The sequence below is a fragment of the Diaporthe citri genome (genome assembly GCF_014595645.1).
Source record: "Diaporthe citri strain NFHF-8-4 chromosome Unknown scaffold_3, whole genome shotgun sequence".
Taxonomy (NCBI): Eukaryota; Fungi; Ascomycota; class Sordariomycetes; order Diaporthales; family Diaporthaceae; genus Diaporthe; species Diaporthe citri.
The window spans coordinates 2,949,070-3,210,143 of NW_025064848.1; the positions used below are offsets into that span (position 1 = coordinate 2,949,070).

At 50.0% G+C, this 261,074-nt stretch overlaps 67 protein-coding genes across 67 annotated transcripts; 32 read left to right on the forward strand and 35 right to left on the reverse strand.

Annotated features, from left to right (window-relative positions):
- Positions 1–3,796: 3,796 nt before the first annotated feature.
- On the forward strand, positions 3,797–4,366 carry INS49_008385 (uncharacterized protein; the record flags this gene model as incomplete). The annotated part of the gene is made up of 3 exons (XM_043169128.1): positions 3,797–3,878; positions 3,974–4,046; positions 4,156–4,366. The coding sequence occupies 3 exons, from the start codon at positions 3,797–3,799 to the stop codon at positions 4,364–4,366; spliced, it is 366 nt and encodes a 121-aa protein (XP_043026808.1).
- A 4,995-nt stretch (positions 4,367–9,361) lies between these two features.
- On the forward strand, positions 9,362–12,559 carry INS49_008386 (uncharacterized protein; the record flags this gene model as incomplete). Its single annotated transcript, XM_043169129.1, has 1 exon — positions 9,362–12,559. The coding sequence occupies one exon, from the start codon at positions 9,362–9,364 to the stop codon at positions 12,557–12,559; it is 3,198 nt and encodes a 1,065-aa protein (XP_043026809.1).
- A 679-nt stretch (positions 12,560–13,238) lies between these two features.
- Positions 13,239–16,607, reverse strand: INS49_008387 (uncharacterized protein; the record flags this gene model as incomplete). The annotated part of the gene is made up of 3 exons (XM_043169130.1): positions 13,239–14,604; positions 14,662–15,872; positions 15,924–16,607. 3 exons carry the CDS (start codon positions 16,605–16,607, stop codon positions 13,239–13,241), a joined length of 3,261 nt encoding a protein of 1,086 aa, XP_043026810.1.
- Positions 16,608–17,663: 1,056 nt separating this feature from the next.
- Positions 17,664–19,709, reverse strand: INS49_008388 (uncharacterized protein; the record flags this gene model as incomplete). The annotated part of the gene is made up of 6 exons (XM_043169131.1): positions 17,664–17,670; positions 17,771–17,885; positions 17,944–19,228; positions 19,295–19,315; positions 19,377–19,449; positions 19,678–19,709. 6 exons carry the CDS (start codon positions 19,707–19,709, stop codon positions 17,664–17,666), a joined length of 1,533 nt encoding a protein of 510 aa, XP_043026811.1.
- A 2,562-nt stretch (positions 19,710–22,271) lies between these two features.
- Positions 22,272–23,093, forward strand: INS49_008389 (uncharacterized protein; the record flags this gene model as incomplete). Its single annotated transcript, XM_043169132.1, has 5 exons — positions 22,272–22,296; positions 22,430–22,439; positions 22,677–22,772; positions 22,828–22,928; positions 22,996–23,093. The coding sequence occupies 5 exons, from the start codon at positions 22,272–22,274 to the stop codon at positions 23,091–23,093; spliced, it is 330 nt and encodes a 109-aa protein (XP_043026812.1).
- A 7,330-nt stretch (positions 23,094–30,423) lies between these two features.
- INS49_008390 (uncharacterized protein) lies at positions 30,424–31,994 on the forward strand (the record flags this gene model as incomplete). The annotated part of the gene is made up of 5 exons (XM_043169133.1): positions 30,424–30,718; positions 30,782–30,862; positions 30,921–31,037; positions 31,283–31,336; positions 31,411–31,994. The coding sequence occupies 5 exons, from the start codon at positions 30,424–30,426 to the stop codon at positions 31,992–31,994; spliced, it is 1,131 nt and encodes a 376-aa protein (XP_043026813.1).
- Positions 31,995–33,446: 1,452 nt separating this feature from the next.
- Positions 33,447–34,018, reverse strand: INS49_008391 (uncharacterized protein; the record flags this gene model as incomplete). Its single annotated transcript, XM_043169134.1, has 3 exons — positions 33,447–33,586; positions 33,692–33,783; positions 33,924–34,018. 3 exons carry the CDS (start codon positions 34,016–34,018, stop codon positions 33,447–33,449), a joined length of 327 nt encoding a protein of 108 aa, XP_043026814.1.
- Positions 34,019–34,754: 736 nt separating this feature from the next.
- On the reverse strand, positions 34,755–37,896 carry INS49_008392 (uncharacterized protein; the record flags this gene model as incomplete). Its single annotated transcript, XM_043169135.1, has 2 exons — positions 34,755–34,953; positions 35,015–37,896. 2 exons carry the CDS (start codon positions 37,894–37,896, stop codon positions 34,755–34,757), a joined length of 3,081 nt encoding a protein of 1,026 aa, XP_043026815.1.
- A 1,500-nt stretch (positions 37,897–39,396) lies between these two features.
- On the forward strand, positions 39,397–40,024 carry INS49_008393 (uncharacterized protein; the record flags this gene model as incomplete). The annotated part of the gene is made up of 2 exons (XM_043169136.1): positions 39,397–39,523; positions 39,801–40,024. 2 exons carry the CDS (start codon positions 39,397–39,399, stop codon positions 40,022–40,024), a joined length of 351 nt encoding a protein of 116 aa, XP_043026816.1.
- A 1,094-nt stretch (positions 40,025–41,118) lies between these two features.
- On the reverse strand, positions 41,119–42,589 carry INS49_008394 (uncharacterized protein; the record flags this gene model as incomplete). The annotated part of the gene is made up of 5 exons (XM_043169137.1): positions 41,119–41,414; positions 41,532–41,769; positions 41,836–41,862; positions 41,967–42,102; positions 42,300–42,589. The coding sequence occupies 5 exons, from the start codon at positions 42,587–42,589 to the stop codon at positions 41,119–41,121; spliced, it is 987 nt and encodes a 328-aa protein (XP_043026817.1).
- Positions 42,590–44,610: 2,021 nt separating this feature from the next.
- On the forward strand, positions 44,611–46,828 carry INS49_008395 (uncharacterized protein; the record flags this gene model as incomplete). Its single annotated transcript, XM_043169138.1, has 5 exons — positions 44,611–44,848; positions 44,929–44,997; positions 45,061–45,066; positions 45,167–45,849; positions 45,878–46,828. 5 exons carry the CDS (start codon positions 44,611–44,613, stop codon positions 46,826–46,828), a joined length of 1,947 nt encoding a protein of 648 aa, XP_043026818.1.
- Positions 46,829–47,498: 670 nt separating this feature from the next.
- On the reverse strand, positions 47,499–49,006 carry INS49_008396 (uncharacterized protein; the record flags this gene model as incomplete). Its single annotated transcript, XM_043169139.1, has 4 exons — positions 47,499–48,104; positions 48,163–48,293; positions 48,350–48,643; positions 48,724–49,006. The coding sequence occupies 4 exons, from the start codon at positions 49,004–49,006 to the stop codon at positions 47,499–47,501; spliced, it is 1,314 nt and encodes a 437-aa protein (XP_043026819.1).
- Positions 49,007–50,567: 1,561 nt separating this feature from the next.
- INS49_008397 (uncharacterized protein) lies at positions 50,568–52,174 on the reverse strand (the record flags this gene model as incomplete). Its single annotated transcript, XM_043169140.1, has 2 exons — positions 50,568–51,726; positions 51,783–52,174. The coding sequence occupies 2 exons, from the start codon at positions 52,172–52,174 to the stop codon at positions 50,568–50,570; spliced, it is 1,551 nt and encodes a 516-aa protein (XP_043026820.1).
- A 4,278-nt stretch (positions 52,175–56,452) lies between these two features.
- INS49_008398 (uncharacterized protein) lies at positions 56,453–58,344 on the forward strand (the record flags this gene model as incomplete). Its single annotated transcript, XM_043169141.1, has 2 exons — positions 56,453–57,853; positions 57,916–58,344. 2 exons carry the CDS (start codon positions 56,453–56,455, stop codon positions 58,342–58,344), a joined length of 1,830 nt encoding a protein of 609 aa, XP_043026821.1.
- A 785-nt stretch (positions 58,345–59,129) lies between these two features.
- Positions 59,130–60,654, forward strand: INS49_008399 (uncharacterized protein; the record flags this gene model as incomplete). The annotated part of the gene is made up of 2 exons (XM_043169142.1): positions 59,130–59,394; positions 59,744–60,654. The coding sequence occupies 2 exons, from the start codon at positions 59,130–59,132 to the stop codon at positions 60,652–60,654; spliced, it is 1,176 nt and encodes a 391-aa protein (XP_043026822.1).
- A 1,782-nt stretch (positions 60,655–62,436) lies between these two features.
- On the reverse strand, positions 62,437–67,380 carry INS49_008400 (uncharacterized protein; the record flags this gene model as incomplete). The annotated part of the gene is made up of 11 exons (XM_043169143.1): positions 62,437–62,463; positions 62,525–62,773; positions 62,838–62,905; positions 62,987–63,109; positions 63,183–63,915; positions 64,147–64,602; positions 64,807–66,152; positions 66,215–66,550; positions 66,820–66,967; positions 67,031–67,114; positions 67,177–67,380. The coding sequence occupies 11 exons, from the start codon at positions 67,378–67,380 to the stop codon at positions 62,437–62,439; spliced, it is 3,774 nt and encodes a 1,257-aa protein (XP_043026823.1).
- Positions 67,381–68,799: 1,419 nt separating this feature from the next.
- INS49_008401 (uncharacterized protein) lies at positions 68,800–70,622 on the reverse strand (the record flags this gene model as incomplete). The annotated part of the gene is made up of 4 exons (XM_043169144.1): positions 68,800–69,054; positions 69,121–70,280; positions 70,340–70,373; positions 70,431–70,622. 4 exons carry the CDS (start codon positions 70,620–70,622, stop codon positions 68,800–68,802), a joined length of 1,641 nt encoding a protein of 546 aa, XP_043026824.1.
- Positions 70,623–71,553: 931 nt separating this feature from the next.
- Positions 71,554–73,506, reverse strand: INS49_008402 (uncharacterized protein; the record flags this gene model as incomplete). The annotated part of the gene is made up of 3 exons (XM_043169145.1): positions 71,554–72,138; positions 72,191–72,575; positions 72,635–73,506. 3 exons carry the CDS (start codon positions 73,504–73,506, stop codon positions 71,554–71,556), a joined length of 1,842 nt encoding a protein of 613 aa, XP_043026825.1.
- An 869-nt stretch (positions 73,507–74,375) lies between these two features.
- Positions 74,376–78,590, reverse strand: INS49_008403 (uncharacterized protein; the record flags this gene model as incomplete). The annotated part of the gene is made up of 8 exons (XM_043169146.1): positions 74,376–75,103; positions 75,500–75,641; positions 76,114–77,039; positions 77,095–77,292; positions 77,354–77,548; positions 77,604–77,853; positions 77,909–78,307; positions 78,366–78,590. 8 exons carry the CDS (start codon positions 78,588–78,590, stop codon positions 74,376–74,378), a joined length of 3,063 nt encoding a protein of 1,020 aa, XP_043026826.1.
- A 1,679-nt stretch (positions 78,591–80,269) lies between these two features.
- INS49_008404 (uncharacterized protein) lies at positions 80,270–81,170 on the forward strand (the record flags this gene model as incomplete). The annotated part of the gene is made up of 2 exons (XM_043169147.1): positions 80,270–80,926; positions 81,003–81,170. The coding sequence occupies 2 exons, from the start codon at positions 80,270–80,272 to the stop codon at positions 81,168–81,170; spliced, it is 825 nt and encodes a 274-aa protein (XP_043026827.1).
- A 399-nt stretch (positions 81,171–81,569) lies between these two features.
- On the reverse strand, positions 81,570–83,826 carry INS49_008405 (uncharacterized protein; the record flags this gene model as incomplete). The annotated part of the gene is made up of 6 exons (XM_043169148.1): positions 81,570–81,784; positions 81,842–81,946; positions 82,007–82,710; positions 82,801–83,021; positions 83,318–83,594; positions 83,657–83,826. The coding sequence occupies 6 exons, from the start codon at positions 83,824–83,826 to the stop codon at positions 81,570–81,572; spliced, it is 1,692 nt and encodes a 563-aa protein (XP_043026828.1).
- A 5,582-nt stretch (positions 83,827–89,408) lies between these two features.
- On the forward strand, positions 89,409–93,111 carry INS49_008406 (uncharacterized protein; the record flags this gene model as incomplete). Its single annotated transcript, XM_043169149.1, has 6 exons — positions 89,409–89,807; positions 89,905–90,457; positions 90,783–91,125; positions 91,655–91,770; positions 91,827–91,971; positions 92,025–93,111. 6 exons carry the CDS (start codon positions 89,409–89,411, stop codon positions 93,109–93,111), a joined length of 2,643 nt encoding a protein of 880 aa, XP_043026829.1.
- Positions 93,112–110,453: 17,342 nt separating this feature from the next.
- INS49_008407 (uncharacterized protein) lies at positions 110,454–112,209 on the reverse strand (the record flags this gene model as incomplete). Its single annotated transcript, XM_043169150.1, has 3 exons — positions 110,454–110,671; positions 110,736–111,454; positions 111,512–112,209. The coding sequence occupies 3 exons, from the start codon at positions 112,207–112,209 to the stop codon at positions 110,454–110,456; spliced, it is 1,635 nt and encodes a 544-aa protein (XP_043026830.1).
- Positions 112,210–114,094: 1,885 nt separating this feature from the next.
- On the forward strand, positions 114,095–114,567 carry INS49_008408 (uncharacterized protein; the record flags this gene model as incomplete). Its single annotated transcript, XM_043169151.1, has 2 exons — positions 114,095–114,274; positions 114,385–114,567. The coding sequence occupies 2 exons, from the start codon at positions 114,095–114,097 to the stop codon at positions 114,565–114,567; spliced, it is 363 nt and encodes a 120-aa protein (XP_043026831.1).
- A 767-nt stretch (positions 114,568–115,334) lies between these two features.
- On the reverse strand, positions 115,335–116,444 carry INS49_008409 (uncharacterized protein; the record flags this gene model as incomplete). Its single annotated transcript, XM_043169152.1, has 1 exon — positions 115,335–116,444. The coding sequence occupies one exon, from the start codon at positions 116,442–116,444 to the stop codon at positions 115,335–115,337; it is 1,110 nt and encodes a 369-aa protein (XP_043026832.1).
- A 1,184-nt stretch (positions 116,445–117,628) lies between these two features.
- On the forward strand, positions 117,629–119,152 carry INS49_008410 (uncharacterized protein; the record flags this gene model as incomplete). The annotated part of the gene is made up of 1 exon (XM_043169153.1): positions 117,629–119,152. One exon carries the CDS (start codon positions 117,629–117,631, stop codon positions 119,150–119,152), a length of 1,524 nt encoding a protein of 507 aa, XP_043026833.1.
- Positions 119,153–121,113: 1,961 nt separating this feature from the next.
- INS49_008411 (uncharacterized protein) lies at positions 121,114–122,157 on the reverse strand (the record flags this gene model as incomplete). The annotated part of the gene is made up of 3 exons (XM_043169154.1): positions 121,114–121,443; positions 121,503–121,858; positions 121,917–122,157. The coding sequence occupies 3 exons, from the start codon at positions 122,155–122,157 to the stop codon at positions 121,114–121,116; spliced, it is 927 nt and encodes a 308-aa protein (XP_043026834.1).
- A 675-nt stretch (positions 122,158–122,832) lies between these two features.
- INS49_008412 (uncharacterized protein) lies at positions 122,833–123,987 on the forward strand (the record flags this gene model as incomplete). The annotated part of the gene is made up of 3 exons (XM_043169155.1): positions 122,833–122,884; positions 122,948–123,073; positions 123,167–123,987. The coding sequence occupies 3 exons, from the start codon at positions 122,833–122,835 to the stop codon at positions 123,985–123,987; spliced, it is 999 nt and encodes a 332-aa protein (XP_043026835.1).
- A 672-nt stretch (positions 123,988–124,659) lies between these two features.
- Positions 124,660–127,312, reverse strand: INS49_008413 (uncharacterized protein; the record flags this gene model as incomplete). Its single annotated transcript, XM_043169156.1, has 3 exons — positions 124,660–124,936; positions 124,996–126,966; positions 127,047–127,312. 3 exons carry the CDS (start codon positions 127,310–127,312, stop codon positions 124,660–124,662), a joined length of 2,514 nt encoding a protein of 837 aa, XP_043026836.1.
- A 1,018-nt stretch (positions 127,313–128,330) lies between these two features.
- Positions 128,331–129,025, forward strand: INS49_008414 (uncharacterized protein; the record flags this gene model as incomplete). The annotated part of the gene is made up of 3 exons (XM_043169157.1): positions 128,331–128,376; positions 128,545–128,799; positions 128,886–129,025. The coding sequence occupies 3 exons, from the start codon at positions 128,331–128,333 to the stop codon at positions 129,023–129,025; spliced, it is 441 nt and encodes a 146-aa protein (XP_043026837.1).
- A 611-nt stretch (positions 129,026–129,636) lies between these two features.
- On the reverse strand, positions 129,637–130,782 carry INS49_008415 (uncharacterized protein; the record flags this gene model as incomplete). The annotated part of the gene is made up of 3 exons (XM_043169158.1): positions 129,637–130,186; positions 130,247–130,358; positions 130,602–130,782. 3 exons carry the CDS (start codon positions 130,780–130,782, stop codon positions 129,637–129,639), a joined length of 843 nt encoding a protein of 280 aa, XP_043026838.1.
- Positions 130,783–132,508: 1,726 nt separating this feature from the next.
- INS49_008416 (uncharacterized protein) lies at positions 132,509–133,862 on the forward strand (the record flags this gene model as incomplete). Its single annotated transcript, XM_043169159.1, has 2 exons — positions 132,509–132,775; positions 132,837–133,862. 2 exons carry the CDS (start codon positions 132,509–132,511, stop codon positions 133,860–133,862), a joined length of 1,293 nt encoding a protein of 430 aa, XP_043026839.1.
- A 1,207-nt stretch (positions 133,863–135,069) lies between these two features.
- INS49_008417 (uncharacterized protein) lies at positions 135,070–137,103 on the forward strand (the record flags this gene model as incomplete). Its single annotated transcript, XM_043169160.1, has 3 exons — positions 135,070–135,129; positions 135,193–136,323; positions 136,381–137,103. The coding sequence occupies 3 exons, from the start codon at positions 135,070–135,072 to the stop codon at positions 137,101–137,103; spliced, it is 1,914 nt and encodes a 637-aa protein (XP_043026840.1).
- Positions 137,104–137,392: 289 nt separating this feature from the next.
- Positions 137,393–138,593, reverse strand: INS49_008418 (uncharacterized protein; the record flags this gene model as incomplete). The annotated part of the gene is made up of 2 exons (XM_043169161.1): positions 137,393–138,116; positions 138,202–138,593. 2 exons carry the CDS (start codon positions 138,591–138,593, stop codon positions 137,393–137,395), a joined length of 1,116 nt encoding a protein of 371 aa, XP_043026841.1.
- A 1,518-nt stretch (positions 138,594–140,111) lies between these two features.
- On the reverse strand, positions 140,112–141,152 carry INS49_008419 (uncharacterized protein; the record flags this gene model as incomplete). The annotated part of the gene is made up of 4 exons (XM_043169162.1): positions 140,112–140,321; positions 140,395–140,522; positions 140,626–140,861; positions 140,926–141,152. 4 exons carry the CDS (start codon positions 141,150–141,152, stop codon positions 140,112–140,114), a joined length of 801 nt encoding a protein of 266 aa, XP_043026842.1.
- Positions 141,153–145,312: 4,160 nt separating this feature from the next.
- Positions 145,313–145,936, reverse strand: INS49_008420 (uncharacterized protein; the record flags this gene model as incomplete). The annotated part of the gene is made up of 4 exons (XM_043169163.1): positions 145,313–145,342; positions 145,406–145,598; positions 145,754–145,844; positions 145,897–145,936. The coding sequence occupies 4 exons, from the start codon at positions 145,934–145,936 to the stop codon at positions 145,313–145,315; spliced, it is 354 nt and encodes a 117-aa protein (XP_043026843.1).
- Positions 145,937–146,445: 509 nt separating this feature from the next.
- Positions 146,446–146,742, forward strand: INS49_008421 (uncharacterized protein; the record flags this gene model as incomplete). The annotated part of the gene is made up of 2 exons (XM_043169164.1): positions 146,446–146,479; positions 146,534–146,742. The coding sequence occupies 2 exons, from the start codon at positions 146,446–146,448 to the stop codon at positions 146,740–146,742; spliced, it is 243 nt and encodes an 80-aa protein (XP_043026844.1).
- A 353-nt stretch (positions 146,743–147,095) lies between these two features.
- On the reverse strand, positions 147,096–147,846 carry INS49_008422 (uncharacterized protein; the record flags this gene model as incomplete). The annotated part of the gene is made up of 4 exons (XM_043169165.1): positions 147,096–147,292; positions 147,352–147,430; positions 147,601–147,639; positions 147,691–147,846. 4 exons carry the CDS (start codon positions 147,844–147,846, stop codon positions 147,096–147,098), a joined length of 471 nt encoding a protein of 156 aa, XP_043026845.1.
- Positions 147,847–149,522: 1,676 nt separating this feature from the next.
- On the forward strand, positions 149,523–152,972 carry INS49_008423 (uncharacterized protein; the record flags this gene model as incomplete). The annotated part of the gene is made up of 2 exons (XM_043169166.1): positions 149,523–151,996; positions 152,135–152,972. The coding sequence occupies 2 exons, from the start codon at positions 149,523–149,525 to the stop codon at positions 152,970–152,972; spliced, it is 3,312 nt and encodes a 1,103-aa protein (XP_043026846.1).
- Positions 152,973–156,703: 3,731 nt separating this feature from the next.
- On the forward strand, positions 156,704–159,046 carry INS49_008424 (uncharacterized protein; the record flags this gene model as incomplete). Its single annotated transcript, XM_043169167.1, has 4 exons — positions 156,704–157,010; positions 157,060–157,883; positions 157,984–158,626; positions 158,685–159,046. The coding sequence occupies 4 exons, from the start codon at positions 156,704–156,706 to the stop codon at positions 159,044–159,046; spliced, it is 2,136 nt and encodes a 711-aa protein (XP_043026847.1).
- A 1,102-nt stretch (positions 159,047–160,148) lies between these two features.
- On the reverse strand, positions 160,149–163,880 carry INS49_008425 (uncharacterized protein; the record flags this gene model as incomplete). Its single annotated transcript, XM_043169168.1, has 3 exons — positions 160,149–162,832; positions 162,932–163,334; positions 163,389–163,880. 3 exons carry the CDS (start codon positions 163,878–163,880, stop codon positions 160,149–160,151), a joined length of 3,579 nt encoding a protein of 1,192 aa, XP_043026848.1.
- A 1,559-nt stretch (positions 163,881–165,439) lies between these two features.
- On the forward strand, positions 165,440–166,432 carry INS49_008426 (uncharacterized protein; the record flags this gene model as incomplete). Its single annotated transcript, XM_043169169.1, has 2 exons — positions 165,440–165,991; positions 166,055–166,432. The coding sequence occupies 2 exons, from the start codon at positions 165,440–165,442 to the stop codon at positions 166,430–166,432; spliced, it is 930 nt and encodes a 309-aa protein (XP_043026849.1).
- Positions 166,433–166,975: 543 nt separating this feature from the next.
- INS49_008427 (uncharacterized protein) lies at positions 166,976–168,217 on the reverse strand (the record flags this gene model as incomplete). The annotated part of the gene is made up of 1 exon (XM_043169170.1): positions 166,976–168,217. The coding sequence occupies one exon, from the start codon at positions 168,215–168,217 to the stop codon at positions 166,976–166,978; it is 1,242 nt and encodes a 413-aa protein (XP_043026850.1).
- A 537-nt stretch (positions 168,218–168,754) lies between these two features.
- On the forward strand, positions 168,755–169,951 carry INS49_008428 (uncharacterized protein; the record flags this gene model as incomplete). The annotated part of the gene is made up of 2 exons (XM_043169171.1): positions 168,755–169,247; positions 169,323–169,951. 2 exons carry the CDS (start codon positions 168,755–168,757, stop codon positions 169,949–169,951), a joined length of 1,122 nt encoding a protein of 373 aa, XP_043026851.1.
- A 1,055-nt stretch (positions 169,952–171,006) lies between these two features.
- INS49_008429 (uncharacterized protein) lies at positions 171,007–174,619 on the reverse strand (the record flags this gene model as incomplete). The annotated part of the gene is made up of 4 exons (XM_043169172.1): positions 171,007–171,405; positions 171,464–173,451; positions 173,502–174,198; positions 174,257–174,619. 4 exons carry the CDS (start codon positions 174,617–174,619, stop codon positions 171,007–171,009), a joined length of 3,447 nt encoding a protein of 1,148 aa, XP_043026852.1.
- A 1,661-nt stretch (positions 174,620–176,280) lies between these two features.
- INS49_008430 (uncharacterized protein) lies at positions 176,281–177,920 on the reverse strand (the record flags this gene model as incomplete). The annotated part of the gene is made up of 2 exons (XM_043169173.1): positions 176,281–176,922; positions 176,979–177,920. 2 exons carry the CDS (start codon positions 177,918–177,920, stop codon positions 176,281–176,283), a joined length of 1,584 nt encoding a protein of 527 aa, XP_043026853.1.
- A 782-nt stretch (positions 177,921–178,702) lies between these two features.
- Positions 178,703–179,190, reverse strand: INS49_008431 (uncharacterized protein; the record flags this gene model as incomplete). Its single annotated transcript, XM_043169174.1, has 2 exons — positions 178,703–178,916; positions 179,000–179,190. 2 exons carry the CDS (start codon positions 179,188–179,190, stop codon positions 178,703–178,705), a joined length of 405 nt encoding a protein of 134 aa, XP_043026854.1.
- Positions 179,191–181,590: 2,400 nt separating this feature from the next.
- On the forward strand, positions 181,591–182,451 carry INS49_008432 (uncharacterized protein; the record flags this gene model as incomplete). Its single annotated transcript, XM_043169175.1, has 1 exon — positions 181,591–182,451. One exon carries the CDS (start codon positions 181,591–181,593, stop codon positions 182,449–182,451), a length of 861 nt encoding a protein of 286 aa, XP_043026855.1.
- A 1,235-nt stretch (positions 182,452–183,686) lies between these two features.
- Positions 183,687–185,471, reverse strand: INS49_008433 (uncharacterized protein; the record flags this gene model as incomplete). The annotated part of the gene is made up of 8 exons (XM_043169176.1): positions 183,687–184,565; positions 184,622–184,790; positions 184,846–184,857; positions 184,918–185,014; positions 185,080–185,101; positions 185,156–185,250; positions 185,307–185,340; positions 185,415–185,471. 8 exons carry the CDS (start codon positions 185,469–185,471, stop codon positions 183,687–183,689), a joined length of 1,365 nt encoding a protein of 454 aa, XP_043026856.1.
- A 458-nt stretch (positions 185,472–185,929) lies between these two features.
- INS49_008434 (uncharacterized protein) lies at positions 185,930–187,143 on the forward strand (the record flags this gene model as incomplete). The annotated part of the gene is made up of 2 exons (XM_043169177.1): positions 185,930–186,042; positions 186,114–187,143. The coding sequence occupies 2 exons, from the start codon at positions 185,930–185,932 to the stop codon at positions 187,141–187,143; spliced, it is 1,143 nt and encodes a 380-aa protein (XP_043026857.1).
- Positions 187,144–187,471: 328 nt separating this feature from the next.
- Positions 187,472–189,052, reverse strand: INS49_008435 (uncharacterized protein; the record flags this gene model as incomplete). The annotated part of the gene is made up of 1 exon (XM_043169178.1): positions 187,472–189,052. The coding sequence occupies one exon, from the start codon at positions 189,050–189,052 to the stop codon at positions 187,472–187,474; it is 1,581 nt and encodes a 526-aa protein (XP_043026858.1).
- A 665-nt stretch (positions 189,053–189,717) lies between these two features.
- INS49_008436 (uncharacterized protein) lies at positions 189,718–199,788 on the forward strand (the record flags this gene model as incomplete). Its single annotated transcript, XM_043169179.1, has 7 exons — positions 189,718–196,355; positions 196,450–196,474; positions 196,716–196,799; positions 197,694–197,820; positions 197,907–198,411; positions 198,479–199,565; positions 199,750–199,788. The coding sequence occupies 7 exons, from the start codon at positions 189,718–189,720 to the stop codon at positions 199,786–199,788; spliced, it is 8,505 nt and encodes a 2,834-aa protein (XP_043026859.1).
- Positions 199,789–200,495: 707 nt separating this feature from the next.
- Positions 200,496–202,956, forward strand: INS49_008437 (uncharacterized protein; the record flags this gene model as incomplete). Its single annotated transcript, XM_043169180.1, has 6 exons — positions 200,496–200,537; positions 200,589–200,816; positions 200,886–201,194; positions 201,259–201,398; positions 201,456–201,729; positions 201,781–202,956. The coding sequence occupies 6 exons, from the start codon at positions 200,496–200,498 to the stop codon at positions 202,954–202,956; spliced, it is 2,169 nt and encodes a 722-aa protein (XP_043026860.1).
- An 801-nt stretch (positions 202,957–203,757) lies between these two features.
- On the forward strand, positions 203,758–204,396 carry INS49_008438 (uncharacterized protein; the record flags this gene model as incomplete). Its single annotated transcript, XM_043169181.1, has 2 exons — positions 203,758–204,162; positions 204,304–204,396. 2 exons carry the CDS (start codon positions 203,758–203,760, stop codon positions 204,394–204,396), a joined length of 498 nt encoding a protein of 165 aa, XP_043026861.1.
- Positions 204,397–204,891: 495 nt separating this feature from the next.
- Positions 204,892–205,729, reverse strand: INS49_008439 (uncharacterized protein; the record flags this gene model as incomplete). The annotated part of the gene is made up of 3 exons (XM_043169182.1): positions 204,892–205,182; positions 205,262–205,563; positions 205,624–205,729. 3 exons carry the CDS (start codon positions 205,727–205,729, stop codon positions 204,892–204,894), a joined length of 699 nt encoding a protein of 232 aa, XP_043026862.1.
- A 962-nt stretch (positions 205,730–206,691) lies between these two features.
- Positions 206,692–208,745, forward strand: INS49_008440 (uncharacterized protein; the record flags this gene model as incomplete). Its single annotated transcript, XM_043169183.1, has 2 exons — positions 206,692–208,386; positions 208,449–208,745. 2 exons carry the CDS (start codon positions 206,692–206,694, stop codon positions 208,743–208,745), a joined length of 1,992 nt encoding a protein of 663 aa, XP_043026863.1.
- Positions 208,746–209,134: 389 nt separating this feature from the next.
- Positions 209,135–211,729, reverse strand: INS49_008441 (uncharacterized protein; the record flags this gene model as incomplete). Its single annotated transcript, XM_043169184.1, has 1 exon — positions 209,135–211,729. The coding sequence occupies one exon, from the start codon at positions 211,727–211,729 to the stop codon at positions 209,135–209,137; it is 2,595 nt and encodes an 864-aa protein (XP_043026864.1).
- A 331-nt stretch (positions 211,730–212,060) lies between these two features.
- On the forward strand, positions 212,061–213,281 carry INS49_008442 (uncharacterized protein; the record flags this gene model as incomplete). Its single annotated transcript, XM_043169185.1, has 1 exon — positions 212,061–213,281. The coding sequence occupies one exon, from the start codon at positions 212,061–212,063 to the stop codon at positions 213,279–213,281; it is 1,221 nt and encodes a 406-aa protein (XP_043026865.1).
- An 89-nt stretch (positions 213,282–213,370) lies between these two features.
- INS49_008443 (uncharacterized protein) lies at positions 213,371–214,578 on the reverse strand (the record flags this gene model as incomplete). Its single annotated transcript, XM_043169186.1, has 2 exons — positions 213,371–214,229; positions 214,301–214,578. The coding sequence occupies 2 exons, from the start codon at positions 214,576–214,578 to the stop codon at positions 213,371–213,373; spliced, it is 1,137 nt and encodes a 378-aa protein (XP_043026866.1).
- Positions 214,579–216,010: 1,432 nt separating this feature from the next.
- INS49_008444 (uncharacterized protein) lies at positions 216,011–217,588 on the forward strand (the record flags this gene model as incomplete). Its single annotated transcript, XM_043169187.1, has 2 exons — positions 216,011–216,391; positions 216,446–217,588. 2 exons carry the CDS (start codon positions 216,011–216,013, stop codon positions 217,586–217,588), a joined length of 1,524 nt encoding a protein of 507 aa, XP_043026867.1.
- A 194-nt stretch (positions 217,589–217,782) lies between these two features.
- Positions 217,783–218,238, reverse strand: INS49_008445 (uncharacterized protein; the record flags this gene model as incomplete). Its single annotated transcript, XM_043169188.1, has 1 exon — positions 217,783–218,238. One exon carries the CDS (start codon positions 218,236–218,238, stop codon positions 217,783–217,785), a length of 456 nt encoding a protein of 151 aa, XP_043026868.1.
- Positions 218,239–219,464: 1,226 nt separating this feature from the next.
- Positions 219,465–223,383, forward strand: INS49_008446 (uncharacterized protein; the record flags this gene model as incomplete). Its single annotated transcript, XM_043169189.1, has 5 exons — positions 219,465–219,804; positions 219,912–220,022; positions 220,150–220,909; positions 221,008–223,195; positions 223,276–223,383. The coding sequence occupies 5 exons, from the start codon at positions 219,465–219,467 to the stop codon at positions 223,381–223,383; spliced, it is 3,507 nt and encodes a 1,168-aa protein (XP_043026869.1).
- Positions 223,384–224,658: 1,275 nt separating this feature from the next.
- INS49_008447 (uncharacterized protein) lies at positions 224,659–228,745 on the reverse strand (the record flags this gene model as incomplete). Its single annotated transcript, XM_043169190.1, has 4 exons — positions 224,659–226,002; positions 226,088–227,822; positions 227,897–228,112; positions 228,726–228,745. The coding sequence occupies 4 exons, from the start codon at positions 228,743–228,745 to the stop codon at positions 224,659–224,661; spliced, it is 3,315 nt and encodes a 1,104-aa protein (XP_043026870.1).
- Positions 228,746–229,974: 1,229 nt separating this feature from the next.
- Positions 229,975–232,710, reverse strand: INS49_008448 (uncharacterized protein; the record flags this gene model as incomplete). The annotated part of the gene is made up of 1 exon (XM_043169191.1): positions 229,975–232,710. The coding sequence occupies one exon, from the start codon at positions 232,708–232,710 to the stop codon at positions 229,975–229,977; it is 2,736 nt and encodes a 911-aa protein (XP_043026871.1).
- A 274-nt stretch (positions 232,711–232,984) lies between these two features.
- Positions 232,985–234,126, forward strand: INS49_008449 (uncharacterized protein; the record flags this gene model as incomplete). Its single annotated transcript, XM_043169192.1, has 2 exons — positions 232,985–233,378; positions 233,528–234,126. 2 exons carry the CDS (start codon positions 232,985–232,987, stop codon positions 234,124–234,126), a joined length of 993 nt encoding a protein of 330 aa, XP_043026872.1.
- Positions 234,127–236,757: 2,631 nt separating this feature from the next.
- INS49_008450 (uncharacterized protein) lies at positions 236,758–239,369 on the forward strand (the record flags this gene model as incomplete). Its single annotated transcript, XM_043169193.1, has 3 exons — positions 236,758–237,278; positions 237,363–238,662; positions 238,713–239,369. The coding sequence occupies 3 exons, from the start codon at positions 236,758–236,760 to the stop codon at positions 239,367–239,369; spliced, it is 2,478 nt and encodes an 825-aa protein (XP_043026873.1).
- A 3,413-nt stretch (positions 239,370–242,782) lies between these two features.
- Positions 242,783–243,313, reverse strand: INS49_008451 (uncharacterized protein; the record flags this gene model as incomplete). The annotated part of the gene is made up of 1 exon (XM_043169194.1): positions 242,783–243,313. The coding sequence occupies one exon, from the start codon at positions 243,311–243,313 to the stop codon at positions 242,783–242,785; it is 531 nt and encodes a 176-aa protein (XP_043026874.1).
- Between the last annotated feature and the right edge of the window lie 17,761 nt (positions 243,314–261,074).

Here is a 261,074-nt window from a genome sequence, read left to right on the forward strand (position 1 = left end):
TTTTATTTAAAAGATATTATTTTTAATAATTTAATATATAAATACTTTATTAGCTAAAAAATTAATATTTATATAATAAACCTTTTTATTAAGTCCTACCTTTATAATATAAGTATTGCTATTATAATTATTATCTTAATCTTATTTATCTTTATATTTATAAAATTTATTTTTATTATTTATTTTATATCCCTTAAACTTACTTAAAAAAGTATTAAAGTTATTATTATAACCTTTATATTTACATTATATTAAGTAAATTTTTTTTATTAAATATTGCTTATTAGCTAAATATTTAATTAATTAACATTCCTCCTTCTTATAAATATAATATCTTTTCTTTTAAGGTTATTCTCTTTCTTTTTTATAAGCATTATTATTTTAAGCTTTATAGCTAATATTATAAAATCTTAGCTACTTAAAGCTTAAATAATTTAGGTTTAATTAACTAAATCTTTAATTTCCTTAAAATACTTAAAATTATAACTATTATCCTTTCTTTAACTTTTAATCATTATATTTATAATTAATATAATATTAATTTAAAACTTTATTTATAATATAAATTATAATTATATAACTAAGTTATGTTTTTATTATAAATCTTAGATTTAAAAATAACTCTTTATATAATTAAGCTAACTTAAAAAAAGCTATTTTTAGCTTAGAAATTCTTTTATAAGCTTTAATTATTATTATTCTTAAGTTATCCTTTTTAGCATAATCTTAACTTAATGCTTATTAATAAAGTTATAGCTTATTAAGCATTAAATATAAAACCTTATATAAGTCTTTATTTAAGTTTTATACTTTTATTTTTATAAATATTATTATTATTTAATTTATATAATAATATTAATAATTAAGGTTTATATTAAAATATATCTTAATTTTAAAGCATATTATTATAAATATATTAATTTAATTTATAAAATAAAGATAATAAGCCTTAGCTTAATCTTTAAATATTTAAGGAAAAACTATATAAAATTAACTTAGCTAAATTTTAATATAATAATAAATATTAAAAAATATCTTTATTTTATTATTTAATAAATTATATAAATCCTTAATATACTTATAAAAGTTATTAAAGGTTTTTATAAACTATATTAACTTTACTAAATTTAAGTATTTATTAAGAATATATTATAAAGAAAGAGTTTTATATAGGTTATACTTTTTATTTAGTAAAGGTATTTTTAAGGTAGCTTAAGGTTATATTAAATATAATATATATCTTTAATATAAGCTTTATTTCTATCTTTTTATTAATAATAATAAGCCCTGCTAATTATATTAATTTTTAATAAATTGCATTATTAAGTTTAAATTCTATAATTATATACTTAAAGCTAATAGTAGTAATAAATATTATTTTAAGAACTATCCTTTTAATAATTATTATTATTTAAAGCCTGCCCATAGCTCTTATAAGGGCTATGCTTATAATTACTATCTTTAAAGTTATATATAATATTTATTTATGCTTAATTTTAAAGTTAATAAGGTATTATAAAGCTTATTATTAATTTATTTTAATCTTTCCTTAGCTTAAGCTATAATAATTAATTATAATATTATAAATTAATTATTATATTTTATATAAATATCTTATATTTAAAGAAAGACTTTTAAATATTATTAATAAAAATTTAATAATGCTTTAAATATTACCTATATTTATATTATATAATCTTTATAATAAGTAATAAAAAGGTTATTATTATAAAGGTTTTATTATATATAGCTTATTAAAGTATTTATTAAGTAAGTAATTAAATATTTTATTAATGCTCCTTATATAAGGGCCATAAACTATAATTTTAAGTTAATATATTTATAATAAGTTAAATTAATTAAAGTTTAAGCAAGCATTTTATTAATTATATACCCTTTAATAAAAGCTAATAGCTTCTTAATATTATTAGCTATATTTATAAATTTTTATAATAAATATTATAAGAAATAAAATTAATAAAATAAAGAAATATTAATAAAATAAGTAATATTTAAGAGTAAGTTAATAATAATAATTTAATAATAAGTAAGTTATAATTATTAAAAGGAAAAAGTTATTAATTTCTTTAAGCCTTAAAAGCTAGGGCTTTTTCCCATTATTAAGTCCTTTTATATTAATTAAAAGTATAATATATAACTTACATTTACTTATAATATAGCATTATATTAACTTTAATAATTATAATAATTATAAGCTTTATTTATTTAATAATTATAATAATTATAAGTTTTATTTATTTAATAAAATAAAGCTTTATTAAGTTTTGCTAAGTTTTAAAAAGAATTTAAAAATAAGTTTGTTTTTAATAAAGTTTTATATATAATAAATGCATATCTCTTAAATAGCAATAAATATATATATAGATATTGCAGGAAATGCTATTTAATTTATTTAATCTTTGCAATATTTACTTAAGGAATTTAATAATATAAAGAGGCTTAAAGAAGTAATTATTATTATATAATGCTTATTAATAAGAAGAATATAATTTTTAAATTAGGGAAATCCTTATAGGATTGCCTTTTTTACCTTATTAATTTATAATACCTATAACCACTAATTAATATTAATAGGTTTCTTATATATATAATAATTATATAGGAAGCAATTATGTATTGGTATTATTTTGTTTAAGTTCTAAGAGGCTACATGCCCCGGAGGGGATAACTAAAGTAGCCTTCCAAGTAACGAGGGTCGTACTTGCCAACAGTTGCAGTGGGTTGATTGTGGGTGGAAAGACAGCTTGGGCCTTCCGCCGCGTCGACTTCACAATTTTCATCTTGGCTTTTGCATGGCGGAGTTTGACCTGAAACCTTGACGCGTTGCGCCCAGCCAAGCCGGTTGCTCGCCACGTCGAAAGCTTGGGTATGCGGCCTGGAAGCCGTAAACAGAAGGTTGGCTGACATTGAGTGTTTTTCGCTTTCCTACCTGTTTTGTGATTGATATGTTGTCGTCGAACTTGTCTATTGTCGGCTCGGCATTTCTTTCTGCATTGGTGGTTCACCTTAAGAGACCAAGGCTTATATCGCTATGAGAATTTCGACAATCTTGACAACATGCCGTTGTGTCAGTTGGGCTAGTCTCAGCCTCCCAATGATCATGTACAGAGAGTATTATCCTGTATCGTTGAAGTCTGAATGATGCTCGGCTCGATGTTTCTCAATGTTCCCAAATGTGGAGCGTAACTATCCCCTAAAAGACAATGAATGACATCCGAAAACCTTTTCACACTAGACCTTGCTTGATTCTGTCTCTGTTGGCCAGTCGACATCTCGTCATTCTGCCCGATGACATCTTTGGCATGATACACTGGTGTGCCAGTCGATATTGTCAGCTTCAGTCCAACGATCAGAGCCTCCGTCCCGGGAGAGCTGCTTTCACATTGAAGGCTGAAGTCATCGTGGAGGGTAGGTGCAAATCAGACTTTGGTTGTGGATCATTCCCACGGTAGTAGTAAGTGGTGGAATACTAGTGGGCATACGAATCGGGAAGGTTTGAGTGACTCAGAATCCAGGTCGTTGGTTCAAACCCACTTGCTTAACCCTACAAAGGCACTAAGATCACATATCACAATCCAGAGATCACGCATCGAATCCTTCCAATGTTGCCGCCGCGCAGCAAAGCTCCGGCTACGGACCAAAAAAAAAAGGGGGCTTCCCGTCAAATTCTCAAATTCCAACACGCCTAATCGTCCCTCCCATTCAGCCTCTCAGCTCCACCACCTTGAACTCAGCAAGTTGAACGTGCCACCGCGGCACGCACGGGAATCCAGCCATGTCCGGAGCATTCGCATTTATTCGAGCCTTGAACCAGAAAATTAGGTCAAACAAGGTCTCTGATTACTTCTGTTCTACCCGTATGTTGAATGTTTAGTTATCATTGAACGGTTGAGCAGGTCGATTCATATTTCCTTGCTGGACTCCTGTGTTGAACCATACTTACAAGATGCAGACTTCTGGGGCCCAGCCTCAAATTTTGGAACCCCAGTCGCGGCAATCCTTGATACCTACAAGAGTCCAGATTTGTAAGATGGACCCCGGAATGCTAACTAGACCAAACAACCCTGGAAACAAAGTCTATCGCCAGTTGAAAGAAGCCTGCCGTTCGTACGTGAGGCTGATGCTTTGATCTAGGATCTCTGGTCCTATGACAGGCGCTCTCACCATATACGCCTTCACTTTCATGCGCTACTCCCTAGCCGTCACCCCCAAGAACTATCTGCTCTTCGCGTGCCACTTCCTGAATGCAGGAGCCCAGCTGACTCAGAGTTGTCGATGGACGCAATATTACTACGGCGAGGATAGCAAGGAGAGGGAGAAGGGGGGCCTGGGTATTACCAATTAGTAGCATCGCTACTGAAAGCTGAGGTCATAGGACTGAGGTGAGGTGTGGAAAGAAGTTTGGGTTTATGGGAGAGTGGGGTGTGAGGATTGTTAGAAAAGAAGAGGGAGGAGGCACTAGGGGATAGATCAATGCGAATTGACTGCTGTGGCATAGGAATTCATTACAGCCAGGCATTGAAATCAAGGTCAGTGGCACACGATTGTGCGACACAGAGCCCGAAGCAGGGTTAGATGTCACCGGGTTCATGGGAAGAATGGTACAACGAAGTCTGCACAGAAAACACTCCATGTGTCTGAACTCTACAAGCCTGGGGAACATATTCTCTACCGACTAGTTCTGTCCGAATAATTGCGCCTGCTGGCAAGTCAATCCAATACTGGCTCTGTGACCAGCTATCACGGCCAATTTCTGAGGGCGACTTGAGATTGCGAACTATTCCACACGAAGTTTGAGCCTCACGAGCTGCTCCATAGTTTTTTGCCCGGCGGCGATGGGCTCTTTCATATGCGGCGGGATTCCCTGCGGCTTGCCGGTAAGTCAGGGTCTGCACATTCGGCCCACCCCCTGATTCGGCCCACCAAAACGATCCTCCTCGCCACACCACCCCTTCAATTAAAGTCACTCTAAATTATCATCACCACCCATAACAATGCATTCCTTTATATTTATAGTATCTTTAAAAATATTTATTTTTACTAAATTATCTTTAATTATATTAATATTAATTTATGCCTTATATATATACTTAATTTTAATAAATATGGATTAAGCTTAAGCTTATTTTAACCTTTTTTTTCTTTTAAAGTATTATAGCTACTAATTTATCTTTAAAAACTTAATTTTCTTATAAAAGCATTATTAATTACTAATCTTTTTTATTATATCCTTTTTAAACTTTTTTAAAGAATAATTATTAAGTTATAATTAAGTATTTTTATAAGTTATAATTAATAAAAGTAATTTATATCTTTTAAAATGCTTTAAAAGTTAAAAAAACCCTTTTTTATAGCTTAATAAATATTAAAATAATTAATTTAAGTCTTTTAATTCTTATAGCATTATTAAAAATAAGTATAAATATTATTTTATTAAAGTTTTTAAGCATAATTGCATTTATTAATAATTTAGCTATATTAATTAGCTATAAATTAATCCCTTATTACTTAAAAAGCATATACTTCTTTTTAAATACTATAAATCTTACCTTTTAATAATAATAAAGGAATAATTACTTCTTAATATAAATATTATTAATATAAAGGTTTAAAAGACTTGCTTCCTTCTTATATATTACCTTAAGGCTAAAGAATACTTTTAAATTAAGAGGTTATAATATATATAAGGTATATAACGATAAATAAAGGTAATAAATCTTATATAAAAAGCATTTTTATATAAACTTTAAAATATAATAGCTTTTATACCTATTTATTATTAATAAATATTATTCTTTAAAAGCATTTAACTTTATTTAAGAAATAAAGATCTTTTATAGCTACTTAAGTATTATAATATTATTTATTTAACCATTTAATATTACTATAAACTCTTAATTCTTATAATTCTTAAAGGTTTTAAATTATTATTATTAAATTAACTTTCCCTTAAAGATAATAAGGAAAGGGTATAATTTACTTATTATAAAGATATACTTAAGAAAAGAAGTTTATATATATAATTTATAACTTTTTTAAATAATAACCTTCCTTTCTTTAGGTTTTAAAATAATATTATTCTTTTCCTTACTTTTAGCTATACCCTCCTTATTAATATTATAATAATTTTTTAAGTAAATATTTATAATTATTAATAATTAAAAAAGGTTAAATTACTTTTTAATTATATTTATTTTTACTTTATTTATTTAGCTTAAAATTATTTAATGGCTTTATATACTTTAAATCTTAAGATTTTTAATAAGAAAAGCCCTTAATTAATGCTTATTAAAGAATAATTAATATTTTTAAAAAGTAGCTATTTAAGCTATAAAAAACCTTATTTTAAAATATATTATTAATAGCTTTAATATTACTTAATTAATTACTTAATTAAATAAATATATTTTTTAAATTTATAATAACCTTATTTAAAATTTTAAGGCATTTAAATAATTTTAAGCGCTATAATAATAATTATAAAGTATAATCTTTAGGATGCTTTAATATAAGGAAGCCTTTTAAATATTAATGTTAACTTAAATCGCCTTAAGTATTGCACCTATATCTTTTTCTATATATAGCTTTATAATTAATAAATAATAATATATTAAAAGTTTAAAGAGAAGAGAAAATTCCATCATAAAGAAAACGCGTAATATGTAATGGGGTGGACCTGACGTGCACGCAGGTGTGGAGTGGGCCGAATCAGGGGGTGGGCCGAATGTGCAGACCCTGACTTATAGCGTGCCTCGTCGACCAACAAGTTGACTCAAAAGCCGCTCTTCTGACAACCGACCAATACTTCCACGGCGGTTGAGGCAGTGTGGATAGTGGGTGGGCACAATGACAGGTCATGTCATTTGCAGCAGCGTATCATGGATTGCTTGATCACGACCGTTCCTGACACCTCCATGGGTTTCAAGATACAGGTCCACATGCGGATAGTCTCGCCATCATTACCGCTGCATGAAACCATGTTCCTCACCGGTTTTAGTATCCCCAAATTTATCTCGGAGACACAAATTAGAAACCAGCCTTTGCACATACTCGACTACTCTGGACTCTATTGTGCTTACCTGCAACGAATTGCAGGAAGTGACATCAAGAAAATTCGTCGTCACAAAACACACATCTATGCAAAAAGTCCATCCATAACAGCCTATGTATACACAGTGGCGACAAACTGAAAGCTCGCACAGAGACTTGGAATTCTTCACCTTCCAACAAGCAAACCTTCTCGTCTCTACAAGAGCCCATATGATCCACAGTTCGGCCCCAATAACATTTCTAGTGAAGGGGCGCTAGTCGAACTGCTACTGTTCGAAGACTCTCCTGGTCCGCGGCGTTGTGGATGCGAAGATAGCGCTCGAAACAAGTGGTCGGCGCAAACTCGAAGTCGCCATCAGAAACGAAACACCACACACGAACATGATACGAGCATGGATCTGTGGCCAAGCATGATCGTCGCAGAGCGGCGTCAACTCGTTGGCCGCGGTGGATGTGCGCAATTGGCTTGCCCCGGCCAGGGTACTACCAGTTCCTGTCATGATTCAAGCCCCGTCAAGGCATCTAGGCCCAGCGTTACTGCCCTTGCCGCGGCAAACGTTCCCAGGGGTTCCGTTCTTGGAGAATTTGCGAGGGCATGATTGCCCAGACATCGCTTGCGGGGCAGGGCAAGTGGGATATATGTGACTTTATCGAGTCCCAAGTCTGGTACGGGTGCAGCCGAGACATGCAGGGGCGGGAGGAGAGTGCGCGTAGCTCTTCTAAGCCTGCAGGAGTCAATGAAGGAACTGGCTAAACAAGGAGAGGAAGGGCAAGTCCGCAACAATATTCCAGTCTTAACCCACCCATCTGGAAACTTGGGGGAGAAAAATTACCGATTTCGTTGGTATATGTGAACGGCCAGTCTACTTGAAGTGTAGTGGTTGAGAGGGAGGTCAGGAGGAAGGTGAGATTGTCTCCGATAGTGGGGCGGTGACTCTTGCTCGGGCAAATCTTCCGCAGCGTCGCAGCGGGCAGGCGTCAAGGATGTCTTGCGCCCCACGGCCCCTTCCCCCACACACGCCCAACCCAGCGGGAACGATGCCAGATCACATTCAGCAGCCGCCGGACTCTGTGTCCAACAAAGGGCATGTTGAACAATTGCATTGTCTGATCTCGAACAGCCCGGCGCAGCCCTCCACACCTTGTCGGTCTCAGGTCTCCGCAGTCCCCGCTGGGTGGCCGGCCAGCTGGCCGTCGACTTGCTGCAGCAAAGAGCGGCCACCGTCGCTCACGGCCACGGTCCGGATCATCGTGCAACCCCGTTTGCGCTGCTTTTTTTCTCGCGTCTCCTTGGACCAAGGAAGGGCCGTTGTCTCTCGGAATCGGCCCCCAAACGGCGTCTATGGCGACATCAGTGCGGCACGGCATGGCATGGCATGGTCAGCCAATTTATCTAGACGATGAGGCTGACGTACAAAAGGACTTTGGTACCTGCAATGCGACCAGGGGATGGACGCCTGTCCCACTGCGCCCGCTATTTCCGGCGACCTGCGTTGGGTGACAATGGCAACGCATCCTAAGCGCCCACGTTGGCGCGCTGCAGGCGCTGCGACCCACCATTGGACGGCCTCGCTGCAGTGCTCCCTCCCAATGAGGTCCATGTTGGATCTATCTGACTTGGCGCGCGCCAGCCAGTCGTTCGTCGTGTCTTCAATGGACCATCCTGCTGCACGTCCTGGTTGGCCTGCGCCGGTCCACTGCAACCCTCCCGCGTCTTGATGTCGTCGTGGGCAGCTGGGAGCACCCCATCATTCCCCCCCCCCTCCTCCATGCGAGCGTCCGCCCACAAAGTGACGGGTTCTGCGGGCCATGCTGGGTCGCAGCCGACCAGGGGAACGCGCGAGCACTGCCCAAGCAGGTGAAGTCACACCTCCATCGCCGTGCTGGCCCGGCTTGCCCAGAGTTTGCTGTCCTCTGCTGCACGCCATTAGCCGCTCGATGGGATACTGTGGGGCTTCTGTGCGAGACTCATGATGCCCGGCGCCTGCCAGACGGGACAAGGTCGCCGTTCTGATAAAACTGAATCCGTCACCCCAGTCCTCCACGGACGGCCTCCTCCTCTCCCCATTTCCTTTCTACACGACAACTCGACCGAGTTTGCGAGATTTGAGAGCTTCGCTGTGCGAGCCATCCTATCGTTAGCCTTTTATTTCATCTCCTAGTCCTGTTTTCCCCACTACGGCGCCGAGCGTCGTATTGCAGTCTCGATCCTCCGGAGGATAGGGTTCTTTTTATATCCTATGATGACCGCATTTTGTGCTACTGCAACTGCAACTTAAAATTTCCTATAATGGCAGAACTGGTTATTCTCCCGCAAAATGCTGACCACGAGCCCACTCCGCAGGGTCGGAGGCGGCCCCGTGCTCTTAATACAATAATCGAGGAGGAGAACGAGGACCACGCGTCGCCCTCCCGGTCACCATTCATGAGGAGGAAGATTGCCAGGGACAAGGCTGCAGACCAGGAAAGGCTTCAGGCATGGTTGGCTCCCCTCGATGCGATATCCAGCGAAGACCTGCCGACCCCAAGGGCCTTCCCTACCCCAAGGGGCTTCCACTTCATGACCGCACCAACACTGCCATCCTCACCCTCGTCGGCCTCGGCCTCCGGTGAGGAGGGCAGCTCACAGAGCTCGTCCTCTCGAACCAACTCTTGGAACAGGAAGAGTGTCATGACCGATGTGACCGAGTTTGACGATCTGTACGGGGTATCTGACGAGAGCGAACCTGAGATCGAGTCGATGAGAGCGCCAAAGAATAGGAAGTCAAAAGGTCCTATGGTTCCCCTGAAGGCACCATCCAACGAGGCCAGAAAAGCACTGCCACAACTAGTAATTCCGGGTGGACACCAGCTGAACAGTGTCAAGTGGTCGCCAAAGCACCAAGAGTTGAAGAAGACACTCGCATCGCCGATCCCCCCAACACCTCCTTCCGCTGTCGCCATGTCTCCAGCCATGTTGTCCTACATGCAGGCTCAGCAAGCTCAACCCATACCGACCATCTCGGCACCACCATCGCTCGACGGCTCCCTAGATGGCAGCCTCACGTCCGAACAGCTGGCGAACATGTCGGCGCCTCCTACTCCAGTCATGGGTAACGAGGATGCCGAGGATAATGGGGACTGGACCGGAATTCACCTTCAACCTGGTGCCTTGGCCACTCTACAGGCCTTGTCTGGCCCCGAGGCAGATGAGGAAGACCGGCCGCAACACGAACAAGCGATCGACGTCTCCAGGGAGCCAATGGTAGAGTCAAGACCAGCACCACCTCGTCTCATCACCAGGAATCTGCCGAGGGCAACGATCATGCTCTCACCAGCTCAACAGAGGTCTCTGACTGGTCTGACCAAGCTAGACATACCTTCACCAGGAGGTTTCTTCTCCGGCCTCTCCCCACGCACTCGAACGACATGGCACCTCGAAACCCCACCAGCAGACGATGTTGCACCCCCGACGTCAACGACAGCTGAGCAATTCTACAGGGTTCCGTGGAACATGGCCGCCGCGCCTGTGATGCCGCCTCCACCAAGACTGGACCAAATTGACCGACCGCTCCGTATCACCAGCGGCAACTTGTCGACTTCACCCGTCGAGCAGGTCGTAGAGATGCCAGAGGCGGCTGAGGAGGAGATCCAGACAGCGAAGCGAGTCCAACAGGAGCCCGTCACTGCGAGGAGAATTCCCCCCTCGCAACTGCCATCCTTTCCCGAGGGCGACGAGGACGTTCAATCACCAAGATCACCCAAGGAAGAAGACCATGTAAAAGAGATCGTGGTCGACTACGACCCAAACTACGCCCGAAAGCAGCAAGAAATCTCTGCGTCACACCTCAACCGTACCGAAGTTTGGCTCCGGGCGCAATTCGCGTACCTGAGAGGCGTTGGTTTTGAGTCCACGGAAGCGGAAGCAGAGACGGAGCCAGAGAAAGCCGCAGTCAAGACAGAGAAGTCACAAGAAACATCAGAGGACTCAGACAAGTTCCCAACGACTCCGCCCAAGGGATCCGTCTTGAAGACAGCAATTTCCGCGGCCTCGCCAGCAGCCAAGAAGTCGGTCCGCTTCTCAAACCGACTCACATTCGCACCGGCCGAGGGCGACATTCCAAGGAACCTCCCCTCCAAGCTCCTGCGGCAAGAGTCGGCCTTTTACCGGGCTTTCCAACTCATGACTGTGCGCTCCACTCGCGCCGACGTTTTCGTACACCGTATCCCTCGCTTCGAGGCCCTACAAGCTGCGCGCATCTCGCTTCGCGAACAGCACCGCGACCGTCTCCTGGGCAAGTACCAGCTCTCAGTGGTCCCCCAGTCTGCCAAGAAGCGAATGAGCGCCAACGTCGCCCGCGGTGATGACGAGGTGTTCGAGGACCCGGAGAAGATGCGCCTCGACAAGGAGGCCGAGGCTCTGAAGCAGATGGCCAACGCCAACTGGCATGTCGCCGCCACCAAGATGCTCAACGGCGGCAGGCTGGTGTGCGCGCCGGTGCACAAGCGGCTGGCGAGGCTCTCGCTCGCCCCTAGCAAGGGCCGCCGCGCGCCGCGCAACCGCCTCCGCATCCTTGACCTGGGCGGCCAGGCGGCGTGCGACTGGGCGTGGCACGCGGCGTTGCAGTACCCGAACGCCAAGGTCTACACCGTCACCACCAAGGCCATCCGCCAGCTGTCCAACTCCAACATCCGCGGGCCGCCCAACCACAGGCAGGTGGCCGTCAACAACCTGGGCAGGCTGCCCTTTGCGGACGACCAGTTCGACGTCGTCTCGGCCCGGGAGCTGCACAACATCCTCCGCTCCTCTGACGTCGCGGACGCCGAGGACGAGTGGGACCGCTGCCTCCGTGAGGTCATGCGCGTCCTCAAGCCGGGCGGCTACGTCGACTTCAACGTCATGGACTCGGACATCGTCAATGCCGGGCCCCTGGGCCTCGCCAAGAGCGTTGAGTTCGGCTTCACGCTGAAGACGCTGGGCTACGACCCTGCGCCGACGAGGTCATTCCTCCAGCGCCTGTCGCGCGCCGGGTTCGAGGACGTCCGCCGCGGGTGGACCGTCCTGCCCCTCGGCCCGAAACCCGCCGTGAGGCCTGGCCCCGTCCGCTACGGACCCAACGGCCCGGAGCCCTCGCCCCCAGCGGGCGGCAAGACTCTGTGCCTGGACGCCATGGCGCCGGGGAGCCTTCCTGGGAGCACGGACGCCGCGGCCTCCGTCGCGGGCGTCGCGGGGACGTGGAGCTGGGAGCGCTGGATCCTGCGATGCGAGATGGAGAAGGCGGCCGGCGAGGCGCACAGCGGCTTCCAGCTCGCCGACACCGTGACGACGGACGGCGGGGCCATGAGGGAGGCGGGCAAGAGCCTCGAGGGCGTGCACGCGGTCGTCGAGGAGGGACGGGCCTGCGGGGCCGGCCTGAGAGTGCTCAAGGGGTACGCCAGGAAGCCCGAGAGGTCTGTCACGCAGGAGGTGTTGGACGTGCTCGAGTGCCTCGACGTGACGGACTACTGAAGGCTGGCCACTGATCTGTTGGCCTCTAATCCTTCGATATTTTTCACACGATGTGAAAACTTTTCTATATTCTTCTCTTTTCTCTCTCCAGTGGGGGTTTTCTTGCCATTTTCATAGCGTGTTGGGTGGGATGATCTGTACGATGGATGTTGAATGATACATGGCATGGGCACACGAGACTTTTCTTATACCTCAACATTGTCTTGTAGACATTTCTTTTGTGTCTTCCAACCAGGATTCTATAGGTCCTGGTTTGCTGTACTATATACATCATCGGTTACAGAGGAGAACAGGTAGATATATATATACACGCTATGGGTGGAGACGACACTGCACTTTTGACTCCTCGTGCTCTCTTGCTCTACTTGAATCATCCTCCTTACAGCTGTCAGGATGCCCGGCCCGACCATCCAGAGGACATAGAGACTCAGCTCACTTTGTAGGCGTTGGAATCACTCATTTTCCGTCCGGGAGGCACGAAGGCGCAAGAAGCCGCAGCTGGTCCAAATCGACAATGTCAAGAGGCTGTCATTTTGACTATTTATTGGTCTCTATCGATCCATTGCCGAAAGCAACGTATTCATTATAAGCCCCATCTTCTTGGGCACGTCATGGTATCAAGCTATCAATCGTATCACGGGCCTTCCGGGCCTCTCGCGACCCCCTCCTCCCCCCATTTCTAGTCCAGGACTATCGCGGCCCCTTGCGAGCCAGCAGCGGGTTGCGCAGCCCCTCCGGCGGCTAGAGCCTTCAAGGCATCGCTCACCTTGGCCAATAGATCCTCGATGCCCGTGCCCGTGCACTGGGCAACAGCAGACTTGCCGTGGCCCAGCCAGCCATCACCGCTCGAGTCAAAGACCGGCTGCAGGGCTGCGTCAAACTCGTCATTGTCCTTCCTGGGAGGCTCGCCTGAGCGCTGGGCCCGCTCCAGGCTCCACCATAGCTGTCCGCGGCGCTGCCTGCATCTGACGCTGAGGCATAGGCGGCGTGCAGGCTTGTTCGCCTGGGTGGGCAGGTCCAAATGGATGTTGAACCAGTCGATGGAGCGAGGCACAATCTGGAGCTCGCCCTGGTTGCCCGAGGCGATATCGACCCATGCATCCTCCATCGCGTCGAGGCCTCGTTGAAGGCTCAGCGACGTTTGCAACCAGAACGGAAGCTGCTCAAACCCAACGGGCGAGTTCACAAGTCTATCAAGCATGTCCCGAATTCTTGTGTGCGGATTGCCCTTCTCGAGGGTGACGCTGACTTTCTCGCTCTTCGCAAGGTCCAGCACGACCCTCCATGGACTCGAGACCTGCCCATCCGCAGGCGGCTGATCCGTGCTTGGGGGCCCGTAGGTGAACACGACTTTGCGAAGTGTGACGCTCTCGCACTTCACTGTGCCTGCGCGGCTGTTGATGGCAGCCACAAACTCAACCAGCCTATCGAGTGCCTTGAGACGCGTAGCAAGGGCATCTATAAATGACTTTCCGATCTCGGTCCGCAGATGTAGCCTGAATGATCCGGTACGGGTGTGGTAATAGACATCATGATCGACGTGGCCCTTGAGAAGCGAAAATTTGGATTTGTCTTTGACATCTACCCTGACGTCGGCAGAGACCGTGAAATATCTGCTGGAGGCAGATGGAGGGTTGCGAACGCCTCGGAAGAAGATCTTGACGAACTCTCCCGCCCACGAGTCCCTCGTACGCTGGGCCTTGCGGTCGCCACCCTGAGGTGGGAGAATGGAAGCGAATCTGACGTACAACGCTGGCATCCTAATTCGAGAGGATAAGTAAGGATTGATCGCGGACTTTGGTGCGTATGGAATTCTGCTCTTTCCCAGAGTCGTTATGTCACTGATGTGAGCAATCATGCCCGTGGTAAGCGTGGTGAGATCGGTGAAGAAGGGGACAGAGAATTTGGGATTCGTGGATGTAATCGGAACAAGGTTGTAGTATTTGAGCCGAGCAGTCGATTGCTCGAACATCATGTTGTTCCTAGGGATGAATTGGTTACCCCGAGGTTTTGGCGAATCCACCTTGGGGTTGTTGGGCGCATCGCTAAAAGTTGTCAGCATACGGTCTTTGGGTACAGTCCCCACACCCACGTGAACTTACACTTCTACCAGCCACCATGTGTCGCCGGCCAAGCTCAGACAGACAACAAGAAACCAAGGAGCAGCCCAGCCTTCCCGCCTGAGCCACAGCATGTTGTGCGGCTCTCGGGTAGCGTGCAAGCGCTTGACCTCTTCTGAATTGACCGGCCGTCGGGACATCCGCCAGCCCTGGCCTTCGCCCAGTCGGATGAGTTCGCCAAACGCGCTCTGCCACCTGATGCTTTCTATTTGCATAACGCCGTCCTCTACCAGATTTCGAGATCTCTGGTTGAGGAAGGCTTCACACTTGTAGATATATGACTGCGCAGCGGGCTGCATGGTGAACATTCCTGTGGTTGGGTTGATTCGTACAGTCAATGACTGCGCGTGGGTCAACTGGACTATCAAGGCCGATTCCGATGGGTCCTCGGTATCAATGCTCAGCGATATCGATGCTTGCCGCTTCTCAAAGCGTGGCTTGGAAAGAAGCCTGTCATAGATCGATGACAGTATGTTCCCGACATGTTTCGCGACGATCTTCTTGATGAGAGTTTCTGCAGATATATCCTGGATGTCGACTGCCACGTCCACGTCGCGAACCTCTTTCCCGTCCTGGAACCAGCGCAACTCGAGATGACTTGCGGGATTCGTTGTCGGTGGCGAGTTGGGCTTCGTCGTTCTCCCGCTATTGACACCCACAATGATCCAACTCTTCGGGCCAGAATTGGAGTTGGTAGTGGGGAGACGGTTCGTCCAGTACTGTATTGAGAGAGCCCGGTTCAGCCGCTCAACCTTCATGTTCTCGATCCAACGACCACGGCTGAGCTGCACAGCCTGTCTTCGTAGCTCATTGATCTTATGTGTGAGGGTGAGCTCGTGGAGAAGTTCATAACAGCCCCGAAGGCCATCATTGGCAAGTGCCTCGTTCACCTTTATCTCCAAAAACACCCTCAATGCCTCGGACAGGTCTTGAGGCGCAGGCGAGAATGTGAATCGGAAGTCGATGAACCAGAATTGCTTATCAAAGTCCTCATCCGCAATTGTTAGATCAACCTCAAACTCCCCCTCGACTTTGAACGTGACACGGCCCGAGTCGATGGTGTAATCTCTGAATTGAGAGGGGATCTTGTCATGGTCCTTGAGGTTCAGCCGGACAGACAACAGAGTGTTCAGCTCATTGATCCATTTTATCTGCTCTGCCGTAGTCAAGGGAGGGGGTTCGATATAACCGAACTGTTAATCATTAGCGAGGGCCAACACGTTTCGAGAGTGAAGTCACAGTACCTCAGGAAACCAAGGCGCTTGACCTGTAGACAGAACTTGAAGCGCCGTTTTGAGATCAGGATCTGGTAATCGCGCCTGGTAGAGACCCCTCTTGATGTGACCCATGAAGTCCAAGCCTTGATCATATTTCGCCAACTGCTCGTTGATGTGAACGTTGAGATCGATCAACTTGCTGACCTGCTCGGCCTTCCTACTCCATTCTGAAATCACCAGAGCCTTGACCCATTTGCCATGCATGTCTTGTATGAAGTGCAGCAAGTTAGCCTTCTTGTTTTGATTCTCTTCCGAGTTGTCTTCCGCCGTGCCTGCGTTGCCATTCAGAGACCCCTGTGGTATGGGTATCTTTGCAAGTTCCTCGATCTTCGTTTGGAGGTCGTTATGTGATTTCTGCGCCAGCCGCTGCAACAAGAACGGAATGCCGATGAAGTTCTGCGTGATGTGCGCGATCTCGGGCGGCAGGTTGTCCATCTTGGAGGCTTGATCCGGTGCGTTCAAGGCTGCTTGCGCTTGCTTCGGCGCATCCGCTTCCACTGGAGTGTCGTAACCATTCGTCATCGGTGTTGCGCCTCCCTTCGCCTTGTTTGGAGAGGGCTCGCGCTTCACCATCCCCGCGCCATTGATCCCATTCATCTTCGAATCTCTGTCATGGTCGGTGCGCGCCCCGTTCTGCGTCCCGATCTCCATCTTGACAGCCTCCTTCCCAAGGGCGAGACTCTCATTCGTGAGATCTCACCCTGCCGTTTGCTAAGTCCCTATCTCGTGGCTATTTAAGGTCGTGTCGGGCAGTCGCGATGAAGAGACCTGTGAGAGGTCGACAGACGCCGGTCGCGGCGATGCGAATGGCACCGGGCCGTCGAAGCAGAGACGCAGAAGGGTCGCAAGGCACGAGGTCAGGAGAGAATCTCCGCCTTGCAGAGTCTGGCAGGTGGGAATCCCCAGGTGGAACACGCTTTCAGGCCCCCATTCGTTTGGTGCTCTCGTGAGACTCTCGGCAGAGACGGTGGCGATCGGGCGCGGCCGCGGGCGTGGGAGCGAAGGTGGGAGCCGGCGCGGATGAGGCAACGCGCGCCTTTCTTCGCCTGGACGGTTCGATTGATGACAGCGACGGGTCCTCGCGGGACCTGCAGGAGGGGCAAAGAAGAGCCACGAAGAAAAGGAGGCAGCTTCTGGCCCACAGCGGATGTCTTGAATCGAAACACGGGATGCGACAAGGTTTGGTAGCCACGGGTCCTAGACAAAGAGGTACCTGGTCTATGGTATCGTGGTGATGAAAGCTGAGCGCAGAACCGAGGAAAGGCACCCGGCCCCCAGCCGCCAGCAGACTAGTACCGTACCTTACCTGCCTAAGTACCGATTTCGTCACGTGGACCCCGCTTTTCTTTTCTCCCCCGTCGGGGACATGTACCAGTACTTTCGCGTTGCATGTAACCTTGCCCGCAAGCAGGTAACCGGGACAACAGACGTTCAGCAAAATCACCTGAACATCGGTCTATTGTGATGGTACTGCTGTTATTGTCCAAAACCTATGGTTCTTATTCATGACATTTTATCTCGGACTTGAATAAATACGTATTTGGGAAAATCGGAGGGAGACAAGTCAATTGGGAGAGCCTTTTAACTATTCACCTCTACAACTGAGACCCCAGGTACCAGTTTTGACACCGTGTATTCTCGTCATCTACGGAACGCCCTTGTGCTCTGTCATTGCCCAGTCCTGATGCGCCGGAAGACCTCGTGATATTACTCTCTAGCTGTTTTGGCTGTCAGTCCGCATGTCTCCCATCATCACCCAGCCAGAAAGATAAGACTCAACTCGTGAGGGAGAATGATTAAAATCAAGCACTTACAACTTGTTGGTGGGCTGTACGGCCGATGTCGTAGGCCATTGGTAACCAGCAGCATCACTGAACCTATAGCCATATGAAGCGGTGAAATCATCGAGGACACCCGGTCCACGAGAGCCTGCGAGCAGAATTAGTTACCCATCTCAGAATCAAGTGCAAGCCCGAAATTGCCTTACCGTAGGGGTACTCCATGGGAATAATCTCCTTGTTGTCGTCGAGGTAGTGCAGGAGAGGCGTGAAGATCCTCCAACTGGCATCTAGCTCGTCATCACGGACAAAGTTGGAGTGGTCGCCCTTCAGGCAGTCAAGAATCAGCGACTCGTATGCCTCGGGGATCTTGAGGTCAGAGAATCGTCGGCGGTAGGTGAGATCCAGCTCTGTCACCACGGTCTGCATGCTGAGACCAGGCAGCTTCGAGTTCATCTTGATATAGACACTCTCGTTGGGCTGGATCCGCATGACCAGCTCGTTCCTGGGAATGTCCTTAAAAATTCCGGAGGTGACGTCCTTGAACTGAACCCGAATCTCCGTCTTCTGCTCGTTCAGTGCTTTTCCAGCCTTCATAATGAAGGGCACGCCGTCCCATCGCTCGTTCTTGATATAGGCAACCAGTGCACAGAAGGTGGGGCACCGGGAATCCTTGGGAACGGTGTCGTCCTCCTTGTACGAGGGCTTGCTGCCGTCAAGAGATTTGCCATACTGTCCAATGATGACGTTCTTGGGCTCGATGGCAGGAATGGCGCGGAGAACTCGCACCTTCTCGTCTCGAATATCCTCCGAGGAGAAGGAGATGGGGCGCTCCATAGCCAGGAGAGTCAGGACCTGCAGAAGATGGTTCTGCATCACGTCACGGACAATACCGAACTCATCAAAATAACCGCCCCGGCCTTCCGTGCCAAAGGGCTCTTTGAAGGTGATCTGAACGTTGTCGATGTGGTGACGGTTCCAGGTTGCGCCGAGGAATGAGTTACCAAATCGCAGGATCAGGATGTTCTTGACCATCTCCTTGCCCAGGTAGTGGTCGATGCGGAAAAGCTCATCCTCCTTCCAATCAGGCTCCAGAGACTTTTGCAGCTCCCTAGAGCTTGCGAGATCCTTGCCGAACGGCTTCTCGACAATCACACGAGCAATGCCCTTGGTTGGGTAGCAGCATCTCTTCAGGTGTTGGGAGACGATAGTGAAGACGCTTGGTGGCAGTGCCATGTAGAACAGACGATGTGCCTCCTTGCGCCCTTTCTCGATCTCCTCCAGGTGCTTGTTGAGGCCCAGGAAGGAGTCATCCTTGTCGTACTGGCCAGAGACATAGGTGCAGAGCTTGCAGAAGTCCTCAAGCAGCTTCTCCATGTCCTTGGTAGGGGTCTTGATGTATGACTTGATCCTCCGCAGGTACTCCTCGTGGTCCATCTTGGTTCTGGCATAGCCGACGATCTTGATGTCCTTGGGCAGGAACTGGTTGCGGAACTTCAGGGGGTATGATTAGCTTCTCAAAGTCCTGCCGCCGTGCCGAGAGGGCAGAAAGCTGCTTACAAGACCGAATAGGGCGGGATACTGTGGACAATTAGCATGTGCGAAGCGGGCGCTAAACAGGAGGGGCGGTCAGTTCGCTTACTGTCTTCTTCTTTGCCAGGTCTCCGGAGGCTCCGAGGACCACAATCACAGTGTTGTCCTTGAGCTCCAAAGCCCTGAGTTGAACAAAGGGTTAGTCTTGTGGCCGCTAAAGGAACCAATTGCTAGGGATTCACAAGCTGAGCAGCCGGGCGCAAAGATAGGGCAAGGACAGCACTGCCCATTGAGGGAGCTCTCGAGGGGGAGCTCTCGAGGGAGCTCACAAAGCCCGAGCTGGTGGCGGCGGTGCAGCCTCCCTCGAGGGCGCGACGGCGGGGGTTGCGCGCGGGGTTGCGAGCACTTACGATGCGGCAGAGTGCAAATCGGCGGACGCCATCTTCAGGTATGTTTACTTGTGCTGTTTCTTGGAAGGAGTGAAGAAGAGATGTCAGACAGTGGCTAGGCGGGCAAACAGATTTGTAGAGAGGCGACCTGGGTGAGAGCAGACCGGGCGGAGCGGGACGACGTCAAAGTTGGAAAGACCAGAGGACCTGGCTCGGTGTCGGGGTTTATTAATGGGTTTTAGAGGACAACCGGGGGGTGATGCGCAGACTTGCTCGGAGGGGCCAAGCCTAGGTAGGTAGGTAGCAGGTAGGCTAGGTACCTGGATAGACGACAGAGAGAGCTTACTCAGGCCCGTCCGCCTGTCCCGCAGCAAGGGCTTTGGCCGCGGGGTACCCCCTCCCACGTCAGCGCGGCCTGCGGCTAGCTTGGAGGGGAGGGATCTCAGGGACGGAGCTGATCAAACCTGCCCAACCGATTTCTACCAAAGGATAGTTGCGAGGGAGAACCATTGTCTGACAGGCTGCAGGTGCATACATATGGATGGTGTATATACAATATGCATCCTCCAACGATGGTTACAGCACGGTATACTTCGACCGGGAGACAACTTTAACAGCAAATTGTTGGTTGAATCTCAAGTGGGTCCACCCATATGTGTCCGAGGTACCCAGGTACTCGCGTACATGTTTCACCAGATGGATATCATCCAGTAGATCTGTCAGTCCTAGCCGCCCTGCCCTGTACAGGTAGACGGGCAAAAGCTCTTGTTCAAACCGGACTGCATAGGACATTCGATTTCCCATCGAAGGCGTGGCCTTGACTTATAAGCAGGCGCTGGTGGGCGCTGTTGATCATCATGACGGCACAGGGCTGTCGAGTAAGTATGGCGGACCATGTACTACGTACGGTCATAGCTGGGTCCTGGACTGGATCCGCAGGACCTGAGCGGACCCTCTGGGTGCCAATCTGTTCCCGCCAGGCTTTGTTGAGGCTGGCGAGTTGTCCGCCCATAGGTGGAAACCCTCTCGGCCCTCCGTTGTAGGATTTGTAACATGGACATCTGAAAAATCGCTCAGGGATGCGAAACACGGCGGTTTGAGCGCACGAGTCTGGTCTGATGAAGGTGCAGCTTGGCTTAACTATAGACATCTTATTAATACCTCTTGATATGGAGGCTGTCCAAACTTGTCTTATTTCTGTCCGTTGAATGAACCAGACAAGCTACATAGGTAAAGCTGGTAGGTGGGCTCTTCACCTGCTCCCTGGGCACTGGTTGATCTTTTTGGTGTTGTTCAATGTTCCGTTGTCAGTGGTAACGCGAACACTCCTGGGAAGACCAATAACAGACAGGCACCGGTCTGGAAATGAATACTGAATGCAGTCATGAATATCGCCGTATCTGTGGGATTTGCTCCTGTTTTAAACAATAACAAGAGATCACAACAGCAGGAGTTGCTGCTGGAGCTGCTGCAAAGCGACGATGGTGGTCAAGATGGCACTACGGATTTGACCTGTCACAGCAGCCACAGCTAGGTAGCTAGTCTACCATAGTGCGTGCATGCACAGCTTGACATTTCCGCGCTCCGGAGATCTCGGGACTTGGCAAGACTGGGAACAAAGCGACAGCAGCAGCGACCCCACTGCACGACATCTACCGCTCTACCGCGCCTATCGCAGCTTTTCCTTGCATATCCCAAAAGAGGCATTCAGGCCTGTTGAACTTGCCAGGCGATGGGGGGTTATGGTGATCACCTCCAAGACCCCTGGGCCTTGGTACATCCGAACATCGTGGCCGAGCTCGCAACGACCGGAAAAATTGGGAATGTTTCAACAAGGCCCCGTCTCAACATCACTGAAGTCCGATCGCGACTCCGATTTCAGGAGGGCGAGGAGGGCAGGAGTCCCGGCGTTAGATCTTTCGGACAGCGAGATGGGAGGATCCCGCAGAAACTATCGGCGAGGGACACCCACTCGGACATTGCATCATACGTGGGGCACGAGATAAAGAGCTGTACCGTACCAGGCTGCCCAGGGAGAGGGAAAAAGTCAAAAGAAGGATGGTATCCGCCTGCCGCTTGCTGCCGGCCATGGCGCATCCGTACTAGCCGCCACGGGGGGTGGATCGTGAAAACTTCTCGTGACCTCGCACGTGTAGATAAGATGGGCATGGCCGGGATCTAAGAGTCTCCTGGGGGTGTCTGGCTTGGACCGAATGAACAAGTGAAGAAAAGCGGAGAGGTGTCCGTGGCTGGGCAGACTCGGCGGATTGGACAGATTGGACGTCTGGAGCGTCTGGGAGCGTCTGGGAGCGTCTGGAGCGTTAGCGTCGTTCCCGGGCCAATCTGTCGACCTCGCCAGTCTGAACAAGCTGAGATAATAGTGGGTCCAGGCGGAGGACGGCCGTAAGTTTCTCCAGGCACATTTTGCCCTGGGATTTTTCACACCCAAGCCAGTCGACTGCGACCCCATCAGGACTCCCCCCCAAAAGCGGCCCTCGTGTGTTGTGAAGTCAGTCGGTCAATCACCAAGTCATCGAACGCCGCACCCAACTTTTTTCTTTTCCTTCCCTTTCCCAGTGGTACGGAGAGAAATCGAGTGATCGACCAAAGTCAAGATGCCTTCAGAAGCTGGTCACAGACGTGAGTTTTGCCCCAACCCCCTTCCTCGCCCCGGGCACATCGCAGTCGTCGCCCTGCCAATGCACCCGGAGGAGACCGTTGCCTCGCGACTGCCCCATCCAGAAATTCAGTAGCTGACTTCTTGCGACTCTAGTTTACGTGAAGTAAGTTCTATCGACGCGCGATTGTTTGCTCCCCCTCTCTCTCGGTCTTGAACCAAACGCAAAATGTGGGGCTTGGATTGGAATCGAAAACAGCCACGATCCGGGAAGCATGGAGCTCCGAGGAGGAACGATATTATGCCGCGACAATCTGCTCGAGCAAAACGACGATGCGCCACGGGCGGGGAACGGTTCGCAATATGATCGAGGACAACGGGACTGACAGTGATGGAACCACAGGGGTCGTCACCTTTCCTACCAGCGTAACCGCCACACGACGCACCCTAAGACCAGTCTGATCAAGATCGAGGGTGTTGACGACACCAGCGCTGCCAAGTATGTCTTCCAAGCCGAGCATCCACTCGCTAGCCAGAGCTGACGGATGATACAGCTTCTACCTTGGCAAGAAGGTCGCCTACGTCTACAAGGCCCAGAAGGAGGTTCGCGGATCCAAGCTCCGCGTCATCTGGGGCAAGGTCACCCGCCCCCACGGTACATACAACCCCAGGACCACGAGATCTTTGCGGCCCCCGACGCGCAGGCTGACTTTGCAAACCAGGAAACTCCGGTGTCGTTCGTGCCAAGTTCACCCACCCTCTGCCCTCCCGATCTTTCGGTGCCTCGGTTCGCATCATGCTCTACCCTTCTGCGATATAAGGGACGGTTTAACGGACGGAGTTTGAGCGGAAATGGTTTCGATTGGCTGCATCACGGTCTGGCAGGGTTGATTTACGCCCTGCTCTCTAGCATTCAAGAATCGATTGATGGATTACCGACCACACACAAGTGGATGAAGATTCGCGGTGTTTCGAGTGCTTGGTCCGACACAAGAAAGGCTTCCGTGAGGACGGAAAAAAAATGGCATAGGACATAGGATGGACTGGTGGCAAAGCAGAGGAATGCTACATGCCCAAAGGGCTCTTTTCAGCAACTGAAACCAAACAGCCGACTCCGCTTCGATACCCGAAATCAACGAGCTTCATGTGGTCGACTGAGTGTTTTGGATTTGACGGTCGCGTTCGCGTAGGCAGCCCAATCATACCCAGTCCCCATCGATCCCCGTGGGGCAACGGCTTTCAAGCGCAACCGTTCAGCACGATACGTGGGGATCAAGACTGGAAGACAGCTTGGATCTTGACTTACCATGGGTCCTGGGTCGGCCGAGTCTTCAACCTGGGAGCATGCCCATACTCCATAATAGAGCGGGCGGAGGTTGGCACAAGCGACCGCATCCGCTTGTCTTGAGATCGACTGTTGAGGAAACTCCAGAGGGATGTCCCGACACCCAGCCAGCAATCATGCGCATGCTGGTGGCACCTGTCAGTGTAAAAGGACCGCAAGCCAACACAATTAGCCTGTCGTAGATTTGCATGCACGTGAGTGTCACCCGCCGTACCATGTCCTATGCTGAAGCAACTGAGGGGTTGGCCATGATGATCGTAGCAATTCGAAGTTCCACTATTCTGAGCTCAGCCATTAAACTCAGCATTATACACACGTCCTCTATGTGTCGGTGTGTTTATTATGGGATGGGTCTGTTGATATAATAGCCCGCCATGTGCTCACTGTGTAGGTGTGCTCTCGCGAGATGCCAGTCTACAAGTACGCCATTGTATATGACACTGTAACAATCTCTATCCAAGGGTCTTTTGTAACCAATTTCAGCAGACAGCACCATTTTTAGGTAGACACCTTTGCTACCACAGGTAGATACTCCACTTGAGCAGTAGTAGTACCGGCTTTTGCCATCATTGAACGAACGACACAGCTTCAACGTTCCCATGAACAAACACACAGCCTCCCTGAGTATGTCATTGCACGGGAAGCACCACCATCAGGTCCACTGATCCAGCAAGATCGTTACTTCGTTTGGAAAATTGTCTCTCACAAACCTGGGCAGGACCAGTCGGTCGACACTCACGGCCGCTCACCTCACCAACGCAGGAGTATAGAAGACATATCATGCCCTTCAAAAGCAGTCTTTATCTTTTCAAGCCAGTTAGAAGTAATTTCCCTTTCAGATGCCTTTTTCCTCTCACCGCTAGTTCATCAAGCCTGTTATGGGAGCCTGCATCTTGCCTGCCCAGGTGTAGATCCTCTCCCCAGCACCAGTCTCTGTGGGGTTGTATGGTAATTGGTTTCCAGACCCAACTTTTTGGGTCCATCTCTGGTGCGCGTTCCTTCCTGTTCCTTTTGTGCTCCTCCATCCCAATCCTTGTACCACTTAATATGGGTCATTTGTTCTTTACATTGAAGTCCTTTCGTCAGAGTTTCGCGATTAAGTTCTGTACATAGAAGCATACACAGCTGGCTGTGTCAAGAAATGTTAGTCACGCAGATAGTCAATCACGTTGTCACCATGGACATCAATTTGTAACAGCCGTCATACAACTCATGCTGGCTGAAAATGTCATGAACGCAGCATCGTATCTTCAAAGGACAGAACATCTTAAGATCAATTCCAGGATTCTTTTACACATGGTAAGTTTTACCCACCACTATACGATCCCAAAAATTTTGAAACATTTAATACTAACATGGCTTTTGAAAGAATTCAACAAGGAAAATAATAGAATCCGTTGAAAACTGATTCCCGGGGCTTTCGAATTGAGCTAGCGCAACGTTGAATCTTAACTTGCGAACGAGAGTACTGATCGACTTGTCAAGGCTTCCCCTCCTATCAGATAATCGACATCAGCCCTGCAGAAGATGGGAGCCTTTGTTCCTGCGTTGAGGCAGAAGGCTGTTTGCGCCTAGGCGGCTCAGAATTGGTCTTGCATAACTGATTAATCTCGCGCTCAACTCTGACGGCACGGGGGAAAGAATATTGCGGGCTGCCAATGCCGGCATACCACAGCGGAAAATCACAAGCCGGACAGGTGAGATGGGCACTTCAGGCCGGCATATAGTAGTCTCACAATGTGATGCTTGAAATCTGGGCTGTATGGTGCTCAAGAGATTGTGAGAGCTAGATTGGCTACCTGAGGGCTGTAACATGACTGTATAAGTTGAGAGGCCGCCGGCCCGCAACAGCTGTGGATTTCTTTTTTTACCTGGCACGGTTGCCGTCAAGCAAGGAATATTGTGCAGTACTGTGTCATGACATGGGTAACGGGGATTAGCTGACTTCTGTCAGCGCTAAGGCATTCTGAAGTGCACAGTCTCGTGGTCCATTCAGGGCAGCCGGGCCATGTATTTTCTCTTGACCGCGAAGTGCTAGTAAAGATGATTACAGTGTCACCCTTCCTGGGTCGACGGAGTGTTCCGATGCGCTTGACCTCGTTATGAACCAGCGACCCCGACAACACTGCTCAGTATATGTACGATCTCTAAAGGTCATTTTGAACCTGACGGAATTCACCTGGACTCAGTATTGGCAGCGAGTCACTCCTGGTAGAAACTTCACTAGTCGGCAGTAGATGACTGTGGCTGCGAGAAGACGGGGAGCCTGCGGTCTCAAGAGAGTAGGGGGCCTGGCCATGGAATACTTGATATCAGTAACGAGCACTGATGCATAGCCATCATCGGCGTACGTTGTCTGGGGACAAAGGGGAAATGAAAATCTAATCCTCTCAAACCCATTAATGGCAGCATGAGAGTCATCCCGGTTGCGTGTAGTCTTGGAAAGCTGGCGGTTAGTGGCTTAGGAGGCCGCCATGGGGGTACTGTTCCTGGTAAGTCACGGGCATTGAGTTCTAGCGTATCGAAGTTTCCGTGTCTCGACCCATTTTGACAAGAGGTTCACTGAACAAGATGGCTGCTATGACTTGGCTGGCCATTCGAAACATACACGCGGCACAGCCTCAATCGAGCAAAACAAACGAGTTGTCAGGCGCCGAGCCATGGCGGGTGGTGGAAGCCCCCAGCTGGGAAACATGAGATGAGCTTCACGCTTGGCGATCTTCTTTGCATCATGCAGTGCTACTGTATTGTCTGGTGCCTTCATACTGGATGAGAATAGTTCACGGCTGTTGGGGCCGCGAGGCACAGTACCGGTCTGGTCGCCTTCAAGAGTAGACGTGTTAGATGCAGATACTGTGTCGATACGCAGAAAAGAATCTGAGAGATGTCCCCCCATCCTGTTGCTGGACGGTGCCTCATGGCCGAAGAAGCAGACTCTTCCTCGCAGTGATTTATGCGCTGCCCTCTGATCAAGGACTCGGGCGGCGGCGTGGTCCCGCCGGCGTCATGGCAGCTTCGGCTGGCGATGTGCTCTGGCAGGTGAGGCATGTCTGTACTGTGCTGTGTAAGTCGTGTTCGATACCCTTGGCTTGCTTGGTGCCAGGGGCGTCACGTCAGGCACACCCCCTGCCTGTTGCAAGGGCCGGCTGCCGATCATCCAGGCACTCGGACCAAAAGCCTGTGGGCCTTCAGCCCAGTGGAGACAGCAGCCATGCGATTCAATGTTCTCCCGCTCTGCAGACCCGCTTCCGTTGGAGCGGCGGAATGATGTCGTTGTCTTTTGTGTCCAGGGGTGGCGTGTCAGGAGATGGAAGCAGCTCGAGCTCGGTCTTTTCAACGAACGGTGCATTTTATTTCGTGGCATGTTGAACAGACATTTTCGCGAAACACAGTGTTTCGAAGTCGTCTCGCGCACTTGATGCAGTATTCAGGGCCGTCCGATGGCGCCGAGCTAAGAATAGGCTAGGCATAGTGGTACTCGACCTTCCTGGAGCAGAAGAAAAACTCTGATAAAAGACGACGCCGCAGTAGCTAAGAAACGGTGCCATCATAATTAATCAGACCCTCTTGGCCTGGTACGGGGGTTACGCAGGGCTTCGGGGCGCAGCGTGAAGGGCTAGCTTTCCCGTCCGAGTCCGCGGACCGGCGAGCAGCTGAAGTTCTTGTTCAAGTTTGACAACGGGGACTTGTCTGTAGCACGTGGAATCGAAGCTCGAGATGAGACAGCGTCATATTGAGATGCCAGGTGACGAGGGGCTGCAATGGCCGGTTCATGCCGAAGAGTGGGATCTTCGATTCCTTGTCTCAGCATTTACTGCCCTGGCGTATTATTGTGACTGTATTATTCCTCTAGCATCTATCGACCTAGCGTTCTGGCATTGTAGACTACTTCTTTCTAGACACGCGTTGACCTGACAGACCAGACAGACAAGAGGGGCAAAAAGAAAGAAAGAGGGCCTGTTGCTTCCTGCAGGCAGTGCATGGCTAGCGTTGGCGCCAATGCCCACGAGCAGCCCAAGTGGTCGAGACGCCTGTCTTGGTGCTCGTATTGCCTGCGTATAGCTGCGTACAGCTGTCGTGTCTCGACTCGGGTGATTTGTGCTACTGGCCATGCTCCTGTCCGCCCCTTCATGCTCGCCTCGTGGTGGGTGCCATTGTTGCTCAACACGAGGAGGATTTACATGTCTACCTTCTTTACTGTATGCAGTGGATGCAGTCGTAATCCTGGCCGTGAATTGTGGTTGCAAATTTGATCGGGGAACAGTCTCGGCGTGGGTGCATCGCCACTGCCTGAGGTGGATGCTTGAGCACCAAGGAGGTAGGAGATACTTGGGTGCCCGGTTGCCTCTGGCAGGCAAGCACGGATCAGTCGGAAAGATGCTGACCTGCACGCGCACGCGCGTGTTGCGGCATGTTCTGGGACGTGGCCCAGACCTGCGAATATCGCAGAGGATTCCAGAGCTGCCGTGATTGTGCCATCGGTGTGTTCTCATCCACAAGTCAGTCGACTCATGCTCACCAACCTCGGGTGGAGCCCCACACCCTGGTCAACCACCGTTTTTCAGGCTCTTCCCAGTCACCTCCGCCTGTCAAAAACCCCACGATCCACCGTGTGATTCAACTCCGACGTCTTCCTCCCCGGTCCGCCTGTTCCTGACCGGGGAAAGCGCCTATGGCACTCCAGCGAGGCGTCCCTACAAGATTATCACTGGCTGTCGCGGATCGTGGACGCTTGGGACTTTGAGTGCTTCGACCCCAGGAGCCTTGTCACTGTCTGCCGTTCCGGCAAGAGATTCCATCATGATTAAACGCCGAGTTTCAGATGGCTCCGGACTGGCGAAACCTCAACACTTGAAGGCTTCAGGCTTTTTGCAGGGCTGTTTCGAACACAAACAGCACGCTCCACTTCAAGCGTGCTCCCGAGATGCATCACATACCTGCTCCTTGGGTACGGACAAGACAGTACATAGTACTTAGCTGAGTGGTACGTGGATCGACAGGGCTTGACGTCAGCTCTGTGTCGGCACCTGCAGGGCCAGCCGTCCCGCAAGTCCCAGAAATTTCCAGAGATTCCAGAGAGTCGAGGCACAGGTTTGCACGCGCATACACTGCTGGGTCTTGGAAGAGGGAGACCTCGTCGATCGGGCCCATGTCCCCTGCCCGACTTCCTGGAAAAAGCTAACGAGGGAGGACAACTGGAAACGTCTGATAGCTGTTCTGCAGTCCCGCCCGCCAAAAAGGCACGTGAAAGGCTCGTCGTATCGCGCCTTGCCTTGGCTAGCGCAGAGTCAAAGCAGGCCCGAGCTACCAAGCCCCAAGCCCCAGGAACAGCCGGAGGTGGTCTTGGTGCTGGTGCCGCCCAGAGATCTGCAAGAACTTGCAATGGCTGCTCGATGGATGAAACGCTGCTCCATTGTCGACCTGGGACTTGCACTTGCACTTATAGACTTGGGACTGGGAAACAGATCTAGATATACTAGCCATTTCACTATCTGAGTGGTGACGACGGGCACCAGTGGGATGGCCCCTCTGCCTGCTGCTTGCGGACAGCCACATCGTAAGGTACTGACCGCGTGGGTAGACCAGATGGAGAGACAGTCAGTCTGTCAGTCCACCCATCTACATGGCCCCCAGGTACAGCGCACCAGCCTGGGAGGGCCGCGTCACGCCGCCCCAAGATGCCTCACAACCAATGGTGAACACGAATTGAGACCTGCCAATGAAGCCCATGACCAAGACTGGCCCCAAACCATCTTTCCCTTCCTCTTGTCCTTCGCGTGTGTCCAGGATCAACAGTCACATCATGTCACGGCCGAGGACAGAATAAACCTTGCGGCTGCCCCGGAACCAAACCCAGGCATCCTCATCGGTCTTGGTTCATGACCCGTGTCCGTCTATTGCCCTGCTAATCTATATCTATATCCATCATCTGCAACCATCTGCGCTCATTTGACTTTGGCAGTGCCCCCCCCCCCCTCTTTGCCCCTCACCTCCCTTTGTCGTCAGTTGATCTCATCTCTGCATCGACACCGTCACCACCACCACCAAACGCTGGGGTTCAGACGAGCAGGTTCACAAGCAACAAAGTCGATACGGTAACTAGAAGCAGGACGGGCGGGCGCCGGGCAGCAGGCCATCTTGGAATTTAGTTTGCAGGACCAAGGCATCTCTTGCATAGAAACTACCACGGTACAGGGTGACAACCCGACAAGGTGAGGGCCTGCTTGGTGGCGACTGTGCGTTCCCTGTCAATGGGGTTGGCGACCGCACCTGCTTCACCTGCTGCACCTCTCGGCACTGCACCCAGCCACTTGCGACAAGCCTGCGAGCTTGCATTGCTCCGTGCCGTTTCAACCTCTCCAGCCATCAGAACCGGCACCGGGACGTGGACGCGACCAGGGCCGCCACGCCACTGCTGCTGCCACTACCTACAGTAGTCGCATTCCTGCCGTCCTTTTGGCAATAGTCTACCTCCTCCCTTCTTGCATCCGCCGTCCTCATTTCCGCATCGCATCGCATCGCATCGCGACTCTACAATTCCACTTTACCGCCCTTCCTCCTCTTATCTAGGCCCTCTCCACCCCAGTCCGTCTCCACTTCAGTGCACACGCGCCAACACCGACAAAGCACAGTTGTCGATCCACGCGCATCGGATTCTCGTTCTATCTGCGGGTCCTGTGTCATTTGGATCCGCTCCAGAACCCTGCCAGACCCATTCGACGCCGCGACGAGCCCCGGTTTCCAAGGTTCCCATCACCGATTGACGTACAATTACAGAGGAACGGTCGGCCCCTGCGAAGTCACCATGGCGTCGCAGTATAACACCCACCCCTTGCCTGCGCCCCCGGGCCAGCAGCAGTCCAACTACTCTAATCAGCAGCAACAACCACAAGTCCACTACCAACAGACGCAATTGCAGCAGACTCAATCCAACACTGCAAGACCGCGCCCCAGATCCAGAGGATTTAGTCTGCAGTCGGACAAGTCGCAGAAGAGCGACGGCAAGAAAGAGCACTTGGTCGAGAGCCACAACGAAAAAGAGCGCCAACGACTGCACAGCAAGGCTGATCCCACCATGGCTATGAACGAGGCGGAGCCTTGTGCGTTGCTGCCACATTTTCCAGACCGTGTCGAACAAATGGACTGACAATTTACAACTTTAGCTGCTATTGCTGCACATGCCACAAACAACCTGCAGAGCCTACGCGGGCTCCAACACAAGGACCATTCCGGAAATGTCATAAGTTCGTCACTCCACTCGTTCGTCTTTGCGCAATTAGACGCTGACTGAAACGATCGCAGCCGATCCTGACCTGTCCAATCCAACGCGATGGCGAGAGGAGCGACCTTTGGACACTATTCGTGCATTCGAGGCCGCCATTGAAGGCAGCTACAGGAACTCGATGATCAACTCAGGAGGTAACTATCAACTGCCCCTACCTACTCCCTCCGCCACGTGCACCCCGCTCCCTGGCACTCCGAGCCTCCTTGGTAGGAACGCTTGATTGCGAACGGAGCTATCGTTGTGCTATGCACTTATCCTTCATGGACGAGTCGTAGTGACGAGAATTCCGCGTGGAAGCTATGGAGTCCTCCCTCCCCCTTCTCATCTCATGCACCCTCCAAATCAATGGCACAACTACTCACAATTTTCCCTTTCAAAGACAACGAGTCCGTGATGACTTTCAACCCAAGGAACAGCTACTATGGCGGTGGCAGTAAGCTACTCTTTCGCTTGAACCTTGTTTCCGTTCCAATTTGCTGGAAACATACATCTGACATCCCCGGACAGGTAATGGCCGTTACCAACACGACAGCTACTACGGCAACAGCCGGCCTCAGTCAACCTTCAGGCCTGAAAGTGGTGCACCCCGAGACGGTTACCAAGATCAGTACCGATGGGGCCCTCCGGACCGGAGAAGGCAACCTCCACGCATGGGTCCCGGCCCTGGCCCTGAACAACAGTATCGAAATAGACAGAACGGCGCGAACATGTATGGGGCGGGCAACAACCAGCGATCCTATGAAACCGTCGCGTCGGGCTCGGGGACTTCGGCAGAGCCAGCAGGGTACCAGACGGACCCGACAAGCTCAGACAACAGCTCCATCGAGCGCCAGCAGCCGCGGCGCCAGCCAGAACCCATCAATGACTATGGAATTGGCTTCAGCCAGACACCGGAGTATCAAACATCATCTTTCACTGTAGCCAGCCCTGGCTCTGCTCAGTATGGGTACCAGAATGACGGAGGACCACCCTCAGTGCCAAGGAAGGACGGCGCTATCCTCAGGAAACCGACGACCCAGGAGTCACAACAACGGCCAGACACGGGCGAGAAGCGAAAGAGCTGGTTCAAGCGCCTAAGCAAGGGCTTCTAGGGGGAGCAACACCCCATGGCAGCGGCATAACGGAGCGAGGAGTAAGCAGGGCCATGACGAGGACAGGCGTCACGAGGATAAACGTTGGCGGCCGATGGACATTTCGAAGAGTCAATCATTGCCACTCGAATCGACAGGCCAAGCAAGGTTGAAACTGCAATCAAGCTCATCGACGAGAAGAGCTTGCAGGCTTTTGGATACGAGATTACCTACACGTCGGTGTCAGGGCAGCCGTCTCGATACTTCGGCGTCTCACCCGTCTCCTCTAACTCCAGACGCGATACTTTGACCGTGAAAAAGGGAAGAGGCGCTCCACGAAGACCCGAAACAACAATACCCGACTATTCACTTTTACTATCTTCACCACACATAACTCCGATGACAACTAAGGAAGGACAACTTTCGAGGCCCGGACTAGGCCATAATAGCGACTCGGCGGAATTGCAGTATTGCAACATTGATGGGCTAGAACAGCGTTTTGCCGTGGCCGGCGTGCCACCCACAGCGGCAGGCAGGAAGACAGCGAATAGGCACGTCCCCAACGGCGGATGAGAGATTCTGGCTGAACAAGCTGTCTTGATCCAACGACGATGGCGCCGCAGAAGCGATTCCCACTATACAACGGGTACTGCTGGGGGACTTCATGGACAAATAACTGAATTGATTTTCGCGTCGACGATGTCGGAACATAACGGGATACATGAGTACATATGACGGGCGACGGAAACCCTGTACAAGAACGCGAGGTGCAATGTTGACTTCCACCTTTACCCGCATGGGTAGGACTTGTCTGGGGGCGCGACAATTAGACCTGGAGGGGGAAACCCAGGAAGCGGGGGCTGGCCAGCCTGGGAACGGTTAATACCCAAATCTGAACGCTCATTAGCAGTCATTATTTCCTTATAAAGAATGAAGGCAGGTCATGCCATGGAAGCCGGCGGCAGAATGGGAATGTCTGGGTCAGGGCACACAAAGTGGGAGGGCTCGCCTATCAAGGCACTGGCGTTATGCTCGGTTTCGGATAGAGGCAGCCTCTCACTCTGCCTGGACAGAGCGGCTTGAAATGACAATTGGAGGGCTTCATTTTGAAGCCCTAAAGCGATCAACCTTGCGCTGTTGAATCCCGTGACATGTTTCTGTGTGTGCCTGCATGCAGGTAGAGACCATTTCGCCGCACAAATGACATAGCTGATGAGTTATTTGCAGTCTCCATTATATGCACGCCCATTGCAAAACCAACCTGCCATTGTCGCTGGCAACACATCCACTGCCGGTCTGTGACTAGTTTCCTTTTTCCGACCCTCTGAACGCCATGGGCACATGCAGTGAGAAAGATACATAGTGAACGACACGACCTAGGTATATGCCGCGTTGTCTGTGTGTAAGCCCAAGGCACTGTGGACAGAGACAGGGACAGACACATCCAGCCGGGCAGTCGGTCAGGCAGGTCCCTCAGCGGTCCTTCTTGCCCTCCTTGCTCTTCTTCCCGTCGTGCTGCTCCGACTGGTCCTCCCTCATGGCGACGACCACGTACGCGATCAGCACGACGTTGGCCATGATGGCCGCCGTGGCGCCCGCGAAGGTCGAGTTGCCTGGTGGGCGTGAAGTAGCACTGGTTAGCTAGCTGCTTGGCCATTGGCTTGCTGGGGTTGGATGGTCTTCCGTAAATGAATATGTATATGACGATATCTACTCACCTTTGAATACCGTGTTGACCGTCGCAAAGTACGAGCCGATGGGCACGACAATCATGGCGAAGGTGAAGGCCAGCAGCTTGACGATGACGTCCCTGGTGTGTGGCCGTGTGAGGTCAGTAATGAGACACCCCCAAGAGCAAAGCAAGTCCCCCCCCCCCTTAGACCTCCCTCCCTCCTGCCGCCGTTATTTGTCGGGAGCAGGGCAAGTGGTAGGAGAGGGTATATCACATACGTGGGCACCGCGGGTGCGATGTTGGACTGCGTGCCGGCGATGTCATCTTTCTCGAGGATGGTCTTCTCATCCGAGATGATTCTTTGTGAGGCCATGGTTTTGATGGCGGGGGCTCTGCCAGTGAGTGGGTGAGTCGAGGCAGGGGGGTTTTGAGCGGGTGAGGGTGAGTCCGGACGTGGAGAGGGAAACCGTCTGTGACTTGGAGGGAATTTGTGATGATGGCCTGAATTGGTGAGGCTCGAGGCTCTCAGTGCTGTGTGGGTCGGTTTTGCGCTGGTGAGGCGACGTACCTGAGTGAAGAGGGCTGAAGGGCCGCTTGGCTCCCAGGGGGTGCTGCCAGAACCCACTTCGGTACTAACATGGCTGCACGGCCTGCAAGCCCACTGAAATTCAACGTCCGTCATGAGTGTCAGTAACTTTTGAGCGGCTTTGGTTCCCCAATCTCAGCGCAATATCTGATGGCATCAGAAATCATATTGGCTACTCGAAACGCGTCATAATATGAGTGCATTTGTTCCCTCGAAAACCCAGCCAACAATTACACAAGCCTATGCGGGTCAACTACGTGGTACTAAGTGAGGCCTGGCAGGGCGATTATCTTCTGCATACATATAACAACACCACATCACGAACGGGCAACCTCGAGTGTCTTAACCATATTATTGATCATTGTGTAATGAACCTGCACGCGTCTACCTTTAGATGCAATGGGGGTATCGCAATCAGAAAACTGACGCCTGTCTACAACGCCAACTGCATGCATGCCTTGTGCATATGTTCATGTACGCCCCTAATTTTTTCTTGTTCATTTTCTTTCCCTTTTCCAATCTTTTACTCTTGGAGAAGAATCTTGGAGACCTCGGCCTCTACATCCGCACCCGTGATCTCCTCGTGGTGGCCGGTGATCTTGCCGGCGAGCTCCAGCTTGCGCTGGCACGCCTTGTAGATCAGCTCGTCGATGGTGCCCGTAGACAGGAGTCGGCTGACCTCTACCTCGCGCTGCTGACCGAGGCGGTGCGCACGGTTCTCGCTGTGTTCAAGTCAGTCAAGATGGAATGTGTCGTGGCCTGGGGTGGCAAGTGAAAACTTACGCCTGGATGTCGTCCTGTGGATTGTCCGACTGGTCAAACAGAATGACCTTGTTGGCAGCTGTCAGGTTGATGCCCGTACCGCCAGCCTTGGTTGTCAACAGGAATACTGTGATCGTCTTGTCATCGTTGAACTGGTCGATGAGCTGCTGGCGCTCGGCGACCTTGGTCTCTCCCTGCAGGACGAGATGTCTGACAGAAGCCTGCGCGAGGCACTCTTCAAGGATGGAAAGTACCATAGCGAAACGTGAGAAGACAAGGACCCGGTCGCCATCCTTCTGATAGTCACCAATGAGCTCCAAGAGCTTCTGGACCTTGCCACTCTCCAACCACGTATCCTCCGGGCAGTCAAAGCTGCGGATGCAGGGGTAGTCACGGCACCAAAGGTGGAGCTGGAAGTCGGACTCGTACTTCAGCTCGTTGGTCAGGTGTGTCAGGTCGGGCTGCCTCAGGATGTCCTGCGGCACAGACTTCATCAGGACTCTGGCCATCTTCTCGCACTTCTCGTCGGTGAAGAACCGGCGGAACAGCTGCGGGTGTATGGCTGCCTTGCGAAGTTGGATCCAAGGGTTGTTCATGTCGTTCTTGCGACCACCGCTGCTGACTTTGCGAGTCTTGGCATCGCGGAACTTTTGGACGAAATCATCGTAGAGCGCCTTCTGGCCGTCGTCCATGTCGCAGTACACCGCCTTACGGATCTTTGCCGGCATGGTGGTCAGGACCTGCTCCTTAGTCCGCTGCAGGATGAATGGCTCCAGTATGCTCCGCGCGCGCTTCACTCGGTCACTCAGAAGTACGGCACCCTCCGAGACCTGCTGAAGTGACGCCTTTTGCTCGAACAGCTCTTGAAGGTGGTCGCTGTAATGGCCGAAAACATGTGGACACAGGAAGTTCAAAAGCGCGACCATCTCCATGATGTTGTTCTGGATAGGTGTGCCAGTCATGATAAGCTTCCAAGCCGCGTCGACTCGAATAAGGTCCTTGTAGATCTGTGCGTGGGGGTTCTTTAATTTATGGCCCTCGTCGAAGATTGCCGCGTTGATGCCGATCTTGTTGATGAGATTCACATCCCTAGAACGGCTCATCTGCGAGTACGAGGTGAGAATGACGTGGTACTCCTCTGGTGCATCCCGGATGTCAAGCGCAAGCTCGTCGCGCTCACCAGGCTTGCCTGAGTACTTGATGACAGACAGGCCGGGGGCAAACTTGTCGAACTCGTTCTCCCAGTTCTCCAGGACCGACGGCGGGACGACAACCAAGTTGGGCCAGGGCCTCTCCTGGAAATAACCGGCGTCGAACTGGTCCTTGAGCAGCGCGATGAACGACACAACCTGACACGTCTTCCCCAGGCCCATGTCGTCAGCGAGAATGCCGCCGAAGCGTTGGCCGTACAGCTGCCACATCCAGTTCATACCGAACAGCTGATACGGCTGCATGGTGCAGTGGTCCCGCATTGTCTTCGGCTCGCGAGGGAAAGGGAGGATGCTGGACTTGTCGTCCGTATTGCCTCTCGTCATGCCCATCTGATCCATCTTCCACGGCCCCATCTTGATCTTGATGTTGCGTCCCTGGGTATCGCAGTACTCGACAACTCGGTCGATTGCGTCGAGTCGCTTCATGTACTCGACAAGCTGGTCAAAGACCTCTTGACCAAGGTCGTGCCTGATCTTCTTGCCGCGAGACATCTTGAACTTGACGACAGCTTTAACCTGCTCGACTGTTCGGAAAGGTCGCTTGTCGATCATGTGCTTCGCTGCGTCCCGCTGGATCTTGGCGTCAGCCATAAGGCTCTCCACGGAGCAGACTCCGAGGTATTGCAGTATCTTGTCCTTGCGCTTGGTTCCCACCAGGGTCTTGGAGGAGGCAACCTTGCTCGGCGATCTTCCCTCCGTCTCGGTCTCGTCCTCAGATGACTCGTCTTGCTGATCCATTACATAATTATCTCCATCGTCCTTATCGTTGGAGATGGGGTCGTCGTCGTCGTCATCGTCGTCGTCAATCAGGCTGATGAGCTGAGGGGCTTGCGGGGTGACCTGTGAGGAGCTTGGGGAGTTTTGGGGGTTTCGGCCGCGCACAAGTCGCCTGCGCTTCGGCGGTGGCGAAGGGGTTCGAGAGGGTTCAGAGCTCCTCGAGGAAGGCTGTGCCGAGGGCTGTGAGCCGATGGAGCTGGAGGGCGAGGTGGTTGAGGAGGACTTGAACCCGCGGAATACCTTTGCCAGCTGTTGTTTAGAAGCCTGCTGTCTGTGCAGCGAAGCACTGGAAGGCGACTCGGATTTCGGCTGCTGGCGTTGGAAGGAGGAGCGCTGAATATCGCCTCGCGCGGGCCGCTCGTCGCCAGAGCTATCGGCCGCGTATCGAGTAGGGGATGTGTCCAGCTCATCGTCCGAGAACGTACCAAACTCGCGCTTGGCGGGGCCTCGCTTGACTGGCGACTGAGGGGCAGGCTTTGTATTGATCTTTGGTGGAGGCTTGAAAGAGGTGCCAGCAGGGGCCATTAAACGGGCGAAAGCAGACGGCGGAGCCGGTCTCTGGTAGGGAGAAGAGGCAGGGACCTCGACTCTGGTGCCGTCAGACTGAGGCGACGTGGATGGCGACTTCTTGATGTTGGCGCTGAGGCCAAGCCTTGGGCGGTCGCTGACGATCTGGGTCGCTTGGGTCACTTGGGTGGGCTGAGTGGGCTGAGTGGGCTGTGTGATCGCCTTGATTGCTGGCCGACTGAGGATCTGAGTGGGTTGTGTGAAGTAGGGCGACGAGCGAGAGTCGTTGCCCAGCAGCTCGTCGTCGTCGGAGCTGATCGCGATTGGGTCTTCCTCAAGACCAGCAGGCGGGCTGCTGGTGGCGGGGACGACCTCGCGACCAGGCGAGGTGAAAGACGAGGAACTCATGCTTCGAGTACAATGGTGACAGCAGCAAATTGGGTGGGTAGTGCACAATTGGGTTTTTGATTGATTGAACTCGAGGTGTGTCGTAGTGCACACTGAGGGCGTGGGCAGGTTGAGGTTGGTGACCAAGAAGGCAGAGGAGACTGGCGTTGAGTGAAGTGGGTGGCCGTCACGGAACAGATTTGGGTAGACAATGGACGCGTCCCGCACACGCTTCCGAACCAAAGTAAATTGGCTTCGGGGCTACGCGCTCGCACGTGCAGGCAGCCGAGGTATATCATGGATGTTTCTCTCAGACAATTCGCCATAGTCCAGGCTCTTGAGTGGCTGATGGTATTTTTTTCAGCCTGCGGCTTGCAAACGGAGAAGCCTCGAGTTGTCTGACACTGCCTATTGTCTGTCCGTTGTCCTGCATTGTCTGACGTTTCCAACCATGTGCACAAAGACGCGACGATAGGGCCGTGCTACATCTCGCCTTGTCCTGTCCAAGAGCACGGCAGCAAATATAGTTTCAACCGCAGTTGGATATTGAATACATGCCCCTACGCGATAGCTCATCTTCTCAACATGTTATAAAATTACAAGCGACACAGCCTTTTGTTTTATGTTCAAGTGCTCTGTACTGTCAGCCAGTCCCAGCCTAGCTCGAGGAGGCGGTTGAGCAAAGTCTGCCTCGGCCTTCTTTATCTTATCGCCGTCCCTTCCTTACGTCATGCTGGGACATGGCAGTGATACGGCCAAAGGCAATCTACCATATGAACCGGAATATTTCTTCAGTAGTTCGCTGGAGCAAATGAGGGAGTACGCTGGTGCCATGTAGATCATCCTATGAGATATGGGCCTCTGTTTACAGCAGCTTGACCACATGAGGTGTCATATGGAAGCGTGTTGGGTAAGTCACTTCCGGCGTTGTTGGGGTCTTGGGGGTTGTACTGGGCTGTACTGGACTGCACTGGGCTGTACTGGACTGTGCTGGACTGGACTGTACCATGCTACAATAGTGATACAGAACACATGCGCGGTGTCATGGCCCAACAGTCAATCGGAATCACCCCAGGGGTTTGCGAGGTGCCAAATTTAGGCTACGTAATTGCCGTTTGTACGCCCGGGGTCCAATCAACAGCCTATCTCTCGACCAAGAGCTATCCCACGCCTTGGGCCACAGATGCAAGCATGACGCCCATGCGGATGCTGTGATTCGAGATTTCCCAGGTGTCACCGACCTTGCAGCTGTCATTATGTCTTGGGGCTGGAGGCTGGGTATTAAACTCTCATGCGGCCCTGTTTCTCTCCAAAACCTGCAGCCTTATTTATTCAGCTCCTTCCTCCATCGTACGACTACCTGGGCATTCCACTACTTGATCTCTTACTTGCTCCAGCTGATGTCAATCTTCCCCACATACTCGGCCACTCCAGTCTGTGCGTTGTGGTGCATAGCACATCTCGAACCTTATCCGCATCTACTCTCAGGACCCACACCCCGCAACCAAACGAAACGTCAAGATGAGCGCCCCAGTGAGCCACGGCAGAGGAGGCCAGGGAAACGTGTACCCGGATGATACCAAGTACACAGATGGCGAGGTCGTCCGCGAGGGAGAGGCCGGCACCGGTGTGAGCACCGGACGAGGAGGTACGTGATGCTTCTCATTCGCATGCTTCTCATTCGCAACGCGCCAGGCGCTGGGCCAAGACGACATGGGTCGGGCCGTTCGTCCCTTATCTCTTGGTGTTGTCACCCGTCAAGAGCCCACACCCGGCCTGATAGGTGGCGTGACCGGCTCGATCAGGAAGCTAGCAAGCCAGCAGGGGGCCGTCTGGCAGGGCCCGCCCGGAAGAGGCATAGGAGCGGCGCCGATGCTTTTATACCCGGTTTCCAAGCTCCCCGACATATCTGACAGTATTTCTAGGTGCCGCCAACATCTCGGATACCAACGCTGCGGCTCCCCGAACGGACAGAGAGGTGGTCCCCGATGCCGCTATCAGGCCCTCAACCGACAACCAGGACCACCATACTGGAAGGGGCGGCGAGGGCAACGTCCAACGCGCCCACAAAGAAGACGGGGAGGATGGCACGCACAAGGGTTTGGCGGACAAGTTGAAGGCCAAGGTTTTGGGTGTCTTCAAGAAGTAGGGCGCCGTGAATCGTGCATGGGCTGTGTTTTCTGGGGTGGTTTCCTTCCTGTGACTTCATGATATCCTACCAGTCTTATTTTTTTAATGAAAGTTCTGGCGTGTCTCTGTCTGGCGTGTCGTCGTCTTGATGTTCAGTCAAATGAGACATTAACTGTAGCTTCGCAACTGCTGTCCCCTTCAATGACCAGCCAACTATCAATGTCATTCTTCACAGAACACCACCTTGGGTTCCTCACTAATATATGTCCCTGGCGGTTTGTTCGGCTTTCGAGGGGGTGGGTGATACCTCCACGCCCTGGTGATTACCTGCCAGCTCCCGTCTGACCAACCAGGTGTCAAGCCTTCCTGGACCCACCTTTTTCAACTCGACGTATCTTTCAGATTTGAAGGCCTCGGAATTCTTTTTCCCCCTTTACCTGTCTTCCCAAACGATACTCACACTTTAGTCGACGGGACGAGTCATCGCCGGCAAACGATTCTCAACCGCGGTTGAAAATCGGTGCCTCAACATGGTCTGATAGGACACTTCAACCGTCGCTGCTTTCTCTGATCTTATGGAAACTTCTGAGCCATGGAGCAAGAAGGTTCCAGCATGACCAATACAGTTTTCTGCAGTAGTGGTCTGAATTCCACCCCAAAAATGGTGCGAAAACAGATTTTATCTCCTAGATATGGTCCTTGATGAGCATCTGGTACCAGTACCTAGTCTGGACGGGCAAAGTAGAGCGGATTCCCGAAGGCTTCAGGTATGGCCAAGTCAAATGGCTGTGTTTTTCAAGCCACGTGACTGCTCTTCACTGACTTCATGGAAATTCCTGAGCTCTGGATATGGAGTGGTCGGTGTGGATGCGGGAGTGCCTTCTGGGGTGGTTGGAACTCGGCAGTAACACTGGAGCGCATATGAATTACAGCACTTTTTTTCTACATTCAAGAGAGTAATACGAGCTCATAGACTTGTATTTGCAAGTTCAGCGCGTCACAGGCGCGCAGTTCTACCTTATAATGTGGCCAAAACGCCGGATCTCGGTCTGGGGCTGCTCAAGCCAAATCCCGCGATAGACACATCTATGGCCTCACCTCCTCGAATTCCAACTATTTGAGGAGATCTGCAACAGCATTGTACGCTGCCTTCGGAGCAAAATTGTTGTCAAATAACAGAGGATTCGTGGAAGCCCTCCAGGAGTCTGCATCACGAACTCCCCAGACGGTGATGCCCACACAGGTTGACACATCAAGACAGGCTTGAGTGACCTGCTTGTAATCGTTCGCGGGCGCACCCTGTATATCGAGTTCTGTGACGGCGACCTCTTTTACACCAGTAGCAGCGAGTGCCTTCAGAGCGCCGCCAAATGCGGCGCCTCCGCCACCTGAGAGGTGTCCCTGAGAGCCTGTACGTGTCGATGTCAGCACACCTGTAACACTACGCCTTTCCCCCGAGACATACGACAAAGTGTCTGAAAGTGGCTAACAAAGTTTACCCGGGGATTGCATAGAAGGAAACTTACCAATGCCGTCGATGGGAATTCCGGCTGCAAGCCACTTCTTGACGTGCGCGACCATACCATTGGTGACCTTGGCGTAGTTCGCAGAATCAAGATTGTAATCGTTCAGGTAGAGCACAGCACTCGGGTCAGCTGCGCGAGCAGCCTTGAAAGCAATGGAGACGAAGTCCTCGCCCAGGACCTGGGAGAACACGGACGAGCGAAGCGAGCCGTCCTCGTTGAAGATCTCGTTGCAGACGTCCTAGACACTGCCGTCAGTATATTATCCCTGGTTGCGCCAAACTCCCATGCGTGGAAATGAACTCACCCAAGCCCTGATCTTGCCCTTGTACCTCTAGTACCTGTTAGTCACCTGCTACGGATCCCAAAGTGATACATTCTGGAATATTCTAAAGAACAAAGATCGGGGATGCGTAGCAGGAGAAGAATGGTACTAACCGTCATGACCGTCGTGATGTGCCTCTCCAGGACCGACGTCAGCTGCGCCTTGTCGCGGATGTTGCTGACCCAGCTCGGGAGTTGCGAGTGCCAGCACAGAGTGTGGCCACGGATGGTCTTGTTGTTCTGAGTTGCCCTACATGACGGTTAGCAACAAAACTGGCTTCTCTCATTTTCCGTATGTCCCCGCAACCATTTGCGCTTCACTATGCTCTCATGCCTTGACGTTGAACCAACACGCGAAGACTCTTGTGAGAAAATGAGGTCTCATGGCGAATGTGCTCTTATAGTCCATTGATTCGTTTTGCCTCCAGACAGTAAAAAGAGACCCACCAGTTGACGAGGTAGTCCGCGGTACCGAAGTTGAAATTCCCGTTGGAAGACTCGGTCGCGTCCCACTTCATGCTATTCTCCGGCGTGACCTGACCAAAGTTCTGCTGGATCACGGCGGCTGACTTGCCAGTCGACAGGCGGTTCTGGTCCGTCGCGACGCCATAGTAGAGCTTCCCCTTGGCCTTGAAAAGCGCGTCGATGCTGGTGGCGGCCTGACGATCCTCGAGCTCGGCCGCCGGGGCGGCAAGGGCCAAGAGAGGTGCCAGGAGGTAGAGCAGGGCTGACTTCATCTTGATCGGCTTGTTCTTGGTGTGTTTGCTCCTTGACGGGAAGAAGGCCTGACCACTTGGGAGGCCATGACTTTATATAGGTCCTTCAGCCACACTTAACCTCCTTGAGCCCCTGAGCCCGGAGACTGTCGTCCGATATCCTTATGGCCGTGGCCAGATTGAGCGCGAGTATAAGGGATACATGTCAAAGCGCTGCCATAGCCGCTCGTTTTCCACAGGTGGAGATACCTCGCGTTCCATCAAAGGGGAGCACAGCTCGGTGGTGATGATCCGTGATATTGAAGTGTAATCCGAGTATTGCTGGGACTTGGGGTATGCCAAGGACATGGGTACTTTAATATTTGCCGTTAAGACGGCCAAGACGGGTTTTTGTCGTGACTGCCAATAGGCCGTTTTTATCCATATTGCCCTTGGCTGATCCGGGTAAGCAGGATGGGGGGCAATTGGTCATGCCTTGACGTTGAAGGGTTACCACTGAATTAGATTCTGAATGCCGACAGTTTGGATCACTCTCATGCTGCTGGGTTGTCGAAGCAGGCCATACTGTGTTGAAGTCGCCCAATGTGGAGGAGCCTTGGGGAGCCTGAGGCCAAGTAGCACTGCCCTGCTTCTTTGGCTCGTCTTTGGTGTGTTTTGTTTATTACAACACCCAAGTAGAGAAGACCTCGGGCCATCTTTAATAAACCGGAGGAAAACTTTTGCGGCTCGATGCAACATGGATTGAGGAACCAGGGTCTTCAAGCCGTGACGACTTCCTCCCGACAAATGTAGACTCCGAGGGCGAGGTTTCACCGGTTCAGAAAAGCATGAGGACAGACAGTGACAGCTCGCTGGCAAAACCATGCTGCACACTTTATGGAGCAGAAGTGAGATTGGTGATGATAAACACTGCCACTTACCACCACTGCATTACCTGCTTCCACCGTTTCGGCGCAGTGTGGGCAAAAATTTCGAATGCGGTATCAGACCGGGATAAGTTTATTCAGTCGAACTGGATCCACGGACCCAGTGGTTGACATATTCTTGATTTAGACAAGCATTCACTAGAAGATAGGCCACTTCAGTAATAGACATGAGTATGAGGCGTTTGGGTGGCTGGCGTTATAGATTGTGTTCTGCAGTAGAGCAACCCACATATCCTGACTTGAGCCACAATCTTGGACGGCTTCTTGAACAGGCTTATATTTGAATGCACACCCCGGGGCGTGAGTAATTCACCTCTGCTGCTGGTGTAGAAGGTAACTGTGGGGAGCCAGGTGAAGCGAGTGAGGGCTGACGAGATGATGGTGTGATGGTGTGACGACCAGCATGTGCAGCACACAAGATGGCAGCCGAGCCAAGCGATAGGTGCTCAGGCTCGAAGCCTGATGACCCCGACGATGCGACCATGGCTAGAGAGGTTCGTGCGGCTGTGCCGACTGTGGAGAGAGCATTTCAAGACATGCAGCAGATTGTGATGGTCGGGACATCCATTTCTTGAATCATGAGGCTGTTTGAGACGAGAGCACCTCACCCAGGCCGAGTGGGTCCTTTGTCCGTCCGTTAGGTCGTAGTCGTAGTCTACGTGCTCTGGTCAGTCAGGCGGATCTACCCGCCCCCTCGTCACGGGTCTCCTCAGTTGGTGGTGGTCCGTCAGTCCCGTGGACATCCTCGACGTCGCCGGCCTCGAACACCACTCTCCTCCCCCCAGCATAGGGTGCAGCGCTCGTATTCTCGCCGCAGAGCCAACCAGAGAAAGCTTCAGCGATTGAGTTTGGGTGCTTGCAGGCTGTTCGTGTGCCCAGGAGCCCGACCGTGCCGCTCTCAAACGGACGTCGACGTGCGTGCATGGGGGCCTGACGTTCCGTTCCGTTCCACACAGGCTGACTCTCACTCTCCCACTCACTCAGGCACACCTGTGCAAGGGCCCCATCAGGCCAGGCCAACACACGCCCGCACGCCCACTCCTCTCAGGCGTGTTGCCACCACCCAAATAAGCTTGGTCGCACGGCACACCATACATCCCTTGCGGCCGCACTATTATGGCCCCGAGGAATGAGGATTCACGCCCTCCACCGCTGCCGCGCCTGTACTCGAGACAGTCCCACGTTTCCAAGCGATCGTTCCTCTCACACTCATCTTCTTTCGAGGCCGATGACGAGCGCTCCGCCAGCATCTCCCCTACCTCCGAGGACATGGACCGCCACTCCGACTCCGAGCCCAATCACAGCCCGGACCCTCCCTCGCCACCAATCCGCTATGCCGGAGAGGACACCAGGCGTGAGTCCCAACTGGCGGCCTCAGAGCCCCTCCGACTTGACTTCCCAGAGACAAAGACTGACTGGGCCTCGACCTTTCAGAAACGAGCCCCAAGGAGCTGAGGGGATGGTATATGTATGCTTTCGCGGCTGAGACCTACGTCATTTGTGGTGAGTGAAGTCATCCGCCCCAGAGCTGCACGAGTACGAACAGACTTTCTGACCGAGTAATAGCAATTGGTATGTGATTTGACTAAAGGCCTACGCGCTTTGGCAGCACTCTCCACACCTAAATGCTGTCCCACCCACTTATGTGAGAGCCGCGTTCTGACATCCCCAGGCTCATTCATCCCCATCCTGCTCGAGAGTCTCGCTCGGGAGAATGGCGTCCAGCTCAAGAACGGAAAGCCATGCGGACCCAGCAATGAGAAGAGTGACGATGACACCCAGTGCGTCGTGCACGTCCTGGGCCTCGAGATCAACACCGCAAGCTTCGCCATGTACACGTTCAGCGCCAGCGTGCTGCTGCAGGCCCTGCTCGTAGTGAGCATCAGCTCGTTCGCGGACCACGGCCAGTACCGAAAGAAGCTCCTCCTGGCCTTTGCCTGGCTCGGCAGCTTCTGTGTCATGCTGTACATATTCCTCACCAAGGAAACGTACGTCTTTGGCGCCGTGCTGGCCATAGTCAGCAACGTCTCCTTTGGGGCATCTTTTGTCCTGTTGAACAGCTTTCTCCCTCTTCTCGTCCGGTACCACCCCAAGGTGCTGTATGCGGAGGGCACCTTAACTCCTGATCTCGCCGCGCCGAACGAATCGCAGCGGCTGGAGCACCCACAAGATGACGAGGAGAACGAGACCTTGCGTGACAGTAGCTCGAGCACCGCATTGCTAGTCGACGAGGGCCCGCACAGGTTGCGGAAGGTCCTCACCCACGAGGACCAGACTTCGATGGAGCTCGCGCTGTCGACCGAGATATCCGCCAAGGGGATAGGGATAGGCTACGCGGGCGGGACTGTTCCTGCAGTGCGTCGCCATCCTCATCCTGATCGAGATGAGGAGCTCGACCTGGTCCCTGCGCGTCGTCCTGTGCATGATCGGATTATGGTGGGCCTTCTTCACCATCCCCGCCGCGCTGTGGCTGCGGCCCAGGCCGGGGCCCCCGCTGCCGGCGCAGAAGAGCCGGAAGGGAGTCAGGGCATTCGTCGCGTACACGCTCTACGCCTGGAAGTCGCTTTTCAAGACAATATCGCTGGCGCGGCGGCTCCTGGACATCATGCTGTTCCTCGCGGCGTGGTTCCTGCTCTCGGATGCTATAGCCACCACCTCGTCGACCGCCATCCTGTTCGCCAAGACGACGCTGCAGATGGAGCCATGGTCGCTGGGGCTCATCGGCGTCATCTCCACGACCTTCGGCATCGCAGGCGCACTCTCGTGGTCCTACATCTCTCGGCGGTTCAGCCTCAAGCCACACCAGACCCTCCTCAGCTGCGTCGCGCTGTTCGAGCTCATCCCGCTCTACGGCCTTCTGGGCTACCTGCCCTTCGTCCGGGGCTGGGGCGTCCTGGGCCTGCAGCAGCCGTGGGAGATGTTCCCGCTGGCCGGCGTGTACGGCTTCGTGCTGGGCGGGCTCAGCAGCTACTGCCGCGCCCTGTACGGCGAGCTCATCCCGCCCGGGTCCGAGGCCGCCTTCTACGCCCTCTACGCCATCACCGACAAGGGCTCGAGCGTGTTCGGCCCCTTCATCGTCGCATCCATCATCGACGCCACGGGGGAGATCCGCCCGGCCTTCTGGTTCCTCGCCTGCCTCGTCGGCCTCCCCGCCCCGCTCATCTACTTCGTCAACGCCGAGCGCGGGAAGCTCGAGGCCGAGAGGCTGGCCGCCGTCATCGAGGGGTACAAGGCCGAGCAGGGTGACACCGACGACGGGAGGGGGGAGTCCGGGCACGGTGAGGGCCAGGCAATGCTGGGCCATGATGGCGATGTTGAACCTCGCGGGAGCTGAGACGTGTCACTGGTGGTCTTTGTTTTGGTGACATCATTCTAGCATAGCGAGGGCGTACGGGGCGTGATTTGGATGGATCTTTTGATTCTAGTTCGTAGCGTTCGTTTGGAGAGTTGAATGTAGGTAGCATGTGTCGTTTTCTCTCATTTCCATCCATGGCTCAGGATCTTCTGGTACCCCTCGCCTCTCCTGACTGCTCCTACGGCAAATCTGTGGTATCAAGTCGCATTCTCCTCGAGTTACTTCTAGTCCTACGGGGACAATCGCCCTTTGAAGAATTGTTGAGGGTCCAGGCATCATACTTCACTAGCAATGAAAAGAATCCGAAGGGCAGGTATGCAGGAATCTGAAAATTGATTAAGGACAGGATATTCATTTTGTGGGTAAACGACGACGTCCCCTTCTCGAATGTACAAACGTAACTCTAAATGAGAGCCTTTTGCCTGCTCCCCTCCCAAGAAACGCCCTAAGATAAAATAGACAGCAAATGACCATTGTCCGTACTCCTCCTCCTATCAAGCAAGGTATACGTCATACTCGCCCTCGGCGCTGAAGCAGACTAAAGAAAGGGTTTCGTATCATGAGAGGTAATGCAACCCCACAACAAAATACCCAATGAAAATAACCCCACAAGTCACCCGTTGATGGACCACCGAGGCATTTCGTGCCTCTAGCAAATGCGCGTGCCGCAAACAAGGCATTTAACCTCCTCCATCCAGGTCTTCTCGCCCTCGACGCCCTCCCTCAGGTCTGTGATCTCGAACATGTCCTGGTCCACCTTGAAGGTCGCCTCAAAGAGACCCTCATACGGTTTTGCGGAGCCCGCGTCCGCCTTCTTCCGTCCTCGGCCGACCTTGCGTGCTGGTGGCTCTGCAGTCGGGGTTTGTGTCGACACTCGGCCATTTTGCGGTTGCGCCGAGCCTTCCTTGGCCGCAACGGTAGACTCCTCCTTGAACTCCACGGAGTCGTTGGCGGCCTTGACTGTCTCTCCCTCCCCATCTGTCTTGACCTGGATCGGGAGCTCGGCGGCAACAGCACCGGTGCTGGGCTCGACAGGGCTGAGAGGGCGCTTTGCTTCCTCTTCTTCCACCTTCTCCTCCTTGACACCGGACGCTTTGTGTGGTTTGTCGGTCCCGAGGGCTTCGTACGTCTTGAGCAGGATGTCATGCTTGAGGCACTCCTCATGGAGCCACTTCTTGCATGTCTCGTTGGGGCAACCGACCAAGACCTTGTCAGGGTTGCCGGGTTGGTCGCACTTGCAGACTTTCTCTATGGCCTAGGTTGAGTGTCAGCACCAGTCCCATCCCCAGTCGTCAGCTGCGCGAAGTGCTTACCGAGAGCTCCTGGGTCCGGACGTCGAAGGCTTGTCTCCAGTAAAGTGCGCTCTGAATCTGGTCGTCGTTTTCGTCGGTCACTTGGTTGACAGTCGCTTGCTGAGTGACGGAGACAACGTTGATGATGTCCACTGCAGCAGAGTCAGCTCCAGATCGAGACTTCTTTCGAACGGGTTCTGGGACTTACTGTGGTTGGACGCGATCAGTTCATTCTGTCCATGGTAGGGCTGACGTCCCTCGACAGTCTTCTTTCCATCAACAGTGCCCTGCGGCAGTTCGTCCGGCCAGTACATCCAGTACACGCGAGCGTAGACGTGGTGCTCATCGCTCGCGCGAATCTCCAGAATCCGAGCAACCCAGTCATCGTTACTCTTAGTCCGTGGGCCGAGTTGCTCTTTGTTGGCGAAGGATTTCTGACGCTCGATGGTGTCCTCGTTAGCGACAAAGATATAGTTGTCACTAAAGTATTTTGACCCGTTCACTGAGGCAGGCAGATTAGTAAGACATCGCGGGTTCCTCCCTCGAGACTTTTGAAGTGGAAGGCACCAGGGGGACACCTACGAACGAAGCTGTTGTAGCGTGTCATCTCGGACCACCTCTTGGAGGGATCGACCGCGTAGTGGATGTCCATGGTCTCGAAGCTCTTGAACTTGCCCGAGGGAGCGAAGGGAGACATCTGGACGGGTATCTTAGAGTCCCGGCTGTCGTCGGAGTCATCATCGTTCCTTCTGCGGCGCTTCTTCTTCGGATCCCTGCCCTGGGGGTCGATGAGGCGGATCGTGAAGGGGCACTCGGCCCTGCTGGCCTCGTCGACCTCACGAGTTCGCTTGCGCGGGGCAGCCATGTTGAGTTGGGAGGGGGGGTCAGGGGATGCGACAGGATGCGACAAGCTGACGCGGGCGCGGGCGCGGCGACGGCAACTGATGGGGTGGCTGGGAGGGGGGTTGAAGAGGGGGAGACGGGGCCAGAAGGGCAGAGTCTCTCTCTCTGTCGTCTGCAGCTGGCGAGGGAGGGTGCGAGACGGGCGGCGAATTGGTCGGCGACAGCTTCGAACGATGACGGGCTGGTGTGCGCGATGCGCGGCGGTCAATTGGTGATGGAAGAGATGCGGTCGCAAGCTGAGCTGGATTGCCCTGCCGCCGTTGGGAATTGCCACGATCAAATTTCTCGGAAACGCGTCGCAAGGCGGAGCTTTGGGGGGGTGGGAGAAAGCATTGGCAGTGGCTGGCAAAAAGTGGCACAGGGCCCGACGCCGATGACTTGGGGAACTTTGCGACCATCAAAAGTCCCGTCGGCCTAAATGCACGCGGGAGACAGCGTGTCAATACGGCCTGGCCTGCCTCCTGCGGGGAAAGCTCCTCTCCTGCTGCCAATTCGGGTGGGTGGGTCCGGTCGGCTCTCCTTCCTTCCCCATCCACAGCCGCTGCTTCCTTGGGCAAATCCAGGTACGGCACTCATGTAGACCGCACTCTCCCTTTGAAGCCAAGCTGGGCTGGTTGACCGCACACATACCGTCTACAGAGTCTTCCTTCACACTGTCTCTCTATACTTCCGTGTCTCCCTCGGAACCTTGGAAGTCTGCGTGTACACTAAATGCCACCCACCATTACACACTGTGCGCCTGTTTCCCTCGTCCTCTGCCATCCACTCTGCAGACATTGCCATGCGAAATTAGACATGTGGGAACACCTATTCTTGAGGCAGACTGTGCCTCCTCGAAGGAATGTCCGTCGGCTTTGGACTGCCTGTTGGTTTTCTCCATGGGGTGTAATTAAGGCCAACACAAAGCGAATGAGTCTGCCCGAAATAGCCTCCGTATGATTCGAGAACCTACTGTTGGTGTGGAGTTCAGAATTATGTGGACAATAATAGCATGCTGTGACCGCCTGTGAGTCGAGCTAGAGACGAGCTGATCTCTCAATACGGGGAGCATTGCCAGGGGATGATCGTCTGTGTGCTGGGCTGCCTGATATACACGTCAGATCCGTGGAGAATGTCAAGCACGGGAATGAACAGACACAGCATCACCTGGTCGACTACGCAAAAGAACTGTGCATGGTGGGGGAGGCGCAGAGCCTCAACATCGATGCTTTGTCCATGGCGCTATCCCCTGACCTCGAATCCGTCTTGGACTGCCAGGACCAGCGTGGACGTATTCTTTCTCTCCCTTGAATTCCACAAGTGCTCATTTTTCTCTCTTGACTGAGCCTCCCAACGCCTTCCAGTCGGCCCTCAAGCATGGCCGAACATCTGCCTCGACCTGATAACACCCTGTTGATAATGAGAAATGGGTTTGTATAATACAGGGTACACATATCCTAAGCCTGCTGTCTCTCGCGGCTTCACTCAATCATGCCAGACCCATCCGACTCGGCGTCCGAGTGCACCTCGAAGACGTATCGCTTCTAGCTCGTCACGGTCGCCTCAGTACCACCCATAGCGTCATCTCCTGAGCCCGGTATCACCTGCTCCTCCGCTGCTTTTGCATCCGCAAATTGGCGCTCACTCACGTGCTCCTTCGTGCCCTCAGCTGTCCAGACCTTGTCGGGGAACGATCCCCGCTGGCCCTCCTCGTGCTTGAATTGGCAGTATCGGTTCGTGCAGGGCCGGAACTTGCACATCACCGGGTTGTGGTAGAATTCGCAGCCAGGGGTCTTGCAGTCGGCGCCGTTACGGCAGGGGGGCTTGGATGGGTGCTTGAAGGGGCAGCGAGCGTTCTGGCAGTTGGGCCAGAACTTGCAGTCTTGCTCACTCTGGTGGGCCGTCCTGGTGGCAGGCGACGGATGCCGGCCAACACATTTGAAGTTCTTACAAGCTGCACCAAAACTGCAAACATCTTGAACGTCGATGGTTGCTCCTGGCGGCGCGGCCGGTGATTGATGGGCAAACTTGCAGTCCTTGTTGTTGCAACTCAAATTGAAGCGGCAGACCGTGTCCTCTGGGTTCGCTGCCTCACGCCTGACACCGGACATGTCCTGATCGCCCTCACCTTGCTCAGCCGACTCAGCCTTGGGCGTCTCTGACTGGTGTGCGTTGTTGCGACCATTCTGGTGGTGGCCACCGCGGCCTCGGAAGTTACCTCGTTGGTTGGGGTGTTGCGCGCGCTCAAACAACGACTTTCCACGTCCCTGACCGTTCGCCGCGCCACCATGCTGCATCATCAACTGTTGCTGCATCTGGTTCAGCATCTGCTGCTGTACTTCCATCATTTGCAACAGATCCGACTGTGGGGGCTGGCCTTGCATCATCCCCCAGCCATTCATGGGGCCCATAGCTCCGCCGTTCATGCCGGCTGGGCCGGGAGGCATGTTGTTCATGTTTGCGAGGCCGTGGGCAATGTTGGCTGCGCGTTGATTCGGCCCTCGAGGCTGCCTTCCGGTACCCATGCGGGGGCCAGTCGGGGGTGTGCGAGTATGTGAGTTGATCCTCTCGTTCCCGGTGGCGCCGCGCACGCGGTGGAGGACGTTCTCATGCGTCCTGTCCATTGCACGGTTCAGTTGTCCCACGAGCCGCTTTCCGCGACCTCTGTCGGCGCCGTTACGCATAGCCTTCGGACCTGTAGGTCTGGTAGAAGTCAGTATGGTGCCAGCTGTTTCCCAGAAAAAGTGGTAATGACATACGCGTTGAATTCTGCGATACCGTCGTTTGTGCTCATGTCCATGTCTTGGTCTTCGTCAGGGGCGCTCGACGCCGCTGGGACGGCTCCTGTCGTGGCCTCGACTTGCGCATCGCTTGAGCCGAACTGTGCAGAGAGTGCGTCGATAGTGGCGAAGAGCCAGTTTGAGAACTCGAGAAGGCCAGGGTCGTTGGGGTCGAGGCCAAGGAGGTCTGTTGATAGCTCTCGCGTGACCTCTTCTTGTGTCTTTCCGTTCACAAGCATGAGGATGATGTATTCAGTGAGGGCGGCATCGTCGGCGCCCCCGGTGGCCCAGCCGTACTGCTCCAGCTTCGGCTGGATGGCAGAGTTGAGGGCATCTGCCAGAGGGGTGTTCAGCTGGACTGAGACAGGCATTGTCGGTGGTCTCGAGGAGGTGATCGAGGTGAAGGCGAGGCGAGGCAAGGCGATAGATGGCGGAGGCGGGAAGTAAGGTGTGTGGCGATGGTCAGGAAACGATTGGAAACCAGCCGCGACAAAGGCGGGCCCGACGGTGGAAGAAGGCGCTCGTAGGCGATGGCAAGGGGGCTTGCGGCACGACCTTGACAACAATGGACTGGGGAGTGGACAGGTGAGAGGCAGGATGTGCTAGTGGTAGCGTGTTAGGCTGTTGGCCTGCTCTCTCTCTCTCTCTCTCAAAGTCCTTTGAAAGCCGGTGCCAAATCCAAATCACCAAGTCCAAGCCTTGAACAGAAAGAAACTTTGGTGGTGAGTCGCGTGGGTTGCTGGGTTGGCAGCAGGGGAGTTGATGTGGAGGTTGTGATGCACAGGTGTTTTGCATTCGACAGGTGAAGTTTGCATACAAGGCAGTGTCAGCCAGCCAGCCGGCACGCTAAGTCTGACTGACTGACTGACGAAATGCCGGCCACGGCCAGCCTTACCTCCTGGGATGTGGCGCTGACTGGCAGCTCCGGATCGGTGGTGGGTGCTCGAGCTTGGCACGGATGATTAGTAATGGGCCCTGGTATGGACGGACTCTCGACCCTGCTGCCAACAGCTGGAAAAGACATGGACTAGACCCCGGATTGTATTTCATAAGTTTACCTAACTTGCAGCTCAATGCACGTAGACTAGCTACACAGGTAGGTCAATATTGCCACTCAGTCACAGACCTGCCTCGTTGATAGATACCAGTATCGAGCCCCTGCCGGGGCCCACTGAGAGCTATTCGTCTTGATCAATGAACGAGCAGGATTTAAACCAATCAGCTTTCGAGCTTCGAGTTCGGTCTGGCAGTGTCATTTTTTCCGTTCACAGACTATTCTAGACGAATAGCACTGTAGTGTCATGAATGTCATAGTATAAGCTTAAGCAATTTACACTATACAAGGCCATCATTTTCTACAGCCCGTCTATCTACTGCAGTAACTTGCTTAGGATGAAGGAAGACAAGGGAAGGATGTGAGAAAACTCAAAACAGATTCAATCCGAGGCTAGAAATTGACTACCAAAGTCCAACAACCAACATTCAAGACCACAAATAACACCCGAATCAGAACATTCACCTTAAGGAATCTCTGACCGCTCAACGATATCTAAATTCATTTGCTCACGCAAGGTGTGAACATCTAGAACTCATGTGCGGAATGTATGAACTGACCTCGGGACATTTGTTTGTAGGCATATAGACAAATTGATTGCCTCCATCACCACAATGGCCTTCCATACCCTCACGCGTGGTCATTAAACAAAACAAAACTGATACAAATGCTCTTTCCTCAACATTGAGTGAGGCCTAATTACTCTGTGTCATTGGTATGGTTATTCATCATTGTCCGGGCAGAGCCCACAAACCATGGGTTATCCACTTGGTGCACAACTCATCGATCAGGACAACCACATCCTCCTTTCCGCTCCCAGCCATCTCAACATATATAGGAATTCCTGTCACTGTCATTGGGATCGTAGCAGTCACACATTGGGCTCTCACGGCTGCTCTGGAAAGGGAATGGTGGTTCGGCTGGCGGAGAGACCTCCTCCCTGCCGGGAAACTTGAACAGCTGGGCTTGCTGAGAATCATGGAGTCGGTAGACGTAGTATGTATCTTCAGACCGCAAAGGGTGAAGCAAGATATCACCCTCGCGCGGTAGCCCCTTACCTGGCGAAAGAGGGAGGTCAGGATACTTGTCCAGATCCTGGGGCACAAGTGCCGACTGAACTTCAACGGCGGAGGATCCTCTTGCAAACACGATGCCGCTGCTGAATATACGGCCCTCGCCCAAGTAACTGGCCACATCACCGAGTTCATTGGGTTATTCCTCGTGACATCTGAACGAGGGATGCGAGAATACTGTGTGTAGAGCACAACTCCCTTCGCCGTCTTCCACCCAGCGCTTCAAATTTTCCTGATCGCCATGCCAGTGCCATCGTTCTTCTAGCCTGCAAAGTCCCATAGCAATGCCATGGCAAGCGACGGCTACAATCTTCACCGAGTCTGAGGAAGAATTCTCGCGTGCCCGACTGACTGGCTGACTGCCTTGGAATGACTGAAGGATCTTGAGAGGGGGTGACGTTGATGGGGATCTGCATGTTGACGTTTCCAATAATCTCCAAAGGTCACTGATTCCTCCAACACCATAGAATTGGGCTTGAGTTCCCGAAGATATTGGCAGATCCTTTCCATCACATCAGGACAGAGCGTCCCATGCGACAACACGGGATGTCCTGTTTGCGACGTGAAAAAGCTACCAAGAGCATCCTTGGCTACTTCTGTCGTGGGCATGCGGTCGAGGATCTGCGCAATGTAAACTGCGCGGGCTCCGCCGAGATGATATTGTTCAAAAATCTTGCGAATGCGTTCAGATGGCCGGAGTCGAGGGCGTCGGCGGCTAGAACCATGTCGTCTGGAACGGGCTGCCTTCCTCTTGTGCGAACGGAGGTTCGAGGTGCTGAGTTGAAGGCGACCATCAGGAACTGTTGCCCCAAGATGCGAAGGTGGGCGCCACAACAACAGGTTTGGTCTGCTACTCTGACTAATTACACCCCCTCTGCCCCCTTCCCCTCTTAGAAAAAGAAAAATGGAAAGTGCAAGTGAGTTTATTCTCAAGTCTTCATTTCATGATATCACTTGCTAGGGAGTATGCATCAGCAGTTACAACAACCGAAAGTTTGGGTTGCTTGTCTGCCCGTCTCGTCAGACGTTACACAATTACACACACTATAAACGGCCTAGCGGGCTGGTTCCTGGTGGTATGACCCTGAAGGCTGGGTACCCCAGTCCTGTCTGAGGCTTGACCTGACCGTGAATGGTGAGTGGTCGTTGGCCGCCGCAGTTGCTCTGTGTGCTTTCAGCTGAACATTTATTTGTTTCAACTCCCCAGGAGAAGGTAGGCAGGCTCGCATTATCAGAGTCGAGCAGGACTGGCAGGGCAGAGCAGAGCAGCTGAGGGTTCGCGCATGACGCTCGGCAAGATCCCCGCTCTGTGCCACCCCCAACTCATCCCAGCCCATCCCATTTCCCATCCGCCTGGTCCGTCCCACGCAAGCCAGCCCCCATGCCCATGCCATGATCCTTTCCCAAAAATTAAGGTTGAGATCATCGCCGGTGGGTCGCAGTCCGCATTCTGGTCCGAACGCGGGCAGAATGACTGGCTGGGTCGGGAGGGTGGTTTCTGGTTCTTTGACTCCTTTTTCAATCCTACCTGCATCCCGTTTGCCCCGTTCATTCATTCAATCCGAGCGGCATGCTTCCTTTCATGCCCCCGTGCCCGACTCCCGACACCCCTACCGGTCAGTGGCTTGCAGACGCAGACATAAACGCAGATGTGCAGGCACACAGGCATCATACTCCCCTCAGCTGGCCTTCTTAAGCCTTTGGTCTACTACGGTATTAGCCTGAGGCTTGCTCTCGTCCACACCCACCCCACACCTTGCTCGCCGCCGGCAAGCCACAGTCTTGGCCGGCACTTCTGCAGTGCTCTAGACTATAGTCTGCCATCTCTGCATGCTAAACGCAACGTAACATTGCGCTTGTCTCTCACGACGTCTGCACCTCACGATCCCCAGGACGTGTCTCGCGCACGCGTGCCCAGAGGACGCCCCGCCACCATCATACCCCACCGCGTTGGTTTGCTCTCCTGGTCTGAGCCATCAACGCTCAGCAGACTGCCTGGCTGCCTGAGCCTCAAGGGTGCCTATCTTTGGAAAGACCCACCTGCCGGCAAGGTCCCCTCTCGATAGGCCCAGGACTCCCTGGGCGAACCAACGTTGATCGGCACTACTGCACTTGACGCTCCCGCCTTTTCCAGGATCTTGTACGACGCCCCCAAGCCTTGCATTTGCGTGGGCTTGCCAATTACAAACCAAAAGTCTAATAAATAAATAACTACGATTCACTCCCTCGCCTCGTCACGCGCTCATCATCTACCTCCCTCTTCACTGAGGCTTTTGCTTTTTTTTTTTTTTTTTTTTTTTGCCCAGTCATTCACTCCACCCACTCACCGCCCGACAACCAACTACATAACTGGTTGCCTTCCAACCACCGGTGTATTGTCCTGGTCGAGAGCTTCCTCACCACAACGTATAAGCCCGCTCACTCGGCTCTCTCGATCTCTGTCGCGCCACATCCACACATACCTCTTTCGTCTCGCAGTCTCGCAGTCTCGCAGGGTGATCCACTGCAGGCTCATCTTCAAGATGGCTTCGCGACTGCTCCTGCCTTTGCTGGTGGCTGTCGACCTTGTCACAGCCCAAGGATTGGGAGGGCTGTGGCCTGTGCCTCAGCCCACCTTCACCTCTGGCACCACGCCCCTGTTCATCAACCAGGACATCAAAGTCACTTATAACGGCGCATCTGTACGGTGGTCTACTCGCGAGAGCTCCTTGTCCCTCGAAGATGATTTGTATACTAAGAATGCTTTCCAAACACAGCTGACCCAACAAGACATCTTTGAGCCGGCCGACCTGACCGCCTCCGACATCACAGCCGCTGGCGTCAGCAGGGCCCTGGACAACATTTTTAACCAAAACTTTGTGCCATGGATGCTTGTTCCACGGAACTCGCTCTCGAGCTATGAGCCGGCGGCCAACGCCTCCGCCGCCACCGTTTCTAGTCTGGAAATCACTCTGACCGGCAGTAACACCACTTTTGATCCCATAACGACAGACGTCGACGAGGCGTACAGCTTGAGCATCGGTGAGGATGGCGCTGCAAAGCTCTCCTCCAAGTCAGCCTTCGGCATCCTGCACGGCCTGGAGACCTTCTCCCAGCTCTTTTACGAGCACTCCGCCGGAGATGCTTGGTATCTGGTCAACGCCCCAATCGAGATTGAGGATTCGCCTGTCTATGGGCACCGTGGACTTATGCTGGACACGGCCAGGCACTTCTTCCCTGTGGACGACATCAAGCGCACCATTGACGGCCTGTCGTACAACAAGCTGAACAAGCTCCACGTGCACGTCACTGACTCACAGGCCTGGCCCCTCGAGATCCCAAGCATTCCCGAGCTGGCCGCCAAGGGTGCTTACAGCCAGTCCTCGGTATACTCCCCTGATGACATCAAGTCTATCCAGGAGTATGGTCTTGCCCGCGGGGTGGAGGTCTATCTCGAGATCGACATGCCTGGTCACATTAGTGTTGTGGGCGAGGCTTTCCCGGACCTCGTCGTGGCCTACGATGCGAGGCCCTACTTCTTCTACTGCGCGCAGCCTCCCTGTGGCGCCTTCCGACTGAACGACTCCAACGTGGAAACTTTCCTTGGCAACCTGTTTGACGACATCCTTCCGCGTGTGGCCCCTTACTCCAAGTACTGGGGCACCGGCGGAGATGAGCTGAATGCGAATGACTCGAGATTCGACCCTGGCCTGAACACCAACGACAGCGCGGTGCTCCAGCCCCTGCTGCAGACCTTTGTTGACAACCAGCACACTCGCGTGCGCAATGCGGGCCTGACTCCCACGGTCTGGGAGGAGCTTGTGACTGAGTGGAACGTCACCCTCGGATCGGACGTGGTAGTGCAGTCGTGGCTGGGCGGTAGCGCTGTTGCCGAGATCGCTGCCAAAGGCCACAAGGTTATCGACAGCAATTACAACTTCTGGGTGAGTAACCACGTCCACCACTAGCAGCGAACGAAATCAAGACACTAACATGGAGCGTGCAGTACCTTGACTGTGGTCGCGGCCAGTGGCTCACTTTCGGCAATGAGATATGGTCCCAGTTTACGCCATTTAATGACTGGTGCGGCCCAACGAAGAGCTGGGAGCTTGTCTACTCGCACGACCCAGCCGAGGGTCTCAACGGCACAGAGGCGGAGCTCGTCCTTGGCGGTGAGGTCGCCGTCTGGTCCGAGACCATCGACAGCAACAACCTCGACAGCCTCGTATGGCCCAGGGCCGGCGCCGCCGGGGAGGTCCTCTGGTCGGGACGAACCGACGCGGAAGGCCAGAACCGGTCGCAGGTCACGGCGGCCCCCAGACTGAACGCGCAGAGGCAGCGTTTGGTGAGCAGGGGCATCAGGGCGAGCCCGATCCAGATGGAGTGGTGCCTTCAGTACCCGAACGCAACGGGCTGTGAATACCCAGCCGCCTAGGATGAGGAGCCTTCGGGGGAAGAAGAGCATTCAGTAGAGGGCATCGCACTTGGGATGCTGGAGGTTTTGGTCGATGTCCTCGCTCGCCTTGCTCTCAGCCTCTTCAGGGCACTGGCACAAAGGACTCAACGATGAGATCCTTGCAGGATGAACGACACGCTCGTGGAGATTACACCTTCCTGTATATAGATTTTGGTATCGTGTCGCAGTAATATGCTAATGACAACACGGGTTGTCTTGTCCGGCCGTTTTCGAATTGCAAGGTACTGGGCGAGGTTGACCTGGGTGATTTCATCTTGATACAAAATCCCATCCTCAGCACTTTCCGGTCAGGCACCTGCATGTGGGTACTTTCAGTGGGAAGGTGTGTTGCTCAGGCGGTGGGATCCAGGGGCGCAGGTGACAAGACGCGGCCACATGGCCTGGAGGAGTGCGCTATTGGAGCCCACGTGTCCCCCCTGACCTCGGCTGCTGCGAACTCAGATCCCAACAACGGCACCGCCACCGCCACTGCCGTTCCCAATCTTACGTGGACTTGCAGTCTTAGCCGTCGTGATGTTCGCATGAAATAAACTCGATTAAATTCTGAATTCTGGTGCAAAGCCCTTCTCTCCCGCTGGATGCCATCTTGTTCGTTCCAAGTGTAAACAGAGTTGGCCAAGCTCAGCCCGAGGCAAGGGCGAACCACCGGCCTATCCGCCCACGACCGTTTCTCTGTGCATAACCACCCACAATACGGACTGCACACAACCCATGAGACGCACCACCATACCCAAGCTCCCAAGATGGACTTGACACAAAGGGCCGTCCAAGTGGTCCTCTCGCCCCCCAATACGAGCGTGCTAGTTGTCACAGCGGCCGTCACAACAGCGTCCCTATACGCCGTCCTGAACCGCATCATCCATCCCCGGCGGCCCGCCGTGCTCCCGAGCCCGCTCAGCACTCACATATCACGCCTGTCGCCCGAGGAGAGCTCACAGCTGCTCTACCCGCCGGACTATTTCCCCGGGGCGCGCGACGTACCGACCCCGTATGGTTCTGTCAGGTGTTGTACGTACAACGCTCCTCTCCTCCCTGAGATCCTTTTTGTACCCGGCCCCTTCGGCAATTATGATGAGACACTGACCTTCTTAGATGAATTTGGCCCCGCGTCGGGGAGGAAGGTTCTCCTGGTCCATGGGATTTCAACTTCATGTAGTAAGCAGTTTTCGGCATCCCTTACTCGGGACAGGCCTCTGTCGTATCCGTGAGCTATCTCACTGGGAGCAGCGGGCTCTGTCCCGTCTGTAACCCGTAAGACAGGCCACCGGCTGGCAAACGGACTGTGCGCGCTCCACTCCGATTTTATGACAAGTCTGCCTCAACGGTCGTTTCTGACAGCTGACCTCTGACCCCTCAGTGACACTTACGCACGTCGCTCACGGGCTGGTTGAGCGCGGGTGCAGGGTTCTGCTGTTCGACCTGTTCGGTCGCGGGTACTCAGATGGCGTAGGCGACTTGCCCCACGACGAGCGGCTATACGTCAGCCAGGCCCTGTGCGTTCTCGCGTCGAGCGAACTCGCGTGGACGGGCCAAGGCGAGGACGAGGGCTTCCACCTCGTGGGCTATTCCCTGGGAGGAGGCATCGCCATCCACCTGGCAGCGGCCTTCCCTCGCATGGTCAAGACCCTGATCCTCCTCGCTCCGGCCGGGATGATCCGCGAGGAGAACTTCGGCGCCGTCGTGAAGTTCATATTCCGGAGCGGGTGGGTGCCCGAGGGTCTCGTGGAGATCATGACGAGGTGGAGGCTTAAGAAACCCATCGCCGAGAGCGCAAAGAGGAAGTCAAAGGGCAGCCCGAGCGGGGCGTCGACCCCCGAGTCGCATCTACCGGGAGATCAGGTTGTCGAGACGACCGTGACGAGCGAGATTGCCGATTCTGCCGTCCCCGAGGCGCCGGGGCCGCTGCAGCGCCAGGTGCTGAAACACGTCAACTGGCAGGTGAGGAACCACGCAGGCTTCGTCCCAGCTTTCATGAGCACGCTGAGGTATGCGCCGATGATCAATCAGCACGAGGCGTGGAGCAAGATCGCGAGCAGAGAGCCCAAGACGACATGTTTCATTTTTGGGATTGGAGATGAGATCGTCAATGATGAGGACTACCGCCAGGATGTTCTGCCGCTGGTTGGAGGCGATGAGAATGTCTTCTGGGCCAGGCCTGTACCTGGTGGCCATGATTTCCCCATGGCCCATCCGGACCAAACGCTGGAGAGGATCTGGGGGTTCTGGGGTTGGGATGAGGGCGTTGCTGCTTCTTGGGTGAAGGCGTGAGGCGATCATCGAGAGTGAATATTCATCAAAGGGCTGTCCATACAGGTATTAAGATTTTGGGCCGATAAACTAATAAGAAATAGATATTTCCTTCAACAGGCCTTCTTGTGGAAGCAAGAGCCCCCAGTCAGTCTAGGTGGGCAAGAGATGGTAGACACACATTCGATTCGAACACGCCTAGGTGCTCACAATTGCCACAATGATGAATCATATGGCAGAAATTGTGAGCGTGCGTGTGTTACAAATCAGAAAACTAGGTCTGCAACATACAACAACTGAGTTACTTGTATACGCCTCGTCCGTTTTTATCATGACAGGTAGCGCGGTGGGAACGCGGCGACTCTGCCACACCACCACAGCCACCTCGTTTGTCCTGGCTGCGCCTACCCGACGCGACGAGTGGTCTAGCTGAATCTTGTCATACCATAGTCACACTTTTTCTACTCGGACGTTGCGGCCATTGAGCTCCCGCTACGGTACTTTCTGACAGTGCAAGGACAGCACGAAGAATGACTTAGCTTCCAGGGCTAAAAATGTGGATGATATATCATCAAATTCAATCTGTACAGGATGCGTATGTTTCAGTGATGGATGTGTCCTTGGTGAAACTTGATATTCTTGTGAAATGGCAAGGTAGCTGCGCTAGAAGGGTAGAGATACCGTTCTTGTGATGTGTACTATTTTGAAGGCATGCACCCAGCCGCGATGTATCCGTGTTACAAGTAGTAGGAAAGTTCCATTTGCAACCGAGCACGGCTCTTGTGACCGACGGCCCAGCCTGATCAAGACGACTTCTGTCCGATGACCTGCTGCTGAAGCTGGCCGAGTAAATTTGCCTCGTTTGCCAGCAGACGCAGGCCAAGACTCCTTCACGACATTTCAGCAATATGCAAATTTACTAGAGAAACAAGGTTCTCCTCAAAACGAGCTCGCGGTCCTGCGGCGCGATTATCGTGCATGGAGGGCAAGGCGCAGGGATACTGGTGCGCTGCGTGAGCCGTCTCCCCGTCCGGGAGACAAACCCGACCAGAAAGAAATCGGTATCATGAGTTTTCGTTCGAGCTCTAGGTTATGGCTCTAGTCATGTGAGAGACCAAGGCGACGTACACCAGACCCTCGGTGGACCAAACTGGCCTGGCCCGGACACTTTCGATCGCACAGTAGAGCCGGACGTGGACGCGCATCAACTTTTTGATGACCAGCGTGGTCTGACAACTTCAATACTCAGCTGTGCCCGAGATACAGAGGGCCTTATCCCGCGAGTTGTTGCTCATACGCGGAATGTTTCTATCGAGTAACGGTGTGTCACGCCTTGATAGGGACCTCGATTGTCGGCATTGCAACCAGCCTGTCTCTGGCTTTATGGTGGTCCATTGCGCATGACGATCCTGGGAGCGGCTTTACCATAGGATCATACGTCCTGGCGGCCTTTGGTGTCCTGGTGGCGATCCCTGGGTACCCCCACAGCAAGACATGCAGGTGTTGGGAGAAGGAAAACAAAAGGGGGGCCAAGGTGTTGTAGCCAGCCAGGGTTCGTCCACGGATCACGGTCCATCCTTGTCGTCGGCAGAAGATTAAGGAGACATTTCATCCGGAGAAAAATACAGCACTCGCAAAATTGTAGCAAATGCATGCATTCTCTTCATATGTGAAGAGCTTGGGTATTGAGATTGGAGTTGCCCTTGAGAGCAGAGATAGCCGAGCCTTTTTAACGCCACCCACTCACAAGTGTTTCGTATTTTGACACACCTGGGCCGGCCCAAATTCTAATGTATACATCCCTCATCGATCGAGAGCTTGACTTTGACACTAGAACACGGGGTACTGTTAGCAAAAGCCCAGAGTCTCAAGGGCAGCCGTAAACACATACCATCGTATAGTACACGCCCTTCTGCTTCAACAAGTCAGCATGGGTGCCGACCTCCAATACCTTCCCTTCGCCCAGGACATAGATCACGTCTGCGTGCTGAATAGTCGACAGTCGATGTGCCACTGCGACCGTTGTTCGCCCTTTGGCTACCTTCTGGAGCGCAGCGGATATCTGCCTCTCGCTCTCCGAGTCCAATGATGACGTCGCCTCGTCAAGTAGCAGCACCTTCGGGTCACGGATTATGGCTCTCTGTCAACGACATCAGTACTCGGGAGCTAATTGCCAACTTTAGTCCTGCAACCAAATCACTTACCGCGATACTCACGCGTTGTTTCTGTCCGCCGGACAGCGCAACGCCGCGGGAGCCAACGTCTGTATTGTCTGCGAAGTATTAGCGAATCATGATAAGTATGCACCTCGCGAATAAAGAACAAGTTGTAAAAGCAGGACGCTTGTACATACAGCCCTCAGGTAATGATATAATGAAGTCGTGAATTGCAGCGTCTTGGCACGCTTGGCGAAGTTGAGTGTCAGTCACTGTCGAAGAATCGGGTATTCCGAGGAGAATGTTTTCTCTGATGGTGCCTGGACAAATTAAATATCAGTATCATGAATTGAAGCCATCAGAGCGAAAGGCGCCAAAGGAAGGGAAAGATACCTTGGAAAAGCGACGCCTCTTGGGCTACGAGGGAGAACATTTTCCTGTACTCGTGCACATCTACTGATGTGATGTCCCTCCCGTTGCACATTATACTCCCCTGTTGGGCATCGTAGAACCGTTCGAGAAGAGCCACCGTGCTCGACTTTCCAGCCCCCGATGCGCCCACAAGGGCTGCGAATTGGCCCTTCTCGACCGTGATGTTGAGGTGCTTGAAGACTTGGACCTGGCGGGTTGGGTACCGGAAGCCGACATCCTTCAGCTCGATCTTGATGCCGTTCTCACTGTCCGGAATCGTTTCGGTCTTCTTGTTACCGCCAGCGGCATCATCTCTCAGACTTGCTCGCTCACCCCGGCTCTCCCTGATACTCAATATGCGGTTTGCCGCTGCGTTCGCCTGGGCGGCATTGGGACCGAAGGAGAACCCCACGCCAGCTTGTTCAGCTCCTTGCGTGACAGCCATGAAGCATACGAAGAAGTTCAGGACCTGGTATTCACCGCTGGCCAGCAGTCGCCCGCCATACCAGAAGATCAAAGCCTGGCAGGCGAGGGCGAGCGAGTCGGAGAGGGCGAATATGAGCGTCGTCCAGCGAGCTTTGCGGTAGGCCGACACTACGTGGCCATCGAGCAGCTGCTTGTACCTCTCGATGATTACATCCTCCAGCGTTAGGGAAGAAACACATCGAAAGGCGCCGATGGCTTCAGCTGCCCACTTGCTTGACTCCGAGAAGACCTGATAGACGTCAGTATTTTCCCCGGGACAGCATGAATATGGCAAGTGATGGAGAGGATCAAGGCTTCCCAGTCTGGCGCCAGCACAAGGAAAGTGAGATGTTGTCCGTAGGAGTCTTGGCCATGCTTGAGCGAACGGAAAAGTATCAATAGGCCCCTATATCATGACTGCCTTGGAGCAGGTTCACGGCAGGAAATTGACGGGGAGACATGAGTGGGAAGAACAACTTACTTCAGCCGACAGCTTCTCGAATTCCATCTCATACTTGAATCGATACCAGGCGCAAACCAGGCCGATCGGAACCGTCACGCATGTCGCCACAAGAGCCAGTTTCCACCCAAAGACGAACGCGATGGTCAAAGAGCCGCAAAGCTGGAGGACAGAGCTGACCACCATCCCCATGTTCATACCGAGTAACTCCTCGAGCTGTTTCGGGTCGCCCTGGACCCTCGAGGCGAGCGTGCCCACGGAGTGGTTCTCGTCGTCGAAGAAAAGCATCTTCTGCCGGATCATTGCCGAGAAGTACTGCTGGCGGTATGCGGCACAGATAAAGTGCTGCAGGTTCACGGCGACGATGCCCAGCACGAGATAGCAGAAGCCCAGTCCGATGGCCACAACAAACCACATTAGTGACCAGAACTCGGCTTCGCGAAGAAACCGGGATGGCGAGAGGATGAACGTGAAGATCTGCAACACTTGGCCAAAAAGCCTTTGAGACAAAAGTTAGCCTGTCCTTGTGGGAAGAGCGGCATCTAGGGGGTCTCACCACGCCTGAAGAGGTGTTCCAGAAGCAATCCCAGACGCTGCTAGGAGTATGAGCACATAGAATGGGAAGCGGCTGCGCTGTTCGTAAAGGAGCCGGCCAAAGCTACCCGCGAGGCCACGATTTACCCACGCGGTCTCGAGCTCTGTCTCGCCTCCGCTGGCGAGGGCCTTGGAGGCCGATTTCTCCCGGCTCAGGATGGCCTGGATCTCTTCTGCCTCTTTATCCTCCAGGGCGTCACTGTCTTCTTCGTCTTCCTCCCTGCCTAGGGTCAGTCTCTGTGCTCGGACAAGCCCGGAGTAGACGCCCGCCTCGTTACTCAAAAGGCTCTCGTGCGTGCCCTGTTCCATGAGCTTCCCCTTTTGTAGCACGACAATCTTGTCGGCCTTCGAGATGGTGGAGAGCCTGTGGGCTATCGTGATGGTAGTGCGGCCCTTGGACACCCTGTCGAGGGCGGCCTGAATGATCTTCTCGCTGCGGACGTCGATAGCCGACGTTGCCTCATCCAGGACGAGAATCTTGGGCTTCTTCACGATGCTGCGTGCGATTGCAAGCCGTTGTCGTTGCCCACCAGAAAGCTTCAGCCCGGCGTCGCCTACTTGGGTCTCATAGCCATCGGGCAGTCTGTCGATGAACTCGTCTGCAAAGGCCTCCTTGCATGCGTCTCTGACGAGCTCCTGCTTGGCCTCCAAGGGTTCGTTCTCCCATTTTGTCCCGACTAGTCCGTGCATCACGTTGGCGTAGATGGTGTCGTTGAAGAGAAAGGGCTCCTGCTGGACCAGACCAATCTGCGACCGCCACCACTTGACATCGATGTCGTCTAGATTGTGTCCTGCGGTAACGACTCTTCCGCTTAGAGGTACCGGCTCGCCAGAATCCTGCTCGTCCGGGAGAGGCGTCACGGCTGTGTCTGTGACGGCGTCCTGTTCTTGCCGATCCCCAGCTTTAGCTTGCTCGCCTTTTGTTTTTGACCGAGACCAGAAGAGTTTCTTGTCTTTTGGCTTCTTGTCCGACACTTTTGGTTCTTCCTTCTCGACCTTTTTCTCGATTGCCTTGCTGATAGCTGCCTGTGAATGCAAAGTGTACCAACGCTCCACCAAAGCAACGACTGTACTTTTCCCGCTTCCCGAAGGCCCGACAATCGCCGTCACTTTTCCGGCCTCGATGGTGAGGTTGAGGTTATCCAGGACCTTGGTGTTCGGCCTACCGGGATAGGCAAACGTAACTTCTTCGAAGACAATGTCCCCATCGGCAGTCACATCCGGTTCCTTCAAGGTGCCCTTGTCCGGCTGCGGTGCGTCGATGACGGCGAAGAAGCTTGCGGCTGCTACGGTAGCCTTGCTTGCTGCAATCAACGGACCCGACATTCTCTCAAGCGAGATCGCCATGAGGAAGACGGAGAATAAGACGATCACGATGGAGCCTATACCGTCTACGATGCCTTGCGTGAAAGCCCTAGTCCCGTACCAAAAGCCTACCATCGTTGTGTTAGTGACCTCGGAACGTGGTGAGGGCGTGAGACGGGTGTACACTTACACAGAGCAAACGCGCTATAGAGCCCGAAGAACACCAACGCGAAGTTCAGGCCCACGAAGGGTGACGTATACATGCCATGCTTCTTGGCCTCGACGACCCAGGAGCTGTATGTGTCTCCCATCTTCTTTTGAGCGCCGCAGGCATAGACCATTCTTATGCCCGAGAATGCCTCAGTCGCGACGGCTCCGGCTTTTGTCTCGGCTACAGTCGAGCGGCTGGTCCCCTTGATTATGAATGGCAGGAGAATCCCAACACACAGGCCGATAAAGAGGACCACACTGGACGTCACAAGCGTAACCTGCCATGAGTAGGTGAAGGCTACCACAATCGCAGCAACTATTCGACGACAATCTGGGTTAGAAGTTGTCCAGATGAGATACCCGAGCGGTCAGGAAGCAGGTCGAGCCTGCTCTGGAACGCAAACGCGCGCAAAAGGAACGAGAGCCCGCTGCCTGGGTTTACCTACCAATGCAAGCCGCAAATTCCAGGAATGTACCCAGCTTCTCCGATATCCCGATCTGCAGGACATTGGCCTCGCTAGTTATGGTCCCCAGCAGCGCCGGGTGGCATCGAGTCGAGGACGTGGACAGTCTGAGACAGCAGACGGGAAAGGTAGTGGAGGCGGATGGCCGCAGAGAGCCGAATCCCGATTAGGCGGAAACAGAACTTGGACACATAGTTGCAGGTGAAGCGCACGATGAACAGAACAAACATCAGAAGACATTGGAAGTTGAGTGTCCGCTCGAAGTTGGCCTTGATACGATGCCATTAGGCCCACGAAATATGGGGGACGGCTTGCAAGGCTGAGAGACTCACCCGAGTGGTGCTTGATCCCGGTGTGCCAAACGAGGTGAAGTTACCAACCAGGCGGCCGAATATTACGTTCATGAGAGGCGTGGTCTGCCGTTGAAATCAGTTTGAGAGTAAGGAGTCTTTGTGGCCGTTGGACCTGTTGGACTTACAACACCAGCCGCCAACGAAGCCACCGCAGCGCCAAACATCAGGACAAAGTCCCACTTCTTCGCGTATGTGAAGACGCGGAAGTAGTCACCCCATACTGCTTGCCTCTCGTTCTGGGCCGCCTGCTTAGGGGTTCCATCTTCGGAAGGTTGCTGCTGGCCGGGCTTGTTGTCGACTGACACATCGACATCGTCCTTGGCGGCCATGTCTTCTGCCTCGAGACCGCTTGCCGCTCGATGCTCCGTGAGCACCGTACAAGTGTGGTCGTGTCAACTCGAAATCCTGTGGACCACTATTCCGTGGGATAATATTCCTATGGGGTAGTCTTCTGGTGGGTGATCTTGTTGGTCCAAGGGGTTGCGTGTGCTTCGTCTAAGTCAGTCCAGCAGACCCAGTGCGAGGCGCTGGCCACATGAGAGGAGTTAAAGAATGCCCAAGCTAACAACTATAGCCTTGAAAAAATAATGGACAGAGAAGCGATGAGAGCATTTGATATAGTCAAGCCAGAAGAAGTTGTATCTTGACAACTGGCATGTCGACCAACGAGGTTCGCCGCAGCCCCTGCAGGCCCCACTGAGGGAGCCGAAAAGGGACAACAGCTGCAAGGATTATGATCTGAAATGGGCAATAAGCCCAAGAAGAGGAAGGAATGGCTTATCACAGGCTTGTTACTCATGGGATCTTGTCCAAAGGCGGTCGGGGCAGTTGCCTTGTGGCAGCTGTGGCAAGAAGGAGGAAAACTTGAAGGGCGTCAGGCCGTCATTGCCAAGGACAGCGATGTGCCCATCACAGGGTCCGTGACTCTCAACCAGCCAACGCCAGGGGGTGGGATGGAGGTGTGCACGGCGACCCGATACGAGCAACACGGGCAAAACCGAGACGCAGCGTATCGGCGCCCGCTTGTTTCGTGGCGGTCAGCCGGACATTGGAACCCCCCGATGCCCGAGGCCTGCCAATTAGTATAGTCTACTGTACTACCTTTATCAACCTGACCCAGAACGTTGGATGTGGATGCGGACGCGGGTAGACCCGACATGTTCTCCAACAGGTGAGACAGCGAATGAGACACCACGAGTAGAAACCTGGGCCCGCGGAGGCTTACCCGAACGAGGCTGGGCCCGAGTACCAACCTCAGGCTGTCGGGACGCAACCCGTCTGAGGTGATGGATCATCCACTGGGATGCACATGATTGACAGGATCTTGGGTGGGTGCCTGGCGAATAACAAGCATTACCATGACTTGAAGCGGTGTAAGATGCTCATCCATGTAATGAACATCGACCGTTGAAGGATATATCAACAAGCGTTACACTCACCTTCCTCTGCCTTCACGTCTACCCTTGTGGGCCCTGGTTGGTCAAGTACTCAGCGCTACCGAGATGCTACACCTGGGTGCCATGATCCTTCAATCCTCACGGAGCCTTGTTACTCTGGTTGAGAATCCCATTGATTGAAGACGGGCAGATTGAATTCAGGCTATGGCATTGTCAGGCTATGCCAAGCGAATTCTGCCGTCCGTTCAGGTTCAGCCTTCCCAAGAAGCATTCAGGGCGCCGGCATTTCAGTCCTTGCCCACCACAGAACGTCTCGCTTTGTTGATTGTCACTGACAGATATGAGTGATTTTCAAATCCGATAACTCGTCCTGACAGCCTCGCCGAACCTGCGGATGGCCTCCCTCATGTTCTCGGGCGAGGCACTCGCAAATGTCGCCCTGAAGAAGAGGTCCTTGGGCGGCTTGTCATGCTCCGCGGTGAACCAGCTGCCTCTCGCGACCAGCACGCCCTTGTCGATGCACGAGTTGAAGATCTCCTCCTCTAGCTCGGGTATGCTGCGCTTCCCGGCGTCCGGATGGAGCTTGTAGTCGACGCGGAACCATTGCTTTGGGGGAAATCAATCGTTAGCAACTATACTTGTGGAAAACAAGTCCGGAAAACATCGACTCACAAACATGCCGGCAGCCGGTGGGCTGAAGCTAACCACCCCGGCCGGAAGGTGCTCCTCGCAAGCCCTGAGGAGAGCATCCCTCCTCTTGGTGTACTCGATCCGCAGATTCATCAGCCACCGGAAGTACCCCTCGTGGCCCCAGTGCTCGTCCAGCAGCTTGTGGAGGACGACCTGCGAGAGGCCGGCGGGACCCTGGCTGGCCACCTCCGAGTGCCGGATATACCTCTCAATGATCTGCTCGGAACCGGTCACCCAGCCCAACCGCGAGCCGGGGATCACGACCTTGGAGAACGAGTCCATGCGCAGGACGCGCCCATCCGTGTCCATGCTGAGCAGGGAGGGGATCAGCGAGTCGAGGAAGCCCTCGACCGACTCTGGCGCCGCGGCCGCCGCCGACTTGCCCCCGCGGTTGTAGGGCTCCATCTGGAGGTAGTAGTACGGCTCGTCCTCGAGGATGAAGACGTCGTGCTTCTGGCACACGGTGTAAATGTCCCTCCTCCTCTGCGCCCCCATGGTCGCGCCGGTAGGGTTCCCGCCCGAGGGGACGGTGTACACGACATGCGGCTTCCTGACGCCACCCCTCTCCTTGGGGTCCCAGTTCGACAGCATCTCGTCCATCGACTCCGGGATCATGCCCTCATCGTCGATCGCGACCCCGACGACCTTGATGCCCAGCGGCTCAGCCGTCTCCAGGGCGGTGGAGAAGGCGAACTCGTCCATCATAATTGAGTCGCCCCTGTCCCTGTCACAGAACATCCGCAGTGACTGCTCCAGGGCCCCCGTACTACCCACGGTCAAGCACGAGCGCCAGTCCGCGTAGGGCGGGTTGAAGACCAGCTCCGTGTGCTCCGTCACCCAGCGGACCATCTGCGCGGACCCCGTTGCCTGGCCGTAGTTCAGCCCGATGCTGAGGTCATACTCTGAGTCCGGGATATCTCTGACGTCGTGTTTGCCTATGGTCAGAGTCGCCCCTGACGCCTTTGTGGCTTCTTCATCGAAGCCCGGCGGCGTTGGCACTTTCATGCTCAGAGACTCAAATGGGAAGTGCTCAGGGCTGGGAAGGCCCCCGCCGAGCGAGATCAGCCCAGGTTTCTTGAGGAATTTGGCCGCCTGCTTGAGCATGCAGGGCCGGCGTGAAAGTGATTCTTTTGTCAGGTGATCTGTACAAGGTCAGTACAAACGATATACGTTTCCAAGGAAGGGGTAGGTGAACACGTACGATCCCAAATTTTGGCCTTTGGCTTCCCCACTGACTGGAATCATTCTCTAGTGTTAACTGCGGTATTATAAAGGGTTGTGAGAGTACTTACGGGGGCCTTGAACATGTCACTGTCGCAGTATGCCGCGACGCCGGCCACCAGCTTGCCAGCCTTGGCCCTTCGCTCCTTGACATCATTGACGGTCACCCTGTCGTTTGGTCTCTGGACAGGAAGCGGCTCAGCCTCTGGCTGCTTGGCAGCGGTGCCCAGGACCTCGTGAGGCCTCTTGGAGGAGCCATGCATCAAACGGTGTGCGGTATACACATGACGGGCACGGAACTGACAGCCTGGAAAAGGAACCGATCTCGGAGTCAGAAGTCCCCGGAGGGTGGTTCCTCTGATCATAATTCGACGCGATTTATGGGGGCTAGGTGAGGTGACCAATGTTGTGCTGAAGAGGCTGATACACAATACCAATTCACATATAACCAAGATGAATTGGTGTGTATGTGCTATGTTGTGATGTGTCTTGCCTTGGGAATTAAAGAATGAAGGCAAGCCACGCCTTTCCGGTGTAAGTCGGCCTGATAAGGATGCCCCGGCACGATAAGGGTGGATTCCCTCGTGTACAAGTACCCCATGCACAGGGCGCCCGCTGCTCCACAGCCGTGGGTAGCCGCGGGGCGGCATGCACTGGGGAAGCCTGTCGGTAGCCAATCCTCCAAGTCTCTGTTACAAAAATGGGCAGGTGACAACAGTTCCTGTACGTAATGAATCTCAGACGTGACAGCGAAGCCTCTACAACTCTCCCCCTCGGGTGCCTGTCAATGCAAGACGAAAGGGCTCGTGATCCGCCAAGGAGCCCTTCCAACAGCAAGGATGCTGGTTCTTTCGCAACTCCCCTAAATCTAATTCCATGCCGTTTATGGAAACCTTCATGTTGAGCTGAAGACTGGGTGAGGAAATCGAAAATCAAGCACGGAGGAAAGAGAGTGCGAATCCTCAAAAAATGAACATGTCCCAAAAAGAAAATTCAGAGACCAGCCCCCAACGCCATGCAGCGCTCCGAATGACCCAGAGTCTAGACAGGGCAAGCAGAGAGGATAGACCAGCTCCGCGAATCCCAGAAAGCCTTCCGCACGGGCACTGCGCCCTCTTTCAACACCTCTCACCCTTCAACTTCAACGCATAAGTTTCAACCCCGGTTGACAACAACTCCCTTGACCAAACCTGTTCATGGAATAGCGTGCTGGTGTACCGGACACCTGCCCGGGTTTTTGGCAAACCATCGCGATATGCAGTCCTTGTGAAACCGGCAGAAGCATTCCAGTCTTGCCATGGGGTCGCCAACCTCAAACTCCTCCAGGCAGATTGTGCACTCCGCACTGTCTACACAGTCCTTCTCTGTAGCGACATATGGGAACATGCCTGTCCTCCTGGGCGCCATGCTAGAGCCCTCACCACTGGGGGTCCCGTAAGCGCTGTGCGACGAGATGCAAATATTGATGTGTGCCTCTCTCAGAGCCTCGAAATTCGCCAACTCGCGTGATGGGAGCTCGCGGTGGCAGACTGGACATTCGTCCTCCTCCGCTACTTGTGGCGGGTCTGGCGGCAACGGCCTCCTGCTAGCCGCTGCCATGGAGGACGAAGACTGTCCAGCATCGAGCATCGAGCGGTGTCTCAACGTCCGGTACGAAGAGCTTGATGAGGGCACGGCATAGGGATAGTGAGAGGGCGGAGTCCCGCTCAGAATCCTACTCTGAGTAGACTGATATTGGTAAGGTCGACTGCCCGAAGCTTGTCGAGAGCCGTCTGCCAACTGGAGTCGATGAGTTAGCATGAATTACCCCACATACGGTGATGGCACGAACCATGGTGACGCTTCTATTCCTCCCATATGGATCATCAGCTCGGGTCGCGAAGTAGGTGGGACGACCTGGTGGCGCCAGGCCTGACCCATGTGCCGTCGTTCCTGAGGCACCACTCTGGGACCTGCTATGGACCCTTCTGGAGCCCGGCGACTCTTGAGACTGTGGCGGATTTGTGTTTGGGTCAGGCACACACGGGTTGCAAAGCCTGACCTTTTCACCACCGCCGAGGCTACTAAAATCGGCGTACCCGCCTTCACCGCTCAGGAAGGAAGATGAGTGCCTCTGAGCCCCCGGGCGTGGCGTCCCAGGAGGGTGGACGATATATTGATAAGGAATAGTGATGCGGTGCGGTGAGCAAGAGGCACAAACCACCCTCCCACATTTTCTGGTCACGCAGCAGTCAGTATGGTTGGAAGTGAGTCCAGGATATTGCAGGAGACCTACCTGCAATGGTGTTTCCTAATGAAGATGCTAAATTGGGTGTGGCAGATGGGGCAAAGGGTAACCTCGGCATCGGGCTGCCACCGTGGCAGGACTAGGTCCGAAGGTCTTCTAGACTCTGGTGGTCTTTGCTGCTGGTGACTAGCCCTAGTGGCGGCAAAAGCGTTGGAGGATGTTCTCCTTCGGGAGGCAGGCGGAGGTGACGGTGGCGTGGCTGGTCGCCTTTGGAACGACGGAGACCCGGCGCCTGCGGATCGGTGAGACGAGATGCTCGAGCCGGATGCAGACGGCGGGAGTGTAGGCAGGGCACGTTCAACATTCTGGTTTGGGTTCGACGGCCCTGGCTGAGCCGGCTCCTCGGATGAGTCCCCAGTGAGATCAATCACCTCAGTCTCTAGCTGGCTCCTCCCTTGCCCAAATGGTTCGGTCACACCTCTTTCAACACCTGAAATCTGTGACACACCCGAGACAATTTCTGGAGAGCTCGGCTGATTGTTCTCTGGTGATGAGGCGGTGAGGTCGATCACATCGTGCCCCGAGTTGTCGGCCTCGGGTTCGGCCTCTAACTCAACGCCCGCAGCAGGAGCATCGTCTGTGTCTTGACCGCCAGGCTCGTCCTCGCTTATTGGGGATATTTCGTTGGAAGAGCTCTCTCTCTCCTCATCCACATCTTCTTGATCTTCTTCACCGTGTTGATCGTCGGACGCTGCGGCCTCCGATGTCGCCCTCTCCAACTGGTGGCTCGGACAGTCGAAGTATCTGGAGCATTCCTGGTCGTGGAACCGGGCATTACGATGGGGGCATACCCGAGCTGGACTGCTGCGGTCGCTCGAGGCCCCCGAGGACGAGTCGGAGGAATAGTCGGGGGATGACATTTGTGCTTCTTGAACCCTCGGGAGGGCAGTCACGGTTGAGGACGGTCTCGCGGGCGGGTGACAGCTGTGCTAGATGAAATGGCATCACAAGCATGAACTATGCATGTGACACAGGGGCGAAGCCGTCGTGTAGGCGAGGTATGGCTTCTGGGATGAAGTGTGGCTCATCGGAGTCGAGATCTATACGACCCATCATTAGAAATGACCTCGAAGTGTTTCCAAGGGGTTGGGGAGGGGGGCTCACCCGCCTGACGTTGCCACCTGGGGACTGGGGGGAATCATGGAAACACGAACAAGCCTTCCGGAGAGGCGAGGCTGCGGTGTATCATTTCTATCGCGAGAAAGGCCAGTATGACATGATGTGCTGCCAGGGAGGGGCCCACGGGCACTCAGACGCAAAGTGGTGGTGGACCTGTACGGAGTACTTTGCCTCACGAGACCATGCCAAGCACCGTCGTTCTTATCGACGGACCTGCCCAGGGCTTATCTCTAGCTCCCGCGACCAGGTGGAGCTGCCCGCGCCAGTCGACAGCCCTCTACCGCGCACGGTAGCGCAAGTGCCAGAGTGCCTAGGTACCTAGTAGCCTCTGGTCTAACCGGTCACCTTCAATCAGTCCAACGTCACAGCGAGCTTCGACTTCATCCGAGTTTCAGACTTGTGTCGACATGGCCATGCACCGGCGAACACAGCAGAAAAGTGTCTTGGGAGATCGCGCGACATCACACACGAAACTGTTGAATCAACCTTCTTCCATTCCAACCTTGAAGTTGTACAGCTAGCTGTCTGGTAACGCCCGCCTTTCGCCCCTCTCCCCCTGCCTCCCAACAACTGGCTCCGTCTCTCCCAGCCGACTCCAGTGACATCTGCCTCAGTTCCCAGACGGCTTGACGCCAGCCATGCCGCTACCGTAGTCCTCGCCCAGCTTCTTGCCCCCGATCAGGATGGGCTTCGCCTCCTGGAGGACGTAGAGCATCCTGGCCCACTCGGTCTTGCTCCTGTTCCTCCACAGGTGGTTGGTGCCCCTCTGGATGCTCACGTCCCCGCGCTTCATGACCCTCACCTCGTCCGAGTCCAGCACCAGCTCGATCTCGCCCTCCAGCACCACCCCGTAGTCGATGCTCACCGTCCGGTGCATCGGGCTCTCGCCGCCGGGCCGGAGGTCCACGATCCTGAGCACGGAGCCGCCGGGGACCACGATCCCCGGGGGGGCCGCCAGGTGCTTCGCGTAGGCGTCCACGTCGGCGTTCTTGGTGAAGTCGGCCGGCGTGCTCGAGGTCGTGTAGCCCAGGTAGAAGGCGTCGCCGTTGTTGATGATCTCGGCCGGGATGGGCTCCGGGATCGAGGTGTTGAAGACGGCGAGCCCCTGTTCGTTGTGGTCGGTGATGAACCGGCTGGGCTGCCGGAGGTTGGAGGTCCTGTTGCTCGATTCTGCCATCCTGAGAGAAAGTGCAGGACGGTGGTATGGTCTGAATGACAGTGTAGGTGCGAAGCCCGGCGTGGGTGTCAGGTAGCTCTTGGTCTTGATTACAGTTGCCGGCGGTGGTTTCGCAGTAGGGTCCTCGAGACGGGGTTCTTCTCTATCTGGCTCCTGAAGATCTAGCAGTGTCTACCAAGTAAGTAGCTGTGGGCTGTGGTAAATACCATATAACATGAGGTCAGGCCTTATTATGTGGGTGAGTGGTATGTCAAGGCGGACTTCTCGGCCAGCTCGGTCCTGACGCTTCGGAGACGAGCAGCCTGGACCTTTTCTTCGGCTGGAAAATAGAAAGCCCATGGTCTCCGAGGGGGCGATTTCGGTCCCATTCTCTTGGACGGGCAACAGAACTAGCCCCCCCCCCCTTTCCACCCAACTTCCCGATCACTGTCGCTGAACACACTTCGGCGATCAGCAGCGGGCGGGAAGCCGCCGTCGGGAAGGTGGAGGCGGGGAAGCCTGGGGGGGGGGGGGCAGCGCGGGGCCGACACCTGGTCAGGGATGGCCCCGGGACTCACAATCCTCCTCCTCCTCCTCCTCCTCGGGCATCGAGCGCCCCGTTTTATTCTTGGAGACTAGTAGATCCACCAAGGGTCGAGCTGTCGCTTCGCAGAGTATGTGCAGGTGTCGTTGGCTCCTGTGTGCCTCTGGTGCGGTCTGCTGTGCCGTTGGTCATGACCAGTATCACCGTGGCTTGAAGCCGTCGATATGTCCTACTAACTATCATTGCGCACATTGGCTGGCATTTGAAATCCATAGGTTTGACACGTGGGGTAAGCTTTGTATCCATTGTGAGAGAAATGGGCACGGAATCAAGACTTGTCCTTCAGGATGGCCTCAAAATTATATAGGAGAGAATAAAAGAAAAGAATCGAAAACCAATGAGAAAAAGAACAGGATTGATTGTTGTTATACAGAGATGTTTCACTCGAAATATTTATTTTTCGCCGGTACTGGTATCTTCATGCTCAACTGAAGTGGCCTGACATCTCCCCCCCCCCCTTCCTAGACGAATGCCAGTTGGAGTACAAACATACTCCATGCAATACCATGACAAGTCGTACTCATCCCGACCACTACACCGACCCCAAGTGCCGCCGTCGACTCACTCAATCCTCCCAGCAGCACTCACATCCGGCACGCCAGTCCCCTCAACCACCTTTGCGCCCACGATCTCGTAGATGGGGACCTGGGCCAGCGCGCCCGCCACGTGGTGAAGCGTCGGCAGCGCCTCCCAGTCCAGCCCGTCGATCTCGATCTTGGCGCCGCCCTTCTTGCCCTGGCCCGCGAGTGGCGCCCGCAGGACCTTCGTCACCGTCGCCTTGGGCTCCTCCTCGGCGTGCGGCACCACGACCGCGTACTCGGCGTCCGCCACGCCGGGCCTGCCCACGGCGGGGATGTAGCGGTACACGAGGATGCCGTGGTCGGCCTCGCCGCCGATGGTGCCCGCCTCCGAGGCCGGGTCGTCCTCCTGCAGGTCCGTGACGGCCAGGTCGATGAACTTTGCGCCGCGCCAGCTGGCGGCCACGCGCACCGACCCGCCGCGCCGGTGCACGTCGACGTCGCAGAACAGCTTGGGCATCCCCAGCTCCTCGCGGCCCGACACGATCGGGTCCGTCAGCGACTCGAACAGCACCGGCATGTACGTCCCCGCGATCGTGCTGCCGTCCTTCTTGACGTACTCGACCCCGTGGATGTACAGCCCGATGTGCCGGTAGCCGTTGCCGCCCAGCCACGCCATGTTGTCGAGCTCCGTCATCGAGATGGACGCCTGGCAGACGGACGCGGGGCTCTTGAAGCGGAAGGACGAGTTGGGGAACAGTGTCTCCAGGTACGTCCGCGACGTCTTGAACTTGACCGAGACGGTGCTGAAGGTTCGCTGGAGACCCTCCTGGGGCGAGCGGCCGTACGCGTCCTGTCTTGGTCCTGGGAACGGCCCGAAAGCAGTCGGCATCCGCCAGTACATGTTGGGCTTCAGGCTCCACTTCCAACGCTTGAAGATGTTTTCGGAGTTGTCGAACTCGTCGTGGCCGAAGTTGTAGGCGGTATATGCCATCACTGGATGACCTTGTCAGCATTCATTATCGGACAGAGGGAAGAGCTCTTCTCTTACTGTCGATCTGCGGCTTCCCATCTATCCAGTCCTTGCCGGCCTGGCGAGAGTATTCTTGGATCTGGTGGGCGCGGTCGTATCTGATCTTTTCATACAGCTTCAGTCTGTCCGAGACTGCCTCGGGTGATGTGCCCTTGGGCAGCACGACAGAGATGGTGGCAGCGTCCTCGATGGCCTGGCCAGCACCTTGGCCCTGGTCTACAGTTTTGTTCGCGTCAGGACGACTGTATCTCTCAAAGCACGCCTGTGTTGCACTCACGAGGGGTGAAGGGGTGAGCAGCATCTCCAAGCAACGCAAGCTTTCCCTGCGTCCACGTAGGCAGCTTCTCCATATCCATCAGTTGCCACACCTTTATGCTTGTCGGGTCTACCTTCTTAGTTAGGGCAAGGAGCGCCGGGTCGAAGTTCTCGAATACTTTGAGGAATTGGCTGAAATCGGCCTCCTTGTTCCATTCTGCGTCTTGTCAGTCGCATCCATGACTACATGTTATTAGTGGATGCACACTCACCGTCACTGGCATTCGCGTGGGATTCACTTTCAGGGTGTATGCAGTTGAAGTTGAGCAATTTGTTGTCGTTGCATGGATACATGACGATCCTGCGGTCTGCACCATACCAGATCACCAGGTTGTTCCCCTTCTCCACGATAGGCCTTGTGATTGGATCGTCAAGGCCGGCTTGTCGTGGGATCAAGAAGCGGAAAGCGGCCTTGCCGGAGCCAAACAGCTTGGTTTCCTTGATGACAGACCTTGACTTCGACTAAGAGGGGGAGTCAGCGGCGAGGGCACCAGGAGTCCGGACCAGCATCACTTACGTATATACCGTCTGCTCCCAGGATCACGTCACCGGTGACGGTCGTGCCGTCCGCAAGTCTCACCTGCCCTTTCTCAGCGTCCACACTCACGATCTTGCTGGAGGTGTGCAGTTTTGCGGGGGTGCCAACGCCCTCCTCAGCCGTGGCAACCTTCTTGAGTTTCTCGTGCAGGTTGATCCGGTGGCTCAGGTGCCACGGGTGCTGCCATTGTGCGTTCATTCCCCTCAGATCCATGTCCTTGAGCTTGTCACCTTTCTCGTTGCGCTCCTCCATGCGTTGCATCAGCGTCGCGCCAAAGTCCTCGGCAAAGATGCCCCATTTCCTCAGCAAGCCGTTCGCATTTGGTGCCAGGTGCACTGCGGCGCCCGTCTCATTGGCGAACCTCGACTGTTCATAAAGCTGGAGAGAGAGTCAGTGTCTGTCTGGAGGAGGTCACGAGCTTGTATCCGGGGCTCACATCGACTTGGTGGCCGTTTTTGCGCAAGCCAACAGCGGCTGACAAGCCTCCTATGCCAGCACCGATAATTATGACCTTCAGAGGCGTGGGATGGTCATCGACGAGGGGACTCGTGGGTCCGACTTTGTTGGGACTCGACGAAGGCTGGGCTCCGGTGCCATTGACGACGCCCTCGCCGTGGCCGGTCCCGTTGAGACTGCCGGCCAGGTTCTTGATCTTCTCCATATTGCAGTGTGGCTTCTAGTACTGTTCAAGAAATCAGAGGTGCGAGGCGGAGAGTAATAGACAGGTTGAATTCGGCAGATACGAGGCTCTCGTGGCAGATGTACGGCGAATAGTACGCCGGCGACGACCAGAACAGCCACTGTTCTTTCTGGGAGGGGAGAGACAGCTAACAATGGACGAGAAATAGGCTTCAAGATCCGCGGAGACTTTCCGAGCTCCCCTGAGTATGTGAGAGAGATGTTACAAGTCAGACACACAAGTTGACGGGTGGGCGCGAAGGTGTGGGGACCACATCAAGGCGGTGCACCGGCGGCCGGGCAAGAAGCAAGACCGAGGCAGGGAAGGGCAGAGAGCATGTTTCCGTACCAAGCACAAGGCAGCGGGTAAACATGTTGGAAGCGGTGGGACTGTACCCAGGCAGGTAGGTCGGTCGTTGGTCATCAGACGTGCGACAATATCAAATCCCGCCAGAGTTACTTGGTAGTTCCCGGGGGCGCCCACCGGAATCGAACGTGGGGCCCTTGGGCCGTCCCGGGCGGCATGAGAGTTACCGCTGCCTAGGTGCCTCGGTCGCCCTCTGGTTCGCTGGTGCGGATAACAGTAGTCGCACATGTCCCAGCATGCTGTCAGTCCGGGTCCCGTCGACGGTTGTGGGAGGTGGCCTCGACCGTCGGCCAGAACGGGAGCAGTGCCTACACGTCGCAGGACGGTGGGGCCATTGACCCTGAATACGAATACGTTTAGATGAAATATCATACGGAAGGGCAGTGGAGGAGGAGACAGTCGTAAGGTCACATTGACGATCGCAGTGGCACGTCTGGGGCAGAAGAAGCGGAACACGATAGTCTAGCACAGGTCCAAAGGTGGAAACTAGTTCCGAAATAGGCAGGCCTTCGGGAAGTGGGCAGGTGGGGGACGGAGCCGGATACGTGTACGTACAGCAGGACCCCGTGTTGTTAGTCGCACTGCCTAGCCTGCAACGTTGGAACAGCTCTCTTCCGTCCCACTCAGAACTCCTGTTCTTGTCATGGACCATGTGCTGCGTACAGAAATAAACTGCAGCCGAGGAGGGCAACATGCGACAGTGACAAGAGTCGGGCCAGGCCAGGCCAGGCCAGCCTAGACCCCCGGCGTGATGTGCATACACCTCCTGATCTGTCTGTCTGACTGCCTGCTCTGACACGCAGTCTCATCCACCAAGCCATAACAGTCTATCCGCTCTGTGTGAAAAAAAGGTGCAGTGTAGAACTGAGCCCAGCACGGTGTTCGCATGTGTAAGCATTTACAGTTAGGCTTCGCGTGCGGCAGGCACCCCATGTAAAGTCGGCCCTGGTCGATGGATCCGTGAACGGAGCCCCCACCCGCACCCCGGCCGGATTCACGGTGGCACTCGTGCTTCTCGACTCCGTTCTCGCGTGATGAACTTGCGATTCATCAAGCAACAAGAGAAACTCGTGGGGGGGGGGGGGGGGGAAACGAGATTAGGCTCGAGAACTACAGTAGTAAGATCCCCTAAGACAAGACAGTCAGACCAGCGAATCATTGTGCGCCTCTCGTCCGAAAAGGGAAGGAGAAGAGTGAAAGCCTCCCCCGGCTGTGGATACACGTGGGTACCCCAACTGTATTCCAACCTCGCCTCGCAAGCCGGCAGCCTCTGAACGTCCTCAAATACACTTGCAATGTCTTCGCCATCCCCTCCCATCTCCCTCATCACCGCCGGATCCGCCGGCCTCGGCGCCTGCGTGGCAGAGCTGTTCGCCCGCAACGGCATGCGCGTGGTCATCAACTATGCCAGCAACATCCAGCGCGCCAACGAGCTGGTCGCCAAGCTCAAGTCCATCAGCACCCTGACCCCGGCCGAGGGGAGGGTGGACTACCACGCCATCAAGGCGGACCTGGCCTCGCGGGCGGACGTGGAGCGGCTGGTCGAGCAGACGGTGGACGCCATGTGCCCCTCCGGAGGCGAGGGCAAGCGCCGCCTGGACGTGGTCTTCAGCAACGGCGGCTGGACACACATGCGCAACCTGTACGACCTCGAGGACAACCTGGTCGACGAGGACTGGGACAGGTGCTTCACCGTCAACGTCAAGAGCCACCTGTGGCTCATGCACGCCGCCAAGCCCTACCTCTCGGCCGGCTGGGACGACGAGGAGGGCGGCGCCAGGGAGAGCGGGTGCTTCGTCACCACGGCGAGCCTCGCCGGCGTCAAGGTCAGCGGGAGCTCCCTGGCCTACGCCGTCACCAAGGCCGCCCACCTGCACCTCGCCAAGGCGCTGGCCATGCTCGCCGCCCCCAAGGTCAGGGTGAACAGCGTGAGCCCTGGTTTGCTGCTGACTGTGAGTCTAACCTCTCAACTATGCCTCTTGTACTTTGAGGACAGAATCGCCCCTTCTGACGTGCTTGACCAACCAGGAATGGGGACTGAGGTTTCCCCCGGAGAGGATACAGGCGATGACCGAGGCGTCCAAGCTGAAGAGATTGGCCGCTGTCGAGGACGTCGCGGAGCAGGTTCTGACCTTCGTGAAGAACAAGAGTGTCACGGGACAGAACATGGTCTTGGACGGTGGGTTGTCACTATAAGTTGAAAATGGTATTAGGACTGTATATGTTATAGAACATCGGTGCCCGTACATAAATCTCATTTGTAAGTGAGCGACGACGAACATTTACAACAAGGGGCTTCTACTTCTGTATCCCTCGACTTTCAGGGCTTTGCCGGGTTTGGGGGAGGCACAGTCCTATTCACGCAACTTGCTCTTCTCGGGGTTTCACAAGCGGATTCATATTCGAGCTCATTGGTACAGCATCCTTATGACTATGCAAGTTGGCACCATCAAGCCACGCACAGCCGTGCTTTTTAACACCACAAAACTCATTTACATGCATTTCGCACCGTGGAAAGTTCAGCATAGACACTCGGCGGGAAAGACTGATGAAATGACCGAACACATAATGGATGGAATGACCCAACAGCCGCCCTCACTCGCCAACCTCGCGGTCCTCACTCCAGTGGACATAGGAAATCACAGGCCACGACCAGGTGACGTGGCGGACATGCCGGCCCCATACGTACAGCGGCACCCAGAGGATGAGGATGGCGGCGGCGATGCCGGCCATCGCGCCGTAGGCGTTGAGGTATCCAGACTGTTCGACCCACGGGTTCGTGTAGAACGAGAGCAGGAAGCCGAAGAGGGCTGCGCGTACAATTGTTAGTCTTTGAGCAAATGAGTTGCCGAGACACAATCACTCACATTTGAAACCCATGACAGCCAAGGTGACCTCACCAGCAACGGGGCGGTAAGCATCGATAACGTAGACAAGTACGATATTTGTGGCCTGTACAATTGAGAAGTTCACTGGTGGCTTCGGGTCAGATCCTTGTTACATGCACATTCATCACCAGGCTTTATACTCACATAGTCCCAGTCCAACGGTCGGGCAGATCCAGTGCAGCTGCTTCTGGATGCCCACGCCGTACAGCACCAGGGCCAAGGGCGTCGTAATCAGGCTTGGGAGAATGGCAGGCAGTCTCATCTCGGGCTCCCGGATGCCCCCGTTCTTGTTGGTGAAATAGTCCGCTACCACGTCGCCGAGCTTTCCGCCGGCGGGGATTCCGACCGCGGAGCCGATACAGGCAGAAATAAAACACAAACCGACCTGCCAGGCTTCGAAGTTGTACGTGGCCAAGAAGGCAGGGTCGACGTTTGAAGTGACGGCGACGAGGAAGCCGATGGTCACAGACTCCACAAGGGCCGCCCAGAGCACAGGGGGCAGGAGGATGAGCCCGAAGGGGCGCACAAAGATCTTGTAGAGGGGCTCCGAAGTGAATACCCCGTTGTAAAGGCTGAGGCTCTGCAAGTATGCCTTCTTCTTCTTGGCAGGGGTTTGCGGAGAGTGAGACGCAGCCTCAATGTCCGAGACACGGTCTGCCGTCTGGTGAGTCTTCTCGGAGTCGTGACCGCTTGGCAGCCGCTGTAGAGGCTGGGCATGAAGGACAGCTGTTTCGTCGCGGACGAATGCTGTCTCTGGGAAGGCAAAGAACGCGACGAGGAGGATGAACCCGATGATGGCTGCCGCAACCTCATAAATGACACGCCAGGGGTTGTTGATAGTGATGAGACTATAAACGTGTTAGAGCAAGTACATTTTAATCCGGATTTCGCAGTCTACTTGCCCAGCAATTATCAGGCCGAAGCCCACGCCCACGGACAGGAACGACGTGTAAAGGGCCATAATAGAGCCACGCTCGTGGAGGAAAAACAGGTCTGAGATGGTCACAGGTGCAATGGTCTCCGCTGCCCCAGAGGCAAAGCCCATGAGGATACGCCCAGCCAAGAAACCGGAATAGGAATGATCGAGTATCGCCCAGATGGCGGTCGCGAGGTACAGAGTCTTCAGAGAAATAGTCAGCGCTTTGTGTCTGAGGGCAGACTAAGTCAGGCGTCAGGAGGAAAAACAAAACACCAAGCCAAAATTGAGCCCAGTAAGCCATAGAGATGCGAGTTGAACAAAAGGGTGTACACCCGTCACACTTTTAAAGGCTGGGTTTGAAATCATCTGCTTTGCATATATGGGTCATGGACGTAAACGATTGCTATTCAGCCACCACGGTCTTGTTGGTGCCATTTTCCACCACTGGGACCTTCAGAGTCCGCTTTGGGGTCTCCCTCTGGTCACAGTACACGACGGCTTCAACAGATTACATATGAAAATCTGGTGGGACTCACATAGCTAGCCACATAAACAGGACGGCGGCCGTATTTGTTCGCAAGAGGAACCCATATGAAGTTCCCGGTTCCCTGGAGTAGCGCCGTCGTGCTGAAAAAGTATGCGACCTTGGAGATATTGGCGCTGAAGCCCGCAGGATCGACGGTGGGAGGCGAGGCTGGGAAGAAGTCCAAGGTCGTATTGACGATGGTGACCGTCGGTCCTGCTGCCAGGAAATTGCACATGAGGATCGCCACGCAGACGAGAACCGCGATGCACTTCTTGTACCATTGTGGCCTGCGCCCAGTCAGATCTTTGATGCATACCAAGTGACGAGGCTGAGTTCCAATTCGACTCACCAGTTCAGGGGGTCATTGGGATCGTTGGATGGTGTTGGGATGAGGATGGTCTCGTTTGTCTCGTGATGGCGGAGGCGCACGTTGCCCAAGGTTCGCTGCCTTACGTGTTCGACCTTCGGATCCTCGTAGTCGTCGGGTCGAAGGGTCGGTGCGATATGGTCGCCTGCCATCTTGCCCGACCAACTTGTTGCTGTATGAAAAGAAATGTCTTGAGTTGTTCTCCTGGGAGTCGCTAGGTGAAAGGGGGATATGGAGCAGAGGCGGCAGGAAGTTGGAGCGAGGCTCTTGTGGTCTTGTATCCGAACCGGGGAAGAGTGGACAGTAAATAAGATCCTTGTTGCAGACCAGGTGCTTCTGATTTGATAATGGACACTGAACGGACATAGACCCGGTAGGGGCAGCTGCAACGCAGGGTGCCGAAGGGGTTGCTGTGGACCGCAAAAGTAGCAGTGTATGCTCCTCTGGAAGACTACCCAAACTCCGGCCCAGTAGCAGGCGCTTCCGCCCTCCTTCAAGGTTCCCCAGACCCCACAGGACTCGCAAGACGCGAGAGGGGCCAGTGGCTGATGCCGGGACGAGACAAACGAGGATACCAAGCTCTTCAGACTCTGGGGAAGGAACCGGTTCCCGCCTGATCGCCGTCAAAAATCTGGGGAACAGTGCCCACTCCCCGTAGTCTTCCCGTGGGTCTCGGCGTACAGAAGGTATCAAGACAAGGCAAGTTCTCGGCCAGAGTCGAGCTCACAGAGCTGCGTGACTGCTTTGCACGAACGGGATGTGGCCCGTGTGGTGCGGAAGGAGCGTTTTAGGGTTAGAGAGGGGTGTTTTTAAGGAGCCATTTTCTTAGCAACCAGAGTGGGGAGTTTCTCCTCCTCTGCATATCAATACAACCCATTCTTCCTTATGGAGGTTCTGCTGAGATGAATGATATGCTTATTTTAGGTTTTTTTAATCCCGGAGTTAGAGTTTCTTCTCTTTTGATGATGATACCACTACGAACTAGAACTAGAAGACCTTTAAACCTCTTAACCGCGTTGCTAAGTTCCAACCATTATCTCCCGAAATCCCTTTCCTCTTCGTTGCGTGTGCATGGGGCCGGGGTGGCTTGCTAAGAAACCTATGCAGAATGGAAAGGGTTGAGGAAGTTTGATCTCCTGGATTGTGTTTTTGTGATTTTTTTTTTTCTCTTAGGTTTGGGAAAGCTTGGGAGATGGGAGGCATTTGGAAAATTATGGAACTAAGTTGGAGAGTTGTTGGTCTACGATGACGGCTTAGAGAGAGTGTCTATCCAAGATGAAGAGTTGATTTGGGAATGCCCTCGGGGTCGTGGGCATAGAGAAAAGGGGGCCTCGTATGGTGCGGAAGGAGCGTTTTAGGGTTAGAGAGGGGTGTTTTTAAGGAGCCATTTTCTTAGCAACCAGAGTGGGGAGTTTCTCCTCCTCTGCACATCAATACAACCCATTCTTCCTTACCCGCTTTCCGAGGCCGGAGCTGCTCAAGTGACGAGACCCCTACTCGGGAGGTGGCTAAGGAGTTGCTATAGGTTGTCAGTGATGCACGACAGCGTTAACGCGTAGCACTATCTAGCATTTACACCACAGGTCAGGGTTCTAGGTTCTGACCGCTACCAGGTTACCCCACGCAATGGCTCAGCCTTGCCGGGGCAGGGATCGGGAGGTGGGGGTGACAGCTCTGGCTACTCGCAAAGGCGCAGATGGCAGTGAGGGTTGAGGAATAGAGAGTGACCAGAAACGGCAATGGATATTTGCAGGCAGGAGTTGTTGATATCCGGGGCTATAACGTAATCTTGCCGCAGAACCACCTACTTACGTCAAACCCAAGATGAGCACGGGAGAGATAACGACACTTCGAAACCCTGAATTATGGAACAAGCTCCAGGAAACGAGCGCGGATAGGGAAGGTTTCCATTACCCACCTGGCAGCCCTGAGAAGTCTCAACTCACGTGCATGTTCAACATCGCGGACTTAGGGAAGTCTAAAGGCATCTGGCCAGTTGCCGCTACGACTTCCTGCACTCGCATAGACAGTCGGGGCCTGTCGTCTTCAGCCCCAACAGGTTAGCCCGCGACGCCATGAAATGGATTCGTCCTAGGAAGCCCATAGACAAAGTCTGTGCAACTGGCCGGCCATAGGCTGCTATGGCCGGCGAGGAATCTTCCCCGTCCACCGGCACAAATGGCGACTGAAACCAGTAGTAGGAGCCGGTCGTACCCTAGTACTTCTAACAGGATCTATTCCCTAGACAGGTTCGTGACATTACACACTCGCGTAAGAGTCATCTCTTTTCCATCGGGTCCTCGGCATCACTATGGAGGCGCCCTGGGCGGGTGACCTGTCACAGCAATGTATGAAACCAAGCCCACAGCTCCGCTATTGACGGCTAGCAGCTGATTCTTGAGCCGAGTAGTCGGCGCCAGAGGTACGTCCGCTGCCGCCACCGTGATGCCATTCCACTGGCGCCATGAGTATTGCACGGCTTAATGAGCCTGCGGGCCCACGAGCCCAAACATGTTGGCGCCTGGGCCTAGTCGGGGAGGACAGGCGAACCCGCTTTGGCGCAATCTTGGGTGTTCGGCTAGCCAGCCCACCACCCACCTCGACTCAGCTGGAATGGAACGGCATGGCCTGTCCCACAGTCCAGATCTAAGATCGGCGTTGGACAGCAGCCGCAGGTCCGATATCATTGTGTCCTGGGGACTCCTGGGATCCGCGGAAAATCCAGAGACGTTCCCTTTACGCGGATTGATTGCATGCTGTCCGCAGGCCACGCGTTGGCAGATCCTCTTGTTTCCGAGTTGGGTTCTGTAATGCAGTCAGCCACTAGCTGAGGAACAGATGGCTGATCGGCTTCTCGAGGTCCAATTGGGTTTGGTAGGGTGTGTTGTGTCCTGCGGGTGCGTGTCCTGTTGCGCAGTCTGGCGTGCAGCGAAACGCCATTGCCAAGGTATTGAGGTGGGTGCAGAATGCCAAGTCTTAATTACATGGCCCTCATGTAGCCTACTGCGTAATAGCGGACCGTGGGTACCCATATCGTGTCTTGCCTCTCCGCCGTTCGGGGACCTTGCCGTGGTTCGGCGGTTTTGAGGTTATGCTTCAACCGCTGGGGTTGGTGAATGGAAACATGCAAGCGGTAGTAAACGCGACAAGTCTTTCGGGCCTTTTGCCCTTTCGAAGACCAGCAGCGTCACCGGCACCTCAGCTTCCCTCTGCGGCTGGCGTTGCAAAGAAGGGAGTGGGTTGGCAATTGGGGACGCGTCATTGGTGATGATGTGACGTTGAAAGGGTCGCCCGTGGTGGTCTCGATGGGATTCATGGGGCGTTTTGGGTAGCAACCGGTCCAACCTAGTCCTCGACTCGGTCTTGTCTCCACCATACACGCGTGCTACGGGGTTGCTGCTGAATTTGCAATCGGGCTTGTCCCGGAGACCCGTAGGTGGGCACAACAAGGGGATGAAAAAACAAAAATCTGCTTAACGGCAATCCAGGAGTGTGCGACCGTTGAAACTCTTGACGGCTGAGGCTGCGGGTGGATCAAACAAACAAGCATGAGCGATGTCGGTGAGCCAAATATGGCCCTCGGAAGATAGCCTACGCTTGCATGTTCTCGGCCCACCCGACTTTATCTGGAGGCTTAATTCATGCCTGCAGCTATTTGGTGGCCCAGCCAGCCCTTCCCTCAGGTGCCTGCCACCAGCTCCGGCTTCCCCAGGTTTGGCAAAGCCGCATTGCGGACTGCAAAAACAGAGCAGCCGGCTAGGTAAACTTAGAGCCACGGCACTTGGGTGGATCATGGGGGGGATTGTGGGCCGACCATGGATCACGGATCACGGATCACGGGTGCTCGGAGCGTCCGCAGCAGGAACAGAGAATCGGCAGGGACTGTCCTAGCCACATTGCCGGCCTTCGTGTCTTGATGGTTACATAGTAAGACGGTCCCAAACTGCCCAGACAAGAGCAGCGGGCAAGTCTGAATAGTCTGGGGCGAATGGCAGATCAGACAGAGCCTTTGATGAACGAGGATCGACTCGATTTCGATCTCTACTGCAGTGCCGGGCAGTTGACAGGAGCGCAAAGGCCAGGATACCACTGCTGACGGTACGCACTGTCGATCAGGGACGGGCGTAGACGCTGACAGCCGCGCCATGCCCAAAGAGAATGGCTCAGTTGAGCTTGTGGTGGGCAAAGGCGCGGGCGCGGGCGCAAGGCGCGAATGCAAGTGGCTGGCGTGTCGGTATTCGACGACGGCATGGCGCTCGGGTGGGATGGCGTGAACTTAGGCGTGGTGGAGGAAGGAGGGGGAGGTCGTGATCGTGGTTGTGATGGTGGAAGGAACGACTTACATGCGTGAGAAGACTTTGACTTGCGTGCCCAAGTGTGTGTCTCGTGCCGGTGGGGTTGAGGCCCAGGCCAGCAGGCCATCCCGCATTAGAGCATACAGTACACAATAATTAAGGTATGAAATTTAGAATTGTTTGATGTCGGCACGAGGCCCCGATCTTGGGATCACCAACCGTATCTCGTGGGTTGTACAGTACCTGCCTAGTCTGTACAACAGTTGCATGTTCAGTACCAAGTAGTTCGTTCGCCTGTCGGTCTGCCTGGCGGGCGTGTCTGACTCGTGGAACGAACCGACGACTTGAGACGGACGGCAGGGCCTCGCCCGAGCACCCAGAGATCAGACCAAGCAAGCAAGCTCCTGCCAGCGCTGCAGTGAACCGCAGTCCACCTGCCAGCCCACTCCTGTCGACAGCATCGCATCACGTTGCATGCACCGCACCCATCGCATCCACCCGGCTCCATTTTCCACCCCCGATCCAGCCCAGCAGCCTGTCGACCACTTCGATCTCCTTGTCCATCCCACCTACAGCATCCACCCATCCAGGCACGACCATAGACAGAGGCACAGGCGCATGCACATGCACATGCACATGCAAAAAGCACATGCTCGCTCCTCGACCGAACACGCCCCAACAAGCTGGCCCCCGGGTGAGAGGTGAGAGGTGAGACAGACACAGGCATAGTCAAACCAGGCATCGGGAGCAAGCATCAATCTTGGTTCCTGCGACTATACTTGGGCTCCTGGCCCACGCCCCCGTCTTGTCATTCGCCAGAGGCTGGGCTGTCAGGAGAAATACTTGCATAGCTCCCTAGTTCCCTTACACATGCACCTTTATCTGGGTAGCAGTCGATCATCTAGGTGCGCCCCACGACACTCGACGACTCGAATCGACACGACGCACAGTGCTGGAATCCTCTCCCTTTTTTACCGCCCGCCCGCCCACGCTCCCGCCCTCGCGCCCGCTGTCTCCCACACTCCCGACGAAGCTTGCTGCCCCTTGATCCTGAGATCCATTCTCCAGTTGCATCATTCATCGCCGAGCACTCTCGGATTTCCGCACGCCCACCACGCCATACCGGCCCAGAAGGGACCCATCCAGCCTCAGAGCGCCAATCTCAGGCCCGGGCCCGTCTGCCGATCAGGCTTGTGGTCCATTGGCCCCAGCCCTATCCTGTGCTGTGCTGCCCCGTCCGCTCCATCGTCTGCCCGTCTTTCCGTCTCCGTCTCTGGGCCCACCCGGGACGTCAGCAGGCGCCAGGTCTCGGTACCGTGCCGGAGCCCGACTCGGGACTGAGGGCAGCACGTACGACGAGATACGACCGCCGCCCGTATCCACTTGCGCGAGCACCGCACCGCACCGCACCGCAACGCAACTGCTCCCGGACGGCCACAATGGCCAGCCCGTCGCTCTCACATCTCCTGCACGCCGACCCTTCCTTGTCCCATCAGCAGTCCCCGTCTCAACGCCATGTCTCACACGGCAGCGCAGCCCATTCTGTGCCCACCTCATCACCTGGGAACTACACATATCCAGCCCCTCCCGGTGTCTCGCCCGCAGCATCTGGCACTTCCCATCCGACGCCCATCGCCACCCCTGCCACCTCTCCCAGCGCTCCTTCGACCACAGGTGGGAGCTCCATTGCCGGTGCCGCTTCCAACACGCCGGCCAGCGGCCATGCCGCCAACACCAGCCTTTACCAGTGCGCCGACTGCCTGAAGAGATACTCTCGCCCGGAGCACCTCCAGCGACACATAGCCACCCACACGCTGGGGAAACGCTTTATATGTGACGTACGTCTTCGCATTCTGCCGCGCGTGCGGTCAGGTCCAGTCCAGGGACCGCACGTTTCTTGAAATCCCCCGTCCCGTCGCTAATGTCATGAATCAGGTCTGCGGCAAAGCCTTTGGACGTGCAGATCTGCTCAAGAGACACCGTGCCAACCACGACGATGACGGCAATGGCACCAAGAGGCGGCGCATTAACTCGTCCCCCGGCGCCGGCCGTGTCGCCCACGCCTGCCAGGCCTGCGCAAAGGCCCGCGTCAAGTGTGAGGAGTCCAAGCCCTGCACCAGGTGCCGCAACCGCAACTTGACCTGTGAGTATGCTTCCTCCGAGGCAGGCTCCGCTGCTGCGATGCATCTCTTGCACCTCTCAGCGAACGCGCACTCCTCCGGCGCCACCACGCCCACTTCCTCTGCGCCCATGGCCCCAGCCGGCCACGGCGCAGTTCCCACCGCGCATCATTTGGGATCGAGGTCGCTGCGCTCCAACGCGGCTGAGGCTATGCACACACATGGGCTCCACAACCCTGCCGCGCCTGCGATGACGAATCTTGTCCACGCCCAGTCGACCGGTACCAGCCCTTCCATCCTGGCCAGCAATCCACCAATCAACAGCGAGGCCGCCCAACTACCCACCCCTGAGAACATGATGGACCAAAGTGAGTAGTCTTTTTTCCTCTAGCCTATGTCTCATACCGGAGCTTCAATGTCTTGGCGAGGCTTCTTCATCTTAAGGTATTCGCGTCGCGTCTATCAGTGGCCCCTGCTTCCACCGTACTCTATGCTATGATGCCGTCCCTTATATCACCAATGGCTTTCATGCTACTCTATCATATCACCCTCCTTCACACACCTTGCCAGACTAGGCTATACCCTACGAGATTTACTAGCTGGCTTCTTTCTAAACCTCACCCTCCCCATACTGGCAATCGCCATATTTCTTTGTCAAGCACGAGCAGCAGATGTCAGACGATTTCTGGGCAGATTCACTGATCATGGATGACGAAGACAACCCGGATGGCTACCAGGCGTCGTATCATCAGAATCAGAACATGGTGGATATGAACAGGCTGCCCTTCTCGGATTTCCTGCGAGACGTTCTCTACGACCAGCACCAGCAGCAGCAACAGCAAATGGATTCCCAGAAAATGGCCGAGGCGCAAGGTCTTGCTGTGTTGGACTTCTGCGACGACGCCAATCTAGAGATGAACGATCTTGACTTTGGTATGCTCGACAACTGGAACATCGGTAACGTTCACGGCATGCTTGCCACGGATCCGAACTTGGCCAACTATGTTTCCAGCCGGCCAGAGGACACCGCGGATATGTCTAGAATGCGCCAACGTCTAGTCAAGATATGGACAAGTTCGCCCTGGCGGTGGATGCCTGACGGGCACAAAGACAACATCCACAACCAGAAGAGCGGTCTCCCGTTGGCTGACATAAATTCTACACAACTAAAGCCTGACAGGATTATACATGACAAGTTGGACTCATCCGGACGCGACAAGATCCTTGCTATCGTTCTTAGTACTTGTCAGAACAACGTCATGTTGAGCCGCGTCGCATCGTCGTTCCCTTCAACTGATGTGATGGACTCTTTGGTTCACATATTCTTGGCGTGGCACTTGTGTCAAGTCTCGGAATTCATTCATTTCGGGACCTTTGCCTTAAATGCGCAATGCCCCGAATGGACGGCAGTTGCTGCGTCAGCCGGTGGAATTTTGACATCTGTGCAATCACTTCGAAAGTTTGGGTTTGCTTTGCAAGAGGCAGTCCGTAAGGAGATACACGGTGCCCCATGTGTTCGAATTCCGAGTGCTAATGAGCGTACTAGGTGTTACTATCCCTAACAGATTCGAGGATAACAACTCCAAAGTTCAGGATCAGAGTTTAGTTCAAGCTCTTGTCTTGGGTCATGATATCGGACTATGGAGCGGCAACAGGAGGCGCATGGAAATAGCCGAATGCCGTAAGTAAAGTGACCTTTGGATTGGATGCCGATATGTGCTAACCCAAACGTTAAAGATTTGAACATTCCTATTGCGATGATCAGGGGCAGAGGCAGTTTCCAAAGGTCTTCGTATCCACCAATCCAGGTCGACCCTGCAGATGACGGGGCCGTCCTAGAAGAAAAGTGGAAGACGTGGTGTCACCGAGAGTCTTGGAAAAGGTAAGCACCCTAGTCAAGTAATTTGTGGGAAGTTTGCTGATGGAGACATACAGACTCATCTTTCACTTATACCTTCGAGACGCACAAACGTCCATGACGTCCATGAACAACCCCCACATATCTTATGCAGAACTGACATTGCCGCTCCCCGAGGCCCGTGAGCTCTGGTTTGCAAGAACCGCCCGGGAATGGAAGATGCATTATCTGGAAAGAAATGCTGGCCAAGATAGACGGCCACCTTCGCTCGGCGACCTCTTTCGCGACATCAACCTCCTGGCGACCGAGCATCATCGCCTAGATGTTCAGTACGCCGTTTCCATCTACCTTCACGGCTTCTGGTCTCTCATCCGGGAGTACCGGCAAATGAATGCCATCTACCGGTGGTCGGCATTTTCTCCGTCCACAGCAGGCAACCCGAATGTCCTGCTCCAGTCCCGCCACCAGGAGCTTGTTAAGGCTCTGGAGCAGTTCCAAGCCACTGCCATGCAGAACTGGCCGCACATGCTTAGTGCCCAAGAGAAAGTCGTGCTCAATCTCCTTTTCGTGAACCTACATGTGAGCCTGGAGGACCTGCAGCTATTCTCCGGCAAAGAGGGTGACGAGCAGGCCAAGAGGATCTACCCCTCTCTACAACGATGGGCACAGGACTCCGAGTCCCGCCGTTCTTTATGGCACGCGGGGCAGATACTCAGGTGGGCAAAGGAGTTCCCTCCCGGCCACCTGAAGGACTTCTACGCGGTCGCGGTGCACCATGCTGCGCTGGCGATATGGACATGGGGCGTGCTGACCCGCGCAATCCGACGCACGGCCGGGCTGCAGCCGGGGTACAACCACAGCGAGCCGCTCATTTACCTCGACGGCCCCGACATGAGCGAGACTGTCCAGTTCACGTCGTACGGTACTGGCAGGCCCGCCATCCGCGGACCTGTGAAGAAGGGGCAAGGTAGCGGCCGAGACAGCGCTGGGGGCGGCAGTGGTGTGGCGGAGAGCCTCGTCGAGGAGCCGAAGCCCACGATGGCGATCGTTGAGGAGGTGTTCCGGGCGAACTACCTAAATGGCCCTGTCGCGCCCATTGTCGAGAACCTGTGTCATCTGATCAGGCAGCTTGGGAATGCTGCCTGGGCTGTTGGCTTGGGTTGAGGGGTCCTCAGAGATGTGGAACCACCATCAGCGACTTTAAATTCGCAATAAGTTGTGGTTCACTCTGATGGAACACTCATTCGAATGATTACCTAGGTACCCAAAACTCTCCCTAGATGCTGCGGCCAAAATGAGAGTTTCCACCTTCTCCCAGAGGCCAAGGAGTATCAAGCGGAAGCATTCCGAACTGCTTCCCAGATACGCGTACATGTACGCGTATACTCGCAAACCCATTCTGCGCGGCGCAGTTTATGCAACCCGGCAGCAAACCAATAGCTCGCTGTCGACAGACACGCGGACACTGAGACATCGCTCGGCTGAGGCTTGAGTGGAAGAATATATACTCTGAACATTGCAGATAGAAGAGTGCCTGTACACGGCTATAGACAAAAGAATTCCATTGACGTGTAAAGGTGGAGTCTACCATTTATCAGGTGAACGTGTCAGTTGGCCTGCCAAAACCAAAGGGCGAAAATGTCTACCATCTGGGCCTTCGCAACTAGTCTTCTTCGCGTCCTGCATTCACAGTAATTTAAATGGCATGTGAGAAGATAAGGCACAAGCTGTTCATTCAACTACCATCTTGAACAATACGGTCGATCACAGCGCAAGGCGGAGCAAAGTCAATACGCAATAAAAGAGTTGGTCATTTGGAACACAAGAAGCTCCAATGTGCGCCCGACGTTCCGAACCTTGGAACCTGATCACTGGTTGCAATTTGCAACTGACAGCAGAAGGAATTGACATGAAGCTGTCCGGAGCGCGAAGGTCACTTCCAAATCACTTCCTGTGCAATCCGCAAATCCTGGCGGCCGAATGAGTCCCGCAGATCAGGAAGACAGAAATTGTAGGCAGTTGTTTAGCTGCATTGCATACTTTTTAGACCGCGCCCTGAACATCATGACACCTGGGAACTTCACAGTCCGTCACGCCAGCTCGAACTTTGTGGCAGCTGTCTTCCGAGCAACCAGTCGAGTGCCGACTCCGACTGTTGGCAAGTACGACCCTCGCACTTAGAAGGCTACTTTAGTTATCCCCTCCGGGGCATGTAGCCTCTTAGAACTTAGATAGAATAACACTAATACATGATTGCTTCCTATATAATTATTATATATATGAAAAACTTATTAATATTAATTAATGGTTATAGGTATCATAAATTAATAAGGTAAAAGAGGCAACCTTATAAAGATTTCCTTAACCTAAAAATTATATCCTTTTTATTAATAAGCGTTATATAGTAATAATTACTTCTTTAGGCTTCCCTATATTATTAAATTTTTTAAATAAATATTATAAAGATTAAATAAATTAAGTAATATTCCCTATAATATCCATATATATATTTATTGCTATTTAAGAGATATGCATTTATTATGCATAAAACTTTATTAAAAATAAACCTATCTTTAAATCCTTTTTAAAACCTAGCAAAACCTAATAAAGCTTTGTTTTATTAATAAATAAAGCTTATAATTATTGTAATTATTAAAGTTAATGTAATGCTATATTATAAATAAGCATAAGTTATGCATTATACTTTTAGCTAATATAAAAAAACTTAATAATGAAAGAAAGCCTTAGCTTTTAAGGCTTAAAGGAATTAATAACTTCTTCCTCCTAATAACTATAACTTGCTCTTTATTAAATTATTATTATTAATTTACTTTTAAATATTATTTATTTTATTAATATTTCTTTATTTTATTAATTTTACTTTTTATAATATTTATTATAAAAACTTATAAAAATGGCTAATAATGCTAAGAAGCTATTAACTCTTATTAAAAGATATATAATTAATAAAATGCTTGCTTAAACTTTAATTAACTTAGCTTATTATAAATATATTAACTTAAAATTATAATTTATAGCCCTTATATAAAAAGCATTAATAAAATACTTAATTACTTATTTAATAAATACTTTAGCAAGCTATATACAATAAAATCTTTATAATAATAATCTTTTTATTACTTATTATAAGGATTATATAACATGGATATAAGTAATATTTAAAGCATTATTAAATCCTTATTAATAATATTTAAAAGTCTTTCTTTAAATGCAAGGCATTTATATAAAATGAATTAATAATAAGCTTTATAATGCTTTATTAGCCTTAAAATTAAGCATAAATAAATATTATATATAACTTTAAAGATAATAATTATAAGCATAGCCCTTATAAAAACTATAAGCAAGCTTTAAATAATAATAATTATTAAGAGGGTAGTCCTTAGGATAACTTTTACCGCCGCCGCTAGCTTTAAGCGCGTAAGCTTTAGGCGCGCAATTATAAAACCCAAACTTAATAATGCAATTTATTAAAAATCAATACGGCTAACAAGACCTATTATTACTAGCAAAGAAATAAAAATAAAGCTTATATTAAAGATATATATTATATTTAGCATAATCTTAAGTTACCTTAAAAATACTTTTGCTAAATAAGAAGTATAACTTATATAAAACTCTTTCCTTATAATATATTTTTAATAAATACTTAAATTTAATAAAGTTAGCATAATTTATAAAAACCTTTAATAACTTTTATAAGTATATTAAGGATTTATATAATTTATTAAATAATAAGATAAAAATATTTTTTAATATTTATTATTATATTAAAATTTAGTTAAGTTAATTCCATATAATTTTTCCTTAAATACTTAAAGATTAAGTTAAGGCTTATTATCTTTATTTTATAAATTAAATTAATATATTTATAATAGCATATCTTAAAATTAAAATACATTTTAATATAAACCTTAATTATTAATATTATTATATAGATTAAATAATAATAATATTTATAAAGATAAGAATATAAAATTTAAATAAAAACTTACATAAAGTTTTATATTTAATGCTTAATAAACTATAACTTTGCTAATAAGTATTAAGCTAAAATTATGCTAAAAAGGATAACTTAAGAATAATAATAATTAAAGCTTATAAAGGAGTTTTTAAGCTGGAAATAGCTTTTTTTAAATTAGCTTAACTATATAAAGAGTTATTTTTAAATTTAAGATTTATAATAAAAATATAATTTAATTATATAATTATAATTTATATTATAAATAAAGTTTTAAATTAATATTATATTAATTATAAATATAATAATTAAAAGTTAAAAGGAGGATAATAATTATAGTTTTAAGTATTTTAAGGAAATTAAAGATTTAGTTAATTAAATTTAAGCTATTTAAGCTTTAAGTAGCTAAAATCTTATAATACTAGCTATAAAGCTTAAAATAATAATGCTTATAAAAGAGGAAAAGAAGGATAATTTTAAAAGAAAAGATATTATATTTATAAAAAGGAAGGATATTAATTAATTAAATATTTAGTTAATAAATAATATTTAATAAGAAGAAGCTATTTAATATAATGTAAATATAAAGGTTATAATAATAACTTTAATATTTTTTTAAGTAGGTTTAAGAAATATAAGATAAATAATAAAAATAAATTTTATAAATATAAAGATAAATAAAATTAAGATAATAATTATAATGGTGATATTTATATTATAAAGGTAGGACTTAATAAGAAGGTTTATTATATAAATATTAATTTCCTAGTTAATAAAGTATTTATATATTAAATTACGGGAAATAATATTTTTTAAATAGAAATAATTATTGCAATTAGCTAATTTATCTTAAAGAATAAATATAATTAAACTTATTTTTAAGGAATCCTATTAAATATAAGAGTATTATTAATATTTATAATTAAATATAAGCAATTCCTTATATTATAATAAGAAGACTTAAAGTATTAAATTAATATAATTATTATAAGAAAAGCTAAAGTTAAATTTAATAATAGGATAATTATTAATTTACTTAATATAGTTAAAGTTTTTATCTTAATTAATTATATTAATTTCTATATTATTTAAGTATAAACCCTATTTTTGCTTTGCTTAATAAATATAAATAAGCTTTAAGTATATTATAATAATATTATAAATAAAATAATTTCCTTTAATAATATAATTATTATATTAATACTTAAAAAATAGGGTTATTTATAATTATTCTTAAATTAAACTATTAATGCTATATATTTCTTTTTAAAAATAAAAATAAGGAAACTTTATTATTGCTTTAAATACTTATTAATAAATTAATTATATTAAATGCTTAAAAAGGCTGGTAATTTAAATATTAATAAATAAGTAATAGTAAAGATTAAAAAGATATATTATTATTATTAAATAAATAAACCTATACTTAAGCGTTTTAAGTTTATATTATATAATAATTATAAATTTAATTATAAAATCTTAATTAATGTAATATACTTAAGTAAATGTTTAGTTCTTTATGTTATAAATTAAGTTATTGCTTTTTAGGAAGTAAAATTCTTAAAATTTATATTTATAAAGACTGCATAATAAATACTGTAAATGCTTTAAATTAATATATATTAAGAATTATTAAATGTTATTAAATATAATGTAAAAATAAACTTTATATCCTTAGAATTTTATTTAAAGGCATGGATAATGGGAATTAAATATAAATAAATCCTTATAAAAGCATATTAATTTATTAGGAAAGTTAAGAAATATTATTAAGTTTTTAAATAAATATATAAAATTTTATATATTAAATTATATAATAATATAAATAATAATGCTATTTTATAAATAGCTATAAAAGTTATTAATAATATTATTAAATTAAATAAATTAGTTTTTATACTCTTAGTTTTTAGCGCTTACTTATAAGTATTGCATAAGTTATTATTATTATTATTAATATAGAAATAAGTGAAAGTTATTTTAAAGGCTATAAAGATATTATAAAAAACTATAGTTAAATAATAAGTATAAAATGCATTAAATATTAAGATTAAACCTATCTTTAATATAAAATACTTATTATAATGCAAAGTTTATATATAAAGAGAAAGAGAAAGATAAAAGGGTTTATATAAAGTTATTATTATAAATAGCTATAATATAATCTTAAATATATTAAATAAAGTTGCAATATTTAAATTAATAATTATTTAATTATATTATTAAAATAATGATAAGGAAATGCAACCCTTATTATAATGGGTATGACCCATCAAGGTAAGGGTTTTAGGTTTTGGCCTAAAACCTAAGGTTTCCAGCATTTTATTGCCAAAATTCAAGCAATTTAGCTTTTATACCTTTTCTTTCTCTCTCTTTATCCAACTAAGCTTAGCTATAATAATGCTTAGCATTTACAATATATAAACCTATTATAATTAGTTAAATTTCCTTAAAATCTTTTATAATTTTCATTATAAAGAAGATCCCCATAGAAAAATATTAAAAAAACTATTAAGAAGCGCTAAATTAAAGAAAAACTTTAATAATACACTAAGCATTAATGCAAACCCATTAAGATTTAAATTCTTAAACATAGAAATTAACTTCTTATAACATATAGTTTAAAATTCAGCGTTTAGCTAAGCAATACAAGCAGCTATATAAAATTAAGGTTTATTAAATAATATTATATAATAGGCGGCCAAAGGCATATTAAGGGTAGCTGCTAGCATAATAAAGGGAACCATGTAAAAATTAAAGAAATCCATTAAATTAATAAGTTAGCTGCAAGCACTCCCTTATCCAGCATTAATAATGCAATCATACCCTATAACCACCCCTACTTTATTATTTCCCAATTAAATCCTAGCGGTTTTTAATAATAATAAATATATATTTAGCGGATTAAAAACAATACTTAAGATTAACTTTAAGATTGCGCTTATAAATTCCTTATAAAAGGCTTTCTTATAACTTATATAAAATAATAAATTAAATAAATATATTAATTTCCAAGCCTCTTTAATCCTAAAACTCCTTATTAATAAGCCCGCTAAGTATATAAATAGGAAGCAAAAGGCTTAATATAAAATATATTAATGCTTAAAAGATAATTAAAAGTTTAAGATTTAAGTATTTTAAGAAAATAAGGGTATAAATAAGGATTTTAACCCATAAAAATTAATTACCCACATAAATTACATGTTTTCCATAATTATATATAAGGAAAAGGGGTAAGATAACCTAACTTAATTAAGGCAAAGGGATGGCCAGCCTTTTAGTAAGTTTCTTATGGATTTTAAGAGCGCCTTAATAAAAGCCAAAGGGTATATATAAAATAACAAATCCCACATAACATGGCTACGCCAAGAAATATTAAAAGTTCTAAAGAATAAATTAATAACCATATCACTTCCTATAGCATTTAAAGAATATATAAAGATAGTTTAATAAGTAGCTTAGCGGTTTAAATAAACGGGAAAGTTTAAATCGCTTGCAAATTAATATTAACAAGGGCATAAGAATCCCGCCCTAGCCGCTACTACTTTTAATTTAAATCATAAGAACTTTAATTCATAATCCTTAAAGAATAAAGAGGAATTGGCCTTAAATTTTAAAAAGGATACCTTAATAAAGATAAATTATATAGCTAAGGAAGGAAATTATAAGGGGTAGAATGAAAAACGCTTTATAATAAGCAGCTCTTAAAAGCGTTAATAAGTAAAGTGGGTTTTTAAGGAGGAAAGCGAGGCTTGTTTTTAAAGCAAAAGGTATGGAAGGTGCAAAATGTTAAGTTACTTTTAGAAAGGGTATCCCTATGCTCCACCCCTAAATCCAAACTATAACTTAAGAAATTTAAGTCCTTATTTTAATTTAGCCTAAATAATTAAATTAAATTTTTTTAATAAATAAAAAAATAAAATTAATATATTTAAGTTAGAAAAAAAATAGCCTTAAAGTAAAAACAAGCTATAAAACATATAAAGAATACTTAAGCATAAGTAAAAATAAATATGCTAAAATTAAAATCCATACTTATTTATGTAATTATTAATAATATAAATTAAGAAATTACCTTTATAAATAAGGGGTGCAAGTATTTCACTGCAATTAATAAAGAAATAGCGTATAAAATAGGCATTCTTACTATACTTATATAGCTGCAAACTTTAAAGGGTGCTATACTAGGGATTACTAAAGCAATTACCAAGGGAATTATAAGATTTATTATAGAAACTAGGAGCTATTAAAAACTAATTTATGCTTATATTATCCTAAACTTAAAATTCCCCTTAATTTTAAAAAAGCTATAATTAATAATAAATAAGGCTTTTTCCATCCCTTATTAAAAAAAAATTTAGCATAAAAGGGTAAATTGCTAAATTTCTTATATAAGCTAATAATTATACTTAAATAAGCTAAAAGAGCTAAAGGCAACAACTTAAGTTATTAAGTTAACCTTTATAGCATACCTTTAGAAAATTAAAAAGAACCATAGGAAATTCATAGCAAAACTTGCAATATTTACCATCTCTTTAAAGAATATAAATAAGGCCTTATATATAAAAATCCCGCCTATAAAAAAAAAGCTTTAAGCAAGGATTTCTTTAAAATTTTATAATATGCTCTTACTTTTTATAAAGAAGGAAGCGAATAAGCTTAATTTTTATAAACCCAAAGTAAATTATAAAATTAACTTTAAAATTAATAAAAAGAATTAAAAGGTATTTATTCCTTTTAAGCTAATTTATAATATATCTTAAGAAGAACTTTTAATTCTTAAAAAAACCCTTAAGAACCTTTTAAATAAGGGCTTTATTAAAGCTAGCAGTAATAAAGCAAGGTCCTTAGTAATCTTTATTTAAAAATTAAGCGGGAGCTTATGGTTTTGCTATAATTATAAAGCATTAAATTAAATTACAAAGATAAATTAATACCCATTACCCTTAATCTTAAAAACCTTAAGAAATTTAATAAAAGCCTATTAATTTACTAAGATAAATATTATTTAAGCATTTTATAAAATTTAAGTAAAAGAAAGCCATAAATAAAAGACGGCTTTTTAAATAAGATATGGGCTTTTTAAATGGTTAATCATGCCTTTCAGCCTTTATAACGCCCCTATTACATTTCAACGGTATATTAATTCCATCCTATGCAATTTATTAAATAAGTATTGCTTAGCTTATATAAATAATATCCTAATATATACCAGCGAAACCCGTAACCAACATATAAAAACCATATAAAAGGTATTCTAATGATTAGCAGAAAATAGGCTTTACCTAAACCCAAATAAGTATGAATTCGCTTAAAAAAAAGTTAAATACTTAGGATTTATTATAATAGCAGGCATAAGGGTTATACCGGATCCCGAAAAAATACATATAATATTAAAATAAGAGGCACTTACTTTAGTTAAAAAAGTATAAAGCTTCTTAGGTTTTACTAACTTTTACTGCATGTTTATTAAGGACTATTTTATAAAAGCTATGCTATTAATAGCGTTAACTAAAAAGGGCATGCTATTTTAATAAACAAAAGATTATTAAAAAGCTTTTAATAAGCTTAAGGAAGCCTTTATATAAGCCTTGGTTTTAATGCAATGGGATTTAAATAAAAAGATATTCCTAAAGGCTAATTATAATAATTAGGGATTAAGGGGGATATTATCCTATGAAATTAATAGCTAGCTAAAACTTATAGCCTTTTACTTAAGGAAGTTAACAATAACTAAGCATAATTACTAAATTGCTAATAAAGAAATGCTAATAATTATAAATTATTTTTATTAATAGCGTATAAAATTAAAAAATATGGATTGGTTTACTATTTTCTTTAATTATAAGAATTTAAAATGTTTTATAATAAAATAGCAACTTTTAAAAAGATAAGCTTGATATATAAAGCTCCTTATAAACTTTTCATTTAACTTAATATATAGGCTGGGTAAGGAAGCATTAATACTTAATGCCCTCTTTTAAAGGAATTAAGATTAAATAATATTCATAAATAAGGAAGCAAGAACTATTTAAATAATATTAAAAGACGCCCTTAATCATTAGCGCTTTAATATTACTTAATTAAAAGGGGGTATAAAGCTAAAAAATCTTTAAGTTTTTAATAATTTAAATTTGCAATAATTATAGCTAAAAGTTATATTTAAAGACTAAAAGTATGCAGTAATATATAGGGTGATTTTATAAAGGGACCGTAAATTAAACTTAAATCTTAAACTCTATATTTAACTAGCTAAATGCAGCATTAATCCCTAGAAACGCTTAAAATATCGCGATAAATTATAAATCCCAAGGGCATTAATTATAACAAAGAATAAATATAAGAATGCTAGCTTAAAAAACTTAAAAGCCAACATTTTATATATAAAGATTATTTAAAATATTCATAACTTTAGCGTTAATAAGCATTTTAAGAAAAAAGGGATGATTTCCACCATAAGCCAGCATTTTTATTAGCCATTATTATAATAAAAAGTAAGGCAATTCCTAAGGAATTATAATACCTGCAGGAAAGTAAAGGTATAAAAAGAAGCTAAAAAGGTACTTTTAAAACCCTTACTAATTCTTAATTAATATTATTAGGAGATTGCTATGGATTTTATTATGGAATTACTTAACTTAAAGAAGGGTAAATTTAAAAGTATTCTTACCTTTTAAGGTTATTAATATCTTTAAGTAATTCGCGATTATTTAAGCAAGGAAATTATATTAAAACCTATGCATTTCATAAATATAAAAGCATATGCTAAGTGCTTTATATAGTATTAGGCAAGGTATTATTAATAGCTAAATATAATTACCTTTAATTAAAGCTTAAATTAAATAAGCTAGTTTTAAAAGTATATTTACTAGCTATTATAAATTAATTAACGGCTTAATACTATATACTACTTAAAAATAAACGGAAAATTAAAAAGAATAAATTAAGAAATTAAGGCTTATTTATTAGCTTTTATTAATTAAAATTAGGAAAACTGGGTAAAATAAATACCAGCAATATAAATAGCATTAAATAATTAAGTAAATGCTAATACAAGGATATTAGCCTTTTTTATAATTTATAATTATTAACTTAATTCCATTATTCTAATATTTAAAACCATTAAATAAGAAACCTACTTAATTACCTTATTAAAGGGAAGAGTAAAGGTATTTATAAAGAAGCTTTAGCAAATCTTAAATTTATATTAAGCTACTATAGCATTTACCGCGCAAACCCAGGAGTCCGCGGCAAATCACAGAAAAACCCTAGCAGCATAATTTTAAGCAGGAAACCTAGTTTAAGTAAACCTAAAGAATTATAAGTTTCTTTGGCATAAAAAGAAACTTAACTAAAAGCATACGAAATTCCGCATAAAACGCATGATATCCCCTTTAATTACAGAAATATCCGGATTTCTAAATAAGAGGTAAAATTTTAAATAGGGTTAAGAAAAATCCAGAATCCAGGAATAATTCTACGGCATCCAAATAAAAAGGACGGAACCTATAGCAGCAAGGAAATAAGACTCACTTTTATATGCTCTTTACTTTTAAAGAAAACAAAGCATAAAGAAATGAAGTATATACCTATAAAAAATAAGGTATAGGCCTTATTAATTAACTAAGAAAAGCATAAAAGGCGGCCCTTAAAGGAATAATTTATAGCAATAATATAAAAATACTAGATTCCGGGGGAAAACAGCAGATTTTTAAAAATATCTTCACGATATTTAAAATAATAATAAAGCAAAATATAAAGGTAAGAAATCCTTTTTTCTTAATTTAAAAGCATTATTAACCTATAAATTAACTAACTAAAACTTAAGCTACTTGAATTTAAAATCCAAATAAAAACCTATAAAAACTTAATAAAACGCATTAAAAAAGTCTTAATTACTAGCATTAACATGCTAAATTATTAAGTTAATAAAGCAAATAAAGATATAACCATTATTTTTATTTAAAAATATTTAAAAATTAAGGGGAAAATAATTTATAATGGGAAAATACTTATCTCCTTACACTTTAATATAACGCGGTATATAATGCAAAGCTTCTTAAAGCAAGCATCTTAAAAAAGTTAGCGGATTTTAATAATCCTTCCTTAAAAATTAATAAAAATCTTATTATATAAATTTTAATAATATTAATACCATTATTTTTAAGCTTTTCCTAATAGGCAAGGGTAAGCAAAGAAATTACATTATAAGTAATTAAAAATATTAACCGGATTTTAATAGTTTTTCCATAAAAATTATACACTTCTCCTTTTAGTAATTATTACAAGCCTTTAAAGTTTAGCCATTCTTACTAATAATAAAATCGCAATTACAGCCATTAAAAAGGCAAGGAAAACACTTATATTAATCTCCCTAAAAAAATATTAAGAAATTAAATAAAAACCATTAAAAATTATAAAAATTAAAAACTTACTCAATCCTTAAACTTAGCCAGGTAAATAATAATAAATAGTATAATAAATAATAAGTTTTTAATTTTAAGAATTATTAATTTTTAATTAAAAAGCTTTAAATATTAACTATTAAAGGTTAAAAATTATAATTTTAAGTTTAAAGTATTTATTTAATATATATATTATTAATAAAAGGGAGGAAAGGAGCGGAAAGCAATAATTTTAATGGGTATTTATAATTGCAGGAAGGGCCCTGCAAATAGGTCTTTACCACCTATAAATAATTTTCCACTACCTTTTAATATAACGAGCAAAATTTAAAAAGGGGGTAAAAAGGGGGTAATGTAATAAGTATAACCCATTAAGGTAAGGGTTTTAAGTTTTAGCTTAAAACCTAAGGTTTCCAATATTTTATTACCGGAATTTAAGCAATTTAACTTTTATACCTTTTCTTTTTCTCTCTTTATTTAACTAAGCTTAGCTATAATAATGCTTAGCATTTACAATACACAAACCCATTACACTTATAAGCAAAAAACCTAACTATAAAACCTTAAATATAACTTATTATATAATTATTATTATTAAAGATAAAAGATTATATTATTATATTATATATCTTAAAAAAAGAAAATAAAAATTATAACTTAATAATTAAATTAAAATAAGATAAAGTTATTATAATATCAAGCTTATTATTTAAAGAATTTAATAAAATGGAAATTAATAACCTTATTGCTAAAGATATCTTTTAAATAAAGAAATAATTAATAAAGCAATATAATAAACATTATCTTTTTAAGTTTTATATAATATAAGAGGTAAAAGGTAAAATTATAAAATTATATAAAAAATTTTAATTTATTATTTAAGGTTATAATAATAATAAAAAGGGATTAATCTTAATATAAAGCTTAACTATTTAAAGAATAAGCTAATAAATAATCTTTATACTTACTTTTTTATTAATTTAAGCAAAAGGCATAGTTTTTATACTTTAAGATATTATTTAAGCTTACCTTTAAGTAAAGTTAAAATTACGTAAAATAATTTTTATAAAGCTATTAAAGGAATTAAAGAATAAATACCCTTTAAATATAATTATTTATATTATTTAACCTTTATATAGCATAATAAAATCCAGTATTTATTAATTTAATATATATTAAAGATATTATTAATAAAAGCTTAAGATAAATTGCTTTATATATAATTCTTGCTTAATAATTATAAAGCTTATATAATATTTTAAAATAATAAGTATATAAATAAATAATATATTAATTTTATTTATATTAAAATTCTAAGATAAGAAAAAGATTAAGATAAAAGCTATAAAATTATAAGGAAAATTAAAATAAAAATTAATGCTTAAAAACTTAATAAATTATAATAAGGCTTATATAATTATAAATACCATTAGCTTAATTATTATTTAATAAAAGAAATAAGTTAATAAACTTACCCTTATTAATATAATAATTAAAGATGCTTTTTAAAAATATTTTAAATAAAGAGCTTATAAAGTATATATAGCTTTAATTTATTAATTAAAAGCTTTATATAATCTTTTAATAATTATATAAGTATAAAACTTAAAGATAAGAAATTATAAGAGCTTAAATATATAATTATTATAATAAATAAATAATATTATATAAAGAATTAAATATATACCCTTAAATTTTAAAATAATAAAACTTTTTATATTTATAAATAAATTATTTATAAATAATTAAAACTTAATATCTTAACTTAAATATATTATTATTTTTATAAATAAAACTTATAAGGAAATTAAGAGATTTATAATAATAGGTAATATTTTTTATTAATTATTAATAAAATATAAATATATTATTTAAAGCATATTAATAAGTAAAATTTATAATATAATAAATAAAGTAAATATTAAAATTTCCTTAGTTATAATAATTAAGATAGCTATAAAATAATTCTTATTATTAAATATACCTTTAATTATTTATATAAACTTATATAACTTATATAAATACCTTATAAAGTTAAAAATAATAAAGGAAAAATACCTTATAATTAATATTATATTATTATAAAAGTTATATAAAATAAAAAAGATTATTAAAGTAAGGTAAATAAATAAAAAAAATAACTTTATTAATATAATAATAAAATTAACTTTAAATATTGCATTATAAAAGCTTATTAATAATAATAAGCTTTATATATAGATAAATAGGTTAATTAAGAAACCTAAAGTAGCCTTTTTTTATTAAGAAAGGAATAACTTATTGCTAATACCTTTTCCTTTTAACCTTGTTATTATTAGCTATAAAACCTTATACCTTTTAAACTTAAACCTTTAATATAAACTTTAACCTTTTATATTTTAATTAAAATCTTTTTAATACCTTATTATATATAAGAATAACTTTATAATTATTAATATTATTAATAATTATTATTTTAAAGTTAACTTTATTATTATTATTGCTTTTCGCTATTATTTATTAGCAGTAATATTAAAACTAACTTTTATTAAATTTATTTATAATTTATTAACTTTTCTTATAATTAAAGAATAAATTAATAATTATTATATAATAATTATAAAGTTTTATATTATAAATATTTATTTTAATTATTAAATTCTTATAAAATCTTTTCCTTTTTATTATAATAAAGAATATTAATTATAATTTATAAAAGTTATTTAATATTTTTATTAATATATCTTATAAGGATAATAATAATAAATAAAATTATTTAATAAATATTGTATTTATTATTTATATTAAGAATATACTTAATATAATTATTATTATAGCTATTATTAATATAATTAATATTAAAGGTAGCATTATTATAATCCTTAAATAAAATTAGGATTTTCTTATAAATATCTTAATTATAACTTTAATTAATAAAATAAATATTATAATTATAACTTTAATTAATAAGATAAATATTATAATTATAATCTTAATTAATAAAATAAATATTATAATTATATTTTTAATAAGTAATAAAATAAAGATTGAAATTATTATTAAGGCTATAAAAAGGGCTAAAATTACCTTAATTAATAAGGATAAAAATAAGCTTATTAATCTTATTAATTCTTATAATAAGGTTATTATTAATAATGCTTATTTAATAAATATTAATAAGGATATTAATAATAATAACTTTTATTTACTTACTTATTTAATAAATATTAATAAGGATATTAATAATAATAACTTTTATTTATTTAATATTAATAATAATTTAATTATTATTAATAATAAAGATAATTAAAATTAGGTTAATAAAATCTTAATAAAGATTGCAAAAACTACCTTTAACTTTACTTTTATGCTAAGCATTAAAAAGAATAAGTTGTTTATTAAGATTAATTTTTATAAAATTATTAAAATTAATAAGTTAAAGGTTATAATTATAGCTTAAGTTAAAATAATTTTCTTAAATAATGTTATTATAATAATTATTATTTAAATTATTAATAACTTTTAATATTAAAATAAGTAAATATTTTTTAATAATATAATTAAAAAGCTATGTATTTATATTAAGAGTATTAAAACTTTTAATATAAGATTATATAATATCCTTAATAATAAGAATTATTAAGGTAATTATTATTTTAAATATTAAATTATTATAATCTTTATAATAAATAATTTAATAAGAATTTTAATTTTAAGTATTTTTTATATATATTAAATTAAAAAGATTTAATTATTAAAGGATTAAATTATTATGCTAATTTAAGTTTAAAACTTTTTATATTAAATTATTAATAAGCATATATAAAGCTTATATATAAAGAAATTTATTAAGAAGTATGCATTATTACTTACGTAATTTAAGTAAAAGATAATTATTAAGGAAATTAAAAAAAATAATAAAAAGTAAAAAAAGAACTTAATAAATAATTAAGTTACTTATAATGCTTAGTTTTAAAAAGATAAAAAATAGCTAAAGAAAATTAATTTAAAGTAATATTAAATATATTTTAATAATAAAAATAAAAATAAAGATAATAATATTTATATTATAAAAATATATAATAAAAATAAGTATAAGAAGTTTAATATTAACTTTATAAGTATTAACTTTCCTTATAAAGAAAAAATTTAAGATTAAAGCCTTTATATAAAAGTTAATAATCTTTATAAAAAAGCAACCTTAAAAGCTAAGTATTAAAAATAATAAATATAATATTTAAAGGATAATATAATAATAAAGGTTATAAATTTAAAGAATAATATAATAATAAAGATTATTAAAACTTACTTTAAAACTTATAAGTTATAATTTTAAGCTTTTTTAGCAATATTTTCTTATAATAAAGATTATATATATATAATATATAATAAATTATAATTTTAAATTAATTATAATAAGGATTATATATACTTATTAAAAAAAGAGAAAAACTATAAGTATTAGTAAGTACAACCCTTATACTTAAAAGGCTACTTTAATTATCCCCTTTAGGGTATATAGCTTCTTAAAACTTAAACAGAATAACACCAATATATGATTGCTTCCCATATGATTATCGTACGTACAAGAGACCTACCAACACCAACCCCCCCCCCCCATATGGAGTATACCTAGGTATCACGTGGAGTATCAGCAGAGCATCATTTTCCCTGTCATTCATGGGGCACGAGCTAGCTCTAGATCTTAAACGGCGAGGAGATGTGAGTATGTGTGTGACTAGGCCCCATTGACTGCTGGCATTCACTAAGGCTCTGGGCCCCACACCCCTCAGGCATAAAACCCCTCGCCTACAATTTTTACCAGACCTCTTCCTTATATAGAAGGTAGCGCCGTCTTGCTTTGAATTGACGTATTAAGGACAGCTGCCTTGCCTCTGTATTCCCTCTCGTGACAGGGGATCGGGATGCTCCTGGTTGCCCTCTGAAGTCCACAATCCCTCCGCACGATCGAGGAGCGAGAATATGGATGTCCTTGAGCCTCAATACTCTTTATGAGCCATCAGTCAGATTTATAGCTGCCATCACTTGCCAGACAAGAGAAGAGACGTTAAATACCTGGCACCTATCGAGTCCGTCGACATTTGGTTGGAACTGCTGAATCCACCCGGTCACCACAGCATCTTTCGAGCTCCCGGGGATTCGGACGAGGCCGTGGCATCCGTGGTTCTGCTATAGAAGGGCGATTGGGTCTGAGACGAATTGCGATAGTTGTATTTGAAGTCGGTATACGGCCAGGATTCTGACTATAGAAAGGCTAAAGGCCACCCCTTTTACACATGCGTACCGCCGTATTCACCGTTACTCCCATTCACTGCCATATCTGCTCACGCAACTCATAGTCAATTCCTGGTCGAGTGGCTTCAGTACTCCAATCATGTACAAGTGAACGCTGATGCCAACAAATCTCTTCTGTGCCGGTCCGTTGGTTGTCTCGAAGTAATGGGTATTATAGGAATAGCCTCAAGCCACCGGGCACTCGATACCACAGTAGGGAGCGACAATCCATTCAAGGAGGTGATCCAACGACTCGGAGAACCAGGGGTAAATTGAAACAGGTTGTTCCACTAGAAGGTATCCCATGGGAGGTTATCCCATAGGAGACTATCCGATAAGAGGCTGTCTTATAAAAGTGTATCTTATAAGAGGTTATCCTATAGGAGATTATCTCATAGGAGGTTATCCTACAGGAGGTTGTCCCATGGGAAACTATCCACTGGAGGGTATTCCACAGGAGGCTAGGCTATCCCACAAGTTGTCTGGTGTGATACTGACCTACAGTAACAGGTGCACCTGTCAAGCAGGCTCCATGAACTGAACGCCAGGGCGACAAGTCACCGCGTGGCAGCATGCACCGGGATCGAGGCACACGCTGGAGGAGGTCCAAGGCCATTATCTCCTCTTGAGGCGAGGCTCTAGTCACATCGTCTTCACGAGATGCGCCTGGGCGCAAAAGGCAGAACCGGTGATGTCCACGAGCACAATAGGCTGGCTAGAAGTGAATGTGAACCACGCATCACCAGCTGTACTGACATCACGGAGACAACATTGAACAAGAATAGAACACAAGCAGTCCCTTGCTTTAGCGATCAGGACCTTGGCTACAATATCTAGTCGAGATCTTAGCCTTTTGAAGGCTCAGGGAGGAAGAATGCTACGTTGACCCCATCACCTGGCTGCAATACTATTTCAGCCTTGAGCGTCGGGTTCCCGCCGTCCACCTGGTCCATGTAGCTCTCGACCCTCTCGAACCGTTGGAACAGCCTCGTCAGCACGTAGCCCATCTCCGTCAGCGCGAACTGCTGCCCGATGCAGATTCTTGGGCCGCCATTGAAGGGGACTTATTTCACATGGGTCAGCATTGGGATGTTCGTGGACCGGTAGGGTGCCATAGGGCAACTCACTATAGTTCCAGGGCTTGGGATTCCAGGCCTGCCAGCGCTCGGGAGAGAAGTCTTCCACGGGCTTGAAGTCTTTTGACACGGGTGGGTACAGGTCCTCGCGGCGCTGCATCAGGAGGGTCGAGTACCCGACGGGCGTGTCCTTGAGCACGGCGAGCGGCTGCGTGCCGTCCGGGCCGCCGCCCCGGGGAAGCAGGGTATCCTTAAGTGCAGAGCGCACATTGAAGGGAACCACGGGGTATAAGCGCAGAATCTCGTTCATGACGTTCTGAAGGTACTTCATGCCCTTGAGGTCGGCGTACGTCGGGGTCCTGTTCGGACCGACAGTTGACAGGATCTCGGCGCGTAGCCTGGCGACCACCTCCGGGTGCCGGCCCAGCTCATAGATGGTCCATGACAGTGTTGCGGCCGTGGTGTCGCGGCCGGCGAGGAGAACGGCCACGAGCTGGTCGCGGAGGACCTTGGGGTCCCGCGTGTACGAGGCCAGCTCGTGGAGGAAGGTGTATGACATGTCAGACTTGGAGTTCCTCGACGCGAGTTCCTCGGGAGAGAGTAGGAGCGCCTTTTGCACGTATGTGTTGACAAAGGCGTTCATGGTAGCCAGGCATTTCCGGAAGTTCTTCTTCGGGACAAACATGCTGATGCCCGGGCCGGCGCGTGTGATGATGTTCTGAACGCGCTGCACCTCGTTGAAGGCGTCGGCGAACTCTTGCCGCGGATTGCTTTATATTTTGTCAGGTCTCAAAATGGCAACTTGGCTCGAAACAGTGAGCTCTCACCTGAGAGACTTCACATCCTTGCCCAGGAGGAAGTCAGTTGCAACATCCAGGGTGTACCTGAAGAAGAGGTCACTGATATCCACAACCCGTCCGTGCACAGCACCCAGGTCGACTTGCTGGTCCTCGCCGTCCAGTGCGCCTCCATTGGCCATGGCCCTGAAGAGCACCTCGAGGTGCGACTCGAAACAGTGCAGGTCGCTGATCCTGTCCCTGATGAACTGTGGCCTCAGCAGCTGCCTGCTGGTATGCCACATCTGGCCGTCCGTCACAAATATACTGTCGCCCAGGAACTCCTCCCATTCCTCGTGGAAGGGTTCGCCCTTTCCGAAATCCCCAAATTGAGTCGCCAGAATGGCCTTGATGTTCTCTGGGTCTGCCGTAAAGACAACTCGTCTATCGAAGGCACGCACCTCGAGGGTGTAGGCGCCGTTGCCATCGCTGTCCACGCCGGTTTTGGTGAAGAAAGCTCGCCAGTTCTCAAGGTTCTTATGGTGCATGGTTGCTTGAACGGCCGAGTAGATGAAATCAAGAGCATAGGGCAGCTTGTAAGGGACGCTCACAGCCCTGGGGCCGAGTTTACTTATACGATAGCTCTCGTATAGCCGTTGGAAACATGCGTAGACAAGATAGATGCCAACGAGGGCAGCAATGAGTGTCTTGGGAGACACCAGCTCCCATACATACTCCAGCAGGCCCATTCTGGATGGTTTGGCTTTGTTGACTTGATGAGCGGACGACGGAATGGCGATGTTAGGGCAGTCGGCCCGCCGTGTTCGAGATGATCAGACGACCAATTTGCCTTTCGAGGGCAAGAAGTCAAACTGAGCATGAAGCCCTGGAGTTGAATCGCCGAGCGCAGCTCTTGGATTATTATTTCAGAGTGTCAACTGGAGAAACACATCCAGAGGCATGATATGATTGGGCACGATGCAGGACCTGCCAGTTGACTGCAAGGGTCGAAGAAACCGAGGGGTCAGTGGTCAGATCAGCTAGTAAGCGTTTGACGTCTGAAACGGAGCAGACGTGTATCTTCGTCAACCACGGAGGTGACGACTTATTTGAAGACTGTCGAGAAGTGGACCGGAGGAGTGTCAAACAGGCCGGGCAGATTCAAAGGTCCGACTCCTGTGTGCACCGGATTGGAGACGTGAGGAAGGCGGAGTCTTGTCGTCAAACAGCCAAGACTACAAGTGACTGCCGGGGACCCGCGCGAGTGTCCAATATGGGGCTGGATCTGGCAAGTCTGTCGCAAGCCGGAGGACGATCCCTGGATGCAGCAGCACTTGGAAAGGCACAACGTGGATTGGACCGCAGAGCTCGCAGTACGAGAATCCGCACTCACTGCGGGTCCGGGTCGATCCCGGGCATGTTGCTGCATTGCTTTGGATGTCACACAGTGTTTTTGGCCTAGGCTGACCCGGAGGGAACAAGGACCAGGCCCAGCTCCGAAGCCAGAGCCCAAGGCGCTTGCACGTAACCGGACACCAGTTCGCATGCTCCCCACATGCTGAGGGCCACGGCTCACAGGTAGGTACTACAGACGTTGCATCAGAGGTTCTGACCGCAGTCCCTTCGCCTAGGGTATCTTGTGGCTGAGGCACAGGCGAATAAACATTGTGAAGGAGGCGGCCGCGAGAATGTTTATCAGGCCCAGGTGGTATCTTGAAGAGGGCGCTCCTGTCTAGAGAATTGCCTCGGCCGAGCTCTCGAGTCTCGACTGAACTGTCATGAGCGGCAGACTGTGCATTGTACGCGTACCACACAGTACCAAGAGAAGGGCAATCTGCACAGCGAAGAGAGAGGTGTTGGCGACCTGGATCGCAGCCGAGGCAATACAATTCTCACAGGCACCTGAACGTGGGGAAGCTTGATTTGTGGCGCCCACCTTCCAAGATTGACGAGGTCATTAGCCTACCATAACCGTGTGCCTGTAGCCGGGAGAGAGTCCAGAGTGCGGGGAAACTGGAATCGGGGCAGTTGCGGCTCTGTTCCCTAAATCCTGCCTCCCTCGGCTTCCAGGGATCCAAGCATGTTCTGTCTGGCTGCTGGGCCTGTTGAAGAGTAAACCCGGTGAGGCCGGAACGCCAAAAAAAAGCATGGTAACGCACGGTACCCGCACCCGCATTTGCGCCCCGTACCTACATACCTGGGCCTGCACTGCAATCGACACATATGGTGCGCGCGAGCCAGGCAAGCCCGTGTCCAGGAAAACTGACCTCATGGATTCGATGTACACAGGGTCTTGATGATTTTTAGCCATACCGCACACTACATGTACAAATGTAAACAATACGGGTTGAAATGAGTGTACCCATGCACACGTCTAACAATATTCCCGGTTGGGTCTCAGGTGCACGGGACAGTACAGCACTGGCCAAACAATCAGACATAACAGACCCGTCTGTGTACAGGCACGCTGAAAAGCCCCACGAATGCGAACACATCAGGCATCCACATTCAACATCAACATCAACGACCCTTACTGGCTGAACATAGTGTACATTCTCAACTTAGCCAGGGGATCAATACCATCACTTTTCAACAAATAATCGCAAACCCCGCTTCTCCACACCCACAATCAACATGGCTCCCCCAACGCCCCTCGCCGTTGCTACCTCGTCCGTCCAGCGCCTGGTCAAGGAGGAGGCCTACTATCACAAGGACCTCGCCAGCCAGGAGGCCCGCATCGCCAAGCTCGAGAAGGATATCGCCGAGAAGAGCGCCGACCTAGACGAGAACGCCGACTACGTCCTCAAGCAGGAGGTCTGCTAGCCCCCCCCCCCATCTTCCTTTTTCATTTCTTAACCCTCTCCCTCCCCTTTACCTTCCACATCGGCCATGGCATCCTTGACTCACCTTGCACCCACCCACAGAAACAAGCCGCAGAGGAGACCAAGAACGTCTTTGGGCCCCTGCGCAGCCGCATCTCGGACGCCGTCTCCAAGCTGGAGGAGCAGATCGCCATCGGCGAGAGCGGCGACGGCGCCGAGGCCGAGCTGGCCAAGGCGAGGGAGGTGCTCAAGCAGGGCCAGGACGCCCTCAAGGCGGAGGCGTAGGCCGCCCTTCTGAAGGCCCCGCTCGGCATCCTCATCGTGTTTCTGGGTCTCGCTTTCGCGGAAGATGGCCTGTGGGCACGATCGAATCGTGGCATGGCTGGGCATAACCTCTAGAGCGGGCGGTGGGATGGGCTGCGATGCCAGATGTTATGATCATGGGACATCCTGTCGCGATTGGCAGGTAGAACAAGTTCGCCATAGGATGGAGAGCGGTCGGTTGAAAGAAAAACGATTCCCAAGGTATCTCAAAATCGACGGCACAAGGCAAATTTAGACTAGACGATTCCAGGAGCCAAAGTACGGACGAACCGTTGCAGGGAAGAATGGCTTCCGAAATACTGCCCTGGAACCCATCACATGGAAGTGCTTGGAACGCTCTATGAGAGAGACTACAGGACTTACAGTGCGGTTGCCGCAGTCATAGTTGTGAATGCAGATTCGTGGTCTGGCAGGTCACAAAGAAGGAGCAGTGAAGCAAGGTCAAACCCGGCCAGAGTCACCCGACTTGAGCGGCAACTATACGGGGCTGTTCCGGGCCTTGACACTTTCCTGAGAGGTACTGTCCTGCAAGATGCATCGACTGGACGAAGTCGCGTGCGCGAATAATGGGATTTTGTACGAGCTGAACCTGTCATCAGCTTTGCGAATCGCCAATTTTGATTTTCCCACGGGGTATCTTGCACGTTATCTAAACAGTCAAGCGGACGTGCCAGACCGCTTCCGCACCGTCCCTGTCCTTTGGGGTCCCATTCCAGTTATGGATGTTGTCATGACGACGTATCCATCTTATCCTCAACAGTCTGGCCCTCAACGGTGATCTGCGGGGTTGCTGCGGGATCATCGCGAGGCGTTTCGCCCATCTCGACATCCTCACCCTCTGGTTGGCGGCTCTCAGGCTCGGCACTCCTAGCAGGTGACGCTTCCCGGCTCCCCGACCGGCTGCCAGACTGTGACAAGTTCCCTGACATCTCAGGCCTCGGCTTGAGCCCATCCACGGCGCTCGGGGCGGGACTGTCCCGCATCGGCGTCCGCCCGCCCACCGAAATCGGCCGCGGTGTCGAGTCGCCGTTCTCCCCGAGCCCCTTCGGCACGGCAGAGGCCACCCCGGCGCCGTCTGGCCGGGGCGTCGCGTTCCCGCTGGCGCTTCCCGGCCGCGGCGTATGCCCATCCGCGGCGCCGTCGCCCTCCCCGCTGCCGTCCTCGTCCATGCCCTCCCGCCGCTCGACCTCCTCCTTCTCGTCGCGGATGAGCCGGCGCAGCCTCATGCTCTCGTCCATGATCCTGCTGAACTGCTCCCGCCTCTCCCTCCACGTGGCGGCGTACGTCTCGCTCTCCGCCTCGAGCTGCCTGCACTCCTCCTCCAACTTCTCCAGCGTCGCCGTCGCCTTGGGCCTTTCCTGGAGCGCCTTGTTGTCGTTGATCTTGCGCGCCAGGGCGTCCCACTGCAGCCTCTGCGCCCGGGTGGCCTGCGCGGCGGCGAGCTGGACCCTCAGCTGCGCCGTGTTGTCCTTGACCTTGGTGCAGGTGTCGAGGATGGCGCCGCGCTCGACGGCGTACTTGTCGCGCTGCTGGGCGTTGGCGGTCTGGAGGAACTGCAGGCGGCCGATGGTGTAGTCGAAGGCCGCGAAGTCGAACGTAATGTCCTCCTTCAGCTGCGCGAAGTCGACTGCCTCGGCGGCACTGCTATCGTCGCCGTTGCTTGCGTTTGTGGTGTCGGGGGGAGGCGTGACGGTCTGTCGGATCTTCGAGTTGGCGAGGCCATTGATTGTGGAGAGGCGCTTCGTGATGCGCTTGAAGGGCCGCTCTTCGACACTGAACAGGCGCGACTTGTGGATCTCGTTCTCCTCCTCCGGGTCGAGGAGCTGCCAGGACGACATGGCTGCGGTTTTGCGAGAGCTGTCGTCGAGTGCGAAGGTAGGTCGCGCGGGAAAGTAGTTTGTCCCTTTGAGGTTCTTCCAACAGTATTCTCCAGCCTGAAAATTAGCTGCTTTTCTGATCTCCTAGAAAAAACCAAGGTCCTGCAGTAAAGGCACTTTTTGTGATGGGACGGCGTGAGTGACGAATGGGTGAAATTGAAGTCAAATGTTTGGGCAGGCACACGGTGGCAGGGTTTAGACTGACCTACAGCTCCCTGCCACAGAGGTACCTGTGTACCTAGGTACCCAGGTACCCAGAGAGGTAACAGCACAATGTGAATTCCCTATTCACCGGCAGCCCACCCAAACCAACAGGTACACATCGCAGCTGTTTGAAAAAAAAAAAAAAAAAAGGATGATTCAGGTTCTGGGACAGCAAATTTGCAGGTATTGTTCAGGACTTGAATGTCTAGAGCAAAGGCAGGAGCATAGCACTATGGACTCCTGAGGGAGGCGCTACATACAAACAAAATCACTGCCTCCAGGTATGATCGGGTAGCTGAGTGCCAAACGGGGCTCAAGCCAATGGATCGAGCTCGGAGAATACCTGCTGTGCCGCCTTCGAATAGAAACTCGGCAAGGCTGGAGCTGGGGATAAGACCCCACCACTCCTTGTTCCTTACAAGGAGAGAGCTAGGGGTGTGACATGTGCCACGAGGCTCTTACTTCGGCCTCGATTTCCCACCTCACCTCATTTCATCTCATCTCACTTCCACACAATTGAATACCAGCGTTTGCACAATAAGCACACAGCCATGAGTTCTGGCATCAATCTCTCACCCCGCAATTGTCACCAAGCCTCCTCCGCCCTAGAGCGGCGAAGAATGGGCCGAGTCCATTCTGCCCACGTCCTATTCACCGTCTCTGCAGCCTCCATTGTTCTCCTTTAATACTTCTACTTCAAGGCCCACTCCCACTTTCTCACCGGCTACATAAAGTCGCCCAGCTACATAAAGTTGACCACCTACATACGGTCGCCACAACGCCCCGACTCGACTTGACTGCACATACGTTCCTCAAAGTCTCCTCTCAAACACACTCCAATCCCAAGATCATCAATTACTACTGAACATCAGATTCAACTTCGATACTTGTCTGCCTTCACTTCTCTGTGTTGAATTGCAAGGCCAGACCATACATTTAAGATGCCCGTCCCCAGTCTGGCAGGGCTCTGTCGGAGGGTCATCTGGGACAACATCGACGAGCTCTCCTATGTCTCGACCCTACCATACTTCAAGGTTCGCGATATCCTCAAACAGGTAAAGACCGCCTCTCAGCTGGCCGTCATTGAGGAGTACTCACCCCAAATCGTTGGCGAGGATGCAGAGCTCTGGGAGGCGTTCTGCAGGAGGGACTTTCGGGTGCCCATGAAGCGCGACCCTCGCGAGCCTGAGAACCCGCGAGCATGGCGCGACGTGTATGAGTTCTACGCTGATGAGGAGCGCAAGAAAGAGGTGGAAGCATTGGAGAAGCTCGGCGCTACTTATGCCGACCTGAACAAGATGAAGATGGAGAACAAGACCGCCATTGGCGACCCAAGAAAGCTCCCCAAGGCTCCCTCCGGCGGTGGCTTTGGCAGAAGCCGTGGAAAAGGCCCTGGCCCCGGCTCCGCGACTCTGACCTTCGGAGGTGGCGCAAGGACGACCAATGCGGTCCAGAAAGCAAAGAAGGAGGCGATGGAGGCGGCGGCAAGGAAGAGGCTCTCGGTCCCGAAAACGATGAGGCCAACTGCGCATCTTGCGAAGGTCACGAAGGCCCCCGAGTCCATGAAGGCCGACTTCCGCATTCGCGCGCAGCCCAAGTTCATTCCTCCTCCTACTGCGCCCACTGTGGCCAAGCGACCGCGCGAGGAGGACGACGAGCGTGGCCAAATGGAGGCCAGGCTTCTCGCTGCCAAGAGACCAAAGGTCCAGCCAAAGACTATGAGCGACCAGGAGCTCAGGTCAGGCTCGTCCAAGCCGGTGGAGGCAACCAACTTGGTCGCCAAACCCAGATCCGAGTTACACCCGTCCGCCAGTCCCAACAAGCCCAGAAGTCTCTTCTCGCGCCCACAGAGCGCCTCGATCCCACAGAGCAAAGTCACAGTCAAGACTGTCGGCAAACCTGGTCCGAATGCTGCACCCGAGAAGACCGCAAGTGCCCTCAAGACGAAGGTTGGCCACCCAGGATCGGCGGCGACGGGCAACCCATCCTCATCTGCCGCGAAATCCACTCCGCCACCAAAGCAGCAGCCCTCTCGCCCAGGAGTTTTGAGAAACAGTGCCCCAGCCCGTCAGGGAAACGATTTGTCGCGCGCCGCCTCCCGGGTCGCATCACCCGTGTGCGAGGAGTACAAGCCTAGTAGGATTGTGCCTCCCAAGCGAGTATCTCGTTCCTCTTCTGTCGCCTCGGACATGTTCAGTTCCCCGGAGCCTGAGGCCCCGGGACCTAGTGGACGGAGGTCATCCTTCAAGTCCAACAGCAGCAGGTCTTCGTCACCAGCTGCTCCCGCGCGGGCAAGACCTGCGAACCAACGAGCGGACACCCCACCTACGGCGCACGAGGCCAAGTCGGGCTCCCCTTCTAAGCGCAAGCCTGACGAGACCCCGGCCGCAGGCAACGGAGGAGCAGCGGCGCACCCGCCCGTCAAGAAGAAGAAAGTGGACATCTTCATGCGCCGCAAGCGCTGAAGAGTCAGGACACAGCGACAGGTGTGAAAGCATCAGGTTCCTCTAGGCGAGGAGCATTAAATTTCGAATGCATTGTCTGCATTCAACGTCTTTCTGAGAAGGAATCACTCAGAATTTGAAGTGCCACAAAAGGCATCGGCGTTTGTGAAATGAAGGATATCAGCATGAAGGCATTTCGAGTCAAAGGGGCATCATTGGCAAGGAGTTTACGGACAGATTCGAGGAGTAAAATGGACGCTGGAATAGTCAGTGAATGTCTCTGCTGTTAGGCGACATTTTGCCTGGGCAAGGGCCATTTCGAACGCATGCAAAACCATCGCTCGGCGTTCGCTTCGATAATACAATACAAATTGTGCATACTTGGAATACGCAGGCTCGAAAAGATGTGAATGCAAGGGACCTCACCGAGGATCGATCACACATATCAACGCACCGTCGTAAGACTTCAAAATTATATTCAGTGCCGCCGCCCGGATAATGCGCTTCAAGGCGGGCGGTCTCTAATGTCTGACCACCTGCTGTGCTCTCGCAATTCCACAAAGACCAAACTCAAGCCTCTCTCCAAAAGTTTCAACCGATCGCCCGGCCGTGCCTCACCCTGTATGAGAGAAAGCCGCGGGACATGAGAGTCGTGCCGCCCGTGCCGTTGCTATCCAGACGCCAGGGGAGCCGGTAGCCTCATTCTCTTATGTTTTCCAGGGGTGTCGGTATCGCAACCAAGCCGCGGCTTCCGTCGTCTGCTGTTACCTCTCAGGTGCCCTCGTCGCCGTCTACGGGGAAGGGGATCGGTCGGAGGGGGCACGACTTATTGCTTTCCACCTCTCAGCGCGAGGACCAGATGGAGCGTTGCGCCTCCGGTGAGGCTGTAATCGTCGGCGGTCTTGTCGTCGGCCCTGGGATTGTAGTAAAGACTCTGGTCAGCTCTCTTGTCCGTTTCCCTGTCTTGGGGGTCTGCTTCCTCTCCTTCACCTGGTTGTCGTCGTCTACCCCTGACACACATCGTAGTGGGCATGATGCGCCGGCGCCCTGGACGGCTCGTGTGTCGTGTGGCAGGCTGGAAGGAGAGCAGGTAGATGTTCGCTTTGCTTGCACTCACATTTGCTTTCCTCCGAAAATCAAACGTTGCTGCACGGGTGGGATGCCCTCCTTCTCCTCGACCTTCTCCTTGATCGTAGAGACCTGATGGGAGCCACGACGGTTAGGGCTTGTCCACAAAAAAGAGCTTAGGGGCGAGGGCTTCTTAGGGGGGGGGGAGGTGCGAACCTTGTAGTCCCTCTCGATGTCGAGTTCGATCTCCTTGCCTGTCAGTGTTCGGACCCTGGCGGTGGAACGGTCAGTCAGTCAGTCATTCCACGGCCACCGGCGTTTTGGGGAGGAAAGACGGACTTGATCTGCATCTTGACGGTAGGAAGAGATGACTCTTGAGTGTGCTTTTTGTACTCCTGGCTAGAAGCTGTCTGCTGAGAAAGGAGCTTTGTCTCTGGGAGTTGAGGCGTGTTGTGATGGGCCTGATGTCGGCGATCACGGCCATTTATTGTCAAAGGGTGCTGGAGCCGTTGATGGGTCACTGTAGGCGGGTTCAGACGTGAGCACCGAGCAGGGGTGTGTCATTGAGGGGCACGTTCGGGCTCAACCTTGGCTTTGAAAGCAGGCACCAGTGGATGGTGGGGCAGCCTGGCTTAGGCGGTCGTGCCTTCACTGAGCCGCTCAACCTACTAGGTTACATCGATACTCAATCTCAACGATGAGTCTCTCTACAATTAGAGACTTGCAGTTAACATCATGGTAGGCTCAGTTTAAGTACTTTGGGCTGTTGAGTCGTTAAATAGGTTGCTTCAACAAAAGCGAGGCCTGAATTTACACCTGGGCAAAGTTGAGTCGTATTAATCTTACACAAGAGCTTCTGACCCGAAGGACAAACTGCCCACGAGGAGGTGAGCGCCCATGCATCGTCACCCAGCCTATTTCTTGTTGTCCCCGTCAAGTTTCTCAAACACGTTGAGCCCCAGTCCCTCCGCGTCCAGGAGCAGCCGGTTCTTTCCGCCGTTCTCCTGCATGATCTGGGCAATGGCCCTCGCGTTCTCCAGCTTCTTCAACTCCACATAGGCCTTGTTCTTCCTGATGGCCTCACCGATCAGCTCTGCAGAGCGTGCCTCACCCTGAGCCTTGACCACCATTGCCTGCTTCTCCTGGCGGGCCTTGTCGACAACGAAGGCCGCGCGCTGCGCATCCTGCTGTGCCACCTGCTTCGCCTCCACTGCAGCTGTGAACTCGGGTGAGAATGCGAGGTGCTATGTCTCTGTTAGCAGCCGGAAAAAATGACCGTTCATGGGGAGGGGTGATGCCATACGGTCAGCGACACATCGTCCAGCAGAATGTTGAACCGTTGCGCTCTCCTGGAAAGGTTGTCGCGAACCAGTCTCGCGACCATTTCTCTCTGTGTAATGAGCTGGCTCGCGTTGAACTGGGCCACCACGCTCTTGAGCACCTCGTTGACGATGGAAGGAAGGACTCGCTCATCGTAGTCCTGGCCGAGTGTTCGGTAAATCTGCGGCAGGGACTTTATGTCTGGTCTGGACAGGACACGGCAGGTGATGTTCACCATCTGCAGGTCCTTGGTGCCGGTGAGCGACGAGACATTGCGGGGCTTCGCTCGGATGTCGTAGGTGATGGGCGTCTCGAACCACGGAACCATGAAATGTGTTCCTATTCGCAACGCAGTCAGCTATGTTTCATGCGCCAGGGCCGGAGCAGCCGGACTCACCTTCGTTGTAGATCTCCTTGCTGACACCATTTATGCGCCTGTACTTGATCGCTCTGTGACCACCGTCGACGTTGAAGAGGGCGTTGCTGAGGAACCAGCCGCCGGCCAGAAGGGCGACAGCGCCGGTGAGGGCAAAGCCGGCGCCTGGCGGGGGCTTGCCACCGGGGAAACCACCTCCCCTTGACTTGGCCACGGCTTGCAGCCGCTGTATGTACTCCTCCATGGGATTCCTGTTGGACATGGTGGGCGGTGCTGGGCAGCCTTTTCGTGCTGTCGAGCAAGGAAGGCTTGAAGGTGGGTGTGGATGTCGGCGAGTGGAGGCTCGGCCGTGTGTATGAGTGTGGCTGCTAGACTCTAATCTGCATCTCGAACTAGAGCTCCCAGCTCTGGGGTGATCATTGACTTCCACCTGACAGGGATCAGGACCTTGCGGAGCTCACCACTGGGCAGGCAAGCTGCCAAAATCCTGGGGAAGCTTGGACCAGAAAAGTTTGTCAAGGCCTGCAGGGGCTACCTGGACTTGACCTCACCCGCAGATCCTGCTGGATGCAGACATACAGCATACAAACGACATTCTTTGAGGGAAATGCTGGCATGAACTACATAATAATCATGTAGAAGGTCTTATCATTAGATACTATCTTACATGAGATTCCTTCAAAGAGCTCATGTGTTAGAAGAATACTACATAAAATTATGCAACATGAAAGTGGATGGCGAACAAGTCAATCCAGTTTGGATGTTTGTGATCCCTGCCCGCCGTAGCTCTTGCTGTTCCAGACAAGGGGCCCGGCAGGTCCACCTCTGGCATGTGGCTCTGCCAAAGAACCTTGGACATATTGGCAACCACCTCCCATCCGTGAGCTTGCTGTTCTCTTAGCACCGACGAAGAAGTCACTTTGAATTCTTCCTCGCAATGTCTACCAAGACCCCATCGCGGGTTGTCTTTGTGGGCAACATACCCTATGGTGAGACCCCTCGGCCAGTTCATCACACCCCGCCCATGCACCACTGACCGTATCTTTGCCCAGGACTGTCCGAAGAGCAGATCAGCGAGCTGTTCAGCAGCGCCGGCCAGGTCCTGAACTTTCGCCTTGTCTATGACAGAGACACAGGCAGGCCAAAGGGGTTTGGCTTCGCAGAGTACCCCGACGCAGGTAAGCGACAACACCTGCCTACCTTCTATCCACCCAGTCTCTTGCGCAGCTCTGTCGGCCGTCTCGTCTAACGGCGCTTCTTCACTCCCTCAGATTCCGCCGCATCAGCAGTACGGAACCTGAACGACCACGAGATCATGGGTCGCAAGCTGCGCGTCGACTTCAGCAACGAGGGGGGAGCAGGGAACGACGACTCAGGACGCAACGACCGCGGCGACGCCAACAACTACACCAACAGCAACAATAACAATAACAACAACTACAACCCGCCTCCTCCCAATGGCAACGACACCCCATCCGCCGGCGGCGCCCTCCCGCCCCTCCCACCAGGCCGCGACCTGCCCCCGGGCGTGACCTGCACCGACGCCATCTCGCGAACCCTCAACACCCTGCCCCCCGCCCAGCTGCTCGACATCCTCTCCTCCATGAAGCAGCTCGCCTCCACCGACCCGGCCCGCGCCACCGAGCTGCTGAACCAGGCCCCGCAGCTCTCCTACGCCGTCTTCCAGGCCCTGCTGCTCATGGGCCTCGTCTCCCCGGAGGCCATCAACGCCGTCCTCGAGCCCGGCTCCAACCCCGCCGCCGCAGCCGGCCCGCCCCCTGGTGCCGCACCAGGTGGCTACCCTCCCCCCGCGCAGCAGCAGCCCGGCTTCCCCGGCGCGACAAACACCCCGCCCGTGGCCGCCCCGACGCCGTACGCGCCGCCCCCGGCTCCCGCACCACCCGTTGCGGTCCCGGCCGCTGGCCCCGCCCCGGCGGCTGCTGGTGCCTTTGGCGCGGCGCCCGGCCAGAACCCAGACGACCTGATCCAGCAGGTGCTGTCTCTCCCCGAGGAGGTTATAGCGCAGCTTCCTGAGGCAGAGAAGCAGGCTATCCTCCAGCTTCGGGCCCAGTACAGCGGCCAGCGGGTGTGAGACGGGAGAGAGGAAGGGGGCATGGGCGTAGGCAGATACCACAATCAATGAGGGAGGTAAAAAAGGACGGAGAGAGGGCGAGCCTGGAAAGAGCTCATACACACTTGCGCGCTAGACGGCGGTCCATCCGACACCGGGCTCTCGACATACGGAGGGGCACTCATGTGTTGGGGGAACGCGACTGGCTTGGCGAGTACGATGAATCTCATCTTTTGGGACAGGAAGGGGTTTGCCCGGAGGCCAGGTTGGACCGGGAAAGGCGTTACGGCGTGCGCGAGGGATCTCGAAAAGATCATGGAATGATAGACTGTCCGACGTGATCCATCCTCGTCGGGCGAATCACCCACATCAATGCAGTGCTTGTGTTCGAAATGGCTTAAAGTACATCGACTGAATATGAACTGCCCATGTTTCTATGTACTTTTGAACTCTTTCCGCTGTGACTCCTTCCGTATATTCCGCTCGTTGTTAAGCATTTTGGTATGGGTACCGTTTTGTAACCCCATTTTTCCAAAATCGAGTCGATCCAGGCTTATGCTGACTCTATAATGACCAATTTTCCTGCCATGCTGGTCCCGGCTCCGCTCACACAAATGTTTCGATGGCTAGTAAGGGTATTTCAATATGCAATTCTGCAAAAGACCCATATTACCGTCACCCAGTAGATCGCGCCTACACAATCCTGTAGACTCTCTTGGCGATTAGGTAGCAGGCCAGTCCAAAGAGGACAAGCCCAGCGGTGATACACCAGAACCATGTAAGGTCGTCCTCGTAGTCCTGCCCGGGCACCCACACGTTCATGCCCCACAGACCCGTGATAATGTTCATGGGCAGAACGATAGTGCCGAGCACCGTGAGCTTCCCGAGGACGTCGGCGGTCTGCTCCGCCCGCTCGTTCATCCGGATGTTGATCTGGGCGAGATAGTTTTGGTGTGACCTGGCGAGAATCCTGCAGCGGTGTTAGCATAAGTTGTTGTTGGTCAGTAGGGTGCACTGTGGTTTGCCTACATCTCATAATGGCTCAAGTTGCCGGTCATGGTCACGATGTGATCCTGAATGTCGCCCAGGAACAGTCCAATTTCCGAGCGGGGCGCTACCTCCCAGTGCTCGTTGCACCGTTTGGCAAAGCCCTTGATAACGTCCGCCTTGTTGCCAAGTAGCCTGTAGAGGCCCATGACTTTCTTGCGACACTCTCCAACCCTACGATACATATCTCCGCCGGAGTCGAAGGTTGTAGCTCCTGCTTCGGACTTTGACGCATCGTGGTGAGACTTCTCACCCTTCGGCTTATCTTTACTCGTTGGGTCCTCCTCGGAATGAAGCCTCACGATCGCGGCGTCGATCTCATCGACCTCTTCTTCGATATTCTGGATGAGGGGTCCGTAAACATCGGTGATATCGTCGATGATAGCATATGAGATCCAGTCCGACGAGAGGACCATAAAGTCTCGCAGCATGCGGATCCGTCGCCGAACATTTGCTGAATGCGGGGTTGGGGAGAAATGAAAGCTCAGAACGCCTTCCCTAAAGACGATAACATAAAAGTTGACAGGCTCCAGGTGATCCTCGCTTGTCGCATCTTGGTTGAAGGTACGATAGTTGATGAAGTAGTAGTTGTGGAACAGTTCAACCTTCTCCCGCGCCTCCTGTAGCATGATATCTTCGACCGTGAGCGGATGGATGCCAAAGGCCCTTCGGAGAACCAGCATTTCTGCGTCCGTTGGGCACATTATGTCAAGCCACCACACCGGTCGCTCTCCGTACCGGACGGGTTTGGCCTCATTGACTGGCGGGGCAGACGTCACGGATCTCGGCTGCGAAGGAGTGGCATCACCAGATGTTTGTCTCGGGTGCCGCTGTCCCTCCTGGGTAGCCTTTGGGGACAACGTCTCTTCTCGGGCCACATCTGAGCTTCCTCGCACACTTGCGGCCACAGAGGCCTGGCGTGTGGGTCCCTTTGATTCGCCGTTCTGGCCGCTCAATGCCCTCCGCATAATGGTAGCTTGCTGTTGGGCATCGTCGTCCTCACTCTCTGATTCTGACGAGTCTTCCAAGATGGGTCTATCCGGCACGAATAGCTCCCGGAAGTTAGCCCCTTGTCCCTCAGCCTGTACGAGCTCGGAGATAGTGGAGCTGTGTATCGTGCTGTTGAACTCTTCGTTGAAGTACGTGAAGCGGTACGGGGCGTCCTCTTCGGGCTGGAACCAGCCTTTATGGACAGGGCGCAGTCTCCCGTTGACCAACTGAGGCTCCGTGATCATCTTGGTTCTTCGTTCTTCGTTGCGACCTTCTTTTTCGAGCCGGCTCCATTCGTCGAGGACGGACAGAACAGGCCATCTCTTCTTCCGCCGCCTGGTACGTGCACGTTGCTCGCGCATCTCACGAACCTCGTCATCTGCCAGCTCCGACATGCCCTCCTGGGGAAAACAGACGTCTCCCTCGGCCTGGAATGAGAAGGTGTGCCGCCTCTCGTACGGGGTCGATGGGCCCTGCGGGCTAGATGGAGAGCGCAGTAGGTCATCCATGAAGCTACCTTCATGGTGAGGCGAGCTGAGCTCATCCATCAACATGGCATCCTCGAACCTCAAGTCTCTTTCCAGACCACCAAGCCTCGGAGACCCGGGCATTGATGGTGGGTAGTTGACATCGTAACGCTCGGTACCAACAGGAGTGAAGGGGATATTCCTGAAGTCCTTCCTGCCGCTGGCCCTGCTTGATTCCCGCCGGCTTGATGGCCGATCCTTCCTGGTATCGGTCGAGCCGAACCCCTGAAAGGGCATGGCCGGCTCGGAGCGCATGCGGGTCGAGGCGGACAGGAGGGGTGCCCTCTCATCCCCGTTGGCCTCGTCGTCCTCGTCGCCTGCAGGACTTCCATCGCGGACGGTACGGAGCCTGCTGCTGCTTGGCAATGGTTGTTGGGTGTTGTGCATCTGAGTAACGGTAGAGCTTCGCCGAGGTCGAATGAAACGCGGCTGGTCTCTGTGATTTTCGGGGACAGAATTAGCCTGATGGCCCATGGCAGGAGTTCACTGAAGTGCAGAGGCAGACGGTGGACTCACCTGTGGTCGAGCAGGGCCTCGCTGTCCAGACTGGTACCACTGAGGTTGCGGTCTTGGGCATAGAAGCTGCTGGGGTGGGGGCCGGCGGTGGCGGGCTCGTCTTGGTTCATGTCGTCGTTGTGAACGGCAAAGGACTTTCTTCTGTCCTTCTTCCTCTTCCCCTTGGTGCCGCGGTGCGTCTTCTTCTTCTTGGTGGGCGCCGCATTGCTGGAGCCAGGCTCAGCTGTGCCTGATCGGCCGGGGACTTGGCCGGGGACGTCTGCCATGATGCCACTCCACGGTGATAAGCCGGGCTTTGCTGCAGCGTGGACAATGTGGATCTCGCAGACACAGCAACACGGCAAGTCTGGGCTGCTTGATGAACGATTGATAAGAGTAGATGCTTGCTATGCGTTGAGAAAAAAGAAAGAATTTTGCAGGGGCAAATAGAGGATGGGCAGGCTAGGTAGGTATGCTGGGATCAAGGCTAAGCAAGCGGCTCGAATTAAGGTGTGAGAGTGAGCTCGGGGGGAGAGAGTGACATCAGCATAGCCTGCATATCCAGCTGGACTACACAGTGGGACAACTCGATTCATTAGCCCGAGGCCCTGGTTCCTGATTGGCATAGAGTATTTCCCGATCGATCAGAAAAGCCGCCAATGCATGCACACCATGTTGACTTAGCAGCAGACCAATAACGAAACCCAATTGCCCGTCAATTTTGCTGGGCATCTGATTTGATCTGACTGACCTCACTGCGGGGTTCTCTAGCTGTCTGCTTGGCTAGTCGACGTCGTCAAACTCCCCCGCAAAACTCGGGTACCTCCTACACGCCAATGACCACCACCCGGCAGAATGGGTAGCTTCATGAAACTCTGATGGACCACAAGACACACTGGCACAGTAGCACATCAATCCCGTCGTGGAGGCCCGGCTCACCTCTTCAGGGGCCTGCCTGGGTGTCCTCCATGTGCATGTAGAAGGAAGCATCCCTTCTCCACTATCTCAGGGGAGCTCAACTCGACGTACATGCCGATCCAAGAAGGCCTCGGTGACACCTTCGCTTGGAGACGCTCGACATGCTCTGCCAATCACGGAAGCATGACAAACCCCGCCTGATCCTTCCTAGTATACTGTGGAGGTGAAGGTGTAGTAGTGTAGTGTAGTGTATAATAATCACCAACCACATACATAAGGAGGTGCACACCCTGCGCCGGTTACTGTGATCTCCGTCTTTTCTCCGAATGCACTTCGCATAGCGAGGAATCCACGTCCACAGACATCTTCACCGCAATAGCAATCATCATGGCCGGCTTCGCGAAACTCACACCAGCCTTTACAGCCAAGGTGCGTGCGTCGCCGTGGATGGCACTCCCCTGACCGCAAACCCTCCGTCATATCCACAGCTTTATCCACAGAGCCACTCACCAACGTCTCTTCCCCAAGATCCCAATCGACCCACCTAACGGAGTGGGCGTCCTATCCACCGGGACCAATCTGACCCACGTATCTTTCATAGCCGGCCAGGAGGCCATCTCCTCCGAGGCGGGCTACTCCACCTCCCTGAAGGGGACCTGGGTCCACGGCTCGGACTACATCAAGACCGATGCGGATGGCGGCAAATCCCGCCTCGAGGTAGACAGCCTTGTCAAGGACACGGCGACGGGCGGCCTGGTCCGCTACAGATACACGGGAGTTGTGGATATGTCGGGCCCCGCCGGCAAGGTCCTGAGGGGCGATGCGGATGCGGCTACGACGGAGTTTGGTGACATTTGTGAGTATACCCGAGTATGAGACGCCAACGTTATTTGTGTGTTCCTCTTGTCTAACGTGTGCGCGTGTGTGCGTGTGTGCTCCCAGTCACTCACGTCAAGTTCGAGACGGGCCATCCGGGGCTCAAGGTCCTGGAGAACAAGGTCTTTGTCGGTTCTGGGCGCTTCATCCTGGAGGCAGGGAAGCCTGTCACTGTCGAGTACAAGATCAGTGAGGTGTCGACCTGAAGCGTACATTCCGAGGCGGCCCACTCGTTGACAGGTTAGCCAACGGTGTGCTCTCTACAGGCGACACTCGATGTGATACCATCAACCGCTTAACTGGAGGAAATCCGGTCCCTGCCTTGTGAGAAAATGATTCTATATGGCTAGAAGTACAGTAGCATGACTACCAACTTGTCAATGCCTCGCCCCAAAATGGCTTGCCTGATCGCGTTGCTCATCTGATGCACTTGATGTCATCCCTAATCCCCAACCCGCGCGCCCTCTATCCCAACACATTTTCCCAGCAACGCCTCCGATGGCCCATCCAACTCTTATGACATGGTATCACCCTGGCCTCCTATGCTAAGCAATGCGATTCAACAATCGACTGAATGCCGCCCATAGCCCCCATAGCCCCTGCCAACTTGCCATGCCCAGCCAAATCCTTGGACTAAATATCGCAGGGTCTTATGAAGTCCATGCCAACTCCGAATGTGCAATGTCTGATTCCCGCTCATCTATAAGCCCCTTCGCTCATATCGTACGATAGCACCCTATTGTGTGCTCTCCGCGCATCATGCTCGGGCAGCTGCTGACCCAACACCTCGTGTGCCCTGAGACCATACCTATCAGCATCAGGACGCGGAGGCATTGCCGAGTTGAAGCAGCTTCTGGCCTGAACTCAGGTTGGCGTATTCGTAGGCCTTGGACTCGGGCGGGAACGTGCCGCTCGCAGCCCATAGGTCAATCAACGGCTGCATGGGCTCAAGCTCATGTGGCTTGAGCATATCGAGCGCGGTGGCGGTCAGGATGAAATGGCTGAAACAGCTGTTGAGCTGTTTCTCCAGGTTCAAATGATAGAATGGTTCAACAAAGTGGGCCCAGTACAGGTGTGAATAGACGCGGAACATCTGGCGAAAGATGGTCTGGCAGACCTCCACGAAGTTCTGGGGGAACCCAGATCGTTTGCCGACCCAATCAGGTTCCCCTGGATTCGTCAGTTGGGACAACGGGGTGGTGGTGATGTTTGAGTTGTGCGCGTAGGAGACTCCAGAAGCCTCAGTGGGGAAGATTCTCGTGTCGTCAATTTTGCCCGATATCCATCGCTGCATAAGCGTGATGTACTCATAAGCAGGAAGCTCCACGGGCTCTCTGCGACTGTTGAGCCAAGTGAACGAGTGGCTCCTGCAAATACAGCGTCAGCGGCCAATACCACGGCGGAGGAAGCATTCTGAATGTACGTACTGGCCTGCAGACATGCGAGGGCAACTGTTCGGATTGCATATGGATGAGCCATCTTCTTCCTTCTCATGAATGACACGAACAAAGTTCCACAGATTACGGTAGTGCTCGATAACTTGGGGAGAGTCAGCCTCATTTTCCTTTGTTCAGCTGGATGGGGATTCGCAGGGCAGAGCTTCTCCCTCAGTAGCGCGTCCCAGAGAGGAGTATGTTCCAATGGACATGTCTCCGACCAGGATGTCGCATGAACGCCATGATGTTGATGAGTTTGACCCATGGCTATGCACTGCAACTGCTCTCGCCCTTCTCGATGCCCTGCGAAAATTTGGTTTCCCGCCTGGGCCTGGGTATCACAAACCTTGGTGAGCGATCCACTCTCCTTGCTCAACGGTCTTTGGCCTGGCACTCAGGGTCATGAAGTTGCCCTTAACGATATGCTTGGCATAATTTGGGTTGAGCCATAGAGGCATGGGCCGTGGGAGATGATACTGTTCGAGGGCATCATAACCACCGGTCATCAAGCCGCTCTGCTCGTCCATGGCAATCGTTTGCGCCAGAGAGGGTGACTTGGGCAGAGGTGGAAGGTTGGCAGAGAGGCCTGCTGAGGCGGAGGACTGGCTACTATGAGTCCTATCCAGGCTCAGTGGAGACCGGTGGCTGGCCAGAACTGCTGGTCGGACTCTTGCCTGGGCCGGGAGACTTGGAGCCCCGAAAACGGGCGTTGCTATAGAGACATATAATCAGTGCCCGTTATAAGTGAGGCGGTGGGGCTTCAAGCGGAAAAGTGGAATTAAACTAATAGACTGGTGCTCAATGAACGTGAGACCAGAGACAGGAAGGCAGAGACAGGGGGAGAGATGAAGATGAAGAAAGGATGGGCTATCTTGTCGTGACTTGGGTTCGTGCACCGAGCCTCGCTACATAGTTGTCCAAGGATGAGGCTCGGGGGAGACTTAAGCCGTTGGGGGGGGGGGGCACTGTTTTGATGGCACGGGCTGGAATCTCTCCTGGGCTTTTCGTGCTCTTTAGAAAGACCTGTCGGCCTCGAGGAGAAGGGAAGGCAGCGCCGGGGGGAGGGGGGACTCAAGGCGCAGCGCACCCGAGGACGGGCGGCGCAGGCACGTGCTCTTGCTGTGATTGCGGCGAATTCCGGTGCTGTCTACGACACAGCGCGAAGTTCCATGGCTCAGGCTTGAAAGCGGGCTGTTGATATGCTCGAGGGCGGTAGAGCGGAGCAGACGATGGCAGTGGGTTGAAGCAAGGGCAGCAAACGAATCAGAGATACTGGTACTCACATGCCAGAGAAGAGGTTGGACATGGTGGGGGAGGGGCTGCGGTTGCGGCGATGCGACAACTGGAAGACTGGTATTGTGTGTGTTGACGTGGGAAGAATTGCGCGTCGTCGCCCTCGGGAAGCCACTAGGGTGCGGCACGTACGTATTGACTCGATCTCTGTTCCGTTGACGGTCCGTGGTTCTTCGGTTTTCTCAGTCGAGAGGCAGTAAACCCGGTTGAAATTGGCATTGACGTTCCAAAGTTCCTTGGGAGTGAACCCCTATTCTTGGGCTGCAGGGGAAGCGCAACACCTGCGGCCTGGTCCGTGCGATGAAACGGACCAGCCTCTGTCTGCGTGCCTAACTCTGAGAGCCAACTTGCGCCTAACAACAATCCCTCTTCGAGTGGTGTTCATGTACTGTAGTGATGCCGTAACCTTTGCTCACAACAGAGCAACTACAATTGGAGTACCAACAGAATGCAAGGCACGCACCACATACCCTGCTGCACAATACAGGCGCTCTCTCCTACTGTCTCGCAACCCGTTTGTATAGCAATCCGTTTGTGCATCATACTGTACGTAGGTGGGTACGTACCTGCGTGAGGGACTCCCAGGTACCAGCTCAGCCAGCTTGGACTTGCGGACCCCTCAAGTACCGGCTTACACAGGCGGCTTTGGCAGCAAGACCCTTGTTCAACAGACCTGTCTAGCCAAAAATCCATGAGCTCGACCATGCACAGCATAGCAACTTGCTATCCATATGCCAGCAGCATACTTACTGTCAGTCAAAAGACCAGTGATCCCCCCCTCAACTGCAATACATTTTCACACTGCCTCTGCACCCATTGAAGCACGATCCAACTCAAAGCAGCCCCACAACAAGAACGACCCGACCGCATTGATCGCATATCTCCCACAGGCCGACCAACCGACACCTTACCATCCCGAGCACGGAGCACGTCGCACGTCGCATCGCCATCGAAGCTATCATGTCAGACGTGGAAGACCGGGTTGACGGCTCAGACGGCGGAGGCGACGACCTCTTTGGCGACGATGGCAGCGATGCGTCGCTGATCGCCGACAACCCACCACTCCCCAGCGACGATGAGCTCGCCTCAGAGCCTGATCGCCAACGTAGCCAACGCAGCGAGGCGCGTGAGGCGGCCGGCGGCGACGGCGACGGCGAGCGACGAGAAAAGACCGTCGCAGAGGAAATCATCTACCGCCATGGGCTCCCGAAGACGAACGATGGAAACGTGAGTTGGCCCTCTCTCGCTCCCGCCCTTGGGCTCTTGAGTCTATCTGACCAGCCCGCAGATGCAAGCTGCAAAAGTTCCCAACTTCCTGCGATTCTTGCCTACCGAGTACAAGTCGGATGAGTTCCACCCTTCTGACTGGGCGATTGAGAACTCGCTGCGGAAAATACCCACCAACCTCGTTCGATACCGTCGGAACCCCGAGACCGGCGAGCTGGTGAGCAACACCAACATCTACAGATGGAGTGATGGCTCTTTGACCTTGCAAGTCGGCGAGGAGCACTTCGACATACAGGTCAAGGACCAGGTGCCTCCCGCCAACAAAACATACATCCCCGATCGTGATGCGCATCGATATATCGCAGCCGCGCACATGGGTCACTCACATCTGCTAACCGTCGCACACATCAACGAGGAGTGGACCATCCGCCCGGACAAGAAGCGTGTAGACGAGGACACGGAGATTCTCAGGGAGAAGATGGGTCAGGCAAAGGGCGGGATGAAGGAAGGCGAGATGATCATTACCGCCACGGAAGATCCCGAGCTGCAGAAGAAGCAGGCCGAGCAGGCCGAGAGGGAGCGCATCCGCGCGGCGCGAAGACGGGAGAATGCGGCAGCGAGGATGGACGGCGGCGTTGGTGGAGGCGGTGGATTCCGAAGGGGAAACCTGACCATCGACGGACTGGAAGGCAGGCGCGCGCCAGGTGGTCGGAAGCGTGGCCCGGGAGGGTCATCGAAGCGAAGCGGTGGCGGTCGCCGCCACAACGATGAGTACGACTCGGACGACGATCTCCCTGCCGGAGCACACGGAAACGCCAACGAGTACGACCGCGAGGATGACTTCATCGCTTCGTCCGGCGAGGATGCGGAGAGTGTTGAGGATGGCGGGGAAGAGGATGACGACATTCTCGACGCTGTGGACCGAGAGGATCGTGACAGGCCCCGGGCCAAGCGCCAGAGGACAGCCGAACCTTCTGATGACGATGCTGATGGAGAGCCAGAGGATTCGGCTCCTGCAGGCACATCTGGTGGAGAGCATGCTCGACGGAGGATGCGACGAATTGTGGACGACGATGACAGTGAATGATCTTTCTATGGGAGAGGAGGAGCTGGGTCATTAGGTTGAATCAAGTAGGCAGTCAAAACCTTCCAATGGTGATTTTTCAAGTCTCCATCTTGCTACAAAGACCCTATTGGATTGCCCCATGGCTTATGTTTCCCTGGACTGCTTGTTTCGAGTCAAGGCAGACAAGCGTTGAGTGTCTTACAGGCTCAGTCAATTCTACAAATGCCTGGATACGGGCATTCCTTGTACGAATTGTACCGTTCTGTAGAAACGACGATTACGCAGCCTCGCTTATGGGAGTGACCTCTTCAAGTGTGAGAATTGAGTTGTCACGTAGCATGGTAGTTGAACCATTGAGTTCTTCGAGGTCAAAGACGGCACTTGACGGGCTTCACGTATTCGTTTTCCAGATCCCACCGATCTGCCTGGTTTCTTCTAATACCTTTCCCGCTCACTCTCTTCTTAGGAGACGTACAGGATCACTGGATTCAGGGGCTCTTGAGCCACCACTTTTTGGGGCGAGAGAGACTCAAGAGCTGTTCTAGCAAGCAGCCAAGAAGGCGAAAAAAAAAAAATGTGGTGAAGAGGACTCCAGAGCGAGGCTTTGGTTCACAGTATCAGGCCGAGTCAGAAAAAAAAGTCAAAAGAGGTAATCTGTCGTAAAAACTCATGAGCCCAGAGACCTCCCTCGTAAATATACTTGTCAATACACGGGGACAAATTGGGGACTATCTAGACTGCCCGGTCATCTAATTACTAAATTTGCCCCATAATACATACCGGTACGTTACACGCGGGCCTTGTGGTCACTGGAAGCTGTCGTTGTCCCAGGGCTGATTTAGGAAAATCCCGGCCGAGTCGGTTGGCGTCGGCCGGTGCCTGGGCCCGGCAATTTGGAGTGTCTCCACAGCTCATCACGTTCACATGTCAGCTGTCATTGCGCTGCGGGACTCGAGACCTTGTGTTGCTCTGGCAGCACATGTACGCTCGGGCACTTGTCGTGCAATGTTGCCTCGCGCCCCGAATGACGCACTCCTGGACTCGGTATTAAAACCCAGCCAGCACTGACCAGTCTGTCCGTCCCAACGTACACCATAATGCAGTTCCTACCCATTGTTCTAATTGCCAGCGACGACCATTAGCTCGAAACCTGAACCAACGCAGTCTGATCCGCGCCAGCTCAGATGTCCCAAAGCGGGGGCGGCGACCAGCAGATATGGGGTCGGTGATGTCGGTGTTCATAGGCATATGGGGCGTGATTGTCGAGATCATTGACTTCTGGCGCAGGGTATGTATACAGACGGACCCACGAACAAGCAACAACGAAGCTGACTTGGACATCGGTGCCCAGCGATTCCTAGAATGGTACCGCCGCAAAGCCCCGGCCGAGCTGTGGCTCGACGTCCTCCGCCATGCCGAGATGTACGAGGAGTGGGAGGAGGCCGCCCTCCACCTCGACAACCTGCTGGGGCTCGACCTCTGGCGCTACAACCAGGTCTCGCGGTACTATGACTACCGCCTCATCAACGAGCGCCTCGACAGCCTCGCCCTGGCACGGGAGGACCAGGACATCCACGCCCTGGTGAACCTCCTCCGCTCCGGTCTGGTGCGCAACCTCGGCAACATCACCGCCACCAAGCTCTACAACCGCAGCTTCGCCGGCTCCAAGTTCCTCATTGAGGAGTACATCACGCAGGTGGCAGAGGCCATCGAGTTCATTAGCACACTGCCTGCCGTCCCGCCGAGCGGCGTTGGTCTCCTCGGGAGCAACTCCTCCTCCGGCAACGTCGCGGGCCAGGGACCTTTGCCCCCGGCCCAGCCTCCGACCCAAGCCCAGCCACAGACACCCGCTGTCCACTTCAGCGACAACAGCTCCACGACGCCCGGCAGCAATGCCAGCAACGCCAGCAATGCGGCTGTCGCGAACATCAAGACCCCCATGACGATGTCAAACCAGATGAAGCTGGACTTTGTGCACGACACGAGGCAGGCCTTCGGGCGGAGCACGCTTGTGTTACAGGGCGGCGCAATCTTCGGCCTCTGCCACCTGGGCGTCGTCAAGGCCCTCTTCCTGCGCGGGCTGCTTCCCCGCATAATCACCGGCACAGCGACGGGGGCCCTGATCGCGGCGCTGGTGGCCATTCACAAGGAGGAGGAGCTACCCGCGGTCCTCAAGGGCGAAGGGGTCGACCTGAGTGCCTTCGCGGCGAAGAACAAGAGCAAAGGCGATGATGCTTCGGGAGTGGGAACACGGTCGGGCTCGACTAGGTGGGAGACACTGCTCCGCCGGGTGAAGAGGTTCTATCGGGAGGGCTACTTCCTCGATGTCAAGGTGCTGGAGGAGTGTGTGCGTGCCAACGTTGGCGACCTTACGTTCGAGGAGGCTTATATCAGGAGCAAGAGGGTGTTGAACATCACCGTGGCCGCGACTGGTCAGGGTGGCATTCCGACGCTGCTGAACTACTTGACGGCGCCGAATGTGGTAAGTGACCCTGCCCCTCATGTCCCGTCTGAATACCAGGCTAACTGTATTCTATAGTTGATCTGGACGGCTGCAGTGGCCTCCAACGCCTCTACACCAACATTCTATGGTCACCGCGAGACCACAATCCTCTGCAAGGACCAGGACGGAAAGATTGTCCCCTGGGCCCCTGCAAATACAATCGACTTCCGCCACTGGACACACGTATCGTATTCAGACCGGGACTCGCCTTTGATGCGCATAGCAGAATTGTTCAACGTCAACCACTTCATCGTCTCACAAGCCCGCCCCTACCTTATTCCATTCCTACAGTCAGACATGCACGGGCCCTCACAACACGAAACACGCAATAAAACGACATCCATCACCGCTTTCCTAGTCAGGATGGTCGGCCTGGAAGTCAGGCACAGACTCCGACAGCTCGACACGCTGGGGCTCCTGCCGACCGGCATCCGGCGGTTCCTGGTCGACGAGCGGATCCCGGGCGCCAGCGTGATGCTCGTGCCGGAGGTGACGGCGGGGGACTTCATCAGGCTCCTGGAGACCCCGACAAGAGAGACTCTGGACTATTGGATATTGAGGGGCGAGAGGAGCGTCTGGCCGGCAGTCGCGGCGCTCAAGATTCGGTGTGCCATTGAGACGGAGCTCGACCGAGCATACCAAATGGCGAGAAGGCTAAAGGCCGGAGGGCTGAGGCGGAAGTCCAGCATCTCCGTGAACATATCAGGCGGTGGCAAGGAGAAGAGGCATCGGGCTAACAGTGTGGGTTCGAGAAATTGAGGTCGCGCTTAATTCGGATGGACACCGCTGCGCAAAGTTGCAGCTGACGGCGTTGTACTGGCATTTTTATCTGGGACCTGGGAACCAAAATGGCACTGTAGCGTTGCATAGGGTTAAGAAACATCGTTAGCAAAGTACTCTCACGAAATAGGACTGTTCGTCCCGCCTTTGGGCTCAACATGTTGATAGCCCTGCGATCCACCATATGGCTATTTCGGTCAACTCGAGATCATTCTGGTACGCTTGGTAAATGAGAACACACATTAACACCCAAACCCCAAGCCGCAAACTAACAAAATGCCTCCCCAGGGCCTTCCTCGTCTACTCCAAGCGCAGTCTTACCAATCCCCGAGCCAGCCTCGTTCTCGCGGTGCGCCTCCTTTAGCCCCGCAAGGCTGAGCTTCAGCCTCCTCATGAGGTGGCACTTGACAGTGCCGTCATCCAGCATCCGGGCCAGTTCCTCGAACCACCGATGGTGCTTCTCCTCGTCGTCGTTGGCATATCCATGATAAGCGCCGGAGCACAGCCAGCACCATGAGAAAGAGAGCGACTTGCTCATGAACTGCGACCCGTACATGTCGAACTTGGCCTGTACGATGCTGCACACCTTGCCGAAGGTGGCAAGCACGTCCGCGATGGGATGGATGTACTGCTCCGTCCGGGAGGTGATGAACGCGTACCGCAGCTGCACGTCCTCCGGCAGGTTCAAGCCGTGGATCTGCTCGACAATATTCTGCCTGTGGTTAACCACGTGCGTCGCGCCCATCTTCTTGGAGAACTCGGTCGTCTCAGGCCGCGAGGCCGTGGTGATGACCACCGGGAGGCCCAGGACGTTGCGGGCGATCTGGCTCGCGATGCTGCCGACGCCGCCGCCGCCGTTGATGATTAGGATCCCCGACTTCTCGCCCTTCTTGATCTCCAGCCTGTCGACGAGCGCCTCGTACGCCGTGCCGTATGTCAGGGGCATCGCGGCGGCCTGGACGAAATCGAGGCTCTTGGGTTTGTGGCCCGCGCTATGATGTATGTCAATAATCTACAGAATGATCCCAAGAAGCTGCAAAATCGCCCTGACAGGAGGAACGGAAATAAAGCACGTACTGCCGTTCATCGACCAGCATCTCCTCCTCATAGCAGCCCTGGCCAAGCGGGTTTCCCAGATAGTATATCTCATCCCCTTCTTTAAAGTGCTTCACGTCCGGCCCGACGCCCAGGACAACACCAGCACCGTCGTAACCCATGACATGGAAGTGTGGCTCGTCCTGCGTGAGGGGCTTGACACGCTCATAGTAATCTGGCGCATCGTCGTAGACTCCCCCTCGGACCTTGATGTCGATCGGGTTAACGGCCGCTCCTTTGACCCGAACGAGCATCTGCCGCCCAGTAGGCGGTGATGGCTTGGGGAGGCGTCTGGATTCGAGGTTCTCGAGGGACCCATACTTGGAGACCCCAACGGCGCGGATAGTGTCGGTGGTCGTAGTCGCGGGCGCCATGGTCAAGTTTCTTCTAAACAATGGGAGTCTTGTTGCCTCGAGGAATTCGATTGTATCGCTGGGCCGAACGCGAGGAGGGCGGAGATGCCCACGAATTTATATGGCAGTCTTTCCATTCTGTTGCGACCATATGACGTTGGCTTGACGGGATATTCGGGTCCACATACATCAATGATCATATGTGCTTCTCTCGAAACGAGAAAATCGTACGTAGCCTGGTGGGCAAATGCCAAAAATCTGGATCGTTGACGTGAAGGACGATTGTCTTTCTAGTCGGATGTCCCGTCGTTCCCCGTGAACCAGTGTTGTGCGACGATAGGATCGTCAGGAATGGGGAATCCCTGGTCAAAGCTACGTCATTCAAAAATCGTCCTCTCGACGGCGTTTCTCGGTCTTGGTGGCATCCGACAGCTCAGGAAGTGCTACAAGCTCTGAGTCACCAAAGAAGACTCTGGTGCTGAAACTCAAAGTCAAGTTCTCCCGTAGCCGGGCAGAGAGGTGCTGGACGCAAGGAACATCGCCCAAGATGGAGCCATATGTCCCTATAGTGGCCCCCCTCGATTTACGATCGGGTGATGTTGGATGAACTCAACCTGCCCAGGCCCTTCAAGTTGATCCAGATCCATGGCTGGAGCCGGGAGAAGGAGGCGAGTTGTTCATGGGATTATCGATCAACCGGAGTGAGGGGAGTGAGGTGTCACGCACGGCTGGACGGATCCACGGGGTTGTAACACGATCTGCGCAATAAGTGTCGTGACAGGCAAACAACAGCAGGACCAATTATTTGCGTGGACTTGGACACCGCCAATCTTGGAGTATACGAAAACGGAGAGGGGCACGAGTGTGCGGAAACGAGGAGACGCGGAAAGGTGGAAAGCGACGGCAAAGGTCAGGGCTTCACAAGACCAATTAAAGAGGGATTGGGTGAAAGATAGCGGCAAGCGATGTGAACGAGAATCCCAGAGTCCTTCCGAACGCTCAGACTGACGAAGGAGGAAAGAGACAAACGACGAGGCGGGTCATAGAGGAAGTCGACGTGGATGCTGTGTGAAAGCAAGCGAGTCACATACGCGGACTGTGAGGCTGATCAGCAAACAGAAAGAGCCCGAATCGTGATTAAATTGGTATATAGCCCACTACCTCGAGACTGTTTCTCGAACCCCAACTGTATTCGATGGGGCGTAGAAGAGGTTGCACCATTCCAGGACCGCTCCTGATCTGACGCGCCGAAGTAGAGATGAACGCCCTCGGTAAATCTATCGGGAAATTTTCCTTTTAATCGCACCTTTTGCTTCCATTCCTTTACCACGACTGTCCCTGCCTTTGACCGTGTTGCTTTCCCTGTCTTCCATTTGGTATCTTACTGTTCTTGGGCTGCGCTGGAGTGTTCACCGCCGCGATGCGGCGAGTCGCTCCGAGTGAATTCAAGTTGATCCACAGAGTTGGGCAGATTGGCTGGATGCTCAGCAGGTGAGTTTACCGGCTTGGAACCGCTGAATGATCGACATCACAACCCTCCTAATAGCCCTCGCCTGCTCCAGTTCCATTGTGTCCTGGTTGATACATGTAGTTGGGTTCTGCCCCGTCAGTGCCCTGGCCAGGCAGGTCACCGGTTGGGAAAGTCGAAGACCCCGAGTTTGACGGACCTGCCGCGCCGCCCTGGGCACCGTAGCCGCCTTGACTACCTGGTCGGCCTTGCTGGTTTTCGCTCCTGTTCGACTGAGACTGCTGCAAGTAGTCATTAGCCCGCCTGCGCGGTCTGTCTGATTCTCACTCGGTGAAATGACAAGGGTGAATATACCTCGCGGTACTTGGACAAGTAGATTTTCAGTGCCTCCGAGTAATTCTCGAATCCCAGAGAGGTCATGGCAAAGAGGATGTCCTCGCCATTTACCGTCTTGCGCTTTTCCTGGTGGCACTTCTCAGAGGCTATGTCTGGTCAGTCATCTGCACGCTCAGGTGACCTGTCACTCTCTCCCTCATGCAGACACTCCCTCTCTTTCAGGGGATGGGGTGACGAGTACGGCCTTACCCTCACTGGTGATGAAGCTGATAAATTCGCTAACACATTCCTGCATGCACTCCTTGGCCTCTTTGGCGATCTTGGCGTTCTCTGGGAGAGCATTCTTCATGATACGGGCCACTGGCGCAAAGTTGCGTATGTTAGCATCGTAGAGATCGTATTTGTCGGCCTTGGATGAAGCGCGAGGCGCTTCTGGCGACTTTGGAGACGAGTCGTGGGACATGGACGAATGGATATGCGCGGTGCTTTCTTAGAGGCAGAGCAGGAGCATGCCACTCAAGCGAGAGCCAGTAGCCATGCAGCGCAAACCAGAGATGGACAAAGCAGCGCACGCCCTCACGAATCACGACGAAGCAGAAGGGGGAGTAAGACGCACCATTCGCTATCGGCAGCCACCGGTCCTGCTCCTTCACTTCGAACTCATAGGCGAGGCCGCTTGCCTGTGGGTCTTGAGGATCATTCATTTGTGCTTCCTCGTCTGGTGACTGTACACCTTGTTCGACCTCCTTGGGAGGGGATTGGGGGGAATCCGACATATTTGGCTACCTGCAGCGGGTGCAGACTTCTTGAAAATTCCTTGGCCTGAGTCCCTCGCACAAATGCTGGGGGAGATGATGTGTCCCTGACACCCTGACACGTTGCAGGGTAGTGAGGCGTGCAACTTTTTTGGGTCTGCTTAAGCTGCAGAGATGCGTCAATCGTGCCTTGTCCGCGCGTGGCAGGATTACTTTTACTTGTTCCCTTCCCGGCAAGTAGTGGTAGGGCTAACGACGGCAGCCCTCTTAACACTTGGTACAGCGGATGGTGGGCGCAGCCTCCGTCCGGATGCTGAGAGTGACAGTGGCCGTTGGGTTGGAGCTGTTATTGTGCACTTGTCGTCCACCAGGCCGGGTCGAGGATTCAGGCTGTAACGGAGATTCAAGGCGGGACGCGCGAGAGGGGTGGGATGGGTTAATGCGGGACCCACAGTAGTCACTGGTTCTCTAGTGCTGGATAGTACAGTGCTGTAGCTCGCTGGCCCGTCTGCTGCTGGATCGCGTGGCTGCAGGATGTCGTCTCGGCCCTGTCCTGGACAGAAGAGCCAGACACGACTTGGGACTGGGGCACCGAAAAATAGAGTTTTGGCTTCCTGTGCTGGTCCCCGATGGCAGTTGCTCAATATCCCGTCCCGATGTGTCGTGTTCAGACAAACAAGGCTTGTTGTCTTGCCTTCTGCGGGTTACACTGACGGGAATTTTAGGCGACGCTGGTTGGCTATAAGCCGCGGGCTGGGACGCGGATATAATAAATAGACACAGCAAGTGTGTTGCCTGAGTAGATGAATGTAGTATGAATGTATGTGAGGTGTGCGCGACAGGAACCAGGCGACGATAGGTGGGAGGCGCCGGCGAGAGGCGACTGGAGAGGATTGGCTGAGGGTGCTGGGAACCTGCGTGCCTTGGATGTAGACAGTCTGCAAAATCGCGTCAGAAAGCGGTCCTCTGCCGGGCTTTGGCAGGTGGAGGTTTCAAGTCGCGCGCAACGACATGGCGGAACGGGCAAGGCACGAGGGGGCCCCAGATCTTCAGCGCACCAGCCACGTTCAAAATCCCCATGCCCATCCACAATCGCGCTCCATCCACATCCACCCACGTCCTCGCCCGCATGCTCTCGTCCTGCTCATCCTGTTGCTACCGTCGAACATGCACACCGGGCACGGGGCACACCAAGTGACGTTTCCGCACACGCCAGATACATACCTGGGGGGCACCTAGTACGTTACGGGTAGGCGCAAGCAGACAGCGACTGGACTGCTTGCCTTGGCTTGACTCCAGAGTTGATGCAGAGCATGCGTAGGTCTAGGCTGTCCGTGGCCAGGTGCGGTCGGACCAATCACCTTGGCCTTGGAACGGGGCGCGTCCACGCGGAAAAGGTTCAAGGACAGGACACCTTGGTCTGTGAAAAAGCTGCGAGGCAGGTGATTCGATAACAGCTGGGCCGCAATGAAGACGCGGGGGGTTTTGGAGCCGGATGGAAGGATTGGAAAGTTGGAAAAGGCGGAGAGAGATGCGAGAGATCGGTCCCAACCTTGGGCGAGCGAGCTTGAGACGCGTCTCGGTACGGAGTCTGGAGCTGCGAGGTACCGCACCCACACGCGCAAACCGGGTGGGCAGGCAGGTACCCTGCGAGGTAGGCAGGAGCAGCCCTGGAGGCCCACCAACAGACAGACAACCATTTCATCCCGTCTCGACCAGCTCTCACCTGCTCAGCTTTTATCGATAAAGCAGGGATCGCATGGTCCTCCCCCCGCCCCCCGTTACCTCTTCCAGGGCCGGATGGACACCTCCACCCACTTCCATCGCCATCTTGCCCGGCCACTACAACGCCTACTGCAGACTCCGGCAGATCACATTTCTGACACGACGACGGTAGGTCTGCGATACTCGTGCCGGGAAACCATCGTGCGAGCCTGATCCCGATCTTTCCCGGGATTCCAGGCGCTGGGCAGGAGGTAAGCACGCTACGAACCGTAGCTGGCTGGCTGCCCACGAAGGGGTCCGTCGTATGGGATGGAACCCCATCGGGCCCCAACCAACCGAGTGCTGACTGCAGGCGCATGCAATCCACAGCTGAGAACGCGGGGTTGCGCAGACAGGGCAGGCGAACCTCATTGACAACGAAATGCAACAGCGCCGTCGGTGGAAGCCACGGAGACCCCCAAATACCTCCCTGGGCAAAAAAGGTGTCTGCTGGGCTTCGATCAGCTCGATCCCTCAAGCCTGGCCTTGCCATACCGCTACTTGCGCCCCGGCTGCCCAACCCTTGAAGCTTGCACATTTTCAAGGTTGCTGTCTCCGGAATGATCCCCTAGGGAAGCCAAGCCCAACGATTCTCGCCTTGACAGCCGCACACAACGGCGTTGCAGAGCATAAGGAGGGAGGCATCCGCTCCCGCCGCATCAAGGGTTGTACTGTATCTTGGCGGTGAAGGCCGCCAAGTACCCTCGCGTCGTCATGCCATCTCGATGAAGCAGACGAGGGACGGTGGAACTGCTGCCAACCACTTTGTCGCCCTGCCCTTGTTGCCTATACGTTGGGCAAACCGAGCAGGCCTTCTCTGCGACGGAGTGGTCGTATCTTGGGGGGCCTGACGTTCTTGCATCCAGCTCTGCCTTGTCTGCGTGCCCCAGGTCTTGACAGAGTGGGTGGTCACCCACGCCTCGATTCCAACAATGGGAACGGGTTTATTAATGGATTTTGTGCGTCACGAACGCGGGACGAGGAGAAGGCTGAGCCGTGGACGGCGCCTCCCTGTATCACAGAGCTAGGATGGTTGGCGCAGAGCCATCATCAACGTGGAAATAAGCTCGCCCCGCCAAACACTGCAGCGGACAAGGCTGGGAGACATTGCGCCAGTTCCACCGGCCGGTCGGCCAATGAGGCACATTTGTTGTCCTCAAGGTCTCGATGAAAGCATGCAAGTTATCGTTCCGCGGCCCGGGATGGGCAGGCCGGACGTTTCGGACGCAACCACGGTCATGTACATGAAGATACTAGGTCGTGCTTCTGTGCGATGTGATCCTGGCGGAGGCTATGTGGCACCCGCGATCAACTTTACCATGCATGCATCAGGCTGACTGTCTTGCTTTTTTCTGCTTCCTCTGCCAACTCACACGCATCCATCAGAGGTGTCGCCTGGAAGGGCACACTGGGCCTCGATGCGATCAAGATAGTTTGCAGTAGGGTGCCCACGCCCTATAAACTAAACTAGTCGACGAGCCCGCCGACCCGCATCAACTGCCCCCCTTGTCGCCGCAATGACTGCATTCACACACCGGAAGGGATTGATGCGGTGGCAATCCTCGCACAGATCCTTTGGGGGGAAGAAACCGACACAATGCCATATTCGTCAAGCATGCATCAATATGGCTTAGCTCTCCACCCAGCGTTCCCTGACTGCACGGTTGAATGCGAACAGAAATCGGCAGTTACATCTCGGGAATTCGGTGGGGTCATGTGGTGATTCACTCGAGGAGACAAGTTGGGGTACAAGCGTTCATGACTGCGGTCCGTCCCATTGCTCGCGACGGGTGTTTCCAGGCACGAACTCCAACCGAGGAGTCCATTGAAACCCAATCTATGGACGTGACGTTCGAGGAGATGCGATCGTGCCTGGGCAGGAAAAGTGCCCGGCGAGCCGTGAGCACGTGCAACCTAGGCACCCTGAAGCAGGTGCCTTAGTCTGCGGCCGTATGCGAGGCCATGGAATACATTGGTAACCTATCAGCGCCCGACAGCCTCAAAAACGTATCGGACTGCCGCTTGGGTAGAAAGGCGCCCTTGCCGCCTGCCCTCTCTGGACATTGAGACTTGACTTTGTACAACTCAGTACACACCATCTTTCGTCGAACCTCCGAGGACTCATGACATGGCCATCGGTCCTGTTCTAATTCGAGGGACTCCTTAGCCTCCCATCTGCCGTGCCAGGGTCTCTTGCAACTAGGGTAGAAACCTCATTCTCGGCCGACATCTGCTTTCAAGGGCTGTCATTGTCCATCGACGACATACGTCACCCGTCATGATGACATCGTTTCTAGTACGGAACAGACAAGTATTGAACCTGCAGCAAATAATCCATGCCTCTGAAGCCCCAGAAAGCCTGTCCCGATATCGTGCTCGGCGCGTGGCTTGCTCGTGCGGTGTTTGTGCACTCAGTCCTACTGCACCACCTGGACATTGTTCTTCTTCTATAGTACGGGTTAGACATACAGAGCCCATGAGGGACCAAAGTTGACAAAGACAAAACTTACTTTCCATTTCTCCATCTCGGTGGTCTTTGTGTTGTATTGCTCAGTGAGCTCGGTCAGAACCTTCTCCAGCCCCTCGAGGTTCGTCTTCAGTGCCGGAACGACATCTTTGACAGTCCTCTCGGCAAGAACACCGTTGATCATCCGAAAGCACTTGCGGTCCCCCGAGAGCGGCTCCAATGTCTCCAGGACGGCTCTAAATCCCTGTGGTTAGCCTGTGGGCAGTGAAGAGGAGACGATGACCACGGAGCGGTGTAGCAAAGTGAAAGCCTCGAGCTCATCTGAACTCATGCGGCGGGTGTTTGGATGTGAAAAGAGCAGAGAAAACAGGGCCGCGGAGTGACAACGCACTTGTGCTCTTCCTTCTCCTGGTCAACGTCACCGATTTTCTGGGCGAGTTGTTGCAAGGTGTTCTTATAGGTGCTGTATTGCATCTGGAGATCTGTGCGTTTTTGTTAGTCCTAGAACCCAACCCTGGTTGGAAACATCCTCACCTTGCTGCTTCTTTGAAGCTGCCGCCGACTGGGTCGCCATGGTGGGCTTTCTACTTTGATGGTCCAGGGGTCTGAAAGCAGTCCGCGACGTTGTCTCAAGTGAAAGACTGTGAGCTGGACCCGTATGGTTCCGAGGGCGAATTTTGGGGGAATTAAAAGCCTTGTTAATTGTAATCAGACGTCGCACTGAGAAGAGGTGTAGTTTGAAGCGGTATTCAGTCGCTCACACCTGTTGGCACAGATACTGGAGCTAGGACGTGGAGCTGTGAGATGATTACCTACCAAGTACCAGTTGGACCTGCAGTGGCTAAAATTGTCACCGTTGCTCCACTGCTGCCGGGTGTCAAAGTGGTCATAGCTTCTGCTAGCGAGATCGCCGGGCTGCAACGGCAAGGATCGCAGAAAACTTGTCGAACGACCAGAGCGCTCCGTCATCGACGCGAACAAAGCCACCAATTCTCGAGTAATCAATCTTCAACGATTGGAACCTCTTGACGCTCCGCCTTCTGCACATTCAACGCAGCGCAAGACTCGCTGATCCTAACCAAAATGCATCCTCACCTGCATACAAAGGACAACACCGGTATGCGACAAGACCCCCTGCGTTTGCGCCACTACTGACGGCCGTGCCACACAGCTTGCGAGGACCTCATGACGGCTCTCGAAGAGTGTCACGAACGTGGCTTCTTGTGGAAATCAATGGGAATGTGCAACGGCGCAAAAGATGCCCTCAGCGCATGTCTCCGAGCAGAGAGGAGGAAGCGCCAGGACACCAACCGCAGCAAGACACAGGAGAAGAGGGATGTCATCCGGCAGAAGTGGAAGGACATTGACGAGAACTCCTAAATACCCAATCACCAACTACAAAGATCGACGGCCACGAATCTGCAAACGACAGCCGAGATTCTATACCGCACAGACTGGATCAGGTCGAAGCGAACAATACCCCAGTGTCTGAAACCGGCGCTCGCAAAGCACGGCTCGGGCGTGATGGGCCAGCTTCTATGGAAGGACTATGCCTGATACAACTCTCGTCGTTGCGCGAGATAGCCTTATAATCTGTGTGTTGCCCTCCGGGTCGCGGACGGACACCATGTTTCCAACAGGTTATCCCATCGACCATTGACGACCAACAATGATGATGGGGGGACGTGCTCTGCTGCTCGATGCCTGAATTGGCGGGGCTCGCTTTCAACTATCTAATTACTGTGCTGGTACAGTCCATTGCCAAATATCAGCGCCCCGATGGTGGCCAGTATACTGAGAGCCACGGGGACGGGCTTTCGCAGCCGGATGGCCCTTGGAATTGACGACCCGCCCAGGATAATGGAAGCGAGAAGGCTTAATTCGACACCGTAGGGTTCGTGGTTCTGCGTGCGATATCCACCAAGTCCGTCTATTATCAATGGTCAATCGCCGCTCTCCTCTCCACAGAAAAGGTTTGTTTCGACTCACACAGCAAGCCAACGGCGCACCCGGCGATTATTGACGGCAGACTCTTCGTCCTTGCATAGCCAATGATACCGCCTGACGCCTAGTGCCGCGGACATATGTTAGCATCTACGTCCAAGCATCTCAAAATGCTTGTGTTAATACCAAAACACAAGCCGCTTGAAATGCCCATGTCGCGACGAAACTTGACAAGATCTTCTTCTGCGCGGATGGACGGTCCAGCTACCCCCGCAACTTTCAGCTTCCACTCACAGTCAGCGCTCCTAGGATATACGACGGAAGCTCGAGACCCTGATCGGTATTAGCTTAGAAACGACCAGACCTAGCCAATCAAGTACTCACCATTATGACTTCGTTGTGAGGTTTTCTGATGATATTGACCAACCCACCGGCTTTGGTGTTGCGGGAGTTTGTCCTCGTAAATGGGCGACTAGTGATGGAGCTCACGAGCAACCTGGCACTAAGCTCGTCGGCCTCGGCCACCTCGGGAAATGACATCTACGGGATGCGGATAGATGATGAGTCAGCGAGCGCCAACGGAGCCTGCCTACATACCCACCGACCTCACTTGCTGGCTCCCTTGCCGCCGTCGCTCTGCTGCATCGTGCCAATTCCGCGGGACACGCCCGTCAGCAGGCCGGGAGCCTGACACCAGGCTTAGGGATCTCACCAATGATCAAGGGTGCCATGTCTTCCGTCACCCGGGCGCGCATGAGAGCATCTGCGGACTTTGTACACATCGCCCACACACTGCCCCGCGGCGGTGCAGTGCAGGGCGGAGCTCCCGCATCGCCAAGACACTTCATTGAAAGGCTGACCATCTGGGATCGGACGGAGTGGCCTGAATGATCTATGTAGATCATGGTCTCTCTCCTAGAGCCTTGTGCACTTTCAAGTCAATTGGAATGTCGTCAGATGCCATTGAGTCGCGATTCGACTCGACTCGACTCGACTCGACTGGAAAAGTGGTCAATTCTGCAGAGCAGGTCTCAAGCGCCATTTCATACTGCCTGGTCGCTTATCGCGTCCTGGCGTCTAATGAGCGGCCTGTCAACCAACAGTCTCAATCCCCTGGCCAAGCTTGTATAATAAAGCTTGATTGTGCCATGTTTAGGGAGTGCAGTGCCAGAATGCGGTACACGACCATCCAACTATCAACTTTTGCCGTCGTCTGAAGGAGCGTCCTGGAAACATTGAACGGGGCTGCGTTGGGCTGTTTCGTGGGGGGATTTCCGCCAGTGCGCCCAGCGGAAAGCCTCGTCCTTTCTCATGCTCCATTTGGTGATTGAGCCGCAGGTCTCGAATTCTGCCTGTCGAACCTGCGCCATCGCACGAGACGCAGCGCGCGACCTCGTTCCCTTGCTCCAATCCTCGCTAGGCGGTCCTTTTGCTGACATCAATACTCAAGCTGACCCCGAAGATCGGTACATGCTGGATCTGGCTGGGATATGTACCATACGTGCGAGTTTCCCACACGAGTGAGTGGTACGCGGTGGAGTATGTAGCTGTGACCTGCATTAGCCCGCCCTTCTCACGAGCGGTTGCCTTTCTTCCATTTCGTTCTCTGCACCGCCGCAGTGGAATGACACCCTTCATTTCCAAAGTGATCATTGCCAGACACATGCGAAATCGACACCCACATGCCAGAAGGCGTCGAGAACGGGTACCAAAGTCTAAAACCGCTCTGGAAGGCTCACCCATCATGGGCAGTTTGATCTTCACCTCTGCCTCGAACCCTGCCCCTGTTCCGCACCCGCGCTTTTCTTGATTGGTACGTCGTACACCAACATATGGGAATAAGCGCTGCGCCGGATTGGTCTCGCGGGTACAGGAACAGCGCCTCGCCCCCAAGATCAGACTGCATCTCTTCCTCTCGAAATATTTCCTGCTTTGTCTTCAAACGAAACAACTCTGTCAAAGTCTGGACGGCACTCGAGCGCGACTATCAAAAGACTGTCTCCGCACCTGCAAAACACCGGCAAGATCCCGAAGCCTCGAGCCTACTCACCACGCACTGGTGGTCATTGCGACGTGTGCAAGGCCCGGTTGTCGAGCCGAAAGTGACGGATACTCCCACATGTTTGCCTTGTCACTTTACATCATCCTTCTGATTCAATACATACGCCTGCGCCCCAATACCTACCCACCTTCCTCGCCCTTGCACTTAAACACCAATGTCTTCTTCGACCTACAGCATACAACCATCTCTGCTTGACAGCAGCAACGGGAGTGACAGGACATGGCCCGCTGTCAACCGCGAAACAGCTGACCACGCCCATCCACCTCCTTCTACGGCCTCCTTCGTCTCCAACCACCTGTCGCCCTACTCACAGCTCCCCAAAAGCTCTGCCTCGCCTGTGCTGCAGGACGCGAGCACGCCGGCAGACTCTTTATCCGCCTTCAGCGACCACTACCAGTCGAGCGACTTGAGCGAGCTCGAGGTCGACGCTGACCCATTCTTTGGCGTTGACTTCAACAACGACGGGGGTACGCCATCGTTCTTGGATGACCAAAACTCCAGTGAACACAGCGACTCGTCGTTCCCTCGGGCACGGCCGTCGAGGCCCCAACATGCGGCCGATCTGCAAAACTACCCCTTGAGCCCTGACCCTACAACACCTTCCATTCATACGACGTCCCCCAGCAGTGAGGACAAGAGCCCTAAACCCTTTGGCGAAGCGCTTCTTGAACCAGTCTCGTTTCAAGGGTTCTCGCACGCGCCGAGATCAGTCCCCTCCCACACAACTCTGAGTCGGCTCGCCACGAAGACCAGCCCGGAAACTCACTTCGCTTCGCGTTCTGCCGAAGACAGCATAGCAATGGCCAGCCCGAGCCCCCGGGTCACTGTTTCCATGTGGGGGAGGGACCAGGAGGGTCTCTATCCCGAGGATCTAGCGAGTCCAACGACCGTTCGGGCTGCCGGGCTTAGTACCGATGACAACTTTGTTGAAGCCTCGTACCAGACCTCGTCTGTCGCACGTGACGAGCAAGGGGCGTGGATTGCGCACCCACGAGCTGGATACAGGGGCTGGGGCCCCGAGGACCGTTCTGCCGGTGAATCTGTTAGCATTAATGAGCAGGATGCGCGCCGCAAAGTCGCAGAGCGCAACCAGGAAGTCGGGAACTGGATCGTGTCGTCCGACGATGGTATGCCTCCTGAAGGCACGACGGAGTTCCCGGACTTCTATGACTTTGGCGACGACACAATCAGCTCCAGAGAGATAGCGATGGGCAACGAAACTGAGAACAAACCATTACCCGGGCAGACATATTATACAGGGGACGGTGGAGCCCTGACACAAGAAGATATCGATCTGATGCGGCAGCATCGGGTCTGGTCAGACGCACCCGCGGTGTTCCATATCAGCCCAAACGACTCAGCTCGCCAACAGCCCGAGTCATCAAAGGCTGCAATGGAGAAGTTTGAGCAGATGTGCCAGGACAACTCGTCCATCCTTTCAAGAGCAGCGACCTGGGGCACTCGTCGCCGAAGCTTACCGAGCATCACAGATATAGACGGCATCACCAGCGGCAGCTTCTTGAAAAAGCTCTCGATAAGCCGAGAGAGGAAGCCCAGCGTGCTTTTCAAAGAGATTCGCGGCTTTGTCCGAAAGTCTAGCACAACCAATTTGCTGAAGCGCAATCGCAGCATTCAGGAAGGCGTCGGCTCGGGTGATAGCGAGGCTCTGGACCGGCGAGAGAGTCAGAACAGCCTGGCGCCCCCAGGCCGCACGGGCAGCTGGGGCAAGAAGCAGCCTATGCCTTCCCTCAACACAGCTCTTGTCTCTATGGCCGCGGGTGCTGCGACAATTGGCACCAGTCATGCCCGCACCAGCTCTGTTAGCAACGCGACTTCGCCAAAGAGCCCCTTCAATCTCCAGGTTATGAATACTCTCAGGCGACCAAGGAGCAAGTCAGAACTCCCAAAAGGGGCCAAGGACGAGTCTCATCCCAACCTTGTTGGCATGTGGAAGAAGAATGGTGGTCCACCAGTCGCTCAGCTAGCAAAACCTGCACCAGCAGCGGATCTAGACGATGACGAGGAAGACGATGATGATACTTACGAGGAAACCGGCCTCAACACGCAAGCCAACAATGCCATTGACGATATAACGCCTAACTACGCCGGATTTAGGCAGTATGCGCTGCTGATGAACCCACGCTTAGCGGAACACAATACCTACCTCGCTGACCGGATCGCACATCAGCAGGTCATCCGATATAAGGCCCTGTTGAATCATAAAGTCAAACACCTTCAGCATATCTCATCCAACAGCTGCCCGTGCGGCACTATGTGCATCGCCCTCGGAGGATCGGCTAATCTACTCGACACAAAAGGTGACGGTCGTGGATTGGACCCTCTGTCCAATGTCTACGACGGGTCTGAAGGAGATGTGACTCCACTCGAGGGGGTGGTCACAGCAGAAAGCTTTCCCCCAGATATTCCGATGCCACCGGCCAGCACACTGCCGGCCGAGTTTGAGTGCCAGCTTTGCTACCAGGCCAAAAAGTTTACCAAGCCCTCCGACTGGACGAAACATGTCCACGAAGATGTACAGCCATTCTGTTGCACATGGGATAGATGCAGGGAACCCAAGATCTTCAAGAGAAAAGCGGACTGGGTGCGACATGAAAATGAGGGCCACCGGTAAGCACCCACTGGACCGCCGCGGCGCTCTATACCGTCTTGAATATCTCGATCGATTATGGACATAGCTGACTGGGGTTGTAGGCACTTGGAGTGGTGGACATGCGATGTCGACGATTGTCGACATACCTGCTACAGGCGAGACAACTTCCTGCAGCATCTCGTTCGGGAGCATAAATTCCAGGAGCCAAAGATGAAGACCAAGGCCGCAATCAAGCGGGCTGGAGGCCAGGACCCGACGTGGCAGAAGGTCGAGAGGTGCCATGCAGAGACGACGAGCAGACCACAAGATGAACCTTGCCGGTTCTGCGGCAAGTCGCTTCCTACCTGGAAGAAGCTCACTGTCCACCTGGCAAAGCACATGGAAAACATGACACTGCCGGTGCTCCGCCTGGTAGCTCGCAAGGAGCTCGAGCCTGATTCCATCATCAGTCCAGTCCAGGAGCCTCCGCCTAGGAACTTCCCTCCTGCTCCTTCAGTGAAGACCGAAGCTCAGCTCTTCAACCCCTCTCCGCATGCCAGCCACTCACCTATGCAGCAGCAGCAGCAACCGGGCGTGCTGGCATATCCGAACAATCAACACTCACCATATGGCTACCAGACGCAGCCAGCCTTCCCCAACACCTTCTATGGCTCCTCGATGCATGGCCTGCACCAGCCCAGTGCCGCCAACCTTGGGCTTCAGCAGAACGCGATGGGTGGCAGCTTCCAGAGCCAAGGGGCCTATCAGAACCTGCCTGCGACGACCGGCCCATTCATGGCACCGGGTGGGCAATTCATCTCGATTCCACAACACGTCGAACCCTTCCCGGCGTTCATGAACCCCCTCGGCCTACAGGATGCCTCCGGAAACCAGATCTACGATACAACGCTTGACCCTGCCAACGCTGCAGGACACTACACTCCGCAGGGGTCAGCATCGCCGTACTCACGGTCACCCCTTCAGGGCCAGGGTGGTTTCTACTCCCACCAATGACGTAACGACCATTTCTTCAACTTTCATTTTGTGATCATGAATTCCTTAGATACCCCTCTACCTCGATGTTGCTGTGTGGTCTGGTTCATGGCGGACCATCACCTTGTGCCGCGGCCGAGGAGCCTTCAGTGGGCTTTCAGTGCAAGGAAACGGAGGTTACTTTTTGCAATATTCATTTGCGGGTCTTTGGTGGAAAACACGAGCGTTATACACACCGGAGACATTTGGGTTATCTCGAAATTCGGCGTTGTCTTATAGACCTTTATTTCTTCTTCACCTCTGCCGAGGTCTTTACCTGGCTCATTGGAACGTTTGGACAGGAATGACGACAGCAATTGTCCACGTCAAGGATCATGTACAAGAATATATCGAGCGTTTTGAAACCAATTACGTGCAGCATCGTCCAGCCAAAAAAAGGGGGCGTGTGGGAGCCAGAGCAAGTAGCCACACTGAAACCGATGGCACCTGATGAGACCACCCCGGTCCGTAGACACAGCACAAAGCACCGCCAGGCTTGCTTGCCTTGAGCCCCCGGCCTTTTAATCTTGGACCCCGGGCATGGGCCAAGCAAGATGAACCGCATTTGCAGACCGACAGGCCATTGAATATCCCGCAAACAAGGCTGAGGGCCAATATGTCCCGATTTCTCGTCCGTTGATAATCCCCAGTTCCAGTTCCAAGTCAGCTCAATCCAGTCTGCGTGGCCGCGACTTACTGGTGCCGACGGGATGGATTTGGCCCCGGGGCCGGGACGAAATTGCCGGCTGTGCCAACGGGGCGATCACAGTTCAAGTCCCGAAGCCGCGCCACCGCAGGGTCCTGGAAGATTAGATGATGCCAGGCGTGGTAGTGATAACTGGATGGGACTCCTGACCTTATTGGGGTTCGGGGATTGGGCCAGCGGGCCCCAGGGTTGTTGGCTGGACATATCTCCATGCTATCTACTGGCCGGACGAAGGCCAAAACCCATCCGCATAAACACTCAAATTTGGGTTCTCCTCAATCGTCGGGGGGGGGGGGGGGGGGGGGGGGGGCTTTGTTGGTGGCCCGCCTTTGCCCCAGGCCACCCCCAAAGCCTCGGGTCTATGCATCTCAGCACTAGTTGCCGTGGTCTTGCGTGCGGCACAGCCTTTTCCCTTCCTCTGCGCGGCTGAGAGGGTGAACCCGTGCTCCTGTCTCAGACAAGACCCTGTGAGGAGGCTTCTCGAAGGTCTGCTAGAACGAAACGGGGCCCAGGCGTTTTTGGGGGAACACACCCCTCCCAGGGTGGCGTAGCTCTCAACGCAGAAAGCATAAGCTGCGAGGCTTGGAGGTCGTTCAAGGTTTGCTGTGACGTGCCGAGCCTTTTCAATTTTGATTCTCCGTGGTGGGCAGTGCCGTGGGCACGGATTTGCCTTGATTGATGTCTTGTCCAGCTTGTCGAGAGCTGTGTGTGCAGTGCGTAGTGTGCAGCAAGAGTACGTATGTGCAGTGCGTGGTCTCCTACGTCTTGGTCCCCACGACGTTGATCAGTCCAGGGTCTGTTGCTATGTGCTACACTGGGTCACGAAAGGGGGTGGCTCCGAGGAGGATCAGCTACCAGCAAAAGAGCCAAAGGGTAAAATGCAGACAGACAGACACCCACCCGGGTAGCAGGATGTGAGGCGGCAAGGTAAATTACTCCGTAGCGACGCCTTGACTTGTGGCCCCCCGAAGCTTGACGACGAGTCCTCGACCCCGAGCCTTGGTCCGATCAGCTCGTATTTTTATCGCGTGCCCAGGCCAGCATGCATGCAGGGCCGCCTGCTATATGCAGATGGGGAAGCGTATATGTACATGCTCTCGGCACATCAACAGATCGAGCCAGCCCGGCCGTCCATCACAGGCAGACAAGCAAAAAAGCAGGGCAGGAGGGCAAGCCATGGCCAGGGCGCGTGGAGCTTCGTCAAAAGAGCCCGTTTCAAAATAGCAGCTAGAGTGGGGCGGATCAACGCAACGGCGCCCAGGTCCAAGCTGGCACTGGCTGGATCTGGCCTGCTCTGGCTGTCTGGCTGGCACTGGCTGGCTCCCGCTGGCTTGTCGCTGGTGCTCGTGAAGACGGAAGCGAGGGAAGGAGGGGGTCAGCCAGCTGGTGTGCCAGAGCCGGGGGCCAATGGCTGCCCGTCTGCTGGGCTCTGCTGGGCTCTGCTGGGCTCTGCTGGGCTCGATCAATCCCAAGGGTGGAGCTACTGCAGGGGACGGAATGGCTCAGCCCCCCTAGCCGCGGACGTTTCATTTCGTGTGGGGGCTCTCGGGATGGCCCCTGCTTGGCGAATAATTACTGGTCATGGAGGTCAGGGGCCGGACCTCGCGTTGTCTGGTTCTCCCAATCTCGACTCCACCAGCCAGAGAAAAAGCCTGCCCACCAGGCGCCTCCTCCTCCTCGTGTCCGTCGCGCCCATGGTGCCGTCCAGCTGCCGTCCAGCCCGCCAGCCAGCCAGCCAGCCAGGCGTGCCAGGTCCGCCACTGCGCGCCAGGTCCTGTTCTGGTCCTGCAGGGTGGGTCGTCCTCATCTTGCCCAGGCCAGGGCGTGCCTGGTCTCCCGCCTGGTCGACAAAGACGGGCGGGCCTGGTTGGTCGTCGACATCGCCGTCCGACCCGCGTCCAGATCGAGGTCAGACCCTGGCCATCACACCCTGGCGATGAGCTCGAGCCAGCACATCCAGGAGGTGTCCAGGCGAGCCAGATGGTCCCATCTCGCCAATGAGCGCTCAATTTCGACGTCCAAGGGGCCTCCGCCGGCACCAGCCAAGGCCCGTCTCGACGCTATGCTCCTCCTTGGACCTTGCCTTTTTCCCTCTCCTCCGCCGTGCTCTCACCCGTTCTCTCTAACCACTAACTGCTGATCCATCGTGGTCTTTTCGCTCTTTCATAGCCTCTGGCGTCCGTGATCCAACCATCTCTGCCCCAATTGGCACTCTCGTCCCATCCAGTTCTTGATATTCACCTCACCCGCGGGGCCTTCTTCCTTGGGAGTTCGGAGACTTGTCAGACAATTCCTTGGCTTCATCGTCTCGACGCCGTCGCCAGGAACCGTCACCACACCTCCTTACCCCGTACGCTCGTTTCACATACCCGCCCGCGCATCTCTCGCTCTGCTCAACTCCCTCCTTCACCACCTATCACACCCTCGGACCTGACGCTAGCCTATGCCTCTTCCTGCTCTCTCTCGACTCTGTCCAGCAAGACAGACTTAGAGAAGACGACCGACCCTGTACTCTGGCGTCCTTGCCACAGACCATCCAGCTAAACAAAACACCGCCTTCTTCGTCACCACACGACAGGGCCGTTCTTCCTCTTTCTCCTTCTCCTCCAGGTTGACCCTCGGCCTTTCTTCCGAAAAGGACCCTGCTTTGTGGTGCCATTGTTTCTTTGTTACTCCCTTTGCTGTTCCTTCTCGCCGACCGGTATCGAGTACTCTTTGAATCGTCCCTGCCAGCCAGCTCAGACGACCTATCCACCTTTAATCCTAAGCTCAATCGACGAATTTCCTACATCGAAACGCTATCTAGATCTGATACCACATAGAGAAGGGAACGAATCATTTTCGAAAAGGGCACACAACCAGGCGGATTGGAAAGAGTACGCAACCGACAGTCTCAGAAGTGGAGGACGCACGACGCGATAACAGGCACAAATCCTTTTCTACTCGAAGAAGGGTACACCCACCCGGGAAATCCAACTGATCCGGGGAATCGACACAACCGTCAGATATGGCGAGATCACTATTATGGGGGGCGGCACTGGCCGCCACGGCATTGACGAGAGGGGCATTGGCGGTGGACGTGCTCAAGACTTCAGGCTTCACCAACTGTCAGACAGATTCTGCGATCCAGGTCAACAAGGTCGACATTGAGTACAACAAGGCCGCCGGGACCGTCACATTCGACGTGTCCGGCTCCAGCAGCAAGGAGCAGAAGGTCATGGCCAAGCTGAACGTGACAGCCTACGGCATCGACGTCTACTCGAACCAGTTCAACCCGTGCGAAAATGCCACCTACGTAGAACAGCTGTGCCCAGGTAAGTAACAGCCGCCTCGAGCCGTGGACGACTGGCTAACAGGACCTAGTACCGTCGGGCACGTTCTCGGCCTCGGGATCACAGGAGATTTCCTCCGACTACGCCAGCCAGATCCCAGCCATCGCTTTCCAGGTCCCCGATATTGCGGCCGTAGCTACACTCGAACTTGTGGCTATCGACTCGAACGAGGACGTTGCATGTATCACTTCCGAAATCTCGAACGGCAAGACCACCGATGTCCCGGCAGTCACGTACGTCGCGGCCGCAGTCGCCGGTATGGCTCTGTTGATGGGAGGAGCCACAGCCGCAAGTTCAGCTATTGCTGGTGGCGCCGGAGCCGGAAGTGTGGCCCCGAGCCCCAGTTTCGTTGAGGTTTTCGGCTGGTTCCAAGGCATGGCCATGAACGGCATGTCGGCTGTCTCACTGCCGCAGGTCTACCGAAGCTACTCCAAGAACTTCGCGTTCTCGGTTGGCCTCATCCCGTGGACCAAGTTGCAGATGTCAATTGACGACTTCCGGGCTGCCACCGGTGGAAATCTGACAGAGGACAGCGTGCAGTTCCTGCAGAATGCTACGCTTGTGTTCAACGATGGCTCAACCGAGTCTCTTGCTGACGACTCGTCCTCGAAGTTCAAGCGTGCTATGTATGCTTTCGGCAAGCTTGCGGCTCGGGAAATCAACACCAGCGTCAACGAGACCGATTCCGCCGGCTCCGATGACAGCGGCGTCGAGACTCAGGTGCGAGTGGCCGTGAGTGGCATCAAGGCCTACGTCGAGGAGCTGAGCATTCCGTCCTCCAACACGTTCATGACCGTCCTGCTGATTGTCGCCATTGTCATCGCCTCTATCGCCGTCATCATTCTTCTCGTCAAGGTCATCCTGGAGACTTGGGCTCTCTTCGGCAGCTTCCCCCAAGGGCTTGACCGGTTTCCGAAAGCACTACTGGCTGACTATGGGACGTACAATCACGCAGCTCATCCTGCTCTTGTACGGCACATGGGTTCTGTACTGCATATTTCAGTTCACCACTGGCGATTCGTGGGCTGCCAAGACCTTGGCTGGTGTGACACTTGCTCTCTTCACCGGCGTCCTGGCTTTCTTCGGATACAAGATCTTCACCACCGCGAAGAAGCTCAAGGAGGTGAACGGCGATGCCAGTCAGTTGTACGAGAACAAGGACATTTGGATCAAGTACAGCCTGTTCTACGAGAACTACAAGAAGGACTACTGGTGGATCTTTGTTCCCACCATTCTCTACATGCTGGCAAAGGGAATCATCTTGGCCGCTGGCGACAACCACGGAATGGCCCAGAGCGTTGCCCAGCTCATAGTCGAAGCTCTGATGCTCTGCCTTCTTCTCTGGAACCGACCCTACGAGCGCAAATCGGGCAACGTTATCAACATCACCATCGCCGTGGTTCGTGTTCTCTCCGTTGCCTGCATTCTCATCTTCGTCGACGAGTTTGCCGTTTCCGAGACAACATCTACCGTGACTGGCGTGGTCCTCATCGCTATCCAGGCCGCCCTGACTGGTGTTCTGGCCATTCTGATAGCCTGGAACGCTATAATTGCCATCTGCAAGGAGAACCCTCACCGCAAGCGCAGAAAGGAGATGGGTAAGTTGGAGACCTGCATCGACGGACAAATTGACAAGGCACTAACACATCCTCACAGAGAAAATGCGCGACCTCGACAACCTTACTCCTCTCGACGCCCGCAACTCCCTGTTGCTGGACCGCAAGGTCTCCCATTCCGACTCGGACAACTTTTCCGTAGCCAAGACAAAGTTCGACACCAAGGAGAGCTACCGGCCTCTGAGCCCGTCGGGCGACGACCAGAGTCACGCCAACCTCGTCTCGCATGCCGCACCACCAGGTGGCTACGAAGACCACTCGGCAGCGCCAGCACCGTATGCCGACAACTCGTATGGGCATGGGCCTTACAGTCAACCAAGTGGCTATAGCCAACAAACCGGCTACGGTCAACAGACGGGCTATGGCGGTGGGTACAACAGTGGGTACAATCGGGGTTACTAAGATAGTGCACACTGGCCTCGCCTCGACAAAGAGTCGGCGGAAATACTTTATTGATTAAAAAGCCTGGCGTCATGATCAGCACCGGCACGTGGATCTCGTTCGATCCCGGGCAAGCAATGTGTTCTCTTTGTCATTTAAACACTTTTTCGCCAACACCACCTTTTTACCCACGATTGCGATGATCCCTTTTTCCTTTCAGATTCGTGGCGAATCCATCCGCTACCTCGTCTTCGACTTGAAATCAGATACCATGGAAGGAAGATGCGGGTGGGGTTCGGCCAGAGAAAGCTGGTGTAAGGATACATATGGAGGGAGATCTGAAGTGGAAGCGAGAAAGAGATCAAACTACATGTACCAATTCCTCTACAGGGAAGCGAGCTTTTCGTAGTATATAACTGCACATAATCTTGGGCTAGCATTCAATACATTCTACCTACAAGTCCATGTCTCAAAGCACCACTTAGTTGCAACTATGTCCATGAAGCTTTGTGTCTGCAGGCGTTGTGGTTGCCAATGTCCTCGCCGTTCGTTCAGCCGGCACGAGAGGGCCTAAGAAAAATGAGACCAACAGACGGCCCTTCAAAGTGAGTGAGAAGGGCTGGCCGAGGACCACACCACCACCACGTTTCACTCATGCATTGTCAGGGCATTCGTCCCAGGTCTTGATAGATCGATTATGTTTCTACATTATCCCGCAAGCTGCGCCGTTGACCGCTGGGCTTGATATTCGGACGCGGTTAAGACAGGGAGCTTAGTGGCAGTTGGGGACTGTTTTTGTTTCAGCCCCTAATCGTCCGATGGCAGAAACAATCAGGCAATTCCGTCATGGTTGGGTGGCTACGTCGAACCATGCAATCCCAAAACAAGTCTAGACACGGAGGGCGTACGGAACCGCCGAATTTTCAGACTATACACAGAAGCCAATAGGATCGGAATGGGTTCATGTTTGGTGCTGTATCTCTGCGACTAACTTATTGGTCGTGATTTCTCCCTCACCCATGCGCTAGTATAGATTGCACGGCTTTGCTTATACGACTCTCAACTAAGGACAAGCATCGCCAGCCCAACCTGCCCGTGGCCCGTGGGACACGCCCGAGGCCGATCACGTAATGGTGTACCGGCCGCTGGCCGGCGCGCGGTTCTCCGCGTCCGCCGCCGCAATGGTGCCCTCCCGCAGCAACCTCGTCAGCTCCGTCAGGGCGTTGCTGACGACGACCTCGGTGTCTCCCTCGATGAGGATGTACAGCTTCGGCTCCGCGCCCGCCGGCGGCTCCTTGCCGGCCGCGTAGAAGTTGCCCTTTGTCGTGATGGACGTGCCCGTCGCCTCGAGAATCTTGGCGACGTTGGTGCGGTTCGTGACGGCCCACCTTGCCTTCTGCGGGAAGTCGTTGATCTCCAGCGTCGCGTGGAACGCGCCGGCGTCTGGGCCCTTGTTGTCGATGGGCTGCCCCGGCCGCAGCTGGCCGGCGCGGGCGAGGCGCGCGTTGATATCGTTGACCGCCTGGGCGGCCTTGTCGAGCGCGCCTCCCTTGGCGGCGGCGGCATCCGGCTGGCCTGCTTCTGTCGCGCCGGGCTTGCCTTCTTCGGCGGTCTTGGCGGCGTCGCGAGAAACGACGGCAGAAGTGGCTTGTTGGATTGCCGACGCAGCCTTGTTCTTCTTCTCGTCGTCGGCTGGCGCCTCCTCCTTTTCATCCTCGTCGTCGCCCTCGGCCTTGTGGGTCTTGCGCTCTCTCATGCGCGCTACCTCTCGCTCCTTGTCGAGACGCTCCAGGCCCTTGCCGCCGAACCCCGACTGGTCCTTTGCTTTGCCGGCCTTGACTTTCTCTCTCCACGCCTTACGCATCTGTTCAAGCCGGTCCGGGACAGGCTGGCCACTTTGCTCCAGAGCTTTCGCGATGCCCGGCGCGCAATTTTCTTGCTCTTCGGTGATGAACGTTACCGCCGTACCGGTGTTTCCGGCTCGGCCTGTACGACCAGCACGATGAACATAGTCTTCCAAGTGATTCGGTGCATCGTAGTTGACCACAAGCTTGAGCTGCTTAACGTCAAGACCACGAGCAGCGACCGAGGTTGCAACCAAGACCGGGCAGACTCCGCTCTTGAAGTCGGCAATGGTCGAATCACGATCCACCTGGTCTTTGCCTCCATGGAGGGACATGCACCCGTAACCTTTCCGCAGCAGCTCCCGAAGCAGATCATCCGCTTTTTCTTGTCTCTCAACGAAGATTAGCGCACGAACGTCATCATCGTCGGCGTACAGGTTTCCAAGTAGCTCGAGGAGACGCAAGAACTTGTCCTTCTCTTCTCTGACCTCCACAATCTGTGTGATTTCAGGAGCAACTACGCTCTTGCCACCGACCGTAATCTCAACGGGATTCTTGAGGACCTTCTTCACCAATGCATCAATAATGCGAGGCATGGTCGCGGAGAACAGCACGGTCTGGCGGTCTGGCCGGACGTTGGCGAAGATCTTCATTACCTGAGGCTCAAAGCCCATGTCGAACATTCGATCAGCTTCGTCCAACACAATAAAGGTTGTGCGTTTGAGATTGACAACACGACCTTGGTTGGCCGCTAGGAGGTCAATGAATCTTCCGGTAGTCGCGACGATGATTTCGGCACCAGCTTTGAGCTGAGCGATCTGGTCCTTGATTGGTGGGCCACCGTAGGCGCAGACAGCACGCAGGTTTAGTGCTGAAAGAAAAGGTTTACAGTCACGGAAGATCTGAGTAGCAAGTTCTCGAGTCGGTGTTAGGATGAGACCGATTGGGCCGTCATCTCGAACGGGGTCCTGATCCTTGATGTGACGGAACATAGGAAGCAGGAAAGCCATCGTCTTGCCAGATCCAGTCTTGGCGACGCCAATGACATCGCGGCCAGACATGATGACCGGCAACGCCTGCATCTGAATTGGCGTGGGCTTTTCGTATCCCAATTCACGAATCACATTTGACATGGGCTGAGTGAGGCCGCAATGTGACCACTTTTGGACAGGCTTTGGGACCTCCTTCCCGGAGACTTTGATTCCATCCAAGTCCATACGTAGCTCAACAACCTCTGCCTCGGTCATCTGACTGAGTTCGTATGGTTCGAACCAGAAGTTCTTCCGTATGGTATTGAGCTCGATCTTGCTGTAGTCGATTTTGGGGATGTCCTTCTTCTTCTTCTTGGCAGTGATGGCTAGAATTGATTCAGGGTTCGCCTCTGCCTTGTCCATATAGTCATACTCATCGTCTGAGAAGTAGACCTCTGGCTCCTGTTCCTGGGGTTTAGCGTTTTGTTTGCTGCGAGGTTTGGTGGCTTTCGTGGTCGTGTCGTCAGCAAGATCTCCCATGAACGCATCTAATGGGTCGATGTCGTCGTCCACTTCCATGGCCTCGGGTACGGCTTCTGGCTGGGTCGTAGCCGAGGGGGCTTCTTCATTCGCTGCTGGGGCAGGCACGGCCTCTGTTTCGGCCTCCTTTTCGGTTTCGTCTGTCTGCATGGCCATGCTTTGTTGTAGAATTCTCTCCTCCCGTCGTTCGTGTGCCGCTCGAGCAGCAGCGGCAGCTTCCTCTTCAGTGCCAGCGAAATTGTCGCCATCGGAGTCCGATTCATCTTCTTGATTAGCAAACGGGGTAGCATCCGTATCCTCCAACGACATGTCGGGAAGCTTTGCTAACTTGCGGTTCGACGTCTCTTCATCATCAAGAAGCAACTTCCGCTTGGCAGATGGCTTTTCACCATCCCCATTGGCTTTCTGAAAACCAAAGCCGCTGATATTCTTACCAGTTGGCAAGGCGGAAGCTACACACAGTATGTTAGCGAAGGTCATTTCTCTCAGGGGAAAACGCAGACCCAACTGCAAAAAGCAGCTTAGTTGGTCCTCAGAGGCTGGAGACTGACCTGTAGACGACGTATTTGTGGCTACCTTTCCGGATGTTGCTGCTGGTGCTCCTGGTATGTCGCCCAAGGGGACAGGAGAGTGATGGCGGGCCGCTGACTTCTTCGCAATCGCTTTGGGGTCGAACTTGCCCGCATAAGGCACAGTAGGAGACGCATCCTGAGCTGGTTGCGGAGTGCTGGGGGATGCAGCTCCTGGCGTGCCGTTCGAAGGCGAGGCTATGGCGGTTGGAGTGCCACTGGCCCTGCCATCCATCTCCGCAAGGAGCTTCCGCGTGCTCGTGGCATCTGTCTCCTTGGTCGCCTGCTTGGTCAGGGTCTTCTTTTTCCAAGCCTCAAGTTTAGCAAGTCGTTCCGCCTGTTTATCACTTTGAGCCTGAGCTTGGGTTTGTGTAGACTTAGCGGCCTGTCCACAATGGTTAGCACGGCGGATATAAGGAGATAGCAAGCGGGTACGCACTTCAGCATCCTTGGGGCCAGGCTTTGCTGCGGAGGTGGGACCTCGCTGGCGACCGTCGTCAGTCTTGCTTCGTGACGCATTCGAGTCGGCGGTGCCCTCTCGCCGAGTACGAAGCAGGGAGTCATCGCGTCTCCCACGAGCGTCCCTCTCCCTGTCCCTGCTTCTGTCTCGACGGCGTGGTGGAGACCTCTCCCGTTCCCGGGAGCGGTGCCTGTCGCCGTCTCTGTGGGAGCCTCCACCTCTTCGTCCGCCACGGTAATAGTCGTCGTCTCGATCTCTCCGGTCTATGGAGCGGTCCCGGCGACGGTATGAATCTCGGTCCCTGTCGAAATGGTCTCGGTAGCGACCAGGGCTGCGGCTGCGTCGACGGTCCCTCGGGGCATCTCGCCGGCCGCGGTCACGGTCACGGTCACGATCCCGTCTGTCGTCATGGCGGCTTCCTCGACTTCCTGCAGGAGATGGTGAGCGCGATGTTCTGTGGCGAGCCATCATCGAATCTTCGGCTCAGCGCGGTGAGTAGTACTTTTTGGTCAGAACCTGGACGAGTCAAGGGTCCCGAGATGGTGGCCACGTCTCGATCAAGGCTCAAGGCCAGTCACTCGTGGATGCGGCTGTTTGCCTGGGGTTAGAAGGTCCTCTAGGAAGGCAATAGAACTGTCCGACAGGGCTGATTGCCAGTTGAGGCTTCAAAATTGCGCGTTGAGATGCGCAAGTCTACTCGGCCAAGAGATGGGCGAGTGATCAGACCTAGGCTGCAACACTTGAATCCGATGCGACGGCTTCTAGGGTCTATGGCTAAAACGGCGGTGTCGAGCCTAACGCCTGTCGTTGGTAGGCTGGTGGGTCTATGTTAGTGGCCCTAGCAATTCCGGGCCATCACACATAGATCTAGACGGTCACAGTCTCAGCCCACACATTTTGGTGCACGCGGTGACTATTTCAAGCACCTTAGCAAACGTCTAGCACTTCTGTAGGCGTGCCTCTCTCCTCAGAGCATATATACCGGAATTAGAGGCAAGTTATGGGCATGTAAGCCGCAACAATACGGAGTAAAAGCCGCAACAATACGGAGGATAAGTCGTTCCTTACGCCTCGGCCGCTCTATCTCTATTGATTGGCAGCGTGGTGCCTATACAGCCTTTGTGTATTTCTGCTTGCTGGGCATGGCTCAGACCGTTGAGTAGACACACGAGGTGTATCTTGACAAAGAAGCAAGCCGCTTCAGCCAAGCCCTAAGCATTACAGTAAAGGGATGATACAGCCAGCGACCGGACTGGAAACGGGGCACGGCAACCAGGATCGCACTACTGGGGTACTGCCCGTGTCTGCTCTCTGTTTATCGCCCCACTTAAAGCACGGCAGATCACCAATAATGGAGCTCCATCGCGGTAGCATTGGTAGGCGCACTAGGGGGGGAAGCTTCATGCGTGCTGTGCCCGGGACGATGAATTCCACCCTCCCCTGCAAAGAAAAATGTGTACATTTTCCCAAAAAGGAAAAGCGGCTCCACTCCAAAAATAAACATCTCAGAGCACATAAGTCACTCTCAAAAGAGCTTCTCAATCAAATTTTCTTCCCCAAGGCTAGCAATTAAAATTTAAAAAGGGCCGGCTGGGGCGAGGACGGACGGTGCCGGTAGGCATCGCCGAGCACCATTTGAGGCCCAACCCGGTACTCTTTATATTCCTTAAAATGAGCGAGATGCGTTTCTTCAAGTGACTTTAGATTTGGGAAGTGCCAAGAAGCGCTAAGGTGGGAAAGCGGGCCGCGCTAGCCGTTTATGGAAAATGTACACATTTTTCTTTGCAGGGGAGGGTGGAATTCATCGTCCCGTGCTGTGCCTGGGGGGTAGTAGGACGCGCTAGCCATGCCAAGGTCCTTAAAACACGGGGGCTGGAAGTCGCAAGCAAGCGAGGGGGGGCCAGGACATTCGACCTCGACCTCTTACCTCGACCTGTTCCTAGACCTCGACGTCAATTTCGGCACTTCAATCGACCCCACAGCGAAAGCCACAAAAAAAACACCAAAGTCGCCGCACACCACCCGCCAAAATGCTGTCGGCGACAATGCGATCTGTCGCGGCCCAGGCACTGCGCCCCTGCGCCCGCGGCCTGCCGGCCAAGTCGCTGCCCTCACGTGGCGCCATCGTCCGCCGAAGCTTCCTGGTCGCGCCTAGCTACAAGTCGAAGGTCGCCGTGCGTGGCTTTGCAACAGCCACCGCCAGCAAGATCACGGGCCGTACCGCCGCGAAGCCCGCGACAAAGACCAAGACCACGTCCAAGGCGAAGGGCACAGCGACAAAGGCCAAGAAGACCGCGAAGGCGCCGGCCAAGAAGAAGAAGGCTGTGGCGAAGCCGAAGCGACCGGTCATCAAGAAGAAGAAGAAGGAATTGACCCCTGAGCAGAAACAGGCAGTGCTGAAACGTGAGCTCAAGAGGAAGTCATTGGCGGGTCAAGAGCCCAAGAGCCTGCCTGCGACCAGATGGGTGGTTTTCATGAGCAACGCGTTGAAGGGGAAGCCGTCCGGCGGGATCGGCGACACTGGCAAGAAAATGACAGCCATGTCCGCCGAATTCAAGAGCCTTTCCCCCGCCGAGCTGGAGGTATGTATTCCCATTCTACCACACGTCATGTCAAACAGCGTTTTAACTGAGTCCCTTCTTCAGCGCCTGGAAGAGACTGCAACACAGAACAAGGCGGTCAATGCTGGCAACTGGAAGACCTGGATCGAGAGCCATTCCGTAGCCGAGATCCAGGAGGCGAACGTGGCCCGCAAGCGCCTCAAGCGTGAATTCAACATGACGCCTTTCCCCATCAGGCTCGTTGACGAGCGTTTGCCCAAGCGTCCTGCGACCGCCCCGTACGCCTACTTCGTCAAGGCCAAGCGAGCCGATGGGCCCAAGACAACTGGACGCCAACACTTCACGAAAGAGCTGAGCGAGGAGTGGCACGCTCTGTCGGCGGCTGAGAAGAAGCCATACCAGGACTTAGCAGCTGCTGAAAATTCCAGGTTTCGCAAGGAACTGGAGAAGCTCTCGATTTGAGGGAAGAGACAGATGGGAGCAGTTCCACGGAACCGGCGTATGTGTGAGGAACTCGGCGGGAAAAGGAACGGTTCTTTTTGGTGCGGTACTCCCGGTAAATGTGCGTTAGTGTTATCCTTTTATGCCCCAAGGCGGTTCGGTGCGTCATTAGTACGGTACACGACTGTTGGTGAGAGTATTTTAGGACTGTCTGTAGCTTCACCATGTCATTTGCTTCCTTTGTTACCAATGCCAGCTCTCGGAACCATGATTTGTATCTGCTGAGGCTGCTCATCCAACACCTAGTCGTCTTGCAGCCCAATGGACGCCGAGGCAACCATTTCTATCATCGCAATCGAATCAGTGACGAAGGACCGCCTTTGCGATCGCAGCAATCGTCGCGTAGAAACAGTTTGTAAAAATCAGGGGGTTTCATTCAGTCCTCAGCCAGTAACTCCACCCTTCCATGCGATGCTGGGTATCATGAGACCTGATCGATGCGCCGATGTGGATGCGTTTGTCCAAACAAAAGCAACCAAGTCCAAAAACTCCATCCAACCAACCTCAACCGGACTTTGGTTGAGTGCCCCTGGGCCCGACCACAATTAGGACGTCCCCCGCCGCGCCGTAGTACTTGACCTCCACGTACTTGAGCTTCCTGTAGCTGGCCACGTACAGAAGTGCATACAGCTCCCCGGCGATGTGCTCCCAGCCGTAGAGCCTTATCCAATCCCACGACTCGTCGCGGCACGCCCTGGTGCCCCATCCTGCCTTGTCATCCCGGCGGATATAATTCCCGAGGAAGCCCCATGCCTTGACCTTTTCCTCGAAGTTCCAGCCGTCCAGCCTCATCAGCCAGTATCCCCTCGCGAAAGGCCGCATGTCTCTGGCCTGATACTTCGGCCTGTACTTCCTCCCCATCTGCATGCTCTCCGCCAGCTTCTCCAAGTGCTGGGGTGCTCTAGGCCCCAGGCGGTGGTTGGCTACGGCTGGTTCAGTCGATATCAGCTGCGTTTCGTGTGCCCAGTCACCGCTGTCGACAACAAATGCAGATATGTTTTCTGGCAGTGTATTCGGAATCGTTGTCCGGTGACCCACCGTCTCCACGGCTGAACCAGAGCCCGAGGGCGCCTTGTCTGCGTGGCAGTCCTCCGTCACGTCGGACACACTGCCCAGAGTCTCGATGGGATCTGGGATCTGAGGCGCGTGGCCGTGCGGTCTACGGGTAGATGGGCTTGAGTCGAGACCTGACCCACGAACAAGCAGGCCTTCTGAGGCAGCTGCATGGGAGAGGCTGTTATGCCCGACGTTCCTACCGCCCTCAAGTACCTCGCCAGAAGCTCCCCCTGAGGAGAGAGACGCTTGCTCTATGGATTGGAGGAAGTAGTTCAGCACCCTCGTCGGCGTGTTGAAAGCAGGCGCCCTGATGTCATTGTCTGGCATCGAATCCGGAACCTCGCTTGGTGGAGCAACCCATGAGAGTTGGGTGTCATCCCTGGGCTGAGATGACGCTGGAGGTACAGAAGGCTGTATGCCGGCTAACGGTGCCAGCTGCTGGCTTACTCCTGCCAGGCGCGGTGACCCAACATTATCCCAGACGCTCCCAAACGATGCTTGCGGGGATATGAATTTGTCCGAAGGGACAGCACTGGGTTTTGACGACGGATCTTGGGGGAGATCGACGAATCCCTGGGGCTCGAAATCCAGGTATGCCTGTGCGAGTGCTCGATATCTGGAGTCATCTGCTGCAGCGCTTGGTGCGGTGATATGCACCAGGATCTCAGTGCTGTCTTCATTCTTCCCCATTGCCGATGACTGAGCTGGGTGACGATCGCAAGAGCTCCATTGGGGGTGATGTTGGATACTTCTTTTTTGATCGAGGCTGGACGATACCGATTATGAGTCTTATTGAAATGATGCGGGGCAGAGTCTTTGATCACGAGGGGCACTACTTCTACATAGTAGAAGTTCATGAATGTCATCTGAGTTCAAAGCGTGAATATCTTCTAGATTAGGCACACTGCAGCCTCACGGCAGGCAGGCCCAGGGTCCTGGAAAATGGCCGATGCAGGGGTCTCAGCAATTGGACTGTTGCTTGCACGGGCTTTTGGGGCGGGAGGGGGCACTTGGGCAGGCTGGCCGGGTCTACTTTAGGATGATCATGGCCAGGTGCAGAAGTCGCCTATCCTTGCTCGGAAGGAACTCTGTACCTCTGTGGCCGAATCATTTGAATTCGTTTCTGAGTCTCGACTTGACACCGACCACTTGGCAAGCCAATTGACCCAATTCTTTCCAAACAACACCACATGCTTCTCCAGCAATAGAGGCGTATCGGCAGCAGAAATGGCTTCGGAAAAGGAGGGTAGGGTCGATGTCGGCAAGGTCATGGTCATTGGCGGCTGCGGTTTCCTGGGCCACCACATCGTCAACATGCTCCTGCGCGACTACACGTGCTCAGTGTCTGTCATCGACCTGCGCTGCACACACAACCGGCGGCCCGACTCCGACGGCGTCAAGTACGTCGAGGCGGACATCACCGACGCCTCCAAGATCGCATCCATCTTCGACGAAATCCGCCCCGACGCCGTCATCCACACCGCGTCCCCCGCCCCCCAATCGGACGGCAAGGTCAACGATGCGTTGTACAAGAAGGTCAACATAGACGGGACGCAGGTCATTGTCGACGCGTGCAAGAAGGCCGACGTCAAGGCGCTGGTTTACACGAGCTCTGCCAGCGTGGCGAGCGACAACGTCAATGACCTGATCAACGCGGATGAGCGGTGGCCTGTCCCCAGGGGCAAGGACCAGTCAGAGTACTATTCCGAGACCAAGGCATGTTACACAGCTTTCTGACACACGCGGGTGTGGGGGTTGGCAACTTCATTTATACTGACTGTCTCACAGGCCGCAGCTGAGGAGATCGCCATCAACGCCAACCGCGCCGACGGCTCCAAGCTCCTGACCACCGCGATCCGGCCCGCGGGCATAGTCGGCGAGGGCGACACCATGGCGCTGCACCAGATCATCAAGGTCTACAAGACGGGCAAGACGGCCGCGCAGCTGGGCGACAATAATAACCTCTTCGACTTCACCTACGTCGAGAACGTCGCGTACGGCCACATCCTCGCGCTGCGGGCGCTGCTCGTCACCTACGCCAGCAAGACCCAGCCCCTCGACCACGAGAAGGTCGACGGCGAGGTCTTCATCATCACCAACGACAGCCCCACCTACTTCTGGGACTTCTGCCGCGTCATCTGGAATGCCGCCGGCTCCCCGCACGGCAAGGAGCACGTCTGGGTCATCCCCAAGGAGCTGGGCCTCGTCATCGGCTTGCTGAGCGAGACCTTCTTCGCCATCATCAGGAAGCCGCCCACCTTCACCCGCCAGAGGTGCGTCTACTCGTGCATGACGAGGTACTTCTGCATCGACAAGGCGAAGAGGAGGCTGGGCTACAGGCCACTTGTCCCACTTGAGGAAGGGCTGAGGAGGTCTGTCAAGTGGACCTTGGAGCAAGAGGCGCTTGGCAACATCAAGAAATGATAAAATAGGGATACGGTCAAAGGCTCCCAGCTTCTAAGGCGGCCTTGCGGACCTCGTCGAATATATATATATGGACTTTGTAATCATCTTCTTGTACATAGCGTGCGCAAACTACGCTTCATGCATGGGGCTCTCAAAAGGACAACTGCAATTGCAAAACAGCATCACCAGGATCTCAGGAGTCCGTACTTTGTTTGTTCCATGTGGCAAAAGCCGTAATACTGACTTTGGCTGCTAAAGTTGCATGGCCAGCAGGTATATGACTGCATCTGTAACAACAGCGCATGACGTCCTCGCGCAGCAAGTGCCGGCTTAAAATCCCCCCTCTATGCTTCTTCTGCTGACCGGGCCCCATGGGCTTCAATGACAAGAACTTGTCGTAATCAACCACCCCTCCACATCCAATACACGCCCCCTCCTCGGTGTCTCCGTCTCTCCCTCTGTTTCTCTCTCTCTCTCTCTGAAAGGGGCAACCAGCCAGTTTCTCGTTTTTGTCACACTCGCCCAGTGAGGAACATATAATAACTAGATCCACGAGAAGAATATGAGAGCAAAAAGAAAAAGGATATAAATCAAAGCAGAAGCGGGAATGGAACGCGACCGCCTTGTTGTTTTTGTCGAATAGAAGCCATGCGCGCATGTAACCGTAAAATCGTCCACACCCACCCCCTTTTGACTTTTTTTTCTTGCTTTCCGCTCGAGGGTGGAAACAAAGAGACACGCACGCAGGAAAATGTGGCAAGAGGAGAAGAATAAGAAGAAGAAAGGTGTTCTGGTCGCTATGGCCAAGAAAAGATTTGAAAATGTAAAAATCGAACGAAAATATGATGCGAAAGTAAAGAAGAAAAAAGGACGGAGCACAATGGAACGAACGCCGTCCAGCGATGCTTTGGATATGCCTCCTCCCCCACCCTCCTTGTTAGGCTAAGTCGTGCGTACTCTAGTTTCAACGGATTACAAACAGCCTCCAGTTTCCTGTGGGTCGTGAAAAGCGGGCTCTTCAGATGAGGTGGACAAACAACTATGCACGAGACCACGAGCTGCACTACGCCGCCCTACCCCGTACCGCCAACACCGACCGAGTTGTTCGGCCGCCCGTGATACGACCGTCGCTGGTGATTGTTGTCCGAATCAGACCCCTCGAAGGAGCTGCCATACGCTGGTTGCTGTGTCTCGTCCGGGTTCCGCCACCTAGGCGGTGTGCTTGGGTTCGGGGGCTGGGAGAAAGAGGCGTTGGGTTCCTGCCAGCCGGGCGGCCGGGTCGCCTCGGGATCGGTCTCTACCCTTCTAGCGAGAGGCCTGGTTGGATTCATGTCGCTGGCGTCGCCAAGGACGCCGTGACCGCCGTTCACCCTGCCACCATAGCGCTTCAGGATCTCCTTGGTGGTAATATCACTATCCTTTCCTTCCTTGTATGTCGGGTCATTGAGAACGTCGACGAAGTTGTCCGGGACCTAGAGTCATGTTAGCCGAGTCCCAGTTTGCGAAGCATCCAGGTGATGTTCCACTTACCAAACACATTGATTCCACATCATTGATCAGCGTCTCAACGACATTGATGGCCAGCATGGGCTCGCTGTCGAGAGAAGGTCCTTTCATCGGGTTATAGAGGATATTGGGTGCAATGACGGTTGCAAGGTTCTTGACGTCCATCTTGGATCCTGATTCGTCATCGACCTGGTGGAAATTTCCGGCCCATTTCAGGAAGGACAGGAGAACCTCCAAGCAGTCCCTGTGGCACTTCGGAAGGAGGCAGCACACCAAATGGATGCATTGCCGTCTCTTGTCATCGTCTTGGATCTTAGCCGCGACAAGCCACAACCTGTAGAGTTTGTTTGTCATCAAGGGATCCGGCATCTCTCGGAGGTATTTCTTTAGCAGAGCCGCGACCTGGACGACGGGCTGGGCCATCAAGTTGATGTTGTCACAGCCCTCGCGGTCTATCTTTTCGACCATTTCCGAAAGCTTCTTGATGTTTCCGTTCTTCCGGAAGACACCCTCCACGGAAAGGTCCATCTGCCTCATGGTGGAAATCAGGTCATCAATAATGGCGGGTACCCGCAAGGTTGTTCCTCCGATGCAATCAGTGGACTCGGCGCCATCCCTTTCGATAACCATCTCGAGTGGAACGCCGAAGACACCCTTCTTCTTGACTCCTTTCCTTGAGTCATTCTTGAATGCCTTTCCAAACTTGTTCCAGAACGTCGCCGGTTTCTTGGATTCGATGAGGTTGAGCAGCTCTTCGAGCGTGAAATCGTCTTGCACCATGGGATGCATGGTAAGCACAGCCAGGTGGCGGGCAATGAAATACTCCATTGGAGACAACTCCGAGAAGTATTTCCGACCACCTCGCTGTGGTGATGGCTCACCATAGCCCGGCTCGCCGGCGCGGCCCGCCGATCTCGACCTCTGGTTGGCACCAATGAATGGCTCAGTCGCTGGAGACCTAAACAACTCTTGACGTGCTGGCTTGAACGCCGGACGTTGCTCCCGGGCTTGCTCCGCGGCAACGATACGAGGTATGTCGTCCAGAGTTAGGGCATCTTGGTGGCCGAACATCAGGTCAGAGCCACCCTCCTCGCCGGGAACTTGATCCTCCTCAATACGTTGACTCTGCATGTTACCGCCGCCTTCTACCCCTGGGTCATCCATGAGACGAGACGCTCGCGCTTTTCTAAAGCTCGCCGACAGGTGCTTATCGAGCCGCGTGCTCCTCAAACGGCGAACATCATTCAAAGTGTTCTCGTAGGATGACTCCCGATGATGCTCTCGATCTCCAGCGTATGACTTGGACCGTGAATCGTACTGAAGACGAGGCACATCGCCTGGTCCACTTCCATTCGCTGGTTCATATTCGTTCACGGACGCCTCGTCCAGTGCAGACAACGCCCCAGTGCTCTTCAGTATATCCAGTAGTCGGGCGAGCGCTACTTGAAGCAGGAAGACGTACTGCTGCAGTTTCGTTATCCGCTCGAAGGGAGGTGCCGAGTCTGAGCTGTACGATTCGCAACCGCTGCAGAAGATCTTTTGGTCATAGGTATTAAGTCGAGCGTCCTCGGGATTCCGGCCAAGTTCCTTTCCACATCTCGTGCAAGTCACGCAAGCAATATGCCACCTCTTGTCGCCATTCTTGGCACACTCGTCTTCGACAGGTTTTCGGCAAAGAACACACTGGTCGGACTCGTTGGCGGCCAGCCGCGACATGGCAGCTGTGATTTGCAAGGATCCATCCTCGTTCTTGAGGGTTTCAAGAGCGCTCAGATCGTCGAGAAAGGCGTACAGGCCCTCCACGTTGGTCTGATCCTTTTCAATCCGAAGAGCGCCTTGCAAGCAGATGCGGATGAGAAGTTTCAGATAATGAGCAAGACCGGTTACCAGAGACAGTAATTCCTGGGTTACGCCAAGCTTGTGCGCATTCTTGTCTTGCGTCTTAGACAAGAGAGAAAAGAATTGCACAATCTTCTTGCACAGGAGCTTTGCCTCTCGCGAGTATGATAGAGCTGTCTAGATGTTAGCATCAGCCAGTGCCAGCGGTGCAGGGAGGGCTTACGTTTCATTTCAAGCTGCTGCATGGTCTCATCCAACCTGTCAGCGGACCTAAAAAGAATGTCGACATGCCAAATGAACCTCTTTGCGACAACCACACCGTCGACGTAAGCTCCATTGCTCACATGCAGCAACATGTCGGATATGCAGGCGGCAGAGGATTCCTCGAAGGTGGAGAGGACACTCCATATGCGGTAGACCTTCTCTTCCATCTTCTCCTCTTCTTCCCGGACCTTGTCGCGCGTCTTCTCATCATCCGGGGGAGGTTCTTCATCTGCGACGTCGCTGGGAGTAGCAAGTCGCACATTCCAGAACTTGTGAATCATGTAACACTCGGGGTGCCAATGCTGGTTTTGCCCGTTGCGGAAGATCTCGACAAACTGCTTAAGTATTGCCGTGTGGCAACCATTGCACTTCTGGGCGAATTGGGTGGAGTAGTGGTAGTGGCAGTAAACCTGGGAATCATGCTCGTAGTAGCTGTCTTGGGCGCCGAAGACTGTCGAACAAAGTGAGCACGTGAAGTGGTCGACGTGGTACTTTCGCTCGAGTGCCGTAATATAAGACCCTCGGAGGGCGCCACCACACTGGTAGCAAAGAAGACCGAGCCGTCGGAAGTAGTCTGTTTCGCAAAGCGGATATTGCCCCTGACCGTCTTCGTCGTCTGCCGGGAAGAATTTGGAGGCCACGATCTGTCCACAATCCTATCGAGTAAAACACGTTAGCTCACGGTCCGGCTTGGAGTTGGATTGCTCTACCCACCCGGCATTTGAAGCAGTCCAGGTGGAAAGTGCCGTCCAGGGCGCGCACGAATTGCCCCGTCAGGGGCTCGCCACACTTTTTGCAGATGCGCTGTCCTCCGCTGGCCTGTCGTCCATTCCGACCTCTTGACCTGTTCCGCTCTTGGCTCTGCCGCGAGTCCCCTTCGTCGTCCCAGCTGCGGTCACCGGCCCCGGCAGAGGGGGACAGGGAGGGCCTTCGGCCATCGCGAGGGCCACCGTTCTGCCGTGGCGGTCGATAAGGAGAGTAGGTCCTCGAATCGTCAGTTGTAAAACTTCGCTCTGGTGTTCGGTGTCGTGCAGGGCGATCGCCAGGGGGGCCGCCTTCATAGTCGGGCCCCAACATGGTGACCCGCTCTGCCTTGTGCTACCCGTCTCTTTCTTTCCTCCACTGTGAAAATCGTAGGCGTGTTGGGTGACAGACCACTGAAGATTATCGAGCCCGCTGTCTTGGGATGCAGCTCACAAAGGGTCGGAAACAGGCCAGCGTCGTCTCTGTTGCATGGAAGTCGTCGAGCCAGGGTGGTCGCGCCAGATTCGACAGGCCGTGTCGCAAACCGTGTGGCCTGGTGTTGTCGATCGCCCGAGACGTCAAAAGCGGACCGTTCGCAGGGCTTGGGGAGGCGGTCCTTCTGGCGTGAACTATTGGGGCCTGGGGGCTGTCGCTGGCATCACTGGAAGGGGAGAGGGGGGCTGTGAGGGTGGCCGCCGCCGACGAGGACAGTTCAACGACGGTCTTGGCGCCAGGAACGAGGGACTTGTGGATGCAGGCGGGTAAGGGTCGAGAGCCCGACACGAGTTGGGAATTGTGGCAGTTGATGAGACAGATTGAAGTTGGGATGCGATTCGAAAAGTCACGGTTGGTCCGTCGAGGAAGAAGCGATCGACAAGTCCCCGCCTGTGGTAGCGAAGCGTAATTTCAGAGGTACGGTCCGTAAATGACGGCTTCCTGCGCACTAGCTGAATAGGAGTCAAGGTCGGCCGGTACGTGTGTGGGCGAGGGCGTGGGCGAGGGCGTGGGTGTGGGTTGCAGAAGCATAGGTAAAAGCACAAAAACAAAACTCCCCTGTCAATGCTGACGACAACGGCAACGACAGACGAGACTCCGGGGGGGGGGCAGGAGGAGGGAATGATGGAAGGGGGAGTTGTGAAAGAGGTGGACAAGTATGTAGCAGCGGTCGGCTCAATGAGTCTGTCTGTCTGTCTGCCCGCCCGCTGCCATTCAGTGAGCGGTCGTGGCCCGGTATCACCAGCAGCAGCAGAGCACACAGGCCGACTCTACCTGGGTACTTCAGGTACCTAGGTAGTCCTGGCAGGTAAAACCGTCCGGCGTCTGGACAAGACGTGACAGCCCCAGGACACTTGCTTTGGGCGTGCCCAGGTGGAGCAGGTAGACAGGTACTTGAAATTGCAGGTCCAATTGTAAGGCCAAGCCCTGCCATTGGCTCCTTGCTCCAGTGCCCCTGTGCCCATAAAGACCACCTGTGGCAACGTTGTGCCCACCTGCATGGCTACCTCTCGCCGTTGGGTACCTATAGAGACCCAGCAGCCGGGAGGGCATTGATCAAGCATGTACCCAGGTACCTGTGTACATGGAGACCATTCCGAGGTCCCCAAGGGCGCGAAGGGTGCACCCGACGGCTTGTTGGAAATCAGCCAGCATCACACCTCAAAGAGTCTGCAGGTCTCAAGGCTGTGTCTTGCATTTGGAATACGCTCGATTTGATGGACATGCTACTAGACCTAGGACGTATCTCGGCTGCCTGCTTACTTGTGCCAGTGGAGAATAGAAGCAAAAATAAAAGGAGGGGGAGAAAACAGAAAAGGAAAGGGAAACAAGCCCAATCTGGAAAAAAAAGGAACAGGGAAAACAAAACTCAAGTGTACTCCTTCGCTATACACCCCAGCCCGATCGCAGAAACCTGACCAACCCCGTGTATCACATTCCTGCCGCGCATAACAGGCCCTGATGAGTGGTTGCTGCATGTTATTGGTCTCACCTGCCTTTTACTTCCCTTGAACCAACTGCCTGATCCTCTTCTCGATAACATCCCGCCCGTCCAGCGTTTTCCATACCTGGTGCGGAGCCTTGTTCACAACATCCCAATCGTGCAAGTTTTCGGTCAGATGGGTGAGATCTCGCTGCTTGCCCTCCCACTGGCTGTCGGTCCGGAGTTTGATGGCCGAGCTAATAACGACGAGAGGAACATCGGGTGCTTGGATGGCCCGGCTTGATGTGACGTCGCGTTTCGTCAGTGAGTCGGCCACCAGGCTCTCCTGCAGTTTAGCAAATATCTGCTTCCCAGTCTGGTATGAGGCTCTCCCAAAGACTCGGTCCTCGCTCGTGCGCCCATTGAAGAGGGCGCCCGGGATGCGGTCGAGGCCAAGAGGGGATATGACGCCTCTCAGCCAGAGCGTGAAGCCCCTCCCGGGAGTACCAACGCGGTGGAGGAGATCCTCGTGCAGCGGGTCGATCAGGACGAGCCCCTTGATCTCCTTGCCATGTCGCGAGGAAAACACACGCGAGTAGATGGATCCAATACCAGCACTGGCGAGGACCCAGGGTCCCGTCTCACCGGCACGGGCGAGTGCTTCGCTCAGGGCTTCTGTCGCCTGGCTGGCAGAGAATGGCGACGGTGCTGTGTCGCTCTGGGATTTTTGTCAGCTTTGACCGGTGCAGCATTCTGGTCCAGATACTGACTTACCCATGCGTATCCAGGACGATCTGCGAAACAGTATCTGCTAAAGGACCCATTGTTCAGAGCATTGTCTGCAAATTGCCATAATCCGTCCTCCACTGGGTCTTCTCCGCCCTCGAAAAGCACGGTCGGCAGCTTATTCCCCTTAGAGTCCGTTTCGTTGCCACGGCAGTACAGATGAATCTGGTACTTGTCGCCATCGACCCAGTACAGATCTCCTGGAGCCGCTACCTTAGCGTCCACGGCCCTCAGGATGAGGGTAAAGGTCAGGAGCAATGCGACCACGGCAAGCACAGCAAACCCGATTGTCGAGAGAAGCACTTGGGTCCACTCGAGCAAAGTCCGCCTGGGCTCCTCACGGCCTGTTAACCTTTCCTCTTCCTCTCTCTTCCCCCACTGGACGATCCGGTCGGCGGATAGCGACCAGACCGCCATCAGAAACGCCCAGACGACACTCGCGATGCCCGTCCATGCCTCCTCGTGCCTGGTCTTCTGGACGGCCACGTTGATGATCACATTGGCGAGCAACAGTACGGAGGCGACTGCCGAGAGGATCCGGGCCGCCTTTGACGGGGCGGCAAAGAAGAGGAGGGTCACAATCAACGTGGACAGGGCAATGCTGGAGTAGCTGAAGCCGAAGAACCCTGACCCCCTCGTGGACAGACCGGGGGGTGTGATGAAGATGGACACCAGCTGGAGCACCCACCACAGGAAGGTGATGATGGCGAAGAATACAGTAAGGTATCTGGTAAACCGCACAGTAAACAAGTTGTATGGAGATACAGCTGGATCGTCCGGGCTCAGGTAGCCTGGCCTGTTGCCACTGTCGACCCGGTTCGGAAGCAGCCGTGTGTGCTCGTTCGGCGGTGGGCCGTCATCGTGCGACTCCGAGTGTGTTTCCACAGAGGAGCCCTCGTTGTCGTCTCTTCCCCCGAAAACTCGCTTCATGATGCCGACAGCACGGGCGTGTCTACCAAGCTGCCGACTCGAAAGCCCTCCGAGGCAGGTGTTAGGTCACTGATGGTGACAGAGGGACTGGCAAGCCAAATGGATGGACCTGGTTTGATTTGGTTTGATTGCCTTCCTTACTACGTACAGTACAGATAGCGCCGGGCCTCAAGCGTTTCCGGCGTGACGCCTTCTCCTTTATGAGGCTGCGATTGACTGTCAAGTGTCACTATTACAGCAGACAGCACTGATGACGTAGGTCGATGCGCACCATCGCCTGGCGTGCGCTAGGCTCAGCCGTCCAGGCGAGGGTTGACTACCTAGCAGCTGCCCTAAAACACGGACTAACGGTTTTCAATGTCGCCTAGAGCGCCATACTGGGCGGGAGGCGTTTCAATCTTGAGTGGCCAGCCAGTCTTGACTTCCCATGTGCCCAGGTGGCTCCTTTGCGTGCTTTGTTCGAGAGTGTCGAGGCATCAAGCTACGCGCGGGGCTGCCGTTACATGGCCCGCCTCCAGCAAACATCCCATTGCCCAACCTGGACATCCCTAAATCGGTTGCAAAGGCGTACACATCTTCCCCGCCTCAACCACCAATACGTGCAGGTGCGCCATGCTCTCGGTCGTGCAACGGCATGGCCCTGAGTCGGTTGTAGTCGGTTCGGTCCAATCTGCTGCAAAACTACCTTAACGAACATCGACACGAACGTCGACACTTGGCTTAGCTGTGCCGTCTCGTCTGAACGCTGAAGCTTACAGGACCTGTAAGCCGGGCAGTTCTGCTCACCCGGGAGCACGGGGCGATTGCGCTTCTGAATCTGGCTTCCAATCTGGTCTTGATGAGGTTGTTGAGTAAGACTGCGTGCTGCGAGAGGCAGATGAGTTGGCACAAGTCTGGCGCATCCGGTTCCTTCTCCTCGCTGCCGCGAGCTCCTCGGGATCCGGGCCAGGCCCTGCTGGCTTTATTGCCTCCTTCGGTATTGTTGTTGCAGGGACACTGCGTGATATGTTAGCAGCGAGCAGAGACACTGGTTTCTGCGGCCGCGGCCACGGGTATTGTCAAAACAAGGTCAGACATACTGCAGCTTCATGCTTGCGTCCGGGTCGTGGTGAGAGACTCCATTGTTCCGGAACATGTCCTTCCTGTGCTGCTCAAATGCTTGCCCCGATGGCTCGCTCACCGCAACCCATGACTTGAACTGTGATAGCCACCGAGCTATGCCACCTTTCTTCTTGGATTGGTCGGTAGTGTGGCTGTTTTCGCGACTCATATTCCGAGGAACTGGGCAGGAGCCGAGGCTGAGATGACGACAGGTCCCCCGAATGCCGGTCCGACTCCTGCAGCCCTTCAGTACGGAGGTCCTGCGTACTTTGTCGTGGACGAATATGAACTTTTCGTATCGGCGACCGGCCTGGCAGCAAGCTTGAATTCCGGACCAGCCGGGTTGCTTCCGCAGATGGATCGAGCCCGGAAGCTGGAAACACTAGCAGATGGCGACTGATTTCTGATGTTGCAAACTCGCTTCACAGTGTGGCGAGTACATGTGTTGTGTGTCAATTCCCCTTGTCGGAGGGCATCGAAACGTGAGTAAATGTTTTAAGTTTTGACGATAATGAGCCACGAATAGATAAGTAGCCGCGCAGTGTCTGCCTCTTTTCTCGGAACACAGGGATTGAAGGGTCACATCGCTTGCAATATAACCAGACTCGAAGTCTGGTAGGCATAAGATACTACGACGAGCGAGTTCACGAGAGAGGGGAAAACGAGGGCAGCGAAAAAGGGCAGACTCGTGACTTATCTACACCGAGAAAATCGAGTTATCCCAAGCCCCGCAGCTTGGGAAATGAGCGGGAAAATACTTCATTAGTGGAAGTCAACATACTTCCAGACGAGAAAGCTTCTGAAAGCACCGCCTACTGCAGTCTACCATGTGCCTACTTAGAACCCACGCCTCGTCGCGTGCCGAGGATGTCGCCCTGCAGCCACCCGAGACCTGGCGCGAGACACCTCACTCCAGAGCTGGGCGAGAAGGGGACAGCCCGGTTTCCGAGCTATAACGCGTGAGGGACAGCAGCGCTCAAGGTTGAGAGCACATGAAGTCGACACGAAGCTCACTTTTGGGCCTCTGCTCCGATATTCGACCTGGGCCCCTCAGAGAAACCACAGTGGCAGAGTGGGTGGCAGAGTGGGTGGCGGCATTAGCTTGGAGGATACATCGGCTCGAATGGTCTAGAGCGCCAGGCAGGCATGGAGTGTGCCTGTAACAGCTTCTTCTGTAGTAGTGTAGTGGCCTCCTCTTTGGCTTGTGTTGACATGGGTTGGGCAGCTCTATCGCCCTGCAGTGCCTACTATTCCGAGGATGTCGGGGCAAGTGTGACGACGCTACGTGTGATAGGAGGCTGCATTGGCTTCCATCGACGCCAACGCGTGGGCGAGTCTTAAGGAGCTCTCTTGGTTGGGAGTCCAGTGACCACGCGTAATCGGCAAGCATTAGACTGCCTAGGTACTCTGTGGACAGCTCGCAGAGCCTGCCGAAGTTCCCATTATCAAATGCCTGACACTGAAGTTCAGCACAAGGACCCGGTACCGCGTACCAGAAGCAGGAAGGGGAGTTGGTCATCAACTGATGCCGACGGTTGAGACCCCTGCAGGAGTTGCCCGCTGACCCGCGCTCCGTTGTGGAACGGGTACCCCTGGGAGACCTCCAGGACGAGTCCATTGCTGCCCACTGCCTATAATACCTAGCATTTCACACTCACGGACGCGTGTCTATTCGGCAGGCCCTGCATAACCAGGTCGCACGCGGGTCGGCAAAGAAATGAGGGCTTGGCTCGCGACATGTATTCCGTAACCCATCAAGAGTGCATGGAAGAGCAGTCCGGCCTCACATCGCCACCGACATCAGTCGCTGGACGACTCCTTCCCCTTGCCCCTCCTGGATCTGACTCCTACTCGGGCTCTGTTTCCGGCCCCGGGCCCTCTCCCCTTTGCCGCGGGCGCCGCTCTGTCCAGCTTTCTGGTAGGCCCCTGCCTTGCATGCCCCTTACCCACCCCACTCCTCTCCAGAGCAGGGGCTCCAAAGGGTTGCCAGGGACCAGCTAGTTGTACAAGGGACTCAAGATCTGAAGGGACAAAGATATATGCATAGATATCTCAGTTATACTCGCGCACGGAGAAAGTGTGTGTCCGTGGGGAGGTAGATACAGGCATTGACAGATGATTCGACAGGATGCAGGATCTGTTCCATAAGAGGTCGTCCTAAACCTCATCCTGGCGCTTATTCTTACTTGAATACTATGCTCAAGAGTTATTCCAAGGTTCTGCTGTGAAACTGGATATGGCTACTCATCAAACCATCAAGGAAACATTTATGAATACAATAAACACGTACCGTATACTCTTTGGTTTGGCAGAAGAGTTGGGGGTGTGAGTTCCTGAAAAATATCGGTCTCCACCTTCCCGCATGCACCTGCATGACTTGCCACGGACAGACCCCTGCGCCCGCCTTCCCTGCCGATCTGCACGTCACTCTAAGGTTGGTTCAACCTTAGATATCATCTCACTGCTTCTGCCTCGAACCACCAAAGCACGTCGGGATCAGTGCGCCGGGCGGGACCTCGCTTCATTTATCCCATCTTGCGACAACTACCAACACCACTCGTAAATGAGCATGGCCGGACAGAAACCACAGGCGACAACGCAGGGCGCTTCCCCTTCCAGACAGGCTGAGCCGGCCGCGCCAGTCCCGGAGCCCCTCTCACCTCAGTTCAGGCCCATCCACTCAACCACACCCATCCCGCCGCCAACAATCCCCACCTTCCACCGCCAGACATTCACCCACAAGCAGCACCCCGCACAGGTTCAGTCTATCCCACAGCCGCCACCGCCAGAACCCGTGGACTTCAACGAAAACGTTGATGTGATCGCCCTGGAGTCGGCCATCCTGCTCCTCCAGAGGCAGAAGCAAAAGGCCGAAGAGGACATCCGCCAACTGCAGCGCATTAAGCAGGAGGCCACCAGAAAGCCGGCCGAGTTCGTGCAGGACCTGGCCAGTGGGAAGGTCGGGCAGGGGCCCCAGCCGGTGGCGCCTGGCGGGGAGGATGATGATGATGACGATGAGGACGACGACGAGGAGGATGACGATGAGGAAAGCGATGCTGAGACGGAGGGCCAAGATGGAGGGGAGGCATCCAGCAGCGGCCTCGGGCCCTCACCGATGAAAGCGCCAGGCAAAGGCAAAGGCGCAGCCGCACAGCCACCACCATCGTGGACAAACCTGCCCACGCCGCAGGACGTGGTGCGCATGCCCGCCATAAACTGGTCCAAGTACGCCGTCGTGGGCGAGTCGCTCGACAAGCTGCACCGGGAGCAGCTCGCGAAGCCCACGCTCGGCACGCCGGCCGCGGCGTCGGCGGACGGCAAGGCGTACGAGTTCAAGGGCGGGCCGAACCCGGACGACGGCAAGAAGTCTGTCGGGATTGCTGCGCCGTACGATCCCTTACACGACAAGATCAAGAAGCCTCGCAAGTGAGGAGGAGATGTTTTTTGCACGTTTTAGTGTTTATGAGACAGAAGATACCCAACTATATCACTCCCTCCACCAAAACACCGACCACAAATTTAGAACCTCGCGTGCAATACATTGACTTGTATGCACCGTCAGCCGCCTGTTTTCCATCTGCAACTACATGGTACAATCAAACATAACTGCAAAAATCCTAGCCCCCTTCGCGAGTTGTGTTCGGCTACACCAGTACCACTCACACAACCAGTCTCTGGGCCATATATAACAGCCGTGCTGCGGCATAGAACTGCCCATCTTGTGTTCAGCGCATGAAATATCCGAGATAACGGAGATGTGGGAACTCTCCCGTGATACCACATAAGTATACCCTAATCTCTTCTGTTTTCATCTACTCTATGATGCCTCTGGTGTGGAAGAAACCACGGAGAAATTAAACATCATTATCAAGGCTCTCTCTGAAAGTGATGCCAATTGCACAGGTCACAATTCACTCTCAGTTTTCAGTCAATATGCTTGCCACGTGCGATTCTATCAGTTCATTATAGTCTTGCCCAGAGAGGTCATGGCCCTGCATTAGGAGCAATGATTATTCGACGATCCAACCAGCTGCTATTCATCAGAAGCTGACTGGTCTCAGTCCACTATAAAGCGCGACCTGATCGAACATGGCAGGCACGAGACTCAACTCTTTGTTGTGTCATAGTGTAAATACCAAGGAGCAAGCGAGGCCCAAAAACCGAGTCGGCCGCACGTTCTCATACCAAAAAGGGAGGCATATCCACAAAGTCGAACGAAAGTGCACACTGGCGCATGGATAAAATCAAGTCCTGCAGTATCAAAAACCACGGTGGTCAAGTGGCACCTGCCACGGGCGATGTCAATTCCATTTGTGTATATGAAAACTACCGGGCCATGAAGAAAGGACGTGCTACCGACCCCTATTTCCGAGGCCCAGCAAAGGTATCAAATGTCAACCTCAATGTGAGCCATAACGCCGTTGGCAAGCAAAACCCTCCGAGGACGTGAACAGGCGACCCTCCGTAGAAGCCGACCACTGAGAATGAAAGGGGAAAAAAGTCACCGAAAGTGTGTTTCCGTGCTAGTCCTGTTTGCCGTCCGTGAGTATGCCTGACCGTTCGTGTCCTGTTCCTTAACGCCTGTCCGAGAAAATTCCATAACCGCATAAGCAAACCCCCCGCTCAACCATGCAATCCTGTGTAATGGTTGCCATTGAGGCGTGTCTAAAGCTCCATGGACGCCTGAACTGACCGGCGTAGTCGTTGGTTGTATTGCCTCCTGTCCTGGGGACTGCCCCAGAAAAGTTTGAAAGCTTCGGGGTAGACGAGAGTCCGCGGGTCGTAAGGGGGTTTTTCGTCCTCCAGCATCTCAATGATTGCCTCGAGGTGGGTCTTCATGTCCTCCCGACGCGAGGGGCTCGAGTAGTAACAGGGCGTTCCATCTGGGGCAATGCGGTGGTGGAAGATTCTCGTCTCGAACCTGGCACGAGGCTGCTCCTCGGGGAACCGTGGGCTCAGGTGAAGCCTGACACGGATTAATCCGTCCTCTAACGGAGTCATGGTCTTGCCGATGTACGTCAGAACCCAGACGAAAGGATTGCCACCCTCCAACTCCACGTGATGCGCAAGGCCGTGCTGCCTGAAATGCTCGAGGACTTGTTCGTACTGCCGGCGCAGGTTGACAGTGACTGTTGCATCCTTGAACTCAGGTGACAATCCCTGCGCCGCCCACTGATTGGTCTCCTCGTCCAGAACTTTCTTGATGTTTCGCAGCCGCCTTTCCAGCTCTGTGTAGTGGAACTTTCCATCCATGGTATTTCCTTGGCCCTCGAACGGCATCCTGACAAACGCCTGGCCGTCCTTGACCTCCTCCTTGGCTTTGCGGATCGACTCAAGGTACGACTCGAAGTACCAAAGGAAACGGCGCTTGCACAGGTCCTTGAAAGGTTCAAAGGCTGTGCCGGCGTCCTCGAGACCATCCATGTCCACCTCGTAGTCTTCTTTGTCTGTGTTCGAAGACGCAGCGACGTTGCCATCAGCACCGATGCCCAGGTATTCTTCCAGTCGCTGAATGACAGAGATTCGCAGGCTTTCGTGGCGGATCTAACAGTGACAATGTCAACGGCTGTTCTTCTGCCACGGTAGCTTGGATTAAGTACCTTTTGAACGTAGTCCTTCTGGTTCTTCTTGTCTTGAGCCTCGTTGGCATCCTCAAAGCCTGGCTCGTTCTCGTACGGGTTGGACGACATTAAGCTTTGGATCGAGAGTAGGATAGACTCGAGACCTTGGGCAGAAGACCACTCTTCGCCTCGCTCGCCGCGCCATGTTCTATAGCCATGTTCAGTAATCTCGCCAGGCGGTCGACTTGCAGGAAGCAACATACCCAAGAATAGACCTGTCCGTCAGAGGTCAGCCAAGGATTCTCCAGTAGGGCCGGGGTTGGAGCTGGACTTACAGACACACTCGCCCTTGAGCATATATGTTAGGGTTGAATCGGCATCGACCACCATTCGTGGTGACTGCGTTCACGCTGGGCGACTTTCGGGGATAGTCTGCGGTAGGAGAGGTGTTAGACGGTCGATAGGTGTCGGCACACTTTGCAGCAAGGAAGGCTGACCTTTATTGAATTTGAACGTAAACTGTTCGTGTTAGCCTCGAACATGCAACAAGCCGGGAGGTAGGAGTCAACAAACCTCGAAGAAGCCAAACTCGTAAGGTGTCTCGTGCGGACCGATGATGAGCGCTTTCACGTTGCGTACGTCGACATCGCGGCATGCAACGGCCAGGGCTTGAGACAAGTTAGCGGAGTGAGATGATGCAGATGTCTGCAAAGTGTGCGCGTACAAAGATCGGAGTTCCTCTGGATGTCGCTCAGCTCCTGAACAACTAATTAGCATGATGCTGGTGGGTTGCAAACCGAGGCCATCGACTGTGATGCCAGCCTGGTGTGACCCCGCAGTGAGGCGGCAGACATGCCTTGGTTATCCTGATGATGGATTGATCCGCCATGGCGGGCAGTCCTCAAGGCGCGGGGGAAAGAAAGATTCGCATAGGACTGATGGTATTGATTCCCGGGGATGTTGAGATAGAGCCGTCGACGAAGTGAGTGGTGGATGCGACCTGAAATACCGTAACTTGTCTGCTTTCCAAAGTTAGCGGAGAAGTTGCCGTAAGTCTGCCCGGGCGGGTGACTTTCAGCAGCGGCCCCAGGACTAAGTGGGGAAGTACAAGGAAGCTACGCTGACCCAGGCAGCATGACAGGGTAGGGGCAGGCAACTCGATGTGGGGACCCCGACAGTGGTGGAGGGGACAAAGCAGCCAGACGCGTCCTTGCGTTGAGACGCGTAAATGGGTGTCCTCAGACCTACAAGGTTCACTTCTTTCACACAGTCATTCTCCCGCAGGACAGTTCCCCTACCTGTGACAGTCGAACCGGCCAGACTGGCAAACACAGACTAACGGCTAGGATGGCCAGCTTTTTCGACATCAAGGCCAGGAAGGCCGCCGCCGCCAATGGCGCAGGCAAACAAGAGAAAAAGACGTCAGACACACCACGAGCGCAGCCCTGGGTAGAGAAGTAGTATGTCAACGACAATGTCCTTGCTTGCATGCTGTCTCTGCTGCCTGTTTCTGACCATGCGCCCATTGCAGTCGTCCAAAGAGCCTCAGCGATGTCACCGCCCAAGACCACACAATCACCGTCCTGCAACGGACCCTGCAGGCATCCAATCTCCCTCACATGCTCTTCTACGGGCCGCCCGGTACTGGAAAGACATCCACAATCCTTGCCCTCGCCAAGGAACTATATGGCCCTGAGTTCGTGAAACAGCGTGTTCTCGAGCTCAACGCGTCTGACGAACGCGGCATTTCCATCGTCCGGGAGAAGGTCAAAGACTTTGCGCGCATGCAGTTGACCAACCCACCTCCGGGATACAAATCTCGTTATCCCTGCCCGCCGTTCAAGATCATCATCCTCGACGAGGCCGACAGCATGACGCAGGACGCACAGAGCGCGCTGCGACGGACGATGGAGACATACAGCAAGATTACACGGTTCTGTCTGATCTGCAACTACGTTACCCGCATAATCGACCCCCTAGCGAGTCGGTGCAGCAAATTCCGCTTCAAGAGTTTGGATCAGGGCAATGCGAAGAAGAGGCTGGAAGAGATTGCGGAGAAGGAGGGCGTCCAGCTGGACGATGGGGCAGTGGATGCGCTCATCAGGTGTAGCGAGGGTGACCTGCGGAAAGCCATCACTTTCTTGCAGAGCGCGGCGCGGCTAGTTGGCGCAATCGCCACAAAGAGTGATACTGAGGGTGACAGTATGGAGGTGGACACGAAGCCGGTGACTGTGAAAATTGTGGAGGATATCGCTGGTGTGATACCCAGCGCCACTATCGACAGGCTGGTAAAAGCGATCAAGCCACGCTCATCTGGAGAGGCATACGCAGCGGTGTCGAAGGTTGTGGAGGACATGGTCGCGGATGGATGGAGTGCCGGGCAGGTGGTCACCCAGCTCTACCAGGCGATTATTTTGGACGAGACTGTTCCGGACATCCAGAAGAACCAGATTGTGCTGGTCTTCTCTGAGGTCGACAAGCGTCTGGTCGACGGTGCCGACGAACACCTCTCGATACTAGATCTCTCACTCCGCATATCAACCATCATGGCTGGACGGTAGGGCCGACAACCGTTGATGATGTACTGAGAAGGCAGTGTCTAGTATCGTTGAGGTCAACGGCAACTCCAGAACGTAGGCTACATGCGCAGCAGAAGCTACTCAGAAGCATTGACCAGGGACCTGGTTACGGGAGTTTCGTGGCGAGGAAGCGTGACCTCACTCTGGAAATGGATGGGTGTGGATACGGACGGAGTGCTCCCACTTAGCTAAGCTACTAGATTACTGGAGAGCTGGAAAATTGGCTGGGACGGGGGTAGGAAAAGCATGGCGTTTGAAGGCATGGTAATACAATGGCTATTCGCGAGGCTCGATGCCAGATGATACGCAACTATAGAAGCTTTCGTGGGGAGTCTTCGGCTTTGATAAGCCCGACACTACCATCCAACGTCGACCAGACATCCCCTTTCTCTTTGACCATGTTGCTCTTATTCCTGGCATGAGACTTTGCCGTAGGCTCTTTCTTTGGGGACGCAGACTCTGTCAACCAGATGTCGTCCAGGGTTGTATCCTCCTCTTCTGTGGACTGGCCGCCTGGGTTCGTATTTCGACCCAGCAGCTGGTCGATCTCGGCCAAGGACTTTGTAGACCTTTCAAGAGCGACTTGTCCTTCCTCGATTCTCTCTGCCACAGCCTCGAGTGTGGCAAGCTTTGCTGTATCCGCCGCAAAAGCCCACGGCTGCACACGATCTGAGAGTTTGTCGACGTCATTACTGGGAGGGCCGGGCCCAAGTCTTTTCTTCCGTCTTGCGGCGCCTGGCATGGGATGGTCAGGTATTAGCTGACTTTCTTCCGTCAGACGATCCAAAGCCCGAACGACCTCTTCCGTTTGTTTCGCCAAAACGGTGTCTATGTGTGATTTCTGGGCAATATAGTTCCTCTGGTCCTGGCTGACTTGTACCAGACCCTCGATGTAAGGTGTGATCAGATGAGTTGATGGGGTGGTGCGTGCGACCCCAGACTGAGTGTGAACGGTCTTCTTCGGAGGGGCCTCCATCTGGATCTCGGGCTGTGTTGGCTGTTGGACCAGCTGAACGAGAGCCTTGCGTGCTGCGAGGTAGTTGGCGTATTTCTCCTTGACGATTGCAAGCTGCTCGTGCACATGACCTTTGTCCGGCGTAGTTTTCTGCTTCCCGTCCCCATCCTCATGTTGTGAATTATCAAGACGCGAAGCCTTACCCAGTTCCGCCTCCATCCAGCTGATGAGCTCGTCCCGAGTCGCACTCAACGCTGCAAGCTTTGCACCGTCGCTCATTGTCCCGCGCGTTGCTGTGGAACGAGACCTGACTTCCTCCAGTAGCTGTTCTTCCTTCGTCAGCAGTAGCTTAGACCTCAGCACTGCCTTCTCCAAGCGATCGACAACGGCCTTCAGGTCGGTTTTGGCTGAGCCATTATCCACAGTGAAGCCGCTGACGACGGTTTTGGGAACCTTTGGCAAGCTATTGCTGTGCTTGAATATCTCCTCTGACCGCACAAATTCTGGCGACGCGGCCGGCTTCTGGCCCAGGAGTTCCAGATGCTTCTCAACAGCCTGAAGTCGTTCCTGCTTTCTCTTGAGCTTGATGGAGATGACGTGTTCTTCCAGTCGTCCAGAACCATCAAGCGTCCTCGTAGCGACGGTGCTGCCTTCCTGCCCCGCTTGTCTGACTGCGTCATGGTCGTGTTTGGCTTTGATGTTGGCGTGAAGTGCCTTCAGATAATCTCTCTGCAGGCCGCGCACGCCAGCTGTAGATTTGATGGTACAGTCTGCGCCCGACAAGGCCAAGGCTCCAGGTTGAGGGCCATTTTCGTAACTTGAGAGCAGGTGCAGGGACAGCACCCTTCGAATATGTGACACTTCCTCACGCGACCGAACGTGAGGCTCCAGCGCCGTCTGGATCCTCTCGACCGTTTCTCGAGCGCTTAGACTCATGCCTCAAAAAAAGAAATTTTATTATGAGGGTCGAAAAGATAGCGTTGAGAGCGAGTCTCACGACGCAGTGTGCCTGTGGTACTTATTGTCTCAGGGCACAGTATGTTTGCCCATGGAGGTTACCATGGTAGGTTGGCGACTTATGGAGACGGGGGGGGGGGCAGCAGACCCGTAAACACCTGCAAGGGGCGGTGCAACTGTGGTGTAGCTAGTGGAACCACCCCTGTCAACTGGTGCATGAAAATTATCACTTGCGACCACTCATTCTGCATTTCGTCAACACGGCATTCCGAACTTCACTTTTACCCCAGCCGCAACTATCGCCAGCCACCCCTCGCCCTTGAGCCCGTTTCGAGAACCGAGTTGACGCTCTTCTACTGGCGTTGTAATGAGATAATCGACACTTCCTGTGACCACCAGGTCCTCGCCGCTGCCGTGGCTATCGTGCCGCCTCTGTGTGTATAATCTAAACACGCTGCACGAGGCCAGCCTGCTGCCTGCCAAACATTCGACGTCCTCAAACAATCCTTCTACTGGCCGGCAACACGAAGCTCCCACGGGAATTTTCCATCACTACAACCACCTCTATCTACAGCGAAAAAGCTATATTGTCGTGACTAGCTGGGCTGAGAACATTCTGGTTGATACACAACACAACCGCCAACATGTCGGGCGACAACTACCAACGCGATGTGTCGCAGTACAAGTACTCGGCGATGTCCAACCTGGTCCTCCAGGCGGACCGTCGTTTCGTTACGCGACGGACAGACGAGGCCACTGGGGACCCAGAGTCTTTGGCAGGACGACTCTCAATACAGGAGATGGGCGGGCGCGTTGCTCGGGACACGGCGCCAAAACAGAAGAGATCCCACATTCCCGCTGTGGAAAGGGGCTCAGTACGGGAAGGCGAGGACATCCTGCGGCAACAAAAGAAGAAGGGCGCAGACCTGTCGAGAGGAGGTGGCATTCTGTCTGGTGCAGAAGCCCTGGTCGAAGGTCTTAGGTACCGACCGCGGACCCAGGCGACACGAGCGACATTCGACTTCATTTTGACCATCGTAGCCAAGAATCTGGGCGACGTGCCTCAAGAGGTTGTACGCAGTGCTGCCGATGCCACACTGGAGTATCTCAAGGACGAGGATCTCAAGGACTTCGACAAGAAGAAGGAAATCGATGATCTCCTCGGCGCCTCTTTAAGTCCTAAGGAGTTCAACGAGCTGGTCAACCTCGGCAAGAAGATCACGGACTACGATGCGGAGGATGATGACGAAGAGATGGACGGTGCTGACGATGACCAAGAGATCGATGAACGCCAGGGTGTCGCCGTCGCCTTCGAAGAGGAGGACGAAGACGGAGAGGGCATCGTCAACGAAGTCCGCGAAGAATCATCAGAAGACGAAGACGAAGACGAGGACGAGGAAGATCGCCCAGGTCTCGAAGAGGAAGCCGGGGCGGGAGGTGCCGCGGAAGACAGGGACGGCGATGAGGCCGGCCTGGCTGACGGCGACGCGATGGTCATCGACTCAGCTCCAGCAGGCAAAGTCCAGAAGAAGACACAAGAGACGAATTACATACCGGCTTTCCAGATAGATGCATTCTGGTTGCAACGACAAATAGGCCGGCTGTACCCAGACGCTCACATACAGCACGACAAGACGATACAGGCTTTGCACATCCTGTCTGGCGAGCCGGATGAGGAAGGCGGTGACGAGAAGCAGCTCAGAGAAATCGAAAACGACCTCATGGAACTGTTCGACTACGAGCACCACGAAATTGTCCAAGAACTCATTTCGAACAGGGAAAAGGTCGTATGGCTCACCAGGATCGCTCGAGCAGAGAACACCCAGGCTCGTGAGACTCTCGAACGCGAAATGGTCTCTGAAGGCTTGCAGTGGATTCTCGACGAGCTTCACGGAAAGACAGGCGAGGAGAAGAAGGGCAAGTTGGAGATCAAGATGGATCTCGACCAGCCCGAACACAAGCAGGAGTCGAAGCCAGAGCGCCCGGAGGGCCAGCTCATAGGCGGCCTCCAACCCAAGAAACTCATCAACTTGGAAAACCTCGTCTTTGACCAGGGGAATCACTTGATGACGAATCCCAAGGTGCGACTCCCCGAGGGTTCCACAAAACGGGCTGGAAAGGGCTATGAAGAAATACACGTTCCGCCACCCAAAAAGCGTAGTGACCCAAGCGACAGTCTGGTGCCCATCTCCGAGATACCTGAATGGGCGCGCGAACCTTTCAAGTCTGTCAAATCTCTCAACAAGATTCAGTCTAAATGCTACCCGTCGGCCTTTGAAGACGACGGGAACATGCTAGTTTGTGCGCCTACAGGATCCGGAAAAACCAACGTTGCATTCTTAGCAATGTTGCGAGAGATTGGCAAGCATCGGGATCCCGAGACAGGAGAGATTGATTTGGACTCGTTCAAGATTGTCAGCATCGCGCCTCTGAAGGCTCTGGTCCAAGAGCAAGTAGGCAACTTCGGCAGTCGATTGGCTCCTTATGGAATCAAGGTTTCCGAGCTGACTGGTGATCGTCAACTCACCAAGCAACAAATTGCCGAGACTCAAATCATTGTCACCACGCCCGAGAAGTGGGATGTCATCACTCGCAAAGCGACCGACACCTCTTATACCAACCTCGTGCGCTTGATCTGCATCGACGAGATCCATCTTCTTCACGATGACCGTGGGCCCGTCCTCGAAAGCATCGTCTCCCGCACAATCCGAAAGACTGAACAGACTGGAGAACCGGTCAGGATCCTCGGTTTATCAGCGACACTTCCAAACTATAAGGACGTCGCCAGTTTCCTTCGGGTCGACCCGCAAAAAGGCATGTTCCATTTCGATGGATCATATAGGCCCTGCCCCCTACGCCAAGAATTCATTGGCGTGACCGAAAGGAAGGCCATCAAACAGCTGAAGGTCATGAACGACGTTACTTACAACAAAGTGCTGGAGCATGTGGGCAAGAACCGCAACCAGATGCTCATCTTCGTGCACTCTCGCAAAGAGACCGCAAAGACTGCCCGCTATATCCGTGACAAAGCGCTCGAGATGGATACCATCAATCAGATCCTCAAAAGCGACGTTGGAAGCCGAGAGATTCTGCAAGCCACGGCAGACGAAGCGACGGACAAGGACCTCAAGGACATCTTGCCCTACGGCTTTGGCATCCACCACGCTGGCATGAGCCGAGCTGATAGGACCGACGTAGAGGATCTCTTCGAGGGAGGACACATTCAAGTGCTGGTCTGCACAGCCACGCTCGCTTGGGGTGTCAATCTACCTGCACATACGGTCATCATCAAGGGAACGCAAGTTTACTCTCCAGAGAAAGGTAGCTGGGTCGAGCTCAGCCCGCAAGATGTCCTTCAGATGCTGGGTCGTGCTGGGCGGCCTCAGTACGATACGTTTGGTGAGGGCATCATTATCACCACTCAGAGTGAGATGCAGTATTATCTTTCACTTATGAATCAACAGTTGCCCATCGAAAGCCAGCTGGTTAGTCGTTTGGTCGACAACCTGAACGCGGAGATTGTGCTTGGCAACGTGCGCTCTCGAGATGAGGGTGTGGACTGGCTTGGCTACACATATCTCTTCGTGAGGATGCTGAGATCGCCGGGTCTTTACAGTGTTGGCGTCGAATACGAAGATGACGAGGGTCTGGAACAGAAGCGGGTTGATCTCATTCATTCTGCAGCCCACGTTCTCCGTAAGGCGAACCTCGTCAAATATGATGAGAAGGCCGGACGCATGCAGGCGACTGAACTGGGGCGCATTGCTTCGCACTATTACATCACATACGGTTCCATGGAGACCTACAACACGCACATCCAGCCATCTATCACCAATATTGAGCTTTTCCGGGTGTTTTCCCTCAGCGCGGAGTTCAAATACATCCCGGTCCGCCAAGAAGAGAAGCTCGAGCTTGCCAAGCTGCTGGGACGAGTTCCAATACCTGTCAAGGAGAGCATTGAAGAGCCACATTGCAAGATCAATGTCCTTCTGCAGGCGTATATTTCTCGCCTCAAACTTGATGGCTTGGCTCTGATGGCCGACATGGTCTACGTCACGCAATCCGCAGGGCGTATCCTCAGAGCTATCTTCGAGATTGCGCTGAAGAAGGGCTGGTCCTCTGTGGCGAAGACGGCGTTGAATCTGTGCAAGATGGCAGAGAAGCGGATGTGGCCCACGATGACGCCGTTGCGCCAATTCCCGAATTGCCCGAGGGACATTGTGCAGAAAGCAGAGCGTACCGAGGTTCCTTGGAGCAGCTTCTTCGACCTGGATCCACCACGCATGGGCGAGCTCTTGGGGATGCCCAAAGCTGGTAGGACAGTTGTTGGGCTTGTAAACAAGTTCCCAAGGGTCGAAGTGCAGGCTCAGATCCAACCACTTACAAGATCCATGCTTCGCGTTGAGCTCACGATCTCGCCCAATTTCGAATGGGATGAGGAAGTGCATGGTCTTGCTGAAAGCTTCTGGATTCTCGTCGAAGACTGCGATGGCGAAGAGATCCTTTTCCACGACACATTCCTTCTGCGCAAGGACTATGCCGAATCGGAGACAAACGAGCACATCGTTGAGTTTACAGTTCCGATTACCGAGCCCATGCCGCCCAACTACTTCATCTCCGTGGTCTCTGACAGATGGATGCATTCCGAGACACGTGTTGCAGTCTCATTCCAGAAACTCATACTGCCCGAGAAGTTCCCACCTCATACCGAACTTCTGGATCTGCAGCCTCTGCCACCATTTGCTCTTAAGGTGAAGGAATACGCGGCTCTATATCCTCAGTGGCAATACTTCAACAAAGTCCAGACCCAGACCTTCAACACTCTGTACGCCACAGACAACAACGTTTTTATAGGTGCACCAACAGGGAGTGGCAAGACTGTGTGTGCAGAGTTTGCCCTTCTCCATCTCTGGTCCAAGTCTGATGCGGGTCGCGCTGTTTACATCGCTCCCTTCCAGGAGCTAGTAGACATTCGGCTTCAGGATTGGCAGAAGCGTCTGTCTGCGCTCAAGGGTGGCAAGGACATCATGAAGTTGACTGGCGAAACGGTAGCTGATATCAAGATCTTGGAGGCCGCAGACCTGGTTCTTGCGACCCCAACTCAGTGGGACGTTCTCTCCAGGCAATGGAAGAGGAGGAAGAATGTGCAGACTGTCGAGCTCTTCATTGCAGACGAGTTGCAGCTCCTTGGTGGCTCCATGGGCTACATATACGAAACTATCGTCTCCAGGATGCACTACATCCGGACTCAGACCGAGTTGCCAATGAGGATTGTCGGTCTTGGTGTATCACTTGCTAATGCAAGAGACATCGGAGAGTGGATTGGAGCCAAGCAGCACGACATTTACAATTTCAGCCCACACGTGCGCCCCGTGCCCTTGGAGCTTCATATCCAGAGTTACACAATCCCCCATTTCCCTTCACTCATGCTGGCGATGGCACGGCCGACTTACCTTGCCATCACTCAGATGTCCCCGGACAAGCCTGCGCTAGTTTTTGTTCCGAACAGGAAGCAAACACGCGCGACCACTCGAGACATCCTCACCGCTTGCTTGGCTGAAGACGACGAGGACAGATTTCTTCATGTCGAGGTGGAGCAGATCAAGCCCCTCTTGGAGCGTGTTAGTGAAGAAGCACTGGCCGAGGCACTGTCTCATGGTGTCGGTTACTACCACGAGGCTCTCAGCACCGATGATAAGCGAATCGTCAAATACCTCTACGACAACGGCGCTATACAAGTCTTGGTGGCATCCCGTGATGTCTGCTGGGAGCTTGATTGCACCGCACATCTTGTCGTCGTGATGGGAACGCAGTACTTCGAAGGTCGTGAGCACCGCTACGTGGACTATCCTATGACAGACGTGTTGCAAATGTTCGGCAAAGCTCTGAAATCGTCAAAGGATGGCCGCGGCCGCGGGGTTCTGATGCTGCCTGGCGTCAAGAGGGAGTACTACAAGAAGTTCCTCAACGAGGCTCTACCAGTTGAGTCACATCTGCACTCATACCTGCACGATGCTTTCGTTACGGAGATTAGCACTCGCATGGTAGAATCTGGGGACGACGCCATAGCCTGGATGACATTCACATACTTCTACCGGCGTCTCTTGGCCAACCCCAGCTTCTACAGCTTGACCAACACCACAGAAGATGGGCTCAGTCAATATTTGTCTGACCTTGTCGAAACGACGCTGAGGGAACTTGACGAGTCAAAGATCATCGAGTTTGATGAGGAAGACGGCTCGGTAACGCCCCAGAATGCTGCCATGATCGGTGCTTATTACAACATCTCCTACATCACTATGCAGACGTTCCTTCTGTCTCTCAGTGCCCGCACGAAGCTCAAGGGGATCCTCGAAATCGTCACCTCAGCCACCGAGTTCGAGGCAATACAAATCAGGAGACACGAGGATGGTCTGCTTCGTCGTATCTACGATCGTGTGCCTGTCAAGATGGCACAGCCAGACTACGACTCGCCTCACTTCAGGGCGTTCGTTTTGCTGCAGGCCCACTTCTCCAGGATGCAGCTTCCGATTGACCTGGTGAAGGACCAGGAAACAATTGTCTCCAAGGTTGTCAGCCTTCTGAGCGCGACCGTAGACATCCTCTCGTCAGATGGGCACCTCAACGCCATGAACGCCATGGAAATGTCCCAGATGGTGGTCCAGGCGATGTGGGACCGCGACAGCCCACTGAAGCAGATACCCCACTTCACGCCGGAAGTCGTCAAGGCGGCAAACAGCTTCGGGGTCAAGGATGTCTTTGACTTCATGGAAGCCATGAACCCCGAGGAAAACTCCCAGTACGGCGAGCTAGTCAAGGCCATGGGTCTCTCGCAGAAGCAACTGGAAGACGCGGCTAAGTTCACCAACCAGAAGTACCCCGACGTCTCGCTAGAGTTTGAGGTCGAGGACCCCGAGAACCTCCGTGCTGGTGAGGCCTCTTATCTCAACATCCAAATCGAGCGTGAGGTTGAGGAAGGCGATGAAATCGACACCGTGGTCCACGCGCCATTCTATCCAGGAAAGAAACTGGAGAACTGGTGGCTTGTGGTGGGCGATGAGAGCACAAAGACGCTCCTAGCAATCAAGCGCGTGACTGTTGGCCTCAAGTTGAATGTCAAGCTGGAGTTCACGGTGCCGACTCCCGGCAAGCATGAACTCAAGCTCTTCTTGATGAGCGATAGCTACATTGGAGTCGATCAGGAGCCCAGTTTCGAAGTGACGGTGGCGGAAGGCATGGAAGTTGACGAGGATGACGAGGACGAGGACGAGGACGAGGACGAGTGAGGGCGATCGACGAACGGAACGCAAACTCGACGGGCGGCTGGGCCTCACCTACCCGGGGATTCGAAATGTTGACGGGTTATCATATTGGAGGACTATGCTGGACAACAGTAGGCAAGTACGCAACAGAAACTCAGTCATTTCAAAAAGTGTCTTACGTTCCCTCCTGCTCGTGACCGCTGCGGCACTGCCCTCACGACTACCTGCCTGGGGGATGCCTGGGCAACCCCTCCCCCTTCCTCTTGACGGTGGGGTCTATGACAGTGGGACAATCAGCCAGTCTCTATCCGTTTGACTGGGCATGTGAGATAGTCAGCCACGGAGTTCGGAGATGTGGAATGGCCGTCTGAGCAGCCCAGGCGCTGCAGCACCAGGTGGCCAAGGAGGAGGGTGATGACGAGGCCGACCTCGAAGGAGGCGTGGGCAGTCTTGGAGGAAGAGGGGTGGTGGCATGGAGGGCTTCGATGGCGATGGTGCCGTGTGCGGAGGGCATCTACGGTGCCAGAGACGGTGCTCTTGTGCTTTGACGGGGAGTGGTCTGGGTGACGAAACGGATGGAGTGGCGTGGAAGGGGGCGTCAGGAGCAAGCTCGGGCATCAGGCAGACTTTGCTGTGTGCTGTGGCATGTAGGGTGTGTGCTACCTGGGTCAGTACGGGCAGTTGGCAGATAGGATTTCGCAAGCTCGACAGGCAGGTACCCACCAACGAAAATCAGCTCTCCCCAGTCCCAGTCCCGGTCCAAGTCCCAAGCCCAGCACCGCGAACCCCAGCACGTACCCATCCAATTCAATTCACCTGGGCACTGCGCGCGGCCGTCTCCAGCCTTCCACCGTTTCCTGCTTGCTCCCTCCCTCCCTCTCTGCCCATCCAGAGTTATCCCTCCGCCTCCGCCTCCGCCTCCCGCCTTCCATTGACTTACGTTACGTTACGTCACGTGCGTGCCAAAGCTCTGCGCCTTCACTGCCATCAAACGGTGTCGCCGCCAATCTTTTCGTCTCCAACTTTCCACTCCAACAAGATAGACCGGACCAGCACCGACATTGCTCGTCCACTGTCACCATCTGTTTTCCTCCTTCCATCGCATCATCTTGGCCACTTATCGTGCACCCTTGTCATCAACTTGCATCAATTTTTCCATCCCCACCCATCCTCAACGCGAATAACGCGTGCATTCACGCCGTTTCGCATCGACCCCCGGCATTGTTTCCCCCCAACGCGCCCAGGCATCACGTCGCCCAACCATCCTCACTATGTCTGACGAGGGCAGTGCGCAACCTGTTGCTGCGCCTACTGCAGAGGTCAACAGTGCAGCTGACAACAACACTGTTGACACAAAGGTAACCGACGCGCCTGATTCTGCAGCTGCTGAGGCGAAAGCCGAGGGTCCCAATCCTACCGGGGAGAAGGCTGAGAAGGAAGCTGCCGAGCCAGCTAAGGAGGACGAGACACCCAAACAAGCTGAAGGTAAAAACTCTTTTTCGCCTACGCCTGCACCTGCACCGACTCTCGCGAATGTGATCATCTGCTGACCGTCGCGTCAACTTGACCAGAGCCAAGCAAAATCCCAGCCGAGAAACCCACTGAAGACGGCGACGTCGAGATGAAGGACGCACCAGACGCGACGACCTCCCCTCCCGCCGAGGGAGCTTCTACTGAGGACAAGACAGAGCAGGCTGATGCTGGAGGACCGAACGCCGGCGGAGATGACGCCAAAGCTGCCGCACCCAATGCCTCCAAGACCAAGACTCCCGTGCGCAGGAAGTCGACTGCCGGTGCTGACAGCGCTAAGGGAAAGAAGCTGAACAAGAAGGGTTCCCGGGCCGCCATAACACACATCGATGCGCAGCCAGGCCAGCACTTTTTCATCAAGCTCAAGGGCTACCCACAATGGCCATGCATCATCTGCGACGAGGATATGCTGCCCCATGCACTTATCAAGACGCGACCTGTGAGCGCCGCGAGATCTGATGGGACCTACCGTGAGGACTTCGCGGACGGTGGGAAGCGCGCCGCCGACCGAACATTTCCCATCATGTACCTCGCGACCAATGAATTGTGAGGAATCTCCCAATCTCTAGAGCGATATTAGCTAGTTGGCATCCCGACTAACATTATGACGCAGTGGCTGGGTCTCAAACAAGGACTTGGTCGACCTCGACCCCGAGAAGGTAGCTGACCTGATCACTGCGAAGATGCGCAAAGATCTCCAATTAGCCCACCAAATTGCCGCTGAAGGGCACGACCTGGATTATTACAAGGACCTCCTGCAACAATTCCAGGAGGAGCTCATTGAGAAGCAAAAGGCCGCTGAGGCCAAAGCAGCTGCCGCCGCCACGCCAAAGAAGTCCAAGAAGCAGGCCAAGTCATCAGCCGACGTCGAGGATGTCGAGATGGAAGACGTTGACGACGAACCGTCCACGGCCAAGGCCAAGAAGTCGGAGAAGAAGCGCAAGAATACCGAGGACTCCGAGACACCCCAGCGCTCCGAGTCGGTTAAGAAGCCGAAGATCAAGCTCACTAATAATGCGACGCCCAAGACTGCCAACGGCGCCACTCCCAAGTCCGCCAAGGCCGGTGGTGAGGCGAAGGCTAAGAAGGCAAAGAAGCCTGCAAAGGAGGCCGACGAAGAAGACAAGGCGCAGTCTCCGAAAGAGCCCGAGATGAGCGCCGAGGACCGCTTTGAGCGCAAGAAGAAGGAGGTTCTTTTCCTTCGCCACAAGCTCCAGAAGGGTCTCCTGACGAGAGACCAGCTGCCCAAGGAAGATGAGGTTAAAGTGCTCTCAGACTACTTGGTGAAGCTTGAGCAATTTCCTGATCTCGAAACCGAGATTATCCGGGCGACCAAGATCAACAAGGTGCTGAAGGCTATGCTGAAGTTGGACTCGATTCCCAAGGAAGAAGAGTTCAACTTCAAGCCCCGATCGCAGGCTTTGCTTGAGAAGTGGAACAAGCTTTTGCAAGCAGAGGACGGCGCTGCTTCTGCAGCACCCGAGGAAGCTAACGGTGTCAACGGTCACTCTGAAGGTCCGGTCAAGGAGGAGGCCAAGACGGGCGTCAATGGCGTCAAGAAGGCCGACACCGAGGAGTCCGAGGCCAAGGCTGAGGTTCCGGAGGAGAGCAAAGCCGAGATCAAGGAGCAGGAGAAGAAGGATGCGCAGGATGATACAAAGGAAGAGGCTGCCGCCGAGGGAAAGCCAGCTGCTGAAGAGGTACGTGTGTCATAATTGCGCTTCTCTTACTCTGTTGTGCCCGGTCTTCCGGGCGTTGTCCTCGAGAAATCCATCTGTGGACGCTACCGAGAGTGCTCACTTCAACTATCAAGCTCTGCGTCCTGTCTTTGCTCGATGGCCCAATCAAACCTTACTATGAACGTAGGTCGCTAATCAGTCACAGAATGTCAAGGCTGCTGAGGCTGTTGAGACTACGGCTTGAGGACTGGCAACATCAACGGTTAGGAGTGGGTTATAGTGGACCACACTGTTGCTCTGGGACTGAGAACGACGGCGTTTTTTGTAAAATAAGTACCTCCGTTCTATGCTTTACACGCGAAAGGGCCAAGGATGAAGTGGGCTGGTGTTCTCGGGGACTGCGATCATTCCCATATGGTTCTAGGCCGGGCGAGACCGGGAGACGTTTGTCTTGATGGCAATTCCAGGGAGCATTGCCCTTAGCGAGAGAACAAATTGGTTTAGGCGGGTGGCCGGGGACGGGCGGGTGCAGAGAACCATAATAGTTTCTTCTGCAGGACCTAGAACGACAACCTGGCAGGCAGCAAGCTGCTGAGAAAAGGAGGGTGCCGCTTTTTGTTAGAGGCGCAAGGCATCATCTTTTTGCGAGCAAAAAAGGTCGTGAATTCATTGGGATAATGCAGTTAGCTCGGCCGGTATCAAGTACGAATCAAATGACAGAACAAAACACCAGACTCGGTGGCAAAAAGACTGCTTGCGGCCGCGCTTGCCTTGATATTGTGCTGCTGGCCTCACGTTGATGAAAACTACGGGGGGTGATTCTTACGTAACATACGTCTCCCAAGCAGACGCGACTACCTCGCGTCTCGCTGTGCAAGGGGCTGGAGGCTATCCGGCTCCTTTCATTTCGCTTTCACGCTCACCTCCACCCCCGCATGGAAAGCAGCCAGTATGGAAGCCGACGAGAGTGGCTACACCCACGATGATCACAGAGTGAGTTCTGCCCAGTTTGCGGTTGATTTTCTGCTAACAGAAGCTATCCAGGCAGCTTTCATCTTTGGGCAAGATGACGGGATTGATCGGGCCTCACGTCCGGCGAAACGCAGAAAGATCTCTGGAAAGTCAGCTCCGGTGAAATCCAAACCTGGCGCCCATTCCCAGCCTGCGTCAGAGTTTGTACCACTGCTTCATGGGGTAGAGAATGCCGAGTTTGTGAACTTAAGGCAAGCGTTGTTCGCCGATGCCTGGACCGCCATCGATGCGAGAATGCAGGTGCGTCAAAGTCATTCAGAATGTGAACTTGCCAAATCACAGGCGTGCTGACTTTGTTGTGTTGTATAGCTTGTTCTGAAGGAGTCAAACCGCAGCACCTTGGATGCAGTTGCATCATTCGTAGGCGAGGCCCCCGCGGACGGGGATTCCAAGATCCGAGCGGCGCTTATTGTTACCGGACCGAACATCTCGTCTCAAGACCTCCTATTCGAGCAGTTAGCCGAAGACCTGGGAGGCTCTGCTAAGGGTACCTTTGTCAGACTCCAGTCGGCGGAAGCGCCGAATTTGAAGGCGACGCTGAAGAAGATCATTCGCGATGGCACGCAACGGTCTTCCGAGCATGTGGGAGAGGATGCCGAACTCTCCGTAGGGAGGGATGTGAGTCAAAGACAAATTATGGATCTCGATTTGAGAATGTGACTGATGGGATCTCCTGGAGCAGGGTCGCAAATATCTCGATTATGACTTGGAGGCGCTGCATGCACACGTCAAACATCATGAGGCAGAACAAGTCATTGTTGCTTTCCAGGATAGTGAGGCGTTTGATACCGGCCTCTTGTCCGATCTGATCGCCCTGTTCAAGTATGGAGTCTTCTGCCCCATTAATCATGAGAACCTGCAACTGACACAGTATCTTAGGTCATGGAAAGATAGGATTCCGTTCACTCTCCTGTTCGGGATTGCAACCTCGGTTGAACTCTTCCAGGCCCGGCTCCCGAAGTCGACCAGCCAAAATCTCTATGGCGCCCAATTCGATGTCGTGCAGATGTCATCTGTTCTCGAGAACATATTCAAGGCTGCCGTGGCCCATGGAGCCAACCCGTTGATTATCGGCCCTGGCCTGCTTCGTGACTTGATCGAGCGGCAGCAGAGCCAAGTTGCCGGGAGACAGATATTCATGAACTCGTTGAAGGTAAGTACCCGATCTGGTATTAATGAAGACCAAGGAACTCACAATCTGCAGTACGCTTATATGTGCCACTTCTACGCCAACCCTCTGTCAGTTCTTCTCTCGGAGATCAAGCCACAGCCGGAGCACCTTGAAGCGCTTCGTAATCTTCCATCTTTCCGGTCTCATATCGAGAATTCTCTCGAAGCCGGAAGGCTAAAGCACGTACGATCACTGCTGGATGATGACGCCTATCTCCTGGCCGAGCAGCAAAGGACAGCCGTCAAAGTCACAGCGAAATGGGAAACTCAGCTTCTCAGGTCACTATCACTACTTGATGCTAGCGGGCTCCTCCAGGAAAGCTTCATCGCCACATACACAAACGCTCTTGATGATGGCATTGATCTGCATTCTGATAAGAGCGGTCTTCTGGATGTGATGAAGAGAATGTCTCCTGATGAAATTTCGTCGCTTCTACAGCGTCTTTTGGACACAATTCGGAGCGGCGACCGGGAGCTTGGCATGTCAGGATGGGCCACTGAAGAGAAGAACTTCGTGCACGCTCTATCCGACATGCTGGAGCGACTTGCCTCGCTTCAAGCTCAATCACAGCTAACGGGGAAGCCCTTGCGCAGCCAGTACAATACCCAGACCAGGCTACTCAGAACTACGGTCGTGGCACAGAAGGTGCAACTGAGCCGGGATGAGACAAGCCTGTCAGAGGAGGACAAGGCCTTCACAGAACTGGTCGACGCTCTCGTGAGATCTCTGGCTGCAGAAATATCATGCCAACCCGCAGACGCAATCCTCTTTCATGAACTGTGGATGTACGAGTCCATATCGCCTCATAAAGATGTATTTATTCCGCGACCTGGGGTTGTTTTTGAGCGTGCCCTCTCGAAGCCTAATGACTACCTGGCTTGCGCTTGCTGTAGCGCAGCCGATGGGAACGCCTCCACGTTGCCGGCGACGTCAATCCTGTATCACCTGTACGGAGAAGCGGGAGCGCTGGTCAATGTCGCTGACTTATGGTCTGCCTTCTACGCGCTCGTTGGCCGTGGTGACGACGAGGACGAGGACCCGAAATCGAAACCGAAAACCAAATCGACCAAACCACGTGGCGAAGACGGCTTTGACGAACGTGCTGCGTTGGTTCTCTTTTACCAGGGCCTTGCGGAACTGAAGGCCATGGGGTTTGTTAAGCCGACTAAGAAGAGAGCCGATCACATTGCTAGACTGAAATGGCTGTGATGCCTTATCAGGGGGTTGGTATGATGGGGAAAGATTTGTGACTGGTAGCTTCTCACGTGAAGAGGAATGGCCCTCCGGCTTAGACAGTTAGGAAAGGGCCTGCACTCGTTGGATTTGTCCTATTGCGGATGACACTAAACGTAGTTCCCGGCCATTTGGCGGCTTGACTTCCAAAGCTGTCATGATGTCTCACACCTCATAAAGGTGCTTTCATTGACGGTCACTGCGGCCGAAGAATTTAAGGAACCGTGTGGCTCACATGGCCAGTATAAAAGACACAAAGGAGGTCCGAGGACCTCTTAGAAACGGCTGGACCCTTTTGCACACCCCCCCCCCTCAAGAATACCTCTAATGAGGTGACCCGAGAAACCCAACAAAGACCAACTCCTGTAGTCGCGCTCTTACAAGTAGCACTCGTAAGCCCGCAGAATCAGACACACCTCCTCGATCTGCACTGATCACGATTTGGCGTTTTACCAGAGGACCGATTTGATTCACGGTTCTGCTCACTCGACACAAAAAAGGGAACAAATAGATTGTTGCTGCTGGCACAGCGATAGCCTTAGCCAACTGACACACAGTCTCTTGTAACTCACACCATCCATCCATCATTCTCTTTGGCCTTCCAACTGTTTTGACTATTGATGAAAGGAGCTCGCTCTTTTTGGCTTCCCAGATCTCTTCTATTTAAAGCATTACGGTTTGACAGACCCTTTCTGGTAATACCAAATTCTCGACTCTCCCTCATCTGAAGAAAAGAAAAATACCATCTCTGCCTACCTACCATCCAAACACTCAACCATGAGCAACTGGAACAACGGCCCCCAGGGCACACAGCAGCACCAGCCCCCGCCATCACCCTCCCAACCACGGATCCCCCTGGGCGGCAGCTACAGCAGCAGCAGCAGCGTGGGCAGCCGCCGCGCGGACCGCAACGAGGCACTGGAGGCGAAGCTCAGGCAGATGTCGCTCCCCCTCGCGCCGCTCGTCCAGCTGACGAGCGGGCAGGTCCACCCTAGCTTCCCGCCGACGCTGCTCAACTTCTGGCTCCTGACGGACGCTCAGCTGGACGAGATCGCGCACTTCTACCACCAGCGGACGCCGTGCCAGTGGACGCGGCACTATCCGTGCCCCATAACCTGGGAGGAAGGGCTGGGCATCGAGGAGAAGCGGAGGAAGATCGGGAAGTTCATCGGGCTTAGAGGCGTGAGTAATCTTTTTTCTTCCTCCCCTTCCCCTTTCACTGCAGAGACCCCTGGCGCGAGATGGCGTTGTTAAAAGAACTCGAAAAGAGGCTGAAGACTGACAGTTAAGTGAGATAAGTGCGAGACGCCATTACATATCAAGACCGAGGACGAAATCATGGAGGAAGCCAGACAAGCCAGAATGAGGGAAGACGAGGACGAGGCAGCGAGGAGGAAGTTACCGTGGTATCGGTAGTAACCGCTCGCCCGGAAGCCTTCGAATCCTGTCTCTATTTCAAGCCTCATCCTGATCCGCATCTAGCGTCGCACGTTGATTTCCTTCGCCTGTCTAGCATTTTGGAGATTGTCACATAATATCTCGAGATTATCAAAGATATGTCCCATAGCCAGGAGTCGCGGTGATTTAGTCCGATTTTTCGTAGCACGAATTTATCAATTGATGTCCTCTGTTAGCCCCAACAACCATGGTGTCTGATTCGAGATTATCTAGACGGATAGTAAGCCTTGAACGCCGCGCAACCGTAGAAATGCCGTGAATGCCGAGCTTGAATGCCGAGCTTGGGATCCCGCAAGAACTAATGTGAATTTTGTACAATGTCCACGGCCAGACTGTCCATGGGATAGGGCCCTTCTATAGGTACGCCACCGATAGCCAGGTAGCGTTCGGCCCCGTCGTACACGCTCAAGTCCTCTTCCGAGCGCCGGATCTTCCGTTGCGAGGGGATTTGCCCTATTTCTTCCCCTTCTTCTTCTTGGAAGCTCCTGTGCCCTCGCCCGGTGTGCCCGCGTCGACCAGGATGCCGTCGTCGCTCGGGGCCGTGGCCTGCGACTTTTCGCCATCCTCGTCGAGCTCCTTCATGAAATCGGAAGAGATGGCGGCGCGGCGCTTCTCCCACCACTCCTTCTCGGCGTCTGTCCTGGCGGTTATCTCCTCGAGCTTCTTCTGGAACATCGTGTTTGCGGCAATCTCGTTCGCGGTCTGGAAGATACTCTGGCCCCAGTTGGGCGCGAGACCATTGGCCTAGAAGGGGACAAAGGTCGGTCAGCACAAAGGGAACTTGTTGAAAGGGCAATCCATGTGTCTCATGTCTCAAACGCACCTCCATAACTACGTCGCGCAGCTCAGCCTCCATCTCGCCTTCAGCGCGCGTGAACCTCTGCCACAAGTCATCGCCAACGCTTCCTCTCTGCAGCAAAGTCGAGCATGCCTGCTTAGCCGTGCGGATCTGGATGATACGGTGGATGTCCTCGACTGCGCGGCGGATGAGGGCGGCCCGGAGGATACTCTGGGGGACTTGAGGGGCCTTTTCTTGGCCCTCCTCAGGCTCTAGATGGAGTAGCGATAGGTAGACATTTCGTTGCAAGTGTGGGCCGAACCATGGCTCGAGGTTTGCTTTTTGTGCTGCCGCGTCTGTCAGCTGGTGCCGGAACATAGAAATTTGGGTACTCAAGAGGCACTCACCAGCCTTGCGCTTCCTGTATACGCTTGAAAATGTAATAAAGGTCCCGCCCAAAACCAGTATGTAAGCGATAGGGAGGATGAGTCCCCTCCAATCCAGGGAGAACATGGCGCAGGGCAATCAGAGTACGAAGACAGGTGGGGTCTCGAAAGGAAAATGTTTCAATAAAGAAGATGAGATGTGGACAGAAGTGAGCGACAATAAATACCGGGGTAGAATTAAGTGCGCCGGCACGTCTGTCTTTGAAGGGTGGGAAGTTCACCTTGAGGAGAGGATGGGGAAGCCAAAGTGACCGTATTCAAAGAAAAAGACAGGTTTACCACAGCACCACCGAGCGGACGCAGTGCCACCAGCGCTAGGTGTGCAACCTGGTGCCGGCTGTTTGGTGCCTGCCGGGCGGACAGACCCCAATTAGGTACATCGGTACCTGTCAGTGCCAGTCACTTAGACACACGGATAGCTCCAACCTGACCAGCCTGATATCCGCAAACGGGTCGCAAACGGGCTGGTTCACGTAAGATTGATAGGGGATGCCCAACAAAAAAGGCGGCGAACGTAAGTACCAACACATGACTTTGTGAGTGGCATACCTGCTGGAGCTGGAGCTGTAGCTGTACCTGGCCTTATTAATGCCGAGACTTGCTCTAGTAGGTACCTAGTCTATCCATCCGTGTAGGTGCCTCTGCAGGTCCGTGCTCGAGCAGGCAATAGCAATGACGAAACCTGAGAGCTGCCATTTTGCCCCGGGAGCTCTGGCCGTCTCCCCCACCCATTTTCACCTGCTCACCGGAGGAGGGGCCAGGCAAGCTTTCACCCGGCACATCACTTCAATGATCTGATCTACTTGTTTACAAAGCAGGAATACTGACTAGGCACTTAACCAGCAAACACCAGCCTTGGTCTTAAACCACCCTCCTAACAACCTACACTCCCAAAAGCTGCCTGCCTTGAACCGTTTTCTTGTCCTCAATTTCCATAGCCCCGAGGCTCCTACTGTCCCGCAGTCATCACCCACCCCGTCTTCTGACTCCCTCTCTTTTCACTACATCCACCCACTGGTAGTCACCGCGATGTTGCTGAGAATCCGTGGGCCTGATGGCATGCTGCGCATCAATGTCAAAGAGACGGACTCCTTTGCAGACGTTGCCACCAAGTTCTTGGCCGAACTCCCACCCACCGTCGATCCCACCACGATTACCTTCTCCAACGCACCCGGAGGCAACGACTACAAGACTGTTGCTGAAGTAGGGCATGTGAATGTTGCCCAGACTGGTCTCAAACATGGCGACGTGGTCTTCATAAGATACCAACATGCCCAGGTCATGGGCAATGGCAATGCGAACGGGGACACAGACAAGGGCAAGGCGCCGTTGGCATCCTCTACGAACCGACTGAATGGGAAGCCCATCCTACCGACCGAGGACCTCCCCATCGACCCACCGCCCCTGACCTCGCCGAACGAGAGGATCAAGAATCCATGGGAGGTCGTCGTGCAGTCCAAGCTCGACGACTCCCTGGACAAGAAGACCGGCAAGATCCCTCGGAAGATGGATACCATGTGCCGCCACGGCCCCAAGGGCATGTGTGATTACTGCCAGCCCCTAGACCCTTTCGACTCTAAGTACCTCAACGAGAAGAAGATCAAGTATATGTCATTCCATGCATACCTCAAGAAGATCAACGCAGACAAGAACAAGCCCGAGTTGGGCAGCTCCTACATTCCTCCCCTCGTCGAACCATACTACCGGGTCAAACGCGACTGTCCCTCAGGCCACCCACAGTGGCCGGAAGGCATCTGCACGAAATGTCAGCCGAGTGCTATCACGCTGCAGCCCCAGCAATTCCGGATGGTCGACCACGTCGAGTTTGCCTCTCCAGCCATCATCGACACGTTCCTGAACGCTTGGCGCATGACCGGGACTCAGCGGCTAGGCTTCTTGTACGGCAGGTACGAAGAATACGAGGTCGTTCCGCTGGGGATCAAAGCTGTGGTGGAAGCCATTTATGAGCCGCCGCAGGTGGACGAGATAGATGGGATCAACCTGAACCCTTGGGAGAACGAGAAGGAGGTTACAGATGTTGCGAGGTTGTGCGGCTTGCAACAAGTTGGTGTGATATGGACCGATCTTCTCGACGCGGGAAATGGAGACGGGACTGTGGTGTGCAAGCGACACGAGGACTCGTATTACATCGCGTCACAGGAGATCACTTTCGCCTCCCGCTTGCAAGCACAGCACCCAAAGCCTTCGAAGTGGAGTGACACGGGTCGCTTTGGCTCGGACTTTGTCACCTGCGTCATCTCGGGTAACGGAGAGGGTGGTATTGAAATCAGTGCATACCAAATGACCAACGACGCCGTGGAGATGGTCAGGGCCAACATCATCGAGCCTTCTGCTGATCCTGGAAGAATGCTGGTGCAGGAGGAGGAGGAAGACGATGGGTCAACCAGCCGGACACGGTACATACCCGAGGTGTTCTACCGCAAGATCAACGAATACGGCGCCAACGTGCAAGAGAACGCGAAACCGGATTTCCCGGTTGAGTACTTGTTCGTGACCTTGACTCACGGTTTTCCCGACAACGCACAGCCGACGTTCACGGACTTGGGCTTCCCAGTTGAGAACCGCGAGTACATGGGCGAGGCTCAGGACCCAAGCGCTGTCGCGCAGAAGCTCAAGGCCAGCTCAAAGTCAGACAATGGACAACTCGTCGTCTCGAACTTCCACTTCCTGTGCTTCCTGCACGGCATGGGCATATTGAGCAAGGTGAGCAAGCAGGCAGTGGCTGCACTTCTTTCTGAGCCTTTTCTGACCAAAATTATGAACAGGATGAGGAAGCCCTTCTCTGCCGTGTGGCAACAGGCCACGACCTCGCGGATGCGTTCCAGCTGAAATCAACAACAGGGTGGCAGACATTACTGGCAATCTTACAGTCGACTGGTGAGAGAATCCCCAAACGCGGCCTTGAGGAGCTGATGGACCTGGACTCCAGCTCCGGCTCTTCCTCCCCTTCTCATACACCCCATTACGACCCAGCTACCGAACATCTTGCTAAGCGCGTTGCTGCCGTTAGGCTGAACTCGACCCTACCAAAAGATGCCATCAACGAAACGGTTTCGAATTGACGCGGTGGAATCGGAGGGATGGGTTGTGACAGGAATGGCGAGGGCAATCTTTGACTTGTGACGAGCAGGAGCAAAGGCATCGGCTTACTTGGGTTCGGCGAATCGGCGTTATGGCATACCGCATAGAGAGCATTAGAAGGACGACGGCAAGGACACTGCCTGTGTGCCAGCCATAAAAGCATTGAATCCGAGCAGAATGATGTATCTGACATGATCTGCCCTTGATACATCAAATCAGGTGCTGAAAGTCGGCTCTGATTGTTGTCACACTGATACTGGTGATTGCCATGAAACGTTGAATATTTCCAGAGCGGTGACCTCAAGGATGTGTTGTATGGACTTCTATTATGTCATTTGGTTGAGAGGTATATTGTTCGTGTGGTATTTATTTACAACTGCTTGTACACTTCCCCATCATCGCCTGCTACTGGTTGCACCTCTTCCCCTAGCTCTGTGAGATCCACTTCGTCCTCAGGAGGGGGAAGTTCATACGCTGCAATATCGGCAGCGCCCATCTCCTCCTCTGCTTTCCAGAAGGCCTTTTTCAACTTTTTTGGGGTGTGATAATCCACTTCTGCCTTCTTGTAGTAGTACTCTAGCAGTATGTCGTAGAGCACGTGTGGATCCTTGACCTCGCTCGGGCTCTTGGGCGCATCGACGACCCCCACGCCCTCGCCCTCGCCCGTGCCCGCGCCTGCACGTTCGTTCTGGGCCTGCTCTCGCAGCCGCCTCTTCTGCATTCTGTCGATCATGGTCTGCAGCTTCATCGTGGTCAGCATCACGAGCTTGGTCGACCGCGCCGATGGGCGGTCGATCCCCTCGTACTCGGCGATCATCTCCAGCAGGACGTTGCGCGTGATCTTGAAGCGCATCAGGTCCCGAAGGCTCACGAGCGCGACGATCATGCCGGCCCAGTCGGCGCACTTGCGGAAGCTGTGCAGGATCAGCTTCACCTGCGCCTCAGACAGTTCGCCGTGGCGTGTGCGCCGCCTCTCCAGGTGCAGGCCGGTCGAGCTGATCATGTCCCTGAAGAAGGCGCGCGCCTGTCTCTGTGACTCGGCACTCAGCTCGGGCGCGATCTGATGGAGCTCTCTTCCCCGGAGGGAGTTGATGGGGAGTGACTTGAACAGGACGGCGTATGTGTCCGTGTTGGGCAGGATGGAATGCTCGTGCACCATCAGACCATAAAGTTCCCGCGCCTTTTCCGCATCGCCTTGTGCAGCCGCCGCCATGATCAGCTCGTTCATCATCATGGCATCTCCGCCGATCTCGCATTCCTTATACGCCACGAACAATTCCTCGAGCCGGCGGAAGAGGCCGCGCTCGCGATAGTTTTCGGCCAGGAGGATGAATGTCTCGGCAGTTGCACGTGGCACCATCGTGTAGTCGAGGTCATCGCCCTTGTGCCCAGAGTTTTTCGGACGGCCGTCGTAGAGCCTGATGGGCCAATCTACGTTGCGTTCTCGCTGGCGCAGGTCAACGAAAGCCTTTCGGGCGTGAATCATGGACCACGCAAGAATTTCAGCCTTCTTGCGGTTCTCTGCTGTTCTCGATCGGAACCAGGCCCCGATGAGACCGTTGACTTGTACAGATGCGGCCATGACGCCATTGTCCTGCATGAAGACAAGGACCTTGTAGGCCCCATCGAGATCTCTGGCACCAATGAGTCTCTTCAGCCACTTGCCAAAGAAGAAATTGTTCTTCACCGAGCTGGGCAGCTTCTTGTTACCGTACAGATTGACGGTGCCCGAATATATCATGTCCGTGAACGCGTACATCGCATAATCTGTATGGCCCGTTGTAAGGAAGATCGAGATGACATCGTCATAGTCGTCAATTTCCATCGGCTTGTCGAGCTGTGCCGCGAGATCTCGCATGCGCCTATACAACCTGAAGCCCTTCTCCGCATTGGCGAGGTCTAACGAACTGGCGTATGCTTTTATGAGGTGCAGGAGCACGCGGGAATCCGCGGGGGTCGAAGCACTTGCCCGGTCGAGAACAGCTTGACATGCCCTTTCCGCGCGCCCTGTGTCCCCTTGTTGTGACCATAAACGTACTCCCAGCTCCCAGAAAGCCATCGCAGAGGAATCACTATTGCCAAGGGTTGGGCAGAGCCTCATCCAATTCTCAGTCGCGACCTTCTCGTAACCCTCGGAATATGTTGCCTCGATCTGTAGCAATTGCTGCTCGTCGCTCAATTGAACCCCCTGCCCTGCCATTGCATCACACAGGCCGAGGATATGGGCCATGCGGTGAGGGTTTCTGTCGCTCTCCCAAGAAAAGATGGCCCACAGGTCGTTCCACGCATTCGTCGGCACTAGCCTTTGTGGATCGGACAAGACAGATTTTGCCTGCACGAAGTATGACCATGTTTTCGAGATATGGCTGTTATCCAGTTCATTCTTTCTTAGAAGGATTGTGCAACGCTCGATGGACCTATTAAGATAGCCCAGGGGTTTATTGATCTTTTGTATCTCGCTCCTGCTCATGCGCTGGCCATTCTTCACCTCAGCAATGAGAGGGATGGGCGTGGTGTCGCTTACAACCTCATAGGTTTCCAACGCGTTCCTGTAGGCCTCGAATGCGCCCTTGGGCCCGTGATTTCTCAGTATCCTTTCGAGAAACTCAGATTTGTTGTTCAGCGATTCCAGTGTCGCGTCGAGCTTCTCAATCTTGGCCAACGCACTGGCCTCGAGCGCCTTTATATCCTCCATGTCGACATCATCGCCGTCCTCTCCGACGGGCACCTCCCGGACCTCGCCCTTAGCATCCTTTTCAAAGTATTTTACTGTGTAATTTTTTTCTGGCGTCTCGACTGGCCTTTTCGAATCGGGGGACAGGCGAGCCTGACCCCTCGAAGCCCTGGCATAGGGCCGCCCGGCACTCGGGTTGGGTCGCTCTTTGGCGAGGCCGCTGAGGCAGGAGTGGCAAACGTAAGGGCTTCTTCGCGTCGCCAACCTGACAAGGGCAGTCTTGGGAGGCATGAAGAATCTTTAAAAGTCGGCCATGGATGGCAAATCTACAAGAAGTAGGGAGGACAAGTGCTAGTTGAGGAACATCCCCAGTAGAGAAAGTCAAGCGCAGTCTGATTTGGGGGGGGGGTGGCGGCGGGCCAAAAAAAAAAAAAGTGACGTCTCTTTCGCAAGCTCCAAATTTTGGGGAGCTCGTCCCTAATCGTCTTGCGATAAGCAGCTAGCGAGACCGTTCTGCCGAAGGCGGTCAGAATTTTCCTCCCGATTCTCTCTTCCTTCGTTCATTGCGTTCCGCCTTGACAGACTCTCGAGACACAACGCAGTACATTCGACTATCGGCGCCATGTCGACTGCAAACCCCGAGTACCTGCGCTTGACGGGCCACAAATCCTTCACCCACCGCCTCATCCTCTCGACCCTCACCGGCAGACCCGTCCACATCTCTGGCATCCGCAGCTCGTCTCCCACCGCACCCGGACTTGCCCCCCATGAAGTCTCCTTCCTGCGCCTCCTCGAGGCTGTCACCAACGGCAGCTCCATGCAGATCTCCTACACCGGCACAACGATAACATATCACCCTGGTTTGATCACCGGCACCGTGGCCGGAGCAGGCGCCGCCTCGGACGATGTCATCGAGCACGCGCTGCCCGCAAATTGCTCCAGGGGCGTCACCTACTTCCTGCTGCCACTGGCCCTCCTCGCACCCTTTTCAAAAGCACACATGAACGTCCGCTTCTCGGGGCCAGGCGTCATCACCTCCGCGACCAACACCGGCGACATGTCCGTCGATTCCTTCCGCACAGCCATCCTCCCACTCTACGCCCTCTTCGGCATCCCTCCCGCGCGCATCGAGCTCCGCGTGCTGCAAAGATCCTGCCCGGGGCCCAGGGGCGGCGGCGGCGGCGGCTCGGTCGAGCTGCGCTTCGCCAGCCAGGTGCGCCTCCCGAAGACCCTGCATCTCAACAGGTCGCCCGGGCGGATACGGAGGATCCGCGGTGTCGCATATTGCACAGGTGTGTCGGCGAGTAATAACGCTCGCATGATCCACGAGGCGAGGAAGGTGCTGAACCCACTGGTGTCGGACATACACATCGCTGCGCAGTACGACACTGCGCCGCTGGTGCCAGACAAGAACGCGCCTGGGAAGGGAAAGAAGAAGCTGGGCATAGGCTTTGGGCTGAGCCTGGTGGCAGAGTCTAGTGTGCCAGGTGTGTTGTACTCTGCGGATGTTGTTGCACCGCCAGAGGGTGGTGTGGTCCCGGAGGATATTGGTACGCGATGCGCATATCAGCTCGCCGAGACAATACAACAAGGAGGATGTGTGACGTGGTCGGCAGCCAGAACGATTCTCACGCTGATGGCTATGGGGTCAGAAGACGTCGGACGATTGAGGTTAAGCAAGGATACTGTGGGTACTGAGGAGGTTTTGCAGCTGGCCAGGGATTTAAGGAGTTTCGGCGGAGCAAGCTGGGGCCTACGACCTGTTGAAGATGACGATTCGGGTGATATATTGGTATCTGTGAAAGGCTCTGGAGTCGGGAATGTGGGCAGGAAGATCGCATAATACCCCAGTAATGCAAAGCCCCTTAGGAAGGGACGTGATAATTATCAGATGCTTCGTAGAAAAGTCCATGCTATACTTATCATCGCCTATCATCGCTGTCTTGTGCGGCGCTCTAACCTCGCCTGGCTTTCAGCGGCGAGCGCAGCCCACGTTGTTGTATATCCGGTGAGGCGCAGTGGGTAGCCAGCCACATTAGAGGCACCATTACTCTCGGCGGCCAATGTGCGCAAGGAGTGCACGACGTGGAAATTCGCCAACAGACCGTTGCCGGACATCAACACGTCCAGTAAGCTCGGTCTGTCTGCTCCTTCTTCCCGTGAGTCCGAGCCGCCCAACGATCTCAAGATCCGCTGATATCGAGCCTCCAGTTGCCCATTACGGCTGCTCTCCGCAACGGCCGGGGGCGGTCGTTCCGTCACCAGTGGCTGCAATTCGATGTCCCTGGATTCATCCTCGCCAAGCGGGTCATCTCTCAGCACCCCTCGCTCTTCGGCATCCAGATCCTGAGTTGATGTAGCATCCCCCACAACGGCGGGCTGCGCCCGCGGAACCGGTGTGTTGGCATTTGTTTTTGGAACACCCCCGGCGGCAACACTTCGAAGTGTGACCTCAATCTTCTTGAGGCGGTCCTTCTCCAGCCACACCGCGCACATGACGCACTGCAGCATCAGGACCAGGCAGTCCAGCAGCAAGAGGCCGACCCTGGAGGCCGGCGCCTTCTGTCCCACGAAGTCGATGATGACGCCCCCGTGTAGATAGCCTCGCATGGTCTCGCTTGCTTCGGGAAGGGCAAGCAGGAGGTGGAGGAGCATGCATATTATGTTGGTGGCGAAGACGGTGTATATCTGCGGCCGTGGCGCGGGCATGAGTTTGAGGAAGTCTTCGGGTTTCGGCGTCAGGTACATGTACTGTACGAGGGAGCGCATGACGAGGCGGGCAAAGGAACAGCTTCAAGGACAAACGGGTTAGCAAACGTCAGCCAGGGCGGGATTTGTGAGGGGCGAGATGGACGGCCATACTCCATGTAGTACAACACACACAGCTCAGCGAACACCAGGACGTCCAAGCTGCTCATGAGGTGTGTCATGAATTCGAGCTTCTTCGCGATGCCGACCTTGGCCCGGCGTACCCGGGAAGACGAGCGTCGCCGTCCATGGCGAGAGCGCCGCCGTCGCTGGGACTGTTGTCTGGATGGCCCTTGGGCATCGCCCTCGTCCTGGGATCTGGCGTCGCTGTCGTTGTCGTCGTGGGTTGGCAAGCGGGCCGCGGAGCTCGCTGGTGTGGGATCATTGTTCATAGCTCCGCCGCACCTGGTGAGGAAGGCTTGTCGGGTCGGATTTGGTTAGGTTGGGCCGCACATGTTATGTTGGTGGTCAGGATGAATCATTTGTCGTCGGGTCGTGTTCGCACAATTAATCACTGGCACCTCTGGGGCCTCTGGAGTCCGCTGTGGGATCGAAGAGTCGGGGCTCAGACGATGGGCGAGATACGGTTAATAAGCTGGGGATGACGGAAGTCGAGGCGAGGGCCGCCGAGCCATTCGAGCCGGCCGCTTACTAGTCGCCCAACATCATTATGCAAGGCCCCTGCTACCCAGCAGCAATTTACACACAACCTGGTGTGAAAATAGTTGGAAAGGGTATTTTTTGTTGAATCCTCTGCAGAAAATGAAATCAAGCCAGAGGTAGACCTGTCATGGCTCATTCAGGCCATCTTCCACTTGCTATGATCTCTATTCAATAAATAGAGCTGTGAATTATCACACTGTTAGCAGCTTAGGATATGTGCCTGGATGGCCTCAACCTCCTCACTTAAACTCCGTATCTTTCGATTGGAACTCCTAATGGCTTGAAGAGTCTTGCGTTGAAGCAGCCAAGCCCCACATCATCTCGTCATTGCTTGGCTGTAGTAAGCGATTTCCGTTGCCGACCATGTTGGCCATATCTCGATGCATTAAATGAGAAGGCATCAATGCATCTGGCAGTCATGTTCGTACAAGGGCCGCGGGCGTATGCTTGGCCGCAAGGGTTGGTACGTCGACTATTCCAGTACGACGGCGTCTGTCCACCGCCATATTTGCCGCTCTCTTAGGTCCTTCGGTGGTGCTAGAAAACGGCTTTGGCACACAGCCTGGCGGTGAAAGGGCCGAGCCGACCATGTCCCGTGCGATGGACTGGTGGCCAGCATGTGGCTGCGACTGAATTCTACATGCTTGGGAGCCTCATTTTCCCTTGATTGTTGACTGAGACATAGCTCCGTGCCGAATTGACACGGCCAGTTTCGTGGGAGCGTTTATCGGCTCGGGTGTTGCATACGTAGGTAGTACTAGAACCAAGCTGATACAAAGTATATCAAGCAATTGTTTACAAGACACATATATATTAAATGAAAATTGATTTCTAGTGGTACTGACTCGTTTCTTCCTCCTGTGTTCGCTTTTCCCAAGTTGTCTGGACATTTCGATGTAATGCCAGGTAATTCGTGCAGTACAAGCAGCAGTTTTGGCATGTACCTAGGCACTCTGGAATGGAGGGGCACAGGCGCAGACAGTTTACACAGACACCCCACCTGGAAGTGACAGGGGTCGAGTGCATTTTCCAGACTTCCTGAGGGCCCCTCGCTGTGACTCAAAATGACCGAAGCAGCATTTTAGATCTACAACACGTCCAGGTAATCCGCCCGCCCCCTCGAGTGCAATCCTTCCACCTACAAACCCCACAGTCGACGAGATGGCGTCCTCAGGCGATCTCCCTTCGGAGATCCTCCTGGCATTATCCAAGTCGGAACCTATTCTGTCCCAAGAAGCCTTCCCTAATGCCACCTTCGCAGAGGTCAAGGCAGCTCTCGACAAACTTGCGTCGCGGTCTATGGTCACCTACAAAACGATTGAGAATGACGAAGCAGCCCTCGAGCCCGAGGCAGAGGGCATTGTCGCCAACGGTAGTCATGAGGCAAGAGTCTTCGAAGCTTTGCGACAGGCTGTTGAGGGCCTCACTGTCCAGGACCTCGAGAAGACCATTGGTGACAAAAACGTCACCAAGGTCGGCCAGGGGAAAGCCTTCAAGGAGAAGTGGATTTCAAAAACTAGCGATGGCAAGCTCAAGGCCTCTGTGAGTATCCCAAGATCCCAACAACGGAGAGCCCGACGCTGACTGTCTCTGCAGACCGATTCGATCAAAGACACGACCAGGGAGCAGCTCAAGGCCATCAAAGAGACGAAAACGTTCCCCGACGCCAAAATCCTAACCGATCTGAAGAAGCGAAAGCTGGTCAAGATACAGAAAGTCATCCACTTCAGGATACAGAAGGGCGACAAGTTTGCATTGGAAATCGCCAAGGAGGAGACGGACCTCACGGCGGAGATGCTACACTCAGGCGCATGGAAGACTGCAACCTTCAAACCATACAATTTCAAGGCACTGGGAGCGGACCAACGCGCAGGAGCTCTGCACCCGCTGAACAAGGTGCGATCCGAGTTCCGGCAGATCTTCTTCGACATGGGCTTCGAGGAGATGCCGACCAACAAGTTCGTCGAGTCTGGTTTCTGGAACTTCGATGCGCTGTTCGTGCCACAGCAACATCCCGCCCGAGATTTGCAAGATACCTTCTACATTTCGGACCCGAAGCAAGCAGATCTGCCTCGAGCGACGGGCCCAGATGACAAGGCTGATTACAAGACGTACGTGGAGAACATCAGGGCGGTGCACGAGAACGGAAAGTTCGGATCCATTGGCTACAGATACCCTTGGTCAGAGGAGGAGTCGAAGAGGCTGGTTCTGCGGACACACACGACCGCTATCTCGACAGCTGTGCTGCACAAGCTTGCCCAACAAAAGGGCCCTGCTGGACGGCCACCACCAGCAAAATGTTTCTCGATCGACAGAGTCTTCCGGAACGAATCAGTCGATGCGACGCACTTGGCAGAGTTCCACCAGGTCGAGGGTGTTGTCGCCGACTACGGACTGACACTGGGAGGTCTGATGGCGTTCATGGAGGATTTCTTCAACAGGATGGGTATCACAGACCTGAAGTTCAAGCCTGCGTACAACCCTTACACCGAGCCCAGCATGGAGATCTTCAGCTACCACAAGGGTTTGAACAAGATCGTCGAGATTGGCAACAGCGGTATGTTCCGGCCGGAGATGCTGGAGCCTATGGGCCTGCCCAAGGACATGCGGGTGTACGGCTTTGGTCTGAGTTTGGAGAGACCGACCATGATCAAGTACGGCATCTCGAACATCCGCGAGCTGCTTGGACATAAGGTGGATCTGAATTTCATCGAGCGGAATCCGGCTGTTCGTTTCTAGATGCGAGAACGAGGCGCGGCAGCATCATAATTAGAAACTTCAAGAATCCATGAGTGCATTTCACAAGGGGCGGAATGATGGGCTAGAGGATTGAAATTTGATGCCAACTGGAGAACAAAAGTCTGGAGACTGGCTCCGTGTCGATTACATTTCTCTAAACTTGAAGAACATACTTTTGAGACGCATGGACATCTTCATGCCATCGCCGCAGCAGCTTCTCTGAAGCTACCGACCAATTTCCTCCTGGGGTCAGCCTGAATGTGTGTGACAACCCCCTGCAATGGCGCGTCATCCTCTTCGTCCGTTGAGAGCGAGCCGTCGCAGTCGACCTTGGTGAGCAGGAACTGGTACTGTGCATTCCGGTCCCGCACACCACCATGCTTGTGCCGGGAATACGCGCCGGGCGTTGTGTCGTAAATATCAACTAAGCCGTCCGACGTTCGGGCGACAACGCGTTGCAGGGCCTCGGTCTCACGCTGGGAGCGTGAAGGGTCACTGTGCGGCGCCATCATTTGTGGCTCCGCAAAGCTGCCGTAGTGCATGCCGTTGGGGACGCTAAAGAGGAGCGGCCCCGACTCGACCTCGTCCTGCTCCTGCTCGACAGAACCTCGTGGTTGGCCACCACCTAGGCATGATGCGCAAATACCCATGGTATGTATGTACTCGTACGAGAAGAGAAGGCGGAGAAGGATTGGCGCAGAAAGAGTGTGTTGCGGAGGGTGTGGTTTATTTTGACATCCACACGCGTAGGCTAGATCCGGATCGGTTTTAGGCGCATAAAAGAAGAAAAGGAGCGAAGTGGCTTAGTATGTTTTATGCATTGTCTGTCTGCATCGCCAATTGACGTCGGATTCGTTCTCGAAGGGGAGGGACGCCTTGAAGAACAGAAAGTCTCCTCGCGGCCAAGGGCTTGGGGATAGATTGCAGTGGTACGTAATGGCAGCGGGGAATGGATCCGAGGGCTCGTTCACTCAATTGATCGAGGATACCGATGCTTTTATTGACCCCACGAGCTCCATGGACTCAGCTTCATGCTATGGGGATAGAGAGACAGCTTGGAGATCGACACCCATTCCTGGTGGAAGAGCTAGTCAACTGTGGACTGCATGCCAGACGCAACATCTGCAGTGATAAACCTAGAGGTACTGGGCAGGCGGGATGTTGACTGCTGTTCGTGCCCAAGTCGACCCTGTTCTGCCAGAACCTAATCCAAGGTCAATTAAGAGTCATTTGAGAGGCTAGAGTCATCTCCCTCCGGGCATCGTCATTTCCCCATGCTCCGATCCAGTTTGGCGGAGCCGATGGGCGGGACTTCCCACGGCCCAAAACGTGTGGCTCCTACTTCGGAGCCCCGTTGCACGAGAGATTCAAATTTTTCCTCTCCCAAACTATCTCAGACTACTAGGAATGGCTGCTCGCCAGTTAGCCCGCGTCCTTGCTCACACCCCTCGCAGGCTGCATTGGCTTGCAGTAGTAGAGACACGCAACCACGGTGCCTGTATGTACGCATTGGACTTGTAGAATATTGCAGCTGGGTAGGCTGGGCGGGAGACCAAACGGGGTGGGAGAAAAATTGGGGACCTAGGAAAGTTTGGACAGGGGAGCTCCCAACCTGACCCAGATCTGGACTGATAGGGCGAGCTCGGTATGTACATATCTAGCATCTTATCAGCCCCGCCAGAAAAAAGAATCCCCCCCGGGGTTCACATGTCCCGGGTATGAATCACACCTCAACTTTTCGAATCCAGCTCTGTCACTTTGTCAATTGGGTATAAAGAGGACGGAAAGGGTTACTAGAGCCGCAATTGGGTAACAGCGCCCAGCGTCGTCGCCGTCCTCGTCCCCCCCCTCTACCCCCAAATCTCCTTCACACACCATGGCGCCGATCGCGCTGGCAGCTCGAACGCCTGCCCTCCTCCGAAACACCACTCGAAAGGTCCCAATTCCTGCCGCACACTCTCTCAGGACCTTCACAGCCGCAACGCCCAATGCCTCTGCCAGGTTACAGGTCCAGGCCAAACAGCTTGTTCAGAAGCGCAACTTTCTGAGCAGCGCCCGCTGTCTGGCGGCCGCGGCCACCCAGTCTGCGCCGAACCCCCAGGCGTACCTTGAGAGCGGCGTGGTCAAGCCCAAGGAGACTGTGGACGTCAAGAAGGTCCTCGTCATTGGATCTGGTGGTCTTGCAATTGGCCAAGCTGGAGAGTTCGACTACTCAGGTTCGTCACTCAAATCGTGGAGACCTCTGCTGGTTGAGGGAAATGAGTCACACGACATGGCACTACGATAAGGACTTGACTACTGACATGATATGTTCATCATACAGGATCTCAGGCTCTGAAAGCCCTGAAAGAAGCCGGAGTCTCCTCTGTGCTGATCAACCCCAACATTGCAACCATCCAGACGAACCATTTCATAGCGGATGAGATATACTACCGTAAATACCCCCCTCGAATACACGAAGCACCATTCACTCATGCCGCATGACTCCATACACATGTCTTTGCCTGGATATGTAACGGCATGGAAACGTGTAGGGTAAATGCTGACCGCGCCTTGTGTAGTTCCGGTCACACCTGAATATGTCACGTACGTTATCGAGCGTGAGCGACCCGATGGCATCTTCCTCTCCTTTGGTGGGCAAACGGCCCTGAACCTGGGTGTCCAGATGCAGAAAATGGGCACCTTTGAGAAATATGGTGTCAAGGTTCTGGGAACCAGTGTTCGAACCCTCGAGCTCAGTGAGGATCGCGATCTCTTTGCGAGGGCCTTGGATGAGATCAACATCCCCATCGCGAAATCCATCGCTGTCAACACGATCGAGGAAGCGCTGGATGCAGGAAAGAGCATAGGCTACCCATTGATTGTCCGCGCGGCCTACGCACTGGGCGGTCTCGGATCAGGTTTCGCCAACAACGAGGAGGAGCTCCGCAACATGGCTGCTCGCTCACTGACGCTGTCCCCGCAAATTCTGGTGGAGAAATCTCTTAAGGGCTGGAAAGAGGTCGAATACGAGGTCGTCAGAGACGCGAACAACAACTGCATTACTGTGTGCAACATGGAGAACTTCGATCCATTGGGTATTCACACTGGAGACTCCATTGTGGTCGCGCCTAGTCAGACACTCAGCGACGAGGAGTATCACATGCTCCGTTCGGCAGCCATCAAGATCGTTCGCCACTTGGGTGTCGTTGGCGAGTGTAACGTCCAGTACGCTCTGCAGCCAGATGGCCTGGACTACCGTGTGATCGAGGTCAACGCTCGTCTCTCTCGATCTTCTGCTCTTGCATCAAAAGCAACGGGCTACCCGTTAGCTTATACTGCGTATGTCTTTTCCTTTTACAGTTCCCTATTCGTTGTGCTTTCGAATGGACAGGACTGCGTCACTTTAGGCTCTGTGGCAGGTTACTAACACACAGCAGGGCTAAGATCGGTCTTGGACACAGCTTGCCTGAGCTCCCCAATGCCGTGACAAAGACGACTACTGCAAACTTCGAGCCTTCTCTCGACTATATCGTCACCAAGATTCCTCGGTGGGATCTTGCCAAGTTCCAACATGTGAAGCGCGACATTGGCAGTTCTATGAAGTCCGTTGGAGAGGTTATGGCTATTGGCCGGACCTTCGAGGAATCATTCCAGAAGGCTATCCGTCAGGTCGACCCCAAATTCGTCGGTTTCCAGGGTGACAAATTCGAGGACCTGGACTTTGAGCTTCAGAATCCCACTGATCGTCGATGGCTCGCCGTTGGTCAAGCCATGCTTCACGAGAACTATTCCGTCGAGAAGGTTCACGAGCTGACCAAGATTGATAAGTGGTTCTTGTACAAGCTGCAAAACATCGTCGACATGTCCAAGGAGCTCCAGGAAATTGGCAACCTCGATGGTCTTAAGAAGGACATCGTTCTCAAGGCCAAGAAGTTGGGTTTCTCGGACCGGCAGATCGCAGACGCCGTCAACAGCACCGAAGACAAGGTGCGGAGTCTTCGTCTGGAGTTCGGTATCAGGCCGTGGGTCAAGAAAATTGATACTCTTGCGGCCGAGTTCCCTGCAGACACAAACTACCTCTACACCACTTACAACGCCTCAACCCACGACGTTACATTTGAAGACAACGGAACTATCATCCTGGGCAGCGGAGTGTACCGTATCGGTAGCTCTGTGGAGTTCGATTGGTGTGCTGTGAGCGCCACACAAGCTCTGCGCAAGATGGGACACAAGACCGTGATGATCAACTACAACCCAGAAACCTACTCGACCGATTTCGATACTGCCGACAAGCTGTACTTCGAAGAGCTGTCCTATGAGCGGGTCATGGACATCTACGAGCTCGAAAACTCCAGTGGTGTCGTCGTTTCGGTTGGCGGACAGCTTCCCCAGAACATCGCTCTTCGCCTCCACGAGACCGGGAAGGCCAACGTTCTTGGGACGAGCCCCGTCCAGATTGACAAGGCTGAGGACCGTCAAAAGTTCTCCGCGATCTTGGACAGCATCGGCCTTGACCAACCTGCATGGGCTGAGTTGAAATCTGTTGCGGAGGCCGAGGAGTTTGCGAACAAAGTCGGATACCCTGTTCTCGTCAGGCCCTCCTACGTCCTGTCTGGAGCTGCGATGACTGTGATACGGAGCAAGGACGAGCTTAAGGAAAAGCTAGAGGCTGCCAGCAACGTGTCGCCCGACCACCCTGTGGTGATTTCCTCCTACATTGAGGGAGCCCAAGAAATTGACGTCGACGCAGTCGCATCTGAGGGCAAGCTCATCATTCACTCAGTCTCAGAACACGTCGAGAATGCTGGCGTCCACTCCGGTGATGCGACTCTTGTTCTACCTCCCCACACTCTCGACGACAAGGTAATGGCACGGGTCAAGGAAATCGCCGAGAAGGTTGCAAAGGCTTGGAAGATCACTGGCCCATTCAACATGCAGATCATAAAAGCCGACAGTCCTGAAGGCGGCGAACCTCAACTGAAGATCATCGAATGCAACCTGCGTGCCTCTCGATCCTTCCCCTTCGTCAGCAAGGTTCTCGGAACAAATTTTATCGACGTGGCTACCAAGGCGCTCGTCGGTGAGCAGGTACCAGAGCCCACCGACCTGATGGCTGTCAAGCGCGACTACCTTGCCACCAAGGTCCCACAGTTCTCATGGACGCGTCTCGCCGGTGCCGACCCTTACCTGGGGGTCGAAATGAGTAGTACGGGAGAGATGGCTTGCTTCGGTAAGGACCTTGTGGACGCGTACTGGGCTTCCATGCAGAGTTCGATGAACTTCCGCATGCCCGAGCCTGGTGAGGGTCTTCTCTTCGGCGGCGAGCTGAAGAAGGAGTGGCTTACCAAGATTGTCGACTACCTCTCTCCTCTCGGTTACAAGTTGTTTGCTGCGGACAACGAGGTGAAGCAATTCATCGAGTCGACGTCCAAGAACAAGGTGACCGTTGAAGTTATCGAATTCCCCAAGGAGGACAAGCGGGCCCTTCGTGAGGTGTTCAAGAAGTATGACATCCGCGGTGTGTTCAACCTTGCCCTGGCCAGGGGCAAGACAGTAATGGACGTCGATTATGTAATGCGGCGGAATGCTGTCGACTTTGGCGTGCCACTGTTCATGGAGCCACAGGTGAGTTCCGGAATCCTGGCAAAATGACCACCCCACCTTCAAGCGTGACAAAGCATTGCTGACCCTGCCGCGATAATTAGACTGCGATCCTGTTCGCCCAGTGCATGAGCGAGAAGCTGCCTCGGCCCGAAGGCATCCCGTCCGAGGTCCGCCGTTGGTCGGAATTTCTCCAGGGCAAGCCTTTGTAGATAACCCAGTCTAGATGGGTGGAATGGTGGAAGCCAGAAAAGGCAAAGGATATCTCTTGGGCGGCGTTAACAGGTCTTGCTCGTTCTTTTTTACTTTTGTGCTTATGTGCAAATAAGCTGTGGCATCTGGAATTATCAGAAAAGCGGGATACCACTCTGTCTTCCCTGCTTTAGAGGAGCTTAGGAAGCGTGAGGGCTTCAAGGCAGCTAACTCGACCACTGGTGGATTGTGTGGTTGGGAGCTGTGGCGATATAAAAAGTCTCTTTCAATCGAATACCACTGAAAATGATTTCCAATTGAGCAAGCAAGCATGAGAAGCTGATGTGGCCCACCGGTAACCCCATAGGAGGCATCTCAAAGGAGGCCATACTACATGCGGTTATCCTCAGAGTGAGGAGAGACTACCTTGAAGGAAAGAGGAGTTTATCCCAATAGAGGTTATCCCAGAGGAGAGGAGAGGTTGTCCCAAAGGAGATGAGAGATTATCCCGGAGGAGGCTATCCTAGAGGAGGTTGTCCTAGAGGAGGTTGTCCCACAGGAGGTTGTCCCATAGGAAGTTATCCCACAGGAGGCTGTCCCACAGGAGGTCATCCCATAGGAGGTTATCCTATAGGTCTATGTCCTAAAAGACGGTATTCTATAAAAGGTTATCCCACAGAAGAGTACCCCACAGGAATTAAGAGGTTTTTACAAAGGAGATTATCTAATTAGAGGTAGGAGGCTATCCCATTAAAGTATATCCTAGAGAGGTTATCCTATAAGCCGTTTTCCTATAGGAGATTACTCCACATGAAGTTTTCCTGCAGCATTTGACTACAAGCTCAAGTGTGTAGTACCTGCTGTACATCTTCTAAAGATTCTTGAGCCTAGCCGGGATGTACTCTGGCATCTCTTATGAGTCCTGATTTAGCTGGGGGTATGCTCAAAAGATCGAGGAAGGCACTTGAAACGGGTTGAGACGGGGAACGTACCTCTCTGGGTTTACCTCTGGGATAGTCTTTTGTGGAATGACCTTTAACCTCAGAGATAATGTTGTTTAATCGCCTTTAGTCCATCTTTCCTCCTGGCCTACTTTTTGCAAGGCCTCTTTGAAGCTCTAATAACAAATGAACAGTCAAGCTGGCCCGACAGTGCTCAGATAATCAAGACAATAGTTCAATTTAATCAAGCTACTCCTACCATGACCACTAACGTGACACCAGTAGCGGCTGACCTATCAATGCAGTCTCCCAGCCCTAACCTTCCATCGCTAAGATAATGGACCACAAACGCACTCAAAGCCACAGCTTGTAGGTGGCAACCTCAAACGGTCGCAGGGTGATGGGATAGTTTCCATCCTCATCCGTGTCCAGCGCACCTTCGCCGGGGATCTCATCCTCGAGCAAGTTGACCTTGGTGATCTTCTTGACGTCCCATGTCGTCTTGATGGCGGCGCGGGAACGGCCTCCCAGGGACTCGTACAGTCGGATGATGACACACTTGCCTTTGCGGGCGGGGAGGTCGCCGCGGCTGACATCGACATCGTCCTCGCCTCGCTTGACTGCGTCCAAAACGATTGCGGAGTCGCCTACCAGCTTGACAGGGGCCTCGAATGACAACGTCTTGGGCTTTCGAGCCAGCACCAGGGGGCTGTTGAATTCGTAGCCGGCGCGGACGGTGGCGCTGCCGAGAGGGCCCTCGTGTGGCAAGATTGCGTACCGGATCTTGTGGGTTCCCATGTCCGCATGTGCATCGGGAGCCTTCGGGGAGCGGAGGAGGGACAGGCGCATCAGACTGCCACAGGTGGCGAATCCATACTTGCTGTCGTTGAGAATGGAGACGCCGTAGTTGGATTCTGATAGATCGGCAAATTTGTGGCAGCACACCTCGAATTTGGCCATGTCCCACGTCGTATTATAGTGGGTTGGTCGCTTCACGATGCCATACTGGGTCTCGTAGCTGGCCTCGGTGTTTCTGAAGTCGACGGGGAACTCAACCTTGAGGAACTTCATGTCCTCGTGCCAGTCAACCTCGGTGCTGACCTCGACATATGATTGCTGGCCCTTGAGAGCGGCGGACAGGCTGATAGTGGAGACAAGGTTGCTCTTCTCGCTGATCTTAACGCGGCTGGTCAGGCTGACACGGTAGCTCTTTTTCTCGCTGATCTGAGTGTCGTGGACGCGGAGCTCCTTGCGGGAATCGAGGTGGAAGACCTCGACGTCCCAGGCCTGCCAGTACAGTGGCTTGTCGTCGAAGATTACGAACTGGTTAGCCTTCCCTGAGAGGACCTCGCGATCAGCGAGGCGGTCGTAAAGGGATGTGATAACGCCATTCTCGACCTTGACCCGAAGTTGGTCGTTCTCCATGACGAAGACTCCCTTAGACACCTCTTCTATCGAGACAGCGGCCCCTTCCACAGTTGGCGTCTTGAAAGCCCTCAGGGTCAGGTATGGGCCTTCGCCGCAAGCGACAGCCGCCGTGTTGCCTAGCTCCACAAGACTCTTCCTGGGCCAGAAAAGGCTGTTGAGTGCTGTGGCGTCCTCGATCGCAGTGGTGTTGGTGGTTTCCTCGCCTACACCTAGCGCAGCCCTGGCGTCTGCGAGACATTTCTTCCCAGTCTCGTACACGCGGGCATAGAGCTGTTCAAGGTTAATTATTTTGCCGATAATGAATAAGGACGTAGGGCGAGGCTCCAGGGTAGATGGGAAAATAGAGGGTATTTACCTTATCAGAGTCGTCGTAACACATTTCAATGCAGCTTCCAGGAAGGCAGTCGTGGAACTGGCAAAGGAGAACATCCTCCCACATGCTGTCGATGTCCGCCTTGGGGTACTTGTACGAGGAGTTTTTCAGCGAGGCGATTGTGGCAAAGAGCTCTATAGCCCTCAGCATGAACTCGCAAGTCCGATTGTTGCGCTTGTTACGCGCCTGGGTGGTGTAGGTTCCTCGGTGAAGCTCGAAATAGAGCTCACCATACCACGTCACGAGCTTGTTGGCCTTGGGGATGATTTTGTCGAAAAAGTCGTCGACGGAGTTGCCCATGTGAACCCGCGGCAGGCCGCCGGTCCTGTCCGATATGCCTCTGCAACGGCGAAGCTTCTCGAGGTGTTCCCAGGTTGGGCCACCGCCACCGTCGCCCTTGCCGAAGACGAGGAGAGAGGTATGATCCTGGTCCATGGATTTGTGCTGGCTAACGCTACGCCTGACGTCGCCGTAATGGGCATCAGAAGTGTAGGTCTCTGCTGGTGGCATATGGCAAACGACCTGAGAGCCATCCAGAGCAACCCAGTTAAAGGTGGTGTGCGGGAAGTTGTTGATGTTGTTCCAGCTCAGCTTCTGGGTCAGGAAGCGATCCATGCCGGCCAATCTGCATAGCTGAGGAAGCTGCGAGGAGTAGCCGAACGTGTCAGGAAGCCAAAAGGTCTGGCTGCGCTGGCCAAAGTGGGACTCGAAGAACCGCTGGCCGTAGACGAACTGACGAACAAGAGACTCGCCGCTAGGCAAGTTGGTGTCGTGCTCCACCCAGCTACCCCCAATCGGGTGGAACTGTCCAGACTTGACCTTCTCCTTGACCCGGTCGAATACATACGGGTAGTACTGCTTGAGCCACTTGTACTGCTGGGCCTGAGAGCAAGCGAAGTTCAGTTCAGGATACTCCTCCATCAGGTTGCACTGACTCGTCCAAGACCGTGCTACCTTGCGCTTCGTCTCGTCCCAAGGCCAGAGCCAGCATGTGTCAATGTGGCAGTGCCCGATGCCATAGACAAGGGGCTCTTTCTCGCTATCGTAGACTTTCGCAGAGTCGACGTTGCCGATGTACTCCCGGGCGATCTCACGAGCCCTCAGGACGGAGTCCTGGTTGCCCACCTCGATGGTTTCGATGATCCGGTTAATGACAGAAAGGGCCTGGTGCTGCTCCCATGAGTCCCTGGGAAGTTCCCTAGCAGCATCTCCAATGATCCACATGTCGATACGGAGCTGTCGAGCCTGTACGTTGACAGCAACAATGTCGGCCTTGCTGAGACCGAAGTATCGGTTAGGTTCAGGAGGTTGGATGGTGTCGCCTCCGGTAGGGTTTCCAAACATGCCATTACAGGCCATCTCGACGTAGAAGGTGTGCTCCTTGCCGTCGCGGAAAGCCTCCGGAAGAACCCATTCGATACGCTCATTGTTGCCGGTCAAGCCCTGCAGTGGTTTCCCGTCTGCAGACCAGACCATGCCCTCACTGCCGGAGTCCCAGTGAAATTCCAGACGCTCCTTGCTCTGAAGATCGTCTGGGACTGTGATCTGGACCTTGAACCAGTGGGTAGTCCACGAAGGACCAAAGGCATGGCCGACTTCCGTGTCCTTGAACTCATGCGAGACAGCATCCTTGAACCCGGGACGCTCTTGTCCTGGAGCTGCCCAAGTAGAGAGTTTCACATGTGGTCGACCCGAGGCACGGCCTTCATCATACATTCTGGACCCATGAGCATCCGTCAGCGGGGAACACGCACGGTTATGTGTACTGGGTAGTCAAGAGGAGAGACTGACGCCGAGAGAGTGACCTTCCCGTACTGGCCATCCTTGTATTCGCGTTCAATCCGGCCGAGATAGATGTTATCAATCAGCTTCCCGACCGGCTTTCGGGCCAGCAGAGGGTAGTCGGCCTTGGGCTGCGAGAGCCGGGAGAGGTTTCTGTCGCCGCCCATGTTGTCCTTGTTCTCGACCGAAGGTTTGCTGAGAAAACGAATGATGTTAGTGGGCACGCTGCAGATATAGAAAACAGTTATGCTGATTGTAAAATGCCGGTCCTGTGGTCCTTGATCCAAAACGACAGCAAGAGTGTTCGTTGTTGTGGTTGGATATGATCGCCTATGTTTCAAGCTCACGAGGAGCTCACAGCTCTGGGAGTGATGTAACCTGACCAGGCCCACATGAGCTCCTGTTGTAGTCTGCTGTACGTAGTTGACCCCGGACCCTTGTGGGACGACGCAGGGGCAGACGGCGCCACCCTTGGATCGTGCGGGGTTCGTGGCGGGGATTAGACCGGAAATAGACTTCTTGGGGAGCGGGGAACCGTTGGAGACGTCTGTCCGTCTGTCTGTCTGTCTGTCTGTCTGGGCTGGCTGGGGGCATGATCTGACACGGCCCAAAGTGGAATGAGTGCTGTGTAAGTAGGGCAGACCAAGGGAGGTTGGGAGGGTGTAGAGGAAATATATCCAGGCGGGCGTGTGACATGTAGGAATGAGACAGTTGAAAATGGTCTGCATTATGCGTTGGCCGGTGTGTGTCGTGCGGCCGGAATGGTCCAAGTAAACCGGTTTGGTGACAACAAGTCGGCAGCAATGCCTACTCCATCAGTCTTCTCCTTTTGACTTACCTCACCTTGTGAACCGTCATTTTGTGGCAGCCGTCGCTGTCCATAACAGTTGTTGGGTGTGGTTGTCACGTAATAAATGAATGAAGAGTGGGAATGGAGGCCGGAAGGCGTCCGAGGTAGTGAAGCGAAGGTTGAAGGAGGTGGAACAAAATCAGAGGCCGTAGGGTGTGACAGCTAAGCCTATGCAGACCAAGGAGATTGGAGAAGACGGCGAGGCATGTTTGTGTGACAGGTCTGAAGGTGAGGATGAAGGGCTGCCCATGTCCGGGATAGCACTGATATTCGCAGCCCAGCTGTGATGGGACTGGTGTTGTAGGGATGGAAGCCTTCATCACAACATCGTGATTTGCAGTATCCGTGTCTGCCTATTTTGGGTCAGAGTCTCCCAGCCCGGCCTGCAATGTGGAAAGCACAGACTGTACGTACTCTAGGCAGCCTTCGATTCCAGCTTCAACTAGGGAAAGGGCCAACGTCTCGTGCAACTCTCGGCCTGGCCTAGACCCGTCACATAGCACATCCCATTTGCAGCCTGTCTGAACACTTGGTACGTCCTGCTCAAGTTCTAGATTTGTGCCAGGCAGGAAGAAGATGGTATACAAAAAGTGAGCAGTGACGGCTGCAAAGCCATGCGAGTATATGCAGATAGACCAAAGCCAGAATTTGGACCATCATACTGTTGTAACATGAGCCCTCTGCAGAACAGCTTTGGTCAAGGAAGAGTCCCCACGGAGCCTTACCCATCGAAAAGAACGTGGAGATTCGCACCTGCAAAAACGGAGGGTATACCGGTACATCGCTCGCGCCATAGCTGTAACGTTTAGAGCACATCGCCCAGGCCACCCCCACTGGTGACCAACACACCAACACACCCACACACCAACACATCTACATACCTAACACCTACACACCCAACACCTATGTATCTAGTTTACACAGCTAATTTGTATACCTAGGGCTAATTTGATTTACTAATTGGGTATGTAAATTGGGTGTTAGGTGAGTGACATGTCATGCATCCAGATTTAGGGACATGCATACAACCACAACCACATCCTCCTCAAGTTTGTTCAGATAGACATTCAGCAACATCGACAGGTACCTGGCGGCTCAATCTTTTATGTCATTGTGGTACCAGAGGAGTGAGATCTGAACTTAAAGCCTGTTGAGGGAATGCACAATCTGTGGAATTTGTACGCTGTGGAGTAGGAAACCACCAAACTCAGGTCTTCCAGACCGCCTGAGTCGACTACTACCTGTTCTTCGACTGCTTCCGTTTCTGCCTCTCCCTCTCGTACTCGTTCGCCGCGTGGCCTTCCTCGCCCTGGATCTCCGCCACGAGCCTCTTGTACTTCTTCTCGTACGCCGCGTCCTTCTCCTTCTTGAGGCGCAGCTTCTCGCGCGCCAGGAAGTTGGCGTCCTTGCGGAGCTCCCGCATCGCCCCCTTGCGCTCCTTCTTGTGCTCCGCCCGCAGCTTGGCCATCTCCGCCCGCTCTCGGTCCGGGTCGTAGTGCTTCTCCGGGTCGAAGCCGTCCTCGAACTTGGGGATGAATGTCTTGATGGCGAGCGGCTTGTGGTGGTGGAGCTCCAGTGGTCTCCGTGACAGTGTCGCCACCTTGAGGGCACGAGAGAGGTGTGCAGCTACCTTCTCAGCGTCCTGTAGCAGCGCGTCGGGAAGATGCGGTCGGTTTGGCTTGGACGTGAGACACTGCAGTGTTTTGAGTGCTGGTTCAAAGGTCTCGAGGAAGGAAGGCTTTCCGGCCCATGTCTCGGAGGCGGCCATCAGTAATGATATGTTGGTGCTCAATAGTGCGACCTTTCTCTCATGAGAGACCTCGTTCTGTGATGCTCGGCAGTCATTGCAGCCCAGTTTGCGGATCGCAGTCTTCTTTGCACCATTGGTCCGTATCGAAGGGCTTGGTTCGTGTACGGGGAAAAAGCCAAGCTTTCGTTTGGGCTTTTCAGGTGCCAGGGCGCAAATAGTGTTCAGTGTGAAGTTCATGACCTCTGGCACAAAGCGCTTGGCAAGCTTCTGGTAGTGTAAGGACTGGGTGCACAGATAAGTGCCGGTGGCATAGTCCGCCAGGTTGCTCGGAACCTTTTGGCCCAAGAAACGCCCCATCGAGAGCATCGCCGGCGTGGCTACCTGGTGGAAATGATCTGATGTGGGGAACATAGAACCAATTGCTGTCAAGATATACAAGTCCCCAACTTCAAGTGCTAAGGGTCGCTGATGTCCCATCTCTTCGATGTGCGAGCGGAACTCTTGCGCGATCTCGACTGGGAACATCTTGGCCAGAGAATGTACATGCCGAATCACGTTCTCCAAGGTGGAGTACAAACCATCCTCAGAGACTGTGCCCAGGTACGCGATATGCTGCACCAGGGCTCTGGAGAAGTTCCCCAATTTCTCTTTGTATTCACGCCGGAGCTTAGGGTGGTATAGTGCTCGGATACGTTGAATGACGGTTGGCTGTTTAGGCAACGGGATGTCCTTAACAACCTCGAGGAATTCGGCATGGCTTTGCGGGCATGGAAATGTGTATGGCAAGCCATCATCGGTTGTGTTCGTGTTGCTCAGGTTCGTTTCCTTGTTGAAGAGGGAGTCTTTTGCTTCGCTCTCCGTAAGAAGTCCTTTCGTGAACTCGTCGTCTTCATCCTCTTGGGCGGCCGCATCCTCATCTTCGCTCGAAGTGAAATCAGCGTCGTCAATGTCGCCCAGGTCCGAGCCGCTGGCAACCAAGTCGTCCTCAATCACGAAGTCATCCTCGTCGTCAAACCCAAGTTCTGTTGCGGTTGGACGTGCTTTGATGCCTTTTCCAAGGCCGAAATCAACGTCCTCGCCATCGGTCCTGATAACTTCGAATGCAGGCTTGTTGTCATCGATATCGTCCTCGGCGTCTGCCTCGCTCTCTTCGTCTTCTTCCGAGTCGCTCACTTCCTCGCCTCTCATCCGCTTGAGCCTCTTCTCTTCAAGCTCCCGCAGCCGCTCAGCCTCTTTCTCTGCAACTTCTTCGTCCGTTTTCGTCCTCATGGTGGGTTTTGCTCGCTTGTCCTGCGTCATCTTTCTCACAGCGAGGTCGTAATCCTTTTCGAAGGCATCCCTGTCCAGCCCTGTGACAGCTGCCGCTTTATTGTCGTCGATCGGCGTCTCCCCATTCTTCTTCATGCGCTGGCCCATGAGAAGTGACCGGATGTCGGCCGTCTCCTTGTCCAGCTCCAATCTGAGGTCCTCGTCGTCTTCCTTCGCAGCCTGGCGCTCGTACTTGTGGAATTTTGACTTGGCGATAACTTCCTCCATTACCTCTTTCTTGGACTTCTTCCTCTCCGACTCCTTCTCATCGCCTTCTTCGTTGGCCTCCACTTGGTCTCGCAACCGCTTTAGTCTCTTCCGGTTGTGCTCTTCTAGGTCTGACATGTCCGAGCCGCTATCGGAAAATTCCTCGTTGAAGTCGTCCTTAAGTTCTCCATCCTCGTCAAACTCAAAAGACTTTCCTCCGTGTGTCAAAACCGGCTCGTCGTCATCTTCCAAATCGAACATTGAGGTTTTCTTGTGCGCCTTCTGCTTCTCCAGCGCGAATCGCTGTGCGGCGGCCGCCTCGGGTGTCAAGCTTGGGTCGCCCTCACCAAACCGTCTGTCGAAGATTCCGCCAATCCGGTTCCGCCTCTGCATCTCGACCAAGAGAGTCTCCTTCCTCCTCTCCTCGCCCAGAGCCTTTGCCATCCCTGGACGTCCCACGACCCCTTTCTTCGGGTCAGGCTTGTCAGTGGTCACGGCAAACTTCGGACCTCGGGCATTCGTCTTGAACTGAAACGGGTTGAACTGCTCGCGGATGTTCTCGAGGGCGGCGCCGCGCTGAAGGCGCTTCTCATTACGAGCTCGTCCATCCTTGGCGGTTGCCTTTTTCTGCTTTTTTGATTGCTGAGGCCCGATAATTCCCTGGTCTCGGAGGGAGGCCTTCAGCCTCTTAAGTTGTGAGGCAGGCATGTTGTCGAAAATCTGAAGCCTTTAGGAAAGCCTCCAATGAGAATGCACTTGTCGCAGTGATTGATGAAATTTCGATCCGTCCCAGTCGTAGTAAATGGCTTATCTTATCGATGAATTTTGGCGGTGAGAGCTCCTTGGGCGGCAGAATGGGGAGCTAGTGGCAGGCACTGCTTGGTAATTGGTCGTTTACATGTGCTTAGGTGCCTTGGTAGCTTTCAAGTAAGCTGCGTCGCAGCCCAGCTTCGTCGCTGGAACAAGCCACCAGACAACGATCATGTCATTCCTTACATATGCGCGCGACGAGCGCGTGTTGGTGGTGGGCCTCACTGCGGCCTTCGTGGGTGTCGTTGCCACGATGCGCGTGCTCCTCCAACAATGGCGCGACGGAACTGAGATCAAGCCGCAGCAGCCCACGACGCAGTACATCACACAGGAGACCGAGGACTCCCTCAGACCAAGCACCCTAGATATGCTTCTAGGTCATTACAACTTTGCGATCCGCGAGGTTGCAGCCAAGATTGTATGCGATAGAGCTGTTAACGACGGCGAGACGATTGACTATCTGCTCTGGGGAATCACACGGCCGGATTACGACGAGCGCATGAAGAACCTGCGGACGCTTGCCTTCATAACAGACCCTCGTATGAGTTACCACCGCTGTTGTACTGGTAAGTGGCGGAAGGGTAGGTGCGCAGCACTGCCCAGCAGAAGCAGCATGTGGAGGGCTTCTGCGTGGACCAAGTGCCTCCACGCTTCCGGCACTTACTATATTACAACAGACCTGGCCAACCTTAGTCAAGACTGACCCAATTCACAGAAAGCCTATCCAAGCTGAACACCGGGCGCGCTTACTCCGCATTCGTCCGCTCCCTCGAGCATTGCCTTGCCGACCGCGCACCGCTGGAGAAGCTTGACGACAGGTGGTTTGATGAATACGGGCTTCGCGATATGGCCGAGAAGCTCTGCTTCATGTTCATCTCGCAGCTCATGCAGAAGTACGGGCCAGACAAGTTCATTCAGGCCGGGATCGTGGAGAAGTGGCTGGCGAAGCAGAACTGGGGCGACAAGCCCGAGGAGAGGGAGCACAACTTCTTCCAGTACATGTACAAGACGAACAGGATTGTCGAGATTATCCAGAAAATCCAGCAGAGTGCTATCGGCCGAGATGCTTTAGAAAAGGCGGGGCTCATGCCGAAGACTGTCTCGCAGAGCTTCGACGTCTTCGCGTCGATACATATCGAGACGGAGATCCTGGATGGCGACAACGCGGAGCCCACGCCGAGGAACCTGGAACAGAGCCCTGAAGAGCAGAGGATTAGACATCGACACCGCGAGGCCATGGTCTTGAATGACGGGACAAGGCCACTGGGGCGGTCCGATATCATCGAGAGGGAACATCACACGCCACCGCCTTGAAGGAGCATCGGGGCGAGCTCGACGATATCCAACTTATCAATCCATTCAAGGGGAAATCGGTGCCCAGAAGACTATGTTCGTGCTGGCATTTAGCTGGGGCCGCCCAGCTATCACAAGCGCTGTCACAATGCGGCCGTCGAGTGTGGGCTTGATACGGAGAGCACTGAAGTGTCGAGAGACATGGGAAAGGCTTCTCGATAGCTCACGGCAATCTTATGATTTAAGCCAACGGTCCTCAAGGAGGGTCCATGCATTTACAGAGGCGGTTAGCAGTTGGTAGCAAAAGCCAGCTCGCAATGAGCGAATCGGCTTCTGTGGTTAATAGCAGCTCTCGGCCGCGAAGCGCTAAGTTGACAGGAATGTATTGGGGTCCAGATGTCCTTGTTACTCTTTGGGTGGAATGAGACACAGTCGGAGGTGATCGAATCACGTCCTTGACGCCGGTCGTCTCAGGGTTTAAGTGCTAGGGCACGAGGCCGTCTTCTTTGCAATAGCAGATATTCTATTGAGTACTGCACAGGGTTAAAAGAAGAAAATCCATGAGCCAACAGGGCAGCGGCCTACAGGACGTTAGAAGACACATGCGACATGCGCTGCCGAGCATGGTCCGAAGACAGAAGCCGGACCCGGGTCGGCCTTGCTCCACAGGTAGGCCAGCTGCCAGATACCGACGGTGCCCCGAGCCCTTGGCCCACAGCGACCCAAAAACTTACTTAGGCATCTTCCGATCTTGGAGTATCATTGTCTAGCCTGCATTGGTCATGCGGAGGAACCCGCCCAATTGCCATTTTGACGGAGGACACCAAGCCTTTTGGTTGGCGCTATTAGGGCAGAAGATGATGAGCATCTTGGGCCCAACTCAATGTGCCGGATCACTTCCCGAGTTGGGCGTCATTGTCATTGACCGTCAATGGGTAATCTCCGAGCTGCCCCAGTTGGGCCAGACCCTGTCCCCAGGTGCGTGGAGTGGGTCGTGCAAGGCCAGCTAGGGGCCGGCCCTGGGGTCCTGGGACCGTTGTGGGTGCTCCCGTCTGCAGGGAACCGTCCGCCGTGCGCCAACACGCCTTTCCCGGCTATCTGGCCGAGTCTTGATTGTCTTCATCAGGTGTTCGATCGACGCCTCACATCAGGATAATGGGAGCCTGAGTTCTACAGCTACTGCTACTGGGCAGTGAGCTGCCCCTTTACATGGATCGCCTCGTCAGTGACGCGGGCTCAAGGCCAATGATGTGGTGATACTTGGCCACAGGCAGACCGCGATGTTTCCCTGTGGCGCGGCCGTACCGCAGAAAAAAAAAAGTCGCGAACTGGTCACACTGCTCTGGTTGGGTAGCATTCTGGCATTCTATGTGAGAAGAGTTTGCCGACGAACCGGCCTGATGATCTCTGGGTCCTACCATTTGTTCTCTGCAGCAGACCCTTCTCATCTCCTTTGCCTTCTCCATGCCCGATCAACCGCCGCACACGGGGGAGATGACGGCCAGATGGGGGAAATTGAACCAGACCATCTACCTGCACGATCCTGGGTGCTGATACGACGGGCCGCCAGCATCGAGAAGCATGCCCTCTGCAACTGCACTACTAAATGCTCCATACCTATAGTACCATGCGGAGCACTTGGGGACACGCAGGCACGTCATTGGGTCACTGGGAGGGAAAAAGATTGTGGCATGTGTGTATAATAATAAGACGATATCCTGTGCGCCTGGCATCTTCCGATGCGTGATCAGCTTCTCATAGCATCTATGCTGTTCGTCTGCTTGTCTGCCTGTCTGTCACAACTGCACAACACGTTGAGCCTGAGGCAAGCTGGACATCTGCCGTTGCCCAGACAGACCTCTTGACGCCCGCATGCCGCCTGCAGGCCCTTGCATATAAACAATCACCCCTCTATCCGCGACAGCAGCGACAGGGAGCGCGTTGGCGTGGGCGCTGTTTGCGTTTTTCTCGTCTTTGTTTACGCGGATCTCTGTTTCTGTCCGATTAAAAGAGACGAGCCCTGTTACTGCTGCGCATCTCGGCATCGTCGCGAACCACATCCTACGCTCAACCTTCAGAGACAAGCAGTCGAAGTTTCCAACGGAGCGTGCCAGACGTTGGATCGCCTGAAGTCAATCCAGAGACACACAGACGCCACTACGAACGACACGGGTCTTTGGGGACGAGCCCAACCTTGGGAGCTAAAAGTCGGAGACGGGAAGCATCAACAAGAAACATCCTTGCGGGCCGCTTAGCCCTCGCTCAGGCCAATAGTCGAAACTCAAAACTCCAGTCATCTCTTCCCATCTTTGTCAGTTCCGCGACAGGAGCAGACCATCAATAAAGACTGGGACGGCCCGCGTTAGCTTGAGGCTGACAGTCGCGTCAGGAGCGTGTCGCCGCCTGTGCCCTTGGGATCCCGGCAGATTTACACGCCTTCAGCGCCAGCCTGTCCAAGGGCTGGTGTGCTGGACTCCCCCCGTTTTTTCGGCGTCTGTGGCGTCCAAAAGGAGCAGGGTTATAGGGTCGCCTTGGGACCACCACGCTGGGGCCAGAGTGGTAAATGAGATGAGTGACTGAGTGTTATACGAAAAGCTGAAAGGGACAGTACAAATTCGCCGTCTCCTTTTTGACCACCCCCCTCCCCCCACCATGGCGTCCGCTGGGCAAACCGCAACCCTCCTCTCCTCCCCTGCAACCTCGTCACCACAACAAACACACTCGGCCCTGCCAACAGCACCTCGCACTCTTCGACATCCCACCCGCAAGGCCTCAGGAATAGGCAAGATCGTCACGGCCTCGACCCCCAACCTGAGTGGCCTCTTCTCTGCGCACTCCAAACTCGCTTCATCGCTGCAGCGCAAGGCATCACAGGCCACCCTGACCTCGACCTCTCTCGCCGCCGCCGTCCCCGATGCCACCGAGAGCTACGCACTCGCCTCCCTGAACGAATCGCCCCCGCGCAGAGACAAGATGCCTCCCAGTCCCAGGGCGGGCGCCCCAGCCGCTGCTGGCGACGACCTTGCTCTGGGGGACGAAGTGGATGTGCCCGGCAACATGCGCGGGACCATTCGCTTCGTCGGCACTGTCGAGGGGAAGAAGGGCACATTCGCCGGCGTCGAGCTGCACCCTGACTTTGCTGCACGCGGGAAGAACAACGGCGACGTTGACGGGTATGTTCGCTCTGGTCCTGCGTAGAATACTAGACTCTTGCGCAGCTGTCACCGCATCCTCGCATGCTAACACATCCTTTACAGCGTATCTTATTTCGCTACAAATATACCTGGTGCCGGTATCTTCCTGCCGCTGAATAAGGCCGTGAGGCGCGAACCCACCTCAGCATCCGCCATCTCCTTCCCGAAGACTCCTGTTTCTGCTGCGAATGGCTTGAAGGCCGGCACACAGAATTCCACAAACTTTACACCGCCGACGCCTTCATTACCGCAGTTCTCCAAATCAGTCGGCCCTGCACGCCCGCCCAGTCCGTTGGGAAAGAAATCAAGGCCCTCACTACCGCGGCCAGAGTCGCCAACACGAAAGCTACAGCTGACGCCTGCCGCGCGCCCCAGCATCGCCACACCCTCTGGCAAGCCTGCTCCCCGATATGGAAGTCCGACACAAAGCAAGTTCTCGAAGAGCGTGCACAGCGCAATGGCGCCAGGCGACCCGCCCAAGAAGGGAATGCTTCAGCCGAGTCGCAATTTCAGTACGGGACCACGGAGTTCGTCGGCGCTTTCCGGACCGACTGCAGGCTTCACCACAGACGAGGAGACAATACCTGCCGGGAACGGAAGAGCGTCAGCCCTCAAGTATAGGGCCCCGTCGCGGCAGGCCGGCGGCCATGACGAGGAGATCGAGCGACTACGTGCTGAGTTGGAGCATCGCGACAGACAACTCAGGGAACAGGCGGCAACACTGGCAGACATGGAGAGCAGCCTCACGGAAGTGCAAAATCTTATGGAGCATGCTGAAATGCCCCCACCTCCAAGTCGGAAGGACAGCCTGGGCGACAAGGAAACAGGGGAGCTACGAGCACTGATCCGGGAAAAGAACGAAAAGATCGCAATGCTCACGTCCGAATTCGATACGCACAGAGCCGATTTCAGGAGCACTATCGACACATTGGAACTGGCAAGTGCCGAGACGGAGAGAGTGTATGAGAAGCGTATAGATGAGCTGATGCAAGATATACAACAAATCCAAGAGCGGAACAGCGACGTTGATGTGGTTGCGACGCAACTGAAACAACTGGAAGAACTCGTGCAGGAACTTGAGGAAGGCCTCGAAGATGCCAGGAGAGGGGAGGCCGAGGCCCGTGGGGAGGTGGAGTTCCTGAGGGGTGAGGTTGAGAGGACAAGGACCGAGCTCAGGAGAGAAAGAGAGAAGGCGGCCAGTGCGCCAAACGGCACAGCTGGTCAATCTCATGGGGACAACTCGGCCCTCTTCAAAGAGCTGGAGCAGAAAGAGGACGAGATCCGGGGCCTCAAAGCAATCATCCACTCTCTGGGTAGAGATTCGCTACCGGACGACGCCGACAGGCCACAGCCTCATCGGTCTGTATCACACGACTCCCGGGAAACGCGGACGACCGCATCGCGCGCGAAAAGCTCGAGCGCCAGGTCGCAGAACTACGAGCCGCACTGGATGACAAGACGAGCAAGGAAGAAGACATGGAGCATGAGATCGAGGCCCTTAGGAGGGGCAGCGCTGCGACCGTGCGCGACGGTCGCAGCAATGGAACCATGGCTCAGCGCTCATCTGTCCGTGACTCCCGCGACACGGTCGTCCTGGCCCAGGAGTTCGAGCACCGGTCGCCGGAGCAGCAGCAGCCAGGGCAGAGGCGGTCGCATCAACGGGCCCACACGTTGGACACAATGGCCGAGAGCGACGCCCTGTCCTCGGTCACGGAGAACAGCACACTCTGGTGCGAGCTGTGCGAGACTTCGGGCCATGACATCCTGACCTGCACCAACATGTTCGGCAACCCGCCCGCAGCGCCGTCCGAGCCTCTGCCGACGCCAAAGGTCTCGAGCCAAGGGGGCCTCGCGCCACCCCTCGCCAATGAACACGACGATTATAAGGTGGCTCCGCTGTCGCCCCACTTACCACCATCCTCCGAGCCCGTCAAGATGATACCGAACCTGAACGACCCGGGCCCAGTGGCGGGCAAGGAGTCCGGCGTCATCGATGCGGAGGCGTGGTGCGCGCTGTGCGAGAAGGACGGGCATAATAGCGTGGACTGTCCGTTTGAGGATGCTCTATGATTACTCTCATCGGGTGTCGGTTGTCTGTCTGGCCTTACCGCCAGACGTTATTATAAGCGAATCTTGGTCAACGGGACGACAGTATGAGAATATGATGGCGGTCGAAATGGTTTGCGCCTTTGTGTTTGCGGCAATGCGTCTAGTATCACTAACAGCTCTTGGCCTTGCGTGTACTGGCGTTTCTGAGGGGTTGAGCCATGGGGTGTTTGGTGTTGGTGTTTTCATGGGACCACGAAAAATAATACATTATCCGCATCGCATGTTTCTACTCACTCGTTTGGTACTACTTTGTGCCTTGTCCCACAAATTGCGATGAGCGATACCCCGGTGCAGCTCTCCGGTTACAAGGCGCTGTGGTGTAGCTCGGAGTGCATCACGCTGAGAATGGAAATTTCGCATTGAAAAATGAACTGCTTGGCCCCAGATTAGACATAGGATGCGGTAATCAGTGGTGCCCGAGAGAGAAATATACACTGCTCAAATGGAATCCTACCGCTCAATTTACGTTTGAAGGCTTTTGCCGCGGGTGTCTGGAGGAGGGACAGGTCTTGAACCTCTGGCCTTGGATACATGTTTCCATGGGCAATCTTATATAGAAGAAAACGGCCTCTCTATGTACTCTTGGTGACGGACTCCACGGCCGAGGTGGAGTCCTTCATTTCCTGCCATCTAATTCCTCATATCCAGCCTTCTCAGCAACTTCGCTCAGAGGGAAGCACACAGAATGGCAAAATTAGCCATGGCAGTCCTAGCATTTGCTATGGTGGGTGCTGGATTTCGCGCTTTTTCTTCCGTGCTTTCTTGGATGCAAGACTGGACTTACTATCAGGGTTACAATTAGTTAAATTAGTTTAGTTAATTTTAAAAACTAATTAATTTATCTTAATTAATTTAAAAAACCAATTAATTAATTTTAATTAATAAGATTAATTAAAGCTATTAAATTAATTAAGAAAAAAGTGGGGTAAAATAACTTTAGCTTTAATATAATTTAAATTATAGCCCTTTAAGGTAAGGAAAAGTAATTTTTAAAAATAAAAGTTGGAAAATTTACCTTTATATTACTTATTTTTATTAGTTTTTAATTAATAATTAATTAATAATTAATTAATAATAATAATTAAAATTAATTTTAATTCTTAATTAATCTTATTAATTAAGACTAAAAAACCAACTAAGAAAACTAACTAAATTAATTAAAACTAAGAAACTAATTTGCAACCCAGCTTACTATTCAGTACACTTCTCAAGTCTCGAGGTCTCTCAGCGGGTGCAGGCCCGACTTTAGATCGTGTCTTGGCTACCCTGCCTTTTCGTCCTGGGCCCGGGCAAATCGGCCCATCACCCAGTGAGGGGCTCGAATAGTTCTATAATTCATAGGGCGTTTCACCAAGAGGAGAACTCGTCAAGCAAGTAAACAATTTCAGCCAGTTTACACTGTGGTCTCGGGGCAAACAAGTTGACCCGCTCTAGAGGCAGGGACTGTAACCATTCTCCTTTGCAGTTCAACAGCTTACGTCAGTCTGCATTTCCTACAGCTTCGAATATGGTTTGGCCTCAGTAACTAGGGAGAAATACTCTTATGCCCAAAATACAGGCGTATCCCATTATTGAGATACATTGTTTGTTTTAAGTATCATTGTCATGGGATAGTCGATGAGCAACAAATGGTCAGGAGACTGTAGACGCGCGAGGGACGGGCACCATTAACAACGATTGGGCTGGATTTTACTCAAACAAAACGTCAAAGCTTTTTCTATGGATCCGATTCTATGGTAGGAAGCAAGACGTGACATCTGAGCTTTTAGATGGATTCAATAATCGACCTTCACCCATATCGGCTGACCACAAGAAGCCTTGGTTTGAATGCCTTCTGTGGACCAATATCTGTTTGGATGAGAGGGATTGGACCGAGGAGCAAGTGACTGGGCCACAAGGAGGCTGAATCATCTCTTTCATCTGCAGAAACCATCATAACCGTTCGACTTTGGCTTGTCCCTGCTCCTGTATCGCCCTAGATGTACGTTTTTAATTCCTAAGGGCTGCGTGGCTGTTGCACTGCAAAGTTTGATCTATAGCACCGAAACTAAGCAGACGAGTAGGTGAGCCGTGCAATTACTTGAAACACCATCACCTCAATCCGCTTGCCATTTCCTTTCCCCATACTTCGTCTTGACGGCAAAGGCATGAAGTCCCAGATGGTGTGGGTTAGTCAAAGAATGACTGCCCATGGAATCAATCGAAACTCTGCTTGCCCAGTAGACTGCTCTCTTTTTGCGTCTTTTCTTTCCATATCTTTCTTTCCTGCTCAGGTGTGGCTGAAGGCTGGCGAACGTTTTCGGGATTGGCTGAGCGTGGTCCATGCAATCCCCGTGCACATTTCTGCAGGTATGTGCAAGGTCGACTCACGGAAGTCGCTGCGTGTTGCGCTTGCAACCTTGTCACGGTGGGCAAGAGCTACCTCAGCACTTGCAGTTGCCAGAAGACCTACTTTGTATTTCTAAAAGTTTGGAAGAGTCTTTCTAACCTACAGTTCCCGAATGAGAAGCCACCAGGGTGAATGTTGAAGCGGTCTTTCACCCTGTTTCCCAAGCGGCTACAGCCTGACTCGTCAGCCTCGTCTAAGTGGCCCGTTCCGTGAGTCGTCAGCCTCGTCTGAAAAGTCATATATCGCGCTAAGCAGTAGCGTGGCAACTTCGACGTCGGACTTTGCTGCTGAAAACGATGGGGCGTGGACAGCACTCAAGTATTCTGAGTTGCTACGAATGAGGAATTCCCTTGCTGACCTTCCCGAATTGCTGATAAAGTGATTCTCTCAAAGCAACCCAACTGAGCCTCGGCGCTCTTTATGACACCGCACAAGGCCGCCCACACACAATGCCAGTCACTACTAGGGCATTTTCGACAGATGAGAATAAATTAAGGGAGAATCCATGTTCATATTACGCAGTTGCTTGAGTCAATGATTCAGCCAGGCTTTTTTCATTACTCAGTTTGATCAAGATGGGCTACAAATAGAAATGACAAGCGAAAGTCCGATGACGAGCCAGAGAGGCCCAATACCACCAGATTATTCCAGAAACTATTTCGAGCCCGATGGTCAAGGAGTTTGCAAACACAGTTTGGGGTTGGGAAGTCACCAGGTCAGCTTGTTTTGACATTGCAGCAATCTCGAAAATTACCAAAGCCAGAGGCCACCGGCTGTTAAAAACTGCCGGTATTTCTAAATGCTCGTATGGAAGAAGGAGAGGCTAGTTGTCTGGTCTGCAAGTAACCTCCCTACACCGTCGTCTCATCAATAACAAAGCTGCAAAAAAGTCCCGAGTGATCACTCCACGGCACTCCATCTCCACCATTACCCGCCATCATCTCCTTTCCAGAGTCAGGCGCGGCCGATAAAGTCCCCGGATGTATCACTTGTATATCCAAAGGCTTGAGGCCCAGCACGGCAACTTTGTCCAATCGCCAGCAATGACCCCGCATCCCACACCAGCTGTGCGCAGAATGCTAGCAGCGATAGCCGCCTGACGTGGTCTCTGGTTCGGCTGGATGGGAAGGGAGTCGAGGTGCACGTTGACCAGGCGGATCCTTGTTTCCCTCCCCCAGAAGATGTCGCAGCAGAGAGCGTCCCGCTTGAAGCGACTTGGGTACTTGATTCTCCAGACCGGGCAGATCCCACTCCCAGCGTCGGCGGTGGAGGAGGAAGTAGAATCTGGTGTGTTCTCGGGGTTGCAGAACGAGGACCGCGAAAGCAGAGTCATGGTAGCGAAGGGCACCTCGGCCCAATTTGTCTCGTCGACCTCGCTTGAAACCCAGTGCTCTCTGAACCTGTCGGATTGGAGGAGATGGGTGAGGGCCTTTCGTGACACCTCTTGGAAGAACACGATGTCGGGTCCGCTGCCGTTCGTCAGCATCCGCTGGAGTTTGGAAAGAATTCCGTCCATGCGTGGCCCAGGGCTATCGCCGAAAGCGTCGACATTCCATGTCACAAGTCTTAAGGGTTGACTGAGTGTCCGTGCATCTACATGACCGGTTTGAATGGGCACCCATTCGCAGATTGTTTTGTCGAAGGCATGCCAGCGCTGGAAAACGGGCGGTGGTGTGTCTGGCAGGTCTGGAAGTGGTGTTGAATTTGTGGAAGGCTACAAGTGCCGTGAGGGTTTGAAAGCATAATTATAAAAGCGTTTATCTTTTAAGAGTAATTTAAAAGGAAGAAATAAAAGAAATCTAGCTATTTAAGTATTTTAAAAAGTAATTACAAACTAAAGTTAGGGATATATATATAATATATTTCTTAATTAAAAGGCAATTCTTACTTTATTAACTACCTTACTTTTTTAAATAGCTAATTTATATTTAAAAACATTAGCTATAGCTTATTAAGTAATTAACCATTTAATCTTTCATATAATATATATACTTTATTACTTAAACTTTAACTATTTATAGCCTTATAATGCAACTTATAATTAATAATTAAATCTTTTTTAAAATTTTTTAATTAAATTTATATTTAAAAATACTTATTTTTATTAATTTTAAGTATTTTTTTAATTATATTAAAAATAATTAAAAATAATAAAAAATAAGCTTTTAAGCTATAAGTTATTTAGCCTTTTTATACCCTTAAAATTTAAAAAAAGAAATATAAGCGTAGTTAAATTAATAAAAAGCTTATTAATAAAAATAATAAAAGCTTTAATACTCTTATTAAAATGTTATTAAATAATATACTTAAAAGTAAATTTCTTAATTAATTTAAAAACTAATATTAAAATATATATTAATTCTTAATATAACTTTAAAGAATCTTTAAATATATATAAATAGCTTAAAGCTTAAAATAAAATGCTTTTTTAAAAAAAAAGGCTAAAATAAAATATAAAAAAAATATATAAAAAAACTTAAGAAAATTAATAAGCATTATATTCCTTATTTTCTTTATATTAAAAGCCTTATATATAGCTATAATAATAATTCTTATATAAATTATAATAATAAAGATAATTATTATTATTATTATATTTAAAGTAATTCTTATAAGCTACTTTTAATTTATTTTTTATTATTTATACTTTATTTTTATTGTACTTAATTTAGCAATTCTTTAATATTTAAAAAGTTTTAATATGCTTAAAAGGAGGCCTTAAATATATATAAGTATAAAAAGTTTAATTATATTTATTTTAATTATATTTTCATAATTCCTTTTAATATTTAAAAGATCTTTATTTTATAATAATAGCTTTTAAAGGTTATAAAAAATAAGTATAAAAATATAATAAAGCGCCTTAAAGTTTAAATTATAATTACTTTAAAGTAATATAATAAGATTAATATAAAGATTTAAAAGCTTTAAAATTAAGTTATTAATAATTTAAAAATTATAAAAGAATATTAAGATTATATTATTATTAAGATTAAGTTTTTTAATTTTAAAAATAATATTAAGGAGTAAATATTATTAAATTTTAATTTAAAATTATAATTAAGAATTTAATTAAAAGTTAATAAGGTTTTTTAAAAAATTAAAAGGTTATTATAATAATTAAAAAAAGGTTTTAAATTAATTAATATATTATTATAAAGATTAAAAAGTAATTTTTAATTATAAAATAGTTTTTATATAAGGATTATATTATAGTTTTTAAAAAATATAATTTTTAAAAGTTTTAATAAAAACTTAATAATAAAAAAAATTAATAAATATATTAATTCCCTTTTATTAACTTCCTTATATTTTAAAGATTTAAAAAAGCTTTAAAATATTTAAATTAAATATATAATAAAACTTTAATAAGTTTATTTATAAGTATTTTCTTAGTTTTTAAATATATAATATTAAAAATATTTTTTTAAATTTTTATTTTAATTATATTTATTAAATATTTATATAACGTAGCTTATTAATAAATAGCGGATATTAATAAATAGCGGATTTTCGCAACTTTACTTAATTTTAACTAATATTAATACTACCTTAAGGCTAATAAATAAATAAAAAGTTAGCATTAATTAATGCTAATTGCTTTTAATTCCTTATTTTAATTAATTTAATTAATTTAAAATAATTAATATAAATATAATATAGGTTTAAAATAAGCAATTTTTAATAAGAAACCTATATTTTGCATTAAATAATGTTAATTACATTATTAAAAACGCAGTTTGCTGTAAATCATTAAAATAAATATATTTATATTATTTAATGCTAATTAGGCTGGATTTATTATATTATAATTAAAATTTAATTAACTTAACCCTTTTTTATCTTTCTTATAAGTTCTTGCATTATATTTAATCTTATTATAATTATTATATTATTATTTATTTAATTTATTATAAATTACCTCCTTAGCATTACTACTTATTTTATTAATTAGCCGCTTTCCCTTTTATTTCTCTTAAATAGAAGCTTAAGATTCCTTAATAATAAGTATTTTTTTAAGCTATATTTAAATTCTTTTAGCCCTTTAGTATTTAATAAGTGCTATATTAATACTTTTAAAAATATAAACCCAATCCTTTAAAATAATAAGTTTATGCATTATTATTTATATATTTTTTGTTATTTAATTAATAGCCTTTATAATTAATATAAGAAAGCTTTTTTAATAAGCAAAGATTTTGCCGTTAATAAAGCTTAATTACTTAATAATTTATTAAGCATTAAATAATATTTAAAACTTTTAATATTAAAAAGAAATAAAAAGGGTTTGCATAGGAGTTTATAAGTATATATTAAGCTTAAAAATAATATAATTTAAATCCTAAAGTAAAATTCTAGCTTCTTTAAATATCGCCTTAATATTATCCTTTTTAAAGGTTTTATTATAAGCTATTATAAATATAAAAAAAAACTTAAACTTAATAATATAATTAATAAATACTTAAATAAAAAGGTTAATTTAATTACTATATATATGCTTTAAAGGTAAGTATAATGCAATATTTAATAGCTAAAGTAAATAAAAAGAATGTAATGATATGTTAATAAAGATATGTTATTATTCTTATAATATTAATTAAATTTAGCTAATATATAGCTCTTATAACTATTTAATATTAATATTTAATATATACCCTTTATTTACTACTTAATATGCTTATTAAAATGCTAAATCTATTTTAAATTAATCTTATTATTTATTTATCCATTTAAAGTAAATTTAATAACTTAATTATTTAAAAAACTTAATTTTATAGCTTAGCTTATAAAATAATAAGCACCTTAAATAATTATAAATAATAAGATATATTAACCTTTTATATTAATATATTTAATAATTATAGCTTATTTTTAATCATTAAGTTAAATTAATTTAGCCTTTTTATATTTATTAATATATATAATTATTATTAATATAATAATTATACTTATTATAAAGTTAATTTTATTAAAATTATAAAGATTATTATTTATAATCTTATACTTAGCTATTATATTATAAAGCAATTTAAATTAATTTTTAATAATCTTTAAATCTTTATAAAGGGCCTTTTAATAATTATAAAGATAATTAAACTTAATCTTAAAAATAAATTATAAGTTTATAAAGCATTAAGCTTAATGCTTATTAATAAATTTAATATTATATAATGTTAATAAAAGGTTAGCTATATCTTTTATATTAAAAAGTTATAAGAAAACTCCTTAAATATTTTGCTTAATAATATATTAAATATGTATTTATTCTTTAATTTAATTAAGTTTATATATATTAATATATAATTCTTTGCAAAAGCATTATTAATTTTATTTTATAATAAAATATAATTTTAAGAATATAAAAAATCTTAGCAGCTTAAATTATAAGTAGGAATTTTATATTATTTTTTTTAAAATTTTAAATTACTTAAATAATTAAAAAGATTTTATTTTCTTTAAATAAAGAACAATAATTATTAATGTTTAATATATTAAATATTTAAGTAAGTGGATTAAAGCAAAATTAATGCAAAAAAGTAAGATATAATTAATATTAAAATAAAACCCCTTTATTAAAAGTTAATTACTTTAAATTTTAATATAATTACCCTTAATTACTTTAAATTAATTAAATTAATTAAAAATAAAGAATTAAAAGCAATTAGCATTAATTAATATTAACTTTTTATTTATTTATTAACCTTAAGGTAGTATTAATATTAATTAAAGTTAAGTAAAGTTATAAAAATCCGCTACTTATTAATATCCGCTATTTATTAATAAACTATATTACTTAAGCTTTATTTTTAACTTTTTATATTTATTAATAATTAAATATATAATTATTTAATTATTATAATAAATAATTTAAGATTTATTTAAATTTAAGGTTATATTTTTAAATAAGCATTTTAAAGTTATTATTTCTTTAATTATAAGCTTTAAAGTTAATAATTTAACTTTAATAATTAAAATAAAAATAATTACTTATTTATATACTTTTTAATATATAAAGCTTTTAAAAAAGGTTATTATATATTTTTAAAAAGATTTATAATTCTTTTTATTATTAATAAATAAAGCTTTTTTAATTATTAAAAGTATTTAAGCTTTTTAATTCTTTTTAAATTATAATTTAAGGAATTAAATAATATATAAATATTAAATTATATAATTTATTATTTTAAGATAACTTAAACTTAAATTTATAAGGAATTTTAATAATATAAAGTATAAAAATGTTATATTTAAATATATTATTATTATTATATAAAGTATAAAATTAACTTTTTTTAAAACTTTTAAATCTTTTATTTTAAGGTTTATATAAAAAAAGGCTTAAGCTTTTCTTTAAATATTAAAGTAAATAATAAAAAGTTTTTACTTTTTAATAAATTATATTTATTTATTATTTTTTTAATATATAAGTTATAAAAAAGTATTATAATATATTTTTTTAATTTTTAAGAATTTATATATTTAAAAATTATTAAACTTTTTTTTAATTCTTTATTTTATATATAAATTAAATTTTATTTTTAATTTTTATAAAAGATTTACTTTTATTTTTAAAATATATAATTAAAATATTATTTAAATAAAAAAGAATTGCTATTTTATAAATTAAGTTAATAAAAAAATATAATTTTTTAATAAAGGTTTTAAACTTAAATTTTATAATATATAATTTTAATTTTTATATTAAAAAAATAAAAAGTTTTTAAGTTTATAAAATATTTTTAAAAGTATTTTATATTTCTTTAATTTTTTAAATTTATTAAGTAATTTATAATAAATTTAATTTAATCCTTTTTAATTAATATTTAAAAATAAAATTATAATATTAAATTATTAAATTTTTAAATTAAAATATATAATAATTATTATTATTATATAAAATAATTTTATAATTAAGATTATAATATATATATTTATTACGGTTTGGGCTTTACTTATTATAATTAGTTAATAAGCTTTAGCCTTATAAGAATAAGCTTTAACGCAAATATAAACAAAAAGCAAACCTTCTTTTTTGCACTTTAAATATAAACCCTATTTAAATACTTTATAGCAAATAATTTAAAGCTAACTTATAATATATATTTAAAGTCCTCTTGCATTATAAATTTATAATATAATTATATAAAACTTAATATAATAAGATTTAAAAAGAATAATAGCAATCCGCTAAGCCCTTCCTTATTTAAAAGAACTCTTATTTTAAGAATACTTAATAATTTAGCTAATAAAAATAAAAGCTAAGTTTATAATAAATAAGAAAATAATTAGCGTTAAAAGAGTTTAATTCTTTTATATATTTAATTAGCTAAAAACTTTTTATAATTAATTTTTACCTTATATTAATTTTATAAAGATATTTAAAAGATAATTAAAAAGCTTCTTAAAAAAGATTTGCTTTATACTTAAGAATTTTTTTAAGTAAAGATATATTAAGCTTAGCTTAATTATATTATAATAATATTATAAAAAAGGAATAATAAAATTTCTTGCTTAATTTAATTAATTAGCTTATATAATAAAGACTTAAAATTAGCTAAATAAATATAAAATATTATTAATAATTAATAACTTAACCTTTATAATAAAAGCTTAGCTTAATTATAAGAAATAGCTAAATATATTTAAGGCCTTTTACTTTGCCTTATAATAATATAAAGGCATTTTTAGCATTATAGCAAAAAAGAATAATACTTAATTTTAAAATAGCAAAGTAATAAATATTAATATTATAGCAGTTTTAATAAGCAAAGTTAAGTATTTTATATATAGCTAATTTAGCTATTATAAGCATAATTATTTTAATTGCTATAAGAAAATAAAGATATAACTTTTATTAATTAAGATTAGTAAAAGGAAGGAGTTTATTTAAAGGGGCGTAAAATCTTTTTTATAAGATAAGGCTTAAAAGCAATGCCGATTTAATGCTAGCTTAAGCTTAAAGCAAATTAACTATATATTAATTAATTTAGCATTTTAAAAATGCTTAAAATTTAAGAAATTCCCATTAATAAAGCAAATTGCTTATAATTAAGCATTAATTAATTATAAATTATATAATAAATTCATAATCTTAAGGTTTTAAATAAAAAAGCTTATATAAAAGACTTGCATTAAAAGATTATAAAAATGCTATTAATTTAATTGCTAGCTTATATTTAAATAATTATTTTTTATTAGCTTACTTTAGCTAATATATTAAATTATAAGAATTAAGGTATGTTAATTATAAATAATAAGCTAAGCCTTTAATATAATTAAAAAATACTAAGGTATAATTAAATAGCTAAGTAAAGAGTAATATTTAATTTATAATTAAATTATAACGTTCTTTATTTTTTATTATATAGCTACTTTTTAAGGCCTATTATAAAAACTTAAAAAAGGAGGATATATTATAATTTAGATTTTACTTATTATAATTAATTAATAAGCTTTAGCCTTATAAGAATAAGCTTTAATATAAGTATAAATAAAAAGCAAACCTTCTCCTTTATACTTTAAATATAAACCCTATTTAAATACCTTACGGTAGATAACTTAAGGCTAGCCCATAATAATATTTTTATAATAAAATAAAATTATAAGTTTTTTTAAATATAAATTTATATTTTAAAAGATTTAATTATTTTATTTTTATTAAGCTTATATTTATATATTTATTTTAAGGGTAGCGGCTATTATAAGCTAGCTTTAAGTTATTTATCTTAAAGTGTTTAAATAAGGTTTATATTTAAAGTATAAAAGAAAAGATTCGCTCTTTATTTATATTTATATTAAAGCTTATTTTTATAAGATTAAAGCTTATTAATTAATTATAATAAGCAAAGCTTAAATTATAATATATTCTTTTTTTTAAGTTTTTATAATAAGCTTTAAAAGGTAGTTATATAATAAAAAAATAAAGAATATTATAATTTAATTATAAATTAAATATTGCTCTTTACTTAATTATTTAATTATATTTTAATGCTTTTTAAATATATTAAAGGCTTAGCTTATTTTTTATAATTAATGCATTTTTAACCCTTATAATTTAATATATTAATTAAAGTAAGTTAATAAAAAATAATTATTTAAATATAAATTAATAATTAAATTAATAATATTTTTATAATCTTTTAATTTAAGCTTTTTTATATAAACTTTCTTACTTAAAACCTTAAAACCGTAAATTTATTATATAATTTATAATTAATTAATACTTAATTATAAATAATTTGCTTTATTAACGGGGAATTTTTAAATTTTAAGCGTTTTATAACGCTAAATTAGCTAGCATATAGCTAGCTCGCTTTAAGCTTAAATTAATATTAAGCTAGCAATATTTTAAGCCTTACCTTATAAAAAAATTTATATTTCTTTAAATAAACTTTTTTTCCTTATTAACCTTAATTAATAAAAGCTATACCCTTATTTTCTTATAATAATTAAAGTAATTATAATTATAATAATTAAGCTAGCTATATATAAAATACTTAACTTTGCTTATTAAAATTATTATAATATTAATATTTATTACTTTATTACTTTAAAATTAAATATTATCTTTCTTTATTATAATATTAAAAACGCCCTTATATTATTATAAAGTAAAATAAAAGGCCTTAAATATATTTATATAATTATAAATATATTATAAGGAAATAATAGCATTAAGCATAATAAGTATTATAAATAATTAGCATTAAAGCATTAATAAGCAAGAGTTATATGTAATAGCACGTAATTACCCTTAGATAATTTATAGCTAAAGAAAGGTTTTGCAGCTTATAATTGCAACCCTTTTTCCTTTTATAATTAATTTAAATATAATTAATTTATTATTAATTAATATATATTAACTTAATTAATATTAATTAATAATTACTTATAAGTAATTATAAATAATAAAATAAATAAGTAATAAATTTATATTATTATTAATTAAGTAATAATTATTAATAATAAGAATTATTATAATTAAGTTATAATATTTACGTTAAATAATTAATATTAATATTATAAAGATAAGCAATTATTAATAATAAAACTTTACTTAATTAAGTATTAATAGCTATATTATAATTAAAATTAATAAAAAGAAATTAATAATGCCTTAATTTTTTTATTATAAAGATTTAATTTATTAATTAATAAATTCTTAATAATGCTTTAAATTTATTAATTATATAATGCATTTTATTATATAATTAATATTAAAAGTATTTATAATTACTTTACTTTAATATAAATAATAATTTATATTTATTTAAATTAATAAATATTTTTTAATAAATATTTTTTAATAAATATTTTTTAATAAATATTTTTTAATAAATATTTTTTAATAAATATTTTTTAATAAATATCTTTTAATAAATATTTTTTAATAAATATTTTTTAATAAATATTTTTTAATAAATATTTTTTTATTATATAATTAATACTTTCTTTTTATACTTGAAAATAACCTTAATATATCCCCTTAATTATCTTTTTTTTTATATATAAATTACTTAAATATTTTAATAATTTAATAAAATAATTAAATTTAATAATAATGTTAAGGAAATACTTTTAAATATTAATAATGCTTTTTATGGGAATAGTATATATAAGCATTACGTGCAGCGTGCCCACGCAGTAGGTGCGCTGCAGGCAATGCATAGATTTAAAGGTACAAGGTTTAAACTAGTCTTATTAATAATAGCTGCCAGCCGGTGCCAGCCGGCTGCTAGCTAATGGTTATATGCCCCGCATATAAACCACCATAGCTAGCCTATAGCTAAACAAAGAAAGGCTATAGCTTCGCTGCAACTTACCTTTTATATTATAATTAAATTAATTATATACTTTATTTATTTATTATTAATTATATGAAAGCTAAATTAATATTAATTAATGCTTACTTAGCAAGCATAAATAATTAAATCCTTAGAAATCATTTATAAGCATTTATAAATAGCGAAAATCTATAATACTCTTATAGGAAGTTATTTATAAATATTTATAAATGCAAAACCCTTATGAAAAAGCCATTTATAGGCATTTATAAGTGTAAAAAAACAACCTTTAACCCCTTTAATAAGCATAATTAAAAACACTATGTTAAAAGCCTTCCTCGCAATATCCTTAAGCCCTTGCAACCTTTCCTAACCGTTAAAAAATCCTTCGCAATACCCTTAATTATCAACGCCCCTATGCTTACAATCGGTATACCCTTAAGCCCTCCTTACTCAGCACCCTTAAAAAGCCCTCGCTTAGCACCCTTAAAAAGCCCTTACTTAGCACCCTTAAGAAGCCTTTGCTTAGCACCCTTAAAAAGCCCTTGCTTAGCACCCTTAAGAAACCCTTGTTTAGCACCCTTAAGAAGCCCTTGTTTGCAATTAACGCCCCTTAAGATACTTATATAATATCCCTAAGGCCTATAACCCTTTAAAAACCCCTTAAGCACTTAATAAAACGCATGGCACTTTAAACGCTTTAAAGTATTAATAAATAATATTTCTTTTAATTAATTTATATACTTAATTAATATATTTAATTAAATACTTTAAAGAATATTAGCAAAAGTAAGTAATTAATGCAATTATTTTATTTACTTAATTAATTTAAAACTATTAAAGGGAATAGTTAAAATTTATTATAAGTTTAATTATATAAATAACTTAATTAAACCTTTAAAATATTTACCTTTTAATAATAATTAATATTTAATTAATAAGCATAACTTTTCCTCTTTTTAACGCCCTTTTTATTAATACCCTTTAACAAGATCTTAAGTATAAATTGCCCTAAAATTAATAAAAATTAATTTACTAAGCAATAATAACATTTAAGCGCCATTACTTATAAGTAAATAATTTAAAAGCTAATTATTAATTTATAAATGCAACGCAAAAACATTCTTTTCTTTCCCTTTACTATATAATTAACTATTATAAAATCTACCTTAATAATAAAAATAGCAATAACCTTAATAATAATAAATGCCTATTATTAGCTGCAAAAAAGCCCCTACCCCTTAGCCATTTAATTCCTTTTTAAAAACCTTTTAAAAGTAATTATCTTTTTTTAAGCGCTATTTATAAGCATTTATAAATTCCTAAGTTATAATAATGAAATTATTTATAAAAGCCATAAGCATATAACATAAAAATGCTATTTATTAATAATATAACTTAATATTTAAATTAAAGCATAAGCTAAAGGCATATATCTTTAACGCCCATTGCAATAAGTTAATAAGCAACGCTAATAACGCTAATAATGCCAACGCTAACAATCTTAACACTCCTCCTTAATCAGCTCCTCCTTAACAACCTCCTTATTAGCAACCTCCTTCTTAATAAGCTTCTCCTCAGCAGCTTCCTCCTTAACAACCTTAAAGGCAATCACAACCTTTTCTATAGCTAGCTTATCCTTAATAAGTTACTTTTCATTAACCTCCTCCTTAATAGCCTCCTCCCCTATAAAGCCATTAAGCATACTAATAAAAATACCCCTTTATATCATTTAATTAATTATATTATATATATAAGATATTAAAATTATTAAAACTTTAATAATATTAATAACTATTATTATTACTATAGCCTTAAGAAAAGCTAAGTATATAATTAATGCCATTATAAGCCTTAATAAATAATAATTAAGAATTATTAAGAAAATAAAGAAATAATTAAAAAGAAATTATTTAAAATAATAATTATTGTACTTTTTATAAAAATAATTATAATTTAAAAAAAAAAGAATAATTACTTAACGTTAAGTAACAACCTTAATAACATTTATAATAATTACTTTAATAAATGCTTTAATAATAATAATAATAATTAAGCTAATAATTATAACTTAAACTTTTAATTAATTAAAATACAGCATTTAAACACTTTAAAGCTTTAAAGTATTAGCAATTAAATAATTTAATTAAGCAATTTAAGCACTTAAAGCATTTAAGCATGCTTATACTTAAATACTTATACTTAACTTATTAAAGCAACGGTTATAAGGCACTTAACCCCCTATAGCCCCTTAAAGGATAAAACATTTATATTAACCAAGCAATTTAATTAACTAAGCAATAATTTAAAGAAAAAGCACGATTTTAAAGCATTTATATATATATATATATAAAACTATTAATATAAGAATAATATATATAAGCATTATATATAACATACTTATGTAATAAATGCGTTATAAATAATATATAAATTTAAAAGTACAAGGTTTAAATTAATCTTATTAATAACAGCTACCAGCCAATGCCAACCAGCTGCCAGCTAGCGATCACGTGCTCCGCGCATAAATCACCATAGCTAGCTTATAGCTAGATGGGGGAAGGCTGCAGCTTCGCTGCAACCTACCCTTTATACCATAGCCAAATTAATTACACACTTTATTTATCTATTACCAACCATACAAAAGCCAAACCAACACTTTTATATAAAAACTTTAGTTATTTTTTAATTTTAATAAGAAATTTTAAAGTTAATAAATTAATCTTAATTATTAAAATAAATTAATAATAAAAGTAAATAATATAATTAATTAAATAAATATTATTATTTTTAAATTTATAAAGAAAATAATAAAATATTAAAATATAAATAATAATTTACTTTAATGCTTTATAAAAAACTTTATTTCTTAAAATATAATAATATTTAAGAAGTTAATTATTATTTAAAACTTTAAGAAATTCCTTTAAGAAAAAAAATTAATATTAAAGAAAGTATTAATAAGCAATATATTAACTTAAAAGTATTACTTATATATAATAAATATTCTTTATAATAAGAAAAGGAATTATATAAGGTAGTTAATATATATAAACTTTTTAAGTTTTATATTTAATGGCTTTAATTTTAAAAGTTAAAAATAATAAATACTTAAAAAATACTTATTATTTAAGGAATTTAAAAAACCTTAGCTTTTAATATAATTTTGCTATTTATAGCTTTTATTTCTTTTTATTAAAACTTAAAGTAATTAATTCCCTTTATTAAAAATAATAAAGAATTTTAAAAATTATAACCTTTTTATTTTTAATTATTTATAAAATTAAAGTAAAACTTTATTTAATTAACTTCCTTATAATAAGTATTATAATTATTATTTTATAAAAAGAAAACCCTTAATTAATTAAATATAAGGGCTTTTTTAAAATATTAAAAAATATTATCTTAATAAAGATTAAGTTTATTAAAATACTTAAAAACTTTATAATTTAAGGAATAATTTATAAGCATTTTTCTTAAGAAGTTAATAAAGACTTTATATTTAATATTATTATTTATTATAGCATTAAAACTTTTATAATTATATAATTTATATTAAAACTTACCTTTTTAAGAAATAATAAATAATCTTCTTAATATTAATAATAATGTATAATTTAATAAGATATAAAATAAAAATAAAAATTAAAGTAATAAATTATATAATTTATTAAATAATAAAATAAGGATCTTTCTTAATATTTATTAAATGGTAAATATTAAACTTAAATAATTTTATGCAATATTTTCCTTAATTCTTAAAAACTATGCTAAAATTTATTATATTTATTATATTAATATAAGGTTCTTTATTTATAATATATATTTAAAGCTTAAAGCTTATTTTAATATAAAAGTTAATTATTAATAATACTTTTATAACTAAACCTTAATTATATTTAATAAAATATATATTAATTTAAAAAATATTAATAAGTACCCTTAAAAGGTTCTTATTATAATATTTAATAAACTATAATTATATTAATAAGCACTTAATGCACTTTATTAAGGGGATAATTTCTTATAAATAATAATTATCCATATTTATATAAGCATATTAAAACTATAATATGCATTTTTTAATTTTAAGTATTTATGTAAAATATTATTTTTAAAATTAAAATCTTTTCTTAAACTTAATCTTTAATATAATGTTAATTAATATTATAATAAAGATAATTAAAGTATTAATAATAAAGAAAATAAAGCATATTATATTAACTATTAATATTAAAATAATAAGCTATTAAGCTATAATAAATATAATTAAAAAGGCTTTAATTATAATAACTTTAATTAAGGCAACTTTAATTAAGATAACTTTAGCAATAATAGCTTTTATTCTTAATATAATTTTTATTATAATAGCTAATAAAATACTTTAAGAAATAAAAAGTATTATATTTATAGTAAAATTAATTATTAATTTTTAAATTACTTATTAATAAAATATTAATAATGCTATAATTAATACTTTATATAAATAAAGTATGCTAGCTATAAAGCTATTAATATTAACTATATTATATTTCTTATTAAATATAAGAAATTTAATATAAAAACTACCTTTAATAAGAAAGAAAATAATTATAAAAATAGTATAATATATTATTAAATCATTATAAATAATACCTTTCTTTATAATTTCTTTTTAAAAGATATAACTATTAAAAAGGATAATATTAATAAAGATAAAAAAGATATAATATTTACTTTTGCTTTTTAATTTACTTTAATTAAGAAATATACTTATACTTAATTTTAAGGCATTATCCTTAATATAAATATTATAATCTTTCTTTATAGCGAAATATAAATAATACCTTGCTTTTTAATATAAAAACCCTTTTATTTAACTTAATACCTTATAAATAAAAAAAGCATTTATTAAATTTAGCAAGAAATTATAAGCTTTATTTTTAAAAATAATAATAATAAAGGCTATAATTAATTTAATTACCTTTTATATTATTAAAAAATATATTCCTTTCTTGCTTTATATAAGCAATATAAATAAATTATATATTTATTTATAAAATATAATAAATAAACTAATTTAATAATAATTAAATAATTTTAAAAAAATATTTCTAATTATTTAAAAGTAAAGATACCCATAATACTTTCTATATATTATTATTATATTCTTTATAAAAAAAGAATTATATTAACTATATTAATATTTTAAATACCCATTAATTAAATATCTTAACTATTTATTAAAAAATGTTAAATATAATATAAAGGTAAAAACTTTAAAGATTATTATAAAGCTTTATTATTATTATTAACTTTATAATTTTATTTTATAAAGATTTAAGTTTATTTTAAAAGATAATTATAACTTTAATTATAAAATTATTATTAATATTATATATCTTTTTAAAAATAAGCTTATTCTTTATATTATTAATTTAGTAATAATATTTTAAGCAGCTTAATTTCTTAAGTTACTTTTAATTAAAAATATATAAAAGGTATTTTATAAGTATTAAATTAATACTTATCTTAGCTTCCTTAACTAAATCCTTTATAATGCTAATATAAACTTTATATTTATTAAGTTTTAAGGAATAGCATAAATAATAAGAATTATTTATAAATAAGTTTTAATAAAGCTTATTAATTTATTAATAAAGTTAAACGCTATTATGCTCCTTTTTAATAAGCATTTAATATTTTATATATTAAGTTAATTACTATTTATATAAAAAAAGCTATTCTTTAAATAATAATAAAGGCTATTAATAATACTTATAGCCCTTAAGGTATTATACTTATATTACTTATTTTTAAGGCTTATTTACGCCTTATGGAAAACTTAACTCTTACTCCTTTAATATAAAAGCAAGCTAAAGCTATTAAAATAACTATAAAGTCTTTAAGAAAAATAAACGTTAAATAATAAGTAAATATAGCTCTTAATACTTATAATAAACTTAATATTATAAAAACTCTTAATTTATTATTATAAAGTAATATAAAAATATAATAAGAAAAGAATAAATAATAAGGCTTATATAAACTTCTTGCTATTAATAATATTAACCTTATTTTAATTTTTTTAAATAGCTTAATAGTCTTTTAATTTATAATAATATAGCTATATTATTATAATAAAATAAAAAATGCTATAATTTAAACTTTATAATTAAATAATAATTTATAATATATTATATACTTTAAGCTAAATCCTTTAAATATATACTTAAATTCTTTAAAATTAAGGTAATAAGGATAATTTTTAAAAGTAAAAAATAAGTTAAAAACTCTTATTAAGGCATTTTTAGCATAAATATTTATTATTTAAATATTTCTTAATTAAATATTTATTACTTAATATAAGAAAAATAATTATAAATTTATATTAAAGCTTTAATAAAATAATATAATTATTATATTTAAAAACTTATTTAAGGAATTTAATTATAAGAAAGTATTAAACTTAATTAAATATAATATCTTTAAGTTTATATTTTATAATAAAAAGATATATAATAATATATAACTCTTTAAGTTTTAAATAATATGTAAAATTAAAAGTAAGATTAAAAAGCCTTATAAAAAGTTATACCTTATAATAATTAATTATAATAATTATAATAAGAAAGAAATTCTTACTTAATTCCTTATTATTTAATAATTAAGCTAATAATTTTTAATTGTTTTAATATTATTTTTTTTAATAAAAAATATATATTAAGCTTTAAGATATTATTTAAGCTTATTTATAATTAAAGTTAAAGCTTAAATATATAATACTTATAAAATTATGATTAAAGATTTATAATAAATATCCTTTTAATATTATTATATATATTATTAAACCTTTATATAGCATTATTAAATTTAATATATATTAATAAATAATATATTATAAATATTATTATAAGGAATTAAGCATAATTATCTTTACTTATAACTTATGCTTCTTTATTTTAAATAATAATATAAATAACTTTAATAACGTGGTTTATTAGGAAGTAGCGGATATTAAGAAGTGGCGGATTTTTGCAATTTTAGCTAACTTTAGCTAGCCATAGCACTTACTTAGTATAAAAAGATTTATAAGATTTAGCATTAATTAATATTAATTGCAATTAAACCTTTATTTTTAATTAATTTTATTAATTTAAAGGCGTTAACGTGGTTATAGTGCTAGTTTAAATTAGTTAACTTTTAGTAGGAAATATGCATTTAATATTATTTAATATTAACTATACCCTTAAAAAGTTAGTTTATTATAAACTATTAATATTTATATATTTATATTAATTAATATTAATTAAGCTAGATTTATTATAATATAGTTAAAATTTAATTAAATAAACCTTTTTTTATCTTTTTTATAAGTTTTTATATTATGCCTAATCTTATTATAATTACCATATTATCTTTTAATTAATTTGCTGCGAATTAACTTCTTAGCATTATTATTAATTTTATTAATTAGCTACTTCCCTTTTTATTTTTCTTAAATAAAAGCATAGGATTTCTTAATAATAAGTGCTTTTTTAAGCTATATTTAGATTTTTTTAGACTTTTTAGTATTTTGCAAGCATTATATTAACTTCTTAAAATATATGGATTTACTTGCTTATTATAATAAGTAAGTACGTTATTATTTATATACTTTTTGCTAATTAATTAACGGTATTTATAATTAATATAGGGGAGTTTTTTTAATAAATAAAGATTTTACTTTTAATAAAACTTAATTATTAAATAGTTTATTAAGTATTTAATAGTATTTAAGACTTTTATTTTTAAGGGGAAATAAGAAGGGATTATATAAAAGTTTATAAATAGATATTAAGCTTAGAAATTATAAAATTAAGGTTTTAAGGAGAAATTTTAGCTTTTTTAAATATAAATTTAATGTTTTTTATTATAAAAGTTTTATTATAGGCTGCTTTAAATATAAAAAAAAACTTAAACTTAATAATATAGTTAATAAAAGCTTAAATAAAAAGGTTAATTTAATCGCTATATATATACTTTAAAGGTAAATATAATATAATATTTAATGGCTAAAATAAGTAAGATAAATATAGCGATATATTAATAATAATAATCTTATTATTCTTATAATATTAATTAAATTTAATTAATATATAGCTTTTATAATTATTTATAATTAATATTTAATAATTAATATTTTTCTTTAATTTAATATATTTATTAAAGTATTAAATTTATTTTAAATTAATTTTTTATTTATTTATTTATTTATTAAAAATAAGCTTAATAACTTAATTATTTAAAAAACTTAACTTTATTGCCTAGCTAATAAGATAATAAGCGTTTTAAATAATTATAAATAATAAGATTTATAACCTGCTTATATTAATATATTTAATAATAATTACTTATTTTTAATTATTAAGCTAAATTAATTTAGCTTTTTTTTTATATTTATTAATATATATAATAATTATTAATATAATAATTATACTTATTATAAAGCTAATTTTATTAAAGTTATAAAGA